This window comes from Apteryx mantelli, chromosome 3, assembly GCF_036417845.1.
Source record: "Apteryx mantelli isolate bAptMan1 chromosome 3, bAptMan1.hap1, whole genome shotgun sequence".
In the NCBI taxonomy this organism is placed as follows: domain Eukaryota; kingdom Metazoa; phylum Chordata; class Aves; order Apterygiformes; family Apterygidae; genus Apteryx; species Apteryx mantelli.
The window spans coordinates 138,685,980-138,960,466 of NC_089980.1; the positions used below are offsets into that span (position 1 = coordinate 138,685,980).

Below are 274,487 nucleotides of genomic sequence, written 5' to 3' on the forward strand. Positions count from 1 at the left end.
ACCCAGTTTAAGATGCCTGAAGACCCTTCCACAGCCCCTCTGCCTGCTGCTACTGGTGCTAACTGGTTCAGTTTCACAAGCCGGAGGCCCATAGCTGACCCAGTCCTTGAGACCACTGCAGTCCTCCTAGAGCCCGTCTCCCAGCTGGGCTGGATGCCAAATGGGGAAGGAGTGAAGTGCTCTTTGCTCTGGGTAGAAAGAGCTGGCATTGGTCTACAGCGCTGCCAGCTTGCCCACGTGTCTGCGTGGCACTGCTCGGGTGTCCTTGCTCGCTGCCAAGCTCCATAAATTTCTCCCGGCGAAGAAGCACTTTGCACGGTGAAGGGCGGCCAAAGAGAAATTGCGAGAGTGGCTCTGCCCTGAGACCGGATGGGTGTAGGACCCCGTAGCCAGAACGTGCCCTGCGCCAGAGCGGAAGAAGCAAGATGCCCAGCTCCTGGGAGTCCTTGTATTGATGGGAGGTGGAAGAAAAATCCTGCTAACTTGCATAGGATGGAGCTGGGATCCCAGACCTGTGTCCATTAGGGGGGGTCTTCTTTGCAGTGCTGTTTACCCAGAGCCCCGTTTTGGAGCAGAGCCCCGTCACGACCCTCATCTTGACCCCATGCCAGAAGGTGCATGGTGGAAGGTACCACACCAGTGTGGTGGCCAGGACGGGGAGACTGCACGGGGGGAAACCAGGAGAGAACGGGTTTTCCGTGTGCATGCACTGCAGCCTCCTCAGCTTCCCCTCCTCTCCCCCTAGATTTGCCCCCGGGGCTGCAATAGCCGCATGGAAACCCACGGGAAGGTAGGGCTCAGGGAAGGAAATCTGGATACCGCAGGAAATGCGGGAGCAACCCTTACCAGCCTGGAAGGTGACGAAGCACCACGCGACGAGGGACGGAAGCGCCCAGGAGCACCGCTCCATGCTGCCTGGGACCGATGGCTTTGTACCTCACGCCGTTACCCGGAGTCGGTCTTCCCCATGCCCCAATTCCCTGGAGCGGCTCCTTCCACTGGAACGGGGGTCTGGAGTGAGCAGCGAGCAGAGCCGAGGGAGGAGAGGAGGCCGGCGGCGAACGGCAGCACGGGCAACTCTCCAATGGGGCGTCCAGCGTTTCCCTGCCCACTAATGAGCCCTGGGGCCAGACGAGCTGTGGATGGAGCTGGACATGTGCTAGGAGAGCCCAGTCCCCGCAGAGCCTTAACACGCGTGCAAACAGGGCTGGAGCTGGCGCTCAGAGCCAGTCCGCACCCAAAATTTCATTGCTGATCCTGCAAAGAGAGAAGTGAGCGACACCGTGAGATGCCAAATCAGACGGACCATGCAGTGGACCATGCAGAGGGATCGTGGAGGAGCACAAAGCCGGAGAAGGGCAGGACCGTGTGACCTCCCCAGTATTGGGCTTGTGGCCCCAGGGTCTCGTCTTCGCTGCTGACACGAGGCTGGAGTGCAGGGAAGGTGCAGGGAGCTGCAATTTCTTTCACGGCCTCTCACACCTGCCGGGTCTATCAAGCCAAGCTGAAAAATTACGGTGAGCAAAACAGCTCCCTTGGGCAATGTCAGAGGTGCAAACTGCAACTTTCTGCAGGTTCCTGCAGCGATAACTGGAACGGCTTTGGAGAGGGGGAAAAGATCCCACTGGAGCCCCCTCCTCCCGATACCCATCCTGCGGCCGTCCCCGGCAAGAGCCGCTTCCAGCTGCCAGCAGGATTTCTATTCGACCTCGGCTGCTGCCTGGTGGCCTGGATCATTGCAATGCCGTGATCAAGGGAAAATATCCCATTTCTCAAACGCAACTCAGGGAGGCAGGGTGCTAATTTGGGGAGCTCCTGTCCCGGATGGGCAGCCAGCCCTCGGTGAGATAGAGTGATGGAGATGCCTCCGTTTTTGCTGGATCTCAGCTCGACGTGGGCTAAGCGTTAAAAGGCAGAGCCTCCATCCCCGGTGGCAATAATACCTTAACGGTCCCAAAGCCAGGAAAGAAAGGAGAAAAGGTGCCTTTTACAGCATGCAGGCTCTGCAGGGATGTTAGAGGAATCTCACGCTATGCTTTAATGCAAAGCTTCTGGGCATCCCCCCCTGGAAAGCAAACCAGGCGCTCTCTCTCCCCACGGGAAAGCCCTGGGGGTGGGTTTAGGGGCAGTGCAGATCCCTGCGGAGCCGTTCCCCAGCTCGACTGGGTGCGGACAGCGAGCGGCAGAGTCCGTTCTGCCCCTGGGCGATTTCCTAGCGGAGACGGAGCCCAGATGCCAGAAAACAACTAGTTTTGAACGTCCTTCTGCCCTCCTCGCCCAGAAACAATGTCGTCCCCCGGGAGCGAGCGTCGGGAAGCGTCTCCCGGCTGCAGCGCGCTGGGCTGGCGTCTCCCTCCAGCCCTGCTCCGGGGCTGCCCGTGGGGCTGCGGCTGCGAGAAGACCTTGCGCTGTCCCCTCTCGGGAAGGGTGTCCCAAACCATCCCCCTGAAAGCACCTCTTCATCACCTGGGTGCTGCAAAGGGACCAGAGGGGCACAGAGGATGGACTGATGTCCCCCCCCCGTGGGTGACACCCGAGCTGCTGGATCTCGCTTGCTTTGAGCCTCAGGGAAAGCAGAGAGATCTTAGACCCATGTATTTTGGGGAAGGCCAAGTGGTTACCAGTATTGCTCACTTCTGCAAAGAGGGATCATCCTTTCGCCCTCCACCCATCCATCCATCCACCCATGGAAGTGCTCGATTCCCTTTCTCAGTGAATAGGGAAATAACTTGCTCTGCAGAGGCTCCGAGAGCTCTTGCTCGTGCATACAAGGCGCCTGCCCCAAACCTGCCCTGAGAGCCCAGGAACCGTCCCCGCACACCGTGCAATGACCCGGACGGGCTACTGCTTTCATCCCTGAAACCAAGGTGGTTCCTGGAAAGCTCCCAGCCCCGGGCAAAGGGGAGGCACCGATTTTTTTAAACAAGGAGCTGCTTCGGCTTAGGTTCATAACCGGCATGGTAAAAGCAAGAAACCCTCATCAGCTCCTCGTTAGCTTTTGCTCAGTTTTCAACTTGCGGCTAGGCTGATGAACACGCAGATGGTGAAAGGGGTGGGAAGCAAAAGGAGACACGACGGCCGCTGCACCGAGCTGAGGAGACGATTACGGCTGTGCCTCCCCTCGCCGAGATATCTAGGGGTACAGGGGAGTGCAAAAGTGATGCTGGGAGGGCTGCTTCTGCCTGCTCCCTCTTCGGTCTCAATTATATGGTGCCATACGGAAGAAAGTTGGGGATTTCAGGCTTGAGACCGCTTCGGAGACGCCCCACAAAGCACCCACGTCCTTGCAGAGCGCTGCGCACGGGTGGGAGCCGGACGGCTTTCCTGGAGGGATGCAGCAAGCCCCCGGGCGGCTGCCAGCGGCTCGAGGACAGACCCCGCGAGCAGAGGATGCTTACGGAGGCGGGAGCTTGGCTGAGCCGTCCGGAGCCAACGCTCAAGCAGAGCGGCAGCAGCGATAGATAACTCGCAGAGAGCAGCAGAGATTGCGGCGCCGATAGGTCTGTTTGCTCCTCTGCCTGGTTTTAAAAGGCTGGGAGGTTTTTGTTTTTTTTTTTTTTTCCAGGCAGGAACTTTGTGCCTAGCTGGAAAACTTTCCCTGCCTCTGCATTCCCATCAGTCCGAAACCCAGGGGCGCAGCACTTCTCCCCTCCCCACCCTGCGAAGACCAGGGGGAGCCCCCTTACCTGCCATGGGGAGAGCGAGGAAGGGTCCCGGGGGGATCCGAGCTCCTTTCCGCCGCACCGTGCCAGCCGAGCCGTGGGGATGCTGCACCGGGACCGCTCCGGCGAGGACTGGGCTCCGGCGAAGGCTGCCGCGACTCTTCCTCGAGCTGGTGACGACAGGGGCTGGGGGAGGAGGAAGGGCCATGGCGAGAGCGGGGAGGTCCGGGGAGGGGGGGAGGAAGGCTGCGCTGCAATCAGCCTGGGCGCCTTCGCAGAGCCGCTTCCCCGGGATGGGAAGCGCTGGATTTGCCAGCATTTCCCCAGCCTCTTGCAAGGGAACGGGCAAGGGGATGTCCTTCTCCTTGTGCAAGGATGGGCATCGCGTGGGGCTGGGATCCCTGTGCCGCTGCTGCTGCTGGGGAACCTGCTGGACCTGCGTTTGCTCCGGGCTGGTGGGGTTTGGTGCCGACCTGCCCGTGGCAGGGTAGCGCTGGGGAGCGTGGACGTCCCTGCGGCACTGGCTCTGCCCGCACAGGGAATGGGGGCTGCGAGGTCTCGTCACCCCCCCAGGCTTGGGAGTTGCCCGGCACCTCCCAGAGCAGCACCTGCCTAAGCCCATGTTTGCACCCGGAAAAACGCTGCCAAGGGGATGGTTGCAAGATGGGGAAGGAAAAGTCAGGGCAATATCTTGCATCCCCCTCCCAGAGATCCTTTTCCCCTGCAGCCTGTGCACACGCAGCCGAGCACTGAGTCATCCCCCTCCTCGCTGAGGGGTTTGTGGGGTGCAAATGCAGGATGGGGACCAGCAAGGGACCAGGATGGGGTCTGCAGGGTGCAAATGTGGGTTGGGGACCAGCATGGGACCGAGATGGGGTCTGCAGGGTGCAAATGTGGGATGGGGACCAGCATGGGACCGGGATGGGGTCTGCAGGGTGCAAATGTGGGATGGGGACCAGCATGGGACCAGGATCACAGAGTCATAGAACAGTAGAGGTTGGCAGGGACCTCTGGAGATCTTCTAGTCCAACCCCCCAATCAAGCAGGGTCACCTAGACCACGTTGCACAGGATTGCATCCTGATGGCTTTTGAATGTCTCCAAGGATGGAGACTCCACAGCCTCTCTGGGCAATTTTTTCCGGTGCTCCGTTACTCTCACAGTAAAGAAGTTTTTCCTCATGTTCAGACAGAACTTCCTCTGTTTCAGTTTGTGCCTGTTGCCTGTCGTCCTGTCACTGGACACCACTGAAAAGAGTCTGGGATAGGGTCTGCAGGGTGGAAATGTGGGGTGGGGACTGGAATGGGACTGGGATGGGGTCCATGGGGTGGAAACGTGGGATGGGGACTGACATGGAACTGGGATGGGGTCTATGTGGTGGAGACGTGGGATGGAGACTGACATGGAACTGGGATGGGGGCTGCAGGGTGCAAACACAGGTTGGGGACCAGCATGGGACAGGGATGGGACCGCCACGGGACCGGGACAGGGCTACTTTGGAGAGGGAGGATGGTCCTCTGACTGCAGGAGGATGGACAACGCCGATCTCCCCGCTGCTCACCAACCTCCTGGGTGAAGACTCAGCCCTCTCCCCAGAGCCGTCTCTCTCCTTCCTGCCTGCTAGGAAATTTAATGCGCAGCCTCTGCATCCCTTCCTGCAAATGAAGCCCAGGGCTGCAATTTCAAGCCCTGGGGGACCTGGAGAATTGTTTGCTTCCTTCCTTTTGGGAGATAAACGAGGAGGCAGACTGCAGCGTGGAGGGGGCCTGAATTCGCCGCTCTCCCCCCCTGCCGTGGCGCTGCCTGACGCCGGACCCCATCCCGAGTTTCTCTGCGCGGCCCTGGCTGAAGTCAGGGTGGCGGTGGCCCAGACGTCCTTGCGTCCTCGGGGTGCTCGGTACGAGAAACGCGCGAGCAGAAGAGACCGCGGAGCCAGCGCCCCGGCATCCAGCGCCTCCCTGCTCCGTCGGGAGCTGGTGGCGAAGGCGGACGGGTTTGGTGGCTGAAGATGCTTGATGGGATCACCTGGAGCTGGCACGACGGGGAGGGAGGACGAAGGAGCGAGGTCTATTGGAGGGGCCGGAGTCAGCTGGGAAAAGCCGGCGGTGCCTGGGTGCTGCAAGATCCTGCCCGGGGCCCTGCGCTCCCAGCTGGGAATATCGACCTGGGTCGGCCGGTGCATAAAGCGAGACCAGGGGAATTAGGGAGAAAGATGTGTCCGGTAAGACTGCGGCGAATTAATTAGGGAAAAAAAGCCAACTCCGTTGATTTGCTGGAGAGGGAAAAACGGCGCTGGCTCCTGGCAGGGGATGCGAGGGAGCCGGAGCCGGGGCCGGACGGTGGCTGGCGCGAGCGCTCGCTGCGGCAGGACCAGCTGGCTCCAAGCCTGGAGAGACCCCACGGACGGGGCAGGCTGGGATCCCACACCGGGTCTGTCCGGGGTCCTGGGGCCGGGGGAGCGATCCAAACGCTGCCGGAGCCACCGGAGCAGCTACTTCGGAGGCGGAGGGGCAGATCGCGCTGCAGACAGCAGACGAGCGTGTGGATTCCCCTTTTCCCCCTTGACAGCGGAGCACGGAGCTAACGCAGACGCAGGGATAACAGATGCTCCCCGACGCCTGGTACAGCGCAACGCGTCTTTATTATGCCGGCTGCAGCTCCGTAAAAAGTGCTGGCGAAGCCCAAGGGTATTTCCCTCTTTTGCCCGGCCTTGGGGTGGAGGCTCTTGCACCGCAGACGTACGGGGGCACGTGTGTCCCCCTCCCCGAGCCCTCCAGCCTCCTGCCAGCAGGGTTTTTCTGCTTCCAGCTGTTTTCCAGCGGCTGGTGCTACCTATAGGCTAGGAGGGCCCTAATTTCCAGCCTTGACTTATATCCGGCCAGTCCTCCTCCAGCGTGTGATCCAATGCTTTCCTGCAACTTCTCCTGCCGCATGCATTTATCCGCAGCGATCCCACCCCCCCGTCGCGGCCTCTGCTCTCGGACAGAGGTGCCGGCCGCTAGCAACCAAGGAGCAAAAAGGCTTTCCAAACCAGTGAGCCGGGATAACGCGTGCCGAGCGCCGCGTCCGGGCTAAAGGATTAACCGGGGCTGGAGGCAGGCTCGACCCTCGCTCATCCCTCGGGCCGTGACGTCGGGTTGCTCACCGTCGAGGCAGAGCCGAGTCCCAAAACGCCTGGATCCGGCTCCCCGGGGTTGGTTTTTAGCAAGCTCCCGGACAGCGGGGAGCCCCGGGAGCATCAGGCAAGCGACGTGACATCGGCGCCTTGGACGTCGGCGTGCGGGTCCAGCTAGTTGCAAACGGCTATCGGAAAAGGGAGCCTGTGTGGGAAAAGCACTACGGAGAGGAGCGAAGGGGGGCGGGGGGGAGGAGGTCTGCGGCAAGAGGTTGCACGCTGGGTCCGTCTACTTCCTCGCACGGAAGAACCGGAGCAGAATTGCACGCAGCCCGTCAAGACCCGCGAGGCAGAAAACACCCAGCGCCGAGCAGGGATGGACTCAGCGGCGCCGGGAGCCTTTGCCGCAGGGCTGGGGCCTCGGCTCGCTCCCCGGAGCGGTTACGCCAAAAAACCGCGGTGCGGATAAGGGGGAAAGCGGGAGAACGCTTCTCACTGCCCGGCGGTTCGGAGGGGAGACGGCGAATGCCAAGGCGCTCCGGTGCCACTCGACCCGGTCGGGTGCCTTTGCGCTCATCCGCCCCCAGCCCCGAGCTCCGGCAGGAAAAACGCGGCGAAACGCTTGGCGCTAGACCCTGCCGGATCGGGTCGCGCCGCGGGAAGCGGAGCAGCCTGGCGGAGGATCGGGGCAGCGCGTCTCCGAGGGCGGCGCGGAGCAGGCTGCCGCCCTTCGCTGGGGACGCCCGGCTCCTCCAGCGTGAGCATCGCTGAGGCCGTTTTGCAAAATCCCTATCGGTGGGATCAGCCCCCGGCTCGCGGTGCTAGCGAGCATCCCTAGGAGAGGATCCGCGGAAACGGGCCGGGGCTGGCGCAGAACGGGGTCCTACCAGCACGCGCAAGCGAGGCGGAGCGCGGCAGAGCCTGGCGCGGCGGCGTCCGTTCTTCTAGGGCTCCCCGGCGCCGTTCGCAGCCCAGGCGGCCGAGCGCCGCAGGCGCCGGCTCAGCTCGGCTTGGAGGTGGCGGGAAGCGGCGTCGAGCTGCTCGGCGAGGCGCCCGGTGAGCTGCAGCACGTGCGCCAGCACCCGCACGCCCTCGCGCAGCCTGCCGGGGCGAGAGAGCCGGGGCTCGGCGTCAGCGAGCGGGCGGCGGGCTCCTTGCAGAAATCCCGGCGGGATCGCCCGCCTCGCAGAGCGGGGCGAACCCCTTCGTCACCGTCACGTCGCGGCTCGGCCGCGCTGACTCTTTTTAAGCGCTAACGAACGGCAAGCCCTTTCCCTTCCGCTGTTCCCTCATCGTGCCCTGCTTACGAGCGGGATCGTGCCCCGGGAGAACTTCTAGCCGGCCCCTTTGCAGCCGTTCTCACAATCTTAAATTAAGGCTTGTGCCTCTCCTGCTTTGCCCCGCTTGGGTTAAAAGCAGGGATAAACACAGGGAAATACAAGGACTAGGAAAGGAGAGAGAAGTGGGGCGTGCTGCAAGGGCTCGGGGACCGCTGATGGCAACCTTGGGTGCTCTGAACGAGCCCCGGTTTGGGTGTCTGCAGCCCAGGGCTGATCCCACCCGCGGAGTTCAGGGTCCTTCATCCTCCCAAGCGCTTTCGCTCCAGGGAGCAAGAGGAGCATTTTCCAACCCCGTGTCCCCGGCTCGTCCCCCCCCACCACCACCGCCAGCTCCGGTGGCAGCTCGGACACTTACTTCTGCCTCTTCTCTTCCACCTGTGGGTGATCGGCTTCGGCCACGTGCGCCTCCAGCTCCCTGCGGACGTTGTCCAGGCTCTCCTGAAACTCCAGGTTAGCCCCGTGGATGGCAGGCAATGCCTCGGTGACGATATCCCGGTAGCGGGCTGGGCCGTCCTCCAGCTTGGCTGCGGTCTCCACCTCCTTCAAGCTGGCCCTGGTGTCGTGCAGGAGGTTCTTGAGATGGTCCAGCTCGTCCCGGGTGGCGGCAGACGGAGGCGGCCCGCGGGGGCTGCAAGGGCTGGGCGCGTAGAAGGTGAGGCCGCAGCGCCCGGCGCCTCCGCGGGGGTCCCCCGGTTCGGCGAGGTAGCGTCCGGCCTCGTCCATCCGGAGCGCCGAGGCCGCGCCGACGTCGCCCTCTCGCAGCGCCCCACGGGCTGCGGGCACCAGCGCCCACAGCCCCACGACGAAGCACCACGCGGCGCCCTGGGGCACCATGGTGTCCTGCGGGGAGACGAGGAGCTTTAGCGCCCTGCCGCGGCCGATCGGGCCAAGCGTTTTCGGGATGTTCTGCCCAGCGCCAGCGATAAACCTGCCTCTGCGTTTCCCCATCCCAGCGGAGCTGGTGCATCGCGGGTGCGGGAGAGCACCGGGAAGGCGAGAAAAGGAGAGGAAAATGCTCGTTGCAAAGAGCTCTGCCGGGAGACACGCGCCCCATCGGCATCCTGGCCGGCCCCGCGGCCAAGCGGAGAGCCAGGCACGGCCCTTGGAGACCCTATGGGTCCCCACCGGGCTCGGGCGTCCCCCACCGATGGCACCGATGCACCTAGGCTGGATTTGTCCTCCCGGCGGGGTGAAGCTGTGTTACCCGGGATAGATGGGCAGAGCTTGGTTCTGGGTCTCACGGGGATTAAACTAAAGCAGGTTTGAGGAAAAAAAAACTAACTCTTTGGCATTGCCCAGAAGGATTTTTTTTTTTTTAATGCCAGGACCTACTTCTCTTCAAAACGACCCCACTCCAGAATCCATTGAATTTAAACGAGGCAGATGTGTCTTTCCGTGCGGTTGGTGTGCTTTTCTGCCTCCTCGGTGGCCCGGGCAAAGGCCGGAAGGTGAGACGCAAAGCCAGGGCCCGGAAACGGGCAGCGATTTCATTATTTTTTTAACTGCGATGCTTTCAAGCTGCTCCTTAATCCTGCAAAAAATAGGACTCTGGGGGTTTTTGCCCAGCCAAAGCGAGTCCTCGGCAGAGGAAGCCCCTAGGGAAGTGCGTGTCCCCCGGGACGTGTGCGTATCGCGACGGACGCCGGGTCCCGCTTCGGGTTCCTCCGTCGGCCTCGGGTCACCCCCGCGCGCTCCGCAGGGACGCGGGCTGGGGAAGGACCGGCAGAGCCCCGAGCGCCGCCCGCGTTTTCGGCCTCGGGGTTCGGAGGCGCCGTGCCCGGCTCTCCCCGAAACGTGGCTCATCGCCCCGGGGCAGCGGGGACGCCGAAGCGGGATGGGGCCCCTTGCGCATCGCCCGGCACCCGGCGAGGGGGAAACTGAGGCACGGAGGCGGCGCGGCGAGGGCTGGGAGGGTTTGGGGGAGGCCGATGCTGCCGCTGGGGTCGCCCTGACCTGGGTCCCCCTCCTTGCATCCGGCACCCCCCCCCGGCTGCTCCTCGGCTCCCAGGCTGTGGAAAACCGGGAGATGCCAGGCCGGCGGGGACGCAGACAATCGGGCTCTTTCAAAAACCGCCACTCCGAATAGTTGGCGCCGACGCAGCGGCGCGGGTGCCAGATCCCGGCGGCGAGGCCGGGCGCGGGGGCGAGAGGGCTTCGCTGCATCCTAACCGGCAGCCCGCTCCGCCTGGGAGAGAAACATCGCTTCCCGGCTCCGCGCGGAGCCCGGGGACACGTCCCCAGCCGGGGGGGGGAAGGAGAAAAGGGGGCGAATGCAAATCCCACCGCCGGGCTGAGGCTCCGCTCTCATGTTTCCCCCCCTAATCGCTGGCAGCTGTTCTGGGATGGAGCTGGAATAACCGTGCGGAAACCAGCGCAAGCGACTGGTGGGAGGCGAGGAAAGAGCCAAGGCAACGGGAGTCCTTGGGTGCAACGAGCTCCTCGGTTCTCAGGCGAGGCTCGGAGCCCTGCCTCCACGCCGGCCGGTCCTCGCTGCCCTGCGAGGCTTTGGCGGGCGAGCTAAACCGGAGGGCAAATTGCAAATCCCGCCCGGCTTAGCCTCCGGGAGCGCCGGCGCTTCGGAGGTGCCTGGCGGGGACGAAAGGGAGACGCCGCGAAACCGGCCGCCTCTCGGCCGCCGAGGTCGGTCTGCTCGGTAGCTGTTTTTTCGCCGACGGCAGGGCTGCAGCGGACGAGCCCAAAGCCGGCGGCGAGGAGGGAACGTGCCTTGGAGGGACGCCCCGACGCCAGCTGCCGGCTTGGCGCGGCGGTCCCCGGGCGATAAGAGCGGATGTTCCTGGGAATCCATCCACGGAAAGGGCTGGAGATGCTTCCCCAGCGGGGACCGGGTTGTCTTTGGTGCCGTTCCAGCCGGTTTCAGCTCAGAGGCAGCTAAAAGCAAGAGGTTTAGCCCAGTCCTGCTATGAGTTGGCCCGGTCTCAGCAAGGCGTAACTTTGCTGGCATTTCGCTGGCACCGGGGCTCCAAACCAGCGCTGGAAATAGGCTGGGCTGCGTCTGCTCCTCTTTCCTGCTCCACATTGAGTGGTTTTGGCTTCGTCTGCTCCCAAGGAAATAGCAACGGGAGCGCCAGGCCAGCAAAGCGCTTCCTTTCCCCTGTTCCCCCCCACCAGACCCAATATCCCCCCCGTCCTCGGCTCTTCTCCGGGCTCCCTGGAGTCTCCGCCGGATGGGGCGGCCTCCCCCCCCTTGCAAACTGCTTTCCGATGGCTGCGTCCCCCCCCAAAACCGCTTTGCTGGAGGAAGGGGATGAGCTCCCTGAGCCTCCCCGGTTCCCGCAGCGATGCGCTCTGCGGTGGCGGGATGGCAAATCCCGCTTCACAAGCGGGGAAACTGAGGCACGGGGCAGGACTTGCCTCGCGCCGCCCGGAAACACGCTCTGCAGCGAAACTGCTCCTGCTTTCCCTGCGCATCCCCGTTCCTGCCCTCCCTTTTGCTCCGGCGGGAGACCCCCCCCCCCGCAGCAAGGCGACGGGACCTGCTTGCGGGGGGCCATGGGATGCACTGAGCCTGCGGAGGGGGCACCCGCCGGTCCCTCCTGCCCCCGCGAAGGTCCCCGCTTACCGTGGCGAAGCTCTCAGCAACCCACTCCGCGGTGGGAATGCAGCCTTATCCCTGCGGGAAGCAGCGGCGGCAGCCGTCCCAGGCGGCGAGGCAGGGCCGTCCCTCCCTGCACACACACACACACACACACCACACACACGCACACACGCATGCCGGGCACGCATCCCAGGCATGCCGCTCGCTCGGCTGTGCCGAGCTCCAGCTCAAAGCCGCCGGCGCCATCCGGAGCCAGGAGCCGCTGCCCCAGGGCTGTGTTTTTAGGGCGGAAAGAGCAGGTTTCAGGCCGGCTGGGCTGCATAAATCACGCCTGGGGGGTAACGCGGCTCTGCTAAGGGGCTGCGGGATGTTTTCCCTTTTCCGTCCTCAAATTAACTGTCTTCCAGAGGCAGAGGCTGCAGCAGGTCACTGCACCCATCGCTGGGTGCCCCTGTCCTCTGCACACCTGCAGCACCCGTGAGCACGGCAGCGGCTAAGTGAATCAAGAGGTGTTGTTGCCCTCTGTCTCCCATCGTTAACGAAGCTGTCGCTAATGATCTGCTCCCCTCCAGAGCTTTCAGCCCCTTTGGGCTGCTTCAACGCTGCTCGACGGAGCAACAGCTTTCTCAAAGCCAGTGAATTTCATAAAAAGCACCAGCTCAGCCGCCTCCAAGACCCCCGAGAATCCACCCAGGAGAGGGCCGCAGGCAGGAGAGAGCCGCGATGAAGGCAGGCCTGGACGGGTCTCCTGGGAGCCAGGGACGAAATTCATTTTTATTATAAAAATAGCCAGCGAGGAGGAAGAATTGTTAGCTGGCCCCTCGTTAGCGCAGGAACGAAGCATGCAGATTCGATTAGCGGTGCTGCTACGTCCTGGGGTGCCACAGGAGCCCGGAGGGCACCGGAGGAGGTCAGGGGCTCGCCAGAATTAGCAGAAAATGGGATTATGGGGAAAAAAATGCCAACCTGCAGCCAGTGTGGGCAGGGAGCTGGAGGAGAGGCTGGGCGGCGGGGGTGGAGATGCGGGGGGTCCCACAAGGCCCACGTGTGGGGTTCGCGTGTCCCACACCCCGTGGGGCCGGGGCGGGAGGTGCTGGTGGGACCCAGGCGTCCGGGGGAGGTGTCCCCTGAGAAGGGCAGCGGAGGGGAACGGCTCTAGGACCCAGGGCGGCGTCATCCGCGCAGGGGCGTGGCCTCGCCCTGGGGGGCGTGTCCCGACGCCCCTGGGGGCAGGGCCTGCGGCGCGGCGGAGGGGCCGTGGCGGCGGCGGCTTTCTGGGGTCACCGGTTCGAGCCCCAGTGTCGGTGTCGGTGTCGGTGCGGGCGGCCATGGCGCGGCGGGCCGTGTTGTTCGACTTGGGCGGCGTGCTCTTCGGGCCCGGCCTGCAGCACTTCCTGGGCTCCTGCGAGCGGGATTCCGCCCTGCCCAGGTACGGCCCGGCCCGGCCTGGCCCGGGCTGCGCGGCTCGGTCCGGTTCGGCCCGGCGCAGCGGCAGCGTCATCCACCCACCCGCCCGCCCGCGCGGCTGTTGGCCGCAGCCCCGCCGGAGGCCCGTGGGGACGAGGCGGCAATGCTGTGTGTGCGGCGCCCGCCCGCGCCCCGCGGCGGAACTGGGACGGGGAAGGGGGCAGAGACCCCGGGGGGCGGGGGGGGCGCAGGGAGCCCAGTTTGGGGACGGGGCTGCCGGCTCGGGGGCCCCGCCTGGGGCTGGGGGGCAGGTTGGGTGTCCCTGACCTGAGGTTGGGGTGCAGGTTAGGGGAGCCCAGGCCTGGGTCTGGATTTGGGGCGAAGAATTGGGGGATCCAGGCCTGGATTTGGGGTGCAGTTTTGGGGGGGGTCCAGGCCTGGATGTGAGGTAAAGATTTAGGGGGTCCAGGCCTGGATCTGGGGTACAGATTTGGGGGGTCCAGGATTTGGGGTGAAGAATTGGGGGATCCAGGCCTGCATTTGGGGTGCAGTTTTAGGGGGGTCCAGGCCTGGATGAAAGGTGAAGATTTGGGGGGTCCGGGCCTGGATTTGGGGTGTAGGTTGAGGGGGTCCAGGCCTGGATTTGGGGTGCAGATTTGGGGGGATCCAGGCCTAGATTTGGGGTACAGATTTGGGGGGTCCAGGCCAATATCCATCACGTAGGCTGGGGGTCCATGGCAGGGGTTTGGGGCACAGCCTGGGGGTCCCCCATCCCCTCCGAGGGTCCCTGCTGGCCCCTTTCCAGGTGTTGTCCCAAGGTGTCCCCGTCCCCCTGGGACACAGGGGGGGTGACATGGGGGGGACCCTCCTCACTCCCCCACGTTCGGTCCCTTCCCCTAAACATCCAGGCTTCCAAAAGCGCCCGCAATGCTGACGGACACAACTCGGTGCACGTTCTGGCCCGGGCTCGGCTGCGGCGATCGCCTTCGACGGCGCCGCAATCCTCCGGCACCGCTCCGGGGACCGGCCTCCCCTCTCCGGTTTTGGGGACCGGCCTCCCCTCTCCGGTTTTGCCGGTCTTCGGCAAACGCTCCGGTTTTTGGACCCGGCCCAGCAGGCTGCAATCGGCTGCTCAAACTGGTTCTCGCCCAACCCTGTCGATTTTGGGCTTTGCAGAGAGGGGGCTGGGCAGGGATTAAAAAAAAAAAAAAAAAAAAAAAACCTGCTGGAGCACGTGGAGTGGACGGAGCAATAAATTTTTAGATTATAAGGCAATAAAACACTTCTTGCTTCATGTTATAAAAAAGGTGGCAACAATTGCTGGAGCACATAAAGCCGCTATTTTTAAATGACTCGCGCTTCTGTCGGCTTGCTGGAGTGCTTTGTCCTAAAGCCAGCGACTATAATCTTGTTTTATTGCTGCCTGAGAAAGCCTTCTGTGGCCCTGTGATAGGGTGAATTATTTTTCCTTAGCTAGAGCCTACAAAATACCTTGCTCTTCGCATTATTTTTTTTTCCCCTGGCAAATCTCGCTGTTCGCGTGTTTGAGAGGCTTCTGCAGAGCAAAGTAATTGAGCTGCCATAGGAAATAAATGGACAGAGCTGAGATAAATATCTCCTGCTTCTTTAATGAAGTGGTGATGCGCTGAAGTCTTAAAAGGAAGCAGGGAGCAGGGTTGACTTATGCTGCTGGTGGGACATCCAGCCCTGATGCACGAAGCTGGAAAGGAAAGGTGGTGCTCCAACTAATACGTTGTTAAATATCCATTTAAATAACAGCATTTTAAGGGCTGACTCATAGGTGTGGGGCCGCACACCCATGCCTACATCCAGGAGGTGCAAGGAGATGCTCCCTCCTTGCTCACGGGCTCCGTCACCTCCAGAAGGTGGGCGAGATCCACCTCCAGAAGGTGGGCACCAAAGCGCGGGCAGGAGTTGTGCTCGTGGTTAAAGCATTTCAGAGTTGCGGTGCGACTGTTTACAGCTGCCGCTGCGGGTTTCCAAATGGAAAATTCCTAATAAAAGGCAAAAGGAGCAAAGTGGTGTTGACAGGGAAAAAACTAGGTAAGGTTCCCACTTCAAGGATGTCCTGAGCTGTTGGCCACCTCCGGCGTGTTTTGTGCCCTTGGGCTGCCTGGTCCGGTCCGGCCGTGGCCGTGCGCTCGCACCTCCAGCTCCCCGCAGCATCCGACGCCTCCTTCCTCCCCATCCCATCCCATCCCATCCCATCCCATCCCGCGGCAGCCCCAGGACCAACCTCTCTTTCCCCTCCCTGCTTTCTAGGAACTTCTTGCAAAAGGTGATGTTTGACGGCGGCAGCGACAGTCCGTACGCCAAGGCGATGAGGGGGCAGATCAGCTTGTCCCAGGTGAGCAGGCGGCTCGGGGAGAGACCCGGCGAGTGTCGCCCGCCTCTCGGATGGGGCTCGGGCAGCTCCGACTCGGCCCCTCGGGAAGCAGCCGGGTGCCTGGGACGTGCTCCGGGCGCCTCGTTATTTCTAGGGTCGCTTCGAATGACTGTCCGCGTCTTTCCAAGCTCTTCTCGGAGGTGGAAGAGGGCTGCAGGAAGCACGCCGCCGCCTCGGGGGTCCCGCTGCCGAAGACGTTCTCCGTCGCCCGGGCCTTTGAGAGCATGGCAGCCGAAGGGAGGATCAACACGCCCCTCCTGCGGGCCGCCGGGGCGCTCCGGAGGAACGGTGGGTGCCCGGCATCGTTTGGGGAAAGGGATGCTGAACGGCGGCTGCTGCCCTCCTGAGCGCAGCCGGTGCCACCACGGGGTCCCGCCTTGGTCCACGCCGGTGGTTCCCAATAGTTCCCATTCCAAGACTGAAGTTTATGCGCCTCCGCCTTGAAACGTCGTGAAGTTTCCCACGCATAGGCTGAAAATGCTCCGGTGGCTGGGGACGGAGGGACGGCTTGCTCGAGCTGGCCCCTCGCGCTGCCTTCCCGCGGCTCGCCTGGTCCCGGGATGGAGACGGCGGCCACCACCGAGCCCCGCGCTCGGAGCGCTCCCGTGGGACCGGGGCCCCGGCGCGCTGCTAATTCCCGCGGCGCTCGCTTTCCGGAGCGCCGGCTGGCGCCGTTCCGAGCGGTGACATTATGGGGCTCGCTGCTTCGGCGGTGCTTTCCATCTTCAAAGCACCTTCCTGATGTTGCTTCGCAGCGTCCGACTAATTACATGTTCTGAGCGCTGGTACCAAATAAATCAGGCGCGTTGTCACCGAGCCAGCAATTAGCAAAACCTTGTAGCTGTTCGCCACGCTCCGAATCCCGCGGGAGAGCGTCGACTAACAGATAACGCAGCTGCAGAGGAAGGGAGGCCAGTTCATTAGCTCAGGCTCAGTCCGGGGCTCCTCGATGTGCCCGAGCTCTGCATCACGTCCTGCCCGCGCTGGGAAGGTTGAGCCTTGCTTTCCTAGAAGAGCAAATTTGGAATAAGCTCAGCAGCCGACTGCAAAAGCCAAAAAAAAAAAAAAAAGACCCACGTTGCGATTCACGCGAAACTTTTGATTTGGTTTGATTTTTTTTTTTTTTCCAATGGCATCTCAAGTCTTGCGGATTTTCCCAGCTCTGTTGCTAAAAGCGGCGAGGCCGGACAGGCAGAGCTGCTGCTGCGGGCAGGACCGGAGGGTGCTTGATGCTCCCGGCACCTGTAGGTTGTCTGGGCGTTGGGGCGCTCTCGCTTCGTTACGCTAAGCTCTTTGCACCGAAGCGTGCGCTTAATCTGCCGTTTCCCTTTGGAAACCGCTGAGGACACTAACTTCTTAAAACGGCTCCCGCTGGAGCCGCCGAGCGCGGCCGTTCGCGCCCTCAGCCAGCTGCAGCGAACGAAAGTCGCGCTGCTGCGTCCCGGCTCGTGCTGGGCGTCCTCGCTCCCTCGCCCGCCGCGGCGCCGGGGTCTCTCGTGCAAACGGAGATTTGCCAGCTGGAGTCTTTAGGCCGTGAAGCGCTGAGCGACGCGTCTGCTCTTGCCCCAGAGAAACGAGAGGCGATATCAAACGCTCGCCCGAGAGCCCAAGGGGGGGAAGAAGCAAGGCTTCTCCCAAACCCTCCCGCTGTTAGTAGCCCGCCTGCCTGTTAAACGCCCTGCCTTCTCCTAGGATTTAAGACCTGCGTCTTCACAAACAACTGGATTGACGACAGCGCTGGGAGGCTCTTCACGGCCGCCTTGATGAACGTCTTGCGGAGACATTTCGACCTGGTGATCGAGTCGTGCCGAATCGGAATGCGGAAGCCCGACCCGGGAATCTACAGCTACGCGCTGGAGGCGCTGCAGGCGCAGCCGCAGGAGGTACCGCCGCTCGCCCCGGCAGTCTTTAACCACTGTTGAGGTGTCTCGGTCCAAACCCGCTGCAGCTCTTCCCGCGGCTGCTGACCCCGCTTCTCCCTGGCTTAACTGCAGGTGATCTTCCTGGACGACATCGGTGAGAACTTGAAGCCGGCCCGGCAAATGGGCATGGCCACCATCCTCGTGAGGGACACGGAAACCGTCCTGAAGGAACTGCAGGAGCTCTCCGGAGTCCAGGCAGGTGGTGGGGATGGGTGCCCTGCTGCCTGCCTGTCTCCCGTCCCCTGCTCTCCTGAGGATGTTCCCTGTTCCCAGCAGGGCATCTAGATTCTGTTCTCCAAAGCCAGGAGCAATGACCTTAGATCCTCCTTTACTGGGTTTGAGGAGGTTTTGTGCACCTTTGTTTGGCTGTAGCCCAGTGGAAAGGTGAGGAACTGGACAAGTCCTTCCATAGACGATGTGGCCTTGCCTCCAAACTTGCTGCAGCGTAGCACAGGGAGCAGAGCTTGCCTCAGTACGTGGAGGAGCTGTAAGTATATCATAGCAGCTAGTGATCGCCCCGGAGCAGATCCCCGGCGGGAGCTGTTTGACTTGCCCTGCTCTGGGATCTGGTGTGGGCACCCGGGAAGGAGAGGATGAGAGGTGGAGCTGTGGATTTTAAAAGCTGGTGGGAAGAAGAAGCAGGACGAGGGAAGGCAGGGAGGTGCTGTGAGATGAACCCTCGAGCGGTGCTCTCCCTGGCTCCCGGCACGGCTGGCTGTGATGCCCCCGAGCGCTCTCCTAAGAGCGGTATTTGACTCCGCTTGGCCTGGACGCAGCTTTCTCCTGCATTTGCAAGAGCCGTGAGGTGCAGCGTCGCTCCCGTCTCTGCCCAGAGCTCCCCTGCTTTCCCTGCCTGCCGGCTACGGCTCGGCGCTGCTGCAGGGATTGCTCCGCAACCTTTGGTCTCGCTGTCCCCGGATGGACCAGGGAGATAAAAATACAAACGTAGCATAAAACCGCTCGCTGCTTGCAAGACCACTGCAACGTCAGTGAAATACAAAGTGCGGCGCGCGCGTGGGCTGCGTTACCCCAGCGCAGCGTTTCCAGGAGCTCCGGCAGCCGCGTGAGCGCGGGCTTGTTGCTGACCCGTGGCTCCCTGCCATCTGCCCCTTGTGTCTGCCTGTCGTTTCGTGTTTTCTGCTTTCCTGCTGTCCTGCCAAAACCCCGGTAAGCTCATCCTATGTGCAAGCGATGGCCTAGACCTGCTGGGTCACGTCCGTCGCAAAGGTGCAGGCGTCCCAACGGAAGCAGGGCTGGCTGAGCAGGCAGAGAAGTCCTCCTCCAGCGCAAATACCATGCGCTTGCTGTGCTCCAGAGCAGGCTCAATGTTTGCCCCGAAAATCAGCTCGCTTTCTTTGCCCCGTAGCTTCTGGGCCAAGAAGAGGCGCTGCCGACGGCCTGTGATCCGATCGACATAAGCCATGGATACGTGCCGATCAGGGTAGGGTGGAGGGAGCTGTCTTGGTGCGGGGCTGCTCGAGTGCTCTGGGGAGCGAGGGGTGAAGGAGCCGGATGTGAAGGGGAGGATGCTGGGTCCCGTGCAAGGATACTCCAGCAGGAGCTGGTTGAAAGTGCTATTGGGTTGTCTACCCTCATGCACGATCTTCTATCTTCACCCGAGCTGCTCCTGGAAGGGTTGTGCAGAGCCACCCGATCATTCAGATGTTCCCCCCGGTGCCAAAATCTGCTGATGTGGCTCAGGGGAGGCAGGAAAAACCAGCCGGGAGCGGGGTCACGGGCTCCCAAGCCTTGCGGCTGAGCTGCGTGCAGGTGGTGGGTTCGGAGTGCGGGATTAAGCTGAGCCGTGTGCTGCTGGTAAGGGCTCTCTGTCCCCTCTCCAGCCCGGGGTCCAGCTGCACTTCGTGGAGATGGGGCACGGCCCCGTCGTGTGCCTCTGTCACGGCTTTCCTGAATCCTGGCTCTCCTGGAGGTATCAGGTAAGGGATGGGTGCAGGTCCCGGAGAGGAGATGGGTGGGAGGAAGGGGACTGCCCAACCTTGCATGGGGGCAACTGGCTTCTCATCCCTCTGCCGCTCGCTTGCATCTCTTGCTTCGTGCAACCCGCTGTCAGCACAGTTACCGCTGGCCGTGTCTTGACCAGGCTGAGAGCAGCTACCAGGTCCTGGAAGAGGGGCAGGCGTGGGGGCTTCTGCTTGCACAGAGTCGTACACCGGGGTTGTTTCCACAGGCAGAGAGACCTTGTGGCATTAGTAGCACGCTCTCCATGCCAGCCACACTCATTTCTGCTTCAAGAAGTCTTAGGAAATTGGCCGAGCGTGATCCTCTGGCATGCCAGCTTCCCTCGAGGAGCTGGCAGCGTGATGCTCTGCGAGGGAGAGGGACTGGTGCTGCACAGCCGGTGCTCCCGTGCAGCCCTGGGATTTCTTGGGTTGCCCCTCCAGCCTGGCTTGAGCTTTGAAGGACGGGGGACGCAGCCCTGGCATATTCATCCACGTACTACGTCCTCACCGGCCCATGTCTGGGCTTAAAACCCTTTAGAGGACATCCGTAATGGGCATTACTAGCACACTGTTGTGTGGACAAGTGTGGCTAACTCTGGCCCAAGGGGAGGGGGAAGTCCTTGGGGGTTGTGTTTTCTGAAGGCGCGCATTGCTCTCCTAGATCCCTGCTTTGGCTGATGCTGGCTTCCGGGTCATTGCTTTGGAGATGAAGGGCTATGGAGACTCCACGGCTCCACCGGGTGAGTTGGGTCTCCCGTCTTCTCTGGGGTGTCCCCACTGGGGGAAGGAGAAGGAGGAGAAGATCTTCCCCAGATCTCCCAATCCCGATGCGGGACGGGGCCATAGCTGGCAGTCACGCGGCCAGGGTGAACAAGGAGATGTCCAGGCTGAATCTGGAGAGGCTTTCTGTTGAGATGACTGGAGGTGGGGGACTGGCAGAAGCTTTGCAGGGGACATCACCCAGTCTTCTTGTGAATCCAGGGCGTTTAGGTCAATGTAAGGTACTGCAATGTGCTTCCTTTTGGTGAGGAGAGTGGGGTGACCCAGTTTCTGTTCTGAGCAGACTGCAAAACTTCGCTGTGAACTTCTGAGCCCCTTTGCTAACCCAGGACTGCGGCGTCTCTGCTCGCTCCCTCCACACCTCTTGTGGTCTTGTCCTCTCCTGGTTTGAAGGGAATTCATCCGGGCAGTCTCTCTCCTGCCTTGGGTGCATCCAAGGAGCAGCTGAGATGTTCCAGCCCTCATGAATCTGGGAGGGTTTTGGCTCAAGACAAATCCACTTGCGGCATCCCAGTGAAACCGCTGGCACCACAGCAATGTTTTGGGCGCTGAGCTGATGTGGTGAGGTCTCTCCCTCGCCGCCTTCCTTCCATGTGTTTCCGTACGGCTCTTTTGGCCAAGGCCCTGCTGTGCAGCCGGACCAGCCCTTGCAGCAAGCCTGCACAGAGTCAGGCCCCGGGTTTCTCGGGAAGATCCGCACGGCGCTGCTCACTGGCTGGGCGATGAGCCGCCCTCTCCGGAGGCGACCGGAGATACCCCAGCGAGAGGCGGCTCTCGGAGCCTGCGGGTGCCGGTAGCCCCTTCACCCCCAGGTCGGGGTGCGGGTGAGACGCCCGGCAGCATCCCTTGCTCGGAGCCAGGAGGGGTCACGGCGATGCTGGCCAGCGCCATCCCTGCACGTCTGCCTGCGGGCAGCCGGCACCGACCCCGTTCTTTTGCAGCCTCCTCCCCTTCTGCTTTGCTTGAGGCTTTCACGTGGCTCTGACCCAGCAGCCGAGAGTCCGCTTGCGACTTCGCCTTTGGAGCCTGTCTCTGCCGGAGGCTTGGAACCGCGCCGTCATGTGATATCCAAGTCACGCGCGGCGGATTTCTTTTGTTCCAGCGGCTCCTCTGCCTCCGGGGCGCTTGCGCGTCGCCCGGGCGCTGAACGCCAGCGAGAAACGTCAGCGCTAAACAGCGGCGCGGGCGGCTGCTTGAAGCCCTTTTGCTGGGGGCTCAGCCGCCCTCGTTAGCAGATTGCTCTTTCGTTAACCGAGGGCAGACGTCGGGCCAGGCTTGCCGGAGTGAGACGGGCAGCCAAGAGCTAGCGGGTGGCGCTGGCCGAAGCGCCCCGTTCCCCTCGGCTTTCGCCAAGAGCCCGGCAAGGGAGGTCTCTTGCACGCGACGGTCGTTTCCAGGGCTTGTCCCCAGAGCCTAGGGCTGTCTCCAGCCCCGCGGCTATTGCCAGCACCTGCCTTTGCCCCAGCAAGACGGCGCCGGACCACGAGGAGCAGCTGAGTGCCCCGGTCGCAGGTTGACCTTGCGAGCGGCTTGCCCCGTGGCCGCGTGCTCCATCGAGCTGCTGCTTCTCTCCTCTCCTTCCCGCTTGCAGAAGGCTTTACCTCCAGCCGGGGCAGATTTGCCTCCTTATGTTTGCTTGCGTCAGTGCAATCGCTCAAATTTCTGTGGCTTGAGCGAGTTTGATAGCGCGTGCTCGCTGGAAACATGGGAGAGTTGGGCACTTCCACCGATACCAACAGTGGCATCCTCAGCTTATCTAAAGGCTCGATGTTACCTTAGATGCAACTGGGGCAATGGGAGACGATGAGAGCAATCTAGCAGTTTTAGCCTCCTTAGAAATGTATGAATGTTAAAATGATGCAAACTACATCTTTCTTGCAGACATAGAAGAATATTCCCAGGAGAAAATATGCAAGGTGAGAAGCCGTAGCAGAATTACACGGCCCAAATGAATGGGTGCATGTTGGGAGACTGTGGCTGGAGTCCCAGAGTGAAGGCTTGGACCGTGCATCCCTGGGAGCGGTGGGAAAGGACTGGGGGAAGGTGGGGGAGACAGAGGGGAAGTCTTCGGGCTGCTCTTATCCCTGGGCCAGGTAATTCACCTAGCCCAGATAGCAGAGTAAGTGCTGTTCTGGTTGAGCCGCGGCATGGATGTCCCAGATCTGCCTGCAAGGCCTTCAGCCACGGTGTAAAACCCAGGGAGATCTTGTGCAGCGCGAGCCCGTTGCTTTCGAAATATCCGTGTAGGTGTGGGGTGGGGTCCCTGTTCAGAGGAGGCTTGCAGGGTCTCCTGAGCAGGTGGTGCTCGGAGGATGAGCTGCCCCTATCCCATTCCCTGAATCCCAGCCCGGCACCTTCCCTTCCATCCCCTCCCTTCTGCTATATCCTAAAGCTGCCTGGATCTGTGGGGTCCAGCACTGGGGAGGGGGGTGGTCTGGGGCAGTGTGGGCACGGTCCTGGAGAAGAAATCTGACTCTTTCTCCCTTCTCCTCCTCTGCACAGGATCTGGCAATTTTCCTGGACAAACTGGTGAGGAATCGCCTGCGATCTGTCCTTCCCTCTTGCCAGGGTTTGGCTGCGCGTCTGCGCCCGCCTGCCCTTACGGCTTGTTCCTTCGCTGCGTGATGAGCAAGCGGTTAACGAAGCCCTGCTCCTGCAAATTGGCTGCTTCATTCAGTGAGCTGGCAAAGCTCAGGGCAGAAGGAAATGGAAAGCAGATGCTCACTTTTCTCCTTTGCTTCCCTCCTGGATCCTATCCAGGTAGTGCCCCCTCGCTCTCCCTGCCACGTGGGTGTAGTTGGGGTCCGACTTTGACGGAGCAGCTCCTAAGCTCTCCGATTCTGCATGCGGCAGAGATTTTATGGTAGCTGTGGTCAAAAACCTTGATGTAACCACAGTTGTAGCACCAGTGCAGGTACTTAAGTCCTCCTATGCATCACGTTTTAAAGCCAAAACGCAACAAGCCGTGTGCCTGTAATGTGGACACCGGCATGCACAGAGGACTCCAGCTGATGGTCCTCCAGCTGGGAGGGCTCCTGGTACCTGGCAGCTGTGAAGGGAGCGAAGCCCTGGCTTTCCGTTGGCCATGGATGGGATTTTTTGGGGTGGGGGTATTCGTACGACCCAAGGTCCATGGTGAGAACCACGCTAGGCATCCTTGGGAAGAGCCTGCATTAGGTCCTGCACTGGGATGCCTTCTCAAGGACCTCCTGTCCTTGCTGAGGGCAGGGAAATCAGCTGGCTGGGTCTATAGCTCAGTAGTGTTTTTGTAAACCAGCAGGATATTTGCAAAGCAGGGAAGAGGGACTCTGAGCCAGTAACCGGCACTTCTGGATTGCGTAGTGGGATTTTTTTTCCCTTTTTTTGCATTTCTCTTGGACAAAATTGGGTAGGAGCTTCCTGTCAGCGCATGGAGACAGAATAGCTCTCCTGCTGTTAGACGGATACCCGACTGTTGTGCATCGACTGTGCTCTGAACTGGTTGCGTTGTTGTGCGTGTGCCTTCCTCCGTGGGGTCGTTGTCCCGAGCTGCCTGGCAGTGGGGGCTGCAAGGAGAACGCGGCCCCGGTGATCCGTGTAGCTCTCTCGTCTCTCATCCCGTTTGAAATCATGGCAGCTCCCAAGTGACTTGCAGAGCAGCTGGGGTGGATGCGTGGATTAATTCTGCCTCTCGGCAAAGATCGGATCTGGTGTCGGTGCAGCGTCTGATACATCCTCTGCTGAAGGCCAATAGAGCTGCATTTGCATGAGAGATGGAGATGACGATCTTGGTCTCTTCGCTCCTGCTCCGGCAATTATCCTTGCATCGTTCCGAGACTGCAGCGAGCGCACGTGGCTTCCGGGGCTCCGGTTTTTAATTCACTGAAGCAGGGCTGGTTCCCGGGGGCTGGCGGAGAGGGCGAAGCGCAGATGTGACCTGTGAAGTGAAGATGTGTGGTTGGACGGGATGCGCCATTGGCGGCGTCCCGGGAGCGGGACCCTCGGTCCCCCTGCCCTCCCCGAGCCCACGGTCCCCGCGGGGACTTGCAGCGACAGGCGGGGTGGCGTCTGCGTTTGCTGCCGGCCGTGCCGTGCAAAGGAGGGTGGCCGGGGCGAATCCCTCTGGGTGGGAATTGGCTCTTCGCCCTCTCCACGGGGTGCTCCTGGGTGTGGGACCAGGCTCTGGAGAGAAACGTGTCGCTCGGCCCCGCTGCGCCGGGTTTTAAATCTCACGCACCATTTATTATTTCATTTTTTTCCTGCATCCGTCCCCTCTCGCCGACCTTCGCGCGGCGCCGCGGCCCCCCCCCCCCCCCCGACGATCGGAGCCCCCCCGGTGCAGCGAGTCGGATGACAAGGTCAGCAAATTGCCGCCTCCTCTCGGCCGATCCCGCTGCATCCATCCTGCCGCCCCGCGCCCCTCCCCGTCCATCCGTCCGTCCGCCTTGACAGCGGCGCTAGGGCGGCCGCGAGCCGTTCCGGGCCCGCTGCGAGCGCGCGCCGGATTGATCTCTGCGCCTTTGCAAAGACGAAGTGCGTGCGATGGGGGGGGGGAGGGATGCCAAGGTCCGCAGGGCTTTTTCCTTGCCGCGTTGTGAAATGGCTTCCGAGGGAATGCGTCCAGCTCTTAAAGATGGACCCTTCGGAAAACGCTCTGCTACTCTTTTTAAAAAAAAAAAAAAAAAAAACAGGAAACAACGAAAAAAACCAACTCTCAGGACCCGATTTTGCAAGGGCTCCTCGTTCGACCGCTTTTGTTCTTTTTTTGCGCTGACGCTGGAGCTGGGCAAAACGCTTCCAGCCCTCCTCCCCGCCTGTGGTTGGAAACAGAGTTTTGGTGGCCTTAGCAGAGCGGGAATGGGATTTAGGGAATGTTTTCGAGGGCGCGTGGGAGGGGCCCGGCGAAAGCAGGCGCAGCTTGCGTTGCGTCTTCAAGCGGCGGCGGCTCGGCGCGCAGCGGGCTCGGCTGCCTCCGAAGGATTTTGCTCGGAAACGCCGACTGAGCCGAAAAGAAGAACGATGCCCCTTGGTGGCAAACGGGGCTGAAACGGGTAGTTTGGGGCTCCGCTGCCCAGTTATCCTTACAGCAAAAATGCTGCTTTCTTCCAGTTGAGACCGGCCTGATGCCCGGCCTCATCCTGCCCGGTCGGCAAGGGAAAAGAGCCCTGGGGCTCATGTCTCTCCCTGGGCTCCTTTTTGGACGTTGTGGTTTGGGTACCTGAATTGCTCACGGAGGGATCCCTCCCGGAGCAGGCATCCAGCACGGGGAGGCAGAGCTCTCCCAAAGCCTCTCTGTTGGCTCCTGGTTGAGCCTGAAGGCCCCGGCTGGTGCTTCCATGACAATTTTTTGGATGGGAGAAGGGGCGCTGTGCCGTCGCGTGGGTGCAAAAGGGGGGTCAGTGCCGTTCGGATACGACCCGTTGGAGCCCGGCTTGCGTCTGGCCGGCGAGAGGGAGCTGGGCAGCGGAGCAGCACGTCTGAGATGGCTCCAAGAGCGGTGCTTTCTTTGGGAATTTCCTCCTTGGTTGCTCTTAGTGATGACTTCAACCTCCCTCCAAGAGGGTGCTTTGCTCCTAGTTGAGTTTGCCCGGGTTTTGCGGTGCCCCTCTGCACAAGATTAAAGATCTGAACCTCTCTTTGGTACCTGGCTTTCTGTCCCCGTTAGATGCTGGGTCCATGCAGTCAAGCCTTGTCTTGCTTTTCCTCTGGAGAAGCTGAGGAGATGGGATGCTGTGATCCGTGTGAGGCGCATCCTCGCCTTGTTGGCCGGGCTGCCTTGGTTTTCTCTGCCCCGTCTCCTAAAGTCGGCATCCGTGTTAGAAATCTGGGCCCAGGACCTTCCTGCAGCAGTTTTCCAGATGTCCGTGTTCCTCTCCCTGCCCATTTGGTTGAGTTCCCCCTTTGGGACAATCCAGGGGGGGTTCACGGAAAACAAGTGACTTTTGGCATCAGCTGATATTTGCGCTGAAGCGGAGCCCTCAAATGTCGCTGAGCAGCTTCGGCGCGGGGCTGCCGGGGGGAGCGTGGGCAGGAGGACCGATCCCACCTCGCCGGAGGGGGCTCAGCGCCCGGCAGGTCCCGAGGGATGGATATGGATGCGTGAATTTTGGGTACTGTTCCTCCGCGGGAGTGGGGAGAACGGGCAGGGGCAGCCCTGGCTTGGAGGAGCCGCGGTGGCCCCGGGTAGGCGGGCGAGAGCTCGTGGTGTGGTGGGGGACACCCCTCCCCTGGGCCAGGTGCCCACGTCTTCTCCTCTTTGCCTGGTGCCTTTCGAGATGTGACTCTGGGGACGGGTACAGCCCCGGGCACGGTGAGGTCGGACTCCTCTGCAGGTGTGAGGACAGTCTTGGTGGCCAGCAGCTCCTGACCTCCTCCCCGAAGGACCAGTGCTAGCGATGCAGACCATCGGGGTGATGGCCCCGGTTTGGGACATGTCTTGAGCACCTTGGTGACCTCAGTGTGCCTTCTCCTCCGGGGGCACCAGGCGCTTAAAACGTCTCACGTTTCGATGTGCCGCCTCTCTCTCTCGCCCCGGCAGGGCATCGCCCAGGCTGTGCTCATCGGCCACGACTGGGGAGGTGCCGTGGTGTGGAACATGGCGCTCTTCTACCCCGAGAGAGTGAGGTGGGTCCCCCGGCTCCCCCCGATCCCAACCCACCAAGGGTTTGCCATCGTCGCGTTGAGGTCGCCCGTCATCATCCCGTTTAACCGGGATGGACCAAGCTGCCCGGCGTGGTGGCCACCACGATGGAGACAAGAAGCGGAGCCGAGAAGCCCCCAGGCTCAATATGATAGAGGCCGAATCCCTGTTTTTGAGTTAGCGCATTATTTCGCCCCAAACCCCCCAGTCCCGTGGAGCTGACCCCCGTGGGCACCCCGGACCGCCGCGCGCCGCGGGGCTGCTCTCCCGAGCTGACCTCCGTTCCCTTGCGTCCTAGAGCCGTGGCTTCGCTGAACACCCCTTACCGGCCCGCGGACCCCAGCGTGGACATAGTGGAGAAGATGAGAAGCCTTCCCACCTTCGACTATCAGTTCTACTTCCAGGAGCCGGTGAGCGGCAAAAAGCTTCCGCGCCTCAGACTCGCCTTGCAGCCGCGGAGGCGAAAGAAATACGGTGGACGCTGGGGACCTGCGTCCCGGAGGACAGGACGAGCGTTGGTGTCTCCTGCCACGGTTCCTCTCTTGTAGGGCGTCGCGGAGGCAGAGCTCGAGAAGGACATCGGCAGGACCCTGAAGGCCCTGATCCGCTCCATCCGCCAGGAGGTGGGTGCGGGGCTGGGGACGGGGACGGGGATGGTGCGGGGGTTTTGGCCTGAGAGGCGAGGGCCAAAGAGTGTGGACGGGCCCGGCTGGGAGAGCAGGGCTTCGCAGCCTGGCTGGGTGACCCAGGGATACAAAGTCTGCAAAGTCTGCATTTAGACAGCCATCAGTAGGGACCAGAGTGAACACGTCCTTGTGAGCGGCACAGGCCTTGCTCCTGTCTGAGACTCTCAGCTGAAGCTGAGTGCGGACCCATAAGACCTCTGGAAAACTGCCCTGCTGCCAGAGGAGGAATGGCCCTTCACTGGGAACGGCGCGGTCCGCGTCCGGGGGCTTTGAGCAGGCGGCACGACCCGGACGGTGCCGCTGGGAGCACACGTGGGCTCTTGCTGCCCTTCTGCCCCGACAGCGTCGCTTCAAATCACTTCATTAACCTCCTGCTCAGGCTGGAAACGTTCATGTGTCGCTTCAGGGTAAAAAAAAAAAACAAAAAACCTTTGGAGTTTAAAATAACCGTGGCCGCGAGGCTGCGAGGCGCCTCGGCTTATCCGCGCTCTCCTGGGGGGGCGGCACTGCCGGGGGGGGTTAGGGAATGTGCTGTTAACGGAGATGCTTCCCGTCTCTCCTCGCAGGACCGCCTGCCTTCCGCGCCCGGCTTCCACGGCATCCAGCGGCGAGGTAAGGACAGGCGAAGGGAGCGGGGAGCTCGGCGCGCGGAGCGTCCCGGCAGCCCTCCGCCCTTCGCTGCCCCCCTACCCCTGCAGGAGGGCTGCTGGTCGGCTTCCCGGAAAACTGTCCCGCGAGCCGGATCCTCGGCGGCCCCGCGCTGCAGTATTACATCCGGCAGTTCGCAAAGTCCGGCTTCAGGTGAGAGCTCGGCTCGGGGTGGGAGCGGCGGTGCTCCCAGCTGGAGACGGGCTCCGCCGCTTCCCCATCACGGGGAATAGCGGTCGAGCCCACGGTCCCGAGCCGGCGCCGTCCTGCCCTCGCGCCGACGGCTCCGTAAAGCTCCGGTTCCTCCGGCTCTTCCTCTTTCCGCCCTGCCCGGTTCGCAGAGGGCCGCTGAACTGGTACCGGAACATGCGGCCCAACTGGCGCTGGGCTCTGCTGGCCAAGGACAGGAAGGTAGGGAACGGGGCGAGCACGCGGGGCGAGCGCGAAGGAGCCCTCGCGCAAATCCGCCGCCTCCCTCTTCCCTTTGCCGCCTGTCTCCCGTGCAGATCCTGGTCCCGGCGCTGATGGTCACTGCTGGGAAGGATGCCGTCCTCCATCCCGGCATGAGCAAAGGCATGGAGGAGTGGGTAAGCGCATATATTCTCCCCTCACTAAGACGGTGCCCGAGGAGATCCCCGCAGCCGCCGTGCCCTGGGATGCTACGGGATCGTCGGCACGCAGCCGAGCCATCCCGGGCTGTGGGTCCTGCTTAAATAGCCGAGCCATGGGAAAACCTCTGGGGCTCCCGAATCGGCGAGGCGGAGGGGGAGCCGCCTTGGCCGAGAGCCCGGCGCCGACGAAGCTCCCCTCTGCCCTCGCGGGCCGCTCCGCAGATCCCGCAGCTGAGCCGGGGCCACATCGAGGAGTGCGGACACTGGACGCAGATGGAGAGGTACCGTGCGTGCGACCGGGGCGGCTCCCGGCACGCGTGGAAAACCCGGGAGAAGCAGCGCGGATAAAGACTTCTCCCGCGCGGGGCGCGAGAATAAAATGCAGCGGGGATGCTCCGCGCCGGCTCCGACCCCTCGCTGGGACACGGAGGCGTCCGCGGGATGTCCCAGGGCAGGGAAAGGCGCTGAGCAGGATGCTAGGCGAGATGCCACCTCGGAGGTGGTCTCCCGTCCCGGGTCCGGGTGCATCCGGCGTGGGTGAGCACCAGGCCCCCGGGAGCCGCTCCGGAGGAGGGGACAGGGACGGGGATGAGGCGGGGGCATCATCTCACGCGAGATTCCTGCCTTCCTCCCAGGCCGGCGGCGCTGAACGAGATCCTCCTCGAGTGGCTGGAGAAGCTTCCTGACGGCACGTCGCTGCCGAAGATCTCCCGGCTCTGAACGGCGCCGGGGTGCAGCCATGCGTGGGGTGGGGGGGGCTTGGTTCGGCGGTTGGGATGTAATTTTCCGGATGATTTTGGGGTTTTTTTTGGTGGCGGTTACGGGTGAGCCGGATCGTGACGTCGCGCGTGCCGGGGCCGAGCTGAGGCTGTTCGCTGCCCCCCCCCCCCCCCCGACGTCCCCAGGGCGTTCGGCAGCGCGAGGAGCCCTGGGGAAGCTCCCGTGGGAGCAGCAGGCACCCGATGGACGCGGGGCGCTCCGGCCGGCGGCGTTCCCGGCTGCCGGGTTATCTCGACGGATCCCCGGCGCGAGGCATCGCCCCGCGAGCGGCGCGGGCGGGCGGGCAGGGGGCTCGCGGGGGAGGCTGCTCGGATTTTTATTTAAGGCCAGGCGATCCACGGCACTTCTGCTCCATAAATCCGAGGCTTCGCCTTAAAGAACAGCAAAAAAAAAAAAAAAAAAAAAATTAATGCCAGGAAGAGAAATCATTACGTGTCCCCGGGGTAATGGAGACTCAGCAGCTCCGAGCGGCCCCAGGTTTCGGCAGCGAATAAATCCAGCCAGACAAACCCGATTACTTTTCTGATGGGGCTGGGAGGAATTGGCTGCAACCGCGCGCTGCGGCTGCACCGTCTGCGGGGTTTATAAGCCGCTCGATAATGCGTCTCGTGAAATCCAGCTGGGAAAAAGCCCTGCCCGTCCCGTCCTCTGGGAAAAGAGCGGCAGGAAAATATCCTGGGAAAAGTCCTGCTGGGGAGGGAGTGAAATAACGCTGTCGTGCGATGGCAGCTCGGAAAAGAAGGAAAGTAGCTGCAACATCTGCTGGATCCAGCTGAGGTTGCAGAGCGAAAACGGCTTCTGCGTTTTGCACAAAAAAAGTGTTTTCCTGCTGCCGGCTGGGACGCTCGTGCCCGGGATGGGACCGGGGACCCTATGGATAAGGAAGCAGAAGCCTCAGCCCAAGAGATGGTTTATCCCCGTGCTAAACCCCGCGGGCGGGAATAAAAGCTCCGTTCCCCGTTATTTATACCCCAGAAACGGGGTATATCCAAGAAACGAGGGGCTTCCGCCAGGCGCTGGCTCCGTTCGGCCAAAGCCCCGGGAGATGCGGCGCTTCCAGCTCCTCCTAATCCCCTTCTTCCACCTCGAAGTTACGCGGTGCCCGCAGTTCGGGCTGCTGCAGCGGCTCTGCTTTTGCCGGCGGCCTTCCCGGGGGTCGCCTCCCAAAAGCAGCCTTTGCGGTGCCGCCGGAGGCCTGGGATCAGCCTGGAAAAGCGGCCGGCAGATCCCCCTCCAAACCCCGTCCTGACGAAGTCCTTTCTTCCTCCTCCTTTTGTTCGCTGGCCCCGTTTCGGAGGGAAGCAATTAACTCTGAAAAGGGAAAGAAAGAGAGAAGAAAAAAAAAAAAGCCCCCGGAGATTGAGAGGCGAGAAATGAAGAATAAAAGCTGCCCGTAATTAAATTTTGTCTGTTTTGTTTTTAAATAGGGAAGAAAGAACAGAAAAAGAAAAGAAAAACCCAAACCCTTCTGATTTCTGCCTGGCGGGAGCCAGCGCTCGCATCGCTCTCGAGTCCCAGACGCTCCGAGAGCTGGAGCAAACCCCTTCGTCCCCCTCCAAAGCCTCCGTTTCCCCATCTGCTGCAGTGGCTGTAGCAGTCCTGGCGGTCCCTTCGCTCGCCCCCGAAGTGCAGCCAGCCCTGGGGGCTCGTCTCACGCCTGCTGCGGGGGCCTGGAGCCAGCCCCAATCCCGGGGGATGCTGCCAGACCTCTGGTTTCTTGGGAGCATCAGGTTGCTGGAGCCAAGCCTCTGTTTTCCCCCCTGCAGTTTGCAAATGCATTGCAATTTGGGAATGCATTGCAATCTGGGAAGGCATTTTGAGATTTGGGAAGGCACTGTAATCTGGGAAGGCATTTTGCAATTTGGGAAGGCATTGCAATCTGGGAAGACATTTTGCAATTTGGGAAGGCACTGCAATCTGGGAAGGCATTTTGCGATTTGGGAAGGCATTGCAATCTGGGAAGACATTTTGCAATTTGGGAAGGCACTGTAATCTGGGAAGGCATTTTGCGATTTGGGAAGGCATTGCAATCTGGGAAGGCATTTTGAGATTTGGGAAGGCACTGCAATCTGGGAAGGCATTTTTCAATTTGGGAGGGCATTGCAATCTGGGAAGGCATTTTGAGATTTGGGAAGGCACTGCAATCTGGGAAGGCATTTTTCAATTTGGGAGGGCATTGCAATCTGGGAAGGCATTTTGAGATTTGGGAATGCATTGCAATCTGGGCATGCATTTTGCAATTTGGGAAGGCATTGCAATCTGGGAAGGCATTTTGCAATTTGGGAAGGCATTTTTCAATTTGGGAAGGCACTGCAATCTGGGCATGCATTTTGCAATTTGGGAAGGCATTTTTCAATTTGGGAAGGCATTTTGCAATTTGGGAATGCATTGCAATCTGGGCATGCATTTTGCGATTTGGGAATGCATTGCAATTTGGGAATGCATTGACCATTTGTAGTCCAGATACAACGGTGAGGAAAGTAGCTGCAAAGGGAAAGTAGTTGCAAAGCCAGAGCAGGAGCCTGCTGCTGCTGCTGCACCAGAGACGCTGCTGATACAACTGCTGTGGGTGGCCCAGCTGTGTGTGATGGCTTAATCACCCCAGAAAGCACATAAAGCCTCGTTAGCTGCTCATTAGCACCCTGGGAGCCTCAGGAGGATCCCAGACCTGGCCCTATCCACCGAGGAAGGGGTGGGAGCAGGCTGCAATTTCCGCTCCTCTTTGGGCTCTTTTCCTGGAGACTCGTGGCTCTGCTGGGTGCACAGGGGGAGAAGTTGCAACCCTGCAAATTAAGGGAGTCCCTGCAGCTGGCCACATCCTGGGCCTGGAGCGGGAGCACTGGATGGGGGGGGGTCCGGCTGCTGCTTTGGGAAGCCTCATGGAAAGGAGGGGATGCAAGTGCGAGCCGTGCCTGCCCCAGCTAGTCTGCTAGTGTGGGTGTGCAGAACAGCCTGTCCTGGCTCCTTTTTCCCCCCTTTGGCTGTTTCGGAGCATGACAGCCAGGATACAGTGTCAATCTCAGCTAATTAACCCCTCCTGCACCGCGAGACGCTGCAATTAAGGAGAGCCTGAAACAGCAGGGTGCTCGGTCCCTGCCGTGGAAAAGCCGGCCGCGGGAGAGGGCCAAATCCTCCGTCGGCACGAGCTAGCCGCGCTCCTGTGGATGCTGGTGCCGCTCTGCTGATTTATGCCAGCCGGCCGCCCGTCCGTCCCTCGATCCCTTCGCTCCTGGGGTCCGGCTTGCAGGGAGCGAGGCCCCCAGTGCTCGTTAATGAGTAACCCCGGGGCTGTACCTTGTCCTGCCGAGGGGCGCGAAAGCTGTCACGGGAGAGCGGGGCTTTTTTTAGACGTTTCGATGACCTTTGGGCTTGTTTGTGCAACATGCTGACCCTCCGCTCTTAGCTGGGAAGACACGGAGGTGTCCGAAGCCGATAAGCTGGCCCTGTTGGCACCTAATTGGGCTCGAAGGCATCTCGGGCGATTATTCATTAATTTGCTGCAATGCAGCCGGGAAAAGAGCAGCAGGGTTTAAGGAGGGTTGTTGGATGTCGACAGGCCAAGGAGTTTTGAAAGCGGGTGCGAAGACCGGTGGCAAAGCCGGAGGCGGCGGCGGCGCCGTCAGAGACGCGGGGTCCTTCCCCGAGCCGCGGGCGGCGCGACTCCTGCTCTGCAATTAGGGAGCAATTTTCTTGGTGCTCCGTTGTGGTTGATCCATAATTGCATTGCCAGCCCCCCTGCGCTCGGGAGGCCGCGTGTCCTCGGAGGGCGAGGTGGCACCTCCCGGAGCGCGTCACGTCACACCAGGGACCCGGCGTCCCCCTTGCCCGCCGACGGCGCAGCTCCCGGGGGTCACCTTGCCTGCGTTAGCCGGCTCGGCGGCTCCGTTATCGTCCTCCCCTTAATGAGGGACTGGGGATGGGGGGGAGCTTTCTTATCACCAAAGCGCAGCCGCGGCGCGCTGCAGAGCTCTTGCAAACCGCCGCTCCTTGCCCGTCCTTCGGCCGAGACGGGAACCGGAGAGCTGTTTACAGCCCCTTTGCTTGGCCGGGCCCCGCAGCGGTGGCGGCCGTGCGCGATCCCCCCATCTGCTCCTTGAGGGGGGCAGAGCGAGTTTGGGGTTAAATTCCCCCCCGTGCAGCGCGGAGTGCACGAGGCTCCATGCGTTTCCCTGCCACCCGCGCTGGCACCCAGCTCCCGTTTTGCACGGGGTGATGATGTGCTGCACCGAGGCCGTGGGGAGACGTCCCGCCGCCCCGTGAAATGCCGGTGCCCGATGCTCGGGTGCTGCTGCATCGCTGCCCCCCGCGGTACCTAACCCCCAGACCCGCTTCGGGGTCCCCCGCCTTGCCCTTGTGCCCGGCTCGCCCGGCCTGGCCTGCCGTTTCGGGGGTCCAGCTCCACGCAAGGAGCGGCCAAAGGCCGCGGCCTCTCGCCGAGCCTGCAGAATTTGCAGCTTTCCCGCGGGAAGCGGGACGGAAGCAGCACCTGGATCCCTTTTTTTTCCCGCCGGGAGCGAAGGGTGCAGCCCCTCTCCTCCCCCGACGTGTTACTCATTATCCCTCCCGACCCCGGAGTGGCTGCAGGGCCCGGAGCGGCTGCTGGATCCGCGTTGTCCCGGCACCGGTGGGATGGTGAGGAAAAGCGGCCGGAGGGAGCCCGGAGCCTGGGGAGGGAAGGGCCGTCGGGGGCCCGCAGGGACCGTGCGCGGCACCTACAACCCGCGGCGTTTATTAAATAATGAGCACGGCTCTGCTGAGATATAAGAAATACAGATTGGGAAAGAGAGAAGGAAAGATTACTCTTTTTTCTTTCTTTCTTTTTTTTTTTTTAAGTAAGATCAGGCGCTGGTTTTGGTAACAGTTTCCGAACGGGAGTGTTTTCTAACCCGGAGAATTTTCGGTTTTACCGAACAGCCGTTTCTCCCCCTAAATTTTTCCTGCCTTTGTCATTCCCCCCTCCCCCTCCCCCGTGCTTTCTGTAGGATAAACTGGTTTCGCTCCCTTTGTATCCCGGCTGGCAGAGTGGAAGGCTCCGGTGTAAACGTGCTCGGGGGGGGGGTTGGGGTCGGGGTCGGGGTTGGGGTGTCGGTGCCGGGCAGCGAGGCAGCCGCGACCTGCCCCCCCGCCCTGGGGGCTCCGAAGCTGCTCGTCGGGCGGAGCCGCGGTAGCTCGCTGATGGCCCCGGCCCCGCGGCAGGGTTGGGGTTGGGGTTGGGGTTAGGGTTAGGGTTAGGCGCCTGCCCTCTCCGGCCCCCGGAGCAGCGGGGCAGGAGGCGGCAGGACGGCGCGATGCCCGCGGGCAGGGTCCTGGTGGTGGGTCTGGGGGCGAAGGGGACCCTGCGTGGGAAGGCTGCAGGAGCCCAGGCTGGGGGTGGGGGGGGTGGACACGCGAGGGAAAGGAGGAGGCGGTGGGAGAGCGGAGGGGGATAAGCTGCTCCGCTCCGTGTGCCGGGAGGCGATGGGAGCCGGTGGGACGCGTGTCGGTGGGAAGCACATTGGAGCTAGTCCTGCCTGGGCACGGAGGGATTCACTCCTGGCTCTTGGGCTTGGTGTCCAAACCCGTGCCAGGGCCTTCCCTGCCCCGAACCCCAGCTGGGAAATCCACCCCCCCCAAAAATGGGGACTACCCAAATTTCCCCAGGGATGCCCCAAGCTAACCCCAGGGGATGGATTGGGGCTGGGCGCTTTGGCCCCTCCGTGCCAGGCCTGGGGGCAGCATCTCGGGGTTGAGGGCTGAGGTTGGAGGGAGGTCGCGGTCAGAGCCTCGTGGTGAGGCCATCTGGGGACACTGGAACAGGAGGCCTTGCCTGCAGGCCACAACCTAGCTATGGGTGCTGAGACCGGGCTGAGACCCTCTGTGTCCATAAATATCAAATCCCTTTGGAAACCTGGCTCTCCAAGGCTCCCTGGGACAGTGGATTTGACAGGCGAAGGATGGGCTGTGCAGAAAACCAGGGAAAGGACTTTCCTCTGCTTTAGCTCTTATTCTTGATCTAGGTTCACGGCCAAGGAGGAGTCAAGTTCCAGAACTGGGCCAAGACTTATGGCTCCTCTCCAGAGCTGTACTTCCAGCCTACGTCGGTGGAGGAGATCCGGGAGGTAAGGCAGACGTTTTCAGGAAATGAAGAGAAATTGGAAATTAAGGGAAAGAAAGGCCAGGAAGGGCTGTGCTGCTCCATCGCATTCAGTCATAAAGACCACAGATGATTACGCCATCAGTCCTTCCCTCAGCCTTGGGTATGGTCCATCCTACCAAACCGCTTCTCAACAGATGCTCTAGCAGATGTGTCAAACATTTGAAAGATGCAGAAAACCAACATCCTGTCCCTGGGTTAGGGGCAGGGTTTAGCCCAGGGAAATTTGGGCATCTCCAGGGAAATTTTGGGAAGTTTCTTGCAAGTCCTGTGTCACTTCTGCCAGCCCTGGGGATGCCTCAGTCTCAGATGGGCATCACCTCTTTTGGGCTGATGCTAATGGCTGTCTTAGGAGATGTCTGGGCTTCAGCAGTGGTTTTAGCCCCAGGTGCTGGGTGAATCATCCATATAAAGCAGGTGTCAAAGATGGATGAGATTTGTTACCTGCATGAGAAGCTAGTTTTTTGTCCTTGGCTGCAGAAGGAGCCCTGGGGACTAGATAAGATTAATCATTCAGGCCTTCAGAGGACAAAATGTGTGCAAGAGAAACCCAGGATCCCCAAGCCTCAGTCGCTCTGGCACCTCCTTCAGCTTTGAGAGGGCCACTGGGCATTCAGGGCCCTGCGTTGTCTCTGCAGATCCTGGATATGGCCAGGCAGAGGGACAAGAGGGTGAAGGTGGTGGGCGGTGGCCACTCCCCTTCGGACATCGCCTGCACCGATGACTTCATGATCCAGATGGGGAAGATGAACAGGATCCTCAAGGTGAGACCTGCTTCGGGAAACATGGTGGCACTCTTGTCTGCGGCCACCGAGGGCTGGGAGGCATTGCACTGCCATCGTCATAGCTGCGGTGGCGGAAGAAAGGACCGGGAGGCTTTCCTCTCCTCACAGCCAGGGTTTTCCCCAAACCAAATGCTGAAATGCTGGTGCAAGACTGGGCAATGGGGATTTTTTTTTCTGTGTGAAAAGATCACTTTGGAAGCATAGGGAGCAGCTATAAAAATGCAATGAAATGATGCCTTCCCAGTGTGCGTTCGGCGAGGAACATGGTCCACGTGGCCATAACCCACAGCTCCTTCCCCCTTAAAGCAGAATTATTTAGGACAGGTGCTGGAGCATGGAGAACAGGGACGGTGGTGATGTTCCCTCTTGCGATGAACTGTGAGGAGATGACACCTATCTTGAGGATCCTGTTTTTGCATCTCTGTAGATCCCACCGAGCTTAGCTTTTGCTCGTGTAGGTGGAAGCGCTTAACCTCTGCATGATGGCCTCGTGACAGCATGATCTGCTGGGTGGAGAGGAGATATCTGGCAGGACGACCTTTCTCAGGATGCTCTGGGAACGTGGCTCACTTGATGCAGACATGCAGAAGTGCCTTAGGCGCAGTGGCCTGGCAAAGGCCTGGCGGAGCATTTCATGTGGATGTTCGTGGTCTTGTGGTTTCTTCCTGTGTAAGGTGGGAAGTGTCCCCACAGGAGGGAGGAGAGTTGCTCCATCCCGGTTTCCTATGCTAAATGATTAAAGAACAGCTCCTTCCCTGACAGCTCAGGCTGTCAGAAGTGGGACGAATGGCTCCTGACGAGCCGCCCTGGCAGCAGGAGCTGCTCGAAGTTGGCTGAGCAAGGAGAGGGGCAGAGCTTTGCTGGAGGTGCCATCTCCCCCGTCTCACACGTTCGGTCCGTTAGGAGAACTTGCAGCTTTTGCATTGCACGATGTGCAGGGCACCACGGATGTTTAGGGTTGGGGAGAGGTGGCAGCTCCTGATGGAGTGATACCTCATGGTACCCGGCTCTCCTGGATGGACGTTATCCGCTGAGCAGACGCGCTTGTGCGTGGGCTGCTCCTCTACCGAGCTCTGCAAACCTTCCCTCTCACCTCGCATCCACCCCTTCGCAGGTGGATAAGGAGAAGCAGCAAGTGACGGTGGAAGGTGGGATTTTCCTCTCGGATCTGAACGTCGAGCTGAGCAAGCACGGGCTGGCCCTGGCCAAGTGAGTGAGACGCGCGCTTGGGGCCCTTCCTCGGTGTTCTCCCGGTTGTCCATCATTACCCCACGCTACATGCTGGGACGTGGCAACACGGGGACGTTTGAGGAGCTTTTGCTGCAAAATAGGGGCGTTTGCTTCGGGATTTGGTCTTCCCTGCAGACCACGGGTCAAAACCACCAGGATGGGATAGCTGGTTCTGCCTCAGAGCCAGGGGCTGGGTGAGGGTCCCTTCGTCCCCGTACCGACCCCGTTGCACCCACCAGGCCGGTGCTTTTGGGTCACAAATGAAAGCTTTGCTCTCCCTGGCCCTAAAGAGCTTAGCGCTGCCCTCCTCGGGCGCATCGCGCGGGGGAAGAGGCTGACGGCAGACAGCTCTTCAATCTGGCAGTAAAAGCAGGCTGACGGCAGATGAAGTCAGGCTAGAAATGAGTTTTTTTAATGGCGAAGGGTAATTAGCCGCTGGAACGAGCGAGCGGGAGGCGTGGGAGGGCCCTAGCTCGGCGTCGCTTTGGGATGCCTGTTGCCACCGGAGGCGGGGGTGACGGGCGGCGGGTCCCCGAGCTGATCGCAGCCTCCCGCCGCCTGGAACCCGCCTGACGCTGCTTCGCCGCGGCCGTCTCGCGAAGGGCTGGGAGACGCGTTCGGACAGGGGTTTGCAAAGGGAACGGCCGCCGCAGAGGGTCTTTCTCGCGCTCCTTCACTTGCTGATCCCAGGGGAAAAAGCACTCCTTAATTGCAGGCTAGCTCAGTGCTGCGTGTTCCTTGGTCATACGAGCGATGAGCTCGTTAGAGGTCTGGCCAAGGCTGGGGTGAGGGTTTGGAAGAAGCCACCCTTGAGCCAGCAGCTAAGGGCGCACGTGGGGGTGAGCAGACAGGTTTACGGCAGAGAAATCTGCGGAAGAGGTTGCAATGGGCACCAAAACTCCATCCGGTTCAGGAAATCCCTGAACACCCACTTTTGGAAGCAGGAAGGGTATTTGGGGCAAATAGCGGGAATGGTGCTCTCCGTTTGCTTCAAACCTTCCGCCTTGCCCGCGTGGCTGGAGAGACGGCACCAGCCCCGGTGCAGACCTTACGCGGCGGGATCCTCACCCGGCCCGTTCGTCTGCCCGCAGCTTAGGCGCTGTTTCCGAGGTGGCAGCGGCCGGCGTGATCGGCACGGGGACGCACAACACCGGGATCGAGCACGGCATCCTCCCCACCCAGGTAAAGCCGGGACCGCCGGGCTGCTCCTCGCCCGGGCGCGGGGCCGCGCGTCGATGCACGGACCTCGGCACCCCACGCGGCATCGCCAGGGCTTCGTGCCCCCGGCTAACGCCAGCCCTCGGCCCCACGTTGCGAGGGCAGCAAGGGGATGAGTCCCCTCCGACAGGGAGCAAAGGGTCAGGATAACCCGGGTCTGCTGGGGTCTTGCAAAACTTCATCGGCGAGCCAAGGCGTTCCAGCCCCCGAACTCCTGCCCCTGGGCTTTTTGTCCTATAACCTGGTGAACAGCCTCTGTAGCAAAGGAAAACCGTTTCTTCTCCTATCTGAGCTCCCCCTGAAACCAAATCTTCTCGGGGCTCAGGTCTGTTTTTAAATAGTTATGAAAATCCTTCAATCTGAACTCAAATCCTGTCTGGCAATTCCACCTATAACTACAGAGAAGTGAAGTCATTTGGGGGAGATTTACTTCTTTAATTGATGTTTTTTTTTTTTTCCTAACATCCCCCAGAGAGCTAGAGAGATCCTTTTATGCTGCAAAATCAACGGTGGGAGGAGAGAGGGGCTGGTGGAGCCCAGCTCAGCTGAAAACACCCTGTGATGCCGGTCGTGGCATCAGGGTCTCCCTGCACAGCCCCCAGCCCCGTGGTTTGGGGTTTGCAGGGACCCAGCGCAGCGTGGAAACGGGACGCAAAGCCCTTGCCAGCAGCAAGTTCAGAGGGGCCTAGGGTTTTCCAGCTGATTGCATTCCTCCGGGGAATTCCTTTCCTCTCGACAGGTCGTGGCACTGACGCTGCTGACGGCGTCGGGGGAGATCCTGGAGTGCTCGGAGTCGGTCAACGCGGACATCTTCCAGGCTGCCCGCCTGCACCTGGGCTGCCTGGGCGTCGTGCTCACGGTCACCTTCCAGTGCGTCGCCCAGTTCCACCTGCACGAGGTGGCCTTCCCGTCCACCCTCACCGAGGTACCGCCGCAGGCCACGCTTTCGAAGCCTCCTCGGGGAGAAGCAAAGTTCTCTGCAGGGCGAAACGGCCTGGGAAGGGGTTACGCTTCGGCAGCAAATCCCCCCAAACGCGTGTGGGTTATAGTCCTTGGGCGTCTTCATGGCGTCTTCCAGCTGGGACCACATCTGGTGTCTGTCTTCCAGCTGGGACCACATCTGGTGTCTTCCAGCTGGAAACTTCTCCAGGGTGACAAAGCAGAGAACTTTGTTTCTTGGGAAAAGCCATTTTAAGTCTCCCCTGGGTGGGAAGAGCATCCGCTGGGATCGGAGCAGTGCAGGGGGTTGGTGGGGAGGAGAAGCGCTTGCCGATGCCACCTCCTTGCCACGTCAGGCAGGTGGCAGGTCGGGACCTGCAGCGAGAGGCTTGTTGAGTGGTGCAGCCGTGACGCGCAGACGTTCAGGAGCGGAGCGGGATTCGGGAGCACAGCCCGTGTCGCGTGGCTGCAGGCTGTAGGGATGGTGCCGGAGCCCCTGGACTGCCGGGGAGGCAGCCGGGGAAGAGGCGTGATGGGGGCGGCCGCTTGCATTTGCTTTAACCTTTGCAAAAGAGCAGCTGGGACCTCAGCATCTTGCGTGGGGAAGCGGAGGAGGTCGAAACGCCTCTGCTGTGACCCCCCCCTCTGCGCGCAGCCTGCGGGAGCGGGGCAGGGAGGGAGATCTGCAAGGAAAGACGCTGGAAAGAAAGTAGTTTTCTTTATTTGCCTGGTCGCTTTTGCGAGCTGCAAGGCCGCAGTCTCTGCGAGAAGTCGCGTGCGTTCCCGGGTTGCTTTCAACCCGGAGTCTGTCCCCGGGCAGGTCAGAGGCTGGAGAGCACATCCGCACTGCGGCCTGGGGTGCCGCCGTCGCTGTTTCGGATGCGGCCGTGCACCGGATGGGAGTTTCCGGTGGGACTGCTCATGCGGGAGCTCCTCATCGGCTCCATCCAAAGTCATCCCGCAAAGCGCGGGTCGCTTTGGCCTTTGCCGAGCCTTCCCGGCGTCGCGCGCCGGCTGGCCGGGACCCAGGCAGGGAAGAGGAAGGTGAAAATGCTTTGGGGGTTTCCAGGTGCTGGCCTGACCCCGCTTTTGCTCCGAGGGCAGCCCGTGAGGACTAGCTGCGGCACAGCCCCGAAAGCCCAGCCGGGCTCTCCGCAGCCTCGCGCCTGCCGTTGGGCTGCCCGAATTTAACGGGGAGGGAAGCGGGACTTCCCGAGCGTTGGTGGCACGGATGCTTCTCCGGTGATGGAGCGGGTCCGGGTTGCACTTAGGGAAGGAACGGAAAACGCCGTCTCCCGGAGCCGGCAGAGCCCGGGATGTGCTGGAGCAGGAGCAGAACGTGCTCGGCTCTGTTTCAGCTCTAATCCGGGCTCGGACCCGCTCCCGGGGCACGCGGTGCCGACGGTCCCGCAGGGCCCGCGATGCGGAGGCTGCCGGCGTCGCCCTCCGCGGGGCCGCGCGCCGAGGCGCCGACGCAATCGGGCTGGGGCCGCTTAACGAGCCGGCGGGCGTCAGAGCCCGCAGCGGCGGAAAACGTCGGCGCGGAATGGGTTAGCGGAAGCCTCCGTCCGACCTCGGAGGCATCGCCCGGTGCTTGCAGGGGCTGGCAGACCTGCGGGCCAGCTGAGAGCTGGCAGCTCGAGGCACGCGTGACTCAGCCTCATGCAGATTTAATGTTACAGCTGGAGAAAATTGTCCCCGCTAGAAATCCAATGCGCGGCTCCCGGAGGAGCGGAGCGGCACCACGAGCTGCGTCCTCTCCTGGGAGGTGTCATCTCCCGTCCTGTTGCCTCCGGCTGCTCAGCTGACGGAGAGCCTGGCCTCTTCCAGGGGCAGATGGGCCACCTGGAATAGTCCCTGAGCGTCTTGTGCTCTTGGGGGATGACTCGGTCCCGTTTTGCGAGTGAGGTCTGGGTGTTTTCCAGGATGGGCTGCCCTTCCGCTAGTGTGAAGGTTGGGTTTAACTCTTCTTTTTTTTTTTTGGGGGGTTGAACTTGGGATGAACTGTGGTGAGGATGAGAATGCATTTTATGCACCGCATTTCAAGGGCTAGACCGAATAAATTCCCTATCAGGACTTTTCCACAGTGCTGCATTTGAGTAGCGTGGTGATAAATTCCCTTTAAAGCAGTTGCCATGTCGCTGCTGGTCTGGCTCATCTCCGTCTTGCCAAAGGTCTCTCTCGTCTAACCCAGGGTGCTAGTGACTGGCCTGATCTGGGACGTTTCCAAGGGATGTGGCTTCCTGAGGAGGGTTTCTGACCTTGTCGTTCATAGATCAGGATCTTGCACGGCTCTGATGACTTCACGTGCTGTCGTCCCCTTGGCGAATTCTCCACCTGTCCCTCTGTCCATCCTCTCACAGTTGCCCCAGCCACCACCTCTTCTCTCTGGCCATGTCCCTCCTGAAGGCCTGCGCCTTTTGCATATAGTCCACAAGACCTGAGCTAACTGATCACGGGGAGCAAGAGGATGGAGTGAGCCTGGCACGGGCTTCTTGTGACCTCCCAGGATGGTGGAGCGGAATGGCTGATTTCCCTGGAAGAGGCATGAAATGCCCTTCCTGAGGGTGGTGCAGCTCCTTGGCTTTACAAGCCCGGGTCTCCTCTTGGCTCTGCAGCCGATGGTGGGTCTGATCTGGACCCCTTGGAAAGCATTTTGAAGGCCCTGTGGGCATTTCTGCAGAGCAGCTTTAAGGAACACGGCCTCTTTCCCCTGGGAACAACCCTGTCTCTGCCGTTATATAAACTCCTGTTAGCTGCTGGGTGCATTTCCTCGGAGCTCGCTTACCCTCATGCTGCTGGGAAGTTGGATGGAGCAAAGCCGCAGCCGGGCATAGCACGACTTCCCCCGTGCCGCCGCGTTGTCCCGATGCGCGATGCATGGGGAAAAGGGGGTGGTTTTGGGGTGCAAATGGGACCACTTCCACATCCGGCGTTCCCACCAGCTGCCTCCCCTGCCTGCAATAGCTCGCTGCGCTGCAGCTTGGTGGAGCCGCCTGCCGTCCCGGGCCCTGGGTGCCGGGACGTGAGGTGTTGCTAATGGCCAAGGACCAGCGTGGTTGTCTTCTGCTCCTGAGCCTGGGAACCTCTGCCCAAAAATGGGTTGTGGCGATTTGGCTGTGCACCCATCCGGGAGCCCAGAGCTAGGTTTCTGGATGGGGAAACTGAGGCATGGAGTCCAGCAGGAGGGAGAAATCAACAGCAGTGAAAGCCAGACTCTTCTGGTGCCTGGATCTGCTGTCAACCGCCTTTTCACCCATCTTTGTCTTCCTGTGAGCTCCGACATCTCTCGTGGTGCATAACCTTAGTGGCATCTTCAGCTGTTATCTCAGGACTGGTCAGTGCTCCAGCTCTAGGAAAGCTTTGAGAAATGCTGTCCTTAATCTTTTTTTTTATTATTTTTAAGGATTGAATTATTCAATGCCTTTTTGCTGGCCAGGAAGGTGGATGGAGGTCTGGACATGTTGCCCGACCCTGTTAGTGCGTCTCTGCCCACCTGCTGTCACCCCTTTAGCTGTACCAAGGGCTGCACCAGGCCAGTCCAAAGCTGTTGTACTTCAGGGTCTTATTTTTCCTGGGAGGTGGGAAGGGAGGATGCAGGAACGAGGCAAACCTGGCAGGACATTTCTCTCCCAGCCTGCAGCGAGTTGCGTTTAGGTGTTGCCAGATGCAGAGGTTGGCTCATGAGGTGACTTTTGCTTAGGAACGGCCCGTTGGCTTTCTGACCCAGCCTGAGCTGTGGCTTCCCTGGTGCCCTTTGGCAGACGGTTCCCCGGTTGGGATGTGCGCTGAGGTCGTGTCTGCTGTGTCCTCGCGGCGCTGACGGCCCCTGGGTCGTGGACCGAACCGCACAACTCGCACCCATCCTCACCCATCTCACCAGACCTCTTGGACCTTCACCGCATCCTCTGCCGTCTCTCCTAGGACAGATAATTTGCCTGTTTACTTTCTCTGCGCATGCAAGGACTGTTTCGCCCCATCCCTCAGGACTGTTAGGAGAGCGAAATGGGAATGCGCTCGATAAATATTCATGCCATTATCAGTTCTTGGTTGTCGCCGCTCCTCGCCCCCTTCCCGATCTCTGGCTTTCAAGTCGAGTGGCCCAGCGAAGCGGAAAAGAATAATGGCAAGGGAGCAGCTCGCTTGAAATATTTAAGCCCGAGTTATCTAAGACATTGCAAATAATATATGTGTGCGAGGAGCCAGGCGTGGATTTGCGGTTGTATAAGATCTGCCTGCTTTCTGTCCTGGCCTCGTGATCGTCTTTATCACCGGGGAAAAAAAATCAGCTGTGCCAGCTGCTGACGGTGCCCGGGAAGGAGGTCCGGGACCGAGGGGGTTCGCTGGAGAGGAGCAGGTTTTTGGAGGAGCAGCGAGGAGCTGTGCCTGCTCCCGCTTGCTTGCACGGAGCGCGGGAGGACCGAGAGCAGGGCAAAAATAACCTGCGCAAATCACCGATTTACCCCAGGGCCGGTGCAAATCGTCACGCGAGGGACGTGTTGCACGTCCCCAGACCGTGGCTGGGCTGAGCCCAGCCCTGCTCGCAGGCTGAGGAGGACGAGACCGGGTCGGACCTCCCGGCCGTTCAGCGCGGCACCCGCTCTCCGACGGAGCCCGGCGTGGTCGAGGGATGAGTATAACGCGAGATGCTTCTTCCCCCCGATCGCCTTGCTGCATCGTTTGCAGCTTTGGGCCTTTCTGCGCTGGAGGCAGTTTCTATATGTGCAATAAGCCGGGGGGTTTCTCTTCCGCCACGTTATCGGATCTGCCCGTGAACCCGTGCAAGCTTCCAGCCTCCCGCGGGAGACACGGCCGCAGCCGAGCGACCTGCCGGGTGCAGAAGGATTTCCTCGCTTTGGGTCGGTTTGGCTCGCCAGCCCTAACCCTGGAGATGCCAGCGCCGGGGACGGACCCCGCCAGCCCCGAGGCTGAGAGCCACCGAGCCAAATCCCTCCCACACACCCCCGGGTGGTTGGAGGTGTTTTCCCAGCTCTTTGGGAGCTGCAGGCACCAGGCCGTTAATTCTCATCGCTTACGGGAATCGCTTTCCGCCTTCCCGTCGCCTCCGCTTTAACCGGCGTTAGGGCAGCGCGACCGCGCAGAGGTTTCCCCCCCTCGCCTTATGGGGGTCACGGCAAAACGCTCGATGCCGAAACAGCTCGTTAAAAGAAGCCTCTCAAATGAGCCGGCTGGAAGGGGGCAGCTTCAGCCGAGGTCGCCTTGTCCTGCCCTTCCCGGGGCGGCATCGGTGGCTCCGCGCGCCTCGCTCGAGCAGACGCCCCAGAGCGAAGCCGCCGGTTTTTCTTCTTTTCCTCTCGCTTCTGGATGTTTTTTTTTTTTTTATAAGCGGCAGCGCAGCTCGGCAAAGCCCGGGGCAGCGTCGTCCACCAGGGCTGCCGCCGCTCAGCACCTTCGCTGGGCGCAGCGAGCGTGTCGGGGCTCTGCGCATCTCCGAGGGGTGCGCGGAGGGGGTGGAGGATCACGAGCCGGGGGGGGCTGCCGCTGGGCGCAGGCTCCTCGGGGTTCGTCCCTCCAGGGCGCTCCGTGCCGTCGGGCGCCCCACGTGCTAGGCGCTGTATAAGCGGGAAGGAGCCAGCAGCCTCCTGCAAGACGGAGGTCTCTGCCGCAGCCTGCTCGAGGCGGAGGAGACCATGGGCATGGCCCGCTCCCCTCCTTCCCAGCAGTTGGGTCCGTGGGTCTCTGTTATCCCCTTTCTGGCATGGCCAGGTTGCATTGATTCCCCTCCGACCCTGGGATCGCCGAGATTGCAGGTCATCTCCTCGGCCCTGTTCCAGCGTTGGTGATGCCCAGCTCCACAGCTGGCCTGGAGCCCCTCGAGGTGCCTCCTTGCCTGCTCCGAGGGGGCATGCGCTGACCCGCTGTGGTTTCTCGGGGTCTTTCAGGTGCTCGATCATCTCCACGACCACCTGAAGAGATCCAAATACTTCCGCTTCCTGTGGTTCCCGCACAGCGAGAACGTCAGCGTCATCTACCAGGACCCCACCAGCAAGGCAGGTCCCTGCGCTGGGAAGAAGAGAGAGCTCGGGTGCCCTCCCAGAGCCAGCGCTTTGGGACACCAGGCAGGGCAAGGGCTGTTGGGGGTGGCTGATCCTGCAAACGGCACTTGGGGCTGGGCTGGAGTATCCCAGGGCTGAGCCGGGAGCGGCTCCGTGGTCTGGAGGTCCCGGGGGGGGGGGGGGGGGGATAAGCGGTGGCATTGCTGGCAGCTGGGTCTGCCCCTTGGCTCCGAGCTCTCGGCATCCCCATCTCAAAGCCTGTTCTCCAGCCCAGCACCGCGAGACCTGCCCCTTCCTGGGGCTGGATGTGGCCCCATCTCACCAAGGGGGAGAGACTGGGCGCCCTTCTCCAAACCCCCGCTTCCATTCGAGGCATATGCTGCCCACCTCGGTGCCCGCTGCCGAGCGAGGTGAGGAAAGCTGCAGTTCCCGGCGGTCCGCAGGGATCGTCACCTTCCTCCTCTGCTTGGCTTTGCAGCCCCCCTCTTCCTCTGCCAGCTGGTTTTGGGATTACGCCGTCGGCTACTATTTGCTGGAGTTTCTGCTCTGGATCAGGTGGGACCACGGTTGGGGAAGGAAGGGACGGGGCGGGTTTGCCCAGTTCTGCTGGCCCTTTGCTGCCCAGCTCCGTTCCCTGCATCTCTATAACTCCCGTGCTGCTCCCCTTAATGCTGGGTGCCCTAAGCAGGGAGGGACGATGGCACGGGGGGGACTTGTCACCAGGCCACCCCACTCCTGGGGATGAAGGGCAAGCTTCCTTGCAAGCTCCCTCGCAGAAGGGAGCGGGTTTCGGCTCGGGGACGATGTCTGGGACTGCACTGCCCTCTCGTGTGCGCGGAGCGGGAGCACCGTGGCTTTGCAGCAGGAAAGGAGCCTTTGGGAGATGGAGTTGGCTGCAGGCACATCCCGAGCCCCAGGGTGGAGAGAGGAGCTCCAGCCCGGTCACCGAGGCTGGGCTGGGAAGCAGGACCTTGGTGGCCCTGGAGATCCTGTCTGGGCTTAGTGAATATGGAGCAGGGAGACGTGGCTGCTAAGGGGCTCACCCCCAAGATGCTGATAGTGTCCCTCAACTGGGGGCTGCTTCACCCTGTCTCCGCTGGCCCTTGGTGTCCCCAGCTCGGGGAGGCTGCGTGCACAGGACGGAGGGTGACAACCCAGCACCCTTTTTCTGGCTTGCAGCTGGACGTGGAGACGGGAGCCGAGGGAAAGGGCGCAGGTCCCAGATTTGGTTGCAGGGAGCACAGCGGCTCCCTGCAGTGCTGCAGATCCCCCTGGGCTCCCGGACCCTGGTAGGGGGTTGCCCTGCTTTGCTTACAGCCCCCCCCCCAGAAGGACATCTCCTGCCCAGCATCCCCGTGCTGTGCCTGGGACATTGCAGCTCCCCCCCTGCCCATGGCGATCCTGCAGCGCCGGGGTCCGGTCTCACCTCCCGCTCTCTCTCCCGCAGCACCTTCGTGCCCAGCTTGGTGTGCTGGATCAACCGCTTTTTCTTCTGGCTCCTCTTCAGCTCCCGGGTGGAGAACATCGCCGTCAGCTACAAGATCTTCAACTACGAGTGTCGCTTCAAGCAGCACGTTCAGGACTGGGCCATCCCCATGTAAACGGCTCTGCGGCCCCTCCGTGTCCATCCCCTGCCCGTGCTCTGCCCCGGGGCCGTCGGCGAGGCCACCAGGCAAAGGAGCCCGGCTCGCAGGCACCGGGGTCACCTGCAAGCCTAGCACGGGGACCCTTCTGCATCCTGTCCTGGGCTACCAGATCCAACCCCCGTGGCACATCTTGGGAGGGATTTGCTGGGCTCTGCCAAGCCGTACCCTGAACTAGCGCTGGGTTTGGGATGGAGCCGGGGAGGAGGGCAAGGAGGGCTCCAACCCAGCAGGAGCCGGTCATGGCCATGCTAACATTAACCAGTGCTGGGGGGGCTGCTCCTGGGCAGTGAGAAGACGAAGGATGCCCTGCTGGAGCTGAAGGCCGCCCTGGAGAACAACCCGAAGATGGTGGCTCACTACCCCGTGGAGGTGCGCTTTGCGCGGGCAGACGAGATCTGGCTGAGCCCCTGCTTCCAGCGGGACAGCTGCTACATGAACATCATCATGTACCGGTGAGTCGCAGCGCTGGGGGCTGCCCCCCACCCCGTCCCGCTCATCTCCTCCTCCCCTTGGGGTTGCACCCCCCAGAGGGTTTCCATCCCCTGGTGCCGCTCAAAGAGGCGGTGACAGGTCCCTGGTGTCCACCCCGGAGCCCTTCTTCCCCAAGACGGGGTTTCTCCGGGAGGTTCCCTGGGGGTACGGATGGCTCCAACTGATGCTCTCCCAGGCCCTACGGGAAGAACGTCCCCCGGCTCAACTACTGGCTCACCTACGAGGGCATCATGAAGAAGCACGGCGGGAGACCGCACTGGGCAAAGGTACCCGCAGCCCCGTTGCTTGGGGGGGGGACTCGGGAACCTGGTGCTCGGGAAGGGGGGGTCGCTTCCCCTTCTCCGTCCATCCGGGCTCCTCATCTTGGGGGGGGGAGGAGGTTGCAGCCCACGGAGGGTCCGGGAAGGGCACCCTCATCCGCCCGCTCTCACCGTGCACCGTGGGGAGGGTGCCTCCAGGAGATGGTCCGCAGCCCTCCGCACGCCGGGTTGCACCTCTTTGCCAGCCGCCCCGGGCACGTGGATAAGGGCAAGGAGGTGCCTCCCGTGCCGTGGGAGCCAGCGGAGCCATGGGCAGCCCCCCCGGCTGGTTTCTCTCCTGCAGGCTCACACGTGCGCCCGGAAGGACTTTGAGACCATGTACCCGGCCTTCCCCAAGTTCTGCGCCGTCCGGGAGAAGCTGGATCCCACGGGAATGTTCCTGAACGCCTACCTGGAAAAGGTGTTTTACTGATGGGGCGAGGCGAGGCGGCCGGGTGGAGCAAAGACCAGCCCCCATCAGCCCTGGTTCTCAGGACACACCAAAGTCCATGGTCCTCCACGGCTCCAAGGTGCTGCACCCCCGGCTCTGTCCTCGTTCGTCACCGTGGCCGGCAGCGAGAGCTGTTTAATGCCAACAGGACCTCTGCAGGTCCTGGAAATCGCTCCTGGAGACCAGCAGCTCAGGTGTGCCATCTTCCTGTTCCCCCCCCCCACCCCAAGACCTGCGCAGCCCCACGTGCCTCCTGTCCGAGCTGATGCCTCAATAAAGATCTTTTCTCTGTGCAAAGCCAACCTGAACGTGTGTTCCCAGTCCGGGCGTGCGTCTCAGGGAGGTCCCAGCCCCGGGGACCGGAGAAGGGGGCCATCGTCCCAGCACAGCCCCGGTGCTGGGGTCAGGGTTGGTCATGGAGAGCTGAGCCCGTTGCACAGCCCTGGTGCTGGTGCCACCTGGGTCCTCAGAGGTCAGGCCTGGGCTCGGCTCCCCTTGCGGAGGCACCCAGGCGGATTTCGGGAGGAAGAGGCTGAGCAAAGATGGGCTTAGCCCGAGGATGCTGCTTCCCAAACACGGGGAGGTTACCAGCACCCCTGGAAGAGCAGCCCCTGCAAGGGTGGGAACGGGTGAGAGTCAGGGGGTCGGAGAAGAACATTTCACCCCAACCTGGGGAGGAACTGAGCTCACCGCAGCGCCCACAGGCTCCCAAGGCTGGACCAGGCTTTTCCGCAAGGGAGGGCAGCCACCGCGCTGGTCCAAGCTGCTCCCTCTCGGCTCTACCCCATCCCTGCTCACGTGGTGGCCGGGCACGGGCAGATGGGCCGTGCGAACGTCCAGGATGGACAGGCAGCAGGACAACCCTTCCAGAGAGAAACTTTGCTTGTTGGGAGCTTTATCACCCTAAGGGTGCAGCTGCCCTGAGATGCCCCCGTGGCCGAGGGCCAGGGTGCTGCGGACTTTGCACTGACACCCACGGGTGCAAGGTATCCGCTCCCGGGTTCCTGTGAACCCATAGAACAGACCCGGCTCAACACTTGGGTCCAAAGTCGGTTAGCAAACCCGGTGTCCAAGCCATGCTGTTACGTCAAGAGCGGTTTCTGGCGAATTTTGCATTTGTTCTCCCGCGCGGGCAGACAGTGCGCTACCAACCGCAGGGATTAGGAAGGTTCCCGCCGTGGCCTCGTCGCACGCGCGGCCGGCACGCGGGAGCACGGGGCGAGAGACGGCTCGGGGAGAACCGCGCCGAGCAAAGAGCCGCCCCGCGGGAGACGCGGCCCCCGCGGCTCTTTCTACCCGGCGCTTTGGGCAGCTTCTCCCCAAGGTTGCTGTTGGCTGGTGGCTTTTCCAACTTCCATCCCTTGGAGTCACCTGGGATGTTAAAAAAAAAAAAAAAAAAAAAACACGCTTGGAGAAGTGCAAATCCAGGAGAAGCTCTCAAATCCAGGGAAGAGCCTGAAAACACGACCTGAAAGCAACCTAAAGAGAAAGGGAGGTTGCTGTTTTTAGAGACGGCTTGGAAGCTGGAAGAGGAAGTAGGTGAGGAGCGGGCAAAGGAGGCTGACCACGGGTCTGCAGAGGGAGGAGTTGCATACGCCCGCAGAGCTTGCTGCAAGGTTTAGTTTCGTTTCTGCTCTGCTGCAGTTCCTGGAATCTCCACAGATCTGAAGGTAAGAACTAGAAATTAATTATTTTGCTTTTTTAATTGACTGGCTTTTAAGGTGATAGTTATTCATTATGTACAGGACTCCTACGATCAGCGGCACAGTATGTTTGCACGGAGGATGTGACAATTTTTTTTCTGCCTAATCCAGTTGCAAGGTAGTTTTTGTTTAATTTTTCCGTGTGCTGGTAAGTCTCCTGTGCCTGTCATTCTCTCTCTGGCTTTTCCAAGCCTCTCTGGCTTTTGCCGCTCTCGCTCACTCAAAATCATGTAGCAACGCAGGAAATGCAGCTGGTCCTATTCCCAGGGATGCTTTAAGGTGAAGCCACAGCGTCCTGCAAATGAGCTAGAAGCATAAAAATTCGTAAGAATCTTGCCGTGACGCTGAAGGACGTAGCAGCGATGTCCTCCTCAAATGGAGGCCTGGCTGAAGCCTGTAGCTGTGCTCTTCCCTCTCCCTAAGGAGGAGCTTGCAATGCTTTCACCCTTTTCTTTTTTTTCCTTTTTTCTTTTTTTTTTCCTGAAGCCACCACCTTACCTTCTGATCTGCACACAGCCCCGTTTCAAATAAGCAGTCGCAACCCATCGCTCGCTTACGGCTGCCCCAGGTTCGGAGTTAGTGTCTCCCGATGGCAGAGGGAAGACCAGAACAACAAGGTAAGCGGCGATCGTGTCCCGTGAGTGTCCCGGCACCTGTGGAGCAGGGCGTCCCGACTGCTGCAATTTCACGTTCTTCAGCTTGCACCTGATGGAGAAGAGGCCCAGATTTTCACCATTAGCATCTGCTTTCTGAGCTCTGAAATGGGCCTTAGCGCCCCCCCCTCCCCACCCCCCAAAAATCTATTTTTTATTGTTCTGAAATCTGTTTCAATCCCGATTTGCTCATATAGTTTTGGTTCACCCTTGGGCAGCATTTAGGGCTTGGACCACGATGGCATCGTCTGCGCTTGAGTCAAAAGGGGGATTTAAGCTGAAGCAAATAAAGGGAGTTTGGGGATCTCTTACGTAGCCTGCTGTGGGAAATGAGAGCAGGTTCGGGTTAGGTAGGAGGCATCCTGCTCTGAGCTCATCCGTTTCAGTCTCCTGGGCGTTTGTGTCTAGCAGTGCCAGCTAACAGGCAAGGTGTTTAAACGGATGCTTTCCCAGTGCCGTCGGGCACGAGCTTTGGCTCGCAAAGTCCCTAGAGAGACTTAAGGTGCTGATGAGCATCCCCTTTCTCTGAAAAGGCAACAACGAAGATGTAACAGAAGAGACTCCCAGGAAAAGGAAGAAGTTCAGCAAATATCAAAATTTTGACGAGGAGCAGGAGGCTCTGAAGAACTGTGAGTATGCATAACTGCAGCTTTTGCTGACCCTGGGGAGCGTGTTTGGAATAAAAACTGCTTTGCACATGAATAAAGTGACCCAGGCTCAGCCGTGGCTTGTGGGACAAAACTGGTCTGCGCGAGATGGTGCCAGCTTAAATTCACGTGGCTGCGTCTGCGCTTGCCATGGAAGGGAGTCATCAGCTCAGTGGCTCTTGCACCCTTCTTGTCGCCCCCCCTTGAAAGGGTAAAGCAGTCCTCCAAGCCAGGGGACACCATCCTTGAGGCTCTTCTTTGCTGGTCTCCTGGCTGCACAAACTGCCCCGCAGAACCGGTGTTTTTGGGGCTGTCCATGCTGCAAATCGCATGCAGAGCGGTCTGCTTGATGCTCACGGACTGCGTTTTGGGGGTCTTCTGTTGAAGACTGCCTAGCTTGGGAGGTGCCACCCTAGGACACGGGGACACAGATGCAGCTCTGATTGTACAACTGTGTCCTCCTTCCAGGCAAAAAGAAGCAAAAGTGTCTAAGGACCATTCTGGATGAGTCCTGCAGGAAGCTGTCAGAATTTCTCTTTCTGTGCAGAACACCTGGGACAACAGATGGGTTTGAATATATCAGGTGAGTTGTCAGCCATTTTTTTGCCAAAGGGCATCTTTTGGTTCTTCTGTGGAAAGAGGTGGTCCAGAATTTTTGCCATACTCATGGGCTTTTAAGCCAGCCTGTATTTGTAGGGAAAAGGAGGAAGTGCTGGGCTGAATGTGCAGCAGATATTTCAGAAAAATGTTCAGGAGCCTTGACAGTTGTGAGATACCTCCGTTTTCAGGAAAGTTCATTCTCTCAGCTGCATGGCCTGTGAATGTATTATTTTCTCAGGTGGCAATCCTTGACACCCCAGGGGTCCACTCCAGCCAAGGAGCACCCCAAAAATCCAGATGCACTCTCCTTCTTGGGCCCAAGGAGAGACTTCTTGTACAGAAGGAGGCCCTGGGTGCAGGCTGGTCTCGCTTTGCAAAGCTTGCTGGAAATCCTTTCCAAAGACAGTAAACCCTGTTTCCTGATAAGATGAAATGCCCATTAGAAGGTGCAAATTTATACAGCCTTGCTATGAGAATGAAGCTGATATGATGTCCAGTGAGTCGCTGGAAAGCTGTCTTTGAATTGGGTATGGAGCATATGTAGGATCCCACAGCTTCCAGCTGAAAGTCTCTTTTGTATATATATAACAAAATGTGCTCCACCTTTTTCAAATACACAAACCTGACGGAGTCATTTAAATCGCCCTTTCTTCTCTCTTCATCCTCAGGAACCGCCTTACGGGCTTGAAGCCAGATATTTTGCTGGATCCCATTTGCATTGGTCTCTTTGGCAGCACTGGATCTGGGAAAAGCACGTTATTGAATGCTATCATAGAGAAGAATTTCTTCTTGCCGGTGTCTGGGAGCAAAACCTGCACGTCTTGTGTGGTGCAGGTCAACACAAGCCGCAACAAAAATTACGAAGCAAAAATTTACCTTCTGGACGATGAGGCAAGGATAATATTCGTGCTTTTGCCCTTGAAGGAGAAAGGAAAGGAGACTGAGTCACAGAACTACAGAATGGTTGAGGTTGGAAGGGACCTTTGGAGATCATCTAGTCCAACCTCCCTGTTCAAGCAGGGTCACCTAGAGCACATTGCACAGGATCGTATCCAGGCGGGTTTTGAATATCTCCAGAGAAGGAGACTCCACAACCTCTCTGGGCAACCTGCTCCAGTGCTCTGTCACCCTCACAGTGAAGAACTTTTTCCTCACATTCAGATGGACCTTCCTGTGTTTTAGTTTGTGCCCGTTGCCCCTTGTCCTGTCACTGAGCACCAATGAAAATAGTCTGGCCTAGTCTTAGAGGGCTTCTCCAGAGGGAAGTTCAGCCTTCCGGAAGGGACTTGGGGATGGGGGAGAATGTAACACCTGATGGCCAAAGTGTTCCTGAAGAAGCATCCCTGAAGACCCTGGCAGTAGTTCCCACTGATTTAGGTGTGCAAGGAGAGAAGCAATATAACTTCTTCCTTGCTCTCCTATCCTGGAGGCCCAAGACACCTCAGCTGTGCCCATGCGTTGGTTGTCTTGCAGCAGTCTTGCTCAAGCCCCATCCTTCCCCTCCCTCTTGCTGGCACTCAAGCCGTTACCTTTCTGTGTATTTGATCTGTGCCGACAGGAGTGGAAGGATGAGCTGAAGAGTCTGGTGGCACTTATGGAACTGGACGAAGATAGCGAAAAAGACAACGAAGAAGAGGAGAATGAGAATGCTTTGAAGATCCGTGCGATCTATGGGAAAGGAGCTGAAACTAAGACTTATGAAGAGCTGTGTGCGATGAAACCCATCATCAATATTCCCCCTTCAAGATGTATCAGCTTCAAGGAAATTCAAGTGAGTAGCTTGTGCCTTTCCAGGCCAACACGACAAATCGGTTTGTGTCTTTGCAAAATACAGCCAGGGACCTTAACTCAGTTACTTCTGTCTCAACTCCAGCAAGTGGGGTCAGTCTCTGGAGCGGACCTATCTCTCTGGGAAGGACACCCAGGCTGGTGATGCAGGTTCCTCTCCAGATCTTGTTAAATTGCATGTCTCCATTGTGTCTATCCCTGTGTGGGTGAGCAGAGCCCAGCAGATTCATGAGGAAGGTGAATCCTGGGTGCCAGATGACCTTGGGGGCCTCCTGTTGTCCACTGAGGGTGGGAGTTGATGTCTTTTCCCCATCTGTTGCGTTCCTGGGGGACGTTCATCCTGCCGGGAAGGGTGCCCCGTCAGTGTTGACAGTGAGGGACCCTGGGGAAATCTTTTTCCTTCTTCATTTTGTAGGGCCCGCACCAAAGAAAGGCGGCTCTGAGTGTCACAACCAGCCATGGAAAGTCATCATGGTTTTCTGGTATCTCTGAAGTTCTTTGCTAAGGATGGCTATTTCTTTATTCCTCTGCTGTGTCCTAGGCAGAAGAGCTTTCTAAAAGTTTGGAACCGTATATTCGGGCTCGCAGCATTAACGATGACACAGAACCAGGAATAAGCGAAGAAGACAAAAAGTTGCAATTCTGGCCATTAATCAAAAATGTGGAAGTGACTCTCCCAAGGTCGGATGTGATTCCAGAAGGTGTCATCTTCGTGGATATTCCAGGGACAGGCGATTTCAATAGCAAAAGGGATGCAATGTGGAAAGAGGTGACCGGCAAGCTGTCCTGTGGGGCGGGTGGGAGCACTTGTGGACTGTGGCTGGGAACTTTTAAAAGTTGCAGAGGTGTTCCTGTCCCAGAAAAATAAGTGAGGGAGAGATTTAGAGTCATCAGCAGTACAGTGGGGAACAGGGAAACCTTTTAGCAGAAGGCCCAGAACAGCGTTTCAGTGTATGCTGCAGTGCACGTCTGAACTAATGAGCTTTGCAGCTCAGATATGGTGGAGTTGCTCTACTTGTGCACAGCATCAAAGGCTTGTAGTGTTTCTCCTTTGGCAGTGAGAAGCCTTGCAGGTGCTGATCCTGTATTCATCCTTCTTCCCACCTGGCGTTAAGCTGCTGCCAAATGCTCTGCAAGGGCAAGCACTGGTGTCCAGTCCAAACTCCCATCAGCTGCAGTGGTGGGTTGTAGGAATTCGTGATGGGAGGCTGAGATCTCCAGCTGGAAATACACTCCTGCAAAGACTGCACATCCTTTTTCTTCAGCCATTTCCTGGGAACTGTAGGTGTTCAGCGTTTCCGGCATTTATTCTTTGCTGATGTTTATCTCTTTTATTTCTGGTCCCTCTTCCCCTACTGCTCCTTGTAGAACATCAACAAATGCGCTGTCATCTGGGTAGTCAGCTCTTTTGAACGTATTCAAGGAGACAAAACCCACGAGAAGCTATTGGGTGAAGGCATGAAAGCTTTCCAGTGTGGGATGTGCAGGGACATCGCCTTGGTGGCCACAAAGTCAGACAGCCTGGACCTAGAGGAATACAGGAGGTAATGAAACAAGCTATCCCTGAAGTCCAGGGGCTGCCAGAGGTGCTTCTGGATATGTATAATATGCCCAAAGGCCATCACTGACTCAGCAGCAGCTGTGTCCTGGGGGAGTCGTGTGTACCAGGGCTAGGGTCAGACTGGAAGAGGAAAAGAAGTGAATCTCCTGCTCTCTTGTGACAGTCTTTTTTTGGCTTCAGGGCATAAGGTATCTTTGGATTGAGAAAAAAGGGGCATTCTTGTAAAGCATTGAGTCCTAGCCATGGCTGGAGCCAAGCTTGGGGTGGGTGATGCTGGTTCTGGCCTGACCTAGTGTGACTGTGAACGTGGTGCATCTCGGCACTGTCCTCCGTCCCTTGTGCTTGCAGGAGCTGAGGAGTACAGTCTGCTAAAATGGTCCGAATGTGTAACTTTTGTTTTGTTTTTATCTTTTCAGGGAAAGAAAAAAAGAGGTGAGTATTTTTTTAAGCTTAAGTTTTGAAGTGTGCAAAGGAGCTAACAAGGAATGCTTTCCAAGAACGCAGATAGGCAGGTCCCTGGTTTGTGTTTCGAAGAAAGATGCAGGCCCTCCATATTTCAATAGAAGCTGTAAGGCTAAATGTGAACTAAAAGATAATTTTTTGCCTGGGGGTCTGAGGAGGACTTGTATCCCCTGAATCTGTTCTGTATCAAAGGCTCGTGTGGACACCCCTAAGGTTTTGGGTGAATAGGATGAAACCAGTTTGGCTCTCAAGTTTAAACAACAAGAGCCCTGTTTTTTCAGCATTTGGGGAATAAGTTAACCACCACCACGAGATTAGATGACCTGTGAGCAGACACACGTGGTAGTGGCCTGAGAGCCAGCAGGCGTTTTCCTCCCAGCTTGTCTTATACTTGTGCCCTTGGGCGATTACCGAGAGCCTCCACTTTCACGTCGGCAAAGCAGCAGCCATGGATATGAAGTGGTCCCTGCTTGCACAGCCCTAAGAAATGCAAAATACTGACATTAAGAAAACTGAGCAGGGCTAGAGCAAGGTGGGGTGGACTCACCCACAAGGTTTTCCTTTTCTGTTTACTTAAGTGTATTTACCTATATGGGCACAATCCAAATAGTCATTCATTAATTTGTCCTCTGTATGCTACTACAAGGAAGAGACGTTTCTGTTTGTCATATTGATAGCTGTGACAGAATAAGCTACCCAGGGTCCCAGAGAAGTCTGCTGCAGGGCTAGCAATATCTTGAGGTTCGATACCTTGAGTATCATCTGCTTTAAACTAAGGTCAGCCTTTCTACTTCCGTGTTCAACTTTGAATTGTGAATGAGGGATCTGGAAACTAAGATCAAGACAAGCCTTGGTTTAGTGTTTGTCCAGTGAAGTACTTGGAGGTCACCATAATATCAGATTAGATTTCTTTCAGGTCGCAATCTAAATTAACTGTTTACTAGCATTGTCCTTAATATTCCATATAAATTGTCTCCCTAAGAAACCTGGGGTAGTACTTTTAATTCAGAGAGCAAATCAAAACCTGCAAGGAAGGTTGCATAACTATGCCAAAGTGTGACAATACCAGTATTTTCAGAGAATGAGTATTTTATAGCATTACTTTGATACAAGATCTTTTCCTGTTATGCCCCCTCATTATCAGACAGTCTGATTAATATATTTGAGCAAAGGTTACAACACGACTTCATCAGGGTCTAGAAGTATTACACGGGGAGGAGCTGGAATGAGCTAGCAAAAACAGAGCCAATGTGCAAAATTTTAACAAGTTACTGGAGCAGTTTACAAGGAAGCAGAATGGATTCTTCATCCCTTGAAATTGTTTAAGAAAACTGGGGAATTTTCCATATGATCTAATCTGACTTGAACAGAATTGATTGACTTGATGGAGAAACCAGAAACCCCATGCAGTTCTTTGCCTTGTGTTAGGGAGAAACCACACTAGCCCTTTGGCCTTAAAAACTTAGGGATCTATTTGGCATGTTGGGAAATGTGAGTAATAATTCCTATTGCTTTCCCAAACGTAGACGCCGATAACAAATGAACGTGATGCCATCCTAGAAAGGAATGAAACTGTGAAGCAGCAGAAGAGCAAAATGATGAAGAGAAACCTAGAGGTAAGGGCATGGAGAACCTGGACAGGGTTGGTCTGCATTGTGAATCTCCCCTTTTGAGATTTTGATAGCACGTCTGTAGCTCATTCTTGTAATATTCATTAATAAATGTTTTCCATGAAGTCTGATCATTATCTAGCAGCTTCTGATTGCTTCCAAACTCTCCCTTATCTCTCTGTTTGGGACTGACTGGTCTTCCTAGTCATCTCCAGTTTAATTTTCTGCCATACGCAAGAAATCTAGAAAGTAATTTGGTTACCAGGATGACCCTTGATTCGGAATTTGTTTCATAAAAAGTAAGAACCCAAATCAACTCACTCTACTGTAGGCAGAGAAGGAAGGAGCCCAGCAACACCAGCGGGATGAGCTTTGAGCTGGTCCATGACATGAGTGTGGTTGCCCAAGAATGCACCAGCAATTACTATACGCTAATTAATATATTAAAACACGTGTGCCTGAGCTGTTGTGCCACTAGCAGATGGCACATGTAAGGTTGGTATGTGTATGTTGCAGAAAAAACTTCCCAGCAACTCCGAAGTTCTGCAAAAGGCGGATCTTGTGTACACAGTCAGCGCCCGGGAGTACTGGCAGGGGAAGAAGCTCAGCAAGGAGGAAACAGGTGATATTCGGGTTTTCTCTCTGCGCAAAGCATGCAGTTGGTCTCTGAATGCTTGTTGCCCCAAGCAGACCGTGGAGGTGTTGGCACGAATCCCCAGTCCTGGTGCTGGAACAGGGTGGTCCGTTCAGCAGAGGGCACGGGGTTGCATGGCCACGGTGGAGGGAGCAGTGGTGGGACAGGACGGTGGCAGGAGGAGGGAGGCAACAAGGACGCAAGGTGCAAGGAATAATGTCCTGACTTAGAAAGACCCTCAGGAGTTACCTTATTGTTTTTTCCTTCTCAAGTTTATTGATAAAAATATCAAATAGTATGGAGCTGACCCCTTGAGCACACCTTGGCCTTGCACCACCTTAATCATTCTTCATTAGAAGTAGCGTGTTGAGCTCTTTCCCCAGTTTATAAATCATTCAGTATGTGCCATGTTGAATCGACAGCATTCTTGTTCCTGGCTCTGAAGATTATACAGTGCTAAATACCTTGCATTGCAGCTTGGCACTTAAAGTTATCAACCATTCTCGGAATTGCATTAAAACAATGTGAAGTGACTTTGACACAATATTTTTTTCCAAAACCCCTTTTGGCTTGGCATGAGTTTTTTTCCTGTTCTTTCCTGTTTTGAAAGACTCCCTCCCCCTCCCCCCTCCATTTTCAGTCAGCTCGATGCTGGAGTGCTGGGTCTATAATTATTCTAGTACCTTTTTATCCTAATATTAACTTTTTTCCAGTCCTTCAGAACTAGGATCTATTACTATAATAAGGCTACGGACATCAGCATGAGCCTGCACTGGCGCTGTATTTATCTAGTCCTTTGCTTATCTACAGAAATATTTTTCAGTGCATTTTTTGCTGGTGCAACCTCCTGTCCCCAAGGTGCACTTATGGTGCTGTGGAGCCAAACCAGGTTGAGGTGACCCTGCACGTGCCCCCACATGCCCACCTTGTGCTCTGATGGACCAGCGTTGTGCCTGTGTGGCTATGTGCTGAACCAGTCCAGGGAGCTGACGCAACTAAAACGGCCCCTTAACGTCTTTTCTGGTCACCTAGGACCTCTCGTTGGCCTTCTCAGGGCACCGAAAGGGACTGCAAGACACAGATTGTGAAATGTTGATCTCCCAGATGTTCTGCAGGAGAAATGAGTTTCCACGGGGTTTTTAAGAGGATTTTAAGAGTGTTCCATGGGGTTCTTGCACTTCTAACTCAACCTATTTGCATGATTTCAGAGATCCCAAAGCTGAGGGAGTACATCCGAAAGTTTTATGTATCAGAGAAGAGGAAGGTGCTAATGGATTATGTACAAGAGACTTTGGTCATTTTTAAACTGATTCAGAATCTCAGCTCCAACCAAGACAAACAGGTTTGTCGAGAACAGCTTTAGTAAATATTGTGATTTATTTTTTTTCATTGCTGGGCAGGCTCCAGACAGGCCTTTCTCCTTTCCTATGCCTTTGAGCAGGCAGGGTGTGCCATCTCCTTCTTGCATGACGCATAAAATACATTGCAGTGGGCAGACGAGGGTGTTGATGCACGGGTGCCCCGGATGGTTGCTCAACTGCATCTCCTACGCCCTTCCCAAAAAGGAGTATCACAGGCCATCCCTTAGCTCCCGGTGGTAGAGCGGAACAGTTTTGCACAGGCGTTTCTGAGCAATGTCCCTGGAGTGGGGGAAATGGCCGTGAACCCACCATAGGCTGCCGGTGGGGCAGCACTGCTTGCAGTGATTGAATCAGGGTGCGCGTAGGGCAAACTTGCCTCTTACTCTGCAATGCAGGGAAAGGAAAAGTCATGCAGGGGTGGAAAAAAAATGCAGAATTTTCCCAAATCTGGTGCTGGAAGGTTGCCTAAAGTGCCCCTCTCTACACCCCCTCCTCTGCCAACCCAGGGTTTATGGCTCAGTAATGAGTCCAGAGGAAAAATCTCTCCCAGAACTGCCATCACGGCCCCTTTCATCACCCCAGGGAATTTTTGGACATTGCTAATCTAAGCCTAACTCACCCTGAGCCTGCCTCACAGTTTCTAGATGGAAGAGATGCAGGGATATGTTTCGGTTGCTTCCAGCATGTGTTCAGTGATTTGTTCTCTCTTGTCCTTTCATTTCAGCATTTGCACGTGAAAAAAAATGTCTTGAAAGACTTCATTATGGGGAAGATCAGTGAGCTGGAGAAAGATATTGAGAAATGTTTTGTACCTGTGGAACAGCCACTCAATGAAGGTGTAAATGAAGCAAAAAAGTCGTATGAGAAAATTATGCACAAGTTCCTTAAAGTGGGTATAAAGCAGTATATTTTGAATTCTAGAATAATTTAATGAGGAAAGGACCTCTGGAGGTCTGCAGTCCAACCTCCTGATGGGTAACACCGAAGCTATGTCTGGTTGTCCAGGGCCTTGTCCAGGCAAGTCCTGAAAAATCTCCAAGGAGAGAGTGTCCACAACCTCTCTCAGCCTCTGTTCCAGTGTTTCACTGCTCACATTGCAAAAGTTTTCCTTATATCTGGCAGGGATTTTTCTTTCCTGAAACGTGTGACCATTGTCTCTTGTGCCTTTGCTGCATGCCTCTGAGAAGAGTCTGTCTCCTTCTCCTCTATAACCCACTTTAGGTAGTCGTAGGCATCAGCAAGATCCCCCTCTTGGCCTTCTCTTCTCCAGGCTGTCACACCCTCCGTGTGCATCATATTCCCATGTCTAAGAGATTTAGTCAGTGTCTTTCGTTCTCCGGTCAGCAGCACACTCTGCTAGCCATTCCTCCTCTGCTGCTTGCCAACTGCTGGCAAATACTCTGAGATCAGAGAGTGATCGGTGGGTGGACGATGTGCCCAGCGTGTTCAGAGCACCCTCGAAGCCTCCTGAACACCTGCTTGCTGTTTCGCAGGCTAAGCTGATGTACAACATGGACAGAGAATGCTCAAATACAGCTCAGGACGAAGAGACATGCTGGGCTGGGTGGCATTGGTGTCCTTCAAACAACCAGACCAGTGGGGTTTCTCTTTGATCCTGGACATATGGAGAGGGGTAACACAGGAGATGGGGCACATCTGTACACCAGGGCAGATTCTCTGTGTGACCTTGGAGGGTCAGACCCACACAGGGACACTGAAGGGATGGAAATGCTTCATTTCCAGCATTAGATCCTCTGAAGCCCTGTTGGGTTGCTGCTCATGGCTCAAGGCACCATAGCTCAAGGACAAATTTCCTCCCAGCGCTGAATGTCTTCTGCTGCACATGCTCAGTTTTGCTTAAGCATCAGCAAGTCATATTTCTTTGTGCGTCTCGGTAGGAAGACTTAGCTGGGTGGTAACTGGCCCTTGCAGTGTCTTGGGGGATCTCCAGATGTGGAGACTGTGACTTGTTTTCTCCTTTCCAAACCGTCTGGAATTTGCAAAGGAAAAAGGGGAATGTTCGAGGTTATGTGTCCTGGTGGTATTCAGCTGAGGTCTGGAGAGAGGCATGCGTTAAGACACAGCCCAGGGCCCTTGTCCAGCATGCTGGAGCTCCGATCTCCTGGGGTTACTGTAGTGCGAATCACAATCAGGCATCTGTCCTGTACTCATTTTATTCCTTGTGTTTCCTCTCCTGCAGCGAGACCGTGGGTACCAAGGCTATCACAGGACGCTGAAAGCCGTGTGCCTGAAGAACGGTGTGTACGCCTCCCGGATCTTTGACCGGATAGACATCAACGAATCTCTGGCTCAGCCCATCTATGAGAAGATTGACATGAATTTTGGACAAATATTCAGGTGAGAGACTCTTGTCCCTGCTTGAAATCGAACTGTGCAGAAAGGGATCCTGAGGTGCCATAGCTCTTTCGCTGTCCTGCAGCAAGACAGCTGTGTCCACCCTACTTCTGACAGATGTTTGTCTAACCTAGTCTTATATGTCTCCAGTAATGACCACCTACGTAACCTACTCCGGTGCTTCACAAACCCTCGTATTAGAAAACTTCTCCTAATGTCTAACTTTAATGTCCCATAACGCAGGTTAAACCTCTGGCTTTTTGTTTTATTCCTCAGGGTTATGGCAGTAGGCTAATGTTTTCTGCTTTTCAGTGGCTTTTGTTGCGTTTGAAGCCTCCTGTATTTCCCCTCAGTCTTCTCTTGTTTGAACAAGTCACGTTTTTTCTGTCTGCTTGTCATTTGTTTTCGTGACTTCTCGTCGCTCTTGTTGCCCGTCTCTGAATCATCTCCCAGCTGTCTGCAGCTCTTCCTCGTGCAGAATTTGTCACTCTGACGTGCGGCTCTGGCTGATACCGCCCAGCCCACCGCTGTCTGTCCTTTCTTTGCTTACTCCCATCTTTACAGGAATGGGGATTTGGCTGTGATTTGTGCCTCCCAAGGAGCTGTCGGGGCTCTAGCTTCTCCTCAATGAGTCCTTTGGTTCTTCCCTCAACCACTGACTCTTTCACTTCGCCGCAGAGGGACGGGCCCTCGTTGGGACCGTAGGAGAGGAAGTCACGTTCTGGTTCTTGCATCACTGCGCTGTCCACCGTATCTCAACGTTGTTATTTGTACCGAGGAGCAGGGGGAATCCCCTTTGCTAAGGAGGGGCTGAAGCCAGCTAGAGCAGCTTAACGTTGCTAGCAGATTACGCGTAGGTACACAAGCGCGCGCTCATGGGATAGAGTGAGGTCACGCGGGAAATAGTTAGCGATAGGGTTTAGCAAGAGAAAAGGACAGGCTGGTGATCGGGCACAGGGCTTGTTCAGACAAGCGTATTGACTAGCAGCTGCTTGCACTTGATCAGCCTCTTTTATCCACCCTTTCTTTCCCTTTTCTCATGCTAGTTCTTCCCCATCCACCTTGATCCCTCTCTTTCTCTGCCCCAGATAAATTACTAACCTCTAATTACGTTTTCTCTAAGGATCCCAAATTTGCTACTTGTGCACCCAGTCTTTGTATTTCTGATATCATTACCTGTGGTATCTCGGTCTTGCATGGTATTGCTGATATAGCATTACCTGGGCCCTGCTGGCCTTGCAAGACTCCCCCAGAGGTCCCGAAGATGCCCTTTCAGTTATCTGCGAGGTCTGACCGTCCCTCATAGACCTCCCTCTTAACCACCCGTGAGACCCAGCCGTCTCTCAGGGCGCTGTTAACTTTTGTCTGCTTCTCACTCTTTTATGTGATATGATCAGCAGCTGCTTGTGGCGTGTCCAGTAGTTTCTCGGGGTCTGCTCCATTAGCTAAGCCTCAGACCAAGGTCTGGACATGCGCCTGCATTGCATGCTTTAACACCCTCAGCACAAGAAAGTCTGTTAAGAATGGTGTAAGGTGAAAAGCAGGTTTCCGTCTGCTATGTTTTGCATAGTAGACAGAAAAAGGGAAGATCAGTGGGGGACAGGAAAGCGAGTCACTAGAGGAAGGCGAGTGACCGCTGAACAGAGCTAAAATGAAAGCAATTTTTCATCAGTAACTTGCTTAACCTCGAAGAGCGTTGTACATCTGGTAGCTATTGATCGCGGTGTCCAGCAGACCTGAGCAGTGGGGAAATGTCACAGCGCCCCAAAACCTGGGGCATGTCACCTAGCGAGTGACTTCAGGAAGGGACAAGTCGCTGTGTCCAGCGTTTGCTCCTTTTCGAAGGAAGAAGTAAGGAAGGCCACATCCTCAGTCTGGACTAGCTGAAGGTGAAAGAGGTTTACTGCTCCCGGGACCATGGAAACCTCCCTGCCCTGCTTGCTTTGTCACAGCCCGTGTTACTGCAGCCTCTCCCTCGCCTCCCCTTTTTCTCTGTCATTGTCAATTAATTTTTCCCCCTACCAGGATCCAAATGGGCACCTGGGCCACGCTGAAAGCCAACCTGGTTGCGTTCAGATGCGCAGTGCAGCAGAAGCTGAGGGAAACCGAGACGAAGAAATTGGTGGCTGACACCTGCAGGCTCGAGTTCCTCGAGCAGGAGGTATGCTTGCGTCGGGAGGGGATGCGCCTGAAACGTGCACGCTCAGATCCTCCGACCTGGGCATGAGAACTGCCCTGCTGCCCGTCCCGCTCCGGCCCGGGGGAGTCCCACAATGGACTGTGCAAATGAGAACGGGCTATCGGAGAAGGGAAAGGAGGGGAGCGTAGTCTTTGTAGGACCTGCGGAGGTGATTAGCTCTGTGTCAAGATGCTGGGTGGGTGAGGAAGAGGCATATGAGCAGCTCTGCCTTGTCTTTAGCAAGCATGGTGTTCAGGAAGGTATGGAGTTGATGTATTTGTTCTTAAATTGTGGCATAACCTTCCCAGCTGGACAGCTTCCACATTAATTCAGAGCACGATGGAAAGGTGGTGCCCGTTGACACCATCGTCTGCTGAATGCTGAACTTTAATTTAGATTGTCTTTATGAGACCAGTATTATGAGGTTGTTAGCTTAGATGATTTATGTGATTGAAACGACAGTGGCAAACACCTCAAGCTATTCTTGCAGATAGACTTCATCATCAGTGAGACTGAAAAAGTCATCCTCCAGAGGAAAGCAGATATTTATCACTCCCTCTCAGCATCCATTCAAAAGGACCTGCTGCTATGTTATGAAGGTATGAGCAGTCACCTTTTTTTTTTTAATTTTGTACTGAAAGTTCTTTTGATTTTTATAAAATAATCCTAACAAGGGCTCAGAAGAAGAGTCCAGGCTTACAGTCTGCTTATTGAAAGTCTGGGAACAAAGATCAAAAAGGTGATATGTTAGTCATCAACTCAGAGAGATTTTTGAAGTCCCAAGTGGATCATGCTCAAATATGGAAAATTAGCTGCCTGATTTATTCTAATTTGCTTATTCTTGTAAATTAAAGATTTTTTCTAGCATTAATTCATTCTTATTTAGATATCTTTGAAGGAAGGAGCGTGAAGGATGCTAAAGTAAAAAGCTCATGAATTTGTTACTGCCTTGTTTTTACATCAGTAGGTGGCATACTCAGAAAATGAAAAAGTGAAAAAAGCAAGATCCAGAAATCATTCATGTTTGCTTTAGAAAGACACCTGAATTATTCGATTAGTGGATTCTGAAAATGGACTGTCAGTCTTGACACCAGTAAATAGTCACACCTAGCCCTGAGAAGAAAGGGTCCTGGGCATGGGTGACCTCCAGTACAGCAGTGTAAAATATTGCCTTAATGGCTCATCCTCTGAAAACATTTACAAAGTCTGAGAGAAAAGGCAGTGGAGGGAAGTCAGCTCGGTTACTGCACGTCACTGGCACTAGTTGAGCCAGCTTGGCCTCTTTCTGCAGAAGACCGGGGCTTTCACCATTTTCCTTTCCCAAATCAAAGCACCAGCCCTTCTCCCCACATCCGTCTTGGATCTGGATATCATTGTGACTGTTCCCACTTTACCACAGAGGCTGCTAAGATAAGAGGACCACAAGCATATCAAAGGATGCAAAATGTCATTAACCAAGGTCTAAAGAATAAGGTGGAAGGGGGAATGTTTGAAAAAGCAAAGGAGGAAATGAAATGCGAGTTCCAGAAACTGAAGGTAAGTCATGCATCTTCCTCTTCTGGAGGGATTTCTTTACAGTAGTGGACAGTGCTCTGGGGACAGAGGATAGTATCCCGAAAAGGACTGCCTCATGCTCAGGCTTATGGCCAAAGATGCTGAAAAATGCTGCCTGGGAAACTATCCAAGGGATATTTTGATTGCACCTGTGCTAGTAACCTGAACAGAGCCAGGGAAAGGACTTGGGATGCATCTGAAGTGTGACTATCGCACGGGACACCGGGAGAACGACCCTGACGTCTTTGCGACTTGGGCCGAATCGTCCTGCCCCAAACCGTCCCCAGGCAGGCTCAGGGCTTTGCACGGGGTCCCGTCCCCAGGGACAGTCTGGACGGGCCCCCAGTTTGGGGAGGGAGTTTCATGCTGCGAGGGCACCGCCGCCGTCGACGCTGGCGTTGCTTTTTGCGGCAGGAGTCACCTGAGACCCGTCTCCGGTGGTGCCCAGAAGCATTATTAATGTTATTAATCCATAACGGCTGCTCACCAGTATTGACCACCCCTTAGCACAAGGCACTAATTGCAGGTCTGAGCCCTGTCCTCAGGGGTCTGCATACGAACTCCTAGCTCGACCGGCAGTCATCATCCGTAATTGGCAACTACAGCACTCCTTTTCCCAAATTAATGCTCGTACTTACCGCTGGGTAAACACCTTAGAGTATCAAATGCTAAAAGCTGCCATCTCCACACCTGAAGGCACTGCAGCCCCTGCAGGCAGCAACAGTTTTCTGGGCTAAGCAGTTTCGCAGATGGCAGCTCATACGTTGGAGCTGCAGAGTCAAATCCTACGACGGCCAGTTCTGTCCTTCCCTGTTTTGGGTTAGGTGCTCTGCTCTGCCCTGAAAAGCAGTACGAAAATATTTCGCCCTTCCCATTTCCGAGCCATCGACCAGCTCTGCAAGATGCCCTCTCCTTCACGCGCATCCTAACTAGCAACAGCAAACAGCCCATGCAGCATTTGCCGCTGTGCAACCACGCTGCTTTCAGCGGTCGTGGGGGTGCGTGGTGATGGGACGACCTGGGTGCGACCAACTGGGGCCGCGGAGGAGCCCGTCTGGGGCTACGGGGCTGGGGGTGCCCCCGTGGGAACCAACCGGGGCTGCTGGGGTGAGGAGCCCGGAGCCCTGTCCCCTCCCGCTGATGCGCTCGGCAATGCGACGGCTGCAGGTGGAGATCACCAGGAAGCTGGAGAAGGACTTTTCTGACGTGCTCAGCCTCGCCTTCTGTCTGTGGGATGAGCTGGATGGGAAGCTGCCAGGTATGGTCCGAGCTCTCCCCTCTGGGATGCCTGGGCTGGGTGGGAGATGCCTTTGCCTGGGAGCGAGCGGGTTTTGGGGACAGAGGGTGTTGTGGCCCAAGGGCGGCAGGGACCATCCACGTCTATAGGCTCCAAGGATAACACAAGCTACCTGTTCTGTGGGGGTCTATGGGATGGCAACGTGTTTGGTGATAGGGCAAAAACCACCCGAACGTCTTCATTTACAATTTAACACAGCTAAGCTTGTTCCCAAACAGCTGGATGGAGGACTGTGCCATATTTCTGTGGTGTAGGCAAGGCAAGTGAGAAGTTTATCATGAGCATGGGGCACCTGTCAGGTTGTCTTTAAGGTCCTGTTCTTTTTTGCAGACTTGCAGCAGGAATTCTTCTTCATCAGCATGATACATGAGGAGCTGCAGGCAGCTAGAGATGCTTAGAGCGCTGTGGGGCTTGCCTCGAATTAATTGGTTTCGTTATTTGTATTGATGTCTTTCTTTTTTTACTCTGTGCGTTCCTAATGAATCATTCTGTGTGAATTGCTTCCTCTTAGAAACGCTTTTGTAAAAGTGAGGTGTTTTGTATACATCCTCTCGTCCCTAGTCACCTCCCGCACAGACCCACACGTGCAAAAGGGGCTCAGGCGTCCCCAGACACCATGGCATCTCTGGGAGCTGGCTTGGACCTCCTGGTCCAAGACTTTCTCACCCAGGAAAATAGTTAGAAAGGGAGTTTAATGAGAAGACAGGAGTGACTGTGCTGATCAGGCTCAGGGCATCCTCAGACAAGTGTCCTGACCAGGAACTGCTTATACCCAACCAGCCCCTTTTTTCCCCCTATCCTGCTATTTTCCCACGCTTGTTCCTCCCCCAAACCACCTTGGTCTCCCCGTTTCCCCACCTTTGTTTCCTCCCCTGAGCATCCCATAGTGAGTCTTGTGCAATTCCAAAACGCTCTTCCCTTGCATCCCGTAGTGCGTCCCAGACACCCCCGGGAGGAGGTGGGTCGGGGGCTTCGTGTCTCTGATGGGTGATCGGGGCTCCCCTGCTTGCCGCTGTGCCTCTGCGCCCCTTCGTGCGTGTGGGGATGAGCCTTTTATCACATAACCCAACGTGCTCCCATACCAAATATGTTCTGATTTTGCCTGCCAGGCTTATATCTCTTTCGATACTTTGGATTTTACTGACAGAATTAAAAAATAATAATAATTCAGAACAAACTTGCTTCTGTTTCGCTTGTTCCTGTGAAAGCCGTACTTGGGTATAACTGGCCCCAAAGAGCTGCTCGGGAGGCGCTTTGCCTCTGCGAAATAACGTGATGAAAAGTGACAGTTGTGGAAAGTGATGGCCGTAAAAAATGGGCCCTAAAGGTACTCTCTTACCCCAGGGCTTGGGAGATGGCCCATGAAAAGAAGCTGAGGGAGCTGAGCTCAGCCCGGAGGAGTCTTTTTCCACCACCTAAAGGGGTTAAAGAGAAGACAGAGCCATACTCTCCTCGGAGGCATGGAGAGGAAGGACTGGGGGCAATAGGGACAAGCTCCAACTTGCAATGCTAGCTAGAAATAAGAAAAAAATCTTTCCCTTGAGAATGGTGGACAGGGCCCAGATAGGCTGTGGCGTCTCCATCCTACTTGGACAACCTCATCAGACTTTGACGTTAGTTTTGCTTGTAGCCGGAGGCTGGACCACAGACCTCCAAATGTCCTTTCCAACCAAAGGTGTTCTAGGATTCGATATGTATTTGGCCCCTTCCTTTTTTCACATATTTTCCAGAAGCTGGGAGGCAAAGCAGCTGGGGTGAGTCTTCATGGCAGAGTTCTCCTAAGTTTCTGGACAATTTTGGTGCCTGCAGAGTCTCTTGCACATCTTAACCTGGACATGGAGGTAGTTTAAATCTGCTTGGCTTTCCTAGAAGTCAGATAAATTTCGACTTGCAGAGGCACCGGTAGCGTTAAGCTGCACAGAGAAGAGAGATAAGGACACAGTCATAGAGCAGAGGCTGAGTCATAGAGCAGAGGTTGGAGTGTACTTCCATAAAAAATACGTACTTTGTGCCCATAGAAAACCCCACAGATCGCAATTGCTCTCTGCAGCCCTTCTTGCACAGCTGAGCAACCCCTGAGCCCCCCAGATTCCTTGCCTTTTTGGTAAGGGCTGACCCAGAATAAGACTGGGTATGAGGGAAGCCAGTGTGGTCTCCCTCAGAAAGCTAAATTTTGGTCCTGCGGCTCCCATAAACCAGAGTCAGAGCTTCTTCCTATTCTTGCTCCAGCTGGAAGGTAAATGCTGGTGTCCATTCTTCTGCCAGCCGACACGTCTCCATTTCCCTTGCTTTATGTTGCTGAGGTTGAAGCGCAGCAGAAATGACTGTCCGTAGAGGAGCATTTTGTTATAAAGACACCTACCACGTGCAACAGCTTGCTGTGCAACCTGGGTGACTGGCTGAGCCGAGCAGGGAGGAAAAACCACCTGTTTGGGTCCTGAAAACAGAAAAGCCCTGCCTCTGAAGTCTTTTCTGCAATATTAGCTGTAAGCTATGTAATAATCTGGTAGGTCTCCCGCTTGCTGTTGATGTGGCCATGATCAGCGTCTAGCTAAGCGTGCGCTTTGCCCTCTGGTGAAGAGGGACTTTTGCAAGAGTAGATGAGTCTGTTACAGGTTTTACGCCAGGAACCTCCGTCTTCTAAAAGAAAAGCGCGTGTCCGCACTAAGCAGGGGCTGCAAACCCTTCCTCATGAGGGGATGGGGCACAGTCGTCACAAGTAAACACGCGGAAAAGCCTTGCAATGCCCCGTTGTGGGAAGCCCCTTGCAGTGTGGAAGCAGAGGAGGCTTTTCTCCTCGCTTGGTTCCCCTGCTAGTAAGGAGAAGGGGATTGCTTCTTTCCTCTGCTGGTAGGCACCGGGGTGCGAAAAGGTGGGACTGTTGGATTTGCTTCCGCGCATTTGTCCATTTACAACTTATATTTGCAAGGCAGAGCCTATTTCAGGCTGAAGGGAGTCACGCTCCACACTTTGCTGCCAGCGCTGTGTAGACCTCTGCTGACGACAGAGGAGCCTCAGACCGCTGGCGCGCTTGTGGGCATCAAAAAGTTGTTGCCTGCAAGTCTGGAGCTGGATCCACCCTGACGTCTACTCGCCAGAAAGCACGTCACCAACTGGAAACCTGCACCAGGTTGAAACTGCAGAAAACGAAAGGACACATGTGACAGGGGACGCACTCTGCACCCTGCTCTGCTTGGAAGCAGTCCCAGCCGTGGGACTGAAAAGCGTGTGCAAGCAGCCGGGGGGGTGGCAGGCAACGACTTTCGGGTTGGAGGCTGCTAGATTTTGATGGGTGACTGAGCACAGGAGCAGGTTGCCCAGAGAGGTTGTGGAGTCTCCATCCTTGGAGATATTCCAAAGCCGTCTGGACGCAATCCTGTGCAATGTGCTCTAGGTGACCCTGCTGGAGCAGGGGGGTTGGACTAGATGATCTCCAGAGGTCCCTGCCAACCTTGACCATTCTGTGACAGGTCCCAGGGAAATCCGTGCATGCCCCTTCCGTGAGCTAGAACAACGAACTAAGCATTCGTTTTGCTACTTAAACAAAACCCCTCTGTAAAGCAGGCCAGGGCAGGGATGTCGCTGGGCAGGGAACTTCAGCTCCAGCTGCCAAGAAGGAGAAAGCTCTCAGCTTTCCCAGCAAAATGAGGGAAGGATTTTTGAGAGCATGGCTCATGCTGGTGAGAAGATGACTCAGAGAGCGGCAACGGGAGCGACCTCTCGCAGGTGAAACACCGCTTTGCAGAGCTCGAAGCGTTTGGAGCAAAAGGACGGGATGTATTTTGCATGCGAGTCCGGGATGGTGGCAGGAAGAGGACACAGGCACCAGGGCTGGGAGCTACTTTTGCATCTCAGAGCTCTCTGCCCCGGGCCCGGAGAGCGGCAGATGGCAAGCGCGAATGGTGGTTTGCACACGGATACCGGATATTCCTCAGGTCTGACTCTACCTACCATTTTCTTTCAGAGAAAGCAAACAGCAGAGCTTTTTGCTCTACCCTGAGCTACGTTGCAGGGTGCGACAGCTGGGAGGGCTTCCTCTTACAAGTTTCGACTCAACGCGCTAAGAAACTCACTCTTAAAGAAAGTCACAGAACTGTCACCAGTTCTCCTAACAGAGTTACTCATCATTAAATCAAAGCCAAAACCGAAGGAGGAGGAAGTACAGAAGCTGGCCCGGTCCCAAAGAGGAGGGGCACGATATAGGGAGAGGTCCTTTCGCAGCCAGTTTCATTTCTTCTGTATTCTGAGACAGAAGACGACTTACAGGAAGCCAAGGTTACCAAATTTAACTACATTTATGTTTCTTTGGGAAGAAGTAGTAACTTTTAAACAGTTCCGGGGCAGGACTGAGACGAAGATTTTAAGTCGCTGATAGCTTCTCTTCCGTTTCTTTCTAGATTTTGGAAGTTGCTACAGAGCACAGGTGAGAAAAGCTGCTTGTTCCCTTTACTGGGGTTTCCGCAGGAGCTTTCGGTGTGTTTGAAGCTGTTTTTTTTTTTCCTTGGATCCTTGCTGGTTTATGCGTGCAGATGTTTTGCTACCTCGATTTGAGTTCCAGCTGAAGTTTGTCTAAGTTAGGTCAAGCGGTTGACGGAAGGAGGTCCGTAAGTCGCGATAACCGAGAAGGCAGAGGCTTCCGCTTCGGGTTCTCAGCACCTACGGAAATTGGGTCTTCTTCGTCTTTCCGTTCTTCAGACCTCGGCTGGGAGCACAGCTCGGGGGGCTCCCGCTGTCCCCAGCTGCAGAGGCTGGTCCCTGATCCCTGGGAGGAAAAACAGCACCCAGCTGCCGGGGTCTCTCCGAGGGGGGGGGGGATGCATGCCGTGCCAAGACCACTTTCTGGGGAGGGTTTCAGCATTCCTGTTCCTCTTCCGCTGTCTCCGAGGCAGTGCAGCCCTGTGGCTCCGACAGCGACTGAGAGCCGGGAAAGAGTGGGTGGCAAGAAAGAGTGGAAAACACCGTTTATGACGAACGGCCTCATTAGGAAAGCGGTTGCGTGCACCACAGGCTAAGCTTTAAGCCTCTGAAGCGCCTTTGAGGGCGTACCTGCAGGTAGTTAACGTGCTCTAGTGTTGCGGCTGAGCGTCTGTGTCCAGTTTCTTATCTGAAACCCGGGGCGGCCGCCGTAAAAATGAATTAACCGGTGCCAAGGCTGGTTACAGCTGGTCACACCGGGACACCGTGCCCGGGCTGGGCATGGAGGGTCCCTGCCCGTGTGCCTGGCCCAGACCCAACCCCAATGCGGGGGGGGGACCCTTTGGAAAAGGAGATAGCTCAGCAGTTTGACCAGGAGGGCTCTAGCTGAAGAGTAGCCACGGGCACACTTAATTTAGCCACGTGGCTGTGCTCTTAGAGCCCTTTCTATGGTGCAAGGATGACTCTTGTGCAGGATGGGACTAAGCAAGGAGCAAGCCTCCAGGAGCTGTTTTCACACGCCTGCATGTTTCTAGGTGGGGCTTTGCAGCACCTGGGGCTGATCCTGCCTTTCCACCTTGCCTGAGGGCAAGGCTGTCACATTGCTGGGAAGTGAGCTACCAGCGTTCCCAGGGTGAGCTCTGCCAGCATCCCGAGGATGGGCTCTGCCAGTATCCCCAGGTTGGGCACTTGCCAGCATCCCAGGGATGGGCTCTGCTTCCCTGGCAGCTCAAGAAGCTTGCCTGCGTGTCTCCTGACACTCAACCAAGCTTTCTGGACTGGTCCTCATCTAAAAGCAAATCTTTTCAGGTTTTTCATCCCCAAATCTTGAATGTGTTTCAGTTTACCATCCCCCAGACTTTCATAGGATATAAAATCATTTCCTTTCTACCTCTGTATATAAGGTGTTTTCTATTTAAAGACTGTTGATCCAGCACCCCCGGGGAGCTGCACTAGCGGCTGCCTCGGAGATGATGCTGTTGCATGCCACAACCAGCTTCCAACCTGCCATCGAAGGGCTGGACAGCATACATTTGTCACACTCCAGTGCCTGAGCCAAGATACAAATGAAATTGGCTGAAAAAATGTCATAATTATCTGTTTTTTCTCTCTCAGGTGGTTTTGGGATACTGGTGTCTTTGTCGGAGTTCCTATTGCTTGCGCTGAGCACAGCCTGGTTGTGAAAAGCCAGGGACGACCCAGGGCTGCAAGGACTCATCTCAGGCTTGGGACAGGTCTGTGGACATGGCAGAAGCCCCAGGTGAGAAGGTTTCCCTTACAGTCACCCCCTGTTTCTGCAAGCATAAGAGGAGAGACTCCCCAAGTCACCCTCTAATTTACACCAGCTGGTACAAAATTATTCTGTTTTCGCTTGCTTGCAAATTTCTGAAAGAGAAAACTACCCATGTTTAGCCCGACGTCAGGACCTATGAAGTCACAGTGTCTCCTTAAAGTGTATTTCTTAAAAGAGGAATTAACCTTTTAGAGTTTCTCCATTTTGCATAGCAACGAAACGAGGGCCAGCTGGGGATGGGATGCTTGAATGAAGGTTCCTCCCCTAGTTATACAGCTCATTTTGGAGCACTACCTTTGTGGCACAGTCTCTTTCAAATGTTGAAGCTTGATAATAGCAAAAAAAACAAAGAAAAATAAAGGAGCCAATGGAAATTTCTCTAAAGTGAAGTGTAAGAGATGTGCAGAAAAGTCATCCAGCAGGAAGGAGATGGGAAAGGCCTCAAGAATCCTAATGCTGTTTGTGCACAAATATTACGAATAATTTTCACTTTCCTCCTGATTTTTAAGAATTTAGGACAAATTTTATAGCTTTTCTTGGCAATACAAAGTCTAAACCAATCTGTCCATTTTCCTTCTGTAATGGAAGTTAAGCTTGTTATTCATTAAATCAACCCAGGAGGTAGGAGTTTAAAGAAAAGCTCCCACGACAGAAGGTACCTGATGATCGATGACACCTTCAGTACCAACATCCCTCTCTGAGCTGGCCAGGGATTTTCATGGGAAATCTAGGTGTCCCGGTCAGTGTGGCCTCTGGCACTATTACTCTAATCTGAAGTCGCTATCCAACATCGATCAGATGAATCACATCCTAAATATACCTGTTTCTCCTCATTCTCTGCAGTGGAATCTTTGGGTCACTAGCTCAAGTGGGGACTTCTGTATTACATATGTTATCTGTTGGGCAAGGTGTGTCCCATCCCCAGTCCCTGCAGGCTTGTGGTCTATTTGTAGGCAGTGATAGCACGTCCACCATGCCCAGTCCTGCTCTAGTCTTTCTGCTTTTTCCTTAAACGTCCTACACTGACCACAGCCAGGAACAATTTGCTTGGCTAAACAGACCTTTGGGCTGATCCAAGGTTTGCTGTAGTCTCACCACTCGGCCAAAGGCAGTCCTCTGGGATTTTGGAGGCATGGAATCAGTTCCCAGGACTGTATCAAAGCCACTTATGGAAAGTCAGACAGGAGAAGACTTCCAAAGTGGAGGGTTTCTCCATCAGTGCATCGACGCTGTCGGTATGTACAGCTGAGCCAGTCGCCTCCAGCTCCTGGGACGCTCCAGGCAGGTCTAATCAGGCTGGTCACCAGAGTTAGGAAGCCTCATGCCCTGAAGAACATCCCCACATTTGATCAGGTGAGTCACCACCTCGATTTTATCCCCGGGGATTATAAGGCCTCAAATGATCAAATCCACAGGTGAGTCATAAGACTTTTGCCCCTATAAACCATTCCAACATCAAATCAGGCTTCAGAAACTAACTTATTTTGACGTCAGTGATAAGAAGCTGTAGGTTATTCAATATTAAGCCTTGTAACTCTCTTCACTCCTCGTGAAAGTGTGATAATGAGGATGTTCTTTCAACATGAAAAGGTGCAGAAGGGGGAAATGCAGAGGACATAGCTCGGAAGCGACCAAGAACGCATCAGGCTTTCCAGGACGATGAACAAAGGCTTCTTAAACACTGTGAGTATGAGAAGCCAAGAGCACATGTTGGCACGGGGGCCAGCAGAGACGGGCAGGCAGAGACATCCCTAAAACACAGCAGGTTTTAGAGAGATCATAGCCCTGCCTGCCGTGGAGGGGAGACACGGGGCTTGAGCAGATCGCAGGCTGCAGCAGCTCATATGGATGTGGCTGCAGCGGCTGTGATGGTTTCTATGGAGAATCCTGTCCCCGGATCCCAGTCGAGCGATGCCTCCAAGCAGCAAGGAGCATCGCATACAGGGCCTCCATGCCAGCAGCAATTCATTCGCTTTGCTCCCTGGGTGAAGGGTCCCTCGGCCCTTGGTGCCCTCCCCAGCAAATTGCATCTGGTAGCAATACCGGTGGGAACTTTACAAGTAAAAGCGGCTCGCAGCTGTAAAAGCCTCTTCCTGAGGCCTGCTCACTGCGTGCTGGTGCAGCTTCTGTTTTCTTTGGAGATCTCCCACTCTTGCGGAGTTTCTGAGCACCCCGCTGCATTCCAATCCTGTAACCACATCTCTCTCCTAGATGAAAAGATCGAGTCCAAGGCCAAAAAAAATCTGAACACGTTGTATGGGAAGATATCCTTCTTGTTTCAGCTGGATGAGGTGCCTGACCAGCTGAGATATCTCAGGTGAGTCTGCAGCCAAAGTGATTTAGTCAGAACTACCTTCACTGACACAGGACTCGGACTATGCGTTGCGCCTAGCTCCAAGGCACTGCTGTGCTTGAAGGATTTGGAGGAGACTTGTTTCTAGAGAGGAATATAAAACAAGGAATTACCAGCTTGGATCATTGCAGAGGTGTGTGCATAAAGCAGATTTCACTCTCTGACAGCAGCCAGAGAACAACTTCTTTCCACAGGGAAAATTAACTGACCATCTTGTCATCCCTTGGAAATATCAAGGAAGGCATTAGAGCCAGAGGCAGAATAGCACTCATCCTGAGAGGTGACTGCAGCATTGGCGTCCTCCTGATGGTGCAAATGCAATAGGACCTCCTGGCATGCAAATGCAATAGGACCTCCTGGCACTGAAGCCAGGAGTGAGCCAAGAGCTGCATGCAGCGTGGTGAGCACGGTACTATGTCCTTACGGAGCTCACTGGGGCTCTTCCCACACTGGAATGGGCTGGAGCCAGGTTTGGAGCAGGGGAACTGAGGGAAAGGTAAGGATAGCAGAGAGCAGAGGCTATGCTGCAGAAAAGCTCCCCTGTGAGGCTGTTATTAATGGAGTAATTGCATTTACAAAGGAAAAAAAACTCCCCTAATATTTGCATCTGCTACAGAGGTCTACATTTCTCCTTGCTTCCTTCCTCCTCAGAGACCGCTTTGTCTCACTCAAGGAAAAGTCTGCCTTCGGCCTCACCCGCATCGGTCTCTTCGGCAGCACCGGCGCAGGGAAGAGCACGCTGCTGAACGCCCTTCTGGACAAGAGGTTCTTTCTGCCAGTCTCTGGGACACGGACTTGCACTTCCTGCCAGGTTCAGATCAGCACCTCCAGGAATAAATACTATGAAGCGAACATTTTTCTTCTCTCGGAGGAGGTGAGGCGGGTTTCTCCACGGAGGTGCCAGTAGGTTTCCAACAGGGCCCTCCAGAAGGAAGCTCTTCCTTGCAGCTGGCTTTTCAGCCACAGCGGTGGGGTACGGTGGGCAGTCCTAAGCCTTGCTGTGTTTGAGACGGCTGACGGGAAGTCAGGAGAAAGCCGAAGCTTTTTCCTTTCTGCTCCAGGCGGCTGGAGCTGTCTGGAATAGGTATCTCCAGACAGGACAGCAGGCAGAGGGTGCATTGCAGCCATGAGTGCTTGCTTCTTCCCGTTGCTCCTCGTAACTGAACCCTGGTGCCCAGCTGCTCTTACCCTAGCAAGCCTGAGCTGTCCCGTTAAATAACGCCCTCTTCGCTCCACTTTGGCAGGAATGGAGGGATGAGCTGAGGTATCTCTTCGTGCTTTTGGAATCTGAGAACAACAATGGCGAGAAGGACGATGACATGGAGCATGCCATTCGGAAGCTGCGGGCTGTTTATGGGGAAGGAGCAGAGAGAAAAAGTTACCAAGAGCTGCTGAGAGCCAAACCTGCGATCACCATTCCCTCCTCGAGACGTATCACTCTTAAGAAAGCAGAGGTGAGTGTGCCTTTCCAGGCTAGGAAGGCCAACAGTTCCTGCTTTCGGGTCCAAACGCGTCAGATGTTGAAACAATTGCGTAATTGAGTGTTTTCCGTCCTGTGACTCTGTTTTGAAGACTCATCTCCCCACCAGGGCTGGAAAGTTTAGAGTCGCCTTTCTAAGTACGGCAACACCCTAGAGAAAAGGAAAATGAAATGGATTGTTCTTTTTAGCCTATTTGGTGGTTTTATCTCTATAGGGGGCAAAGATTAACCTGTTTATTGTGTCCCAGGCAGAGGAGCTCTCTAAAGAGCTGGACCCGTACATCCGGAACCAGGACAATGGTGAGGAGGACAGCGAGATGGACGTTGAGATGGACAGCAGCGACAGCGAGATGGAAAGAAGGAGAGAAAATATGAGGCTTTGGCCACTGATCAAGCATGTGGAAGTGACTCTCCCAGTGTCAGACCTGATTCCCGAAGGTGTTGTCTTTGTGGATATTCCAGGGACAGGAGATTCCAACAAAGAAAGGGATGAAATGTGGAAAGAGGTGATTGGCAAGTTATGCTGTGCGGGGAAAACACATCTGGGTGGGAAACTCTTCCCTGTTTCCATGACTCCATTTTAGAGGGAGACTCCAAAGAGACCACATGCTTGTGGCAAGGGAGAGAAGGCACCAGCCGAGCAGTCGGAAGCTGGATGCTTGCTCTACAGGGATGGCGTACCCCGGCACGCTTGCCCGCTCAACATCTTTTACTACTTCTTCTGCAGAAGTAGCCAAAGCCTCTAGTGCCATTCCCCACGTGCCTTTGACCAGGACGTGGAGGCCTGTCCGTGCTCAGTGCCGGCTGCACGCCTCGCTGGTCCTCCCAGCGCTTGGCCATTGCAACGTGCACGATGTCCAAGCTCGATGGCCCCCAAGCGCAGTCCCACGTGGAGGGAGGGATTCACCACCCCTGGGAGCCATGTCCCAAGCCCAGCGCCTGCACCGGTGCAGCGCTTTCTGCCTCTGCCTGGCATTGCCCCCCGAGGTGGTGTCCTCGCTGATCACCTTCTCCCGCGTCTTTCTCCAATTTGTTTCTCTTTCTTTCACTCAAGAGTATCCTGGAGTGTTCGTCCATCTGGGTTATCGCCGATGTTGAACGTGTTTTCGGGGCCAAAGAACATGAAATTATGCTACGAGAGGCAATTAAAGCTTGCCAGGCTGGGAAGTGCAGTGATATCACCTTTGTGGTGACCAAGACGGATAAGATGAATACTGAAGAATACCTGAGGTAAAGAGCAGCTCCATCGTGTGTCCAGGACTGTAGAGAATTGCAGTGCCTTGGCCTGCCTCTTCCTCCAACATACCACCTCCCTGGCTACTTTCCAAGCCATGTTTAACCGTTGTAGCTCCTGAAGCTCTCAGTGACCACAGCAGCAGGGGCATTAAGCCTGAGATCTTAGGGTTCAAACTGAGCTGCTGCTGCCGCTTAAGGTAGAATATCCCTCTCTGTTAGTTAAAGCTGTAATAGCCTCTGTGCATGGTCCAGGTCCCACAAGAATAGGCTGAAGAGTGGATGCTACTTGTCTATGATGGGATCAGATCTTGTTAGTAGCCTCTTACCCACTCTGCATATGGAAAATGGCATTCTCACACAATAATTATTTCCCAGTGACATTTTACTGCTGCTCGAAGATCATTATGCATTTACAAGCATAACTCCATTGACACCCAGACCATTTCTGGGGTTTACAGCACAAGCCCATCACTATGCCAGTAAAATCCATTTAATTGCCTTTCCCCAGAGTGATTTTGATCCAGCCCCAGTCTGCTCAAACCCTTTTCAGGCAAATGCACAATGCTACCTCATCCCCTTCATTTTTATTTTTGTCTTTCTGAACAACACAAATCATCCACCTCTTTTCGCCATCTGTGTCAATAATATCTCTGTGCCCAGAAGATTCAAGGGAATTGCCCTTTTCTTCTGTCTGTGATGGACTCTTGTGGATCCCATCACATGAGCCATCCTTAGTTCAAGGTAGCTTGAAAGTAATGAGTTATTGTGCAACAGCCAAAATTAAAGAATTTAAGCATTTAAGTACTGAAGTGGACTCTGGGTCCGATGGGAGCTAGCAGACCCTGGGACTATGATATGGGTTGGACTGGCTATGCTGTCAGTTTTTCCGTGGACTCTGCTCCCTATTCTTGCTAAAGGGCATGATATAAGGTTACCATGTTTGCTCAAATGAGTCTTTTCTTTTTTTTTTTTTTCCTTTTCCCTAGGGACAAAGGAAGGGCAGAAGTGAGTATTTGCCAGCTTCTTCATGTGATCAAAATCTGCATTCCTTTTATAACAGAATATTTCCGAAGAACAGAAATGAGAAGTGCCAGATTGGTCTTTTGAAGATGACCGTTATCTCCCACAGCTTCCAAACAGAGCGGGGAGTAACTGAGGGCCTCTGTTCATCAGAGGCAGAAATGCAGGGATGCTGGGCACCTGGTTAGGCATTTCTCCACGCATGGCTTTGGGAACAGAAGACCCTCGGTCCTGTGTTTCGGTGGGGAAGAAGGAGGTAGTCTGAATCTTGGTTAGACTCCCAAGGGCCCTGGCGGTCAGGCACTCAGGCTAATTAGCTGGAACTGGGAAGATACATCAAGAAATCTGTGTGCAGCAGAGTCGTGGTGAAAAACAAAATCAGTTCATGGACAAAGCCGGCCTTGAACTCTTATTTGCTGTATTAAAAGCTACCAAATTAATCCTTCACATGTGGGAATGTGAATTAAAGCCAAGTCATTCTATTTCAGTGACAGGTTTTCAATAGTGAGGGTAGCCAGCTGCTCGAATAACTTACATGGCGATGGCAGAAGATTGACCATTGCCTGAAATCGTGATATTCAGATTGGCTGTTTTTCTAAGAGAGATGCTGAAGGTCTGGAAATGCCGCTGTAGCCCACGTGGGAGCTCCAGGGGTCTAGGACAGAGCCTTGTTGGTGACTTTGTCTTGGTTTAGGGGTATTTTGATAGTTTTGGGAAATGTCTCCTTGTAACATTCATTATCTTTCGGAATCTAGGGATCTATGAGCACACATGATGCTATTTTGGAGTGCAACAAAAGTCTGAAAAGAAGAAAGGGCAGAGCAATAAAGGATAGGATGCAGGTAGAGTCATTATACAGAGTTTGCTAGTTGTGAAAGATTATCCATTTTTTTATTTTGATAACCAATGTGTCGGTTACGTGCTAATCTTTATGCACATGCCTTTTCCTGTGAAATGCAATAACTTCTTTTTCTTTCCATTTGTCTTACAAAGACATAAATAGCAACTGCACCCTTGTGAAGTGAATTGGGAGGTCCAAAGCTGAGTAGGTTCATGAGGGGAGGTGGGTTGGCCGAGCATGCACCGCTGGTAACATCTGCTCTCTTCAGCACTTGATGAACTGCCACAGTGTTGTGCTGTGGCGATAGAATCTTTGCATTGCTGCAGAGACTCCCGTGCATAAATACTGCATGTGCATGTGTTTTAGAAACATCTGCCCAGTGACTCAGAGATACTGCAGAAGTCCGACCTGGTTTACACAGTCAGTGCCAAAGAATACTGGAGAACTGAAACTCTCAGCATAGGAGAAACAGGTAATGCGCAGGCTGCCTTTGAGCCTCTTCGTTGAGGCTGTCAGTGCTAGCAATGCCCTGTCTCCTGGGGGCTTTGGGGTGTGGAGGGGGCACTGGTGATGGGAAAGTGCAGGAATTTGGTGCAGAAAAGCACGTCACTGTGAGGATGTTCTCCCTGCATGCTGGGAGAATATTTACCGTTATCACTGTCAGATCTGGTGGCATTAGCCGAATTCAGGGCTCTCTCATGTGCTGCACGAGTCTCACCCCGAAGGGCTCATGACATATGACATGAATCAGTGTTCCTTAAATTCCTGAAGATCATGACCCTCGTTCGGTTCATTTGTCTCTCTTCCCTGTCTCCTTTTGCCCCTTCTCAGTACTCAACAACTCATTTCTCGTAGGCTTGCAGCACGGTCCTGGGGAGGGTGAAGCATTCCTGGGCTCTTTGTTTGCAATCATTTAGCATCAGTGGGCAACTGAGTTTAAGGCACTCATTTACGGCCTTCCTATGGGTGAAGGAGAGAAAGAAGCATTTGCATCCCTCTATCAGCAGTAGGTTAAAAGGTGTATCATCTTATAAATGCATTACCCTTCTCTCCCTCAGATAAGGAAAGGAGGTATTTACTGTGCCCCTTGCCCTTTTCTGGCTTTCCAGGAGTTGCTCCAGGTCACCGTTCTGACATCACCATCCACTGTTGGGGTGTTTTCTCTCTTTCTGTGGATCCTGCATATGGCCAGGCATGGAAGGGCTGTCCATCCCCTTGTCCGTCGCCCTGCCCGAAGGCAGGGTCAAGTCTAATCCCTGAAAGACATGGTGCAACTCATTCTCAAAGGCTGGCAGTGGGGAGGGCTTGGCCTCTCCCTCCCTCCGGAAAGCTAGGCCAGTCATTGCTAGAAAGCTCTCTAACCTGAATGTTCTTTGGTTGGGTTTTCATGATATACTTATTAAGGGTACAGCCTCTTTTTTCCCTAAAGAAGTCTAGAATTCTGATATGGTCAAAAACCTGGAAGTTTTGGGTCACAGCTAAGGCCTATGTCCACTCCTGTGTTCACCTACGGGAAAAAGAGAGTGTATCCAGCAGCAGGAAAATCCCTCCTACTCAATGTTTAAAGTGTCCCCTTATAATTCTGTTTCAGAAATCTCCGTACTCAGAGACCATGTCAGGAAGCTCCACCTGAATATGACGAAGAATCTGATACGAGATTATATGAAAGACATTCTTGTCTTTTTTAACTTCATGGATGTTTACATCTGCACGCCGCTTGAAGGAGTACGTGTGTCTGTGTTGCCTCTAACAGAGCAATGTTAGCAGTGGATATTGCCTCTGCAGCTACTGATCTGCGAGCTGCCTTCTTCTCCTTCCTTCTCTAGTCATTTGAGCTAGGGAACCAACGCCCTCCTCCTCCTCAGGAAACGAATGCAAGCCTACTCCCCATATATTAGAGTAAGCTGAATAGAGGATTATTGCATGAATGGGGATTGTTCCTTAGCCGCAGCAGAGTGGGGCATCCCTAGAGCAGGGCTATACAGCAGGGCGATGGAAATCCTTTTGCCCATTTCATACAGCTGTGGAGATGCACCAAGACCCAAGACATTTTCTGATTAGCAACTTGGCCCCTTTAGAAGGGATGAAGCAGAACAGGCAAGAAGATGCAGAGATTCAACAATTTTTTACAGCCCTGAAACCCCATCACTTGCTCTTGTTACCACCTCTCCTCTCCCTCAGTTGCATGACCCTCTCACGTGCTGCTGGGATTCAGGACAGGCTCCTTCTCTCCTTCTTTCACTTGGTGCCATTCCTCTGGTTTCCCCTCCTCAGTGTTGATTTAGCTCTGAGCTGCCCAGCAGTTTCCAGGGAGAAAAATGCTGGGACGTGTTTCCGTTACACCCAGCAGCCCAGTGATAAGGTTTGTGCTGTCCTGCTCTTGCAGGATCAGCCCTCCCAGAAGGACGAGCTGGATGAGTACGTGAGGACAAAGATCCAGGAACTGGGAACTGCAGCTGGGCATGTTTTCGACCAGATGGACTTGCCTCTCCTCAACGGGGTGAGGTCTGCCAGAAAATTGCACAAGAAGAATATGGAGAATCTCTTCAACGTGAGTAGCAAAAGTTTGACAGACTTACTGAGACTGGCTAAGTTTATTTCATTTTCTGTCCTGCAACTGCCTCCACCATCAGTTCATTTTACATTGCTCCTTAATCACTGACAAATACTTTAAGGTCTATGGGTAAGAGAGAGGCAATCAGGGGGTGTTTTTGCTGCCCATTTAGCATTACTTTAGCATAGCTATAATTCAGAGTTCAGCGTCCTGTAAAGTCCAGGGGAAGACCAGAGTCTGATGTCCTTCTGCTAAGAAGCAAGTTCTTCCAGGGACTTGTTCTTCAGCAGGACTCCTGGGAGGAGAGTAGGTGTTTTACAATCCAGGGCCAAAGTCAGAGAGGGACATCTGATGGCCCTACAGCCATATACTCTGCCTGAAAAGACGGTGCTCAGGTGGAGTCAGGTATGAAAATGGAGTAAACCATGCTGTTTTCCATTGTGAACTCAGCTGTGCCTGGATTTTGCCTTGGATCACTGCTGCCTGGGCTGGAAAAGTGGCTCTCTTGCTATGGCATTGGCTGGGGACATGTGTGGGAGCTTGGCCACACTCAGTGTGGGAGACCCATCATTGGAGCTAGCCTAGTTGCCTGGGTTTCTGCTACAGCTGGTGAAGAGAGAGGCACTTGGAGAGGTAATTTGAGTCCTGCCTGTTAGGATAGGATACGTTATCCTTCAGAGACTGTTTTTCCTCTCTATATGGGGAGACTGAGTGCCAGTGTGTTTCTAGACAGCTGAAGTGAACTGAGATTAATTCCACTTGCAGGCTTAGACCCAAATCGAGTTTCTGACTCTGTAGAGCTATCCATCCTGAGTGGAGATAGGCATGCTGCGGGAGGCATGGAAGACTGAAAAAAGACATCATTTAAGTCTCACTCCTCTCTCACTGTGATGTTTGCTACCAAATAGTTTAGGCAGCGCTGTGCCTACGTGTGAGGGGCTCGGCAGGCTCCATCCCCGGCGGGGTCTCTCCACTGGTCATGGTGCTGCTCGCTCCCCTCATGCCATCTTTTTTCCTCCTTGTGCAGCAAGGCAAGAATTCCCGTGGTTTTCACAAGACCCTGAAAGCCTTGTGTGTGAGGAAAGGAGTGTTCGTATCCCGCATCTTCAACCGCCTAGACATCAACAGCCTCCTGGCACAACCCATCTATGACCATATTGATGCACCTTTTGGGAGCATATTCAGGTGAGAAGAACGGTGCCCTGCTTGGAGGGCAGAGATCGAGCCTGCATCTCGCTCTTGCAGCAGAGGGAGGCTGCGGGAGGACGAGGCAGAGGGTTTCCAGGTGTCCTTTCCATGTTTTGAGACAAGCCCAGTCTCCTCTCAAATCCCCTCACCGACCTTGTCTTGGGAACTCATCTACAGACAGACCAGTCCTGGAAGCACTCACATCTTTCTCTCTTCTTCCTCCCCAAGGAGTGTAAAGTAGCATTACTTTGGTCGGGCAAAGAGCAAGGTAAAATCATCTCACCCATAATTCATGTACTTAGGCAAAACTTTTGATTGACTGAAGGGTCTCAGCAACTTGCTCATCTTTCACCTAATTGCTACTGATCTTCCCATGATCAACAGCCCCCAACATCTCTTCACCTGGAAAATCAGGACTGCTATATTGCATTAACTGTGCAATATGTGTATTACAGTGGCACTTGCAACCCCTCCCCTTCTGTTCTCTGCTTTATCTGGGTTTAGATAGAAATAAGAAAGAAAATTAATATCTCCCTATCTCCCATTCCCTGAAGAAGAGGGATGACAGCTAGTCCAGGTACTGAAGAGATCTCTGCTGTGTAGTTGAAAATTTAGAGTGAATTCATCTCATGTCTTCCTATAAAAGAAAATTACCTTGACTGGCAATGTGCAGAGAAAAAAAATGGCCACAATTAAGTTCTCTGCCTGGACTAGCCTGGGGATGGGGTCCTAAAGTTTCCCTAGAGGACTCTTTAGCAGCACCACTCCATCTCCCAGCTCCCTTGCACTGGAGCCCCCTTCTCTTGCCTATCGCACCAATTTTCCTGTGGGTGGGAGAGAGACGAGCACAAGAGAGAAAGTGAGTGGGAAGAAAGCCCACCTTGCATTTTGATATTATCCAAATAGAAAGCAGCGGCACACAAAGGCCAGCCTGCAGCTGGTCATCGATGAATTCAGCACAGAGATAAAAAAGAAATTCACTGAGGTTGGGAGGAGAACCAACTTGAGCAACGTGAGGCTCAACTTTCTCCTTCAAGAGGTAAGTTTACGAGTGGGTGGAAGAAGCCCAGTGCAACGGGCCAAGATTGAGCAGCTGGTGTCACTAGCACAGCCCTGGGGTGGACGCTGGCCTCCCTCCCGCTCGGCAGGGGCTCAAAGGGCTGCAGCATGATCTGCGCTGTGCAGTCATCTGGAATGACCTCTAACAACCAGGAGTTATTATTTGGCATCAGGCGGAGCAGAACTGTGTTTAATGCAATACCACAGCCAGCTTTGTCCTTGGGGTAACGTTAGGCGGTTTGATAACTACCCTGGCTGTGCTCATGGTGGTAATCTCAGGAAGAACCGAGGCAGAGAGCTTGGAGTGGTATCTTCTGTGGTCAGTGACACTGGATTTACACTGCCGTCGGATTTGCACAGCAGGAAATCCCCTGCTGCCTTATGCAGCAAGAGCAGCTTGGTGGCCTCAGATAACATGCTGCTCAGTTCCCGAACATGCTGAAGAAACATGGTCTGAAGGGCAGTAAATAGCCAGGACGGAAACGACCCTGTCCCAAAACCAGCTTTTTAAGATTTTTGTCCCTTGGGAGTTGCCAGGCATAGGCCAAAGCCAGATGCTCATGGAAAGTAAATGGGAACCCCAGGCGACCAGAGCATGATGGATCTGCTTTGAGGCTCGAGAGCTAATGACAATACCCTGAACTGCAGGGAGCTGTAGTCAAAGGGCTCCTGGTGGAGCAGCTGGGAAGGCAGACTAGCCCAGGATGCAAATTCAGTCTCAAAGGTGCATGCAATACTTGCCTTTGAGGCCATGCTATTAAAACACCAGTCAAGCGAGCTCGGAGACAGGCGTCTTTTTATTTCAGGCACTTGGAATTGGAGAAATCACTCCTGCATGCAGAAATGTCTGTCTGCTGGCCGTGGGGAAACCAGCAGCGTGCCTCGGTGGGGCGGGAGGGAGAATCCCTGAGCTATTGCAGCCTGAATCACGGCGGGCCATTTGGCCCGCTGGCCAGAGACCGCTGCTCACATGAATAGCTTTAGCTGTGTAGGTGCCACCTCGCATTTCTCAATTTTACCTAAACTCTGGTCTTAAAACTGCCCGCATATGCCATCTCCATCCTGCACAGAACTGCTGGAGTAACCTGGGTGTTCAACCTGCCCTTACGCTTCAGAGCGTTTGTTCAGATTCTGTTTGCAATCGAGGGTTTGAAGCGAAACGGGTAAACGCTTTAACATAATTCCTGCAGACGGACATCATCATGAAAGCCCTGGAAAGACAAATTTTTTTGAAAAAGAAGACTATCCTCGAGTCCCTTGTGCTGTTGATCCAAAGCATCCTTTCGCCGCATTATGACGGTAGGACTGGTCCTCTAGTTGATTCTGCATCTGACATCGCTAGTTCACTGTCTGGCCCTGGGAGAGGTTTTCCCGGCTTTTGTACGGAGGCCCCTTACAGAAGCCTTCACCGTTGCACTAACTGGAAGGCAGGAAGGAGGATGTGTAAATTTGTGCCTTTGGGTGACGTGTTCAGTGGGTCACAATCGTGTCACCAGGGAAGAAAATGTTGCACTCCCAAAACCTACTGCACAGACTTGTTTTATTGTTGATGCTGTTGTCCCACCCGTTAATCATCAAACCACATAAACCCATCACACCTCTCTTGTGAAGCAATTAGAGGCTTCGTCTCTGGGAAGGAGAGAGTAGCATGAGGAGCTGGAGAGCAGAGACCTTGCCTGAGGTTAAAAGCTTGAGGAGGCCTACAGCTTAGGTTGAGCATGGCCTGAAGCTCTTAGCTTGAAGGTTTTGCTGATGGGCAAAGGAATTTTTTAGGAGGGTGAAAGTTGCTTGGGAACAGGGGGGCGTGCGTTTTCCACCTACATGCCATTCCTGGCCCCTCTTCACAAATCTGCTTTGGGCTGCTAACAGTGTTGTGATGTTTCCCACCGTTGCAACAGAGGCAGCTAAGATATGCGGGAAGCAGACATGCGAAAACATAAAAAACAAACTTTACCAGTCCGTTGAGGAGGAGGTGGCCCAGAACATGTTTGAAAAAGCAAAGGAGAAGATGAAGAGCCATTTCAACAGTCTGAAGGTGAGTGATATTTCAAAAATTGCCGTTGTGAATCCAAGCCTGCATTAGCAACAATTGTGATAGACAAATTGATGGGTGGACAAGGCTCTCTAGCCCTCTGCAGTCAATCCAGTGGTCACTGCAGAGCACTTTTAACGCTCCGTGAAGTATTATGAACTACACAGGACATAGCAACTGCCTAAGATTACAGAGTGAATGTGTGAGATTCAGGTTGTTCTAGGATGTTATAAAAGTGGCAGTCTTCAGAAATTTCAATGAGAAAATGAATTCTTTGTCAGGTTCATCTGTCTGGACTTGCTCCAGTCAGAGTTTATTCGTGCTTTCAACACAAACCTGTTTCTGTTCTGAGAAAAGAAAACATCAGACTGAATTTCTGTTTGGATTCAGTTCCCTGCTTATCTCCCAAACCAACTTCTGTGTTGTCTTAGTTAGCAAGCAAAATTTTAGATTTCTAGGCAGTAATTTCCTACTTCGGTCCCTTTATTTCCTGCTTTCTGACCTCATATGACCTCTTCTACCTCATCTCTGGCTATCTGGAGTCATTCATATGTGTCGCCACCTAATGGGTTCAGGCTTTGATCACACATACCAAGATTCATCACAGTTATTTGAGTGATGCTCGTTTATGCTGGCCAAAGATCTGGCATGCCCGCTTGACCAAGGAAGATGGACAGAGTAGGTAGGCTCACCTAAAAAAAGTCTCATCTGCTTTGGGTGTTGCACAAGATCAATTTGGAACCTCCCCAGCAAGCTGTTCATGTGTGCAAACACCAAAGCTGCTGTCACTAATGTCACAACCTTGGCAATCCCGGCAGATAGTAGCAGTGCAAAACAGTAATTCTTGGAGCTCCGTGGCTTCCAAAGGTAAAGACGCCTGTGCTCCGTGTCTTGAGAAGTTTGCACTCTAATAAAGTCAGTTTAGTTCTGTGCCACCGTCTGCACTGGGCTCTGTGGCCTTAAATACAGCTTCTCTCTTAAAAAAAAAAAAATAATAAAAATGATATGTTCATAATTTGTGATGGCTGCAGGTGGAGATGACCATGAAGCTGGAGAAGGACTTTTCCAACATGCTGAGCTTCGCCTTTAGTCCGTGGGACAGGATGTGCGACAGGCTGCCAGGTAGGGACCGAGCTCTCCCCTCCGGGACGCCCGGGCTGGGAGGGAGAGCCCTTCGCCCGCGAGCGAGCGGCCGAGCATCGGTCCTGGGAAGAAGTTACTGAAGGAGTTGGGGAGCAGGGTCCTGAGCTTGGAAAGCCCTTCGGTGTGCGCTCACACCGTCACGGGACCTGTGCTGGGTCAGGGCCCTGAGGTTCACTCTCAGTGCTGGTCATCGGAGGCTGCTGGGCTGCGGATCGGGGGTGACACGTGTCTTCCCCCACCGCTTATTCCTACGTAAGCAGCTGGGGTCTGTGACTAAGGAGCGTACGTTAGGCGTCCCCATCCATTTGTACCCAAGCTTGTCTCATTTGCTTCCCGTCCTATAGAATCAAAAAGGCCAACAACCAAGCCTCTTTCATTTTGCTCTTCTCCTTGCAGTTTTCGATCAAGAACGCCAAGAAATTGAGAGTTTGTACAATAGTCTCCAATAGCCGTACTGACTGAAAAGGCCTGCCGGACGTCTTCCCTTACGTTTCTTTTTTTTTTAAGCGAAGTTATTTTTGGCTTTTATCTTTAATTGCATTTAACTGATCAGTTCATCGCTTTTCCATGTTGACCACCTTGTAAGCAAGAATTTTGAAGACCTTATGGACTGGACTTGGTAGCCCAAACGCCGGCCTGTAAGGATCCAGAAGAGCTGGGGTCTCTTGTAGGTCCCGAGCTGCGTCTGCAGCCCCTGGCGAAGGGGCATATCCCCACGCTGGCGGCTGAGTGTGCGGCGGAGGTTCAACCATAAGGTCTTGGGTGCCTTGCTGAAGGTCTTCCAGGAAACGGGAAAACATATAACACGCATCCTAGTTTGATTGCCTTTACACTAAATGCTAGTAGCAGCTTGCATGTCGCTTTTATATTCTTTTTATGGAGGTAAAAACACCTTTTTTTTTCCACCAATTTTGGTATTCAGCTACAAGCTGAGCAGAGTGAGGCTCACCTATGTCTGGTGCAAACCTAGAACTGCCCAAAGACAGATTTATTGTGCTGAATACGAACGGGGAAATCAGCAAGGACACTGAAGCGCAGCTCTGTTGGAAATTCTCTTCCTGAAACGTAATAAAATATTAAGCTCTTGGGGGTTACGTTTGACTGGTATTTTTTCAAAATGTCTCAGGATGCAAAAGCAGTAATTGGACTGCTTGGTAGGGTTTTTTTATTTTTTTTTATTTTTTTTTGTATTAAGATGAAAGCTTGGAAATATTCTGTAATAATTGCTGCGGCCGTGGTGCGGGGGTAGGGGGTGATAGCGGGGCGCTCCGGGGAGGCAGGGGTGCAGCCCCAAAGCGCTCCCAGCCCCGAAGCGCTCCCGGGCCGCAGAGGAGACGAGGCTGCCAGGGAGCGCAGGGCGCCGGTACCGGCGCGGAGGCCTGGATGCGGGTAAGCGCGAGGACGTGAGGTGGGCAGTGACCGCGGCATTACGTCCCTCCGTGCCTCACTTTCCCTGCGTGCACGGCAAAGCGGTAAAGCGGCTCTCCCGTCCCCGGAGCGGGGGTCGGAAAGCGGGCTGCGAAGGGGCGGCAAAGGCGAGGGGACCCGTTCAAGCGCTTGTCGCTGCGGCAGGACGCAGCTTGCTCGTGCCGGCTGCAGGTCCGCGGACAGGGAAAAGAAAAAAAAATTAAAAAAAGAAGAAGGAAAGAAAAAAGCATTCCCCAAAAAAGCAACCCGGTGCAAAGCGCCGCGGCGATGCCCGGCCCCCGGCTCAGCCCCGCCGGTTGCAGGTGCCCGGCCCGGCTGCACGGCCGGGCCGGGGGGGCCGGAGCGGGCCGGGGCCGGCGGCAGAGGGCGTGCGGAGCCCGTCCCGCTCCCCGCCGCCTACAAAAAGCTGCCGGCGGGGAGCAGCGGAGCTCACACGCCGCCCCTGCTGCCGCCGCCGCCGGCTCCGCGCAGCCTCCCTCGCCCGGCGGCCCGGGCACCCCCATGGGAGGGGGCTGCGGGCCCTGCAGCCCCGCCGGCTCCGCGGCGGCCCCCGCCGCCCCCCCCCGCCCCGCTCCCGTTCCCGTGCCCGCTCCCGCTCCCGCTCCCGCTCCTGCTCCGCGCCCCGCGCCCGCTCCGCGCCGCCCCGCGGCCGCCCCGCTGCAGCCCGGCGCCCCGGCGAGGCGGCAGCAGCTTCGCCCCGCAGGTGAGTCGCTCCGCGGCGTCCCCGCGGTTCGCGAGGTTTTGGGAGTGCGCGGGGTGGGTTTTTTTTGTGTGTTTTTTTTTTTGTGTGTGTTTTTGTTTGTTTGGGGAGTTTTGTTTTCTTTATTTATTTTATTTTTTATTTTATTTATTTATTTTTTTTTTTTGCGGGAGCGGAGCGTGCGCCGCGGCCGCGGGGCTCCGGAGGGGCAGCGGGGCGCGGGGACCCGCCGGCTGCTGTGGCCCCCGGAGCTGGGGGGGGGGGAGGTCGCGAAGGGGCCGCTCTCCGCCTGCCGCTGCGGAGCATCCCGCATCCCTCCCCCGGGAACAGCGGCCCGGGCTGGGGGGGGGCCGGAGGTTTGACTCCCCGGCGGTTCCTCCGAGATCCGTGAGCTGCTCTGGGAACAGCCCCCCCCCATGCACCCCCTGGGAGCACCTGCACTGGGACCCCCCCTGCCCTGACTCCCCCTGCTCCCAAGCAGGGTTGGTTTTGGCTGGGAGGTGCAGGGACCCCGCTGGCAGGAGCCGGGGGTCCCTGCGGAGCGTGTCCCGACGGGACAGGCCTGCCCGGCGCAGAGGAGGCAGCGCGCCAGATCCAGATGTGCTAACAGCAAGGGGCGGCCGGGGCTAGCGGAGGGGATCTCCGGCCGTGCTGCAGCCAGCTGGCAGAGGGTGTGCATGACATGAGTTGGGGGAGTGCTCAGCACATCCCACCTGGCAAGGCCAGCAGATGATTTTTTAACTCCTTCCAGGCCAGAGCTCTGCTGGGGTGAGGGAGCTGGGGGCTGATTCCCTGCGGGAGTCTCTGTACGTTGTAAAACCTCAGTGGCAGCGGAGGCATAACCTTGCCACGACTGACTGATCCCTAGGGGCAAGGACAGCCCTGACCCTGGGACCAGCTGAGCTCAGCTGTCCTTATCAGAGAGGCTGTGACAGCAGGATCGGGCCCTTGGTCCCCAAAGGGGAAGAGCTGGCTCATCTTACCCCGGCGTGCTGGGGTATCACGAGCGCTTCTCGAGGCGGCGTGGGCGCAGGGAGACCCCGAGCCCTAGGAATGGATCGGGTCCTGGGAAGAGCTTGCGTGCGCAGACTGAGCCGCAGTCTCCCTGCCCAGCCTTGGAGCGGGACAGAGATCCAGGGCATGCCCGGAGCAGGGAGCCAGCAGGCTGCACTTTGGCGGGGCACGTGGCCAAGGGTGGTTGGGTGGTGGGAGCCCTTCCCTAGCCCAAGAACAGTGTGTTGGTGGCAAGCAGGTCACAGGAACAGTGGTTGGTGGCCCCTCAATCCCTCCGTGCTGGCCAGCACATGCTGAGATGTGGCAGCCAGCTCTGCCAAGGGAGAGCAGAGGACTCCCTTGGTGGCAGATCCATGTCCTCTGCGCTAACTAGCCCTCGCTGAGCCAGGGTGCCCAAGCTGTGCAAGGCTGAGGATTAGACGGGGCTGGGCCCCTGCCTCGTCAGGATGTACCCTAGCTGCCAAGCATCTTCTCACGTGCCTGTTCCCCTTTGCTGGCAGCGGGAAGATGGAGAACAAGGCCATGTATCTTCACACCTTCAGTGAGAGGGAGAACGGCTCCATCTTCGAGGAGCCCTTCGAGGGAAGGAACCTCTCCAAGCTGAACCTCTGCGAGGACGGTGAGTCCGGGTCCTCCCGCTCGGAGATGCTCAGTGCAGGGGGCTTTGAACGTGGAGGTGGGAACCTGGGGACCTCCTGATGGGGAACCTGGGGGTTTCAGGAGCAGAGACCAAACGGCCCTTGCCTGCGAGGGCGATGAGGCAGGGCAGCTCAGGGAACCCGGCTGCAGGGAAGTTTCTCCTCTCTTCTCACACCCTTTTCTGGTCCAACCGGTGGCTGAGCACAGCCAGGGCACCGCAAGCCCCTCAGGGTGCCCTGGGTCTCATTCAGCCCTGCCACTGACCAGGGATGTACCCCAGGAAAAATTACTAATGATTGACTTTTTCCCCCTTCTTTTTGCCTCTTGGCTCTCTTGTCTGTGGTCTTGCCTGGAGATGCCTTGCAGTGGGGACTGTAGCATCGGGGTGGTGCAGCTGGGCACAACTGGCCCTGGTTGCGTTTTCATAGGTCTTTGTTGACCTCTATCTCCACCACTTACTTGCTAAGCACCTTCCCTTTGCTCTTGGCCCACGAAGGGCTGCCAATGTTTTCCTAGATGCAGGCTTGGCCCCATCAGGAGCTCTTGTAACATGGACCTCGATCCCGGTGCTGAGCCCTGTTCCAGCCGGGCGCCCCTCTGCAGCCCAGCTCACTGCCTTGCAGACCCGGTGCAAAGCCTCCGCGCAGGCTGTGCCGGCTTTAAGCGCGGCTTTGCAAGCGGTGCCCACGGCTCCTGCTGGCGGGGGGCACGGGCAGGAGGCCGGGGCCAAGCGCTTGCAGCCGGCTCCTGCGGTGGTTTTCCCTGAGGCCGTTGCATCTGCCCTGCCAAGCCTGGCGGGCGATGGAGAGCTGTGGGCCAGCCGGGTCGGGACAGGCTGCATCCAGGCACCGAGCGGCCCGGGAGCACCCAGCCCCGGCCGGATCGCTTCCGGACGCTTGCACGGTGCAGCCGCCTTTGGGGCGGTCGCCTTCCCCTGCAGCGCCCGACGCGGGACACGGCTGGGTCCGGAGGGTGGGTTTCCCGTGCCCGGGGAAGCTGCGGCTCGGCGTCATCCCTGCCCCGTCTGCAGCAGGGAGAGGAGCCCGATCCTGCCCTCCGCGCCGGTCCCCTAGCGTCCCCGCGCTCGGGTGACTTGCGAAGCCGGCGGGGAGGCCGCGTCCCTCGGCGGGGGGGGGGGGAAATATTTTGCTTTTCCCCTTGGTTACGGGCGGGAGCCGGCCCAGCGGCGGGGCCGCGGCGAAGCCCCCGCTGACGCAGCCGCGATCCCTCCCGCTCTCCGGAGAGGCGGCGAGCGCCGGCCGAGAGGAGTGGGTGGTTCGGGGCCCGGCGCCAGCTCCTCCCGGAGTCTCCCAGGACCTGATATAAGTGTTAATGTCAGAAAAATATTGCAGCTTTGCTCGTCGCGGAAAACCCGTCGGCTCCACCTGCCGGGGCGAAGCCTGGCGACGCTAGCGGCCCCGGTGCGAAGTCGCTGAGTCTCTGCCGCCCTGTTCCCAAACCCCCAGGAAAAGGTTTTCTAGGGACGCTTTTGGAATAAAAATGAAAAAAAAGCCCGAGACCAGATGGTTTCCCCCCTGATGCTGGGCTGGCTGCAAAAGAGCCTGTTTCCTTCTTTCTTTGCCATTTTATTAAAAAAGCAAAAGCCTCACGGCAGCGTTGTAGAGGGAGGGGAGAGGAGCTGGGTCCTGCCGGCGGAGGCCGGCGCCAAGGTCTCGGAGGGGTGGGAGATGCTCTCCTGACCACCCGCTCCCGTCCCGCAGGTCCCGGCAGGAGGATGAAGGTGGCCGGACGCTGCGGCCGGCTGGGCTCCCTGGCGGCGCTGAAGTACGCCGTGGTGGGGCTCTACCTCCTCGTCTTCCTCATCCTCGTCGGGGTCTTCATCCTCGCAGGTAAGGGCTGAGCCGCGTGCCGGAGCCGGTGCTGTGCAATGCTCCCAAGCATTCCTGGGGTACCGAGATGTGGCGTGAGCCGGCCTCCGAGGGAGGCCTGGATCCGAGTGCTGCTGGATCGGTGCAGAGTGAGCCTGGTCTGACTGCGGGACCCCTGTTTTTGGCTGCTCGGGGCAGTTTCATCACCAGCTGTGCGACTGGTTGTACCAGCTCCGGGTGTTGCGTTGTGTTGCATGCTGCGGGTGTTGCATTGCGGTTGTGTTGCATGCTGCAGGTGTTGCATTGCGGTTGCGTTGCATGCTCCCGGTGTTGCACTGCAGTTGCGTTGCGCGCTCCCGGTGTTGCGTTGCATCGCATGCCTTAGCCTTTACGGCCGGAGGCGCTGCACAGTCACAGCAGCGCCCGGGTGTACGTGGGCTGGGAGGAAGCACCGGGCAGCGCCAAAAGCGTGTCCGCAGCTGGCAGCGCCGGCCCCAGGGGCGATTCGGATGGGCTGTGGCCATGGGGGAGACCTTCCCAGCCCGGCCGTTGCCAGCTCCCTTTGCCCCCAGCGTGGTTTCACTCTCTAGCATAGATAACTCCTTAAGGGCATCAGGATACTGGGAGTCTGAATCCTACCCTGGCATCTCCTCTTGCATTGGAGACCCGAAGGCCTCGTGCGGGGTCTAAACCCCTCTTTGGGCGCCCAGCCCTCGCTGACGCCGGCTATTCCCCAAAGCTTGCAGCATCTGTTGGGTGCGTAGTTCCTCACGGGGAAGTCATCCTCCAGCTGCAGGGACCCTCGGCCGTTTGCAGAGGCAATTTATGTAGGTATTTGCATATATTCTAGCGTGTATGCAGGATATTCCAGGCAATTTTCTAGGTATTCCCCGCTGCAGGCGACGTCGGAGGCTGGTGGCTTCGATGGGTCGCTCCTTGCTGGCGGCCGCGGTGGTGGCAGCCCCGCGAGCGCAGCCCGCCTTTTGCAAGGGGCGGATTTAGCTTTCCCGGCATTGGAGAAGGGCCGGAGAAGGCTGGCGGGGGTTTTGGAAGCCTCTCCTTATTTATTCCGTGTTTCGCATTGTTTGAATGTTGTTGTTGGCCTGAGAACGGCCGGAGCGAGCGGTGCCGGCACGGCGGGCTGGGCCGGGCTGCAGCTGCTCGCCCAAAAGCGGCTCCAGCGATAGCAGGGAGAAGGTTTTGGCATCCAGGGGTGGCAGGAAGAGCTGGAGCCCCACGAGACCGGGGATCCTTCTCCAAAACCTCACCGGGAGTCCTGGGACTGGCAGAATTTCAGCTTTTATGCTTCAATTAAAAAAAAATAAGTAAAAAGTGCCCAACTCTCCCGGTTATAGCTGAAAGTTTTGGAGAGGAAAGCAGCAAAACGAAGAGAGCATCATGTCTTCCGTTGCTGCTTTTTGTCCATCTCGATCGTCAAGCCAAGCCCTGGGTCCAACCGTATCTGACTCCCGAGGGCTGGAAGCCTGGAGCTGGCCCTGCAAAGCCACCCGGGCAGGTCGGGCGTCCCCTCGCTGGAGATCGCTGGGGACCGAGGAGCCGGAACAAATCTCCAGCGTCAGCGGAGGCCAATTGGCTTTGAGAGGTGCTCGAAAAACATGCTGGCTCAGGAAAAGCGATATCTTGGTGAAGAAGTGATGATGAAGCGGAGGGTGGAGCGGGGCCATGGGAGTCTGCGCGGCTGGCTGCCGACCAGCCCTTCTCCTCCAGGGCTCGTTAGCAGGGAGAGTCACCCGCCGGAGGCATTTTTGCTCGGATGGGCCCCTCCGCCCAGCTCCGTCCCCTTGCACTGGCTTGCGCTGGTCCCGGCATCCCGGCCAGCTTGGCTCCAGCGGATGGAGCCAGGTCCTTGCCCAAGCCCTGCACTGAACTTTCCCCCCCACCGGAGCACCCGGGTCCTGTCCACCCCCTCGGCACCGCGGCGCTAGGTGGCCGTCCCCAACGTGCACCGATGGGCTCTCTGGGACTCGGCGCCAGGGCTCTGCCCTCCGCCAGCAGCCGCCTCGCTTCCGAGAGACGGCGACGCAGGGCTGGGATGCCCAGGGACCGCCGGGACCGGGCAGCTGCCTCCCCTCCTGCCTGCAGGAAACGAGGCAAATCCACAAAGACCACGCGGGAAAGCATGGACGCGTGCAAATGCATGCACAGAAGCACACGTGCATGCGTGCAAATGCCCGTGCATGCACAGAAGCACGTGCACACCCATGGAACGCATGCATGCAAGTTTTTAACAGCTCCCTTCCCCGAGACCGAAGGCCAGGAGGGCCGGGCGGAGCAGCCGTGCCTGCCCGCCTTGGCCCCCCCAGCACCTCCCAGTCCCGCGCTGGGCCAAAAGACAGCGTTTTGCAAGCTGTGAGTTTACTGGAGTTCACGCTCCAGCGAGTGACCTTCCAAAACAGCCTCGTTTAATTAACCGGAGGAGCGAAACACCCCCAGGTGGGAGCAGAAGCCCCCCCGGACGGCGACGCGGGCGGCTGGAAGGAGTCGCGGCGTCGGAGCGGAGCAGAGCGCGGCGGCCGGCAGGGTGCAAAGCGAGGGCTGGCTTGGCAGCTGGCTCGGGCGGGTGTCGTGCGAGTCCCCGCGCCCTGCGGGGAAAGGGGCGGAAAAGGGGTAAACTGCCAAAAAATACCTCGCCCCACCACGGAGCTGGGCTGCGCGTTTCCCCGGGTGTCCCGTAGCGCGGGAACCGCACGTGCGTGGCTGCATGGGAAGCGCTGCTCCCGCTCGGAGCAGGAGGAGGCTGCGATGCGGCGGAGGCTGCAAAAGTGCCACCAGCTTCGGTCGTTCGTTTTTTTTCTCCCTGCAGCCACAAAGCCTTTTTTTTTTTTAATTTATTTATTTGCATCAATCCAAAACGTAAGCCTGCTGGCCCCTCTCCCCTCCGTCTTGCAAGAAATGGCAGCCGAAAGGTTTTGCGGTGCTGTAAGCCCGGGATCCGGCGCTTGGCCTTGCTGGCAGGGATCGCCCTGGCGAAGGTGCCGCTCCGCTCCACCGTGCCGTGTCCCACGGTGGGGGAATTTCTCCCATGTGTTTGGGTTTTTTTGCTGCAAGGCCGAAAAACCACTGGAAAACAAACCGCCGCTCGTGTACCACGTGCCACCCCGGCGGAGGTGCAGCTGTGGCTGCTCCTGGCACTATCGTGTCCTTTCCAGCCGTGATTTTTCTTGGGATCAGTGGAAACACCCTGGGGGCCTCCTCCCTGTCCTCAGCTGCCTCCCCTCTTTTGCTTAGTCTGCGCCCAAATTAAATTAGCCCTTTTGGAAACGGCTTGCCCTTCCTTGGGTTGGGTTTCAGACCGGCAGCCTCGGCAACGCTTCCATTTCTCTGAGGATAACCCCCAAATTTCTGCAGTGTGCACGTGGCTCAGGGGTACCAGTGGTTGCATGCACGCGCCTGGGTTGCAAATATGCATGTGCAGCCGGGGTGTTCTGGCTTCATTCAATGCCCACTAGTGTTTTTTGGGAAGAGGCGGTGTCTGCATCCGTGCAGAGCAGAGCAGCGGGGACGCTGAGATGAGGCAGTCGGAGGCGATTTATGTGAATTCGGGGAACTCCACAGGCTTTGCAGATAACCGCGGATGCAAAGTGGGGGACCTGCCTGTGCCTCCCCATCCCTGGCAGGACCTGGTTTCTAGGTGGTTTCCACGTGTGATGGCCCCATGGGACTGTTTTCCCCCTCGGTTTGGTTGCAAGAAAGCCATGGATGCGTGTGTGTGCCTGAGCATCCATCGCAGGCGCTCTAGGTCTGAAAGACTTGAAGGAGCATCTTTGCACCCCCCCTGGATCCGTGGTACCCGCACCCCAGCCAGGCCCACGGCAGCTTGGTCCACTCCCCGTGGGTTCACATGGGTTCAGTTCCTTAAGTGCCCTCCCGAACGCCCCGCGCTGTCGCTGGTGGTGGCCCCGAGCCAGGCGCCCCGCAGAGCGCTGGAGTCCTCGCCTGTGCGTGTCTTCTCTCACCGTGCATTTACTCCCGCGATCTTAATGCAAACCAAATGTCCTCGCTGGGTTTCTCCTCCTTTGGAAAGGAGGAGGGGGGGGGGGCAGCTGCCAGGCCGGTCCCCGGCCAGCCTGTGGCACGGTGCCGGGTGAAGCCCGACGGCGGCTCAAAGAACAACGGCGGGGTTTTTATTCTTATTATTCGGACGGGTTTGGCTTCGAGTCCGCCGCCCTGGGGCTGCGCTGGAGACTCGCAGGCGATGCAAAGCAAAGGGAGAACATGATACTCCCCGCCTGGATCCTGGGCAGGCTCTGCACCACCCCTTCCCCGGGCGAGACCGGCTCTATCCGAGCGTGCCGCGGGGTGCAGGGGGTGCAGTGCCGCCGGCTCCAGCGTTTGCGGTGCAGCGTCACGCTGCCCTGCAGACGTTTGGTGGCCCTGCACGCGTCTCCAGCGGCCGAGACCCAGCAGGACCCGTGATGGGGAGCAGGGAGGTGCAGGGCACGGGGGGCAGCTGGAGCTCCTGAGCCAGGGTGGGTTTCCTTCCTTCTTTCCTTCCTTCCTGTGCGAGAGGGTGGACGGCCCCCGTGGCGTGGTGCTTGGGAGCTGGCCACGGCTCCGCAAACCGCACCCAGAGCCGCTGAGACCCGCCGAGCCAACCTGCTGGTGTTAATTATGGAGCAAAGGACGCAGCTCGGGCCCGGAGTTAGTGGCCAGAAGGGAAACCTGACTGTTAAGCAATTAAAATCTCGGTGGGTAAAAAAAAAATTTTTTAAAAAGGACAAAAAAGAGGAGTTTGAGCCTGCAGTTTTTAGGTCTGTTTTCAGGAAAGGGAAGTGGACGCTTTTAGCAGCCAACAGGCTGACCGAAGGCAAAGGCGGTCCAGGCGAAGCCACGGTGCAGAGCTTCGTAGCATCACACCCGGGTTCCCGGGCTGCCAGACTCCTCCGGCAAAGCCCTTCCCGCGTGCGCGGAGCTACCCCGAAATCCAGAGCTGTTGCGAGCCTTTATCGTCCCTCCTGAGCGAGGTACCTGTGCAGCCACCTCCTTCTCCAGCCCTCCCAGCACCTCATTCTCACAGATCATGGTTTCTGCAGAGAAATCAAAGGATCAAAGAGGGGCCGATGGGATGAGTCTGTGGGGATGTGCCAAGGAGCTTCGGCTTTCATCTCCAAGCACTGAGGAACGGTGGGGATGTCCAAGCGCTCCTTGGGAGGAAAGAGGGTTGCGTGTCTCAGCTGGGCTCTCCCATCTTCACGGGGTGGTTTCTCATGCCCCCTTCCTCTCTCTCCCTTGCAGTCTCCAGGCCGCAGACCTCCCCCGAGGACCTGAAGGCGCTGATGGGGAACGTGAACCGCCTGAACGAGAGTTTCCGGGACATGCAGCTGAAACTGCTGCACCTACCTCTGAAAGGGGATGTGATGGATCACATCTGGAGGCTGCAGGACCTCCTGCAGAACCACTCGGACTCCTTGTTCCTCATGACGGGATCACTGCAGAAGCTGGAAGGGCTTCTCTGGAGCCTGCAGACCCAGGCCAGCCAAACTGACAAGGCAGTGTCCAACCTCTGGGACAGCTTGGCTCAGCAGAGCGACACAGCTCAGCAGGAGATGTACAAGCTCTCCGTGGAAGGCAATAGCAGTCGGCTGCTGCTCCAGCACCACGACCATCTCCTGACCCATCTCAACGGCAGGGTGGAGAGCCTGAGCGACCAGGTGACGGCGGCAAGCGGGGCGGTGGACACCATGAACAGGACCTTCTCCTATGACGTGAACATCCACCACACCCGCATCCAGGACCTGCAGGTGCTGATCAGCAACGCCACCGAAGATGCCCGGCAGATGCGCCTCATCCACATAGCCATGGAAGAGCAGCTGAAGCACGAGCTGGCCATCCTCAACAACGTGACAGAGGACCTGCGACTCAAGGACTGGGAACACTCAGTCGCTCTGAAGAACATCTCCACGATACGGGGTAAGCTGAGCACCCTTCTGTAAGCAGCTCCTTTGCTCATGCATGAAGCCGTCATGGGGAAGAGGGTGTCCCTGGTGCTTTGGGTGGTGATGGAAAGTGCCCCACAGCATGCAGCTGCAGCTGATGGGGTGGTGGGATCCGTGGCTAGTGCTGGAACATGTGCTTCATCTCCCCTATCTTTATAGGCTTGGTATACCTACCTAAACCCGACTGTCCAGCATCACTTGAGATGCTGTAGGGTAGCTCACCTGCTTCCAGCTACTATCCTGAAAAGGCTGGATTTGCCCCAGACCCTTGTATCTACCTGACCTATGGGGATGTCTTGGGTATTCTTGGGTGTATCAAACCTACTAAGCACCTACATTTAGGTGCCTGCAATGTTTAGGTGTCTCCATCACCTTGGACTTTCTTTGTAGCGAGTAAGAGTCTAGTCTGTTAAGGAGTTAGGAAGTGGTGACGTGTTAGGTGGTCCCTCCAAATGTTCCCCAGTCAATATTAGGAAGAAATCTCCCATGGTTCCCTCACTGATTCTAGGTAGAATGATGGTCAGGTCCCACCTGACCATGAAGGTGAGCCAGATGTGGGTATGGCAGAAACAATGGGTTTATTGTCCTGCAGTGATCAAGCAGGTATCCTCAGTCATCATCGATCCCATCGTTTGTTCTACCTTATCCTTTTTTCCTATGTTTTCACTCCCATGTTCTTCTCCTTTACCACCCTCAAACCCTCCCAAACAAACAGCCCACCCCTGTTTACTCTTAGCCCTTTGTCCCTAGTTTTGCTGATATCTTTTTTTGGTGTTTATGACATGGTTGCCTTGGTAATCCCCCCTTAATCACCAAACTGCTAAGCACCTACTCCCCCCCTTTTTTTTATTATCTATAAGGTCCAGCTGTTTCTCACATCGTTAGCTTGTTAGTGTGACTATATGGTCAGGGTGAGCCATCTGCTTGGACATTACTTCCTCTTTGATATCAGGAATTTCTGCCTGTGTCTCACATTACTATCTTGTTAGCGTAGCCATGCAGTTGGGATAAGCCATTTGTCTGCGTACCTCAACAGAGTCCATGCAGCGAGTGACTGCACAGACTAGATCTCCTTGGATGTAGACAGCTCTAAGGTGACCAGCTCAGATGGAGATATCTGCGCTGGAGAGACCCGCGTCTGCTGTGATGGATCCCAGTCAAGTTGCCTGATGTGACTGGGAAGCAGCGAGATCAGGACCTCTCCATGACAGGTGCTCCACAAAGGGACAGATGCTTTTTGCCTCAAGGGTCTTAGAGACTGAAGTAGAAGAGGCAGATGTGGGGCAGGGAAAGGACTGAGGCTGGAAAGGTGCAATGGGTAGAATGACTTCCGGCAGCAGAGCGAAGGGAGCTGCAGCCCATGGGAGCAACCCGGCTCCATGGGACGCTGAGGAAGGGAAAGGGCTGAGCCCTTCGGGAGAAGGGCATCTGAGCAGGGCTGTGATGGGAGCCCACAAAATTGTGAGCATCCTTGTGACTTATGGCACAAGATCAAGGAGGCAGCAAGCCAAAGACAGGCTCAAGGAAGCCCTCTTCCACACGCTGCTTTTCTCACCCATCTGGGACTCCTTCCTGCAGGACTTTGTGGAAGCTGGAAATATGAGTGGGTTTGAAAGGGGCTAGACAAATTCATGTAGGACACATTCAATGGCCCGATAGCAATGGCTTGGGAAGTCTCTTTGATCTGACTCAGTGAGGTGGGGCAGCACCAGTCCCTGCAGCTCATGGCTTCATCTGCTACCTGGCCATGACCACCATGTCCATCTCAGTGCCTCTGAACCATTACGAGGTTTTTCTCCCAGGAATGACGCCCCTGTGCTGAAAGCTGCATTTAGGGCTCTAGAAATAGAGCGGGGATATGTCCCCGCTGCAGTTTCAGATGCATCCAGCCCTGGCTGCATGTTGGGGGGCAGTTTTTGGCCCGCTTCCAGGCTATTTGTTTGCACCTACAGCATTGCAGTGAGACACTGCTCTGCTACCAGACCTCTGTGTCGAGGCAGACCTTTCTCTGGTGCTTCCAGCTGAAACGCCAGACAGGCAATGGAGGGGTGGACACCAAAGCGTTGCCTGTTGGACCAGCTGCGGGTTGCATATCTTGAACTGCAGCAGCTACCTTCACCCACGTGGGCCACCTGGAGCCCTCGGGCACCAGCAGCACCCTGGGATATTTTCCCCTGGTTCCTAAGGGACGTTTGCTGCCAATGCCAGGTTCAGGGCTGCTGGGGCCACACCGCATCCAGACTCCCAACTGGTTTGCAGCTTCAGCTGAAGCCACAGGGGCAGGGGAACTCGTGCTGTGACTCCCCGGCTCGGCTCCCCCAGGAGCGGCGACGGCCGTCCGTGCATCACAGCCTGACACCCGTGCGCCAGGGTGCTCCAATTAGCACGGATAGAAAGCAACACAAATCCCTCTGAATAGGCTGGCACCTGATTTATGAGTCACGGCTCTGACACATTCCTGGCAGCCCCGACCTGCGCTCGCTCCGCTTCCCTCTTTTCCCTCTCCCCGTCCTTTCTCCCTTCCCGCTTGCTGTCAGCAGCGATGGGCCGGGCGGCTGGAGAATTTATGAGCCTTGTGCCCATCTGGCCAACCCACCTTCCAGGAAAAGGGGTTTTATCCCCAGCTCTGCACGCTCCTGGCCGAGCCAGCTGTGCTCCCAGGTGGATTTGCACGGAGCAGGGAGGCGCGGGGCTGCCTGCCTGGGTGGTGCATTTCCCTCCCCGGAGGCTACCCTGGGCTCTGGCTTCTCAAGACCATTTTTTTGTGATGAAGGCTGCCCAGGGAGGTCTTGGGGATAGAGGAACTGGGATCATCTCCAGCAGAGGTGAGGGACGACTCGGTGCACGTGGGTGGCTGGGGTCTCACCCCACCTCGCGACTGGCCGTGCCAAGCATCCCGTGCGTCTCGGAGGGGGCTCAGCCTCGCGGCGCAGAGAGGGAATCTGGATTTTAAATAGCCATGTCAGCAGGAGGGACGGTGCCCAAAATCCGCCGCGGCTCAGGCCGCCCATCCGGAGCCACTTGCACAACTCGCTGGGTGGGATGTGCTGGCTCGCGCCATGCAGCAGGTCTGGCGGGGCGATTGCAAAGTCCCATCTGGCCTTCAGAGCTCTCCGCTTCGCTGAAGTCCACGTTCCGCCTGTTTTGAAGGGCTTTTTCTCACGTGCTGCTCCCAAAGGAGCAGCAGCAAACGCCGCGTGCAGCCCAGCCCAGCGCAGTCAGCAAAGTGAAGCCAGGGTGCAGCTGGGCTGCTGTTTTCCAGCCCGAGGTGGGGTGGGGACCAGCTTGGCGAAGTGTCTGAAGTGCTGGTCATATCTCCTCGTCTCCGGACTGCAGCCTCTCCCAACCGCCCCTCCCAATGCTCTTCCGTCCTCATCCCGGCTTCTCCCAATGCTCTCCCATCCCAGCCACTAGGGATGGGACCATCTCTGCTCGCCTACAGCTCATCGAGCCACGCTGCTACAGCCAAGAGGAGATGCTCTGATGGCTTACGGACCACAAAATAGCTTTTTGGCTCGTGTGCTTCCAACTTTGCTGCCCTGGAGGCCCATAAGAGGGGCAGGCTGTCAGATCTCTGCTGCCTGTTATTCGGCTGCGTATATGCCAGAATAAGAGACAAGTCCAGCGTGTCTCTTCCCTGGCTTTATTCTCCCACTCCTCAGCACTTTGGGAGCAGAAGAGGTCGACAGCTACCCATAGCCCTGTCCTTGATGCAGTCTAGTCCCTGTCTTAGCCTGTGCATGCCTCTGGCCTCCCCGACACCCTGCGGGATGGTTTTCCACCCTTCCCAGGGTTGGAAACCATGCCATGGGTTCACCTTGACGTCGGGCTGCCGTTTGGGGGGGACGACTGATGTTTCACTCGTCGAATGAGATGGCGTTTCGGGAGAGGGGAGTCTGCAACCTGAGACGGTCGGGGCTGGTTTTAAGGAGGGAGGACAACTCCAAACCCTTCCGAGACGTGCCCAGGGCAGGCAGCTCCCACGTCCCTTCCCAGCATTAATGGAAATGAGGTGGGGCCCTTGTGTGGGTTATTTCCCGGTGTGCCCATAAAACCGGAGCAGATGGAAGTCTTTGGAGCTGCCCCTGCTCAGGGGAGCTCAGCCCAGCCGTGCTGGAGCCAGCGTGTGTGGGAGCGAGGCATCTGGTGTCTGCAACAGCTTTGCTCCCGTCCTGTTGGTGTGGGCCCCAGGGAAGTGAAGGGTGTTTAATCAGAAAGGATATTCAGGGCAAAGTGAGGGTGGCAAAGGAGGAGGCTTTTTTTTACTGAGATGTTTGCAGCGTTGCTTTTAGTTTTGCTTGCGGCGGGAAAGCATCCGTTTTATGTTTAAGCAAGTGGCTTTTTACAGCCCTACCTTTGCTCTGCTGGGCTGGAGCTGGCAAAGGAAGAGTTTGACCCAAACCCAGGAGGACGTTTGGGTCCTGCAAGGTTTCCGCTGCTCGACCTGAGGCCATAGGGCTGGAGGTACCCAGGCAGAAAACCCTAACGTCAGAGAGATGCCCCTGTCCTGACACTCTGCTACCAGCCATCAAGTGCACCGTCACCTTTATGAGGATACTGCTCTGGTTTGGCAGGCTCTGCTTTCTGAAATGCCCCGAAGGCTGGAATTAACGGTATCATCTCTGAAATCTTTATGAAATTCTGCGTTAGCTCTTTATTTCAGACGGGATTGACTGGTGTGGGGCAGACTAAACACATTCCCACATTATTCCGTTTTCTCTTTAACAAACTGGCATGATTTGAACTCCCTCTTGGCGTTTCAGGACACTGAAAATCAATGGCAGTACTTAGCACCATCTATTTACGTCATCATACGCTTCCTATTATTTATTTGTTTATCCATTCGGTTTTTCAGACTCCAAGGGGCAAGTAACACAGAGAGGCTGATTTAAGCATCTGTGGTGTTCATGGCTCTTGTGCAACGTCCTTCTTTAATGCTATGGGAATGAAAATGATTTATCAGCAGTCGCGGCAGCTTTATGCAGCGCATACCTCACCTGGCTTCTGCCCCACGGCCCCATTTGACGTCGACTGAACATTGAATTAAGCGTTGCTGAACCTGCTCCACTATTGATGATTCTGCTGCTCCCACTCGAGGCCACGTCGCGTTCCCTGCTGCGCGTTGTCCCTTTTGTTCCTATCCTAAAATGCCTCCTTGTTGTACTTAGCTCTCCTGGGTATCGATTGTTCTTAGCATCCTTTTGTTTCGCTAACTGATTTTCTGCAGCGCAGAACACGAGACCTGCCGCGCAGGGCTGCACCAGGGTGTCCCAAGCCCCGCGTCCTCTCAGAGCCCAGAGATGGACGTCTAAGTCCAGCCATCCATCTAGCCTAGTCCATCTAGTCCAAGAGTAAAACCAGGCTAAGCTAATGCAAGATTTCCCGGTAGTCCTCTCCCAGCCTCTGACCATCTTCAGCTCGGACGTTTCCTGAGCCTCTTGTGGTTCATCTTCTTAGGAACCCACAGAGCACTGTTCTTAATTTCTGGATGATATTTGCAGTTCCTAGTAACTCATTTATTAGGACTGCTAAGCCTCCCCCCCCTTCCTTTCCCGATTCTTTTGTGTTACCACTTTGTCCATAACCCTGGCCAATTGTTTGCTTTCTGCGCAACTGTGAGTTTATGGCTTTTTGGATTTCTAAGAAAACAGTTTTTAAAAGTTTACAATTATCATCCTGCCTTGGTAGGACAAAGACCAAATGACCCCTTAAGGTCTCTCTTCGCCCAATTTTCTATGATCCCATGAGTCATTTTTTTCTATTCATATTCTGTCTTCCAATGGATTTAGTTCCTAATTGTTTTCAGCTTTGCGGAATTGGCCCTTTTCAAGCTGATAAATGTAACTCTATTATGGTTTGAACTTTCTGCTTGCGTATACAATCATGTCACAACGGTTTACACTGAAGCCACCGCCAATGGTTAGCTCTGTATTGGGTTATTAGCCAGCAGCGATGAGTTCTGTGATGCAAATCCCCTCCTAAAGGTTCATCTCAATATTTGCAAAATGCATTTCCTTTTTCTTTAAGTAATGTCATTGGAAAAGTCACGGTTTTTGGTTAAGAGGAAATTCCAGGAAGCTGGAATTTCCTTTGGAGCCACGTTCAGGTGGAATCACAGGAACTGCAGGGTGAAGTTTTCTGGCATGCGAGGCAGCAATCGAGAGAGTCGTTCTTGGCCTTTAAAATCCACAGATCACGGAGCAAGACTCCTGGCAAGCTGCCTCTCTGTCACTTAGCTGCTCTGTGGCGGAGCTTTGTGTTTATTAGAGGCCCCTGGATGCCTGATAAACAATAACGGCCGGCGAAGGAGTCGTCTATGCGTGTGTGTGTGTGCGCGTGCATCTGCTGAATGACTGCTCTGCAGGAGGAGAATCACTGAACTCCGTACCCGTTGTATTTCAGGGCCTCCAGGACCCAAAGGAGACCAAGGCAATGAAGGAATGGAAGGTGAACCTGGTCTTCCTGGCCTTCCTGGGCTACGAGGTAAGGAACAACATGTCCAGCGTACACATAATCCAGCCAGGCTTGACCCAAAGTGCACAGAGTCAACGGGATCATTCCCAATGATTTCTCTAGGGTTCCAGTCTGACTATTGGGACCTTGCTGGCGTTGTAGAAAGATGGAATAATGTTAGGATAAACCTGCTGTCTCATCGTCTGCCAGATTTCTGGGGCTGTTCTTTGCAGTAGATTCCTCTATCTCTTGTCCTCCTTTCACCCTTCGATGACTCAAATCATGATGTGTCCCCCACATCCTATAGACCAGTCTGTCATCTGAGATCACCACATCTACCCTAAGCCCAGCTTATCTGTTTGTTAGCTATACTCCACCCAATTAGTTTCCCTACATGCATCAGACTCGAGGTAGTTTTCCAGAGCCTGCTGTCCTGTCTGGAAGCCCTTCTCCTCGTGGTGAGGGTGTAGGCTGGCTCGGACACAGCTTGCAGTGCCTAGTCCCAGCTCTGATGCTGATTACTTAGGAGACCTTGGAAACCACTCCCTGTTTGTAAGCTTGGGGGTATTAGTACCAATCCTCTCTGATGTGGCATCCTGCCAATCTCTGAAAGCTCCTAGGTCTTCTGGTCCCTGTTGCATCACCCTGTTTCATTCCCTTCTTACATCCAAGATTGTCTCTTCCCTGTCCTTGCTGACGTCATTTCCAATACCGCATGACAGTTCCTCTCTTCCTCTGGCTACTTAGCAGCTGTCCCTTCTCGAAGTCCAATATTTGGAGGGTTTGACTGATCCCAGATCACGTGGGTTTCAGGAGGACCTCCATGCCAATGTGCACTCTGTGTTCCCACCATTAGCAGGGCATATCTGCGGTACTCATACCGCAACGCCTGGGCTGACACAGCACTGGGACTGAGACACCAAGCGTGGAGAAGCTCCTGCTTGGACCATGCTGTCACTTACTCAGGTGCAGAAATGCAAGTCTTTAGGGGCAAAAGTCTCTCTCATCTTCCAGCTTGTCCCTTGGCCTCCTGCCTTCCCCCTCCATTACTGGAAGGACAGTGGGAGCTACACAAGTCCGTTAGCTGCCTGCAGGCTTCTTTGAAATAGCCACTCAGCAAAGGTTGATGTTTCTCAGAGCTGGAGCTGGGCATAGCTCACTAAAGAGGCACCAGAGGGGTTGGCACCAGCAGCCTGCAGCCAAAGGTGGGGAGGAGGGACCCAGCTCAGGGCCCTTCCAGCCTGCGAGAGGGGACCGTCGTCATCAGCGAGGTTGGGAAAGCTGAGGCTTTGGTAGGATACTTCTTCAATTTCAAGAATGCATTTTTTTTTCTTCTTAATTCAAACCATTGTTTTTAAGAGAAATTCAATTTAAGAAGCAACAATCCTCCACCCCCAGGAAAACATGTTTTTCTGACAAACGAGAAACTCATTCTGTCACATCAGAAAGAACTGGGAGGAACAAGCTAGGATTCCCCTATGGCTGTGATGGCGCTGCTGAGGTCTCTGGTCAAGTGAACCCTGACCACAGATATTCTGGGAATGCCCGGCCTTCTGGATGAGTACTCGGCTTGAGCCTGTTTCTAATTTTAAGCCAAACCTGGAACCACTAGGTTTACACCCAACACTTGGATATGGTGCAGAGCTTGCTGGAGGATCCCTTCTGGTGAAGACCACCTGCGATCTGGTGGCTGCTGTCCCCTACAGGCTCTTTCCTGTCGAGGTGACAGGATCCTTCCTGTCTGGGACGTGGTGTCCTAGTCCTCTTTCTCCATCCTCTTACATCCTGGAGGAGAAATCTGCCTGCCACCGGATCTGACCATCAACCTCATATTGTGCCAGGGAATTAAACCATGCCAGTCCTGGCAGGCAGCACCACGGGGTGCCATGGGGCAATGTCCCACCCTGACACCGATTAATTAACTGGTGAAGATGTGACCTGCATAGGGGTCTTGGTACTGGAGCAGGTGAGTTCAGGCCCCTGGACTCCTGGATCTGAGCTGCCAAAACTGGGCTGGTATGAAACCTGCACGTTTCTGGTGCTCCCTTTTCCCCTGTTCCCAGGAGGATGGCAGGACCGCCCAAGTTCGGCAAAGCCAGCCAGGAAACCTGATCACTCTCTGAAAGCCCTTGTCAGCGCTGGCTGCCCATGCTCATTTCACGGACAGCTATTTTATGTGCGTTGACAGATTCATGGCTGTTTTTCTTGGGTGAAATAAGCATCAGAAATACATCGTCTGGTTTCTTTCCTTTTTTTTTTTTTTGTTTAAACAAAAAAGCAAAACAATCCCTGGAGGATTCACCTATGGGAAGAGTTGACAAAATAACCATGATTTCTAGCGCTTTGTCCTCCTCGCTTTCCCTGGTGCTTTTCTGGGCAGGATCACAGCACCAGCCTTTTGGGTTCAGGCAGCTCAGGTTCAGGCGTGGCCAGCATTTTCAAGCATCTCTGCACTTCCTTCCTTCCCCTGGGTCTTCTACACAAATACGGATCTGGCCCTGACACAGTGCTTCCCCCAGAGAGGGAGGCAAGGCGTTAGCTGAATGCAGCAGACGAAGGGTTAAGCCCCAGGTTGTGTCCACTGGAGTTGGTGCCCAAATTCCTCCTGACTGCTTTGGCTGCAGAGCTGAGCCTCGAGGGGAGAAACGTGTCCACGTACAGAGTGACCCCTGGCAAGCAGAGCGTGCAGCCCTCTGCTCTGGAGGTGCTTCTCCCCAAGGGACCTGGCTGGAAGCAGATAAGACAGAGAAGACCTGGCTCTTGTAGCTGTACAGCACTTGCATTGTGGATAGTAGAAGGATCTGGTTCAAAGCATAGGAAAATATTGACTAAGGCTGGAAAAGCCCAATGCAGGAGGGACACGATGCTCAGTGCAAGGGGAACTTAGGTCTCCTTCAGCACCCAGATGTGGGCATGGGAGATCAGCAGCATCGTGCCAGGCAGATGTCTGAGCTTGGATGCTGGAGGAGCTGCTCTCTCACTGAGGACTTCTCCCCGGAGAGTTTCTCGTCTGGCATGGGCTCAGGTCACAGCTGGGGTCCATGCTGCAGGGCAGCCACTACTCATGCGTCCCTCTTGGCCAATATGCCTGGATGCAAGGGGTGCACAATTCCCAGCTCTTCCTGTGGCACCTCATGTTGTGGTCTTCATCCCCCCCCGGCTCTTCTGTCATATTCCTTGTTCTCCAATCTTGGGGCCTGGCTGTTATGTTGCTCTGAGCCCTAAGATGCTCAGAGCCTTATCAGCACCAGCCCATCTCCAGCTTAAATCCATCCTGTATCTAGGGGCAGATACAGAAAGAAGTTATGGGCTAAACTCTCAGGTGTGTCCTTCTGATGATCCTTGACTGCTGGCAAAGAACCACAGACCAACTAGCATTTCTGCTGGCAGGCAACACGTGTGTGTGTGTGTGTGTGTGTGTGTATAAAGCTGGTTTATGTAGGTTCCCACTGCAATAGGACCATTTTGTCTCTTTGTCCCTACTCCAGGGCTACCCGGGGAGAGAGGACCACCAGGACCACGTGGCTTGAAAGGGGACCAAGGAGACCTTGGCCCTCCAGGTCCAGCAGGGTTCCGGGGATTCAGAGGTAAGGACCAACCTCGGTGCAAAAGCTCCTGGGTGGGTCATTGGTGTTCTGGCTGGGCTTCCTGCAGCAAACTGGCTCTGGAGACCAGTGTCAAAATGACAGAGAAACTGGTTGGTGGTGTGAGAGCGTCAGGGCCCATCTGCCCTGGCTTGTGACCCACCTGGAGCTTCCTGGGCAGAGTGGAAATCTTGCCGAGCTCGGGGTGTGCCCACTTGCTCTTGTGCATGAATAACCTTTCCACTGAGTCCTTTCCACCAAGGGACAGTGGTGGAGAGTCCAGAGCTTGGAGGCAGAGGATCAAAACAGTTGTTATGGTCATGCTCCGGCCAGCTGTAGTCTAGGAGTCCCCAGCTCCTGCAGTGTAGGGAGGCTCGGCCAGGAGCTGGCATGGGTGGCAGCGCTGCCTGGGCTGGGCACTCATGGCCCTACTGACCCCTCCAAGGCCATGCGAGGACCTGCCAGGCTGCCCTCCCACCCTCCCACACGTGGCTTGGGCAGGGTTTTAGCGACAGTACAGAGTTCAGACTTTGTTTTTCTGGTCACCCTTTCTGGCTCCCTGTGGTTTCGCGGAGTGTCACCACACCCAGGTTAAGAGCAGAGAGAAGTTCTGGGTGTGGAAAATGTGCACCTATTTAGCAGGACGGGTTGGTCCCAGGAGACCTTCTAAAAGAAGTTCCATGCTACGACTTAAAACAGAACCAATAATCCCAGTTTCCAAAACATGCTTTTTTTTTTTTTTTTAACCTCAAAACACCTTGGGTGACGGAGATGTGGGGGAGGCAGGAAGACCCCAACCCAGCAGACCCGGTGCCTCCCTGGGCAGAGCGGCATGCGTCTGCAGCCTGCCCTGGCGATCGCAAGCCCCTTCTGCAGACAACCTGGTACAGACAGTGGTAGGGAGGGTGGGAGGTGCCGTGGCTTCAAACAGCACACGTGGCAGAAAGCCGTACATCTGTCCACGTTCTCCTCATCTCTTGCTTGTGTGTGATGTTGACCTGGGACACGGCCACGCTGGCCCCCATGGACGTGTGACAGCAGCCAGGGAAAAGGGAAGTGTGGGCCAGTGAATGTGCCTGGAATAACGCCCTGAACTTGGGGAATGGGGGGGGGTGTTGTCCCTTCTTGTGGAGATCCCATATGTTATGCGTCTTACAACCTCTCGCTTTTGACGGTACTACGCAGTAAGTTCTTCTGATGAATTGCATGTGTGAAAGCGAAAGGAAAATGTCCTCTTTAAACACATCTCTCTCTTATATCTGCAAACTTGGCATCACGCTGGAAAGATGGCCAGAGAGTTAGCTTCCAGTTTTCCTGTACGTCCTCTGAAGTGTCTGGTGCCGGTCGTTGCCAGAGGCAGGGATCCAGGGGAGACCTCTGTGTCCAGCCTGATCGTCCCTCCTTCTTTTGTGGCTAGCCACAGCTGTGTCCGGCTCTTGCACCAGGCACACTAACCAAAAGCCCTATTGCACCCTAGGGGCAGGACCAGATCGTCCATCCTTTCTTCATTTTGTAGTGACTTTGTGCGAAGGACCTTTCCTAGGGACATGCCATCCTCCTCCCACAGTGTCAATTCCTCAACGTGCAGACCCAGGAGGCTTTAGCTCCAGGTGGAAAGGAGACGTAGGAGAAGAGACACTTCCAGTGGCATCCCTACTTTAGCACGAGAGCAAAGTAAAGCTCTCAGACCTGCAGCTCAAGGCAAGACGTTCTCTTGTAAAATTAGCGTGAGCTCTTAACCCAGCGATGCGGCACGCGTTCTTCTCCGGCTCTAATCTCTGTTATTTAGCACGTCTCAGTCTAGCTGACTCAGCTTTCCATGCTGTGTTCACGTTCAGCAGGCAACAGGGGCTAATTATGGGGACGCCTTCTCTTCGTCTGGCTCGTGTCCCCCTTCAGTGGTCCAAGGAGGCCATGGGCACTGCCACAGCAAAGAGACATTGCCCTGTCTATCAGCTGCAGAGGGCTAGCGTGGTTTGCAGCAGAGCTGCGTCCATGCAGCAGAGGCGGGTGAGAAGGTAGGATGTGGGGTGGGTGTGCAGAAAGGAGGTCCCCAAGCAATGCAGCACATGTTGTGGGTTGTGTGATGAGGAGCGGCTGTGCTACGCAGCAGCCTTCTCCCATCTGCAGCCCAGCTGCATCCAGCCAGCGGATTATCAGTGTCTGAGAGTTGGATACTTTCTGGCCCCCGTGCTGCAGGGTGGGAGATGCCAGGAGCTCAGTGTCCTCCAGATGGGAAGCTCCGTTCCAGACCAGGCTGGGCTGCATTGCAGTCCGTGCCATCAGGCAACAGTGAAGCACAAGCAAGACACGTTCCTGGTTCTCACCAACGGCTCTGATGGCAGCCTCCACAATTCGCCTCGTTCTTCTCATACCAAACATTACTACAGCGCTGGAGGGGTTTCAGGAGGAATTACCATCACTCCCGCTAATGACTGATCCTATTTCCCTTGAGCCGTTACTGCTGTAATCACCTGGCTTACTGACGTGATGGCTCTATTTATGCCATCGGTCTCCCAGTCATCCCAATCTGGACATTAGCTGACCTGCCAAGACCCATTTACTGATGGAGATGGCTCTGCAGGCCACACGGCTGGTTAGTTTGATATTTGTGCACTGCTTTGTGGTCTAGAAGCACTCAACACTGCTTTTTCCATCACCCCTTCTCATTCAGCAGAAGGGAGCCCAGTGTTTCTGAGCTGGTGGAGCCTTGGCTCCCAGTCTGCATCTGTCTTGTGCCACCCAAAGTGGAGGCCGCTGTCAGAGCAAAGAGCCTTACGTGGCACGTGCTGTGGGGATGAAAGAACAAAGAAACTGCAGTATTTCAAGTTTGTTTTCCTGTTTTCCAATATCCTCTCTCTGCCTTTTTGGAGATAATTCCAGCCCTTAAGATTGCAGTTTCCCAGCAAGGATATGGGTGTCCCAGGTGCAAGACTCTTTCCAAGCTGTGAAGAGCTAAGGCAAAAACTGTGGGGTAAAAACATCTGGCCCGGTCTTGCAGGAGGTCACAAAACCCCCTTGAAATGGGCTTGGGCAAGAGCCTTGCAAATCCGTGAGCGCTGCAGAGCCTTGCGCTAACGCGAGGGAGGTAGTGACTCCTCAAGCAATCAGTGGCTAAGATGTTCCTGGCAGCAAATCAAACAACTGCTGTGCTGAGATTCGCCAACCAAAACCACAGTGTACATTGGGTCTGTGGTTTCCTCTCTTTCCTTGGAGCAGAGGAAGGTAGGCTTTTCTCACTGGCTGATGCCAAGCAATGGCTTGACGAGGAAATTATAGCGAGAAGCATGGGCGAATTAAACTGTACTTCAGGCCCAGCCAAACACTCCCCCTCTCACTCTTGAAGCTGGTTGCTAAAGGCATTTTTGTTTTTCCCGGAGCGCCAGTGCCCGTGCGTGTGTCAGGAAGCGCCGGAGGCCTCAGCCTCGTAAACGCTGGTCTCTCGAGATGAGAGGCTGATCAGGACCAAACCCTGACAACCAGATTTGCCCAGCAAAACGAGCCCTGGGAGGAGATGCCTCTTTGGGATGGAGGATGTTGATGAAGTCATGCTTCAAGCTGGGGACTGCCTAGACCGCAAGGATGGAGCCCTTCCAAGACCCACATCCCTGCAAGCATCGGGGAGCACGTCGCCTCCCTCGCTCTTCCTCAGCCACCTGCGATGTCTCCAGCCACTAGCATGGCAGATGGGCAACATTTGCAACCTTCCTCCCAGCCGTGTTTGCTGCTGGTCCCACCAGCTCCCTCTGCATCAAGGGGTCCCTCCCTCCATGTCCCCTTTCTAACCCACCTGGACGAAGGTGGCCAGCAAAGCCCAGGGTTGGACATGTCTCATCCCAAGTGAGCCCCGGCTCCCGAATCAAAGCCTCCCTATCCAAACTCCCCGAGGTCAGGGGTGCTCGGGTAAAGGGGCTTCATCTCCACCGTTCTCCAATAAATAGCGAAACGCTCTGGCAGTGAGCACTGAGTTTCTACGGTTTATGGGATTCTCGGCAATTTATAGGAAACAGACACGGAGCGAGGCAACGGTCCAAGCCCTGGCTTTAAGGAAAGGCCTGTTTTCCTGCAGCACTAGTCTTACACTTCTATAGCAGCTTTCTTCTGAGTCTACAGTAACTATCAGCTCACTGGGAAATACAGCCTCTTCGGGGGGAAGGGACGTCAAGGCGGACGAGCCTCCTCGCCGAAAATCCAATTGCTGCTCATCCCGACAGCCTTGCAGGAGTGTTTCTGGCAAGTCTGGGTTCGCTTACAGGGATGGGTTGATCTGTTCTAGCGTTGACCACTGTGCACCAGCCCTTTCGCCTCCCGTGCGGCTGCTGCTCTTCCTCTCCACGACGGAGCAGCCGTTCCCCATCGTTTTCCATTTTGCTGTTTTCCTGCCCTTCGTCCCATCCTTCAAAATTACCCCAGTAAAGTATTATTTTCCTTGTTTCCAAACGGGGAAAATGATTTTGGAAAGTGACTGTAAATCAGCCTGCTTTACCCTTCCTCGGGGAACGTTGTACGGGGAACACGAGGAAACAGCAGTAAATTAGCCACAGAGGCGATTGCTAACCTATAGATGAATTCATGGCAAATGAGAGAAATCCTCTTCCTAAATCCCACGTGCAAGTAAGGAGGAATTTTCTCGCATGTTGCTGCAAACAGAGCACGTTTCTAGGTGTGAGCAGTCGCGTGGGATTACCTCTGCATTAAGAAGGGAGCAGCAAATCCGTCCAAGGTACATCAGTCAAAGCACCTTTAAAGTGTGCCTGTTTTCAAGGTCCCTTTCAGACCAGTGATTTCCATACACAGCATTGTTGAAGGAAGGAAAAATATTATACTTTCTGTTTCTTATGATTTAAATTCCATCTTACAGCGAGTGGAAGTGGGATTTAGCAGAGATTTCACATCTTCTGCAGGCAACAGTTCCCAACAGCGGTTGGACGTGACCCTACAGAGCCATCTGGGCTCAGTCTGTGTCTTTTGAACAACATCATCCCTCTCCCCACCGGGACCTGGCACAGAAATCCTCCTGGGAACTGCCCAAGGGATGGGACTTTGCTGACGGTACAGCAGGTTTGCAATTGCTCTTGGGGCTTGCTTGGGGCCGTTGGCACAGACCAGAGTCCAAGGGCATCCGGTCATGCTGCTCCACCGCATCCTGCAAACCTGGACTGGTTTGTCCAGAAAAAACAGGACCAAACCTAGACTCAACCGTGCTGATTTACTTGCAGTGAGAAATTGCCAAGATAGTCGCTGGATGAAGGCACCAGCCATCCCTCCTGGTGGGACCAGCAGCGACGCCAGCACCAGGGCTTTCCTCCTGGTCTTGCTGGATCTGCCCAGCTCCCGCGACTCCCTCATTTCCAGCTGGTGCCAGGTCTTGCCCTCAGCTAGGGAAGCTCCTGAGACCCAGCTGGGGCCTGACAGCTCGGAGAGCTGGGCCTGAACTGAAGGGACAGGCGCCAAATCGGATGGGAGCTGTGCCACGATGGGGCTGTCCTCTGCTCGCCGGAGAGCTTGTTTAGAAGAAAAGAGGGAAGGGAAGAAGGGAAAACCAGAAATGAAGGAAAAGCAACCAACCAAAGTCGAAGGGGAGGGATGGGAAATGAGGAGGAGAAGAAGCAGAGAAGCCACCCTCCGTGGGGGTGCTGGCACCTGCATTTTTGGGGTGAAGTTCAGCGTTTTTGCAAAGGCGTTTGAGCCATGCTGATGGAGAGCAGCAGGCAGCAGCTACGTGCTAATACTGATGTCTTCACCCTGCTGAGAGATGCAAGAGCAGAAGCAATGGGCTGGTGGCTCGGGAGACCCACGAGTGAGTACGAAGCGATGCACGAGGGAGAAGCCACTCTCTAACCCTCTCTGGAGTCGGGATCTGGAACGACTCCCCATCACAAGTGCACTGAAAGCATCCGAGCACAACCAGCCCCATGACCAGGCAAACACTAGGGAAGGAGGAGAGAGGCAATGGGAAATACTCCGCCACCGGCCGCTGCTGGAAGCAGGATGTTGGATGCACAGGAGCCACGGGCTGAGCCGGGGCGGCCGCGCCGCGCTCTTCCCTTCCCTATGTGCCTGTGACCTGCCCGGGAGAACTCGCAAAGGGATTTCCTCCCGGCGCCGCACGGGCACTGCAGAGGCTGCGGTTTGGAGCGGTCGTTTCCCCGGGTCTCCTCGTCCTACATGATCGCTATTTATTTGTTTGCACCGTAGCAGTAGGTCACTGGGACGAAGGTCTTTCCTGTGCCAGATGTATCTGAAGCTAAAAAAAAAAAAGCAGCTTAAAGCAGCTTCTAATGCAGTAGCGCAGGTCGGAGATGGGGAGCAAACGCGTACGTGGATTTTTTTTTTTTTTGTTGCGTTTATCAGCTTTGGCGTGCCCCAGGTCTGATCCAGAGTCCGTCAGAACGAATTTCCCTGGCGTTTCCCGGTTGCCCGAGCCGTGCGCCCAGCTCTGCCTTGTCCCGGCAGCGGCTGCGTTGGGACGACGCTGCGTATTTTGCACCTGCCTGGTTTTGCCTGAATAGAGACTTGGTGGCCTCGCTGGTATTTCAGCACTGCGGTATTTCACCAGCGGGATACTTGGCTTTTCCTCGGGGCTCCCAGGTGAGCAGTGTCCGGCCCTAGAGACTCGCGACGATGCATTTCGCCCGCTGGTTGGAGAAAGCCCTTGCCGGGGCAGGCAGAGGCTCGTCCCCCCCGCGGCGGTGGTGGGGATCCCCCTCGCCAACGCCGGAGCAGAAACGTGCTTGGCTCCGGCGCTGCGTTACGCTCCGGTTTCGCCTCGATCGTCCACGAGCCCTGCGGAGGGTCTGGCCGGCGTCCCGCCTCCGAGGCCGCTGCAAAAAAAGGGGGTTATTGCTGCCTTTTCTGCCTTTTGCCAGCTGTGCCTCAAAAAAAAAAAAAAAAATCTCTCCTTGGAGCGGTCGGTTATGGTTTTGCATTTAGTTTGCGCCAGGGTATTGATGCTCTTTGCCAGCCTTCTTGGCTGGATCCGACTTCCGCTTTCCGAAGGATGCCTCTTCACGTGCCTCTGCCTTGTTTTCCAGCCGGTCTGGCCTTTTAGCCTTGGCCTTTCCCTTAAGTGTTTCTAAGACTAACAAAACGTCCCTAAACAGCCTTCGAGCTTCCTGCCGTCGTTTGACCGCTGTCGTTGCTCCTTTCGCTTCCCCGCGGCGTCCTCGTTTCCGCGTTGTCGGAAAGCAGGAGCGGGTTCGTTTTACAAAGGAGCCGAATCGGAGCTTTCTTGCGGGGGTCCCGCGAAGCCGTCGCCGGCGTAAGCTCAAGCTGCGCTCCGTCCCGCGCGGGGGCTGTCGGAGTCTCCCGTTATTGTTGTTGCATTAGATAATTATATATATGATCATTGCGTTATATAACGCAGCTCCGATTTCTCTGATTTGTCCCCGTTGCGGTTTGCACGCGAACGGGACAAGCAATAACACGGCTGAGCTCATGGCGCAGCCTTCCTGCGGTCGGCACGGGGGGGATTTTCTTAGCGGTGGCTTTGCTTTAGCAAAGTGCTTAGCTCCATGCGCGCCGGAGCTGGGAAGCCGGGGAGCGTTTTGGGGAGGAATGCGAAAGCAGCGCGACCGCGTCTTTGCAATCTCTCGGTCGGAGCTCGCTCGCGCGCACGGCGACGCCGGCGTGTCCGACAGAGCATCGCCGGCGGGAGCCGGGGCGCAGCCAGCGTCACGTGCCGCCGAGCCGCATCCCTGGCCCCTCTCCCGCTGCTCTCTCTCCGGGCTCGTGTCATCTGGTTCCCATCACGGAGCAGGCTCCAGGCAGCTTTCCTCCATCTGACACAGCTGCGGCTGCCCAGGGGAGCAATCCCGGCTTCTCAGAGCCTCCAAGTTAAAGGGCAAGAATTTCCTGCACGCTTTTTTTTCTTTTTTTAATAAGAAATTTCTGCGTGCGTGTGTGTGTGTGTGTGTGTGTTGTTTGTTGTTATTACACGGAGACAAAAGAGGAGCATATGTCAAAGCGGGGCCCAAAAATCGCCCGGCCGCACCCCAGCGGCGCAGCTCGCAGGGGCTCGCGGGAAGCGGCCGCGCAGCGCCGTTCCCGGCGGCATCAACGCGGGAGCCGAGCGACGTACCCAGGCCGTGACGGTCCCAGCTGCTCCTTCCACCCCAGTTTTCTTCCCCCCCATCTTTTCCGTGCGGTGCAAACCCACGCCGGGCTCGCAGAGCTGGCGGGAGCCTTCGCGCCGATGCCCGGCGGGGAAAACTCTGCCACCGCCTGCAAGGAGCCGTGGTGCAAACCCGGCTGCTCAGAAACGCCCCCCCCGGCGGCTTTGCTCCTTGGCAGAAATGGGGTTTGGATCGGCGGATTGGCTCGTGAGGAAATACCGACTTTCTGCAGGAAGCGCCGCTGAGAGGGCGACCGCCCGGGTGGCCGCAGAGGAGCCATTTGCCGCTTTGTGCCTCAGTTTTCCCATCTGTAAAATGGGGGGATAAAGCCCTTTGGGGGCTACCGATGAACGGCGCTGTCTGGGAGCTGGGTAGCGCTGTGCAAAACCCATACCAAACCGATCCGCCTGACACCCTGCTCTTTCTCTTCGTAGGCGACCGAGGCCCGAAGGGCGAGAAGGGGGACCGCGGCGGCGACACGGGTAAGCGGGTGCGGGTCCCACCCCGGCGCCGTTCCCAGGACCCGCCGGCGAACCCCTCGGGAAACGCCGGCTGCAAAGGGCGCCAGGGGCAAAGCTTGAGCTCTCCAAGCGTCGTGTTTTCTGTCCGCGCAACGAGTCCGAGCCGCTGCATAAATCGCAGCAGCGTCGCGAAGCGCGGGAGCGGTCGCTAGGTCTCGTGGCCGAGGGGCTCGTTGCATCAAACCGGGAAAGGGGCCTCGTGCCTCCTCCGGGCGGGAAAGTGGGCTGAGAGGTCGTCGTCGTTACTGCTGTTTTTAAGCCCTTGGGAGAGGTGCGAAGGGCCGTGCGAGCAGACGGGTGGCGTGCGAGGGAGCAGGGCTGGGGCACCAGGAGCGGGACGTCGAGTCTTGCCCCCTTCCCGCGGAGCCCCTGCCTCCAGCGGGCATCTCCTCCGGGGCCGAAAGCAGCACGTGCCCGCCGATCCCCGGCAGCCCGGTGCTGGGTTTCCAGGCTGGCAACCGGAGAAGTGTCTGTGCCCTGTCTGGGGAAGGAGCCCGGAGCATGTGGAGCTGGAGCTGGAGGTGGTCTGCGCACCCGCTGGCGTGCTGCAGCCACACTATGTGGGCAGCTTGCACCTGAAACCCCGGAGATGCTCATGGTCTCCTCCGATCTTGGGACATCCCTCCTTCCCCACCTCAGATGTCCCTCCTCTTCACCTGAGTCATCCCTTCTTCCCCACCTGGGACATCCCTCCTTCCCCACCTGAGATATCCTTCCTTCCCCGCCTGGGACATCCCTCAGTTCCCACCTCAGACATCCCTCCTTCCTCACCTGGGACATCTCTCCTTCCCTTCCTGGGACACCCCTCCTTCCCCACCTCCCTGCAGGACCAGAGTGGGAGCAGGGGAGATGGAAAGGCAGAAGGGATGAGATGGCAGAAGGAGGTCAAACCAGCGATGCCCTGGGGCGAGAGGAAAGCTCTACATGTCGCGGGGAACCGAAGCGGGAGGTGAAAGAGGGTCTTGGTGGAGGGAAGAGGCAGGGCCTGGCAGGGCGTCCTTTGGGCGCTCTTCTTGCTCTGAGCAGCCCCATCCTGTGCCATGTGCCGCAGGCGCAGGAGGACACGGCTCCCTGGGAACAGACTCTATCCAGGTGGGCAGATCCAATGATGTGGGATGCTCCTGGGAGACACTCATCTCCTGCAATGCCCCGGCACATCAGCAAGCTCCAACAGCTCGGGAACAAGTGTCCCTGCAATGCCCGGAGTGGCGCAAACGGGCCGGCAGCTCCAGCACGGTGGGAATGCCAGGAGCAGCAGAGAAGGAGGCAGGGGACACCACGTTGGGGACATCCCAGCTGCCACCTCTCGAAGGCCTGAGATGCGGCCGCTTGGCCGTGTGCACACCAGACCCCAGGATGCCTCAGAGCTGCCTGTGCAGACCTGGCTGGAATAGCGTAGATCCCGGCTCCCGCACCCGAGGGACCCACGCGGTCCCAGGCTCTGGCATCTCTTGTAGCCACAGCGGGGCAACGCGCGGAGGAGATCCCACCTCTCCGTCCACCCACACCCCAGCAGGACCTTCGGTTTCCCGGTGGGGCCCCCCAAAAAACACTTAGCACATCCCAGAGCTTCGAGCTCTCCGGCTCAGCGGAGCAGAGCCGAGGCAGCCAAGGAGGCGGCGGGGCCGGCGCGGACCTGCCCGTCCCCTCTCCCACCCGGAGGCCGGTGCCGTGGAGGCGCATCTCTGGGTCGCATGGATCAAAGCTCCAACCGGGCGACCGGCACGCGGAGATGAAGGAGAGGCCGGGCAGCGCCAGCACCGAGCCTTCCTCCCACGGCGAGCGGGGAGCCGCGGCCCCGCTTCCTCGCTGGGGCAGATGGTCTCAATTACCAGGCGGGAGACGATATCTCGCCGCAGCTGCAAAGAATCAGGCCCTTGTTTTCGCAGCCACCAGGGCTCATTTCTCCTCTTTAGCTTTTCCTTCCTTGCTTGGCATCGGCTTTTCGGGGGCTGGCGGGGGAGCAGGCCGGGTGGGGAGGGGGGAGCTCGAAGCGTTTTGGAAGTCGCCGATGCGGTGAAAACAAGCACAGGGGAAAAAAAAAAGGAGCGAAGACCTCGGGGTTTATTGAGTACGATGCAAAGGGAAAGCTGGAAAACCCCGCGCGCCGGGATGCTGCTCCAAGGCGGATGGGGCCAGGCTGTGTCGCAGGCAGCGCCGAGCCCGGCACCGGGCTGCGGTGGTGGCTTCGGCTCGCCCGGCCGAGTCCCGGTCCCGAGGGCTGCCTACGCCGGGGAGGAAAGATCCCCTGGGATTCGCTGCCCTGGCGCTGGCTCTTTGCCCTACGCAGCCCATGCCGGCGCGCCAGAGCCGTCCCAGTTCTGCAGCTGCAGCAGCGCGGGACGTGCCGACGTCTCCGTGCAAATGCTTCGGAGCAGCTCCTGGCGAAGGGGCGACGTGTCCGTGGGCGCCGGTGCCGCTTCCGGACAGCCGGGGTGGCAGCAAGGACCGGGCTGGGCTGGGACGCCGTGGGCTGCAGCGAGAGGGGTCTGGGCACGGCGGGGCTGCGGGATTTGCTGTCACAGGGCATCGGCACCGCTTCGGTAGGAAAACCCTGGAGGCGCCGGGTTTTCTCAGCTGCTTTTAGCGCTATTACTAGTGCTCGTTAGAGGCTAAACGGAAGGGCCGCGGCCAGGGCTCGCGCCTGCTGAGCGCTGCCGCTTTCCTCGCAGCCCTCGCCCTGGCGATTAACGGGAACGTCCCAGTCCCACGCGAGCTTGGAGCAGCTGGGAGGAGGCTGTGGGGACAACCTGCAGTGATTCCTCTGACTCAGAGCAGGCTGGGACACGCCGGGGCCACGTTAGCTCCGTGCACCGGCTTCCCGCAAAACTATCCGCCGCCGCAGCGGGAACGGTGAGCCCTCTGCTCCAACCTGCCCCGCGTCCCCCAGGCTTCGTCTCGGGGACATCTGCGTGGAGGCACCTTGGTGGTGCAAAGCGAATGCTGAGCTGGTCCCTTTGGCCGGGGCCAGGCTGTGCCGGGTGGGCCAGGGCCAGACCTGGCATTAAGTAATTCCCTCGTGCAGTTGGTGGTTTCAGTGCACTAGGAAATTCCTCAGGGCTCAGTCGATGCCAGGATTATTAAGTACCTGGAATTAAGTGGCTGGTACCATCCTCCGGTCCTGAGCCCACCTGGGGCAATCTGGCACGGCCAGGCTGCTCAGCGCTCCCCTCCCAACGAGCCCATCCAAACCACCCTGTCCCCCAGTAATCCCTGCCCTGGGATGGGTTGGGGCCAGGCGTGTTGGCCCACGCCAGGCTAGGAGATACGTCCGGGGTGGGCAGGCTCGGGGCAGTGCTTGGTTAATGCATTAGCATGGCAATGTCTCCTCAGTGCCCTACTCTCTCTGCAGGCTAGCGACACCGTCACCTTCAGATTTACATCAGGTTTGGGCTGAGTCGCCCTCTGTGTCTCTCCATGGACTAGCAAGGGGCGCCCAAGGGACAAGGTGTAGTTAGAGCTAGGCAGGAGGACCCTGGGCTTCGGGACTCCTGCTCGAAGATGCATCGCTGCAGCCGTGCGAGGAGCTGGGCAGCCCTCGTTGGCAGCAATGTGCAGCTAGAAGCTGTGATCTCAGATGCACACGGATAGGACAGCCGGTGCAAGCCGGGAACCGTGCAAAGAGAGGTCGGGAAAGCATGGCTTGATTCGAGAAGCAGAAAGGCTGGGAGGGGACTGGGCTGCTCTCTGTAAATGCACAGATAAGAGGGCAGGGTTGAGGCCGTGGATGGAGTCAGAGGAGGAGGAAATGAGGATGTCATGATGAGGATTCGGTTCAGGTTGGAGGTAGGGAGAGGGCCTTGGACTGTCCGTAGCAAAGAGGCCCCCGAGAGGTCCCAGAGCCACTGCGTTTCCCGGTGCCTGGAGAGCAGAAAGGGCCCCAAGGCATCTCGGGGTGGCTTCGCCTTCGTGCTGGACCCGGAGCTCCCACCAAGCGTGACCGTGATGAGAACATGGGCAGGGGACACCAAACACCTGGGGCAGGTCATGTCATGTGGCTCGGTGTCTCGGGGTGAAGAGCAGGGCCAAAAACATTCAGATCCTGGGTTTCTCTGGCAGAATCCCGCTCTCCTTGCTCGAGGGGGATGGCTTGCTCGTTTGGAGCAGGGAGTCTGAACCGACTTGCGAGCAGGGGACATCAGTGTTGAATCAGGCACAAGCTTGGGTTGGCAGCAGCAGCTCACTTGGCAGCTCGAAGCGGTGGCCACGGTTGCGATGCACGTGTTCAGCCGAGAAGAGTCACTCCGTCCGGCCCTCAGATGACACCATCTCTGGGGTGATCCAAGGCAGCTGTTCAGCACGGCTCGGCAAAACTGCGCAAGGGCAGGGAGGAAATGTCCCATCCCAGATTGCAAACAGGTTTTTTTTTTTACCAGGACTCATTTGAGATGACCTGTGTAATTTATGGCTCCATTGCTTGAGAAAGGTTACACCAGTAGAAGGCCCTCTGACCCATCGGACCACTGCAGCTTTCCAGATGAGCCTCTCCTTAACGGCTCAGCCGGCCCCAAGACGGGGGGTTGTGCAAAATATCGGCAAGACAATTTAGAGACGACGTGAAATGTTTCTTGGCTCCTCTGTGAACCTGATGCTCTGCCCAGATCCAGAAAAACATGCTCAGGGTTTCCAGATCCATTCTTGAGCAGGTCCTGGAAGCGAGAGACCAGCGTACGCCGAAGCCAAGCAGGGCCTGCGCTTTCAGTAGGTCGTGGGAAGGGGTGGCCTTGCTCCAACTCAGAGTGAGCCAGGGAAGGGTTGCAAACCTGGAGACTGATACCATGAAGAAATTTTGCTTGGGTCCCAGCCAGCTGGCAGTACCAAAGCTGCTGGCAGTACCAGTTGCATCTCAGCACCGTGGGTCTCAAACGCTGCCCTGGTCTCTAAATGTCATGCTGCCTCTGCAACACCCACCCCGTGTCCCTCCGCTCCAGCCCAGAAGATGTGTCATGGGCTGGGACTCGGCTAGCTTTGCCCATCAAAAGGCAGGTGTTTAGGCTGCTATTCAACTTCGCAGTCTCTAACTTGTTTGACTAAGTTACTTAAACGAGTCTGAGCCAAACACAGAACCACAGAATCACAGCTGAGGTTGGAAGGGACCTCTGGAGATCATCTAGTCCAACCCCCCTGCTCAAGCAAGGTCACCTAGAGCACATTGCACAGGACCTTATCCAACACATCTCCTATGACCTCCTAGCATGAAGGAGAAGTCCCGGTTAACATGGATATTGAAGAAATGAAGTGTCAAATTTCACCCAAGTCTTTACAGCTCCCTCTGCAATGGTCACCTCTTGGCATCAAGGTCTTTTCACTTTGTTGTTTGCAGGACTGCCGTGGTCCACGTGCCAGCAAAAATCACAGGGCATGAGAAGTTGTTGCTCCTGTTTGCCTATGCTGCGAGGCTTCGGCTGGAAGGAAAAAGACAGGGACAGGCTTACAAGCCAGCGAGGGGAGGTTTAATTTAGATTTAAGGAGAGGCTTCCCCGCAATCCCCCTCATGGGCAAGGAGTGATTATGAGCAGCGGTGGAGGTGGAGCTGGAGGTTGGGCAGGGAGCAGGTCTCGGTGCCTGGCTGAGGGCCCTGCCCGCCGTATTTGCAGCAGTTTTGGCGAAAGGGTGGAAGCGGAGCGCAAGTGCCCCAGCAGCTCTCTCTACCTGGGGAACGTTCTGACTCTGGCTCAGAAAGCAAAAGTCAGAATATTTATGGCAGTCGAGGCAGAGACCTCAGTCTTACTGGAAATATTTCATGCAGCGATCCAAAACCCATTCATCTTAGCGTTTGAAAAGTAATGTCATTGAGCATTTCCAATGGGAATGTGTGTTTTGATAGGAAAAAAAAAAAAAAAAGCTGGCTTTGAGAAAATTTCCTTAAATAAAAATCTTCAACCAGCTGTAATATAACCTTGTTTCTGGGGAGCCCAAATTCCATCCTCGGATGCAGTCCCAGCACTCGGTGAGTCACAGGGCCAGTCCAGCTGCCTGAAAGCTATTTTCTCTGTTCAAATCCAACCCGTGTATAATCCCGAATAATGGGATTTGCGGGATGTTCACTTCAATTTGTTTTCTCAGCCCCGAAAGAGACTTTGGCTGGGCGGAGAGGAAGAACAATTGTGGTTTAATTTTGCTGTTGAGCTCCTCAGTCCTTCCCCTGTCAAATAAATCATGACTGCCCAGTGCTTCTCCCTGGCCAACAGAGAAGGAAGACCATGTGTGATCCCATGTGGTGCCAGCGGTGATGATGATGTGGAAGAAGAAGGAGCAGCGAAAGAAAGGGAATTGAGGGGTGGGCGAGCAGAGGGCACGAGGAAGAGCGTGTCCTCCCCCAGACTCGGCATTTGCGACCAACTCGAGCTTCCCCTCTTCTCCACAGCGTTCCCTCGGGCACGAAGTCAAGGTCCACCTCGGCAAGGTGGACTTGGTGCAGGGCTCTGAGGTCTCCAGGCTGGCTGGGAATATGCACCAGGAAGAGCCAGGCTGAGCTCGGCCCTCTCCATCACCTGCGATCCCATTTCCTCATCCTGCCTGGAGACTCTTCTCTGGCTTTGCTGCCATCTTAATCCTCCTTGGCGGTTGCTCGGACCTCCCTCCTCATTTCACACCTGAACTTCTCCCGTTGGGCTCGTACCGTCGGCTTGGGGTTGACTCCGGCTCTGTGCTGCGGTTGTGCATGCCGACAGGGACAGGGGCTGGATTTGGGGTCAGCAGCATTGCCAACGCAGGGGGACCAGCTCAGCAAACGGAGGCTGGTGGCCTTCAGCGGAGGGTGCACCAAAAGCCCACTTGGGTCTCCAAGAGATGGAGCCGTGCAGGGGTCCCACGCGCGGGCGCCGAGGGGAGACGCGGGGGTGGCCGGAGGTGGGCACGGGGCAGGCGGTTGGCCGCTCTGACATGTCTCTTCCTACGCGGCAGCCGCGGAGGAGGGGATGATCCGGCTGGTGAACGGCTCCGGCTCCCACGAGGGCCGGGTGGAAGTCTTCTACGACCGCCGCTGGGGCACGGTGTGCGACGACGGCTGGGACAAGAAGGACGGCGACGTGGTGTGCCGCATGCTGGGTTTCCGCGGGGCCGAGGAGGTGTACCGCATGGCGCGGTTCGGCCAAGGTAAGGAGAAAATAAACCAGGGACCTCCCCAAAGCGGCCGGCGTTTCCCCCGCGAGGAGGACAGAAGCTCTGAGGTTCTTCCAGGTTCTTCCTCACCGCCAGCCTTGGGCGTCTGCAAATATTTTGCCGTTTGCCTGCGGGATGCTGTGCAAGCGCCGTCCCGGCTCTCTCCCGGCCCGCGTTAGCTCCGTGCGGACACGCACGAGCTGACCTGGCTAGGAGGTCCTCCCCGGAGAGGGCACAGCCGGGGACATGGCTTTCAGGCTCCGGGTGGCAACGAGGCTTTTTGGTAGCGCCGAGCGCTGGTTGCAAAAGCCAAAATCGTCCTGCCGGCGGGATCGCGGCAGGAGCCAACGGAGCGGAACCATCCCGCGCCAGCCCCAGCGGCCCCCGGGGTTTCCTTGGGCAAACGCTTTGGTTTTTCAGCAGGACGCAACTCTCAATATCCATTTTCTCTTTAGAATAATAATAATAATAATAATAATAATAATAATAATAAAAGGCCTTTAAAAACCTAGCGGAAACGTCAGCAACGCTTTGGCAGGTGGAACGAAGGCCTTTGCCCCCAAACCGCTTGGTTGCGGTGTTTCTGCCTAGGCTAGCTCTCCTTCGGGTACTTTTTAAGGTTTTAGTTGCCTTTTTTTTCCAATTGCTTGGAGTTGCCAAGGAGCTGACGAATCCTGTATCTGTGGTCCCGGCCGTTCCCCCTTGCCAGAGGTCAGATCCGCCGCCCGGAGGGTTCGGAGCTGGCATTTCCCGGCTCGGCGGCTGCCTCCCGGCACGCGGAGGAGAGCGTGGGGCCGCTCGGAGCTAAGCGGACGGTGCTGGCTGCATCCTCGCGATCGCCGCCCCGGGGAGGTGGGACGAGGTGGGGGAGCTCGGCTTCCTCCTCGGCGATCCCAATGTCGGGAGGGGCCTGGGATGCCGGGAGAGCCGGCGGGCTCCTGCATGACGCCTAAATCGAAGCGACGGCGCTGCTTTCGGGGCTGCGCTCGGGCGATGCCTCCCTCGCCCGAAGCCCCGGGGAAAAGCTCTGCGCAGCGCAAAATCCTCCCACGGTCCGTGGGGAGCTGCTCCTCCAGCCGGAGCGGACGGGGATCCCCCAAACCCTGAAAGCAGTGGAAGAGGGTGGAGGCGGTGGAGACTTTCCCAAAGGATCTCACCTGGGTTTACGGCTGAGATTTACCTGGCTGAGTCTATCAGCAGCAGCCGCCTTCCCCTCCACGCGGCAGGGACGGCCGGGGCGAGCGGTCCCGTGGGAAAAGCTGGCCCCGGGGGCTCACGGCAGCGCTGTTTTTCCAGGCACCGGCAGGATCTGGATGGATGACGTCTCCTGCAAGGGCACGGAGGAGAGCCTGCTGCACTGCAGCTTCTCCAGCTGGGGCAAGACGAACTGCGGCCACGCCGAGGACGCCAGCGTCAAGTGCCTGGTGCCATGAGCCGCCGCGGCCAGGCGCCCGCGGAAGCACCAGCGCCGCGGCCGGAGCTGCGCGGGGCCGTGGGAGAGAGGGCGGCGCGCGGGAACGCGGGACCGCGGCGCGCGGGAACGCAGCCTTGCCCTGCTTGCCTCCCGCACGGCTTTGCCTTCCTCCCCGGCATCTGGCCAGCCCGGCTTCTTCCTCGCCCAAAGCCTCGGCACTGCTGGAGCGGACGGACGGACGGATGGACAGACAGACCCGCCGCCCCTGCGCCGCCCGGCTCAGCCCGGCCAGCCGCTGCTGCCTGCGCTTCCTCAAATGTTTTATTAGAGAAATAAAGACCTTTTTACGGTTGTTCAGCGGCTCTCGCTCGCCCGCCGCGGCTCCGGCAGCGCCCTCGCCGTCGCTCAGAAAAGGTGATAAAGCCATTTTCTTCCCGGCCAGCTGCTCCGAGCCGGCTCCGGGCAGCCCCGACACCTCTCCGGGCTGCTGCTCCGCGAGCCGCCTCTGCGAAGCCGGAGGAGGCACCGGGGCCGTCGGTTCCCCGGGCGACTCCCGCGGCGAGCTGGGCAAAAGCACGGCATTTTTGTCCTGCTGGAAACCCCGCGATGTCGAAATCTGGGTTTATCCCAGCCCCGTGCGGAAAGGGAAAAAAAACCTCCCGGGCCGTTTCCTGAAACCCAACGCCCCGAGCCGCGACGCTCGCCGGCTTTGCGGCCCCTTTTCTGGGCGCCGACGTTGCGACGGGTGATTAAGCCCCCCGTGACGGTCCCCAGGGGGGCAGATCCTGCCCTTGCGTCTGCTTTTGGCTCCCGGTTATATGCGATGTTTGGTCTCTACGGAAACTGTAATTCCAGCTGGGAAGCCGGCGGGCCGTGCAAACAGCAGCGTTTGCAGTATAGACGTATGCAGAGAGCCGTACGCCCTACGGGTTTGGGGGCCCCGATGCCCCCCCCCCCAGGCCCCCTCATGGGTTTGGGGACCCTGATGCACCTCCATATGACCCCCGATGGGTTTGGGAATCCCAAGAGACCCCCCCCCAAAAGGGCTTGGGGCCCCAATTCCCCCCCCATACTCCCTTATGGGTTTGGGGACCCTTATATCCCCCCGTAGGCCCCCCCTGAGTTTGGGGAACACCAAGAGACCCCCCCCCAAAGTCTTGGGGACCCAATGCCCCCCCCCATACGCCTTTATGAGTTTGGGAACCCCAATACCCCCCCAGACTCCCCAGAGGGTTGGGGGACCCTGGTGTCACCTGTATCCCCCCCGCCATGGGTTTGGTGGCCCCACTGCCCACCCTATACCCCTCTATGGGTTTGGGGACCCCTCCGAGGCCTTGGGGACCCCAACACCCCCCCATATCCCTCTATGGGTTTGGGGACCCCCAAGAGACCCCCCCCCAAGGCCTTGGGGACCCCAATGTCCCCCCAAACTCCCTTATGGGTCTGCGGACCCAATGCCCCCCCCATAGACCTCTATGGGTTTGGGGACCCCCCCGAGGCCTTGGGGACCCCAATGTCCCCCCCATACTCCCTTATGGGTTTGTGGACCCGATGCCCCCCCCATACCCCTCTATGGGTTTGGGGACCCCCAAGAGCCCCCCCAAGGCCTTGGGGACCCCAGTGTCCCCCCACACCCCTCTATGGGTTTGGGGACCCCCAAGAGACCCCCCCCAAGGCCTTGGGGACCCCAATGTCCCCCCAAACTCCCTTATGGGTCTGGGGACCCAATGCCCCCCCCATAGACCTCTATGGGTTTGGGGACCCCCAAGAACCCCCCTCAAAGCCTTGGGGACCCCTCTGCCCCCCTAAGGCATCAGGGGACCCCAGTCTTTAAAAAGGGCAAGAAGGAGGACCCAGGGAACTACAGGCCAGTCAGCCTCACCTGCATCCCTGGAAAGGTGATGGAGCAGCTCATCCTGGAAGCCATCTCCACGCATGTGGAGGAAAAGAAGGTGATCAGGAGTAGTCAGCATGGCTTCACCAAGGGGAAATCATGCCTAACCAATCTGATAGCCTTCTATGATGGAATGACTGGCTGGGTAGATGAGGGGAGAGCAGTGGATGTTGTCTACCTAGACTTCAGCAAGGCTTTCGACACTGTCTCCCATAGCATCCTCATAGACAAGCTCAGGAAGTGTGGGCTGGATGAGTGGACAGTGAGGTGGATTGAGAACTGGCTGAATGGCAGAGCTCAGAGAGTTGTGATCAGTGGTACAGAGTCTAGTTGGAGGCCTGTAGCTAGCGGTGTCCCCCAGGGGTCAGTCCTGGGTCCAGTCTTGTTCAACTTCTTCATCAGTGACCTGGATGAAGGGACAGAGTGCACCCTCAGCAAGTTTGCTGACGATACAAAACTGGGAGGAGTGGCCGATACGCCAGAGGGCTGTGCTGCCATTCAGAGAGACCTGGACAGGCTGGAGAGGTGGGCAGAGAGGAACCTCATGAAGTTCAACAAAGGGAAGTGCAGGGTCCTGCACCTGGGGAGGAATAACCCCATGCAGCAGTACAGGTTGGGGGTTGACCTGCTGGAAAGCAGCTCTGCTGAGAAGGACCTGGGAGTGCTGGTGGACACCAAGTTAAGTATGAGGCAGCAATGTGCCCTTGTGGCCAAGAAGGCCAATGGTATCCTGGGCTGCATCAGGAAGAGTGTTGCCAGCAGGTCGAGGGAGGTGATTCTCCCCCTCTACTCAGCCCTGGTGAGGCCCCATCTGGAGTACTGCGTCCAGTTCTGGGCTCCCCAGTACAAGAGGGATGTGGCACTACTGGAGCAAGTCCAGCGAAGGGCCACAAAGATGATTAGGGGACTGGAGCATCTCTCTTATGAGGAAAGGCTGAGAGAGCTGGGCCTGTTTAGCCTGGAGAAGAGAAGGCTGAGAGGAGATCTTATCAATGTGTACAAGTATCTGAAGGGAAGGTGTCAAGAGGATGGGGCCAGACTCTTTTCAGTGGTGCCCAGTGACAGGACGCGAGGCAACGGGCACAAACTGAAACACAGACACTTCCATCTTAACATGAGGAAAAACTTTTTCACTGTGAGGGTGACAGAGCACTGGAACAGGTTGCCCCGAGAGGTGGTGGAGTCTCCTTCTCTGGAGATATTCAAAATGCGCCTGGATGCGATCCTGTGCAATGTGCTCTAGGTGACCCTGCTTGAGCAGGGGGGTTGGACTAGATGATCTCCAGAGGTCCCTTCCAACCTCAGTGATTCTGTGATTCTGTGATTCTGTGACTGCGCTGTCCCCAGACCGCTGGGCCCCTTGGCCCCGCCCCCACAAGCCCCGCCCTCCCCTGAAAGCCCCGCCCCTCATCCGCAAGCCCCGCCCCTCGTATCCCTTCCGCCCCTTTCCGCCTCCGCCCCGCCTTTCGCGCTGTTTTGTCGCCCGGCGGCCGCCGTAGCGGGAGGAGGGGGCGGGGCATCCAGCGCGCGCCTCCATTCGAACTGCGGCGGCGGCGCCGGTAAGTAACGGCCGCGGGACGGGCCTAGGCGTCCGGGGGGGCCCCTCCGCCCCCCTTCCCCCCCCCCCAGCGGGGGCCCCGGCGTCCGGGGGGGCCTCCCTGCCCCTCCCCTCTTCCCCCCCCCCAGCGGGGGCCCCGGCGTCCGGGGGGGCCCCTCCGCCCCCCTTCCCCCCCCCCCCCCAGCGGGGGCCCCGGCGTCCGGGGGGGCCTCCCTGCCCCTCCCCTCTTCCCCCCCCCCCAGCGGGGGCCCCGGCGTCCGGGGGGGCCTCCCTGCCCCTCCCCCCTTCCCCCCCCCCCCAGCGGGGGCCCCGGCGTCCGGGGCGCGCCTCCCTGCCCCTCCCCCCTTCCCCCCCCCCAGCGGGGGCCCCGGCGTCCGGGGGGGCCTCCCTGCCCCTCCCCCCTTCCCCTCCCCCCCAGCGGGGGCCTCGGCCTCCGGGGGGCCTCCCTGCCCCTCCCCCCTTCCCCTCCCCCCCAGCGGGGGCCCCGGCGTCCGGGGGGACCTCCCTGCCCCTCCCCCCTTCCCCCCCCCCCCAGCGGGGGCCCCGGCGTCCGGGAGGCCTCCCTGCCCCTCCCCCCTTCCCCCCCCCCCCCCAGCGGGGGCCTCGGCCTCCGGGGGGCCTCCCTGCCCCTCCCCCCTTCCCCCCCCCCCCAGCGGGGGCCCCGGCGTCCGGGGGGGCCTCCCTGCCCCTCCCCCTTCCCCCCCCCCCAGGGGGGCCCCGGCGTCCGGGGGGCCTCCCTGCCCCTCCCCCTTCCCCCCCCCCCCAGGGGGGCCCCGGCGTCCGGGGGGCCTCCCTGCCCCTCCCCCTTCCCCCCCCCCCCAGGGGGGCCCCGGCGTCCGGGGGGCCCCTCCTCCCCATCCCCCCAGCGGGGGCCCCGGCCTTGTTCTCTTAAGCTGGGGACAAAATCTATATGATACCCTAGCACCGAGCAGCTAATCGCTCTGAATGCAGCAAGGAATCGCTGCTGTTTGCCCTTTGCTCTGCCCCGGGCGAGCGTTTCGGGACGGAGGCGCAACAGTTCTCTGCTCCTCCCTGCCGCAGAGCCCCCAGCAGTCTGCGGCGATGGAAGCGCTCAGACCTCAGACCAACCTGAAGAGCAAGGAGAAGGCTGGTAAGCTGCGTTCGGCTGCGAGCTCTGCGCCTTTCCAGAGAGGTTTTGCTGATCTCCTCGAGCTTTTCCCCCCCCCGGCCCCGTGGCCCACTGCGTCGGCGGCAATGGGTGTATGCCCGGCCGGTGCCGAGCCGGTTCTGTCGCTGCTTGCTCCTGTCTTCCCTCCGGGCCGGCGAACAAGCTGGGTCTGCGATCGGACCTGAAAATCAAACCTCCCGCAGCGCTTCGCAAGGATTTGTTCTGGGTGAGGCGATACCTTGGTGGGGTCTGTGTTTGACCCCACCGAAAGGGTGCGGAGGAAAGGAGGTTTGGCCAGGAGCTTCTCTAAAATCTGAGCTCGTTCTGCACAGGGCAAAGCGAGTACGATATGGTCACAAATGGGATTTGTAGTAAGAGCATCAGCGCCTAGCCACGGGGTGTGAGGGTACTGCTGCTCGCTACTTCTCCCACTTGTGCGGTCATTTGTGGGGTTGGTTTTGGTTTTTTTCCTTTTCTTTTTAGATGTGGGGGCAGCTTCTGTCACTATTCCGGCCTCTCCCTTCATGCAAAAGCTCGGATACGGCACCGGGGTGAATGTCTACTTGATGAAAAGGTAAGCGGGAGAGCGCAAATACAGTGCGGTGCTCGGGAACGGGATTTACGTGGCTCCAGGAGGAAAAGATGTTGTGGGATGGGAAGTGAATCAGTTCTGAGTTAAAAAAAAAATGCTGTCTTGACTGACCTGCAGGCTGCAAAGGGCACGGAGTCGAGGACGGGGCGCAGGATTCCCAGTTCTCCTATTCACATACGCCCGAGCAGTGCTGGAGGTGTCCGTGCTGGAAAGGGCCCATCATTTTGGTGCTGTTTTGGGGATAACCCCATCAGCCTTTCCCTGGACTGGAAATCAGGCGTCTGGGGACAGTTCCTGGCTCTGCTTTAGCCTGTTGAGCAAGCTGCTTCCTTCCTTGCCTCGGTTTCTCCACTGAAAAAGGATGCGGATCTCCTTTTCTAAAACACTTGAAAATTTGTTGAAGTGCTCTATATGGGCAAAGCATTACTATGCTCCTATGCAGTGTGTACACATTGGCAGAATATAGTCTCTTTATTTTAGCTTTTTTTTTATTATTATTCTGTAAATTATACATCCCACACTGTGGAAGGCAGACGCTCTCAGCCCTTGGGGCTTCTTCAGTGACCTTTGAAAGCTTTAACGCCGACGCTCGCAAACGGAGTGGTTCGGCGCTCCCTGATTCGGCTATGTGCGACTTTCCCGTGCAGATCTCCCAAAGGTTCGTCTTGTTCCCCGTGGGCTGTGAAGAAAATCAATCCCAAATGCAATAAGAGCCAGCAAAACATCTATCAGAAGAGACTGAACGAAGAAGCCAAGATTCTGAAGAACCTCCAGCACCCAAACATTGTGGGTAAGTTTCCAGTGCAGCCCGTGTCCCTTAAATTGCAAATGAAGCTGTTGGAGCTGACTCCGGAGCCGGCTGGTGTGACCTGAGCGTGCGCAGGGGACCCGTCGCTGCGTCCTTGCCCTGTTCTCACGCTTTGCAGCCGGTATACCGGGCTGCCCACACCTTCGTCAGACCCAACGTGGCTTATTTAACTTGGCTAACTAACTACTTAACTAAGGGATTTACCTTCGTTACGGGTTGTGAGTGACAAAGTCAGATCATTTACAGGAGAAGACTTTTGCTGTGCTGTCATGCAAGACTTTCCCATTTACACTTCCCCCTGAAAAGCGATGTTTAAGGGTAGGAATAAAACGTGGGGGCAGAATGATTAAATGACAGTCCACACGCACATCGCTCTTACCTTGGGAGATCGCCCCTGTGAGACAGGAGGCTTAGCTTTCCCAAACATCCCCCAGCCCTTTGTCTCGCTTAGCTGGTTCCTTATCTCCTTAACTGGAGAAGTCAGTCCTACGGATCTTCTGCCCGTTAAAGAGCAGGTCAGCCCCTCCGCTGCCCTCCTGCGCGCCTCCCTCTTTGTAAACCGCCCCGGGCCTCCCTTCCTCTGTCACCTCAAAGGCGTTAAAGTCGCGCAGCGTTTCTGGGCTCTGCGCTGGTCAGGCCTGAGGGCGCCTCGCGTTTGCCGTGGGCTTGCCGAGCCATCGGCCGCGGTCTCAGAACTCCCGCCGAGGGACTGCGGCGCCTTCTGTGATGGGTTTTAGGGTTTCGTCGTTCGCAGATTGCCATAATTAACAGCGCCTTGTGAATCGGTGAGACCCCCCATGTCAAATCGGGCGCGTGAGCATGAGGAAATGCCTCTTCCTGCTGACGCCCGCTCCAACCCTCTAACAAATACAGTCTTTGTCCGAAGGTTACCGTGCATTTACCGAGGCCCACGATGGAAGCATGTGCCTTGCCATGGAGTACGGAGGAGAGAAATCTCTCAATGCCTTAATTGAAGAAAGAAATTTAGAACATTTGGGCCCTTTCCCTGCTGCTACAATTTTCAAAGTTGCCGTGAGCATGGCAAAGGGGCTGAAGGTATGTTTAATATTAACCTTAGCTGTTCGTTCTGGAACTGTATACACCGGTGACACTGGAAAAATAAATGAATTCAGTGTGCGAGAAGGCCAGGCGCGGCACTCGTGTCAGCAAATGGAGAGCAGATGCTGTAGAGTTCATAAAATGCCTTGGGGGGGGGGGGGGGTTTCAAAAATTGCCTTGGTCAGGTGGACCCGGGCTGCCTGCAAGCTGTACAAACTAAGGTGGAAAAACAGCCAGTCTGAGCCCCGAAGCTAATGATCGGAGTAATATTAAATATATAGTATATATTATTAATAAAAATTGATGAGACAGAGTTGTTGGCACTAGTGTCCTGCTGACGTGTTGCTGCCCTCCCCTAGGACTACCTGCCGTCCCTGCTCACTAGCCCAGCAGGAGGCGGGCTGCCAGATCCCCGTCGGAAGAAGTCTGGCAGCACCCCAGGGTGTGGGTGGTCAGAGAGTCTGGCCGGGGGCACTGAGGAGGGAGCAGAGAGAAGGCAGCGACATGTGTTAGCCTTCTGCTTCCCTCCTTGGATAAGCGGGGAGAGACGGAGACAGGAGAGGCTCCTTCCAGCTACCGAAGAGCAAAAGCAGGGAGCTGGAGCAGCTCGGAGGAGAGAGAGAGAAGAGAGAAGCTCCCTCGTCCCAGTTCCTCACGTTGGTGTGAGATACGAGATCGTGACGCTCTGAGAAGCTAGGAGAGGCTTCCGCGCACCCTGACCAAACTCTGCATCGTTATTTCCGTGCCAGGCAGTCACGGGAACCTGGTCTTGTCAGTGAAAATAGACGATGCCTGCGGCTGCCAGCTGGTGCCGCTTGCGTACCTCCTCTCTCTCCGACCTGCAGCAGCCGCCGTTTAGGATGGTTTTGTCACAACCCACCTCGTTACTGCAGGGATAAAGGGGAAAACGGTGGCTTTCGCCGCTGCGAGCAGCGATATTTTGTCTAAATCGCAGCACAGCCTAGAGCACTGCTAACCCGCTCCCCGGCTGCGCTAGAGGTCAAAGCAAAGCACAGGTTTCCCAAACCGTGGCAGTGAGTTTATTGCTGCTGAGGAGAGGTGGCTCCGAGCTCTTGCAACAAAACCGATGTGTGCTTGACCACCAGCTGATGCCCTCTCTTCGCACCCCCTCGCAAATATTTATTGCTGTGCTAGAGATGGGCCTTTTACTAAAAGGCAGCTCTAAGCCTCGAAAACTAGGCTGAACGGAGCAACCCGTCCTGTGTAGGTTCAAGCTTTGCTGTTAATAATAGTAATATGCTTGGGGGTGAAGTGTCAGCTGCTATAAACCTCCCGAGCTCCCCAGATCTGCTTGCTTGTCTCGGACATTTCTGTGGCTGTTGTGTATTGTTTTGCACGTGTTACGGTGAAACGTTGATCCACCCTTGAGTTTTTAAGGCTAAGTACGTTAAATATTAAGAAGTTGATGCATTGCTGTCTATATCTGATGTTTTCTGCTGTCTCTTCGTAGCTCAGCCTGTAAGCAGGTGTTAACTGCCTCTCTCTGCCTCTTAGTATCTGCACAACGATAAGAAGCTGCTCCACGGAGACATCAAGTCTTCGAATGTGGTGGTTAAAGGTGACTTTGAAGCCATAAAGATCTGTGACGTCGGAGTGTCCCTGCCGCTGGATGAAAACATGACTGGTAGGTTGGGCTGTGAGGAGGGGACCTGAGTGTTTAGCGGTTTTCAGCATCTGGCTCCAGGAGCGGAGAACGTCTGAACACTTACGTTCCTGGTGCCTTGGAGGAAAGGACGGGCTAGTGGCTGTCTGCACTGCGCGTGGGTGAAGGGCATCTTTGGAACAAGGTCCCCTGGTCCAGCTCTGGTTCCCCAGACCTGCGGTGTCTGTCACGAGAGCGGGGGCTGGCGCTGGCGTCTGAGGATGCAGTTGCCTTCCGAGCCTGAGGGCAGCTGGCCGCGTTCGTTCTTCCTGCGTGACCACCTCCAGCAGGGCAGCAGGAGCCTTTCCAGCGCGAAGGGCCTTCCATCAGCTCAGCCTGGTGCTCCTCCGCGCTCGCACTTCCGCTTCCGCCGGCAGGAGTGCCGTTGCACAAGGAATACTGGATTAGGCCCTGCCGGCCGCTCTTGAGGAGATGCTCTTGCCAGAGTGTTAAGTAAATGAATCTTTCTCACAGCGTTGGAAGGAAGCGTGAGCCAAATGCAAACATTATAAAGACTTCATGTAAATGAGAAGCAGATGTCTAACGGCGTCGTGGCTTGGCTGTGAACAGCAGGAATGTGTTTGGGTTAATTACAAGAACTCTTCTATGCTGCTTTCCGCAGCGCTCAGGCCTGCAACAGCCTCATAATTTATAAAGCTGCTCTATTACGTTTTTATTAGTAGCTGTTCCCTTTTATAAGGAGCAAGAGAGCTAGAGGCAACGCCCCAGGGTAATCTCCCAAAGAGGAGCGTGGTTAAAGCATCGATTCCTGGGCCGATTAAACAGGAAGAAGTCCTCTCGCTTCAGCCTGATTTTTGGCTTTGCCTCCTCAAGGTCTTAAGAAGACAACATCCACCCAGCCTCGGAAAGGATGCTAGGTCCTGATCCGTGCGAAGCGTTTGGGGATTTCAGCATTCGCTTCTCCTAACCTGCGGGGCTTTTGAAGATCAGCACCGTGAGAAAGTGGTTTCTTGAACAGCTGAGATTATGGAAAGCTCAGCAATTCGCTAAGGAAAGCGGGGGGAAATGTCCTTGTCACCCAGAGAGTCTGCCTGTAGCTGTGTGCTGGCTTGGCAGGGGGCTGATGGGGCCGGAACGGAGTCACGCCTGGTGCTTTCTTCATCAGGCTGAGAGTAGATTGATTGAACTCTCCCAAGGCTAAATAAGCTCCTGGAGATGTTAATTAAACAAACTAGCAAGAATTTGATTTGTGCTGGAGTAAAGAAAACGAAGTGACTGCGTGGCCAGCAGGAGATACTGCGGCGGTGGGGACCGATGGGGCCTGGTCGGCCTCAGGGGGCCGGGCTGGCCTTGTCTCTTGGCACCGGCTGGACACCTGGATCTGGGAAGGGAAGTGACCGGCAAGTGCTCCTCACCCTGATCTTGCATCCCCAGAGGGACAAAGCTGCGAAGTGGAAATGGTTGTGTAAAACTCGGGTGGTCTCTCATCTCTTCATTGCAGGGTTCCTTATAGTAGCGATCAAGCCACCGAGCACATCAGCTCTGGCCTCTTGCTTCGGCTGTTCAATGCGTGTTCGGGCCGCGTAGCCTCAGGGGTGCTCCGATGTGAAACCTCCTCCCGGCGTTCTCCCCAGTCCCGAACGTGCGGTGAGGGGACCATGTTCAGCAGCTTCTGTGGAGGAGAAGTGTAAGCTCCGCTGTGTCCGGCCCTGCTGCTGAGCAGGGCAAGCCGCAGGTTAGAGGGAATTTGAGACCGTGGGGATGCGTAGGAATTAAACAGGTTCAGCTCCAAACAGCGCCTGCCCTTCGGCTTTAGCGTGCCTGAGCAGGGTAAATCCCTGGAACATCTTGACCAGCTGGTGTGGTGAGCTGTGACCGTATCTTATCGTGTTTGCGAGTCCCAGCAGATAACAGAGTCATTTGTTTCCTTCCAGTGAGCGACCCGGAGGCGTGCTACATCGGCACCGAGCCCTGGAAGCCCAAGGAAGCTCTGCAGGAGGACGGCATCATCACCGATAAGGCCGACATCTTTGCTTTTGGGCTGACTCTCTGGGAAATGATGACCCTCTCCGTGCCCCATCTCAACCTGGGCGATGACAGTGATGATGAAGGTTTGTCTACATTTCTTGCTGGCCGGTTGTGTGATGCTGAGCAACTTCTGCTCCTAGAAGCACTTTATTTTCCTAGTGGAATTGATTTTTACAGTTCATGTTAGTACCACCAAAATGGTCAGTCTCCCATGTTTGCAAGCCCTCGGGCTGGCATCCGTCATGTCTGTCCGTACAGCCGGAAACCCAACAAAGCCAGGAGTCTGAATCCGCTTGTGTTGGTCTTTCGGGGCTGCTTTGAGGAAAAGGGAGAAGCAGTAGTGAGTGCTGGGGAGCAGCCCTGCCTTTTCCTGCCCGCTGACTGTAACCCTGTGTTCTGCCTTGAGCCGCGGCACAGCTGCTGCCGATCCCGGCCCTGCCTCGCTTCCCCGCAGACCTGCTCGGCGCTGCCCCGAGGACTTTCTGCAGACCGTGCGCCTGCCAGCTTCCTTCAGTGTTTTTGCAGGTGGCTGGGCCGCTTTCAAGTTTGTTTGGCTTTTTAACTCCAAAGGGCGAGTTGATAAATGATCGTAACTAATCGCAGCGCGAGCCGGCGTTCTTTGTAGGCGCTCCAGCTGCTCGTCCAACAGCTGCAGAGAACTTGAATTTCGGCTGCTCATCAAATTCCCATCAGCACCGCTCCCAGCTCGGTCAGTAGGCTCGGAAGATGTCCCCGAGCCGTACTGCTGTTCCTCCAAGATCCAAGCAACGTGCTCGGGCCACGCTCTGGGCCTGTCCTGCATGCTCCCCCCAGGCCGGCAGGGCAGCGTAGGAGTATCCGCACACTGCAGCAGTGTGATGGATGCTGTTTTAGGTAACACCAAAATGATGGGGTGAGGACAACTTAAAATGACACCGTGCTTTAAATGAAGCACAGGAATATTCAAGGTAGCTGAGCTTTTCGGAAAGGAGAAGCCAGAGTGCGCTCGTGGTGCCCGGAGCAGGGGGCTGCTAAGCTCCCGTTTAGCTTTTACAGACCAAAGTAGGAAGCATCTGAGCTGCTTTGGGCAGCTCCTGCCACCTCGCTGGGGATTTGTGCCCTCGTTCAGAGTTCAAGGCAGGCGCAGACCCCGGAGTGGGAGCGGAAGGGCTGTGCGGGGGTGCTGTGACAGCAGCCTGGTGGCGGATCTGCTCCCTGGCCCCTGGGGTGCTGGACCTGCCGGACCTCTGCAAGGAAGTGGCGTGTTGGGTGGAAAATCCTCCAGGAATGCGTCTGTGTACGTGGGTAACTGCTGGTGGCGGCTGTTTCCACGAGGCTCAGCAGGGCACAGCTCGGGGCTCGTATCTTGGTGTTGGTGACGGCAGGAGGCTTTGGCGCGGCGCCCTGATGCCTGGTGCTGGACAGCAAAGTGACTGATGCTCGGTTCAAGCAGCTGTCTAAGCACCTGGGCGGCAGGAGCCCAGATGCGGAGGATGGATGATGGGCGGCCAGGGCGTAAAGCCCCAAGGGCCAAGGGAGCAGAGCTGAATGAAGGGCAGGCTCCGAGGTAGATCTTGGGCAGCCCTGTGGAGTGAGGATCCAAGTCCAGGATCCTGCTTTTCTACCAAAAAAAAAAAAAGGGGGGGGAAACTAAGGTTAAAGGTCTATCGGAAGCCCCCGGGGAGGCAGGTACAACTTGCAGGCGAGTGAGCTGTGCCGTTACTGACGCATTTGAAACATTCTTGGCCAGATGCCTCGTTTGATGAGGACGACTTCGATGAGGACGCGTACTACGCGGCTCTGGGAACCAGGCCCGCCCTGAACATGGAGGAGCTGGACCAGTCGTACCAGCGAATGATTGAGCTGTTTTCCGTCTGCACCAGCGAGGAGCCGCAGAAGCGCCCCTCCGCCGCTCAGATCGTGGAGGTCCTGGAGGCGGCCGTGCCCCGGGAGTGACCGCTGCGCGGTACGGCCCTGGCTCCAGCACCCTGAGGTGCTTTTAGTAGTGTTTTTTTCTGTGTGCTGCCACGCGCAGGTGGGTGCCCAGTGCAGCTGAGCCGTGGTGGGTGTTGCTGAGCTCTGCAGGGCCTGTTTCAGTTAGAGGAAGGCTGTTCCTGTAGTTTGTATCCTTAGAGGATGTGAAACCTGCTCTGTGTACTTCCAAGCAGCCGCTAACTTCTTTAAGAGAGAACCCCTGGTTTAGCACTACGTTTTAAGGATGTGCCCGAGGTGACGGGGACCTGCAACCTCCCTCCAGCCTGCACTTAGGTCCTTAGTGGCCCCAAGCTCTCCGTGCAATGGCCCTTAGCTAGATGCTTTTAATTGTCACATCCCAGTTGTAAATAGAATAACTTCGTGTGTGTGTGTGTGTGTCTCTCTCTGTTAGTTCAATACTGTTGCTCTCTTGTTTGTGGCTGAAACTTCTCAAATAAATTTCTTTCTCCATGTTGATGTGAAAGTCACGGTGTTTTCCTAACGCCTCCCCGCGCTGGGCTGCCCCTCGCAGCAGGCCCTGGGCCCCTATATGGGGTGAGGAGGCTCCTGCAGGGCAGCGTGGCCCCGGGGGGGCAGCAGGGAGGGGGTGTTGGGCTGTTCCCTGCCTTGCTGAGCTCTGGGGCGCTGCTCCTTTGGGTGCTCAGCTGGCCGAGGGTGTTTGGGTTCTGCAAACAGTTCTGGGGCCCAGGATTCGGCAGCAGACCAGGATGAGCTCGGAGCGGGTCAGGGACAGCCACGGCAGAGCCCGGAGGCAAGACCAGGGGGAGGCTTCCTGCAACAGGGTGGTTCACAGGATTGTGCAAGAGTAAAAAGCTTGTGTGGGTTGTTCAAGAAAAGCTTACAGGGACATTGTTAAAGAAAACACGGTGAGGTTAGGAAATCTCTGACTCACCCCTGGATCAAGGCTAGTGGATTATAACAGACATTTGTCCTGTTCCCATACACTGCCCTCGGCTTCTGGCTTTAGCCCCTCTTTGGAGACCAGGGTGGGAGAATAACCCAGGATGAGGAGAGCTTTGGCTATTTTCCCCCCTCTCTTAGGGGCACAGACGTGAGCTGAGGCACAAGGTTTCGCACACAGTTTATTGAACAGGCGTGCCAAGCAACAGCTTCCCGTGCACCACCGCACCCACACCCGCACCAGCAAGCGATGCCCTGCGGCAGCGCTCCTGCCTCCAGCGATGCCAAAGCACGCAGGCGGCGGAAGTACCCACACCTCAGGGGGAAACAGACACCTTTATATTAATAGAACTTTTAAAGAAGTTAAATTACTCGCAATAAAATTTAGTTTCAGAATAAACATTTTAAAAAATCTAGTTGAAATCGAAGCAAGCTTGGATTTCACCGTATACATTAAAATATGTAACAATTCTATACAGAAAGTGACACCTCCTTTCTCACAGCTTGATCACAAGATGGAGAGAAGAACTAGCGCTCAGTAGGAAAGTGTTGTTCGTGGGCCAAACTGCATTTGAATGTTATTTTAAAAACACAGATTGTTTTAGCTGGATTAACAAACTAAGCTTTGATTCAGCTCACACTAACTGATTTGACTTGATTATAACAAACAAAGTTGTAAACAAGGAAGTTAGGGGTTTGGCAGTATTTAGTCGCAAACAGCTTGCCATCTGGTGTCGGGTCAGAGAAGGCGATTTCGTCCGTGCTTAGGTAACAGCCGTACATGAACGTGGTCCTGAAAGAGAGAGCAGAGCTATCAGCGCGGCGCGAGCAAGGGGCTGTTTTAGCCGACTTACTTGCAAAACGTTCTGCTTCGGAGAGTCTCTCCGGGCCCTTCGTCCCAGGGAGCTGGGATTTCTTTTATACCCTTGTTCTCAAACCAGAGGGGACAGGTTTGAGAGGCCAGTTTGCTGTCTTGGATTCTGGCTTAATCGGGAAGCAGCCCAGGAGGAATTTTAAGATTAGCAAAAAGGGTAATACAAGACAGTACAGACAGACAACACCGTTACACCCCTTACAATCATAGCCAGAGGTTTCAGTGTCACGTCCCAGAGCAGCTCCTGAGCAAAGCCCACCCCAGCCAGGGGTCTCCTGGGCATCTAGAGGTCACTGAGGTCCCTTTGCCTCATACTTCCTGCAGGCTTGGAAGCGCAGGAACCTCCTGTGGTTGGAGGAGGTAGCACATCTTCTGGCAAGTCAAACACCAACCGCAGAATAGGAGTAAATGGAAATCAAACATGGGCTGGTGAATTTGAAGAATACTGAGCTCAAAATAGATATCTATATTTTACAAATGCAGAGTGAGCAGATACTAGGTGCAAAGATGAGGTGCGTTACTCAGGGCTCACAGACTACGATCAAGTTTCCATATTAACACACGGAGAAACTTCCCCAAAGTACTCTTTTTAGTTTCATCAAAGCTAAATACACTTGAAACACTTGGAGTTTCCCACCTGGAAAAACTCAAGTTTTCAGGCACATCAGCTTGTTCAATTAAAAAAATATACATATTCCTTTCCAACAGAAACAGTTTTTCTTTAAAAATCCTGTCAATGTAGCTCTGTGTTCATGTTACACCCAGCACTTAACAACTTGGCTCACACTTGTGTCAGATTTTAAGTTATGTATTTTTAATCCACCCACTCGATACCTCTTCACTAGGAACTGAGGATTTCACACTGGCTTAAATGATACAAATTCATACTTTTCCTTTAAGGAACAAAGCACCCAAGTTACTTTTGAACACCTTTTTGCTGCAATCATCACTTTCTCCTCAAGAATAAGCATCAACAGGAATCCCGATCCAGTGCTGCTCCCTGCTTTCCTGGGCTTCCTCTCCCACCCCTGCTGGCAGGAGAGACTGGGCCCGGCTCCGTACCTGACCACGTCCACCATGCGACGCGCGATGCCCTTCCTGCGCATCAGGCTGAACACCCAGACCCTGCTGACTCCGCAGATGGCGGGTTCGGGCTTTGCGGAGCAGCGCCAGGCTCGCTGGTGCTGCAGGGCGTCCTGCCCGGGCGACTGCGCAGCTCCCGGCTCCGACAGCACCCGGAAAGCCTGGCAGGGACAACCAGAGGCGTTAAACTACTCCTTCCCGAAAGGACATAGAGCAGCCAACACACCTATAACCCCAACCATGTCTTCTGTTGTCTTACAAGACAAACCTCTGCCTAAAGCGGGACCCAAGCCAGGTTCAAACGGCAGCTTGTTATATCAGTCAGCACAAACTCCCATCAGTGACACCTCTGACAAGAGGTCGAGCTCCAAAGCCACGTCGTTAATTTTATTTTTCCCTTTCTTATGCAAGGCCAGGATTTCTGACATAGCTTACGCTAACAACCCCAGTCATTAGCCTGAAATTGTGCCCCCTCCCCACACAATTAATAACACGTACCTGTTTGATGGATTCAGCCACCAAACACCCGACAATCATCTTCTCATTGGACACAAACAGATACATCTTAGTCTTGGCTGGGCAGTTCAAGGTAACTTGCTTAAATCCTAGTTCATTATCTACAATTTCTCGCACATCTTCTGCCTAAGAAAACAAAGACAGAGCTAAGTTTGCACCTAACCCACACATTCGTCGACTCGGGGTGAACCCTGCCAGAAACGGGGCTTGTTCCGCCAACATAATTCAGTGGTCACCCAAGGTAAGGCTTCGTGACTGCTCTGCAGAAGGCTTTGCAGCTCCCTATGACAGCAGGGCTCTTGCTGCACATGGAGCTAGTCTTGCATTTCAGTGCCTATGATTTAGGAATCAGAAACAGTTTTTAAACAAGGGGCTTCCCCGTTTAACAGGAAGAAACCCTGTAACAGAGCAACCATCTCCTCAGAGATGGGCAAATTAAAGCACAGGTGTCCAAAACCCACTTTTCTGCAGTGAAGTCCACAGAAAAGGAGTCTCTCTTTGGACAACAGAGTTAACCATCTTGCCCTGGCACCAAAAGCAGCATTTTTCGGGTTGTGCTGTGCTGAGCCAACGACATCAATCAGCGCGGGAGGACAGGCTCCAGCAGCGCCTTCGTGCCGCTACATCTCCTGCGGGGCACGGAGCACAGCTGCCTCTCACCCCAGCCCCGTGACTGCTCACACCAGCCTGTTTCTCGCTGTAGCGATTTCGGTGCCAGGGAACAGATTACTCGCTCGCTCCAAAGTGTGTTTGCGTAAGGAAGCCATAGCCCCTGGAGCTCATGGAGCTACCCGTGTGAATAAACACTCAGGGAGAGCAAACAGCTCATATCTCAGCATCAAAGAGCTAAAACAACCACAGCCCTCTCATCCTCAGTACAGGAGAGACCAGGTTATGTTGGTCGTTTCAGAACAAGAGCTTCGGCACCGGGAGCGGAGCAGCTGTCCCTCTCCAGTGGAACAGTTGGGATGCATGTCCACGGCAACCTGGACTGCTCGAGTCCAAGCTGTCACGATCCCACCCAGCTCTCCTATTCCCTCCTGTGCCCTGGCAAGCAGCACACGGTCACACACTGAGCTAGTTTGCGGAGCTGAGCCAGCAGAAAACTAACCCAGGACAAACCCCAAACTGAAAAACTGCACCTTCTTGACTGCGTATTTTGGGTCATCTGGAAGAATCAACACGATTTTCCCATCCCAGAACTCTGCCACAACCCGTTCTTTCTTCCAGCCCTGCCAAGGAAAACAAAACACAACAAAAAAACACAAAAAAACAAGTTAGTGATCGAGCAAGAGAGAGGAAGTGATTCAGTGAAGACTTTGGCAGATGAAGGTGTAATTTGAACCACTTCAGTTCTCAGGAAGAAAGTCAGGTCACATTTATCAACTTGATGAATGCAGACAGTTGCTGGAATCGCATACAACTTACATTTCAGCCTCCCCTTTGGATGACAAAACCTCTTCTGCAGCTGTCTCGACTTTGTACCTGAATAATACGCGCTAATGTTCCTTAGCTCCCATGCAAATGCAACCTTTGCCTCACCACATATCTGAGTCCCTCGAGGAATCTCTCATGGTGCTGGATGTGTTGGGCTTCATCCTCCGGGCTAGCCGCTGTGTAGATCATGCCGCACGACTTGCAAACAACAGCCCCAAAATGCTTCTGACCAGCATCCTGGGAAGAAACAGAGTCGGCTAAGCATGAGCATCAAGCATTCCGAACAGCTCTTCAAGAAAATAACCAGTTTAGGAATTAAATTAAGAATTGGGTATAGTAACAACAATTAAAGACTCAAATATTTGGTTTCATTTGAATTTGAAAAGCAGAGAACAAGCTTTGGTTTGTTTGCAGAATATTTAAAACTGTACAACATTTACTTATTCAAGGCATATGATGAATCCGTTATTCGGAACAAGCCTTGAAATAGACACATCAGCAACGTTCTCATTGAATAAACAAAAAACCCCAGGTAACTGGTGAAAAGACTGTATTGTTTTACTTATATGAAAAAAAATATATGGCTTGCTTTATTTCAGGGCACAGGGAAGGGAAGAGAAGGCATTAAATGTCAATTGTGCCAACAAACAGCAGGTTGTTCCTTAAGCAGTGAAACAAAATGAAGCCTAGATTTTTTTTTAAACGGATTTGTGTCTTATTTCCCTGCAACGCGGCAGCTGCTTTCCCTGCCCCGCGGGCCCGGTACAGGCTCCTCTCTCATCTCACAGCATCAGCCCCTGCTCCGTCATCTGCCCGACCAGCAGTTAGCTACACAGAGCAGCGCCGCGGTGAGCCGCACGGTGAGCGAGGGCAGCGGGAGCTGTTGCGCACGTGCTGCACCTCTCCTCCCGGGGCAGGCGCTCGCCCGGCTCCTCTCTTCCACACGGGCCGGTTTTTACAGCACTCAGGAATTTGCGTCTTTGAGTTCTCTGCTTCTCTTGTCAAATTTGGCAGAAGTTGTCTAACAGATTCACAAGTTGCCAGAAGGGCAAATCGGTGGACAAGGATGATCACGTAAGCCCCATTTCCTCAGGAAACGGGCTGAAAAAAGTCATGGATGTCACCGAGTTAGAATGGTTTAATAAAAAAAAAAAAAAAAATTAATCAAAACTGAGGGCATGTTTTCTGGAAACCCACGAACATGATGGGTATCCTGTAACCGATTGCAAATGACTTCAGGCAACAGCAGGAACAGACACACATCTACTGAACAGGCAACCGTGAATTAACAGACCTACATTTCAGGCTAAACTCTTAGTTACAGAATGACTTAAGGAAAAAAAAAAAAAAAAAAGAAGGAAAAAAAGTAATGCACATTCCTACTTCTGAACTGCCCTTGCTGACATTAGCCATTTGCTGCTGTGGTTGCAGTCCCGTGCTGACTCTGCTCGCACAGCAGGCCATGAAGTCGTGGGAAAGGAAAAACAGTCAAACAAATTCACTCCTATATTACCCATACAGACTTGGGGTTTTTGTTGTTTTTTTTTTTTTAATATCATGTTCCATAAATCTCTTATTAATTTTGAAATGTAAAAAAGCATTAGTCCCAGGAAAACCATAAAAATATATTTCCCAGCTACTCCTACTATCCCAGCATCTGAACTTCTGGCAAAAGATTTATTCAACACTTCAAGTTGAACATAGTGCTGAACACGTTAATCACTGTCCTGTTACGGTAGCCGCAGCGTGGTTTGTTTGAGGTTTACATGCAAGGAAATCCAGTTATCGGTTAGCCTCAAGACATATTTCTCATTTTCTCGCTACCGTAGTCACAAGCTACCCAAAGGATCCGGAACACCCTGAAGGGAACCGTACAATTATCATCTGATCTTTGGAGCGTTTGCAGAGTTCTTTGGTCTTCTTGTTTTTCTGCAAGCCGTGAGCCATTTTTGCAGGTGGGTTGGAGCCGCCTGGAGTAGCCGATTCATCTAGGTTAGCCCGTGTCCTGCAAAGTCATTTCAGAGAGAAATTAGTCGTTTCATACAAAGGTTAAGACTGCAAGTCAGGTAGCCAGGGCAAAGCAGCAACGTTTCTTACAGAACACCCCAACTAAACCAGACGCAGCCAAGCCAGCTTCTTGAGCGCTGCGATGCCAAGTCCTCTGGAGGGAAGGAGGGCTGCTTCAGGAAGAACAGCAATTGCATCAGAAGAGTTAAATAACTCCTGATCAAGCACCTCTCTCTCTCTCGCTTCCATGAACATTTCAAGGACATTGGGGCGTTACCGCTAGCCGTAACTCAGCAGTTCCTTGAGAAGTCGCAAAGGGATACACAACAAAAACTGAGCAGCAGAGGTCCCGATCCATGAAGCATGGAAACTGTGGGCAAAAAAAAAAAAAAAAATACGGGTGCCCAAACGCAGCAGCTGCATCCTCAGACTCCTGCTTAATCATGGCTCGACATCCAAAACGCTTCTGGGCGAGCTCAGAGCTTCGGGCAGCAAGCTGCTCAGCGCTTGGCACTCTCACACCTGAGGCCAAGTGGGATCCAAAAACAAAGTTTCCCTCAACAGCGCCACAGTTATGCTCCTCATGCACCCTTAGATGTTCAGTTTCTGCACAAAGTTACAGCTGTAATCTCTTACCTAAAAACACGGCTAGAGAGAACCCCGTTACTACAACCGGCAAGGGTTCAGTGGCTATTACACCCCAGGCATCCAGAACCATTCCTCCCTTTCCAAGGCAAAGCACGACAAACCCCAAATCCCGGCAGAGGGCTGTAGCCACCAAGCACCGCAGTACAGCGTTTGGACGATAAACCCAACACTCGGGCAACAGAACAGGTCGCCAAAAGCCAACGTCAGGCACTGGATCAAATCCCAGAGTCAGAGGCTCTGTACCAAGGATGCAAGCGGAGGACGCACAGTCGACCCCTCTATTCGTTTTGGAGCCCTCTGGCTTTGTAAGGTCCCCAACTATCTAAGGTCTCAAAGAGATGAGCACAAAGAAACGTAACTACAGATACCTGGGAATTTAAGTGACATCGGCAAAGAGAATCCATAACCCAACATCTTGGTCTGGACAACTCCAAACAACTAAATTTCTGGGCAGTGTGATATGAGGCAGGGATAAACATCTTATTCTGCCAGTCTCAGCAGCAGAAGAAGTAGCATCACCTGAGATCATCTCACAAAGCCTCAAGCATTCCCGTTTTGGGAGGAAGGCTGACTGCAAGTACACAACACATCGCTCATCTCCCCTTGCGAAAAGGGGGGGAGCAAAATGAAAAAGTGAACTCCAATAACCTAGGAGGCATTTTCAGCCAGGCATACAAGAATTTTTGACAAAGTTTTGGCCAAGATTTACTGTCGCTCAGTCCGAAGGCCTCACTCCACGTACTGCTGGGGTTCCAAGACCATTTTCCCAGCCATTTTCTGCTTCGTCACCACGAAGCCAGGACCCTCATGCTAACACCACCCTTAGACAACAGGATCCGCAGCACTTGAGGAAAACTCCCGTGGTGCTGGAGCTAAGCTCTCTGCTGTAATCTGTTAGGAGCAGCTGCCTGGCCTTTGAGGCATAATACCCAGCGAACCAAAGAGGTGAGCAGACTGAAGGCAAGGCCAAGAGGAATTTTCCATATAGCTAAAGATCCAGATGGAGCCTTTATATGAATTTTTTAGTTTATGACATGGGCTTGAGCTGCTGGGAGGCACACGTTAGCGTTATTAATAACTGCACAGCTTTTTTTTCTAACATTACCTTTAGACTTTTGTATGTAAGGCGGTATTTCCTAAGCAATCCTAAAGTGGGAAGTTCTAACTGTCGAACGAGGAACCTTAACATAAAACTAACTTCAAGATACAAGCATTAGAGACTTAGATTCTAAGGAGAATTTCCAAAGCAGTGACTTTAAGTAGGAAAACTTTGTGCTCATCACTTCCCAAGAGATGACACCAAATCCAAGATCAATTTTTAGTTAATCACAAACACCAGGATTATCACATATTCCAGAGTTCCATTTGCACCACGGAAGGTATTTGAAAAGCCACACGAGGAAGCAAAGTAAATACTGTAATCAGATCTCTCTTTCAACACCTCCCTGTGGCAAAAGACTACAGTAGTGTGACAAAATTTGGAAGGTTTATTTTGGCTCTTTTAGAAGTAATTTCAAGTGTTTATGTTCACAATAAACTAGGATCAGAAAGTTTTTATTGTTAACAAAACCTATCAAGAAGTTGATTCAAGAAGGGGCGGGGGGATTAGTAGCCCTGGTTCTTGTGCGAGAAAACAGAAGTCTTTCCATTAGAAGTCTAAGAGTATGGCAGCAAATTAACTGAAGAAATAAGCTGATCGGAAGCATGGACACCAGTTAGTACAATTATACAAGTAAAATAGTCCTAGTGCGTGCGAGTAATTCAAGCAAGCAGTTCATGCAAGCTTTACACGCTTGCGTTTCGTTTACATCAAGCGAAATATCAAACACTGCCCAACAGACCCACTCAGGTGAACATGGGGAAGCGGAAGAGATGAGTAGATGCTTCAATTAATTCTTTTTACCCATTTTTATTATAACTTCTGTCTTGTCTCTGGCAGCTAGATCAAATGGCAAAAGTCTTGAGCCCACTGCTACCTGGTGCTGTTGTATTAAACTTCTCAGGAAACCTACGCCACACAAAAAGCATCTCCCCAGTGCAACTACGTTAGATCCTCACATTTCGGGCATCTTCCGTGTAGTAGCACCTCTTACAGAGATACTTCCCAGAGTGCAAACCGTGAAGATGTTGGTCAGTGTTAGACACTGCACTGCAATGGTAACAAAAACATACCTAAGGAAAGGTTAATACAGAAAAGCAGTGAACCTGAGGGCAGAGTGGTATCAGTTTGACACTGAATTCAAAGAATAAGAGTATTCCAGAACACCAGGACAAGAAAGGTAAATGGACTGATCGGTGCTGGATGTGTAGTAAGTTTATGAATACACATGATGTTTGCTAACTGTCTACAGTGCAACAGGTTAAAATGTATATACGCATGCTTTTCCAGATTCTAATGATGGAGAGTAATGCTTCACCGCTCAGACGGCCAGCGAGCAACGTTATTCAGACAGTCTGGCAAACGGAGCATAAAGACAATTTGTTTTGACAACCCTGGTACCAAATCAAATTTGTAGCTAGAGATGTCAAGGTTCTCTGGCTAATGAGAGATGCAGATATCCGAGAAACAGCCAGTACACACAGCTCAGCTAATTTACTGCAGGTTATGAAAGCTCCAGACAGGGAGATAAACAACACAAACAAAAGAAACACTACAGGGCCTAAACGACAGGGCTGCGCCGTTCTTAGTGATGAACGTACCCAGAATCAGTCCCCCAGTTCTAGAGGTTTTATCACGAACGTTAACAGCAGCTAAGGGAAAAGTACCATTACTTCTTTTTCAGTTGGAAAAGTGAGGTCCATTAGCTCAATAATGACATGTCCAAATTCACAATAAAATGTACTAAAGGCAGGTAGAAAGTGGATATTTCCTTATTTTCAGGCTATTAGCGCCCTAAACCAAAGCAACATTAATCTTTCATCTTCCTTTTTTAAAAAACAGGCTCTGAAAGCTTACGAGAATTTTCTTTTGTCTCAATATATTGACACAGCAAGGTAAGCTATCATTACTTTTAGAATGAATATTATTTAAAAAAAAATAACAACTCTGCAGATTCTGCACTTCTGATCATTCTGGAAAGGTTAGCAAAAATTAACATACCTTTTCTTGCTAGCAGAGGATGCATTGAATATGGGGTAGACAACAGCAGTTGAAGAGGATACTGGAAAAGATGAGTAAAGTTATCATGGTTTAAAATAATTTTTAGTTACAGAACATATGGATACACAGAAACAGAAATTCAGGAATCAATGAGACTTTGAAATGACACACAGATATGAAACACTGGACTCCTATATACAACAGCTTGTAAAAGTACCAGGAAGTTGTTGACACTGTAGTATAACAACATTTGTTCGTGACTGGTATCCAGAAATAGTTACCTTCAATTCACTTAACTGACTTTGATCAGGTTATTCTATGCCTTACCCTCTCACACTGGAATTCTGAACAACTATATCAAGCAGAAAATCCTGCCACAATAGTGTAGTGTTTCCTTGGCTACTTATAAGGTTATTATAATAAATAACATTAAATCAAGCATAGATTTCCATTCCTATTTTCCATTCCTTTGGCTAAGCTTGATGCTATAGCTTCTTCATCCTGGAGAAGGTGGGAAAGTCACAGACTCGGCGCTAGGTTACAGCATACAAGATGCAAGTTTTGGGATAATTTAGGAAAGCTGGTATGGAAAGACAAGTAAATTATTAGTTCGGAATATTTTCCCTTCAAGTACAGAAAGTTTAGCTGCTGGCTGCTTTCTGCTCTGGTAATATTTTGACTACATTTGCACATAGACAAAGACTCCTTAGTAACTACAGGAAACATGCTAACATACATAAGCAAAAAAGCCGGTCCTAACAGCCTCCAAAAAACATACCATAAAGTTGAACCAGTTGTTTCTAGGAAACAGGACATCCCCCCAAAAAAGTCTCTTGTTAAAACCACAAATGGAAAAGGACTCATGAGGATACTAATAAATGATAAAAAGCATGAGACTTCATATAAATGCAGGATGTTACAAGGCCCAGACGCTTCTTGGAAGAGCGACAGGCAAGTGCTGTCCAACAGGCCGATGCTGTCAAGCAAGCTTTTGGAACGGGACGAGGACAGCTTTTTCAAACAGGTTAGGCAGCAATGACTGAGATTCCAGTTTCCCTGACAAATCTGTTCTCATGTTGAACAACACAGCGTGAGGACAGCTACAGGTGGAGAAAGCAATGAGGGAGTCTTTCAGTAAAGAGGTGCAGATAAGGGAAAGAAATGTGGCTGGCAGCAGAGTACACGACTCCTTGGAACAAGAAGAGGAAGTACAGCAGAGAAACGATGACCTTCAAGAAAATAAACTTCAGTAAGTTCCAAAACTGGATAAATAAGTTCCCATGGGAAGCAAGTCTGAAGGGGAAAAAAAGTGAAGGAGTGCTGGCAGTTGCTCAAGAAAAAGATTAAAACCAGATGTGCAATTTACCCCAGGATGGAAGAAGTGAATTAAGAGACAAACATGGCTAAATCACAAGTTCTTCACCAACTGAGAACTCAAGGAATCACACAGGGAACAGAAATTAGGGGAAAAGCATAGCAACAACATGAAGGATTGAAATCAAAAATGCCAAAATGCAAAATGAGCTATACCTCGAAAGGCCACAGCAGCAAGAAAGCATTCTATAGTAGGAAGAGGAAGACCAAGAAGTGTCTGCTATTGAAAGAGGAGGGAACACTAAAACAGATGATAAAATAAGACAAAATATTTAATGACTTTTTATTTCTGTCATCAACAAAATAATTGGTTGTGAGCAGTTGTGATTATGTGATCATAAGTGAGACACAAAGGGGGTATCAACTTGGCATGGCCTACAGAAAGATGTAAGGAGAACAATTAAATCAATCCAACATTTTCAGATTAGCCAAGACTGAATTAACCCTGGGCTTCTGAGGCAATTTGGAGAACACATAAAGGCTAGAAAAAGGAAAGCTACCTATCTTTAAAAGGGGAAAATGGAGAAACCAGGAAATCAGGGATCAAACAACATAACCTCAATTTCTGCGAACATACTGGCTCATATTAGCACATATTTGGAGGATGACATTGCAGGCAAAGGCTAACATATTATTTTGCCTTAATAAAAATAACATTAAAGCAACATATTTTCTTTTTATTGCCACCTATCATTCTCAAGAATGGAAAGAAACAATAGATGTCGTAAGGTAATATATAACTTCCGTTGTTGTGTTGTGTCAATAGGAAACACGATCTAGGAGAAACCACTATAAGAGGGGCAAAGCGGAGTGGGGGGGAAGAAGTCACATTCAAAAAATGCCAATAATTCACTGTCAAAAGAGAAAAGATAGAGTTTTCTAGGTGACCATCAGGAATAAACAACTTAATGAATGAAATGGATGAAGGAATAATATATGCTTCTAAGTGTGTTAATAACAGCTAGCAGATAGGAGCATTTAAAAAGCTAATTTAGAAAGCATTCTTAAATCGAAAATGGTCAGAAGCAAAGAGACTGAAATAAGGATAAGGGGAACCACTAAAGAATAAACAGGTGCAAGAATAAAAGATAGGGATCAACTCTGTGGGCAGCAGCTGTGCATTAAACACTTGGGTTATTGTGTATCTCAAACCAAAGGCATGGCAAAAACACAGTGCTTCCTGTGGAAACGTATACAACTGCACCGCACGTGAAACGCGAACTACTCCCTTCCTGCCGCTCTGTGCCAGTAAGGCCTCAGCTGGGGCTCCGTTTCGGAGTACAATAAAAGTATGGTTCAGTCTGGAGAGAAAAAAACCCAAAACAAATCAAAACAAAAAAAAACAGATACCTAAAAAAATCAAGACTTAAAAGGAAAGCTGAAAGAACCAGGTTAATTCAACCTGGAGAGAAAAGAAGGTGGAGAGAGCTAATAATAAGCTTCAAATATAATAATTTCTCAAATCCCACTGGGAATGGGATAACTAGTCAGGTGAAGAGGGAAGATAGGTTAGACATCAGGATAAGAATAAATTTATGTATTGATCAACATTAAAACAGATTTGTCAGGGAGATTGTGGAATCTCAATCATCACTGTCTAACCTCTTAGAAAAAGAGAAAAGGAAAATATGCGACTTCAGTGGAGTTGGTCCTGTTGGGGAAAAGGAGATAATCTAAAAGACTTTAAAATCCCTTCCACCTCAATTTCCTACAGCAACTAAAGTCATACACCAAGACATGCACAATCTTACTCACCTTTCTTATTCCCCTCACATGGAGATTGGCTTGAAGGAATAATCTCCTGATCATCCGACTCACAGGCTGTGGAAGAACCGATTTCATCAAACTCCTATAAATTAAATTAAGACAAATTTTTAGGGTAAAAAGATTATTTGATTAACTTTTCAGGCAGTAGTTACAAAATCACATGAAAAATTTAGTTCAGACGTGATCCTCAGAATAAGCATTGAACAACATTATGAAATGTTACTAATGGTTGTATTTTTCAATAACAAAACATAGCCTTGGCAGACTACCCATCATTATTAATGTTATAATTGGATGATGAATTTGTAACCTCATGTTGCATCTCAGCACTGAAGAAAAGTTCATTTTTTGCACGTTACTTGCAGCCTGGTGGACTTCAGAATATCATCAACATATTTCTCATTTACTTGCCTTTGATTACTGTAAGACCAAATTCAACTTATGCCAAATCATACCATGCTTTTCGATTCTCAGTAACGCTTATGTATGGTCGATTCACTTGCCACTGCCTTTTCTTTTTTTTTTTTTAATTATTTTTTTTAAGTTATTAAATCTTAAGTGTAGAGGTTCCTATTACTTCCTCAGTTTAGCATTGCTGGGACTCCGCTTCATTTTCTGTCTAGAACTATGCAACTTCATAGCTTTTGGCAGCCTCCTGCAAATATTCAATTAAAAAAAAAATGAAAGTTTGCCAAACCGATTTTTGCCTTAAAAGCTGTTCTTTTGTATATGACTACATACTGTTTCCTATCTTATCAGGAATTCCGGAGAGTCATCAGGTAAAGCAACCAGCCCTACCAGGAATGACCTGAGATTAGATCAAGGCCCAACATTGGCCTATACTGATTTTGCAATAACAGAGTCACCGTGTTTCTTTTTCATGCACTCTTCTTGTGATTACCCTCCAAGAAATAGTTTGCCAACACAAAAGCAATCCCAGCAAACCCAAATGCTTTCAAACTGTATTTTTTACTGCATGTGCAAGATTAGATTGCACAAGCCAACATCTGTCTTTTATTAACGCTGCATTGTAAAAACACATTCACAATCAATTCAGGAATGTGTGAGATATACTGATACAGCACAGGTGAACAAAGAAGGCAAAAAGTTTTCCTTTATTGAACCAATGCGGGAATATAAAACACATATTAGTCCTATAAAAAAAACTTCCCACCTTGTTCATTGTTTCTTTGCAATGCCTAGTATTAACTACTGCTAATGTATTCCAATGTCCCTTCCTATTTCCATACATTTTAGATGCCAGAGTGTAACACCAAAATATGGCACTAAGTGTAATGAAATAGCATGAAAACCTGTTCCAATTTTGTGTTTTATAGCTACACGCATTCCACTGCCACCCTTACCGTTCACATTTAGGCACTAAGTTAGAAAGCAAAATCCATACCCCAAAATATACAATTCTCTAGCAACTCATAAAATTAAAAGTGAGGTCTGGCAAGAATTAACTGGTTGGCAGTGAGCTAGACTCATTTCTAAGTCTAACCATTCCAGCACTGTAGACATATTTGGACAAGAATTAAAAGTATGTTTAAATAAAATTATGCTTTCACCTTTTTTTATTATTATTATTTTGACAGAGATTCCCTGAAAAAAAAAAAAAATCCCAGAAAACCTTTTCTCTATCAAACACTGGGAATACGTTCACTGCTAAGTCAGCAGCAGATAAAAATTGCTTGTACCTCTTCGATAATACACTAAGAGGTTAAAATTCTTCAAATACAGACCAGCTCAGTAAACTCATTATTGGTTTGTTAAAAACACGAGGAGCTTGGGCTTAACCTCGCTTCCTTGGCTAAGGGAACTGCAGAACCAGCCCACGTGGTTTCTAACAAGAAAATAATTGCTAAAAGATAATCACAGACCAGATCAAAGCCTGCCAGCATCACTCAAATTACTGCACAGGCTGCACCAGCAAACAAAATTCTTATGACACAGAAGAAACCTCTAAATAAAGATCAATTTTGCTTTCTCTGACCAACTGCTTCACTTGTTGAGAGGCTTAAGGCCAGAAAAAGGTTTGTGTGTGTTGGGGGAACTCTTCAAGGAGTACTGCAGCAGAGCTCTTGAGAACGCTTCCTTCCTCCAGTTTTGAGGAAGTATCTTTTTTCTTTTGGAAAAAAAAGACAAGAATATCTAGGGAGAATGCCTAGGATACAAGCTCAGAACCTCCCACAAAATTCAGGGAGGTCAGACTCGGCATTCGTTACATTTATTAAGACAAGAGACAGAAAAAGGGACATGTTTAAGAAATTCTTTTCCAGCTTTGCCCTTGATGGTGCAAAAAAGAGACACAGATTAATTTTTGCAGAACACCATCCCAAAAGCTTTCCTTTCAGCTATCACAAATGGAACATTTCACTGCGGTGTAGCAGTAGGAACAGGCAGGGATGACAACAAGAAGTTACTAGAGGTTTGCCAGAGTTTTATGCCTTCATAAGGCAGAAACAAATCTGTAAAGGTTTTCTTAGGCAAAATCCACTAACATGTCATACTAAGTACCCTGAACAACGAGAGCGTGCACTACTTCCAGCTTGCTAAGCTAGTTCAGCACATGTCACCCGAATACCTACGGCCACCCTGGTCATCCCTCTACCTACCGCATCCTCTGCATCAGCATCTTCCAGAGCTGGAGACTTTGAAGTAGAAAAGGGAGTGACAGAGGTGCTTTCACTCTTCTGCAGAGACATCTTTCCTTCACAAACTGCACCTTTCTCTTGATTTTTGAGACTTGTAAATTCCCCCCCGGTTTCTTTTTCCTTCTTCTGAGGCACAGAAATACTTCTCAATATACCACTAGCCTCAAGAGGTTTTTTTGTATCAGCTGAATTAGACTGATCAGCTGCCAGTAATCTGGGCTGATCGTTTCCTGGTGGAGACCCGGGGAGGCCCTGGGGTGACTTACTGTCTACAGGTAGTTTTTTAGAACCAGAGTGTGATTTCTTTCTGGCAGAAAAGAACGCTGCTCCTGACTGGAGTTTCAGAGCTGGTTTAACTCTCATGCTCAGGACTCTGAAAGGTGAATCCATTTTCTTTTTAATTAGGCAAACAGCATTCTCTTTCTCTACGCTGGGTTTACTAGGTGGTATATCTGCCTTTGCCTTCTTAAGCTTTTTGGGGATGGCTTTGCCATGTTTGGAATTTACTGTATGCTTGGCTGGTCTTGAGCTTATATTGCTGCTGAAGTTCACATCAGTCTTCTCAGTCCTACTGGCAACCAGGAGATTTTCATCATTTTTCCTCTCACCAAAAGACCAGTTTGCATTCAATTGTTTCCTCTCAAGAGGGGTAAGGTATCGCTTTTCCTTGCTATAAAAAGACACCACGGGCACGATGGACTTGTACGAGGCAGCAGTCTTCGGGGATAGTTTAGAATTTGAGAATTCCCTACGTGCAATTGTGGGAATGCTGGCTGTCTGAACGGGAGAATTATCCAATTTCCTTGACAGTGGTGACTTTGTGGGTACAGCCTCGTTTTCTTCACACTCATCACTGGAGCTAGATGACCTTGTTATCTGAGAAGCACACCAATTATTTCTCGCTTTCCTGAGTGGAGACAAATCTTCAGCAAAGTCCACCATCAGTTTTTTCACTGGTGTCTCAAAAGCTAAGGATGCACTACAAAAAAAAAAAAAATTTAAAGCAAAATATTATCTATACTATGGAAAACCTTTCAGTAACTGCTTTGCTTAAATAACACTGAAGTTTAGTTCAAACTAGTTGCCTGTACTAGTGCATACCCTGTAACAAACACAAACAGAGATCAATACAGGGCGTAAGAATTTCTTGCCATTCACGCCATTTCTTTTTTAAGCAACTAATCTATTTTTCTGCCTGAACTTCTTAAAGTGCAGGGAAACAACAGTCATTTTACTTTCTGGAATACTGCAGACATAATCAGTGCTGTCAATGATTAAGCAAAAGAAACGCCTGATACGTTTCAGACTAACTCCGTCAACTGAGATTTGTGCTTCCGAAAAAGTTTGTCTTTCCTTTCCCTTCTCCCAACTGTATGATTGATAAAGCTGGGGGGGAAAAAAAGGGAAAAAAATTCCCCGCTTTTTTTTTAATACCAGTTTCCAAAAGGCAAAAGTCTTATACCACTCTGATGGCTATGCGAGAACCTAAAAATTTGTCAATTCCTCACTAATAATTTTTGAGCCTACTGGACAAAAAAAAAATATATAGAGATATACAGTTTTACATAAAGGACACATTCAGCAGTTCCTCTTTCTGGCTGTAACATATTATATATGATTGCTCGGTTCCTAACAGAGCGAAGTATTTCTTTGGTAAGTACTGAAACAGTATTGCTTTCTCAAGTATTTGTCATTCTCATTCACAGATCAAACTTCACTCTTGGTCCCCACCCAGAAATATTTTTGTGGGGGAATACAGGACAAACATGAGAAAAATCTGTTCAACTAGTAGTTATGAAAGAACAAAAAGCAACCTATTCTTTCAGATTTAAAGCTCATTTTTTTGTTCATGGTCAATGACTTCTCTGCCAGATTTAGGGTAAAAACAATAAACACTTTTTTACACACACACACACACACACACACACACACATATATATATGATATCTTCTTTCTATTAACACTTGAGGAATATTTAGACAATTTGTGCAGAGTTTTAAGTATTTCCTACTGTATATCAAAAATCTTTCCAAAGGGGACTTCCTTCCTCTTCTGAAATAGTACCACAAAGAAATGCAGACGCCAGGATTTTTATTTCTGAAGCTTCTTAACAATCAGATAACAACCAGTTTCTACTGGTTTTGTGACCTGCTTAGGGCTAGGTCTACGTGTAAGTGTCACATATATGGACATGCGCTTTATAAAGGTGACTATCAAAACAAGATAACTTTTTCTTTAAAAAAAAAAGGAAAAGCTCCAATGTAAACTAATGCAACCCAGTAATCTAGATCTGCAAAGTATTAGGTCAGTGTAATGCCTTTTACTCATTTCTCAGTCTACATGTTACGCTATAGATTGATGATCATTTTTAGCTTAGGGTTCCCTATACGTTAAATGAAAACTTTCAAGCTGCTCAGTACAATATAAAGCGTTGGTATGTCTTTAAATGATAAATATGGGTTAATGATGGTGATTGAATATTTTTTCACTTTACATTAAAACTTTTTGAGGATTTAAAACATTTATTTTATTCTCAGTATGTGGCACAAAGCATTAGAGAATTGGTTTTTTTAATCAAAGGAAAAAAAAATACTTATGACTAGTTAACATACCCATCCGTATCCATAGAACTACGGTTCCTTTTTCGTGGAGTAACAGTTGCCATATCTTCACCAGAGCACCTAAAAGAACACATTTTTAATAGCCTGAAAAAAGTGGCTTAGTAAAGAAGGAAAACATACTGAAGGACTGGGAAGAAACACTGAATGGAAGCAGTTCAAGCATGATGGAGCATTATAACTTTTGACAGAATGACAGAGACTAGAATAATTTTGGGTTATGTTTCACTTGAGTTTAAGCTGTAACAAAGGTATTCGCAGGAAGGATCCTCCAGGTCAAGTCCAGTCCTGTCATCATGGACAAATGCATCATATAAAGTCCCTTTTCTAAAATGGAGTCAGATAACTCAGAAGCGAGTTTTGCTTTCCATCTCACATATTCCTTTTGGAAAGCTCATTCTAGACCTCACTGTTGTGGTTCCCATAAACGTTCTTGCTCTCTGCCTACATATATTCACAGTCAGTTCATTCGCATGAGGGTTTTATGTTGACGTTTAAGTGGAAAGAGCTCTTTTCTTGTGTTCACACCCAATGGGCTTAGAGAAAAATCTTTCTCTCTCAACTTCCATCTTGCCAGATGCAATAAAACAAATTTTTTAGCCTTTGTTAATGAAGTAGCCATCTAACACCTTTTAATACTAGATACTATTTGTTCCATTTCTTCCAGTTTGACCTAAGTGCTGTATGACATTACCTTTTCTGTTGTGTTGGTTGTCACGCAAGAAAGACAACTGAAACAGTCGTCCCCAGCATCCTATCTCCAAGATGACTAATAATAGATATTCAAAAACTGCTAGAACACCCTGTAAAGAATAACTTATTCAATAATCTGCCAGTAGGGGGAGGTTCTTCACAACACATCGGTATTTACGCGTTGCAGGTTTTGGGAAGCAGTGACCGAAGAGTGACCTGTGAACGACAGGCTGTTCTGGGCCACCGCACAAGCGTTGGCAGAGAATCAAAACTGTCAGCTGCGTAGCTCTAGCAAGAGCTATACAATTTCAGAACACAGCAGCACTGCCAGAGGGGAATTACAAGAAAAGGCGGGCTGTGCGACTTCACACTCGGCCAAGGGCTCTGGAAGCGCAGGGTAACAAGAGGGAGCCTGCGGGTAGCTAGGGTATAAGATACGAGGTGCGGGGAGAGGATGAGGGCACTTAAAACACTTCTGCCATTAACGTGCAGATGCCATAAGCTGTTCCCTGCCAAGCAGCTCTCCACCGTCAGCCCCAGCCCGCACAGGCCTTTCCCTAACTTTAACAACCACCAGGCCAGTTCACAGCTTTCCCCTGACAATTCCTGCTCGATGCCCTGCGCGTTGACAGCGCGCCAAACCCTCACCCTAGCACCCTGCATGCACCTGTGTACTACACCCCACACCAGGGCTCAACCAGAGCACTGCACCAGGCCTGATCTCAGCATCCCACATCCCCCAATCCCAAATGCACCCTGGACCTCGGCACTACCCACACCCTGACCCTGGCACCCCATAGCCACCACACACACACGTCCTGCGCCTCAACGGGGCGCCAGACCCTGGCGGCAGCACCCATCTCCCCCTCACACACCCCTCAACGCGACGTCAGGCCCTCACCCCGGCCCCCCACACCCCTCACACCCCCTCACCGCGACGTCAGGCCCTCACCCCAGCACCCCACACCCCTCACACCCCCTCACCGCGACGTCAGGCCCTCACCCCAGCACCCCACACCCCTCACACCCCCTCACCGCGGTGTCAGGCCCTCACCCCAGCACCCCACGGCCCTCAGCAGCCTCCCTAGTCCCAGCCCCCGCGAAGCCGCGCTCAGTCACCTCAGCGCCGCCTCAGCCGCCAACGGTCCCGCGCCTTCAAAAGCGCGCGGGCTCTCCCGCCCGTCACGGCCCCCTGCCCTCTTCTTCCCATTTGCCCAACGCGCTGTCACTCACTCGGAGCTTCGTCGCCATTGGCCTACATGACGCGCGTCCCTTTGGGCCCGCCCCGCACGTTTTCCAGCCCATCGGTTCGCGGAGCTCGCCGCACACCCCTCGCGGGAGACTGCAACTCCCGGCGTGCCTCGCGCATGCAGAGCCGTCTCCAGGCGGGGGTGGGGCGCAGAGCTTGCTGGGAGCTGTAGTTACTCCGGGGCACAGGCGGCGCGCTGGGCGCGGGGCATGCTGGGGCTTGTAGGCGATGTGGGCCCTGCAGGAAGGCCTCCTCCCAGGACGGGGCTGTGGGGGGCTGCCTGCCCTCGCCAAGATAACAACCAGCACTCTGAGGAGACCGGCAGCTTTCCAAACACCCTGCTTTTGGCGGCAGGCTTCTTACTTTCAGCCAACTGCTCTTCTGTCTGTCTGTGCAAGATAGGCAAAAAGCCGGGTAGATCAGGTGGGGCCCTGTGATGGAGATAGGACCGCTCAGGAATCCTGCTTCTGGGAGGACAGGATAACTAATGGCTGGGCCATCAAGTGGGTTATCTAGCAGGTTCTTTCCACAGTGGGGATACTTTTTTAATTATCCAAGTGCCAAAAGAAATATCCTTGGACCTTGAAAAAGGAGATGCCTTGGGATGAGCAGGCAGAACCTGACAGGGGAAGAACTCCAAAAGGGGAACACTGAGGCTGGGGGCAAAAGGATGTGTTTGGCTTATGAAGGGATGAAGTGAACTGAGAGGAATTCACACATTTTAAGCCATGCTCGGGGGTAGTAAGGGTGGGCTGAGTATTGCCTTTGCTTTTAAATGGGCCATCTGAGCCCTGCTGTTAAGAACATCTTCCATAAATGATGGTTACTTGCAACTGAAAAGCAAAATTCACAACCCCGAAGGAGCTGGGAGGTACAAAAGGAGCTGGATGTTGCAGTGATGATGACTCTGCAGCGTTTCTATGGCTGGGGCATACAGAGTGTGCTATGGCGTCTAATTACAACAGATCCTGTCTGTCCTCTCATCTGCTAAAGGGATAAACTTAAATTCCAGCGTTACCCCTACTAAACAGTAATGTAACAGAACAGATCCTACAGCACCTTACTGAACAGCACTGACCGCCCCTGCTGTCACTCAGAAACTGTGCAGAGGCTTGACCCAAAGTCCAAGAAAACTCACTATACTGGGATGTAGGATATAAAGATTATGCCACAAGCCAGTCAAAGTCTACCAGGCTCAGGGAGTGAGTGGGCAGGTTTGTGTACTGGAAACCCACCGTTACTAGACAAAGCCAACACCTCTGCCTCAGGAAGCCCCGGAGCCAGAAGGGTGATGGGTCATCATGACGTACTGCACTTCTTAAACCCTTCCCTCTGCCTCTGCTCTTGGCCATTGCTCCTTCTTTAAAATTTTCCCCTCAGTTAAACGCCTGTAAGGAGGGAAAGGCCAGTGAAAGCCAAGACAGCAGCAGCAGCAAAGATGACAACTGTTCACGAAGCCAGGTGAGGCCTCTTTTTCTCTTGAACGACAATGCATCGTGTTCCCCTTCCGTGAGACAGATCCCTCAGCAATCTTGGTTTCTCTCGGGTTATTTCTGTCCCGTGCCCCCTTTCCCCGCCTGTGCCACCCCTCGGGGAGGGCCACAACACCCTCAGGAGGGCCACGAGGGGTCACTGAGGCTCGGCTCGGGCACAGCAGCTCCGTGGAGGCAGCCCACCGAGGCCCAGACGTCCTCTAACGGTAATTTAAGCACATTCAGGCACAGAAGTTGCCTCTGAGCGCCCGTTTTCCTAGTACCTCAGTGCGGGCACACGCTCCCCCACGCCGACCCGGGGTGGGGGAGGGGAAGGCCGTTCCCCGCATGCGCACAAGGCACAAGGCGGGAGCGCCCTTTCAGAGTTGCGCATGCGCAGCGGTATGCGCCTGCGCTGCCGGGGGAGCGCATGCGCAGCGCACCTTCTGCCATCGCCGCGCAGGCAACGGGGCGCATGCGCAGCGCTCCCGCTGCCTTCACCGCGTGGGGAATTAGCGCGTGCGCATGGAGGGGAAGCGGCCCCGCCGCGTCGTTATGCGCATGCGCGAAGTGCTCGGGCCCCGCCCCCTTCGTTCAGCGCGCATGCGCCCCGCTTCTCTTCCGGTGGGCAGCCCGGCGGTCGCTAGGCGCTGCTGGGAGCGGGGGTGGCGGCAGCCGAGCGGAGCCCCGGGCCGGGCCGGCGGGCTGAGAGGCCCCGACGCCGCCGCCATGGTGTTTTACTTCACCTCCAACGGTGAGAGGCGGGGGCAGAGCGGCTCGAGGCCTTCCCCCACCCGCCGGCGGGGCGCGGGGCCCTGCGGCAACCGGGCCGGGCCGGGCCGGGCCTTGTCCCCCCCCCCCCCCACGCCGGGCCAGGCCTTGTCCCCCCCCCCCCCCCCCCGGCGGTTCCTTAGCCGTCCTTAGCTCCCGCCCGGGAGCGACATGTCCCCTTCCCGGCCTCCCGACCCCGTAGGTCCCGCGTGCAGGGCCCTGAGCACCTCCCTTGCCCTTCCCCGCGCGGGTGTTGGCCCGTAGCTGCCTCTCCGAGAGCCGCTGGGCTGGGGGCGGTGTGAGGGTAAAGGGAAACCGGCCGGTGCTTAAAGTCACATCAGCAAGCGGGGGGGGCCCAGCGCTGAGGGTCCTCTCTGCAGTCACTGATAGCCTGGAGCGGATAGGGGCAGTGGTGGTGAGTGGCCTCTGACGCTGTCAGAGGTTTGAGGGAAGGCGTAATGTGCAGAATGTCTCGTTATTTTTGTCTGAACAGAGACAGATACTCTTTGCTTGCCCATATGGAAAGACTAGCTGCTTCTGAAGCACGTGGAATCTGTGGTTTGGTGCGGTATGGGCTGATATTATGGTGAACAGTGTGGGAATATAATATTCCTTTTTTTTGTTTTGTTTTTTGTACCAGTTCATTTCACCAGTATATAACCTGCTTGGTTAAGTTTGCGTATGATTTTTACACCTAACCCAGTGTATTCACAAGCTGGTACTTTCATAGCATTGTTTTCCTCAGTTCCGGAGGTGGAGTTCTTTAATGAGAAGCGTTTGAATGTCTGGCCACCTCATCTTCCTCAGACAAGGCAAGGCTTGCTGGTCTGGTTGGTGTTTCTTACGTAAACTTGTTCTTGGGGTCAGTTTAGAAACATTCTTCTGATGTGGAAAGAGGAGCCTCTTATACGCTCGCAAGCAGATGTACTGGTGATATGCGCTGAAAATTTAATCTGACCCTGTAACATAAGCAGTTGCTGCTGATAAGCAGGCTGCTAGTGAGAAACTCGGAGACTGCTATGTTTCCTGGCCTTCAAAACATGTTTTTCTGGGGTGGGGGAGGAAAGGGAGCATGGTATAGCGCCTTGCAGGCAAGTGGGATGACGTGGATGGTACTAGAAGCAGACAAGCTGCAGCAGTATAGCAGTTACATGGGCTAAAGATGTAAATGATATCCTTTATATTTAAACGATAGTTCTGCAAAGGGCTTCTGACACAGTTAGTTGGTCAGGTTGCCAGAGGGAGGGCTGTAATAAGAAGGGTATTGCAGTTTGTTTAAAACGTGTTGTACTGTTATCGAAGTGAGTTAAATCGTATGGATTGGAAGTAACGTCCCGCTATATTATTATATTAGTATCTCATTCCTCCATCCTTCAGACAGGATGGGCTTCATTTTCATGAAACCAACTCTGATGCCTCTTTATTTTTGAGCCTCTGGTTTTAGGCTTATGGGTAGTGCCTGTAATCACGATGAACTCACGTTCTCTGGACTTTCCTTCCTATGTGTCAAAGGTGGATTTTTTTCCTACTCTTTAACTCCTAGAGGCATATAACCCTTTTGTATTTTTGAATTTCCATTTCTTATTGCCTCATTACTAAACGTAATTAAAATGGTAAGAGGCTTCTTCTGAGAAGTGTTGTTTGGGCTTCATGCTGCTGATGTTAGATTTTGAATAAAAACGCCCTCAGAAAGGTGTAAGTGCAGTTTGGAATCCAAGTCATTTTGCCACCAGAGTTGCAGCATATAAGTGAATACTGTCTACTATTTTAGTGACTTTGAAAATGTAAGATTAGATCTTATATTTCCAAAGGATACTTTTTTGAGGCAGTTTTGGTCATCTGCATTTTATTTATTTTCTCTTCATCTGTGTAGCTGGGTGATTGCTTTAATTTGTGGATACTATCACTGGCTGACTTTAGAAGCCTCATTCTGACTTCTGCTTGTTCTGCAATAGCGTATGGAAAATGCAGTATATGTTGTGCTACCAGGTTGTTTCAGCCACTGGATGTTACCGTGTGAAACTTTCTGGTGAAAACCTGCGCTCGGAAATCATTCCTGCCAAACGTGCGGATGCTTTTGGTCTTTACAAATAAAAGCTAAATTTTAGCCCAGCAATGAAGTTTGCAGCTATGGCTGGTTGTAGATGTTGTTTAGTCATGCACAGCGTAATTGTTACTCGGGTGTTGTGGAAGCTAGAACATGACATAAACGGGTAGATAGTTTTCTGCTGCCGTGAAGTTGGTATTTTCCTGTTGCCGTATATGGAAGCACTTTTTTATTTGGTTGGTTTTTTCAAGACAGTTGCTCAGTGGTCTCCGTACTCGGACTTCGCTGACTGTAGCACCCTCTGACTGCTTTGTGTCAGTCTTCCAGCCATACTGGCCCGAGGCACTGAAGGGAGAGTTGTTTGGTTTTCCAGAAATGTCTTTACTGCCTTGGGGAATGAGCCCTGAAGAAGAGAGTGACATTGTTCAAAGTGCCCCGAAACAGCACAGCTAGGACTAACAAGTCGGTAACTGATACTTGTGTAGTTTTGACCTTTCAGTTGTCTTGCAGATTTTCATCTTTGTAAGCTCTCCGAGGTAGGTTAGCGTCGTCCTTCTGACGCTTTGCGGAAACTAAGGCCAGGAAAACAAGCTGTTTGCGTAAGGCTGCACGGGGAGCTCGTATCGGGCTGCAAACACAACGTTGGCATTTCTGGCTCACAGACCTGCCTAATTGAGCAGATTGCATCTGTCTGGTTGTATAATCTGAACCACATGGGTGTCCAAGGGTGTTTTGCTCAGAAAGCCATTCCTTACTGGATAATCTCCTGTGGAAAGTGGGTGGCAACACCGCTGATAAAGTCCTCTGAAACACACTGAACAAAGTCTGGAGGAAATGCAAAACAATCTTCCTTTGGCCCCCGGGAGGGAAGCGGGATGGATCAGATGTTTTTCATTCTAATTTCCATGACCAAGACGTGTGTTTGTCAGTACCTCCTTGCACAATTTGTCCAAAACCCCCTTTGATTTGTTTTCCTCTTTCTATCCCTCAGTTGTTCCTTCCGTTTACACCATTTACATGGGAAAAGATAAATACGAAAGTAAGTATATTAATACATGTGAGAAGATGCTTAACAGATTGGGTTTAGATTTGTGGGGTTTTAACATTGTTTGAAAGGATGTCTTTTTATGTGTTGAATTCATATATTGTTTAAAAATACTTCCACCCTTGCAAGTTATTATGACTTACTCCTGTGAAATCCATAGTTTTAACAAGGATAGCTAAAGTTTTATGATCCTCTAAGCAACATAAATACTTCAGATACAAATGATTTAAATTAACTGAAAAATCTGTCTAGAGAAAAACAGTTGCTTTTCAGTTTGTGTCTGATAATCATTTGCAAATGAACTTTCCAATTCCGTGCTTAGTCTGTATTTCTCTGCTCTCCAGTTGTTGTTTATACGCCATCGGTTTTCTCTTCCTGTCCTTTCCCATGAGCTGAAGGTTACGGTTTTGCTGCATCTCCTATTTCCAGATCGGTAGCTGATGTGAAACCAGGATCTCTCACTCTAAGTGAAAAGCGTTAGTATTGCTCTCTTGAAGACCTTCCCTGAAAGAAACTCTGTCTCCGTTAGATAGATACCTGAAGAAACATTTTCACTTCAAACTTTCAAAATAAGGCGATGGAGATGTGTCAGAGAGGGAGAGAGGAAATCGGATGTGTTCAGAGTTTGGGTTTTGACCTCTTGCTTGCCAAAGCCACTGTGTATTTTTGAAGTGGTGGTTCCCAGCATGAGCGCGATGCAGGTGTTTCGGTCTAGTGCAGTCGGCTGCAGTGTTAAGGCCTTATTCTGTTTCTGTGTAACTACTATGCAAGTTCAAAGCTGGTCTCCGGCAGTTGACCTGCTCTCATCAAGGTCCTGACAAGTAATTTGGTTTGTTGTCGATGAGGTCCTTTACCTTGCTCATTGCTGCTTTTATTCTTGCAGACGAAGACCTAATAAAATATGGCTGGCCTGAAGATATCTGGTAGGTACCGGAACGCTCCTCTCTGTGCTCACTTGGGCTTGGAAACAAGTTGCCTCTCCCGAAGCAACCAAGTTGAGCGATTGTATCAACCGTCCTGCTTCCGTGGGTACTGCGGAGTCTCCCTTTCCCAAGGCCTTTTAGTGGTTTAAATGCAATCCCAGGGTTGGAGGTGAGTTGCAGCAGACCCAGGTGCAGGTGTTAGGATCCCAGTTACGCTGAACTCCCTTCCCTACCCCCTCTCTCCCCCCGCCCCACCCTCATTCATCGTAAGAGCCGGCCCCTTTGCGAAGCTCTTGGGGGTTTATCTGTGCGTGGAGCTGTTGGAGTAGCAATAACCGGAATAACTCCGTGCGTGGATGTTTGTGTTTCAGAATACACGCGCTTGCTTGCTGTTGCTCTTAGCGTGTTTGGGAAATGGGCAGAGCTAAACAAGAAGGGCCTCTTGCTATTTGTAGGACAGCATCTCCTGAGTCAAGCAAGTGTAGCAGCTCCTGAACATCTGCCTGTACGGACAAGCGTAACCGGCTAAAACAAAAGGCTGGCGGAGGGCTGAGAGAGTAGAAGCACAAACGTACGAAGACTTAACTGAAATCATGGAGCAGGCAGCACAGGGCCTGGGGATGGAGCCAGAAGTCTTTGAGCAACAGTAAATCCCATGCCTAAAGGGAACTGTCTGTCTCCAAATGCGTTTTCCTGTGTGCATAGCATCACCCTTGTGTGTGCTGTGGATCTGTTGACCTGTCCAGTAAAATAGCCCTTGCTGTCTCGGGTGCTTTGAGTCAGTTAGCAGGAGTAGAGGAGTTTGACTGACGTTTGGGCTCCTGTCAAGCAAAAGCCATGTCTGCTCTAAGCAGGCCCTCTAGAACTGCGTGGTCAGGGTGGCAGAAGGAAGTACTCTGACTTGTGTTAATCAGTTTTGGTTCATAAGATCTCATCAGAAAACAAAAACAGAAAAAAAAGAGCGGGATAGTTCCTGCTGCTGTTAGCAGTAGTTGACGGCATCTGTGCTGACTGAGTTAGTCCAGGCGTTTTCCGGATTGATAAGGTATATGAGATGCTTAGGAAACGGTTAGCTTGCTTCCAGGCGCTCTTCCACAGGCTGGACACGTCACGGTTGCTGCTCTCTCCTTCGCTAACAGTTTTAGACAAGAATCACCCTACGGATTGTGCGCTTGCTCGTTCTTCAAGGTGGCCTTTTCCAGGACGAATTGAGGCGCGTTGGTAGAGGCGGAGCTGTCACCCCTGCTGGTGCCTGCCCCCGTGTCGATTATGCATTAGCTAATACACTGTCTAGGATGTTGTCACCAGTGGGCTAACTGCAAGGGTATATTTCTTCTTTTTTAGCAGAAGATGTTTTACTTCAGTTGAATAACATTTTGTCATAATGATATCAGATTAATTTTTCTGCCTCGTGCTTGTCCTATTACTAGATAGTAATTTAAGTATGTCTTAACTGTTATTTAGGAGTGACCTTGAGACTGGTCCTCAGTTTGCCTGAACCACGGAGGTCTCCCTTCCCCATCTCTCTCATTTTGTAGTTCATGCCAACATCATCCGCGCTGTTTTTTTATGTTGTAGTGCTGTCTCGAGAAAGTACCCTAAATCTTCCTGGGAATTGTTCTCCAAACAGTGTCTAGCACCTTTTAAACTTAACTTTTACTTAACAGGGGTCCAGGTGGAATGGGTGGGGAGGAGTGGAGGCTCAAAAGGTAGAAGTGAGAGTTCGGATGTTGGTGCCGGAGGGTTTTCTGCAGCAGCAGCAGCAGGGAAAACTTTCTATTATGTTAAAAAGAAAATGGTGGAAGGAGAGGTTGGGAGCAGACATGAAATTCCATTCACCTTCCATTGGGAAGGTGACATGAATTCAGTGCCCTTTCCATACTTGAAAGTTAAGTGGGGTTGTAGTGGGTGACATCAGGAAAGTAGAAAGTAGGTGGCCATGGTAAAGACGCCGTGGAGTTAGACAAGGTCTGGAGAAGAGCAGCTAAAATGTTCAAGGAGGTGGAACAGCTGTGCTACAAGGAGAGACTAAAGGGGCCAGCGCTCTTCAGTTTGGAGAGGAGAGGGCTGAGGAGGGAGGTGATCAAGGTGTACAAAACGAAGACAGTGGATGAGGTGAATTGGCGTTTGGCAGTTTGGTGAACCGGTATTCACCAAATCTCCCAATATTGGAGCTGGTACCCACTGAATCTACTAGATCAGCCTAAAAGGAAAACTCTTTACGTACCGAGTCAGGAACTTGTCAGCACAGGAGGTTGTGGAGAGAGTCAACAAGTTCAAAACGACAACAGGCCCGTAAGCAGCAGGATGTTCCCCATGGCATCCCTCATCCAGTGATGGTAGGTGCTGTGGAGCGTGAAGGAAACGGACTGCAGGAGATGGCCAGGCCGACATGTGCTTCCCAAACAGCATTGCCTCTTGCCACTGTCGGAGGCAGAGCACTGGGCTCAATGGACCATTCTATTGACCCAGAAAGAAATTTGGGTTTTTTTCTTTGCCACATGAGCTTGAGACCAGTCATATAAGCGACATAACTAGCAGTGCCGGCTAAAGAGTTCATTAGTTTGCTGTTTCTCTTAAGAATATATAGAAGGACCAAAACACTGCACTTGTAGGCTTATCCTGTGAGTGTTGCCTGCATGTAGTATATCATTTAAAACCTGGGTGGAAAGGTTTATTTTTTTGGTCTCCTCATTAAGATGATGTTCCTTGAAAGATAAGCTCCGACTCCCTTACATGTTTCTAAATACGCGTACCACGAACATGTCTGCAGTTCTGTTTTCCGTGGAGCGGCTGCTACGTCACTTTGTTGGGAAGTCAACTTCTCAGCGCGGATTGCCGCCTGGCATCCTGTATTAAATGTGCTTTTTCGTTCTGTAGGTTTCACGTGGATAAGCTCTCCTCCGCGCACGTGTACCTTCGGTTACACAAGGTAATCCTGCGACACGCTTTAAACGAGTCCTAATTAACCTTCGCCTGCGTACGAATCGCAAGCTCCTGTTCTGCAGTGAGCCCTGTACGCGAGCACCTCCTTGCCCGTGCGAAGCGCTAAAGTCAGTGGGGCTCTCTGAGGACGCAGGTAACTACCAGTGTGGCGAGGCTGAATTTACAGCCTCCGTTCCCAAACCTGGGGAGGAGCGGGAAAAATCACGTGGCCCCGGACCGTAAAGCAAACGATTTCTGGCTCGACACCAGGCGTGTGCCTAGGAATGATCACTGCGCTAAAACGGGGAGAATACCGTTGAGAAAAGCAGGATGCAAGTCACTTTGGTGCTCTGAGCCTCTCCTTGCAAGTGCTGCGGAGACCCTAGTCCTCTAAAGTGTGAAGTATAGGAGATCCTGGGTGTGTTTGCAGAGCGTATAACCTTCTTCGTGGCCATGGCTGGCCTTGGTGCACTCGTCGGTCCCTGAAGCCCCCTCGCACTTGCACAGCAAGCTGCTCACGTTACGTTGCTCTGTCACAGGGGCAGACGGTGGATGACATTCCCAAAGAAGTTTTGATAGACTGTGCCCATCTAGTGAAGGCTAATAGCATTCAAGGTAATACTAATTATTGATACTGGGAGATCTTTACTGCTACTGGGACATCTGTTGGGAGGTAGAAGAGCTGTGTGTAAGGTGCTTGGTGAGTGTATTTGGCCTATGTGGATATGTGGTTTTTGGATCAAGCGTTTGTGAAGTTCCTGCTCTGTTGTTCTCTGTTAAGTCTACGCCTGCTGGTCTTATGGGAAGCAGATGGCGCTTGCAGCTGCTGGGGCTGCCCGCTCTGCTTTCATAAGGAGGGATTTTAAATCTCTTCAATTCCTGGTTGTGCCTCCATGTTGCTGCGCGAGCCAAAGAGGCCTTGCAGTCTCCTCTTGTACGCCGTCTTGGGGCCCCCTTCTATAGCAGTCGCTCTTCTGGCAAAGACGGTCTCCATCTGGAGTTCGTTAACGCTGCTGCAGCGCTCATATTACTGCAGAAAATGATGTAGCGGCATTATCCTGTTTCACTGTAATACGGGAAGGACTCGTCCTTTTTGCTTCTTTCCTGCCTAGTTAGTAATGACTGTGACATGAATCGCTCGGGGTTTCCATTCGCACAGGAGACTTTAGGACGTCTTTCAGCAGGGAGAGAATAGAAATGTTTCCCTTCTTTCCCCCTGCTTCCTAGGTTGCAAGATGAACAACGTCAATGTGGTGTACACGCCGTGGACTAACCTGAAGAAGACTGCGGACATGGACGTGGGGCAGATCGGGTTTCACAGGCAAAAGGATGTAAGTGTTTGCTGCGTGCCGGTGAAGGTGACCTCCCGGCAGACCGTGAGCTTTCCGCTCCTGTAACGTTCCTGTGGTAGGAGCTGCGTAAATCGTCTTCAGCGTTTGCCCTGAAGCAGGGGAATCGTTCACTCCTGAAGGTTGAGAGATGCCCCAGGGGATGTGTTTGGACTTACTGGAAAATAAATCGGAAGTCCGTGGCTTGAGTGTCAGCGCGTATGAGAGCGTAGCCTGTACAGCCTGCGTTTCCAAAGGGCAGCGCTGCGCAGCTGATGGATCTTGGCTAGTGCAGGATGGTGTGAAGTGTTAGTCGATGCTCTCTGCCTGAATTCATCTCTGTTGAAATTATCTGTGAACTTGCTGCAGCTGAAGAAGACCCGCGTATGAGCGGCCGCTTTGGATTCAGCTAACGGGCAGTAGTGCAGTCACGTGTCCGGAAGGGCTCAGGACTTGAACCTGCTGTTCAGAGGAGGGCTGCGCGGGGTCCTCAGGATGTCTGTCGCTGTGTGGGCTTTACTGTCCCCGCTCCACGAGCTGTGTGAGCCCAAGGCTACCTCTACATTTGTTAAACCTGTTGAGAGACGGAGCTTCTTAGCTTTGGTGTAGGGTCAGGCCAACGTACTAAGCTACTCCCAAGCCTGAGCTGGTGTCCCCATGTAGCGTTACGCTTAGATTGGTAGCGATGCAGCTTGGCTGCTCGGAGGGAAGAGGAGGGTCTCTAGAGAGGCGGCTGCTAGATTAAAACAGGTCTGTGCTGGGGCATGACTGGGCCGAAACAACAAAACCCCTTGAGTCTACAGAACAAGCGGCCCGTGAGTTTCTCTTACCAAAATGGTCTACAGAGATCTGCTGTCACCTCTTTAGGAATCAGTAGGGACCAGGGCTTGTCTCCTGGCCTCTGTCGAGACGTGCACTAAGAAACCAAATTAGAAATGCTTACGCACTTGGTAGGGCTTAGGCGTGTTAGACATGTGCTTACGGGTGTCGGGAGCGGGTCTCGCTCTGCCGTTACGCAACCTGCTGGACAGGCTGAGGTGGCAGGGATTTTTCTTAGCATCTGTTTTTGTGGGTTTCAGTCATGTGTAAAGTGGAAATAGGGTGTTTTCTTTCCATAGCGAAAGTGCCAAAATAAAAGTATTTTTTTATAAGGATCATAGTTCTTTGCACTCCAAAGGTGAAAATGCTGACAGTGGAGAAAAAGGTGAATGAGATATTGAACCGGCTAGAGAAGACGAAAGTGGAGCGCTTCCCGGACCTGGCTGCTGAGAAGGAAGCCAGGGACAGAGAGGAAAGGAACGAGAAAAAAGCCCAGATCCAAGAGATGAAGCGGAAGGAAAAGGAAGAGATGAAGAAGAAGAAAGAGCTGGAAGAATTGAGGTGAGTAATAAATCGCCGTGCCAACTTCTAACGTCTGCAGTTTTCATCAGCGCTGGGGAGAGTCATGGGTCAGCAGTTGCTGTTTAATAGTCGGCCTAATGCTATTCAGTACTCGGCTGACCTCCTCGCACGGAGATGTCTGCACGGCCTAGTGATTTCCTTTGTCTTTACAATGAATGTGTTTTCCCAATTCCTCCTAAAATAAACCCGGATATTAAGCCATTGTTAAAAGAAAGAACCGTTTCTTTTCGCACTTGTCCCTAACTTGGGTGAGATTTGGCGCGATGCTTAACTCTTTCCGTCTGTGGGACGGAAGCAACCTCTGACGGCTTTGCGTGAGACTTGGAAAGCGCCGAGCGTTAGGTGGAGTTCCTCAGCTTCATGTTGCACCAGGATGCGAACTAAAACGCGTATGAATCCTCAGTTTTCCATAAGCAATCGCATAGTGCTTTAAACACAGAAAGAGGAAATGTTTTGAAATGTGTTGACCTTTCTGTCATCTGACGACGAAACATGCAGCAGCATGTGTGGGTTTATTCTTCAGCGCTGGCTGCCCTTGTGCAGAACTGCATGTACCAGCTGACTGGCCCCAAAAGCTTGCTTTTAAGCATGTGAAATTATTTTATTGTAGCAAGTCATGTTTATCTGTAAATGATCATGAGACTGGAATTTGAAAAACTCTTAGGGTTTCCTGAGTGATTCAACACATGTAAAGGTCAGAAAGAGGAGGACTTAAGCAAGCTGAACTTAAGAGAAGTTACCAGCAGATACATCTGTGTTACAGAATAAGGGGTCTGCTTTCCTGCTTAACCTTTTCCCGGAGCTGCTTCTTGGCCGTCCCCCCAAAGTAAAAGGTTTTCTACCTCCTGGGATTATCTAGTTGGTAGTTTCCAAAGAAAACTGTGGAGAATGAGTGTGCTGCATACGTCTGGGCTTTCTCCAGTCAAAGAGCACGGGCCAATATTGGTCTAGCCTGTCTGAATTTAGAAAGGCAAAATGCTTTTCTGGTCCTGTTTTATCAAAATCCCATTACTTGCTCCTGTTTTATCAAAATGCTCCTCTGTTGGTGGCTTCTAAAATTTGTAATGCAAGATAATGCAATTTCCCTTTCAGGAGCTACTCGTCGTTGATGAAGGCTGAGAACATGTCCTCCAATCAGGTAAGCTCTGGCTGGTGCCCACAGAAACCTTTTGGAGATGGATGAAATCCAGCGCAGGACTGCGGTCGAACAGCTCCCAGCCTCGCAGCCTGTTTTTAGCGACTCCTGCATGACACAGCACATCTCCTTTGCCCCTTTGCGTTCAAGGACGTCGCCGCTCTCCTCTGCTTTCGGAGACGATCCTGTTGCTTGTGTGTTGTCCGGCTGGAGTCTCTGCCGCTTGTGCCGCGCGTGCTAAGTTCTCCCACCTAAGTGAAAGAACGGTTAGAGCTTTAGGTGGACTTCCCTGCGCTTGTGAACTGCTTGGGCAAAATTTGACTTGTCTTGTGAGCAGAGAAGGTCCCCCTAAAGGCAGAGATGAGCTGCAGATGCCGTGCCGTTGCTTCAAGGGAGGGGAAAAATGCACGCTTTTAACAAGAAATAAGCTGGAGGTGCGAGGACACCAGTTGAAGGAGAGATGGATGCAGGTGCTGGGGGGTAGAAGAGACAGCTTGAAGGGATACGTTGGTTAGAGCAAGCAGTTGTCAGCCTGGGAAGGGAGCAGTATGCCGTGGCTGCGATCCCAAAGTAGAAAAGGAAAGACCTGGAGGCAAACCAGAGAGGAACGTGAGCAAGCAGGAGGGAGAAGAGGAGGTGGATTGCATGAGAGCTGGGGGCTGAAGTTGGGAAGAGGTCCTGAGGTACGCGGGGCGTTTGCACTTCGCCTGAGGTCTGGCCGTTTTAATGCGCACAGTGATCCTGATCTGTCTGTTTTTCCCGCAGGATGGCAACGATTCAGATGACTTCATGTAAATAAGGTCTCTCTCCTTTCTCAACCTTGAGGGGATTTGAGATGTCTTAATGTCTGACCATCGATAAGAATGCCAAAAAAAATAGCAAACTCTGACTTCATTTCTTCAGAAGCCGGTTGGTTCTACTGGCGGTCTGACCAGCTCGGTGCCATGGACAACTTCTGAACAGAGAAGATCTACATGCCCTCACATACAGCGCTCTTTCAGGGACACGGGTGGAAGAAAAAAGAATTGAATTTCAGTTCTACAAAGACAGTGATATTTATTACGGGAAAGGTGTCGGTCTAGCTTTTAATCCAATGAGATTTAAAAAAAGAAAAAGAAAGAAAAAACAAATTGTGCTGTCTCATTGCTGTCCTGGCAGCAGAGTGACTCCGAAAGCGTTGCCATTAACGTTGCGTCACCGGTTTGTACGCGAGCCCCAAAGCGCCGCTGCTGACTGCGGGACTCCTCTCTTTGTGCTGGCGATTGCCCGCAAAGCCGCAGGGTCCCTGTAAAATTGGGGTGCCCGATCCCTGGCGAGCTGCCGGCTGCTTTGCAGACCTCCCCAGCCCCCCTGGGGGCAGATCCAGCAGCTCGTAGCTGCTCTCACGGTCTGTAGCTCCGTACGCAGCGAAGGCTGAGCTTGGCTGATGTCGCAGCCCAGCTGAGCTGAGCCCGATGAGCGCGGGCTGCGACGTGCACCCCAGCGTAAGATGAGAATAGTCCCCACATTGCGTTGTGTTTTTTTTTTTAATTGCGTTTGATTTCTGGGCTGTTCCTTGGAAACCCTTTCTGGAGAGGGACGCTTGCGAGGAAGAGCCGAGTTTTGCCCAGCAGCTAAGCGCCTTCGGCTCAAAGCTCCTGCCTGAGCGCTCTGAGGTTTTGTGGCGAAGTCTGTACGTACGAAACGCTCGTGGTACCTAGTGCAGCACCTGTGTGTATATATGTCGCAATTAAATCCATACCACGCTGCTAGAACGTGCTTTTAAGATAGATTCACCCACTGCGTCGACGCGTGAAAATGAGCGGAGCCGGAAGCGGCTGCGGGAAGCTGGTGGAGCCGCTGGGAGCCTGCGGAGCGCGGCCGCGGCGAGGAGCAGCGGGGCAAGGCTGCGAGCGGCAGCTGCTTTTCTCCCCTCCGGCTTCCTGCCCTTGCACATCTTCCCCCCCCTCGGAAACCCGGGGGTGGCGGATCAGCCCCCGCTTGCTGGGCTCGGCACCGGCGCCAGCCCTTGCTCCGGACCTGAAGGGTCCTTTGCCGCGAGGAGGAGGAGGAGGATGGTGGTGGATGGGCTCTGGGGGCTTGGCAGGGGGGGACCTGCTGCCCCCCCAGGGCTGGTCCGGAGCTGCTTCCCGGCTCCGGCCCGGCAGCCGCTAGATGGAAGCAAAGAATAAGGATGGCTGGGAGCCCCAGCAGCCCCCCAGCTGCCTCCAGGCCCCCCGGTTCCTCTCCGGAGGACGTGACCGAGGCCGGGGGGACGTGGGGACTCCCGGCCACGGGGGATGTGGGCTCGTGGGGGGGGACGTCAGACTCGAGTCTCCGAGCCCACCGCGGCCGGGGAAACCGAGGCACAGCACGGCGTGGTCCCCCCTGTCCCCATCCCTGCTGCATGCCGGCAGAGGCAGGCAAGGGGCCCAGGAGTCCGGGCAGGAGGTGACGCTCGGGGCACGGGCACGGTGCCGAAGGGCGGCCACCTCCTCCTCCTCCTCCTCCTTCCCGCCGCAGTCAATGGGCCCTTTCACGGGGCGCAGGGCGTCTGCTGAGGCCTCCGCGCTCGTCACACGCAAGCCCAGCGCCGCCCCGGCCGGCCGGGTCCTGCGGCTGCTGCCTGTTGTGCTTGGCTCCGGCGCCCGCCGAGGCCCTCGCAGGCCGGCGGGACCCCCCCCCGTCCCCCCACGCACATGTCCAGCCAGGCAGGTCGGTTGGAACAGTTTAATCTGCCCAAATCCCGGGAATCCTGCCAGCTCGGGCCCCTGGCGCGGCTCTGCCAGGCTGCTTTGCGCGCCATCAGCGTAATGAGTTGTCAGGTCTCTGCTTAGCCCTCTGCACCCCCCCCCCCCCCCCACCGGCCCCCGTCCTGCCGCTGCGGAGCGGCCGCAGGGAAGCGCCAGGGCCGGGAGCCCGTGCGGCCGCTTCCATAAACAGCCCCGCGTTGAGCAACGAGGCTTTCGGCGAGGAAAACAGGAAGCGGCTCTGCCAACAGCAATAAAGCGCTGGGCGAGCCGGATCCTGCCGCGCCGGGCAGCAGGGCGCCGGGCTCCCGGCCCGGGGCGGCTGGAGCCGCGGCAGGGCGACGGCACCGGGGTCCCCTGCCCCATCCGCCACCGCCTCCGCGGCTGCTGCTCCGCTCCCGCCGCGGCCGGGCCGGCGGACGCGGGCACCCCGGGGTGCCAGGGTGCCCCCCTGGGGCTGGGCGCCTTTGCGTGCACGCGTGTGCGTGTGCACCGGGGCCGGCCGTGCGCCCGTACGCGTGTGCGTGTGTGCGCGGGGAGCGGCTGTGCGGATGAGGAGCGTGTGCACGCGTGCGTGTGCGTGTGCCGGTGCCAGTGCGCAGCTAAGCAGCTCGGCGTGCGCATGTGTGTGTGCACGTGTGTGCGCATGCGTGTGCGTGTGCCCTACAGCTGAGCAGCTCTGCGTGTGCGTGCGTGTGTGCATATGCATGTGCATGCGTGTGCGTGCCCTACAGCTAAGCAGCCCTGCGTGTGCACGCGTGTGTGCACATGTGCGTGTGCACGCCCTGATGTCACTGCACAACTAAGCAGCTCTGCATGTGCATGCATGTGTGCACATGTGTGTGCATACATGTGTGTGTGCGTGCCCTACAGCTAAGCAGCTGTGTGTGCATGCATGTGTGCATGCGTGTGTGCACACGTGTGCATGCCCTACAGCTAAGCAGCTGTGTGTGCACATGCGCGTGTGTGCACGTGTGTGCACACCCTGGTGTCAGTGCACAGCTAAGCAACTCTGCGTGCGCGTGCATGTGTGCACACGTGTGTGTGCATGCGTGTGCATGTGTGTGCCCTACAGCTAAGCAGCTGTGTGTGTGCATGCGTGTGTGCATGCGTGTGTGCACACGTGTGCATGCCCTACAGCTAAGCAGCTGTGTGTGTGCATGCGTGTGCGCACCCCGGTGCCAGTGCACAGCTAAGCAGCCCTGCGTGTGCAACTGTGTGTGCACGCGTGTGTGCACATGTGCGTGTGCATGCCCTACAGCTAAGCAGCTCTGCGTGTGCACGTGTGTGTGTGTGCACCCTGGTGTCAGTGCACAGCTAAGCAGCCCTGCGTGTGCGTGCGTGTGCACACGTGTGTGTGTGTGCGTGCCCTACAGCCGAGCAGCCCCGCGTGTGCACCCGTGCGGCTGTTGCTCCCCGCGCCCCGCTCGGCGGCACCCACTCGCCCACGCGCCCAGCGAGGCCCCTGCGTGCAGCGAGACGCCGCCGAGCCGGGCGCGGAGCCCCTGCGCGCTGCCTCCCCCCCCCCAAACCTCCGCCACCACCGTGTTGCTCTTGGCCCCGGGACCCCGGGCAGGTCCCCGGCCCTCCGCGATGCAAAAACAACCCGCCGCAGCCGGCGCCGGGACGTGCAATGAGCTGCTCGGAGGCCGTTCTCAGCAGCCGCCCGTCCCCGTACAGCTTTATTGCGCCAGGAGTACATGGCCGGTGCGTTGGGAGGGGGGCGACGGCCGCGGCGCGATGCCGGCAGCAGCTCCGGGGATGGGGCACGGCTCTGCCCGAGCCGGGGACCAGCCCCTTCGGCACCCCGAACCCGCCATGGGCACCCACCCCAACCCCGACCCCCGACCCCCCCCCCCCCGGCCCCCCGCCGCCGTCACTGTCCTGCAGGGCCCGGGGGACCCGGTGAGCCGGGGGGACCCGGAGCACCGGGATCCCCTTTGGGTCCCGCCGGCCCGATCCTGCCCGGAGCGCCGGCTTTCCCCGGTATTCCCGGTTTGCCTTGCGGGCCGGCGGGTCCGGCGGGTCCGGCGGCGCCGTCCGGTCCCGGGGCGCCCGGGTCTCCTTTGGGTCCCGCCTGCCCTTTGGGGCCACCTTGGCCCAAGCCGCCCTTAGCGCCCTTGAGGCCGGCGAAGCCCTTGGCGCCGGGGGGGCCCCGCTCGCCCGGGGGGCCGGCAGCTCCCGGGGGGCCGGGGGAGCCCGGGGGGCCCGGCGAGCCCAAGCTCCCCGCGTCGCCCTTGTCGCCCTCGCCGCCGGCGGGACCCTGGACGCCCACGTCGCCTTTGGGGCCGCGGGGGCCCGGGAGGCCCGGCACACCTGCGGGAGGGAAGGGGAGAGCGGGTCAACGCCAAGCCCCGCGGTGCGGCACCGGGGGGGGATGGGGAAGGGGGAGACGCCCCCCGCCATGGGTTTCGGGGGACGCCGCGCTGGCTTTTCCCCGCGTCGCGCTTTGCAGCCCTCACTGGGGCCGTTCCCTCCTCATCCTCGTCCTTATCCTCATCCTCATCCTCATCCTTATACTCGTCCTCATCCTCATCCTCGTCCTCAGCCTCATCCTCGTCCTCGTCCTCATCCTCAGCCTTGTCCTCGTCCTCATCCTCAGCCTCATCCTCAGCCTTGTCCTCGTCCTCATCCTCAGCCTCATCCTCATCCTCATCCTCAGCCTTGTCCTCATCCTCATCCTTGTCCTCGTCCTCATCCTCGCCCTCATCCTCAGCCTCATCCTTGTCCTCATCCTCGTCCTCATCCTCATCCTCATCCTCGTCCTCGTCCTCATCCTTGTCCTCATCCTCATCCTTGTCCTCGTCCTCATCCTCCCGGCAAGCGGTGCCACAGCTGGACACGGCCGCGTGGGCGTGAAGGGCAAGGGGAATTTGGGAGGCCAGGCAAAGGCACCCAAAACCGGGCGCTTCCTCACCGAAGCACCGGTGCCGGGGGCCACGGGACTCACCGTCACGCCGGCCCCGGCCCCGAGCAGGAAACGGCCCCGGCTCGCTAATTGGAGCAGCCCCGTAACGATGCGGATGTGGTGGCCATATGGCTTGGGGTCTCCCCGGAGGGTTGGGTGGTCCGCGGCGGAGCGGGAAGCCGCTTGCTGCCGCTCCTGGGATGCTCCGGGCTCCCTGGAGCCAGCAGCAGCCTGGGGTCACCCTGCTTCCGGGTCGATGGAGAAGTCCCCCGGCCACCGGAGTCAGTGGGAGAAGCTCTGGGCACCTTGCTCTCCCCTTCCCCCAGCTCAGGAAGCTCCTGAGATGCTCAGCTAGGCTTGGCCACAGAAACCGAATGAAACAGCCCCAGCTCTGGTCCCTAGCGAGCGTGGAGGGTCACGATACCACCCGGTGTGGGGACGTGTTGCGGACACCGGCATGCCCCTCACCTCGTAAGATGGTGATGTTTCTCAGCATCTCTCCGTGCCGGATGTCCACCACTTTCATCTCCTCCATGATCATGGACAGGTTGCGGATGTCGAAGTCCAGCCGGGCGCTGAGCAGGCTGAAGCGTTCCCGCAGCAGGTCCGTGGTGCCCTGGGCCAGGCTGAGGGACTTGTTCAGGTAGTAGAGCTCCTCGGCGTGGGTGTGGAAGCCCAGGGTGCAGGAGAGCCGCACGTCGTCCAGGTATCGCAGCATGCTGTGGACGTGGCTGTCGGTGGCGTTGATGTTGGCGAAAATGGTGCTGATCTCGATCTCGTGGGAGGTCATGCGGCCTTCCAGGGTCTCGAAGCGCTCGGCCGTGCGGTTCTGCGTGTACCTGGTGTGGTAGCGCAGGTCGTTCATGTTCTCCTCGTGGTCGTCCAGGAAGGAGGAGATGTTGTCCAGCTGCAGCTGGAGCCCCATCACTTGCAGCACCAGGTCGTGCATGCTCTCCGAGTTCTGGCTGACCTGCTGGGCCGCAGAGCCGACGCTGCCTTGGATGCTCTTGACCAGCTCGCCGGTCTTGGAGGACGTGGCCCGCAGCCCGCTGAAGACGCGGGTGTAGTTCTGCCACTCGGTCACGATCTTCTGCAGCGTCAGCGTCTCCTCGTCCGTCTTCCTCTGGATGACGTGGATCCAGTCGGAGGTCTGCCCCAGGGTGAAGTTCATCTGCTGCATGGCCGCCCTGACGTCGTAGCGCTCCTGCACCAGCCCCTTGAGAGAGCTATCTAGCTCGGAGGTGACCGCTTGCCAGCCCCCCACCTGGGCAAGGAATTGCCCCAGGCTTTGGTTGACCTGCCGGATGGAGAAGGAGCAGTTGTCCACCTGGCTGGTAATCTTGTTGCTGGTGGATGAGAGCAGGTCGTGGGTCTGGGAGGTCCGGTCGAGCAGGATTTCCTGAACCAGGAGCATCTTCTGGATCTCCTCCAGCTCGCCCTGCAGCTTGGTGATCTCCTGCCCCAGCTGCCCCGTCTCGTGGCAGAGGGAGCAGTTCCCCGAGGCCTTCTGATCTGAACGAAGGATAGAGGTCTGCGTTACCCCGACCACCGTCCCAGCATCTCCTGAGTCAGCCACTGGGCCTGGAAACATCCCTGCTGAGGACCAGAGCAAGGATCCTCACCACCGTCTGGCCCTGCCAGACACTGGAGGTGGGTACAGCTGGGACAACCACCCATCCCACCAGCTTGTGCGGTCCCAGCCCAGGATGAGGAGCCACGAACTCCTGGGCTCATCCTGCCCCTGGGGAACGTCACCTACCACCTCTGTGCAGCAGGTCCCCCCAAAGGCACGATGCCACCACCCTCCCCGCGGGGTTTTAGTCTCCCCTCCATGAAGCGGGGCAGCGGGGAAGTCCTGCCTCACAGGACTGTGTCTCCTCTAGCAGCTCAGCCCCAGAAGTCCTGGGAGATAAGCGGGGTTTTGGCCCTGAGGGAGCCCAGGAGCTGGAGATGCTCCTGTCCCTGGCCGGCTTCTCCTCCGTGCTCAGCTGGAGAGACGCAGGGTGCCAAACCCTGGAGCAAACCTCCCGCCCGGGGCGACGGCGGTTGGGCTGCAGGACGCTCACCCAGCTCCTGGAGGTCTTCCTGGAGGGCTGAGATCTTCTTCTCGTAATAAGTCTGGGCCGAGCTGATGTCGCTGGAGACGGAGTTGACTTTCTTGAACACTGGTGGAGGAAAGACGGGCGGTGAGAGGACACGAGCGGCTCGGCCCGGGGCTGCAATCGCCTTCTGCAGCCTGAGCGAGCTGCGTCCCGCGCCAGACCCAAATCCGGCTACGGGCCCAAGAGCAAGGGAAGCAAAGCCGTAAGCGCCCGGCAGGGGCTGCTCGGGGCCGGGTGTCCCCCCAACCCTGCCGCCGGAGCTGGAGCTGCCGCCACCGGGAAGCTGATCCGGCTGCTCTGCTGCTTCCCTGCCCGCGGCCGGCCTGGGGCTGGGGTGTCCCCACCATGGGGTGGCTCCTGCCCCGGCCCCTGCCCGCCCCAGGACTCCTGGGCCCTGCTGGGGGAGCGAGGGAGGCAGGGAAGGAGGGAAGGTGCGAAGGAAGGTGTGAAGGAGGGAGGAAAGGAAGGAGGGAAGGAAGAAAGGTGGGAAAGAATGAAGGAAGGAAGGAGGGAAGGAAGGAAGGAAGGTGGGAAAGAAGGAAGGAAGGTGGGAAAGAAGGAAGGAAGGAGGGAAGGAAGGGAGGAAGGAGGGAAGGAAGGGAGGAAGGAGGGAAGGAAGGGAGGAAGGAGGGAAGGAAGGGGGCCCCTCGCAGCCCTGCCTCTCCTCACCCACGGCCGCCAGCGCGGTCACGGCGACGATGAGCAGGACGCAGAAGGCGTAGAGCACCCTGACGGCCGTCCGGAGCGACAGGTTCCTCCGACACTGGCTGCAGCCGGGCCGCGTCCTGCCTGGGGGCCGGGAGGGAAGGATGGGACCCCCGCCGCCAGCACCGTGGGGGCTGCCGGGGACGGGGACGGGGGCACCGGGGGGGGGGCGCCGCGGGCGGCTTCGGCCCTTACCGTTCGGCCGGGATCGGAAGGACGGCATCTCTTCTTCCTCCCCTCCGGCGAGCTCCTCTCCTGCAAGCCAGCGCAAGGGCGACGCTGCCGGGGCGCCCTGCTCGCTCCCCTCCGTCACCTGAACCCCGCTTGTGTCCCCCCCCTTCCCCAAAAAAAAAAGCAGCCCCAGCGGGACACCAGCTCCGCTCCCTTCCCGCTTCCGCAGGGTTTGCCGTCGCTTTGGCGCTGGAGATCCCTACGGGAGATTGGGCCGAATTCGGCTGGCCCGTCCGGACGGAGAGGGCGCGGGACGGCCGGACACGCGCCGCCTCCGTGGGAAACCCGGCTAAAGCCCCCGGGCAGCCATCGGACCCCCCCCGTTTCCGCTCAAAACCCCCTTATATATATATATATATATGTATGTATACACCAAAAATATATATACCCCAAGCCACGGGGCGCCGAGGCCGCGGGTCGCTCCGACGGAACCACCCGCTCCGCACCCACCTTTCATAGCCCGGCGGCGGCGGCTCTCACGGCCCGGGGCGCCGCATCCGCGCCGGATGGAGCCCGTGCAGCGCCGTGCGCCGCCGGCCCGACGTCTGCGCCCGGGGCCGGGACCGGGGCCGGGGCAGGGGCCGGGGCCGGGACCGGGGCCGGGACGGGTGCAGCGCCCTCCCCGCGGGCCCCCGGCCCAGATAAACTTCCTGCAGGAGCCCGCAAAGGCGGCGGCGCTGCCCCGGCGCCCCCCCGGGCCGCGGCGCCCCCCGGCCCCGGCGCCGGCCCCGCGCTCGCTCCGCTCCGCTCCGGGGAGGGAGGGAAGGAGGGAGGGAAGGAGGGAAGGAGGGAGGGAAGGAGGGAGGGAGCGGGGGCTCCGCCGCCTCCCCTAACCGCTACCACATGGCCCGGCGGCGGGCGGCGGGTCTGGGCCCCCCCCCCCAGCCCGGTTTGGGGGGGGCGCGGGGGTGGGATGCTGCCCCGGGGCCGTGAGCCGCGGCCTGGGTGCGGGGTGCGGGTGCGGGACAAGGGGGGGCTGCGGTTTGGGTGCTGGGCTCGGCCCCGGGGTGCTGGTGCGGGACAAGGGGGGGGGGGCTGCGGTTTGGGTGCTGGGCTCGGCCCCGGGGTGCTGGTGCGGAACAAGGGGGGGGGGCTGCGGTTTGGGCGCCCCCGGCTCTGCAGGGCCGCTGCTGCCCTCTGCCGAGGCCCGGCCGGGCTCCCTCCGCGCTGCTTTCCCCATCTTTCTGTCCTTAACACGCACCTCCCCCCCCCCCGCACACGCGTGTCCCGCACACGATCGCAGGGAACACGCACCCCCCCCCCGCACACGCGTGCCCCGCACCCGGCCCCAGGGGAACGGGGGCGCAGGACCCCGGCGGGGGGGGTGGTGCTGAGCACCCTCTTGGGAAAAAGGAGCCGGATCGGGCCCTTGAGGCGCCCATCGCCGCGGCGTCGGGGCGCCCCCCCCCCCCCCCCCGGGCCGGGCCGGGCCGGGCCCTCCGGTTCCAGAAAGCTCCGGGGCCGGGAGCGGGGCCGGGAGCGGGGCGGACCCGGAGCGGCCGCGATAAATAGGGGCGGGCGGGGGCGGGCGGCCGCGGCGCAGCTCGCCAGGGCGGCCGGAGCGCAAACCGCAGGTACCGCTCCCTTCCCTTCCCTTCCCTTCCCTTCCCTTCCCTTCCCTTCCCTTCCCTTCCCTTCCCTTCCCTTCCCTTCCCTTCCCTTCCCTTCCCTTCCCTTCCCTTCCCTTCCCTTCCCTTCCCTTCCCTTCCCTTCCCTTCCCTTCCCTTCCCTTCCCTTCCCTTCCCTTCCCTTCCCTTCCCTTCCCTTCCCTTCCCTTCCCTTCCCTTCCCTTCCCTTCCCTTCCCTTCCCTTCCTTCCCTTCCCTTCCCTTCCCTTCCCCCCCATCCTGCAGTGAGCTGCTCGGGTCTCAGCGGGTGCTGGCAGCCCGGGGGGGGGGGGTCCCCGCGGCCCCCACGCGGGGGGGTTTCGGGGTGGGGGAGGCGCCGCGGGGCAGGAGTTTCCCACAATGCCGCGGGCCGGCGCGGGGATGGGGCGGGCGCCGGGGGGCCCCGGTTTTGGGGAGGGGGGGGGGGAGCATTTGGGGTGGGCGGCAGCAGCGCCGGGGCGCTGGGTGCGGCGCTGGGCACCTGCCGCAGCTCCCGCCGCGCCGCCGGGGCACCGGGCCAAGGACGCAGTGGCGGCGGGGACGGGGCTGGTGGCCACGCTGCGGCCGTAGCCCCCGGCGCGGTGCCAGCAGGGCTAGTAGCCCAGCGGTGACTAGCCCATTGCGCAGTGCTGGGGGGGGGTGGGTAGCCCAGCGGTGACTAGCCCATTGCGCAGTGCTGGGGGGGGGTTGGTAGCCCAGCGGTGACCAGCCCATCGTGCCGTGCTGCTGCAAGGGCTAGTAGCCACCTTACAACTAGCCCATTGCGAGGGGCTGAAAGGGGGCCGGTAGCCCCAGTGCAGCTGGGCCATTGCACAATATTTGGGGGGGGCTGGTAGCCCCGGTGCAGCTGGGCCATTGCACAATATTTGGGGGGGGGGCTGGTAGCCCCAGTGCAGCTGGGCCATTGCACAATATTTGGGGGGGGGGCTGGTAGCCCCGATGCAGCCGGGCCATTGCACAATGTTTGGGGGGGGGCTGGTAGCCCTGATGCAGCTGGGCCATTGCACAATGTTTGGGGGGGGGCTGGTAGCCCCGATGCAGCCGGGCCATTGCACAATGTTTGGGGGGGGGGCTGGTAGCCCCGATGCAGCTGGGCCATTGCACAATATTTGGGGGGGGGCTGGTAGCCCTGATGCAGCTGGGCCATTGCACCATATTTGGGCCCCCCCGGGCGGCGCTGCCCCCTCCCGTGCATCCCGGCCGCCCCGTGGGAACGTGCTGCCCCGGCAAGGCCGTGGGACGCGTGTGCCCGGGCAGCGCCTTGGCCGCCGGCCCCGCTTGTCCGAAAGGAGGCGGGAAGGGCTGGGAAGGGCTGCGGCGGGGGGACCGGCGGGGGGGCCGGCGGGGGGGCTCCGGGCTCATCCGCTCTCCGCTCCGTCGCTCGCAGCTGGGCTCGGGACGCGGCCGGCGCCGGAGGCAGGACGATGGCGCTGCTGGGGCTGGCGCTGCTCGGCGCCCTGCTCGCCTGGCCCGGGGGCCGGGCCCTCGTCCCCCCCGGAGAGCTCAAGCGTGAGCGGGGATGGGGACCGGGATGGGATGGGGGTGGGGATGGGGATGGGATGGGGATGGGGATGGCAATGGGGATGGGGATGGGATGGAGACAGGGAGGGGATGGGGATGGGATGAGGAGGGGACAGGGGTGGGGATGGGGACAGGGATGGGGACGAGGAGGGGAAGGGGACGGGGACAGGGATGGGGACAGGGATGGGATGGGGATGGGGACAGGGAAGGGGATGAGGAGGGGATGGGGACGGGGATGGAGATGGGGATGGGACAGGGACAGGATGGGGATGGGATGGGGATGAGGAGGGGACAGGGATAGGGATGGGGATGAGGAGGGGATGGGGAAGGGGCAGGATCAGGATAGGGATGGGGGCAGGGATGGGGATGGGGACAGGATTGCGAGGGGGATGGGAACAGGGATGGGGCAGGACTGGGACAGGGATGGATGGGATGGGGACAAGGAGGGGATGGGGAAGGGAATGGGGACGGGGACAGGGATGGGGAGGGGACAGGGATGGGGATGAGGAGGGCACGGGGACGGGGATGGGGACAGGATAGGGACGGGGACAGGGATGGATGGGGACGGGGACAGGGATGGGATGGGGATGGGACAGGGAAGGGGATGAGGAGGGGATGGGACGGGGATGGAGACGGGGATGGGACAGGGACAGGGACAGGATGGGGATGGGATGGGATGAGGAGGGGACAGGGATAGGGATGGGGATGGGGATGAGGAGGGGATGGGGAGGGGGCAGGATCAGGATAGGGATGGGGGCAGGGATGGGGATGGGATGGGGACAGGATTGCGAGGGGGATGGGAACAGGATGGGGCAGGACTGGACAGGGATGGGGATGGGGATGGGGACGAGGAGGGGATGGGGAAGGGAATGGGGATGGGGACAGGGATGGGGAGGGCACAGGGATGGGGATGAGGAGGGCACGGGGATGGGGACGGGATCGGGATAGGGATGGGGACAGGGATGGGATGGGGACGGGGACGGGCAGGCACCTGGGGACGAGCCGCCCGAGGATGCTCCCCCCCCGTCCCCCCCAACCCCGCAGAGCTGTCGGCGGCCGGCAGCAAGTACATCGACGCCGAGGTGGAGAACGCCATCGACGGCGTGAAGCACATGAAGACCCTCATGGACAGGAGCAGCAAGGAGCACCGGGCCGCGCTGCACGCCTGGAGGAGACCAAGCGGAGGAAGGACGTGAGCGAGGGGGAGGAGGGGCGGGCGGGGGGGGGTCGCCGCGCCGCGCCGGCCGCCCCCCGCCGGAGCTGAGGACCGGTGTGTGTTTGGGGGGGGGGGCTGCGTCGCAGGAGGCCGTGCGGCTGGCGCGGGCCCGGGAGCAGCGGCTGGCCGAGCGGCAGGAGGCCTGCAACGACACGGTGCTGGCGCTCTGGGAGGAGTGCAAGCCCTGCCTCAAGCGGACCTGCATGCGCTTCTACTCCAGGTCTGCCACAGCGGCTCGGGGCTGGTGGGGCGGCAGGTGAGCCCAAAAAATTCAAAGGGGGGGGGGTGCGAACGGTGGTGGGGTGGATGCACGGTGGTGGGAAGCATAAGCACCCGGCGGTGGATGCATGGTGGTGGGAAGCACCTGGTGGTGGATGCACGGTGGTGGGAAGCACCCGGCGGTGGATGCACGGTGTGGGAAGCACCCGGTGGTGGATGCACGGTGGTGGGAAGCACCCGGTGGTGGATGCATGGTGGTGGGAAGCACCCGGTGGTGGATGCACAGTGGTGGGAAGCACCGGTGGTGGATGCACGGTGGTGGGAAGCACCCGGTGGTGGATGCACGGTGGTGGGAAGCACCCGGTGGTGGATGCACGGTGGTGGGAAGCACCCGGCGGTGGATGCACGGTGGTGGGAAGCACCCGGTGGTGGATGCACGGCGGTGGGAAGCACCCGGTGGTGGATGCACGGCGGTGGGAAGCACCCGGCGGTGGATGCACGGTGGTGGGAAGCACCCGGTGGTGGATGCATGGTGGTGGGAAGCACCCGGTGGTGGATGCATGGTGGTGGGAAGCACCCGGCGGTGGATGCATGGTGGTGGGAAGCACCTGGTGGTGGATGCATGGTGGTGGGAGGCACCCGGTGGCGCCTGCAGAAGTGCATCGTGCCACCCCGCCGCCCGCAGCTGGAGGAGCTCCTCAACCGCTCGTCGCCCTTCTCCGTCTGGGTGGACGGCGAGCGCGTGGCGGCGCTGCTGGAGCGCGAGCGGCGCCAGGAGCGGCGCCTCGAGGACCTGGAGGAGCGCTTCGGGCTGCTGGAGGACGGCGTCAATGACCTCTTCCAGGACAGCGCCCGCGTCTACGGCCGCCCCCAGCCCTTCTTCGGGGCGCCCGGCGCCCGCCCGCGGGGCCGCCGGGACCTGCACCCCTTCTTCCCGCAGCCCCACCTGGGATTCCAGCACCTCTTCCAGCCCTTCCTGGAGCTGACGCAGCGCATGGCCGAGGAGATGCGGCGGGCAGCCGAGCAGGAGGCCTGGCAGCCCTCGCTCGACGGCGTTTGGACAGGTAGGAGGGCGCCCGGGGCTGCCCGCGGCCCCCCGCCTCGGCTGGCTGCGAGCTCAACCTGCTACGACACAGCGGAGAATCCACCCGGGAAAGGGGGGGGGGGGGTGCGGGCAGCATTCCCGGGCGTTCGCCTGGCGGCGCCGCCGAGGGAGCCATGTTTCGACATCGGAGCTGGCGTGAGACCCTGGAAACGCATTCCGGTGAAGTCAGAATTTCCGGAAAAAAACGGGGGGAAAGAAAAAAAACCACTTCTATTTTTAGCGCAGCAGCCGGCAGCCCTTGCAAAGGGCGTTTCGGGGTGCATCGGCCCCCAGCGGCGCTGCCCCCCCCCCCCGTTCCAGCCCCGTTTCGGGGCCCTGACGCCGTGGCCGCCTCCCCGCAGAGTCGTCCGTAACTTCAGCGACGATCGCATGGTGTGCCGGGAGATCCGGCGCAACTCCGCCGGCTGCCTGAAGATGAGGGACGAGTGCGAGAAGTGCCGGGAGATCTTGTCCGTGGGTGAGCGCCGGCGGGATGCACCGGGGTGCAAAAATGCAAAGGGAGGGGGATGCAGGGAGGCGGTTGCACAGGATGGGGGGGTTGCACGGGGCCATCGCCGGTGTGTTCCCCCCCCCCAGACTGCTCGCAGACGGACCCGGAGCAGAGCCTGCTGCGGGAGCAGCTCGAGGACGCGCTGCGCCTGGCCGAGCGCTTCAGCCGCCGCTACGACGACCTGCTCCGCGACTTCCAGGCCGACATGCTCAACACCACCGGCCTCCTGGAGCAGCTCAACCGCCAGTTCGGCTGGGTCTCCCGCCTGGCCAACCTCACGCAGCACGATGACGGCTTCCTCCAGGTCACCACGGTGGGTGCCCCGGCCGGGGGGGGGGGTTCCCGTGTGGGCACAGGGCTCTGCACGGGCTCTGCACAAGGATTTGCACAAGACTCTGCAGGGATCTTGCATCGGGCTCATCATGGGCTTTGCACAGGGCTTTGCACAGGGTTCTGCACGAGGCTTGCAAAGGGCTCTGCATGGAGCTTTGCTACGAGGCTCTGCCCAGGCTTTGCACAAGGCTCTGCACAGGGCACAGGGCTCAGCGTGGGGCTCTGCACGAGGCTCTGCACGGGGCTCTGCACAAGGCTCATCGTGAGTCTTTGCACAAGACTGTGCAGGGCTCTGCACAGGGCTCATCACGGGGCTTTGCACAAGGCTTTGCACAGGGGTTCTGCACGAGGCTTGCAAAGGGCTCTGCATGGAGCTTTGCACGAGGCTCTGCCCAGGCTTTGCACAAGGCTCTGCACAGGGCACAGGGCTCAGCGTGGGGCCCTGCACGAGGCTCTGCACGGGGCTCTGCACAAGGCTCATCGTGAGTCTTTGCACAAGACTGCGCAGGGCTCTGCACAGGGCTCATCACGGGGCTTTGCACAAGGCTTTGCACAAGGCTCTGTGCAGGGCACAGGGCTCTGTATGGGGCTTTGCACAAGACTGTACAGGGCTTTGCATGGGGCTCTGCACGAGGCTTTGCACAGGGCTCCGCACGGGGCTTTGCCCAAGACTGCGCAGGGCCCTGCACGGGGCTCATCACGGGGCTCTGCACGGGGCTTTGCACAGGGCTTTGCACAAGACTGTACAGGGCTTTGCACAAGAATGTGCAGGGCTTTGCATGGGGCTTTGCCCAAGACTGCGCAGGGCTCGGCACAGGGCTCTGCACGGGGCTCTGCATGAGGCTTTGCACGAGGCTCTGTGCAGTGCTCTGCAAAGGGCTTTGCACAGGGCTTTGCACAAGCCTGCACGGGCTCTGCACGAGGCTCCGTGCCGGGCTCTGCAAAAGGCTCTGCACAGCACTTTGCACGGGGCTTTGCGCAGGGCTCATCACGAGGCTCCACACGGGGCTTTGCAAGACGGGCCAGCGTGCAGCGGCCGGGGGGCGGGGGGGGGGGCTTCATCCGCCCTGGGAGCAGCCCGGCTGCTCCCCCGCGGGAAAGTGGGTCAGGGGGAGAAAGAGGCGATTGTGCGGCGCCCAGGAGCGCTGCCGCCCCGCACAAAAGCCGGGGCAGGGCGCCAGGGCTGGCCGAGCGCGGGGGCTAGCCGGCCTCTCCGCGTCCCCCCCCCCGTCCCCCTTTTAGGTGCTCTCCAAGGCCCCCGACCCGCGGGACCCGTCGGCGCCCCCGGACACGCAGGTGACGGTGCAGCTCTTCGACTCGGAGCCGCTGGCGCTCACGGTGCCCGGGGCCATCGCTTGGGACGACCCGCGCTTCATGGAGCTGGTGGCCGAGCAGGCGCTGCGGCACTACAAGCAACGCGCCCTGTGAGTCCCGTCCCCGTCCCCATCCCCCGGGGAGGGGGCTCTGGGGGGGGGGGGGCCGCGCCGCCGCTGACCCCCCTCTTCTGCCTCCTTCCTCCAACAGCGAGTAGCCGCCCATCGCCGCTGCGCTCCGACCCTCGCCGCCGCCACCACCATCGCTGCTGCTTCGGCCCGTCCCGCAGCCCCGCGCCGGCGGGTTCCCCCCCCCCCCCCCCCCCGTAACACCCGCTGCCCCAAACACGAAATAAAGGTAGAGTCCAAGCTGGAGGTGCCTCTTTCTTCCCATCGCGGAGACGGGCGCAAGGGAGCTGGCGGCAGCTCCGGGCGGCGTGGGAGAAGGCTGCCGCGCCATGCGAGCTCTGCCCTGGTTTGCAAAACGCTGGAGGGGGGAACCGGGCTTCCATGCTTCCTGGAGCCCCATCCCGCAGGGGGCTATTCCCAGCGCCCCCCCCCCCCCCGAAAGCCATGAGTGGGGTTACGGCCGGAGTCGGAGCCCGGCTGGCACTTGGGACGCTGCAGCACAGCAACGCTGCGGCACCTTGGGGACGGTCCCAGTCCTGCTGGGGGGGCAGGAGGGGGGGGAGCCAGCACCCCCCTTCCCGCAGGGCCCCTCCGGAGCCCCCCCCCCCCAACCCAGCACCCCGGCCTGGGAGAGAGGCCCCGTCCCGCGGCCGGCACAGACACCCCTGGAGCGAGCTCGGGGCCGATGCACTTTATTGGGCAGAGACGCAAGTCGGGGAGCAGCGGGATGGAGGGGGGCCCCGGCCCCGAGCGAGCACCCGGCCAGCCCCCGGCACAGTGGATGGTGTCCCCAAACCAGGTCCAGCAGCGAGCCGGTGGCCCTCTTCCCCCCGGCACGCGGCCGGAGGAGACGCTCCCCCGGCACCAGGAGCCCTGGCAGCCCGGGGAAGGGCTGGCACGATACCTGCCGGCAGCAGCCCACCCGGCTGCGGAGAGGTTTTTCCACCTGCTTGGAAACGGAAGGAGCAGCGGGGGGGGCTCCTTAACCCCCTTCCCATCCTTCGGGAAGGAGAGCAGAGCTGGACCGCGGTGTTAAACCAAGGCGCTGGCCAAAAACGGAGCCCGGAAAGCGAGCGCGGCCGCCTGTCCCTGCTGGGCCGCGTGCCGCTGGCGCCGGCTCAGCGCTCACCGTTGATGGCGGAGCTCTCGGCGCGCAGCAAACCCTCGCGCTCGGGGCCGCCGTCGCCGCCGCCGGGCTCCGGGCGCCAGCGCCGGGGCAGCCGGGCGAGCAGCGGGCGGTGCAGGCCGTTGTAGAGCGCGGCGCCCGCCAGCAGCACCAGGAAGCCCAGGATCTGCAGGCCGTGGAAGGTCTCCCAGCCCACGGCCAGGCTGACGGCCCAGATGACCACGGTGCGGAGGCTGTCCAGCACCATGCGGGTGGTGGCGCTGATCTCCTTGGTGACGCTGACGCCGGCGAAGTTGAAGAAGGCGATGCTGCTGATGTTGCCCAGCAGGGCCAGGGCGATGAGGGGCCGGTGGCCGAGCTGGCAGAAGGCGTCCAGCGCGTCTTCCAGCGTCCGCCGGGGGTTCCCGCTGAAGCTGCCCGCCGGGATGTAGTACATGGGCACCAGCAGCAGCGCCAGGATGACGAAGCCGAAGAAGCCTGAGAAGCGAGCGGGCGACGTGGCGTGAGATGGGCAACCAAGCACAGCGGTGGCCGGGGGCTACCGGTTCCCCCAGCGCTAACCCGTCCTGCCCCGCAGCGGAGGGTCTGGAGGAGTCCAGCAGCCGTCCAGCCCCCCCCCCCCCCGGCAGCCCTGTGCCACGGCACCGCCGGCACAAAGCTCCCCAAACTGGGTTTGCAGGACCCAGCACCCCCTTGAGCGAGGTTCTCGGCCCCCTCGAGCCCACGCCAGCCCCCTTCCCAGCCGGCAGCCGAGCTCCCGGCCCCGGTGCCCGTCCCACGGCACAGACCTTCGGTGCCGACAGCCCGCAGCGGGTGCACGTCGTGCTTGTAGACGAATTTCTCCTCCAGCACCATCTGGATGGCGACGATCACCTGCGCCATGATGATGAGCAAGTCGCCTGGGGGAGAGAAGGTAACGCAAAGTCCTCGTACTCCTGCCCGCCAAACGGGGAGAGCGTGGCCGTGCCGGAGCCAGCGGGGACACGGCGGCGGCGACGCCGGAGCGGCACATCTGCCACCGGCAGAGCTCGGCACGCAGCACCGCACGGGCTGTTTCCCCGCCGCCGCCCTGCTCCCGCCGCGACGGTGCCCACCTACCGGTTATCACCTCGCTGAGCTTGCGCTTCTGGTCGTGGGTGCCGTGCAGGTCCGCCAGCCCCACCACCACCAGCCCCACGATGGTGACCAGGATGCCCAGCCACTGGCTCAGCTCCAGCTTCCGGCCCAGGAAAGCCACGGAGAGGAGCCCGGTGAAGATGATCACGGAGCCTCGCAGCATCTGGAAGCTGGAGGCGCTGGTCATGTTGAGGGCTGCGGGCAGAGAGAGGGGACCCGTGAGTCGCGCGCGCTCCTGCAGCCCCAGGCTTGTGCCACCGTCCCTCTGCTTAAGGACTTGCTGCAGGAATTAAGGGCAGGTCGATGATTAACCGGAGGACGGGGCGGCGACACCGTCCACCGCGCTCGCTCCCCGTTTAAAGCCGTCAGCAAGAGAAGGGCTCGTGTGCCAGGACGCAGCCCTGCGCCCCTGCTCCACGGGCCTCAGAGGTGGAGCCGTCCCCGTCCCCGTCCCTGTCCCCATCCCCGTCCCCAGCACTTACCCACGTACATGATGCTGGTCCCCGTCATGTCGCACAGCGCGGGGGGCAGGAAGAGCAGCGGGTTGAAGGGCTGCGACGGGGCCATGCTGGGCTCCGGTCTGTGCCGGTCCCTCCACACCAGCAGGTAAAACACTCCCAGGCAGGAAAACTCGCCCAGGAACATCCCAACGGCCTGCAAGAGATGTAGGCGAGGGACGGTGGGCCTGGTGGAAACCCCTACCGCAACCGTGAGGGTTCCCCTCAGCACCGCATCCACGTTTTGCCCCCCCAAAACCAGATGTGAACCTCCAGTTAGTGGTGGCCCACAGGCCCAGCAGGTTTAGCCTCTCCTCTGCAGGATGCTGTGACATCCCACGGCCTCGAGTGAGGCTGGTCCTGGATGAAGCCATGGGGTTATCACACACATGGACGTGTCCTGCTGCCCCGGAGAGGCCCACGGGCTCCGGCAGCTCTGCTGAGCCACAGGCAAGGATGCCGTGGCCTCGCAGATCCCACAGCACATGGGGAGCCGCCTGCCAGGGTGAGCAGTGCGGTACCAGCCCCACGGGGAGCCCCAGGGCCAGGCCCAGCCACCGAATGCATATATGGGTGGTCCTGCTGGGCGGAGGTCACGGGAATCCCCGGGGCGGTCACATCTCCAAGAGAGCCCCAGGGCACGCGTCCCTTGTGTGCTCCACGCTTGGGTCTCACCTGCAGGAAGGGGTGATTGAAGCCATGGTCCTCCGTCCCGCCGCAGCCGGCGGCGCTGAAGGTGTCGGCCCACCTGAGAGGCAGAGGAGAAGGTCACGATTAGACGCAGGGAGTCGGGGAGCTGGAGCACACCTGGAGAGCAAAGCCTCCCACTGCCCGGAGAAGCAGAGATGGTCCCACCTGGTCCCAGCGAGCGAGAAAGGGGACCTCCATCTGCCAGGGGACATTAGGAGAGCAGCCTACCATGGGGATGCCCGGAAGAGGCAGCGAGCAGCGTGGGAGCAGCCGGTGGAGAAGCGCCCCAGGGCAGGAGACACAGAGGCGGTACAGAGGGCCGTGAGCGAGTTTCGGCCCGCCGAGGTGGTTCCTCTCCGTAACCACATGGAGTCCTGCCCCGAGGCTGCTCCAGGCGGCAGCACACGGGATCCGCTCCCCACCACCGGAGACGGCAGCCTCCGGGCCAGCAGGTAGCAGCTCCCGGGTTTGGGGCCGGGACCGCGGCATCCTCTGCATGAGCACCCAGGACCTATGGCAGCTGCCGGCCCCGCTGGAGCGGCTTGGCCGAGCCGAGCTGCAGCTCCGAGCTCACCCTGGCAGCGCTGGAGGGTGAGACAGATTTGGGGAAGTGGCTAAGAGCTGCTCCCGGCTCAGCTGCTGAGCAAGGAAATTCCCCGCAGCGCGCTCAGCCCAAGCGCCGGCATCCCGGACCGCGGCCGGGACCGTCCCCGGCCCCCAGCGCCCATCTCCAGACGCACGGCGAGACGAGACGAGACACCGCTGCCCCGACCTGCCCACGGCTCCGCGAGCGGCTCCTGGCCGGGCTCCCGCGCATCCCCGGCCCTGAGCGACAGGCAGGGAAACGGACACCGCCGTGTCGCACGACACGGGGATCCGGTGTCCCCGCGGCAGACGGGATGGGACGGGACCTGGCAGGACACCCTCCCGCAAGGGACCCCGCTGTGGGGGGCCACCAGCCTTTAACACGAGCGGAGCCACCTCGGAGCTGTAGGACAGACGGACCGGCAGGGCCCCGCTCTGCAAGAGGCAGCAGCTCCCACCACTCAAACACCCAGCCGTGGTGTTTTGCGGCAGGGGACGGGTGAAAAAACCTCTCTTTTGGGTCTTCCAGGCCAAGAAGCAGCATTAAGAGCACGCGAGATAAACAGCAAGAGCTTGGGACGGTCGTGTCCAAGTGACGCTAAGTCCAGAGGGGCTGCGGCATGCTCCCAGCCCCACGGCCCGTTTCGGAGAGGCTCTCCCGACCCACTGCCGGCTCCCAGGCACCCACGGCGCCCCGCGGGCCTGCCGAGCTCGGGGAACCGCCAAGGGAGCGGAGGTCAGGGCAATCCCCAGACCTGCCTTTGCTTTTCCGGGGGGTGGGGAGGGGGGGAACTTTTCAGCCAGGTCAGCGAGATTTTGGCGTGAGTCACCCGCCGCCGATGCGCAGCAGCCCCTCCGTCACGTGCCGGCTCGGCGCCGCGTTGCGTAAGCGGGGCGTTCGTTAGGTCGCCCGCGGTTTTGCGGGGCGGCCGGGAGCTCGGCGCCCTTTTCCTGGCTCAACGTGCTGCGGCGATGCCGTGCCTCGGTTTCCCCATTTGGCAGCCCCGGGATGGCGGGATGCCGAGGACCGGCGGCGAGGCGGGGATGCCCAGCGCTGACACCTCCGTTTCTGCCTGGGGGCACCAGGCTGAGCCGGCACGGCAGGTCTGTCTTGCTCGTGGCAGGTCTGTCTTGCTCGGCCAGCTTTTGGGCACCTCATCCGCGCTGGGAGGGATGGCAGCACCCCAGGGTGCCCCAGAGCTCCAACTTCCCCTCCAGGAGGCGGATCAGTCCCCAAAGCGGGCGGCCTCAGCCCGGCCCGGTTTCCCTTTCGGAGCGAGCTGGGGAGCAGAAGCGGGTGCGGGGAGCGGGGAGGGGGGACGCACCTCCTCCGCGGCACCCCCGGGCTCGGGCACTGCTCCCGCAGCAGGGATCGGCCCTCCTGGCACCCCCTGGCAGTGCCCGCGAGCCTTGGAGACCCCCCCCAGCTCCCTGGGCCCTGCTCGGGGAGATTCGCCCCCCATTTCTCCCCATCGCCAAGAGCCGAAGCCCCCCCCGCTGCAGCAGCAGCCCCAGCAAATCCCCTCAGGCCCAGGGGTGGCAGGACCTCAGGGCACAAGAGGGGACCACAAAGCCACCCGGGGTGCTGGGGGGGACCCGGAGCCCAAAGGGGGCACCCCAGGGTCACCCTAGGCCCAAAGGGGGAGCACCAGGGCCACCCTAGGCCCAAAGGGGGCACCCCAGGGTCACCCTAGGCCCAAAGGGGGGGACCCAGAGCCCAAAGAGGGCACCCCAGGGTCACCCTAGGCCCAAAGGGGGGGCACCAGGGCCCAAAGGGGGCACCCCAGGGTCACCCTAGGCCCAAAGGGGGGGCACCAGGGCACAAAGGGGGCACCCCAGGGCCCAAACAGGGACTTCATGCCCACCCCACGGACCTTTGGGGGCCCCAGGGCCTGAAGGGAGGACCCCAGAGCCACCTCAAGGCCCAAAGAGGGGCCCCAGGGCCGGGGAAAGACCCCCAAGGCCAAAGTGGAGACCCCAAACCCACCGTGGGGTGAAAGCGGGGGGGGGGACACGGGACCGCAGGCCCGCAAAGGCCTCGGGACCTGCCGGGGGCCGGCGGGGCGGCAGGGAGCGCCGCGGGGGGAGGCTGGGGGCCGCCCGCACTCACTTGGCGGCCAGGGTGTTGATGGAGCCGGTGAGCAGCATGAGGGCGGCCAGGCCCAGCTGGTACCGGGTCCAGGCCATGGCCCCGCCGCCGCCGCCGCCGCCACTGCCGCCGCGCCGGCCGCCTCCTCCCGCGCTGCACCGGGCGCCGCCGCCGTCACCGCCGGGACCGCCCCGCCCCCTCCTCTAGGCCCCGCCCCTCCCGTCCGCCCGGCCCCGCCCCCTCCCGCCTGCTAGCGCCCCCTCCCGCCCGGCACCGCCCCCTACAGCCCGGCTCTGCTCCCTCCCGCCTGGCACCGCCCCCTCCCGCCTGGCACCGCCCCCTACCACCCTTGGCACCGCCCCTTCCCTCCTGCTAGCGCCCCCTCCCGAACGGCACCGCCCCTTCCAGCACCGCCCCGCCCCCTCCAAGCAACCCCCCCCCCTGCAGCTTGACGCGGCCACGCCCCCTCCAGCCCCGCCCCACCTCCTCCAGTCCGGCACCGCCCCCTCCATACCCCGCCCCGCCTCCCTCCAGCCTGGCCCCGCCCCCTCCAGTGCGGGATCCTGGCGCCGGGTCCGCGCGGCTCCGTCCCCGTGCGGGATCCCAGCGCCGGGTCCTGGGTCTGCGTTTCCAGCCCCGCGGTCCCGGCGCTGGTGACCCTGTGCCGTCCTGTCCCCATGTTTCCCCCCCCCCGTGTCCCCCTGTCCCCGTGGTGCCCCGTTTCCCCTTGTTTCCCCAGCGTCCCCATGCCCCTGCGGTGTCCCCCTGTCCCAGTGTCCCCCTGTCCCTGCGGTGTCCTTGTGCCCCCATGGTGTCCCCCGGGCCCCACAGTGCCTCTGTGCCACCGATTTGTCCCCGCTGTGTCTCTGTAGCCCTGTGGTGTCCCCGTGTCTTTGAGGTGTCCCCCATGTCCCCATGGTGTCTCCCTGCCCCTGGCGGTGTCCCCCGTCCCCGTGGTGTCCCTGTGCCCCCTCAATGTCCCCTTGTCCCCACGGTGTCTCCTTGTCCCTGAAGCGTCCCATGTCCCCTTGATGTCCCTGTGTCCCCCTGTCCCCCTGGTGTCCCCGCGCCCCCTCGCTGCCCCTGTGTCAGATGGTGCCGGGGCAGCGGTGCTGTGGCCTCTCGGGCGGCTCGTAGCGGGGCTGTGGCCTTTGGGCTCCCGGTGGCCCCGCTGCCCCTCGCCCGGGAGCAGGTGGCAGCGCTCGGCCACGGAAAGGGGCCGCGTCTCTGCCGCCTCCCCGCTGGCCGCGCCGAGGTCTCCTTCTTTGGCGGCAGCGCGCGCCCGGCCCTTCCTCCTCCTCCTCCTCCTCCTCCCTCGGCGCAGACCAAAAGGCAGACACCCCCTGGCCCTCCCTTGGCGCTGGGCCGCCGTGGGCCCTGCAAAAGCGCCGTCCCCCCGAGCGCTCGCGGCCCCGCGCTGCCCGTGGGGCTAAGGGAGGTGCCCGAGGACACTGCGAGCGAGCAGTGGCGGAGCTGCTGCCTTCCCCGTGCCCACCGGCCCCCTGGCAGGGCCAGCATGTGTCCGAGCAGCACGGTAACATGCACACACGCACACGCACACACCCCCCCCCCCCCCCGCTGGCACAGCACGCTTGCACATGCGTGCACACCCACGCGAGTGCGTGCACACCCTCCTGCACAGCACGCGCTTGCACATGCATGCTCACAGGCACTCGCGTCTGTGCAACACCCACCGGCACATGCACGCACGCACGTGCAATCGCATATCACATACATAGTTGTGCAATACACACCTGCACACGCGTGCACACATTCACATGCAAATGCGTGCACACCCATCTGTGCAGCACCCACTGGCACATGCATGCACGCACGTGCGATTGCATGCACACGCAGTTGTGCAATACACACTTGCACATGCATGCATGCATGCACACACATACCAGTGCACACACCCCCTCCCCCATGCAACATATGCATATGCACACGCTGACACAACTCCACAACACATATTTGCTCACGCGTACACACACTCACATATCAGGGCATGCAAACACGCACCTGCACAGCGCACGCTTGCACAGGAACGCCCACGTGTGCAAGCGCACGCACGCCTGCCTGCACCACACAGTTGCACATGTGACAGGCGAGTGCTTGCACACACACCCCCGCACAACGCACACTTGCACAACACACGAGTGCACATGCGCCCACCTTCGCAGGCCAGCACGTGCCCCCGCACAGACACCCGCAGCCGGGCTGGCGGTGCCTCGCTGCGCCCTGGCCCTGCGCGGGGGCTGCATCCATCCATCCATCCGTAGGCACGCACGCACGCAACCACCCGAAACCACACATGCACACACACACGTGTGCGCACACACGTGTGCATGCATGCATGCTGGGAGCAGCCCCGTCTTGTGCCGGGTCCGTAGGAGCCGGCCGCTCCACCACAATGAACCCGGATGCGAGGCCTGGCCCCTCGTTAGCGGGCTGCTCACTTCGTTATCCAGGTGCAGGAAGCAGGGCGGCTCTGTGATCCTGTTGCCCGGCGCAGAGCAGCTCCCATGGATGGGGGAGGCAGGCGGAGAGCGCCAGGACCCAGTCGCAACACTGCTGCCTGCAAAACTAGCTGCAATAATGCCAGCTGCAAAACCAGCCGCAATACTTGTGGCTGCAAAACCGGCCGCAATACTGTCAGCTGCAAACCAAGCAGCAACACTGCCACTGCAAAACTGTCTGCAACACTGCAAGCTGCAAAACTGACTGCAACACTGATGGCTGCAAAACTGTCTGCAACACTGCAAGCTGCAAAACTGACTGCAATATTGCCAGCTGCAAGCCTGACTGCAATACTGCCAGCTGCAAAACCAACTGCAATACTGCTGGCTGCAGATGCGGCTGCAATACTGCCGGCTGCAAACCCGGCTGCAATATTGCCAGCTGCGAAACCAGCTGCAACACTGCTGGCTGCAAACCTGGCTGCAATACTGCTGGCTGTATGGATGTCTGAGGGAGGACGGCTGCACCGACGCGTCCCTGGCCCCCATTGCCCTGCCTCTAGGCTTGGGGGATCCCTGGGGCGGAGGGCACGCACCAGCGGGACCCTGCCTCAGTTTCCCCCCGTGTCCTGCGGGGCCGCCTCCCTGCAAGGGGCTGAGGACATGCGACGCTGCCGAGGTGACGCTTCGCCCCAGCGCCGGCCGGGGGTTGTCGCTCGCTGGGTTGTTGCATCGGCCGCAGCGGGTGCAGGAGGCTCGCGGAGGAGATGGGGGGCGGAAGGAGGCAGGATAAGCCCCCGCTGCCTGCAGACGACCTTCCTCCCTGCCCGCGGGCAGGCTGCCGGGCTGCTTAACACCAGCGAGGAATTTGAAGCGGTTCCAGCGCCCTGTAAATATTTGGGCTACGAATGACAAGGAAATTTAAACACTTGGAAGGGGGGGGGAAAAAAAAATCACTTGGCCGGAGGATGAAACGAGAGGCACCCGGCTGCGGCATGAACGAGACCCCCGGGGCTGCACCGGGTGCTGCGTCTCGGCTGGAGACACCTCTGCCCACCGTGGACATGCCGGTGGCCCTGCCCCGGGCTGGTTGCTGGCCTCGCTGCCCTGGCCGGCGGCGACGATGGGCTCAGCCTCAGCTGCAGTCGCTCTCCCGGCCCCCAGGGCCCTGCTGCTTCCCCAGGGATGAGCTCTTTCCCCAGAAACCCAGGACGGATGGGGTGGGAAGGCACCTCTGGAGATCATTTAGTCCAACCCCCCTGCTCAAGCAGGGTCGCCTCAAGCACGTTGCCCAAGACCATGTCCAGACGGGTTTTGAATATCTCCAAGGATGGAGACTCCACAACCTCTCTGGGCAACCTGCTCCAGTGCTCAGTCACCCTCACATTTAGATGTTTAGATGGATCTTTCCATGTTTCCGTTTGTGCCTGTTGCCCCTCATTCTATCACTGGGCACCACTGAGAAGAATCTGGCCCCATCCTCTCTACACTCTCCCTTCAGATACCTAGACACATTGATGAGATCCCCGTTCAGTCTTCTCTTCTCCAGGCTGAACAGGCCCAGCTCTCTCAGCCTTTCCTCATAGGAGAGATGCTCCAGGCCCTTCATCACCTTGGTAGCCCTCCACTGCACTTGTTCCAGTAGCTCCACATCCCTCTTGTGTTGGGGAGCCCAGAACTGGACACAGCACTCCAGATGTGGCCTCACCTGGGCTGAGCACAGGGGGAGGATCACCTCCCTCGACCTGCTGGCAATGCTCTGCCTAATGCAACCCAGGATACCACTGGCCGCCTTGGCCACAAGGGCACATGGTGGCTCATGGTCAACTTGTTGTCCACCAGGACCCCCAGGTCCTTCTCCGCAGAGCTGCTTTCCAGCCGGTCTCCCCCAGTCCGTACCGGTGCATGGGGTTATTCCTCCCTAGGTGCAGCACCCTGCACTTCCCTTCACTGAACTTCATGAGGTTCCTCTCCGCCCGTCTCTCCAGCCTCTCGAGGTCCCCCTGAAGGGCAGCACAGCCCTCTGGGGTTTCCAGCGCTCCTCCCAGATCTGTACGGTGTGCGAGCTCACCGCAGGTGCGCTCTGCCCCGTCAGGACCTTTCCTCCAGCTTCTCCTGCTGGCTCAGGCCCAGCGGGTGGCACAACACGCCAGGCAGGTTGGTGGCTTCATGGAGAGGGCTGGGAGCCCGGAGTGCCAGGGCAACCCCGGGAACGGCCATCAGGATCGGAGCAGACCTCCCGCCAGCTCGGCGTCGTGTCTTCAGGTGAGCGGGAACCGCACCCGAGCACGACCAACCGTGTTAACAGCTCCACCACGGGCCCCCGTTCGCTGGGCTTGGAGAGCAGCAGGAGGAGGGACCAAGCCGTGGGAACCTCCTGGTCCCCGGCTCCGCTGGGGAGCGGGAAAGTTGCGGCGTGCCCACGGATGCTTCCTCTGAGCTTCTCCTCGGATAAGCCGCTCTCTCCGTAAGCTGCTGCCAAGGCAGATCTGGTCTTCGCAGGGCTTAGCGTTAGTAGATTAGACGGCTGCTCCTGACTGGGTTTGAGCGGAGCTTGTATTATCCACTTAAAGGTGGGAGAGCAGCCGAGAGCCGCGGGGATGCCCCGGGCAGGCTGGCTGGGCGCCGCGCATCCCGGTCCTTGGAGACACCGGAGTCTCTGGCTCCGTCGTTTGTGCACCTCCTCGTCCTGCAGACACCTTGAGGAACATCTGTGTGGGCGTCCGCCTCCTTCCCCAACCTATCCGAGCCTCAGTTTCCCCTTGAAGAAGGTTACGGGTGCCCAGATCACAGCTGCTTGCAGAGGCTGAACATCTCTTGGCTGTTGCGTTGAGCAAAGGGGGGAGCCGGTCTCCAACCTGGGCCATGGAGCCCATGGAGCATGGAGAAGATGCTGTTATGGGCAGTGGTAGGAGGAAAACGGCTCTGCTGCATTTTGGGGGTTCCCATGGGCTCCTGGGGTGGGAAAAGCTCCTGCAGGGCCCCTCCAGCCTTGCACCAGTGGGTCGCAGTGGGGCAGGAGAGGACCGGAGGAGACCAGAGGGGCTCCAACCTTGCCGGCAGCCCCAGGCCCTCCTCTTCTCGGGACGAGACCATCAAACAACACCGCAACTCTGGAAGAATTCAAAGCCGAGCCTTTCCTTCCCCATCCCTTTTTCTCCTGTCCGTGGGAAAAGCCAGGAGACGGGCAAACATGCGCTTCCCAATAGGAAATTCTCACACTTCCCGGCCCCCCCAACGTAAATAAAAGAGCAAACGCAACGGCGTGGGGGGCACAGAGCCGCCGGAGCGGGGAGGTCTGAGGCGCCGGGACCCTCCGCTTCCCTGCCCGCCCGTTCCCACATCCCTCGGCCTCGGCCCCCAGAGCCTTCGGCCTCCCCACGGCCCTGGCGCTGACAGCCCGGCTTCCCTGCCGCCCCGAAAAAGGAGCCGAAGCGGTCGCTGAGGTTGGAATCAGCCTTTATTTCTCTCTATCACGAAAGTAAATCAGCAGTACAAATACGCTTTGGCATGAGAAACGGAGAAACTTTGCCGGAGGGAGTTTTATTCCCCGCCGGTGCCTAAGGAGGAGAAAGATGCTGAGAGCGAAGAGAAGTTTCCCAGAGTCATCCGCAAGTTTCCCGCGCGACTCCTTTGCAGTAGATATTTATAGACTTCTATAGATACGATTAAAGCGTCATTTGTAATAAATATCCTCTCCGACATCTAGCAGTACGTACGCGTCGTCAAGTATTGGAAATGTGTTGTTTTTCTTCCGTTAGGAGGGGAGGCGACGAGCGGCGCGCTGGGGAGGGGTGGGCTCGCTCCGTCGCCGGCCCCGCGAGCTCGGCTCCGGGCCGCGGCGCGGGAACCTGCTCCCGCTGTTCCTGCCTCGCCGGCGGGATGCCGTGGGCTGCTCCCGCACCCAGCTCCGCCGGGCAGCTCGGCAGATGCTCCTCTTGCAGAAGCTGCGCCCTACGGATGCGCTCCCCGATGCCTGGTGGTCATGGGATGCGTTCCCGCAGGCTGCACGGGGGGGAAAAGGTGGCTCTGGTGCCCTTCGCTACCCCGATCCCGTGGGAGGCACCTCCCTGGGGCGCATCCCGTGCTGCCGCAGGGCTGCGCTTTGCTCCCCGGCTCTTTCTCGCTCCGCAAAATAAGAGGAGCTTCGGGCTCTAGCCCGAGCTCTGCCCCTTTGCCGGGGACAAAGCGGACGATCCCAAGGAGACGCTCCCGCTTCTTGCATCCCGCCACTGCGCTTCCACACGCGCTCCCTGGGGAACCCCTCATCCCGCACCGGCTGCTCTCCCTGCCTGCGCTCTCCAGGGAAAGGCAGCTCCTAGTTTGGGCTGGGGAAGGAAAACGGCATCACCATCCATGGGACACGGGGCATCCAGGGGAGGGTGGGAGCTGGGGAACGTTATTCCTGGGGCTCCCTCCTCGCATGGGCACCCTCCCCACCCCGGCAGTGCGGGGACGCGGCAGGATGCAGGCTCCAAAGGGATGCAACAGATATCCAAAGGCTGCAACAGATATTTGAGGAGGAATGGGTGGAAAAAGTCCCTTAATGCTCCATGTTGTCCCCCCCCCCCAAAAAAAAGCCTTCCTTGCTGCCCTCCCCGTGGGTGACGGCTGCAGCCCAGCGCTGCCCTGGGGCGCGATGCGGAGGGACACTCCGGCAAGTCCCTGGCATCCGCTCCCTGCCTGCTTTCCCGGGAAGAGACGTGCCCGGCTCTTGCGAACGCCGAGTTCACGTGCGTAAACGCCGCAGAAACGGGGATTGCTTTGCACTGCCAGCGCCGTGCCGCGGGATGCCAGAAGTCTTTTGGACACGCCAGCCGGCTCCGGCTCCTCCGCTGGTGCTCCGGGGGCTGCTTTAGGATGTCCTGCTGCCTCTCCTGGGAAAGGTATAGAAATGCCTGGATCTGGCATCCCAAAAAGGGTTAAAAAAAAAAGAGGAACATGGGGGCTGCCGCCCGCCTCGGCAGCCCGGCGGGAGCTGCAGCCCGGCGCTGCCCGTGCCACCGGCGGCGTTTGCGGCTGCCTACGTGACTCGCAGCTTGTTTTCCCAGCCACAGCGGCAGGATCATGTGCCCAGCAATAGAAAAAAACTCCGTCTAAGCCCCTCTTAGCCTGATTTGCCTGCCGACGCGTGCACGACTCCTCGGCAGCATCCCCGGCCACTCGGGAGCCGTCCCTCCTTCGCCTCCTTGCTCCGGGGACGTGCTGGGAGCAGGGGGACGAGAGGATGGGGAGGTGGGAGCTGGCGGTGTGGCACCGTGGCCAGGAGCAAGGGCAGGCAAAGGGCGAGGAGGAGGCGAATCCCCTGATCCGATGCCCGCCGGGATGTTTCCGTGCCGCGCTCACCTGGCCGTGGCATTGCTCCCGGCCGGAGCAATGCCAGGAATCATGCTGTGAGCAGCATCTCCCTGGGTGCAGAAACCGTGCCAGCATTTGCAACCAGTCTTGCTGCCTGGCTCCTCTGCTGCCTTTTCCAGTGTGTCCGGAGCCGGAGCCGAGGAGAGGGGAAGGAGCTGTGGGTGCTGCGGCCGGTGCAGCGATGCAGCGCCCGCAGCCGGCCGGGCACTGTGCGGCAGCCTCCTCCCGGGGCGACGCTGCTGCCGCCGCGATGTGCACGGAACTGCACGTCCTCCTCTCCCCTGGAGCGGCCGCAGGGAAGGTAGGAACACGCATGTGGGCATCCCGCAGCACGCGCACACTGAACTGTGCACGACCGGCGTGCCCTTGCTCTGCAAAGCCTCCGATGCACTTGCACACACATGCACACGCCTGCACATGCCTGCACACGCTTGCACACGCTTGCACACACATGCACATGCTTGCACATGCTTGCACACACGCACACGCACAGTCACACACCCCACCTGCAGCGATGCCGTCACACCCTCCTGCACAGTCCCTTATCCCAGCTGCCTCCCGGCCACGGAGGAGGTGGCAGCCGCGGCCGGGATGGGGCTCGTGGGGCCGGGCAGGGTTGCGCCGGGTGCAACGAAGCGAGGTGCAGCTGCGAGAGATGCGGGCGCAGCCGTGACCCACTCGCCCCCCCGCCCCCCCGGGGCTGCCCCGTCTCCTCCCCTTGGCTCTCCATCGGGTCAAAAAGCTCTCCAGGTCTTCAGTTCAAGTTTCACATTTTGAGGAGTGGTTTGCAAAATAAAATAAAATAAAACAAAACAATAACATGAAATAAAACAGACCAACAGCCCCCTCTCCCCGCTCTGGAAAGGACCAGGAAAGCCTCGGCGAGCGGAGGGAGGCGACGGCGTTGCAGTACGTGGACATCCTGCGCCCCGGCGGAGATGCCCAGGTGCCCCCCCGCCGGCTTTGCCGGTCGTAGGACAGTTTCCTCCTGCTGCGACCTCCCCTTGGCCGAGGGGGCACGTGGGGAAGGAGGGAGGGGGGGGTCGCGGGTGGCTACACGGAGCTGCGGCGCTTCATGAGTCCCTGGAAAGCCGAGAGGCTGTGGAGGCCCGTGGAGACGGAGCTGATGGCCGAGCGTTGGGCGTTGCAGAAGCATCTGTTGGAGGGCGTCTCCGGGTAGCGGCCGGGCGAGGAGTGGCTCTGCTCCACGCACGTGTCCGAGGTGGACAGGTCCCTGGGGATGATCATGGGGATGGAGTACTGCAGCTTCTCCCGGCTCTTGTACCATAGGCACGAGCACATGGACTGGAAGTGGAGCACCTCCGCGTAGACGTTGCGAAACCCGCCGCCCCCGCCGCCCACCACCCCGCCACCGCCGCCGCCGCCGCCGCCGCCGCCCCCCACGGCCGCCGCGGTGGACGAGGCGGTGTCCGCGGTGTGGACGCTGCTGGCCTGCCCGTTGCGGGTGAGCAGCGCCCGGTGCTCAGCATCCCGCTTCTCGTCCTCGGCGTTCATGGTCATGAAGCGCAGCACCACCAGGTTGAGGAAGGCCCCGATGACCGTCAGCCCCATCAGGATGTAGACGAAGCTGAAGGCCACGTACTGGGGCTTGTTCTGGAGGGCCTCATCCTTCTGCAGGGCCACGTAGTCCCCGAAGCCGATGGTGGTGAGGGTGATGAAGCAATAGTAATAGGCGTGGAAGAAACTCCAGTGCTCGTAGTAGGAAAACGCGGCTGCCCCGATGCACAGGGTGCTGATGCAAGAGAAGAACCCGATGGTGACCATGTTGGCCATGGACACCTCGGCCCGTCTCATGCCAAGGCACTTCTTGACGCGGTGGAGGAGGTATTTGACGAAGGTGTTGATCCGCTCGCCCAGGCTCTGGAACATGACGAGGGTGAGGGGGATCCCCAGCAGGGCGTACACCATGCAGAAGACCTTCCCGCCGTCCGTGCTGGGGGCTGCATGGCCGTACCCTGGGGAAAAAAAAAAGACAGAGCGAGTTGGCTTGGTCATTGCACGCCTAACATGACACGCTTCCCTTTTTCTGCTGCTCGAGGGCAGCTGGACACGGCCGTATCCCAGGGTGCAGAGCCGGCATCGTCTTGGAGCAAGCTCCTGAGAGGGACAGCGAGCTGCCCAGCTCTTTGAGGGCAACGCTGGAAGCTTTCCGGGAGGAAGCACCCACTTTCCCTGGAGCATCCGCTTTTCCTGGAAGCGTCCACCGATCTCTGAGTGCTTTCTGCAGGATGGTGCTTGCTATCTTCAGGCCTCCCTGCAGACGCGGGGTCCTGCCCTCGCGCTTCCCTCGCAGATCGCCTCCCCCATCCGAGTTCCCCAGCTGCCCAAACCCAGCTGCCGACCCGCGCTGCCCTCGCCCATGAGAAGCAAGGAGTGACTGCAGATGGTTTTCCAGACTAAGAGGATAACGGGAGACCTCAGAATAAAAGTAACGGGGAGGGGGAGAGAAGGCAGAGACAAAAATGAAAAGCCCTCGTCTTGCGGAGAGAGGAGCCGGGGGGGGGGGGGCCGGGGGGGCCTCCGCCGTGGTCCCTGGGCTGGCTGGGGGCAGTGGGTCGTTGCTTCCCCACCACCAGCCACCGAGGGCAGGTGGAGGGAGCGTGCACCAGAGACCCGGCCCCGGGACCCATCTGCATTTCGATTAATCTCCTTCCTGCGCAAAACGCGTGCAAAGAGGACGCGTTCTTTCTCTGCGCTGCCAGACTATTTGCGTCTGATGGATGTTGGGAGGGGGTCGAAGCGGAGAAAAGGCAGATGAGATTGCGGAAAGCTGCGGCTGCCTCCCCAGCCGGGTGCTCCGGGGTCCTGCAAGCCCCCCGTCCGCACCCCGGTGCCGGTCCTGGCCCCTCTCCGGCTCCAGCACCTTCTGCGTGCTGCACCAGGTCCTGGAGCTGGGACAGGCAGCCGGACGTTCCCCCCGGACCCCGTCCTTGGCTCCGTCTTGGCGTGACGTGGAGGACCCTGAGAGTGTTTTTGGGGGTGGGACTGGACTGAGACCCAAGCGTCGCGGGGTTTGTCCAGCCTTCTGCTGATACACGTGAAAAGCAGGAAAAAAATTAGTGGTTTTGTTTAACCCACACCACAAAGCTCAGCTCAGAGAGACCAGTTTGGAAGGAGAACAAAAGTGATGAAGGGCTGTTGTCCAGAGCTGCCTGGTGAGGTGACATCTGGCTTTAGCAGAGGACACCAGGGCAGGGGAGCTCCTTTCTGCTCAAGGCCAGGTGAGCCCACATCTCCCAGCTGCCAGGAGAGGGCTATAACCAGCAGGTTGGATGGTCCTCCAGGTCCTGCTCCAGCCTTCTTCCCACCTGGTGAGCCCACACCTCCCAGCTGCCAGGAGAAGGCTATAACCAGCAGGTTGGATGGTCCTCCAGGTCCTGCTCCAGCCTTCTTCCCACCTGGTGAGCCCACACCTCCCAGCTGCCAGGAGAAGGCTATAACCAGCAGGTTGGATGGTCCTCCAGGTCCTGCTCCAGCCCTGTTCCCAGCTGGGGGAGCGAATGCAGGTGTCCGGCGCTTCCCGAAGGTGCCCTCACCTCCGGGCAGCTGCCGTTCCCCTCTGCCTTTTCCCTCTCCTTCCCTCCCTCTCCGGCTCGCAGCAAATCCCGCAGCCCCGTGCACCGCGTGGAGCGGCGCCAGCGCGAGGCATGGAGGCAGCTCGACCTTAAACGCTCCCGAGCCAGCCGGCCGGAGGAGGCTCTGCCCCAGCCGGGGCCCATCCGAACTGCTCCGGGGACGCGCTGCCGGCCTCGCTCCGCGCGTCGTGCCTATAGCGCCACGCTCGTCGCTTATTAAACGCCTCCAAAAATACGTTCCGTGTCAAAGATCAAGCGGCGTGCACCTACGTGCGGAAAACACTTGGATGTAACGCGATCATCGACGGACGAGGACGGCGAGTCGTTGAGCATCTCTTCCGTCGCTCCGTCCCGGCTTTGTTTAATCCTTGCCCTGCAGAGGCAGGGAGCGTTTGTCACTGTCATCTGCGCTGGCAGCCTCCGGGAGGCCAAGGATTAAGCGGTGCCGGAGCGAGGCGAAAGGAAGAGTTGTCAGATCTCTGTCCAAACCGCCTCCGAGGAGCTGGCGCGACCTTTCCCACCCGTCGGAGCCGCCGGGCTCCGGTGCCGCTTGCGCTGGGCTCTGCGGAGAGCGTGGTTGCGCCTCCAAAATCTTGGGGTGCAGCCCCAAACGCCTCCGTCCTCCCAGTCCTCTGCCCCTGGCTAAAACTCCAGGTTTCTCCGACGGGATGCCACAGCCCGGCGCCGGCGTGCGCACGGATCCCAAACCCTGGCTCCGAGGTGTCTGCCAGCACCCCTTTTCCCAAGGACGCCCCGTCAGCAGGCTTTTCCTGGAGCCGGGATGCTGCCGCGCTGTGCTGGGTCCTGGAGCAGGACCGGATGGTGCATTGCAAAGCCGGGCGGCATCCCGCTTTCCCGGATCGGTGCTGGGGCTTGGCTCCATCCCAGCTCTGCGAACTTGCTCCGGGGAACCGGCACATCGAGGACGGGATTTCAGGCTCCGGGCTCTCGCTGCCTGTACGTGCACCGCCTGACGGCGATCCCGCGCGAGGACGGGGCGACGGTGGCGCAGACACGAAATCCCTGCGAACCCCTCCTTGCCCCTGCGCTGCCGCGGCCGCAAGCGCGCGAGCTTCTGGGAAGTTCCTGGGAATGTGACAAAGTCTCCGCCGCTGCCAAGCGCAACAGCGGCTTTGCTTTCCCCCGCGGCTCCCATCAAAGAAATATGCCTGATTTATGGCCGTGTCTCACCTCGCCCCCGTCCCGCTCCGGGCTCGCGGCTCCCTCGACCGGCCCGGCCTCTCCGGAGAAGGCACCGCGTGACCCGGCGCTCTCCCGGGCTCCCTGCAAGAGCTCCTCGTGCTTTCTTTGCCCCGGGACCCTTGACCCCCCCTGTTTCTCTCCTTGCTGCCTCCTTCCCACGCTGGGCTCCCTTCCCGGCATTCCCGCAGCCAGCCGGGGCCGGCTCCATCGCCCTTTTCCCTGGCCGCCCTTGCAAAAACACGCTCAGCGTCCCTGCTCTTCTCCATCGCTTCCTGCCCTCCGCCGGCACCCCGGGGCCTCCCGCGCGGCAGGGGGGGGGATCCGGGGATCTCTGAGCGCCCGATGCACCTCGGAGCGATCCGGCACCGAGGGACGGCACCGAGCGGAGGTGCTGCAGGGCGGCCCGCGGCGCTGACCCCTTCCAAAGGTACCCGACGTGGTCAGAGCTTCCGACGCCCGCGGAGCGGCCCTGGCGGCTGCTGGGAGCCGGCACGGCACGGCCAGAGTCCAGGTGCTCCGGGCTCCCTCCCCACCTGGCTCCGTGGGTGCTGCAAGCCAGCGCGGAGCGCAGCGGGCGTCCCCCGCGGGAATACATGGCATGTCCCCGAGGAACGCGGCCGGCTCGTGTCCTTTTTAGGGCCGTAGAGGAACCGGGGCGGATCTGCCTGTTATTCCCGGGGAGCAGGTGCACGCTGCAGCTGGCTCCCGGCCTGCAATAAATCCCCGGCTGTCAGGCAGGATGGATGGCCGGGATTAGCAGGCAGCTGTCTCCGCGCCGCGGGAAGGGGCCTGCAGGGTTGTTGTCAGCAAAGCCTGGGAGTGCGTCGCTTCCCTGGGGGTGGGAGGATGGTGGAAACGTCTCGGAGGCGAGTCACCGAATTGCCGGACAGGGAAAAGGGCTGGGAAGGCAGAGAGAGCGCCACAGGCCTGGTCTTGGGGTGCAGGGAAGCAGGGCAGGGGTTGGGGATACAGGGAAGCAGGGCAGGGTTTGGGGAATGGAGGGAGACAGGGATGCATGGCAGGGCATGGGAACGCATGGAGACAGGGAGGCAGGGATGCAGGGCAGGGTTTGGGGATGCAGGGATGCAGGGCAGGGTATGGGGACACAGGGATGCAGGAATTCAGGGATGCAGGGCAGGGTTTGGGGATGCAGGGATGCAGAGATGCAGCGTGCCCTGAGCTCCCTTGTCCCCCCGGAGCATCCTCCTCCTCCAGCATGTGCCAGCCCTCCGGAAAGCTCTCAGCCGCCTGAACCCAGGGCCAGCTCCCACCCGTCCCCGCTGCTTCCAAGAAGGGCGAATATCTCATGGAAAGGTTTAAAGGGAGCTTGTGTCCCCGAGCGTCCCCCTGCGGCGGTGGCGCGAGCTCGGCCAGGCTACGAGGCGCGCGGGCAGTGCCGAGCTCTCTCCGTCGGCCGCGGCCAAGAGCAACGCGGGCTGCGCCTAGACCCGCGCGTCAACCAGCGTCAGGCCTCAGCACGGGGACCTCGGCCGCTGCCCCCCAGGGCTGGCACGGGGGGGGGGGGTCCGGCCCCATCGCCCCCAGCCTGGGGCAGGGGGTCCGCACGGTGCGGCGGGGAGGGCTGCGAGCGCGCCGTCCGTGCGCTGCGGCCGCGTGTCCGTCTCGCGCCGGCACGGGGCTGGCGGTGCCCCTCGGAGCGCGGGCTGCTCCCGTCTGGGAAATGCCCCGTCTCTGCAGGCTGAGCAAACACGCCGGCCGATAGCGGCTGGGAAAGGTGGCATGTGGCACCGGCACAAGCGCCGCCAGCCCCCGCCTGAGCAAACACGGCCCCGGCAGCCTGGCACGAAGGGACGCACGTCTGTCACCGCGCTGCCGGGACCTGTCCCCCCGGATGGGGCACTTTCCCCAGCTCTGCAGCGGGCTCGTCCCGTCTCTGTCCCTTCACCCGTGCAGCCCCCCCACGGGTGTCCTTCTCCATCCATCCACCTGCCCATCCGTCCAACCTCGCACACAGCTATCTATCCATCTGTCCGTCTGTCTAAGCAGGCATCCATTCATCTATCCAACCAGCCAGACATCCATCCTCGCACACAACTATCCATCCATGCATCCATCTGTGCATGCATGCATCCACCTATGCACCATCTGTGCATCCACCTGTGCATCCATCCACGCACCCATCTATGTATCCATCCACGCATGCATCCATCTGTGCACCAATCCTGCATCCATCTATGCACCCATCTATGTATCCACACATGCATGCATCCACCTATGCATCCATCTGTGCATCCATCCATGCACCCATCTATGCATCCATCCATGCATGCATCCATCTGTGCACCAATCCTGCATCCATCTATGCACCCATCTGTGTATCCACCCATGCATGCATCCACCTATGCATCCACCTGTGCATCCATCCATGCACCCATCTATGTATCCATCCATGCATGCGTCCACCTATGCATCCATCCATGCATCCATCTGTGCATCCATCCATGCATCCATCTATGTATCCATCCATGCATGCGTCCACCTATGCATCCATCCATGCATCCATCTGTGCATCCATCCATGCATCCATCTATGTATCCATCCATGCATGCGTCCACCTATGCATCCACCTGTGCATCCATCCATGCATCCATCCGTGCATCCGTGCTAGGAGCCCCGGCAGATGGGACAGGAGGGCGCATTGCAACCGTCCCCGGACAGCTGCTCGTCTCAGCGTGCGCTGCAGAGACACCACCTTCCCCGGCCCCTTCCTCTCCCCCCGTCGTTCCCCCCCACCATCTCCCCGACCCACCGCTCCCAGCGTCACCACGACCGCCTTCTCCCACCCCAGCTTGGTCCCACCTGAGCACCCTGGGGGCTCAGAGCCACCTGCGTCCCGTGGGATGTGCCGGGGAGGGAGGACGGAGGAGGGAGACCTCTGCCTCCCTCTCTCCCTGCTTGCCTGCAGGAGGGGGGGGTTCGAGGGAGAGGGAGGGAGCCCCGAGGGGCTGGGGGGGGGGCTCTGCCCCATGGGCGGCAGAGCACCTCGCTCAGGCGCTGCCCCCCGGCGCTGCCCCCCCTGCCTGCGGCGCGGCCGAGCCTTTCCCTGGCGGGGGGCCGCGCGCGCGCCGGGGCCGATGGTGTCATGGAAAATCCGCTCGCCCGCCAAGGGCCCTGTTTGCGCCGGCGAGAAAGCGGCGATTTCGCCCTGCGCCTTGGGGCGCCGCCAGGCCCCTTCTCCGGGCTCCTTCCAGCTCCGCCGCCTCCGTCCCCTCGCCTCCTCCTGCCCGGAGCCTCTTCCCCTCGCTCCCGCCCGCGCCTGGGAGCCGTCGGCTCCCGCTGCCCCCCGGCCGGCGGGAGACGGGATGGACGGATAAGAGGGGGGGTTGCTGCGGGACGGCCTCTTATTTGGGATGCTGAAATCCCCCGGGATCCGGGTCGGAAGCTGGTGCATCCCTTCCCCCGCCCCCCCGGGAGTGTTAATGCACCGCGGGGCCCTGCTCGCTCGCACGGCCGCTTCCCGGGCGGCTGCCGCCTTGCTCCTGCGCCCCGGTGCCCTTCCTTTGGAGCGGATAAAGGTGCTGCACTCTCGACGTCTTTCCCTGCAAAGCTCCCGACGGGGGCCGGGATGCCGACGCTTTCCGTCCCCTCCTTCCTTTCCCCGGCTGCGTCCCCAGCTCGCTCTCCCGGGAGCCAGGCGGGTGACGCTCGCCGCTCCTGGGGGGGACACGAAATGGGGATGTTCTCCAGGATTTATGCCCTGAGGGGTGTTGCTCCCAACGCTTCCTACCGGTGGGACATCTTTCCCCACAAAAAGGCTCAGCCCTTAGCAGCCACCGGAGAATCTCCGCGCCCCCCCCCCCCCCTCGGCAGGGGCACGGCACCGTGCCCAGCATCACCGGCTCCCGGCCCCTCGGCACCACTGGGCCGGGGGGGACACGAGCCCCGCGCCGGGTGGTTGGGAAGGAAAGAAATTGGCTTCCAGCTGATCCCTGCTTGCCCGGCTCCGGGCAATAAATCCCCTTCGCCTCCGAGCATCTCCGCTCCGGCACGTGTTGTTTATGCCTTGCTTCGCGTCGGGCTTTCGCTGGAGTTTAATGAGGCGGCAGCTGGGAGAGGCCGGGCCGGGAGGGGGCAGGGAAGACGCAGTTATTAATTGCTGTTATCTCTCCGGGATGGAAATTTCATAGCCTGGGCGGCCGGGGAGGAGGGAGAAGGGCGAGGACGGGAGCGGGGCTGGAGCAGGGATCACTCTGCGGCGTTGCTGACTGAGCGCTGACCCTCCGGAGGCGTGAGGACCCCGAGCCCAGAGCTCATAGCATGTGGAAAAGGTTGGAAACCTGCTCTCGGCCCTTGGGATACGGCCTGGACACTGCTCTGGTCCCAGGGTATACGCGCTCCTGATGGCAGCTCCCCATCCTGCCAGGCCTCTTCTCTCTCATTCCCTGACAAAGGGAACAGTGGCAGAGGTGCTGCTGGTGAACATGCCCTCATTAGGTTTCAGAGTGAACACCCTGGATTAATCCCAGGATACCACAGGCAAAGATGGCAAGGGGTTGGCCTTATGTCTAACTGGAGAGGGAAGGAAAGCCGTCCTGCCCTCCTCTATCCCTCCAGACCCTGCGGTGCCGGAGTCTCCACACCGCTGGGATTCCCAGCTGGCACAGAGCCCACGGCCCCTCCGGCTGGCGACGCGCTGCTGCGACGTCCTCTGGGGCCGGAGCGCAGCCCTTCTCTCAGGGAGGGGGGGCCCCAAAAAACCAGCCCCTCTCCCCGGCCAGCGATTTTCCCCAAACTGGCAGGCGCTCGGTGCCCTCGAGGCTTCTCCTCCTCTGTTGGGCTTGGCCAAAATCAGCGGGTTTGGGAGCTACTGGGGGGGGGGGGCGAGACCCCAAACCAGGACCGCTCAGAGCCCCTTTCCCGAGGGGCATCCCAGGACTCCAGCAGCAGGGATTTAAGTGACCGGCCCGTGTTGACGAGCCGCAGGGGTGGCAGGAGCAGCCCTGCCGTGGCGACCCTCCGCTGCCCCAGTCCTGAGAGAGACTGTTGCAGTTTCTCCCTCCAGCATGTTAACTCTGAAACCTACTGAAGGCATGTTTACAGGCGCCTGCGCTCATTGCCACCGCTGATCGGTCGTGGCAGGCACAGCTAGCGCAGAATGAGACCGAAAAGGTCTGGGGGACCCGGAGAGCACGGGCGCTCCATCCCTGGCCCCCCACCAGCGAGCCCACCGCCGTCCCCTGCCCGCTGCAGCTGGGGGCAGTGGGGACGCGCGAGCAATCCAGGAGTGGGGGAAACAGGATCGAATCGGGGATGAAAATAGCGCCGGGGCACAGAGCACGGAGTGCGTTATTCATCGCCGCCTTGGCTTCAGCCCGGACCTGCCAGCTCGGCCACGGGACATCTGCCGAGCTCCTGGCCCGCGGCCGGGCTGGCGGGACGCGGCTACGGCCAGCCCCCGCGCCCGCAAACCCCCGGCGAGGATGGGGGCTGGGACGAGATTCGCACCCTCCTTTTTGCACCGCCGGCTCCCTCCCCTCCGGCGTCAAGCCGAGGCCTCCAAGCCCTGGACTTGCTCTGCACTTCACGGGCGAGCGGGACCGTGAAATGCCGTTTCACGGAAATAGCGGGATTTTCTTTCCTCTCTTCCCTGCTGGGAGTTTGTGACTTGCGATGGTTTTGCTTCCTTCGCTGTCACGACCTGGCCTGTTTCGGAAACCGCCTCTCTAAGGAAGCCAACGTCTTCCTCGGGAATTACGAGGTTCTGCTAAAAACAGCGCTAGGAGCTGCGCGTTTGTACACGCGCGTCTTCATCCACCCGAGCACCTGCCCTGAGACGTCGCGGAAAGGGGTTGAAATCGCTTAGCGAGACGGGCTTGATTCCCGCGGAGCCGTAAAACCCGCAGGCGGGGAAATTCCCTCTGCATCCCCCTTCCGGCTCCTCCGGGGCCGAGCGCACGTCTCCCGGCACCGGAGCGTCGCTGCCTGAACCCCCGAGAGCTCGGAGGGGAGCGGGAGCGGGACGGCTTCGAGCTCCCGCTCCCGCCCGGGGGCTGGCGGGACGCTCCATGAGGTGTCACGCCTGGCGTCGGGGCTCAGCCCCCACGCGCGGGCCCCGGAGCCGGCTGCAGGCAGGGCAGGGGAGCGGGATCTGCCCCCGGGGGGTCTCGGCGCGGCCGGGACGGATGCCCGGATGCCCGGCTCACTCCCACCACGTCCCTCGGGCCCCGTTGGGCCGTGCCGAGGGCAAATCCCCCTCGCCCGCCGCCCCCCCGACCTCCCGCGTCAAACAGAAGCGGCTCATCCAGGCTCCCAAAGCCCTTCCCAGCTGCTTCCCCCAGGCACAGCAGGGAGCCCCCGGCAGGGAGCAGCGCTCCGAGGAGGGGCGGTTTGGGGACTTGGGGAGGGGGGGTGCGGTAGGTCCCCCCAATTCCCCGGCTGGCAGGAGAAGCCCTTAGAGACCCCCCCCCCCCGCATGCCAGGGCACGGCAGCCCCCCTCGACGGCTGTGACACCCCTGTCGCAGGGCCGGAGCATCCGTGCGGCCAGGGATCGGCTGGGACGGGGGGGGGGGCCGTGATCCCACCCCAGCAGGCACACGGACCCGGCTGGGATCAACCGTGGGGACCTGCCTGCACTGGGGGTCCTGGAGCGGCGGCAGAAGAAGGGCTCTGAGTCCCCAAATCCTGCTCAGCTCCCCCCCCCCCCCCCCGCTCCCCATGCTGGGCGACCCACGATGCGCTCGCGGGGGTGTCCCCCCCCCCCCAAAAGGGGAGCCCCCTCTTCCCTCCCTAGGGAAGGGCAGGGAGCGGTTTGCCAGGGAGCCTTGTCCCCAGGGGACCTTCCTCCACCGCCTCCCTCCTGAGAAGGGGACAGTCCAAAAACGATCGGGAAAACGGGGAAGGGACACCGGGAGACGAAGCGTCCCCGACCGGTGTGGGGGTCTCCGTTACAGGGACGGGCGCTGGCCTGGGGGGGGGGCACAGCATGAGGGGACAAGTGTCCCCCCCCCGTCCCCTGCCTGGCTGTCACACCACAGCCGGCGGGCTGGTCCCGCCGCAGGCTGTCGCCCTGCCCGGGCTCGGCGGGGAGAAGCCCCCCCATCCCGCAGCCCTTGGCGGGTTTCCCCGCTCCCCGTTTCCCCCTCTGCGCCCCTCAGCCGCTGCGACCCCCCGGAGCAGCCTCGGCCCGGGGGGGCCGGGAAAGGGGGGGGGTCGCTGCCCTCTCCGAAGCCCCCCGGAGCCGCCGTCCCGAAGCCGCTTTCACCCTGGGGGCTGTAAAATGGGGTTCGAGTTGGGGTAACCACGGGGGGGGGGAGCTGGGCGAGACCCCGACGACAGGGAGGACCGTGGTGGCGGGGAGCCCCGCGGCCGTGGGGATGGAGCTCTGTGTGTGTGTGTGGGGGGGGGCTGGATGGGGACCCCCAAATGCGGGGGGGGGGGCAACTGGTGAGGAGCCCGGGGCTGCAGGGACAGGAGCTGACTAGGGGGAGCGGGCTGGCGGAGAGACCAGAGACCATGGTGAGTGTTCCCGACGACGGGGGAGCCGGCCGGGCGGGTAGCCCCGATGCCTCGGGGATGGGCGCAGAGGGGAGAGTCCCGACAGGGGTTCCCGGTGTCGGGGGGGCCGGCCGGGCGGGTAGCCCCGATGCCTCGGGGATGGGCGCAGAGGGGAGGGTCCCGACAGGGGTTCCCGGTGTCGGGGGGAGCCGGCCGGGCGGGTAGCCCCGATGCCGCGGGGATGGGAGCTCTGGGGGGGGGGGGGGGACACCGGAGCCAAGCCGGCAAGTAGCCCCGACAGTGCAGAGCTGGGGGCTTTCCGGAGGGTCGAGCCGAGGGTTTCCCGGGGGCAGCGGAGCCCGGCGGGCGGGTCGCCCCGATGCTGCGGGGCTGGGAGCTTTGGGGACGATCGCAGCGGGGGCTCCCCAGGACACCGGAGCCGGTGCCGCGGGGCTGGGAGCTTTGGGGACGGCCGGGGCTGGTGCTTCGGGGGACACCGGAGCTGGTGCTGCGGGGCTGGGAGCTTTGGGGACTGTTGGGGCGAGGGCTCCGGGCGGTACCGCAGCCGGTATCGCCGTGTGGGAGCTCTGGGGACGGTGGGGGCGGAGGCTTCGGGGGACACCGGAGCCGGTATCGCCCTGCGGGAGCTTTGGGGTCGGCCGGGAAGGGGACTCCGGGGGACACCGGAGCCGGTGCCGCGGGGCTGGGAGCTCTGGGGACGGTCGGGGCTGGTGCCTCGGGGGACACCGGAGCCAGTATCGCCGTGTGGGAGCTTTGGGGACGTCTGGGAAGGGGACTCCGGGGGACACCGGAGACGGTGCCGCGGGCTGGGAGCTTTGGGGACGGCCGGGAAGGGGACTCCGGGGGACACCGGAGCCGGTGCCGCGGGGCTGGGAACTTTGGGGACGGTCGGGCTGGGAGCTCCGGGGGCAGCGGCGGCGGCGGGGCTGCGCGGTGTCGCGGCGGGCGGCCGGTACCTATGGTGGTGATGACGGTGATGGCGAAGTAGAAGGAGCCGGCGAATTTCCACTGCACGCCGGCCTTGTGCGGCTTGAGCTTGAGCACGACCCACTCGAGCTCGCGGTAGCTCTCGGCGCTGAGGTTGTACTTGCTCTTGAGCTCCAGGCGCTTCGCCTCCAGCCGCCGCCGCTCCGCCGTCTCCTCCTCGGACTCGAGCGCGTCGAAGACGGCGGCGCCCACCAGCAGGTACGTGAAGGTGCACATGATGAGCGCCAGCGTCCGCACGTTCTGCCGCTTCATGGTGCGCGGCCGGCGGCGGCGGCGGGCGGCGGTGGCGGGGCCGCGGCGGCGCGCGCCGTCTGGGGCATGGCGGCGGCGGCGGCGGCGGCGGCGGCGGCGGCGGCGGCGGCGGCAGCGGCAGCGGCGGCAGCGGCGGCGGCGGCGGCGGCGGCGGCGGCGGCAGCGGCGGCGGCAGCGGGGGCGGGGGCGGGGGCGGAGCTGTCCTTCAGCACCACCGCCGCCACCGCCCCGCCCCGCCTCGAGGCTCCGCCCCGCCCCGCGGCTCCGCCCCGCCCCGAACCGAACCGGCCCGACCCGAACTCACCCGACCCGCCCGGCCCCGAGCGCCGCCGCCGCCACCGGCACCCGCACGGGCCACCGCACCCGAACCGACACCGGACACCGCACGCACCGGCACCCGCATCGGCCACTGCCCCAGCAGCCGCACCGACACCAGCACCGGCCACACGCACCGGCACCAGCACTGGCAACAGCACCCGCACCCTCATCCGCACCAGCACCTGCACCGACACCGGCACCGGACACCACATGCACCGGCACCAGCACCTGCACCCCCCCCCCTCACCCGGACCTGCATCAGCCACCGCACCAGCACCTGCATCAACGTCAGCATCGGACACTGCATGCACTGGCACCGGCACCAGCACCCCCACCTGCACCCCCACCTGCATCAGCCACTGCACCAGTGCCCGCACTGACACTAGCACTGGACACCACACGCACTGGCACCGGCACCGGCACCAGCACCGACACCATCACCCGCACTGGACACTGCACACACCAGCACCTGCACCTGCACCAGCACCGGCCACAGCACCTGCACCTGCACCAGCACCGGCCTGCCGGTGTGGCCACACCACACCTGCACCGCACCAACACCGGCACCAGCACCCGCACCCTGCACTGGCACCCAGCTACAGGGACACACAGATACCACCCGCCCCAACAGACACACGGACATGCAGACACTCCGGTGGACGCACAGACACAAACCCTGCCCTGACGGACACACGGCCGCATGGACGCACAGACGCACACCCCGCGCCAACGCGAGCGCTGTGGGGACCGCTACACACCCCGAACAGATGGACAGAGTCACAGGCACACACCCCACATGGACACAGGCAGGCACAGGGATGCTCGGACAGACGGATGCACACCCCGCACACACAGACAGACCCCACGTACAAACACAGGCGCACAGGCACACACACACCCTGTAGGCACACACACACAGACATGTAAACACCTGCAGCTACACATGGACAGACACACAGACACACTCCCCCCGCCCCAGGCACACTGGGAGCCGTACACCCGCGTGAGCTCTCTCCCGCAGTGCAAAGTGGCGCCACGAGAGGTGGCCGCCCATGAGGACGTCGCTGCCTCGAGGAGCCTTCGCGGCTGTTTGCAGCCGGCTTTGCGCTGCCCCGAGCCTGTCAGGCAGCTCCGGCTCTGCAGAGGGCTTCGGGGGCGTCATTCCCTTCGGCAGGAAGGAGGCTGCCGAGCCCCTCGGCAGCCCTGCGCCTCCACCGCTTGCGACCTTGCAGAAGATCCTCCTGGCATCTCCGGGGGTGGTGGCCGGCGTCCCCGTCCCTGATGCGCTTGGTCCTGCCAAAGAGGGGTCACGCAGGGCTGGGAACCAGAGCCAGCAGGGGTGGGGGGGTTGCGTTAGCACAAGCTGCAGTAAAGGAGGGCTCGGGCTGCCCAACAGAGGGGATTTGGGGATCATGAGGGCTGGTGGAGTGTCCTGCCCCAGCCACAGGTGTCCGGCCACTGCGGCACCACCACTGCGGCCTCTCCTGCTGCGGGAATAGCGGCCCACGTTACTCCCATCCTGGACTGCGGCAGGGTGGCACCAAGGAACGTCCCTCCCTGCCTGTGGAGAGCAGAAAAAGCCCAGAGGACGCTAATTCATCCATATTCATAGCAATGTACAAATAACGCAGGCAGCGAGACCTGCTGCTGGACACCCTGCAGCGCGTCCAAGACCTGCTTGTTCCCCCTGCAAGGTCCCACCAGCAAGGGAGCTCGTGCGAACGCATCTGTGCCCAGAGAAGACCTGGGCCACAGCATGCACCGCGCGGGGACGGAGTTGAAGCTGCCCAGAGCAGCTGGGTTGGGGCTTTCTCTGACTCCAAAGGGGCGGCAATGCCCTGGGATGTGCTTGCAATGCACCGCGACCTGCTGCATCCCAGGCTGCACGGAGCATTGCAGGGTTTTTGGAAGAAAGGCCCCAAATGCAGATGTCCGGGGTGAGAACGGGAACGGGTCTCGTCATCCGCTGTGTCTGGCACGCAGAGAAAATCATCCCGGCCTGCAAACGTGGCCCCAGGACACAATCCATCAGCTGCCGACGTCCAAAATGAGAAACAGTTGCGCTTTGCGCATTTGTCGGCCCCCTCGGGCAAGCAGCTGGCAAACAGCGGCACGTGTCGCAGCGGCAGGACGCCGGGGCCCCTCCGGTCCCCAGGGGGTTCCTACCGCGGGCACCGCGGGGACGCAGGAGTCCTGCCGCCGGGCTGCCGCACTGACGGCGCAGCAGCAGCAGCAGCAGCAGCAGCAGCGTCGTCCCTGCTGCTTCCCAGCTTGCCATCCCACCCGGGCGCCCCGGGGAGGGGAAGCAAATCCTGCCTGAGCTGGGCTTGAATGCAAACGGGGGGCTGCTGCGAACGCACGCGAGGGCCAGCGGGGATGCGAGAGCCGGGGAATCGTTGAGTGTCACCGCTGCTGCCGCTCCAGTGCAGGGCACAAGGAAGGAGGATGCTGCACGGTCACACTAAATCAGCTGTCAGCGGCGGCTTCCCTTGGGGACCTGCCCATGTGCTGGGAGGTAACAACTACCCTTCCCAGCTCGCAGCCTGCTTTTTTTTCCCTTCCCAGTCAGGAACATTTCATTAATTTTGCAACTTGGAGCTGGGGCTCCTTGCCTGCCGGGACAAGGACAAGTGCAGGGTGCCTGCTCCAGGGGATGCCGGAGGTTTGGCTGCCCTGCAGATCTGGAAGAAGAGACGAAAAGGTTTGCATCCAGCAAAAGCAAAAAGGGGAGAAAAGAAAGATTTTTTTTTTCAGGGAGGTACAAAGTGTAAAAAGAGGAAATAATACTAACGTAGGAAGCAGAGATGTGATTCCTTTGCCGCTGGCAGCGTGTTCCCCAGATCTGAGATTTCTTGGAGTGTTGCGTGCGCTTAATCAACAGGTCTTACGAAAGGCAGAGCTGTTTCTCATCCAGAAAATGCAAAATGACTTTGGGGAAATTTGATGTTCAGGTTTGGAAGGAACTACCCGAGGAGCAGGAAGGGCTGCAGATTCGCAGAACAGTTCAGCGCTGCTAAACCTTGGGCAGGAGTCGGGGTGGGAACCTGCCGGAGCCGCGGCTTGGGCTGACGTTTCTCCTGGTCCTCGTCAGCCTCCGAGACGGAGGGAAACCCCTGCCGGCGGGCAAGGCAGGACAGGAGGAGGCAGGGGGACTCCCCTGAGCCCTCCATGGGCGTTGGGCATGCACGTGTCCCGTGGCTCCCAAGAGGCCCTTTTGGAAATCCTTCGGACACCCCAGGGGTGGGGAGCGTCCCTTCCCATCCGTGCAATGGGGAGCTGCCTTCCCACCTCACCTTTGGAGCCTGTTTGCAAGCCCGGCGGGGGGATTCATCGGCTCCAGGTGCCTGTTTCAGGACACGGGTCTCGCCCCTGGCAGCACCTGTCCATCCCTGCCGACCCCAGGGATAAGCCTGGGGAAGCCAAATGCAGCCGTTGCCAGATGAAGCGACGCGCTGGATTAGCAGCCGTGCTATTAAGCAGGCAATAACGAAGGATTAATATTTAAGAAAAAGGAGCCACTTTGCAGGCCACAGGCTTGGCGTCCCTCCTGCGCTGCCCGCCGGCCTCTGGCGCTGCTGGAGGTTTCCTCGGCTCCATCTCTGCTGGAGACCTGCCCTGCCCCAAACCCCATCGGGCCAGCTGCGTCCGGGCTGGGAAGCTCTTTCCCCGACCAGGACCCATCCAAACCGCCCCGATAAGCCCTGCCGGCATGGGCTGAGGCCGGGCACGTTGGCTGGGACCCCGCGCCAAGACCGGGAGGAGACCTTCTCCATGGAGACCTTCTCCACGGAAGGAGAAAGGGGCAAGTTGCGCCTGCGCTGGCTTCTCCCTTCCCCATTCTCCAAATTGGTCCGTGACCCCCCCCCCCGTTCACAAACCCGGTAGGATCCACTATGGGGAGATGGACCAAGACTGGACTCAGGTCTTGGTGCCTGGAGCTGGAGGCAGAAGATCAAATTAGCGATGTGATGGTTACGACCAGCAGTGGAGATTGGGGGGGGGGGGCGTTCAGCCCTTTGCAGGGAAACGTACAGCGCCGTGCACATCGCCGTCACGACCGAACAGCCCCGGCACCTCAGGGGCTCTGGTGGGCACCAACGTACCTGGGCTCACCCCGGTGTCTCCTGCCAGCCCGGGATTAACTGAGTTTTGCCTCTGCTCCCCTTCCCGTGCAAGCCGGCTAGAGAGCCCCACGCTCCCGCGTTACGGATGTCACCTGGCCTCGGCGCAGCCCGGGCGTCCTCTCCTGCTCCGGCACCTCTTGCTTTAGGCGTGGGAAAGAAGCCGCAACGAGCTACGATGCCATGTCGGATGCCGCTGGCTGGCCTCCCCCTTCGCTGCTGCAAAAGCTGGGGGGGGATTTTTGCCTGCCTTTGCTTTCTGCCCCCCAGGGCTGCGCTGGGCTCTGCCCTGCTCCCGGCTGCTCCTAGAGCATCCCCGAGGCTGCTCCGAGGTGTGCGGGATGGGCTCCGGCCCCTATCCGGGAGGGACAGCCGGACCGGGCAGCATCCCGCCCGGTGACTGCCTGCCCCATCGGCCCCCCCAGCACCCAGACCTGGGGCTCGAGCCCCAGGAAGACCCTGCGTGGGCAAGATCTGGCTCCAGGAAAGGGAGCGAGCTCTCTACTTCCACCCGTTGGCAAACGGGAAAAGGAGAGAGCCCTTCGGAGAGGAGGGGTGTGAGGGGGCTGAGGTCGGCCCCGCTCCTTGCCCAGGCCATTGGATCCCCCCCCCCCCCCCCCGGGTACCACTTAGAGGAGAAGGATGGTTTTAGAAAGGGCTGGAGGACGGGAAGGAGAGACAGGCCGAGCTACCTCCGCACGGAGCGGAGACAAGCAGGGCGCGAGCAGATGGCTTTATTTCTCGCACCGGACTGGAAAGGGCTCAAGTGATGGCATCATCTCCTATTTCCTCCGGTCTGTTTAAGCCTGCTGCTCGCAGGAAGAGGGGCATCCAACCTGCTTCACCTGAGCAGCGAGACATGTGCCGAAGCGGAGGCATTTCTTTGGGCAGAAAAATACCACCCCTGGATTGCTCTTCCATGAAGGCGTCTAGTTGCATTTGCACCCTGTGCAAGCTTTCGGCTTCCTCTGCATCGTGGCGAGGGGTTTTGCAGGTCCGCCGTCTGGTGGAGCATCTCCTTTCCTGGAGAGCTCATCTCCCAGGCCTGGCAGCTGGGACGGGGTCTTTGGGGTAGAGGATGGAGCGGACCCTGGGCTTCATATCCAGTCCCACGAAGCTCTCGCCCTTTCCCTGCATCGCGCTCCTCCGGGGTGTGCTGCAGAGCGAGGCCCCATCCCTGCATCCCTGCCTTGCCTCCGGTGCCCGTGGCTAGGGCTCAGTTCCCCATAAAGCATCCAAGTTGCCGTGGGATGGGCAGAGTTAAGGGTATGCAGCCGGGGGCTGCGACGAGCCGCGGACGGGACTGCAGGGGCTCTGCAGTGAGCTGGTTCCGCTTTGCAGAGCTGGCAGGAGATTTTCTTTCCTGGCCGGGCCAATTTTCAGCCAGCCAAGGGGTGGGCAAGGGACGGCATGGGCACGAGAGAGGGGACGGGGCCGTTCGGCCAGCGCCAGCCAGGTCAGGTCGTTAGCTGGAGCTTCAACCACAGGGGCCGTTTGCAGCAGCTCGGGGGGCCGCTTTGCTCCCGCGCATAAACCCAGGGGTGGGTTTGCGGGGGAGACGCGCGACGGGCTCACTGAGCCTGGACCCAAGCCAGCGGCGCTGCACAGCCGTGCACAGGGCGGCTGCACGCAGGACTGCCGCTCCCTGCGTCCCCTCGCTTGCCTCAGTTTCCCCCCACCCCGGCACCAGCACTGCTGCCTGCAGCAGCTGACGTGCAAAGCTCAGCTCTACCAGGCTGGCACCGGCCCTGCATCTGCTGCCGGGACTCATCCGACGCTGCGGGCTGTGACCCGGCCCGAGCTCAGGAGCCGCACGGGCTTTGCAGACCGATCCCCTGCCGTCGGCCGCCCGCGCCGCCCGCGAGCCTCTCCAGCCGCCGCCGCCGCCGCCGCCTCTCCAAAGCCGCTAATGCATCCCGGCTCGAGCAAGGCCATTTACTCTCTTCCTGCCACCGTCGCAGCTGCCAAAAAGGGAAGGGAAAAAAAAAAAAAAACCCTCAAAACCTCCTAAAAAGAAAACTGTGCTGCGTCTCTTCCGGCTGCGCTGCCGAGTCACTCCCAAAAGGCTTTTTATTTTGTCTTCGCGGGATCCGCGCTGGCCCTAATGCGTTTCTGCCCCGACGGCCAGACGGGGCTGTCGGCCGTGCGCCGGGCGCTGCCCAAATCTGGTGCCTGCACCGGCTGACAGTCTCCTGCGCGGGGATTGGCACGGGCAGGGCGGTTTGCACTTGGGTCTGACTCGGTTTTGACCATGCATCTTGCCTGGGACCATCCCGTGGAGGATCTTAGAGTCTGCAGCTTGACGGGAGCCCCTAATCCCGTGTCCAGCACCTCTCCCGGTGCATCCTGCTTTATCGCTTGGGATGGGCTGCAGAGCTTCCTGCTTGCTCCTTTGGGGGAGCTTTCTGTGCTGGCTTTCTGGCAGCATTTTTGCCCGTTCCTGCTGCCAGGGGTTCACGGGAAGGCGCCTGGCAGCCCTGCCGTGGGCGCCGAGGGAGCCTGGCTGCACCGTCCCCTGGCAAAGCTCGCGGGACCTCCCGGGCCGCGCCGGGGTGTTGTATGACCAGGTGTGTTTGCCAGCAAAATACGGACCTTGCGCGTCTTTATAGGGCCACTGAGCTGCCAGGTTTCCACAATACATCTCCGTCTCGCTGAATTGTTCGTGCAGAGGACGATAGCACAAGGGAAACGACCCCAAATGTCCTCCTGGAGCTTTCTAACCTGCTTGGGTCTCAGGCTGAGGGGAGCGGGTAGGTGAGAGCGTCTTGCCCAGGGCAGGGCTGCCGGCCAAGTGTTGGCGTCTCACCTGGAGCGAGCCCCACGGCTCTTCCCCATGCCTCAGCTCGGATGCCCAGCTCACGTGGAGGCTCCTCCATCGGAGACGCGCAGCCGGGAGCTGAGCCTTCGCCGGGGTCCTCCCTTCCTGCCCTCCCTGCTCCTCGCCGAGAGGACATCCACCCCCTCCAAGATCTTCCTGAATTTTTGGCCTCGACCAGCAATCTGTGCTGGCTCATTACGCCTGGCTCAACACTTCTCCTGCACCAGCGATCCCAAACTCACCACGAGTCGGGACGAAGCCCAGCTGGGAAGTAGCTCTCGGTGCACCTGGAAGTGGCTCGGTGACCGTGGAGGAGAGCAGAGCCGGGGTTTGAACCTGGGTTTCGCACGTCCTGCCCTACGCATCCTCCCCGTGCACTTGGCCCCGCTCTTTCTGCCTCGGGGACTGTTTATCGGCCCAGGTCTGGTGGGAGACGTGGGCTGCAGGAAGGGCTCCTGCGAGGGGGGGAGACCCGACGCCACGACCTCGACGTGGGTCGTCTGCGCTGGCTGCATCCTGGCCGTTCCCGGCTTTGCTGTTCCTATCCCGGCACTGACAACACCATCCAAGTCACCAGCTCGGCCAAATGCAAATTTTGGGGGGCTAGCTCGTGTTTGGACAGGTTGTTTGCCAGGGAAAAGCCCAAGCAGCCCATAAGGCCCATGTTTTGGAGAGGGGCTCGCAGCGCCGGGCGCAGACCGCCGCCGCCGCCGCTGCTCCCTGATGCATCAGCCTCCGCAGCCAACTCGATTTAGCTCCGGTAAATGGCTTGGTTTCCTGATCTGATTTTTTTTTTTTTTCTGACATGCAGCCGCTGCTGACCTGAGAGCTTCTCTGCCCTCCGCGCCGAGCGGGCCGCACGCTGTCCCCGGGGACGTGACACTTGTGAGGAGGGGGAAGCGAGCGCCTGAGCTGCATCCTGGACCCCCTTCCCAAACCCGACGCGCCGTGCAGGGTGCAAGGACCGCCCGGCCCCCCCCCCCCCCCCCCCCCAAAACACACCCGACCCGGCAAGAGCCGCGTGAGCCCTTAAAAACCCAACGAAAACACCAAAGCGGTCGTTCGTGCCATCTGGAGCAAAAGAAAATGGAATTTTAATTAAAAACTCATGAGCTGGTTGCTATAAATACACCGTCTTGCTGTAAGTTATTCACCCATCAGGAACACAAAGGTCTGATCCCGGGCGCAGCGAAAGGAGCAGGGTTGTTTTTTCATTACTATGTGTTTTTTTTTTGTTGTTGTTTTTTTTTCCCCCCCCCCTTCGTTCCAGCTTCCCGCAGAGCCCCGGTGAGCGGCAGCACCCAAGGTGCCGGCACAGGGGGATTTCGGGGAGCCTCCTGCCTTGTCGCGGCTGGACCCTCTCCGGGCAGAGGGCTTGCCAGCCCTCCCGCGGGGCTTTCGCCCGTGCCCTCCCTGCCAGCCGCCGGCAGCACCTCTCCGAACGGTTTGGGGCCTGGTTTTCTTCTTTCCCAAACCTGGGACAACTCAGATCTTTTGGAAGCCTCTGGAAAAGCAGCTACAGCGGTGAAGCAGCAAGATTTCGAGACGGAGCCCAAACCGCCAGACCTGCCTCTCCCCCAAAACAGCCACCCCCATTAAACAGGGCTTCCCAAAGGAGACCGGGATTCACCGTCTGGCCATGCCCGCAGCTGCAGCAGCCTCTCTGAAGGGGGACTCAAAGTCCCCGTGGGGGCCTGTTGACTCTGGAGCCTAATGACCACCATGGAGAAGCAGCAGGAGAGGGAAACCTTCCTGAGAGCAGCACTGGTCACAGTTTATTCCGGTCCAGGATCTTGTCTCCGTTCGTGGAGAACGGGGGCAACCCGAGAACAGGCCATGCACAGAACGGCCCTACCCCTCTCGGGAGCCCTCTGCCTTCAAGGAGTTTACAGATTTCCCAAAGTCAAATCTGCATCTGAACAGCTGTTTTAAATAGTCAGGGCTGGAGCTCTGTGGCATGAATTTGCCCGTTCCCTTTTTGGCTGCCGCAACATCTCGTGGCAAGGGGTCCCACCGGCTAATTGTGCACCACGTGGAAAATTCCTCCCGAGAGTTTGTTTTAAATTGAACTCGGTGACCAAAGGTGGACTGGGATCCAGATTCTGGGTTAGCTGGAGCCCAGTACATTCAGATGCTAAAATAAGGTGCAATTTATATTTTCACACAGATAGTAAATTGCAGCAGCAGTTCCTCACGCAAGGTGGTAGACTCAAGCCTGCTTGTCCTTGGGGTAAAGTCCTCTCCAACTCCACCACGTCAAATGTTCACACAGAGCAAATCTCCTGAAAAAAAACCCCTCAGCTGCATGTGCCCTAGGCTCCCTGCTAGGAATTGCTCCATGGGATGCTACCAGACCCCATCACTGCCCAGCTCCTGGGCCAAAGCGCTTGGGATTCGCCTCCTCCCCAAGGCCATTGCCCAAGGGAGGGACAGCCAGGACAGCACAGTGACCCGGTGGTTTTTGGTAGCCCTAACATTGATGCAACTTAAGCAAAAAAAAGTTCTGGTGAGCAAGTAACGTGGGGCATGGGCTTTCAGAGGGCCAAGGCAGCCGCTGTGTTATTATATCCTGGTGTTGAGGCCCCAGATGGCTTTCAGGGGACCCCAAGAGCTGGGTGGCCCAGTGACCCCCGATGGAAATCCCAGACAGGGAAAGGAGCTGCTAACATAGGACTTGCCTGTGGGGAAGGAAAGCTCTGGATATAATTCATGCCACGGTTTTATGGACTGAGGGTCTTGTCAAAGCAGCTCGATTCCACCATGGAGTAAGGTGACCACAGGGGTGAAAAGTGAGCACAAGGTGCAATAAACTGCTTTTTTATAGTTTTATAGGCAAAACTTTTCTCTTGGGACAACCTTGCATGCGTCTGCATTCATTTATGAGCCCTGCTGAGAAAATACTGAGCTTCTGCCGCTCTGGTGACCCCAGTTCTCCAGGCACTTCAGACCTTCCCGGTTCCGGGCCTGCAGGAGCATGGAGGCTCAGGATGGATGTTGCCTTCTGGATCCAGCTGTGCCGTGGAAATGGGCCCTGCTTGCAGCTACACAGACCTTCACGTCTCCAGGAGGTTATGGCCCTCTTGGAGTGCTCCCAAACCCACTTCCATCAGGAGGAGCTCAGCGGTGATTCAGCACAACCTCAGAGAGGCGTTTTTAAAACAGGATGAGATGAACCACCTCTAAGATGATGGTTTCTCACCATAGATTATGGAAAGAGACAAGTTATTAGACTTCAAATAGATGTAAAACGTTTAGCTGGCTACAGTGAGATGACAAGAAAGCGACTGTCACTATTTAAGTAGATCAAGCTTAAAGGTATTCAGCTTAAAACGGGATGAGGAAGGACTCATCAGAGACGAGCCGAAGCTTTTTCAAGTCCCATGTGCTGGCAGGGCCAGAGAGCAAACGAATTCTGTTTAGCGACTGCTTTTTTAAGAGCACACACACTGGCAGGATGAGACAAAAAAAAATCGAACGGAACAGAAAACTGGAAGCCACCAGAAAACTTTCCCAAATGCATGTTTTGATTCATTTGAAGTACATAGTTTTGCTGTCACAGAAAGAAAAACCAAGAATGCTAATAAAATAAAAGCAATGTAAATATAGAGCAATGCAGTCAAAACAAAGAAAAACAACATTTGCAATGATTTTAAGTGACAGACAAGGCATCAACCCTGCACTCCAAAGCATAGCAAGGGATTGGAAGGGAGAGCTTTGCAAGGAGCCAACAGCCCCACCATGGGGATAGCATTTTTTTTTTCTTTTTTTTGCCTTAACAACGTCGTAGACTGATTGGAAGCAGGTTTCCAAGTCCGAAACACATCAGCATGGTTTTTCAAGACCAAAACACAATATTTGGATTCTCTGATCCAAAAGCCCAAGCCCAGTTTCTTGCAATGCCACGTGCACGGTCAGAAAAGGACACGGGAAAGTTGGCAGAGCCTGGGCTACCTCTTGCAAGCTGGTGTCTCATTGCACATTGCCGAGAGGCGAGCGCGAGGCTGGAGGCGAGCGCGCACGGGGTCATGCATGCCTGAGCGCACCTGACGCGCAGGCATGCGGCCATCCGCATGCATGCAGCTCTCCGGACACCTCGTCTTGCCATGCACCAAAACCAGCTGGAGTGTCACCATTTCTGCTCAAGAAACTACCTGTGCCAGGGCCTGTTCTCCAGTCCTGAGCTCTTGGGGCTGGGCTGGCCGTGTTCAGGCTGGGAAACTCTCCCCTCCATCCAGGATCCGTCCAAACTGCCCTGGGGATGCCCTGCCTCAGACTAACGCTGCCCGGGGCGGGTTGGGGCTGAGCACATTGGCCTGGACCCTCCGTGCCAAGCCTGGGGCACATCCCAGGATGGATGTGCATGGGGCAATGATGGGTTTGTCCATGGCTATACCCTGGCACAGGAGCACACGTGGACCTTAGCTCCAGGAGGGTTGCACGGGCTTTCTGAACCACCCACCCACCTCAACACTCCTCCACTTATGCAGTTTTCTGCTTTTTTTTTTGTTCTGGGACCATGCGCATGATGTCTTCTAGCGGGGGCCATCTGATCCTTGCCCACTGATGGCAGGAGCAGCCGGCTTGGCTGCCTCTCCGCGATGTGGCCAGGTCCCCTGCACCCACCCCAGGAGGGCTCAGCCCGGTGCTCCTCGGCCTCCCGCTCTCCCAGCAAGAACAGGGGATGCAGAATGGACCGAGTTAAATGACCTGCTGCTGAAGATCAAGCTGCCGAGCTGCAGCAAACTGCCCCGGCGTCCTCCCGCAGAGAGTGCCGGGAGCTGCCTCTGCGCCCGCGCGTCCGTCAGCCTCCCCTCCGCCTGCCCATGCCAGGAGGATTTCTCCCAAGGTCTTGCAAATCTTATGTAAAACACAACAAGCTGCAATAACAACAGGAATATTTGGCTGGCCGAGGTCTAGCCGAGCCGCGAGATGTTGCCAATGTCCTTTTCCTCTGCCAAGCGCGCAATCCACAGGCTTTCGGCACCTGCTCGGAGCAGCGTGAAATCCTCCCTCGCTTCTGGGCTCCGGCCCCGTTCTTCAGGCAGCGGCTGAGCCCAGGTCAGCTGAGGAATCACAGCTGGCATGTGCCCGACTGGGGAGAAAACTCTGTGCTTTGGGAAAAGTCCTGCGTCACGCATGAGAAAGACTTAAGATTTGAATGGCTGCGCTGGGACAAACCAGACCATTCCCCTTAGCACAGACTCCGACAGTGACTATTACGGGGTGCCTCGGGAAGGAGCTTTCCAAAAGCACGAGCCTCGAATACGGCTCCCAGCCGCCAGCAATGAAAGGGTTATATATCGCCCTGCATCTTCCACGGAGTCAGCTCGAAGGCTGGGAGGAGCAGAAGTCCTTTCTGGAGCATGTCTGCTACGTCCTGCCCCAAACTGAGCTCTTTGACTAGGCTTGAGCCCCTCTGCAAGGTGATGTCTCCAAACGCAGGGTCTTCACCTGGCCTGAATCATTGCCCAAGTCAGATCCCTGCCTGGATCTGCTGTCTTCCTGAGATACGTCCCCAGCTCTTCTCCAGCATCACTTGTTCTGCACTCTCCAGGCAAGTGAGGGGAAGTGCAGCCGAGATGTGTTGGAGTTGTTGCTCCATCGTGTTTTGCTAAGACAAGGACACACAACAGGGAAATGGAAAGAACAGCTAAGGCAGATGACACAGGTCCCATGTCCTGGGCTGATGTTTCCTTGGCACTGATGTCTAGAAAAAGACGTGGCGAGCTCTTCTTTGCCATTCTGAGACCTGGCAAGCTCCAGGCACTGATGGGCTGAGTGAGACGCTGCCTCTAGCTGCCCCTCTGGCCACAGCATAAAAGAAGAGCACCCTCCTGGGCATGCTGACTACTATCTTCTGAGGCTGATGGCAAAAACGAGACAGGAAAGAAGAAAAATGAAGGAGGATTAAAAAAAATAGCATATGAGAGAGTGCCGTAGAAATAGGATGACACTGGTTGCTCTCTACTGCCCAGCCTGGTCAGGTTATCTCCGGGGAAGCAGATAAAGACAGCTGGTGGGATCACGGCAGTCTGGCTTCCCATGAGATACTGGGGAGAGCAGTCATAACAGCAAAGCTCCCCCTGACCCACCATCCATGGGGGAAGCACCGAAGAAGAGGTTGCAGTCTCTTCCCATAAAATTCGACAGTAAAATGCATCGTGCTGCTTGCAGAGCCGAGCATTTTAATCCTATTTCTCAAATCTTTTCATTTGTTGTCAGGACAACCTGGGATTTCAGCTTCCTTCGCAGAGTTTTCTTGACCGAGACCCCTCCCATGTGGGCCAGTCTGGCTCCGTCTCTGTCCGACTTTAATAAATGACCTTCTGGAGCAAATCGCATTGGATTCCTGCTGCCTTGGACAGCGCAGCCTTCTGCTCACCACGTACCCTGGAGGCCTGACCAGCGCTTGCTGCTTTGTGACAGCCGGGCTTTCACACATCTCCTCTCTCCGGGAGCTGGGATGCAGAAGGTTTCCTGTGAAAGCTCTTACAGGCGCAAACGCTGCAAAATCTCCCAGAAAGGACAGTTTGCAGTTTCTTCCTCTGCACCACTCAAGAGCATCTTCAAGGTCTCCAGAGAGCCTGCTTTTGCTATTTTGCTGGGAAGTGATTCCCAAAACAGCATTCACCTTGTCCTGCTGGTAGATTTTAGTCCTCCCTGGGACTGCTGCCTGCCAGGCTTGGCATGGGTGAGCCCCTGCCAATGCGCCTGGCCCCAACCCATCTCCGGGCAGGCACAGGGGTTAACCTGGGACAGGACCTGCCCATGGCGCTTTGGATGGATGCCGGTTGCGGGGAGAGTTTCCCAGGGCGTGAGGCCTTGGTGATAGTTAGTTTGCTAGGAGAGATGAAACCTTCCCGGTCTGCCCATGGGAGCATCTGTGCACTGGATCCCACACATTCGTTCTGCAGAGAAGAGAGAAATCCTGGGAGGAAAGAGAGTGTGATGGGCCCCAGAGATCCCTGCAGAGGCGGCTAAGGTAGTGGGAGTAAGGTCCCCAAACACCTCACTCTGAAAAGCCACTCATATCACCACTTCAGGGAAAATCTGCGGCTCCACTAAAGTGAAGAACAACACAGAGCAGCTCTGGTTTCTTTCATTTGAGGCTGGAAAGTGGACATGGCAGTTTCACAAGGCAGAAGCCCTCTTCTCCTTCCCCACTAGTGTCCAAGAAAGTCCTTAGGGAAAGCAGCCAACCCAGGGACCAAGCTGAAATATTCCCTTCCCCCAAAGAAGCAGGGACCACCGTTCTGGGGCCATTTCCCTTCCCCCAAAGGAGCATTGCTCAGGCTCCCTTTTGTGTTTTCATAAAAGGACTCTTTCTGGAGAGCTGAGCATGCCTGGACTGCCAGAGGGCAAAAGGTTCTTGAGGACTCTGGGGCTGGACTAAGCTGTAAGTAGTGTGGAAAACTGTGGGCAGCAGGATCTTGCAGTGAAGGAATCTTCATCATGGGAGATAAAATCTTAAGGGTCTCAGGGTCCTGGAGTGGGCAAGCAGCATCTCAAAGGCAGCTCTTCTTAAGATCAGCTGGTCCATGGCCACAGTTTTGAATGTGGGACTCCTGAGCTCCCACAGCTGCTAGGAAGGATGAAAGGATGGAGCTGCTCTACTAAAATCTGCGGTTTCTTCCTTCCTGCTAAGGGCTGACCCTTTGCTGTCTATATCCGTGCTGGACAGGCCACCCACTGGCTTGGATTCGGTTTCGGAGGCTGTGTCCCAGGAACACAGCCCCGGCTCTGGGTAGACCCAAGACCAGCTTGTTCTTGGGATGTTCTCATGTCCCATTCAGGAATCCAGAGGGCTTGGTCCTTGGGACGTTATGACCCAGATCACATTCCTTCTCTCGACAAGACGTGTTCTGGAGTCCAAGGCTGTGTGAGAGCCCTTGCTGGAAATAGAGCAGCTTCTACGTTAGTCTGAGCGTTCGCTGACCTTCACGATTCAGACTGCCAAACGCTGGCATCAGACGAGCTACGCAAATCGACACTGGTTGAGAATCTGGCCCAGGTACTTAACTCTGCTTGGGTATGAAGGGCAAACCCCAAATCAGCTCTTTTCCAACCAGCTTGAAACTAGGCACTGGTCCACGCAGTTGGCTGTGTTTCATCCTTGCTCAGGCGGCCAAAGATTGTTCTAAAAATCCTGGGAAAGAGCAGCGAGTACAGGACAATTGCTGGGCTGGGATGATAGGGATCCCTCGACTTTTGCGGGCCCCAAAGACAACTCATGCGCAAGCTGGGTAATTCCAACAGAAAACTGCCCACAGCTCCCCCTGGGAGCCACTTTCTGGCATTTGCATTCTGAACAGCAAAGTGCAACAAGCGTCATAAGTGATTCACAGATACAGACGTGTGGGGAAATATTAAAGTGAAATCTTAAATCTACTGGTCCTGCTGAGGTCTGTGGCTGGGAACCACAGTCTACCAAAAGGAAATTTAAATGTTTTTTTCCCTTTAAAAGAGGGGGAGAAAATAAAGAAAAAAGGATTATCCAAGGATGTGGTGTGAATCATAAGGTACAACTGTAGATTACTTTTCTTGAGGCCAGAAGAGAAAAGCCATGAGTTAAAATACAAACCGTAATGCCTAGCAAAATGGGAAGGCAGATGTACTTCTTGCCTCAACTTTGCTCAGGATCTGTGGGACACATAGCTCTGAGCAAGGCCAAGGCGAGGTAGACGTGGTATGGATTTGGCAGTACCTGTTTGGAGATGCCTCGAGAGCATCTGATTTTCAAACAAACAGGAGCTTTTGCTCTTTCCGCTGCCTGTATTTCAGCATCTGAAAATCAAGTCAACCATAGTTTCCTTAAACATCCTGCGTGTGTCTGAACTGGGAACTGAAGAACAGGCTTAAGGGTGAATGCAAGCAAATGAATGCAAACAATGTTAGTTGGCTGCTAGCTCAGAAACCGGTCAAGCTCAAGGGAGCCTTTCTGACCAAAAGTAGGTATTTATATCTCTGACCCCTGGGGTGTGATCCAGATGCCCACAGCTAGGTGTCTAGAGTCATTCACGATGCCCTCAGGTATCCCACCTGCTGGTCCAGAAAGCCATGGATTACCCTTACTTCTTCTGTCTTCTCAGCCAGCCCCTTCGGGATGTCTTGGGTACCCTCTTAGATGCCTTGGGTACTTCAGGTGGATCTGGCCACCTATGTTTAGGTGATTGATGTGATTCTTTAGCAGCCCTTTCTGCTCAAAGGGCTTTTCTGCAAAGCGGCTCATCTCAGTTGACCACAGTACAATAAATTCATCTCATTGCTCTTAGGAATGACTATTTTTCTCCAGGGCTCTGAAATGGACTTGAGGGTGTACAGCTTGGGTGGAGATGTGTGAAGCTGAGTGTGGCAGCTGCCATGCTAAGGAACTGCCAAGCTCAAGACATCGCTTGGAGAACTGGAGTGGTTGTTCAGCTTTGCATGTCCTTCCTCCTCCCTGACCAACATGAATTTGTACCAGCCCCATTAGTGCCAAGGACCCTTTGGGTCTTTCTCCAAACAACTCTAGAGCTAGACCTGCACCTGTGTTTGTGGGTGAGGAATAGAAGCAAAGGGAGAGCTTGGACTTCAGAAGAAACTCAACCTCACATTTAACTGACCGCACACAAGCTCGAAGGTGCACAGACAAAGTCCTCAACCATGTGTTCAAGGTATCACAGCTATTTACTACAGCAGTCATAGCCAGGAAAGAGCCTGGACAGTGTTTGCACATGTGTGCAAATTCACAGCTGGCTAATGGGATGTGGTGCCTTTCCCAGGAAATATATTTATGTACATCGCCGGACAAAATTATGGGTGCATTGGGTCCTGCTGTAGTCTCAGCTCTTCAGTAGTCCAGCTGGGACCTCTGCAAGCAAACCTGATCAAGAGGCGTCACTGAGGAGAATGGAGTGAATGAAGCTGAGCTGTTGCATGTCAGGAGGATTGTGTCTTGTACGAGTCTGCAAATTGACTCACTAGCTGGGGCACGTTGGTGAAACTGGTTGGGGGACCTACATACAATGCTGAGAAAAGCAAGCTGGAAGGACCTTCGAGAGGTAGTACAGCCCACCGTAACTCCACTGGTGGTCACTGGGCTGTACAAGATGGCAGGAGGTGGCCCACAGGAAGACTGCAAAAGAGTGACAAAACCAGCTACCCAGACAACTGCCAGTGCCACATACCCTTGAGCAGGCCAGCAAGCGGTAGGAAAGCAAAGAGGACAGGAAGAAAGGCACAGTCCCTGCTCAGCTGAACTTTTCTTGGCTCGCAAATCTCAATGCAAAGGGATGGCCACCGTGTCAGATGAGCAGCCCAAGGGGGCTTGGGGCTTTGTTTCAAACAGGGCTAAGTGGTCTGTGGATTAAAAGAGGATGAAAAACTCTGATCTCCAGCCCCAAGGCAGAACCTTCTGCTTGTCCTAAACACTTTCAGGCAGATTCTTGTTAAAGCTGTTCTTAAAAATGCCCCATGATGGAGACTCCACCCTGACCTTGGATGGTCCAGACCAGCACTTTGCTCTTCTTTCTAGAAAGATTTTCTCTAACTTCCATCTCCCTTACTGCATTTCAAGCCTGGACTTTCCCATCTGCTCATCAGGACACAGGAGATGTTCCCTTCCTATTTGCCAACACATTTTATGCATTTGTAATACATGGCCATGTCTCCCTGACACTGCCTCTGCTCTACACTAGAGCAATTCCCATTCCTCCTGACTGCTGTTGCAGGTCATATTTTCTGGGCTGCCAAAAACAATCAAAATAAGAGCACCAGTGAAGCAACGGGAGATCTCAGGGATCTGCATTGGCCGTGGTGCCAAGCGCAGGGGAATAAGAGACTCTGCATCACGAAGACAGCTAAGCCTTTTGCTACTGCACCAACAGTTGTTTGAAGCTGGAACAGAAGAGCATCGGGGAGTGGACAGACGCACGAAAGCCACAAGCACCTGATAACGACAGCAGAGGAATGAAATCAGAGAAAATCCAATTTCCACTGGAGAGCAAAAATAAACTCTGACAAGCGAGCAGAGGAAGAGAACAGCGTGTTCCCGAAACCGCTGCTTTCGCAGGCAATGCGCACAACCAAACGCAACGGGCACCAGCACGCGTCCGGCAGGCCTCTATCTGAGGGTAACGGCGAACCCCAGAAACGACGGGGGTGTCCCCTGCAAATCCAGCCCAGGCAGCAGTGCACGCTCTTCCCGTCCCAGGGCTGAGGTCCCAGTGGAGCTTGTTACCCGGGGCACGGTGCCGTGCAGGTGGTGCGTGCTGCCCATGATAACGAACCCCTTGGGGATCGGGGACACAGCGCAGGAAGGCACCCGAGAGGCAGCATCTGAGCTAACGAGCCCTGATGGATTCAGGCTGGATCCCAGCCCGGCGATGGCAGGGAGGACCTCAGTGGGTCCCTCGGCATGGGGAGCTCTTGTGCATTAGCCAAAAACGACGTGCTGACCACAGGAGGGGAGCGGGATGCTGTTCAGCTGTGTGGGAGCTCGTGTCCTGCCAGCACTGGGCAAACTGTTGCTAAAAAAAGGTGCGTTATGGACTGCTGGTGGCACCCTCTGATTTAAAGGGATGGGCTGCTCTGGTGGGGAAGGAGGTTGCGGAGAGGTGCATAATGCATGAAACCCGGGTCACGACTGACCCCCAAAGAGCAAGGAGTTACAGCGGAAAAGCACCTGCCCTGGCCATCCCCCTCAGCCCTGTGCTGGCTGTAGAGATTTAGCCTTCTTGGCCACCTGGTCAAGACCTTTCCAGCCAGCTCTTGGGGCAATATTCAGCTTTTCCATGGCTTGCATCAGACTTCCTCCAGCGTGAAGGAGCAGGGAGCGCATCTGAGCACGCAGAGAGCCCCGGGTCTCCTGGAGCAGCCTGGACGTTGAGCCACCGGACACGCGTTAGGATGGTCTGCTGGTTGCCCAGGGGAATATGTTCCCCTTTCCCTTTGAACTACAACATCTCCCTCCCTGGCTGCAGTGACTACCTGGCCTTTGCAAGCCCTGGAGCTCCTGCAAAAGGAGAAAACCTGCTTGCTTCAGTTCCATCCACGACCTAAAGTGAGCTGGAAAGACAAACGTTAGCAGCAGTTAATCCGCCGGTGATGCTCTGGGAGCGCGATAGCTGCTGCACGTGTATCTCATGGCATCAGTCCCTTCCCCAAAGGCTTTGCAGTGCAAATATAAACGTGGGTCAACAGCCTCACGTCTAAGAGTCGTGTTGGAGGTGTCATGGCAAACCAGGCTCTGCAGGGTTTTCTCCAGCAGGTCTCTCAGCGAGGGCAGCTGGCTCTCAGCCCCAGCCAGGTCTGCATTTTTCAAGAAACCCTTCCATTTCCTAGCAGCTATTTTGGTTTGCTAGTGAATAAATAAAACATGAAGTCTCTTTCAACTCCTTGGGAAGAAACATCAAAATGTTGTCAAGTTTGGTCTCCTCTCCTCTCTCCTGTCCCCATGGCATTTTTTTAGCTTGTACCAGTACCTTTTAAAGTCAAATGTAGGAAATTGGGTTGCACTGTAACGTGGGCACAGGAGCCCAGCTGTGTTTCAGCGAGCACCAGGGGAGCCTGGGCAAAGCTGATTGCATTACGCCACGCTACAGCCCTCGCCAGGAGCCATCTGGGGAGCAGGGAGCGACGAAAGGGGACCAGGTGGCATGGAGCCAGTCTGCAGGAGCCTAGCCAGACCCTGGCCAAGGACACCTCGTCCAGGTGTCCACCCGCTCAGGGCCACCCCGCCTGTGCGTGTGTTTTAGGTCCCTGTTCCCCTGCTCTGGGGAGAGGCATGGACCCAGGCACCCCGAGAAGAATCTCTCCCATCCCACCACTGTCCGCTCTTGCGGACGCTTCCCACCAGACTCATCCCTTGGAGACGGGGACGGGGCACTTTTTCCTTCGGAGGGGCTGGACTCCGGTTCTTGTGGTTGAAGAGGGTCTGCAGGTGTGCTGCCTTCCCAAAGTGCTTATAACACAGATAACACAATACTTTTCCAGGGAATATTTGGGATATGGGGCTGGGGGGGGGGTGTTCATGGCCAATTTCTTGCATGTGTTCACTGAGTATTTCATTACCAGCTATTTTAATCCACGTGTTTTCTTAGCCTGCCCACAAAGCTTACACTGTAATTTTGTGTTTTCCCATCCAATTATACAAATAGCCGCACAAAATCACCATGCAGCAGGTAGCAGGCAGCATGTCTGTGAGAAAATAATTCCGTCAAAGCTCTTTCACCATTGGAAACGTAGAGTCTTTCGGTACCGTTACTTGTTTATGTATTTATTTACTGTGAGAGGTGGCCATCTCCTTCAGGAGAGTTTTGATGTTTGGAGACCAGGAAATGCAATTTCTTCAAAACAAGCTGTTTCTCCTCAAAGTAAAAGCGTTGTGCTGGGAGCCTCTGTGGCATCCTGGAGGCTGCAGCCCAGCTTTGGAGCCTGCTGGGTGCAGGACGGTTGCCCTGGAGGGGCTGCACTCCAGCTCCCGGGGGACCAGGAAAGGTAGAAATGGCTTCAACTTCCAGGAAAAACTTTCTGTTTGTCCTTTAAAATGCCTCTTCTTGCAGATAATGTATTCCCCATGTTTCAGCCAGCTCAAAAGCAGAGCTGGGGCCACCCAGTTTCTACTACCTTTATTTTATGGGGTGGGGGATCTCAGCAAGGTGGGAGCTGAGACCTGGAGGCGTCCTGTGATGGATAAAGAGGCTGAGGGGCAGAGATCCCCCCCAGATGGTTTGAAGCACGTTATAGGCTCCTATCTCTTTCATTCCTCTGCTTTAACAGCCAAGACAACGGCGTGTGAGGCCACGTTAGGGACAGACCACAGCACCACGGTACGTTTGGAGACCTGACCCTCAAACGCGGTTCCTCCGCACTCGCTGGGTGACCTGCTCTCTGCAGCCTCCGTCTTGCTCCGCGACCCGACATGCTGCTGGCAGCTGGTTTGCAGATCACAGCAAGCGTCTGTGTCTGGTGCATCGAGTCCTGGAGCAGGAGAGAGACCTTGCAAGAAGTTTGGTGCTGCAGGACCAAGAGACACTAGCGCTTGTGAGAGTTTCAGGCTCCATTTGTCAGGCAACTGGGTCCTGGAGCCACGTGATACTTCTTAGAGATTTTATTTCTTAATCATTTATTACTACCTTTTTCAGAGCAGGTGTCTACCTGACATAAAACCTGGCAGACAAACGTGGAAAAAGCCATATTTTGCCTAACGGCCTGCTGGACCAGGCCAGCTTCGCCTCACTGAAATTGCACAAGGAGGCAAGTGCCGAGAGACCCCGTTGTCCCCCTGGCCTCTCCCAGAGACCTTGCAAACCTCCCTGGCCCACTGCATTCCCTCCACCCCGGTTTTCCAAGAGCCAGGCCTGGATTTCACACTCGGGCCAACAGCACCGCAGCTTCTTTCCCTCTCTGGGAGACACCCTGTGCTGAGGCCACCGATGTCTTGGTGCTCATCCATCACCCACCTGGGGTGCTCAGCTCCCCCCATGTGCACAAGACCTCCTCCCTCCTCAGCTGCATGCCGGTGCTGTGGCCGTTGCATCATCATGTTCCTTAATGCGCGGATTATCCCATGGGGATGCAGAGGTCGTTTCGCGGGGGGGATGGGGACACAAGGTGTATCCCCAGCTTGTGGCAGGGGAGGGGAGGGGGGAGGCTCCTCTTGCAAAGCCAAGCTGCATGGGAGCAAACAGGCTGCCTCGGGGGCTCCGGCCATCCAACGAAGCCCCAGAGCCCAGAGAGCCCCAGAGAGGGAGGTCGGGATGCTTTCGGGCTTACCTCGCCGGAGCCGCCTGAGTCAGCGTTCATTAGCGGTGACGAGGCTCTCTGGGAAGGGGAACACCGAGCGGTGCAGCGGGACTGCTCTCCCGGGCCCTGACGCTCCCCACGGGACGGCAGAGGATCATCCGCTCGTAAATCACGTCCTCCGGCTGCTTCATCATGCGCTTGCCTCTCCTCTGAGATCCCTCCACGGAGAGCTCCTCTCCCGGAGCTCGAGGCCCTGGATAAAAGCCTGATGTAGCAGGTCCCGGATCCTGCTTGGTTTTGCAGGCGTAGCAGCTCCGACAGGGCTGCTGCAAAGGAGCCCGACAGAGACGTTTGCTAATTTGACGTTTATTGAAGCCCCAGGCTCCTCTGGCTCCCTCTTCTGCTAAAGGCTGATAAAGCTGGCGAGGTACCAGCGGGCTTTAATTGCATTTTAATTGCTCTGGTGCGATGCGGGCAGCCCCTTTGCTCCCCCCACCTCCTGGTCCTGGATAAGGATTTTTTTACAGCAGCGATGGTTATTTCACTCGACGAGAGACACGGAGCGGCCTGAACTGGTGCAGGCAGACGCAGCCCCAGACGACGAGCACCCATCCAAGCAAATCCACGTTCGGGAGCTGCCCTGTCCCTCTCCCCCCGCTGAGGGAGGCCCTCCTTTTCTCTCTTTATTGTTTCGATGAAAAAAAAGATACGAATAATAAAATGCAAACAGCTATTTTAAGGGAAACAACCTAATGCACAAAAAAGCCCACGTTTCTGCCAAAATGGCATCGCAACGCGACGGAGCGCTCGGCTTCTCCTGAAAGCAATCCCTATGCCCAATTTAGGCAAAAGTATTTGCCATCCGATGCAGATAACCGCAGGGTTTTCCCAGGCCCATCTCGTTAGATAGCCGCCGTCGCGGGGGAGAGCAGCATCTCCCCCCCGGCCGTGCGCAGGCGGCGGCAGAGCCCCCGCGCCCGGGGCTGCAGGGCCAAGCGCTGCACCTGCGGGAATTCGGCTCTTGCTCCTCGGCCCGCGTGCCGGGCTCCGCGGTGGAGGCGGGAGAGGTTTGCAACCTGGCCCACGAGCATCTCCCCCGGCCGCCGGGTCCGGCGCCTCCATTCCTGCATCTCCCTTTGGTGGATGAGGCAGATGGGTCCCCCCCTGAGCGCTGCCTGAATTTGCTGCTGAGCGGCTCCTGGGCAGCATCTCTGGGGCTGATTTGTCCTCTGAAGCCCACACTCACCTCCCTCTATCACGGCTCCATCCCGCAGACCCTCACTTTTCACTTCTCACCCCAAAACGGGTGGTGCTTTTGCAGCGAGGGGACCGGGTTGCGACGCGCAGGGACGCGGCACTAGCCCCTCGGTGGCTTCCCACCGCCACGCAGAGGCAGGCAGGGCAGCGGCGGGGGGGGTCTGCTCTCCTTCACCTTGAGAGCAAGATCCATCAAATATTAATGCTTTCCATTCGCCAGGCCCTCAAAGCCGGGCTGCGGTCGGCGAAGCGGGAGGCTGGCGCCCTCTGACTCTCCCAAAGCCGCGCAGACGATCGATGGCAGCACCGGGAATAGAAACTGGGGCCTCGCACCTCCAGCTCGGCCCCCTGAGCTCACCTGCTGGGCCCCGGTGTCCTTGTCCCCGTCCCTGCCAGCCGGTGGTGATGGAAGCAAGCCGGAGATGTCGGTGCCGCGCTCCCGCAGGCGGCTGCCCGCTTTGCCTGCCCGAGCGGGCACTTTCCCGTGCCCTCCGCAGCGTGTTGGGGACTTCCCAAGCATGCAGAGAGAAGCAAAACCAACCACCCCCAAGCTGCAGTGATCCGGCTCCCCATCTACGGCAGCACACGTCCCCCCTGAGGACTGTTCCTTGGCCGGAGGTGAAGGACGTCGGGAACTGGCCCGTCCTGACAGCGCCTCCTGCAAAACGCCTGGAAACCAGGGCAGGGAGAGGCAAAGGGGGATGTTGAGAGCTGGAAAAATCACAGTGGGGGGGGGGGAACAAGGGCGCAGGGACGGGAGCTCAGAGGGGCAGGCTGAAGGCACAGGCTCAGTGGAAGATGTTTTGAGAAGCATCTGAGTCCGTCCTGGAAGAAATGGGGTTGCCCATCGCAGTAGCATGGGTGGTCTGATCTGCCATGGGAAGAGCTGGGTGGGAAGAGCATCCCCCCCCCCCCTTGCCCCTATCCTATGCATAACCTCTTCCCACCCTACTTTGCAGGGATCACCGAAGGCAGAGGGGTCTGGGAGGGTATTTGTTACTCTGGGAGGCTGCAGGGACCAACTCAGTCAGGGACTAGACTCCCTCCTGGCAGAGGGGTCGTTTGCGGCTTTGACACACCAAGGGCCACGTGCAGGCTGGGATGGAGAGGATTTATCCCGGGTTAGGGTTTCTCTTTATTTGCCCTCTTTTTTATCCCCTCTTCCAAGTATCTGCAGTGGGATGCTGTCGGAGAGAGGATCCTGGATGTTTTTTCACATCTTCAGGGTTGCACCAGCAACAGGAAGGGCACGCAGTTAAAAACTTGCGCTAGCCCAATCCCGTGGGGCTCTCAGGACACTGCGCGTGGGTCCCTGGGCTGGTGAAGCCCCTTGCCCAGAGGGGAGATGGGTGAGTTGTCGGCCCGATTAGGACCTCACTCCTCCTGACTTGCGCTAAGGGCGTTGCACTGGGGAGAGGGGCGGTGAGGGACTCCATCCAAACTCACCCCCTTTGAGGGTGAGATGATGTGAATCTCCTTGCGGTCCAAACACTGCTGCAAATCCCGGTGCCTCGGTGCTGTTCTCCGGTTGTCCAAACCTTGTGTCCTCACATGGCTAAGGAGCACCTGCAACACCCTTGCTGGGGGTTATACCGTGCGTGACCAGCAGCAGACAGCCCTCCCGAAGCAGGGTCCTCACCTGAACCTTTTCCAGTGTCCTATCCCACCCATCAGCGTAGCTCCCAGGATCCCAGCTGGCCCCTCAGCATACGACACGCGTTCAGACAGTGTCCGGGCCCCTGGACCCACACCTCCCTGCCCCACCGTCCCCAGGGGAGGCGAGCGTCGTTAGCGCGCCGGACGATGTCACCGCAAGCCTCCAGCACAAAGCTGCTAAAAATAGCCACCACGCTCAAGAGCAGTTACAGCTAAAACCCTCAAGCCTCCTTTTCACCAATTTACGTCATCTTTCCCAGTCGCGGCGCTGGCTCCTCAGGGTGTCACAGCCGGCGCTGGCCTCTGCAGGGGTCACGGAGATCCCTGGGACTGCCAGCTGCGACTCAACAGTCCCACGCCTGGGAAGTCAAGGGAAAGGCAACTCAGAGCAAAAGCACCAGCACAGGCAGATGTTATATCAGCCTAGAGGACTGGATCACCGAGCTGCTCCCTGGCTCTGTGCTGACTTTTGGGATGACCTTGGGAAAGCCTCTCCCTGTTCCTAAATGGAGCAGGAGATCCCAAAGCTTCTGGGTTTGTCCCTTTTGTGCTTCTGCCTGCAGGGTTGCGGAGCCGGGCTTGGGAGGTGCAGGAAGCTCCCTGCAGCCCTGTGTCCTTGTGCAATATCGCACACCTCTGCCTCCTGCAAGGCTCGGTCCTGGCAGACCATCACCCGCAGCCTTGCCTTTTGCCCACGTCTGCCCTGGTAGGGACGCACGTACCATGGCTGGTAGGTTGTTCAGGAGCAACCCCACAAGGCTGAGATTTGGCTTCTTGCTGCTGAGCATGCTTTGGTCCTGAATTTTGCAGCAGCATAAGCTGAGCTTTGCACCTGGGGATGCTGAAAGCCCTGACTTGGGGACAGAAACCAGCGTGAGCTAGTGGCTCTACGGGCAGTGCTGAACTTAGGGGAAATCCTTGCCTGATGCCAGACCCAGGCAGCTGTTCCCAGATGTGCCCTGCTCCTGCTCACCTGGCAAGTCCAACCCATCTGGTGCAGCTGATGTGATCTGGGGGGAGGCAGCATCAGCGAGGGAACGCCGGGGGCCCTAGGGAGCCCCCAGACCCGGGTCCCTCCCTGCCTGACCCCCTCAATCCCAAACGTCCAAGAGAAGGAGACTGGGGGATCCTTTTGGATGCAAACCGTGGGTTGCATGTGTTCAGACGTAGGCTGCAAAGATCCCAGACCTCTGTTAAAGTGCCTGGGGGGATTGGGCTTGCAGGGGCTGTGGGTGACAGGTGCCGGCTCAGCTGCCTCCTCTCGCTCCCCGTGTCCCGTGTTCCCCGGCCGAGCAGCGCGGGGCTGAAGAAGGGTGCGGAAAGAGGCTCTCCCTTTGCCAGGCTCAGCTTTTCCTTGCATGGATCCGCTACGAGCTGCTTCAGCCCCTGTCCCAGAAAGACGGAGCTCGGAAAAACCCTGGCTGAATGCATCTTGTCTGCAATGGCGTGGCCGTGCAGAATGCGGTCCTGGTCTGCCCTCGGTGGCTGCACCCTGCAGGCAAACCCCCCCCTACACGGACGGGGGTGCTCCCCGTGGCACCATGCATCCGCTCCGGGCAGGGAGAGATGCACTGAGGAGCCTTGGAGGGCGCCGGGAGAACCCGGCCCATCCCCGTGTACGAGGGCGGTTTGACCCAGAATTACCCTGTTTTAGTAACGCTGGTTTCCCCTCTAGTGAGTGCACAGCCTGGAAGATCCCCAGAGCTGCAGACATTTGTCAGAGGGGTTCGCTGTGTAGGAGGTGGTGCTGTCATCCTGGCTCCGTGCGATCCCAAATGACTTCATTCAGAAAACACGGAGGGTGCAAAGAAAAAAAAAAAAAGAAAGAAAAAAGGTGTCCGAAATGTAGGAAACGCCAGAATCCTGGTTGCCAAGACAACTTGTGACCCCTTTGTCCGTACGCACGATGACTCAATCCTTAATAACATGACTGAGGATAATTTTTGCCCACAGGAACCCTGACTCACTCCAAAAGCAGATGTAATCAGAAGCAAATACCAGAGCAGGTGCAGCCTGCGTCTCGCCTCCTCTGGGCCTGTGACTCGCTCCTTGCCATTTACCCGCCGCGCAGACCGTCTCCTGATAAGCAGCAGTGTCTGCTGGGGGGGTCATCGTGCCAGGTTCGGGGTCAGCCAACCCCCCGGGATGCCCGGGGTCATGGGATCAGAGGTGCCGATCCTTGCGAGAATCCCTCGGGAAGGGCCGCCAGTGCCAAAACTGGGAGGAAGCGGATGCTGAAAGGCGAGGTTTGGTCCCTTCCTCCGGCTTTCGGCATTGCAGAGATACGTACCACCTTCTTTTATTTAAAAATCCCATCGTGTCCTGCGTTTTTTGGGGGGTTTTGTTACGCTTGCCATCTGTCAGCATCCATCCCCCCCCCCCCCCACAGCCCTCTCCCACCAGCCGTTTGGATGGGAAATAAAAATGCAGGGCAGGGATTAAATAACTCACTGGGCACAGCTACGGAATGCGGCATCCGAGGAGCATCGTGCCGTAGGTATTAAATGGTCCCGCTGCAGCACAAAGCGCTTGCACACCGCGAGAAGGCCAAATAACATTGCTGGCCCAGGTTTTCGTTACGAGCCCTGCTTTTGCCAGGGCTCGGAGCACGATGTACCTGGTGCCTTTGCTGATGCCCAGCCTATTCATCCTGAAGATTGGGATTCCTGGCAGGGAAATGATTGAAATATGCTGGTGGGGTTGGGATGGTGAGGATGATGTAAAAACGGGAGTTTTAGTGGGGGCAGAGCGGGTTCCACGGTGGATATAACCATCCAGGGATTGCAACGGCCCAGCCAAGTGGTCCTCAGCCGAACCAGGACCCAGCCGAACTCTTCCTCATCCCCAGCAGGTTTTGAGCCAAAGGTAAGAGACCGGCCTGGCGATGTCTGAGCGCTTCCGATTAGCTTCTCTTTCGCTCTCACGCGCCTCCCCATGCCAACCCCATCCTCCTCCTCCTCCTCCTCCCCTGGTCCTCGTGCTGCAGGCTGTCCTGGTTTGCAAATCCCCTGCCCTGCTTGTGGGAGCAGCCGTCCCCAAGCTCCAGCCCCGGGGTGATACCTATCACGGCCGGATCCAAAGGCAGGATCGGTTCAGAGGGGCTGGTACAGACTCCAGACTGCCGGCGGGTGCTCTCCGTGCGCGCTGGCCCTGCTCAGCCTCCAGCGGCTAATCACATCAGAGCTGGGGCCGGGAGCACTGCCGGCGGGGATGATATTACCTCCTGGCTGTCTCGGCTGAGCCTGTCGCTCTGGTTTTCTGTCCCCGCTGCGGGAGAGGCTTGTTGCAGAAAGGACCATCTCAGGAAGGATGCTCTTGAAGCATCAGCCCAGCCAGGCCCCCTTGAAACAGGCACAGAGAGAGAGTCGGAGGCAAATGGGAAGGGAAATTGCAGCTGCAGAAAACTGATTCCCTGCAGGTTGCTGAGCTGCGCAGGGTTGTGAATGTGCAGTGACCTGCAAAGGGAAGAAGCGCAGAGCTAATATATACCCCAATCCTAACCGAGTGTGTTGTAGTGCTGTTACATTGCAGAGGAGGGGTAGCAGGGATGGAAACGAAGGGGCTGTTCTCATCGCTCTGTGTACGGCAATGGAGCTCAGGGCCCTGCCAGGGGCAATACCTGCTCTGAAAGGCGCAGCAGATCATCGCCGTCACCGGGTCTCGCAGGAGACGGCGTGTAAGAGCTTGCACACAGGCTGCAGGCTAGCATCCAGCCCCCGCTGATGGTTGAAGTGACTCACCCAGGTGAGGACCAAACCAGGGACAGAGCTTGCAATGTTCTCCCAGGTCCAGCCTCCGGCTTTTTCCCCCAGCCAGGCATGGGCAGCTCTGGCTCCCTGCAAACCAGGCATGAGTATCTGACCTGGCCCTGGACCCATCCCTTGGCTTTCCGGCCAACAGTGGGAGAGACACCTCTGCACCATGCTGCAGCTGGGGTGAACCCGCTGGTCGTATTTGCCTTCCTTTCTCCCTTTTGTGATCCTGTGCTGATCTCTGTGGATGCACCGTGATTTGCCACTATTGCCCGGGCTCGTCCTGCAGAACATCGTGTTGCTGTCCTCCCTCCCGGAGGACAAGGTCCTGGCTCTACACACCTGCAGCTAGCGCACAGACCCTGCTCCAGCCTCTTTACCCCCTGCAGCCCCGGCTACGCTGGTCCTTGCAGCCACAGACTGGGTCCCACCTCCTGCTCTCCTCCTCCACGGCCAAGCAGGGAGCAGATCGGGGCTGACCCAGGCGAAAGCAAGGTGCTTCTTGCTGTCTGGTTGACTGAGCCGGTCCGCCCCGCGCATCCCTATGAAGGGTGAGAGCGGGAGTAAAACTTCTCCAGACTTAGCTGGCCTTGTTGTCCCCGGTCCAGCTGCCTCCCTCTGAGGAGCAGGGGAAAGCGGGGCAGCCCCTGTCCTGCCCCATTAGCAAGCCAACTCCACCGCTCGCCCTGTGCCCACGACACGGGGTCTCCCCTGGCTTGCACCCTACCTGAGAGCCTCAGGAGGCAGCTGGGTCATTAACACCATTCAGCTGCTGTTCTTCCAAGGCTTTATTTAGCCCCTAATCCAGGGGTAATTCAGCTGACTTTGTTTACCAGGTCTAACCTCTTCTTCCCTGCACAGCCCTTGCACAGGTTGGGTTTTACTTTGGTCAGGGAAGCAAACCAAGGGGCTTGGAGACGAAAGGGGTTGACTGGAGACGCACAGACCATGCTCGGCCACCCGAATCACATGCTCTTTTTCAGCTTAGCTTGGGCATCAGAGCATTTTAAATCAAGGACTAAGGGGCATTTAGGGGAAACGGTCCCAGCAAAGAGTGGACCTTGCCGCCTGTGTGTGAGTCACTTTGCAGGAATCTGCCCGCCCCAGGGGGGACTGTGGCCAACACAGGGACCATCCTGTCCCTGCTCGCTTTATTGGAACAAAAGTAGCCCCAGGGCCTGCCTCCAGGTCAGGACAAAAAAGCAGGCTTTAATCCTGGGTCCGGGAGGTGGGAAGAGAGGGATGCACAGCCCAACTACTTGGACTGCCAAGATGCTCCTGGCCGCTGCTTCCTCGGGCAGCTGATCTCGAGCGTGGCAGTGCCCGGGCAGGACGAGCACAATAGCGGGGAAGTGCTAATCCCGCAGGCTGCTCTGTTACCTGAGAATGGCCAGATCCCGCTCCAAAATTAGCTGAACCCTGCCTGCATAAACAAGCATGAGAAAGGGGGGGGGGGGAAGCAGGGAGAGGGCATGGATGCTGCAGCTCCTCAGCCCGCTGCACAAGTGAAAAGAACAGATTTTCGCTCAATCCTTGAGCAATCTTTCCCAGGGCAGCCACAAAAGGATGGGCTGGAGGGCAAGGGGGGGTGCTCCGAGCTGTCTTTGATTCCAGCAAACCTGTCCATCGTGCATTCGACATGTTGCACGGGGGGGCTTGCCCAGCTGCTGCTGCTAATCTCGCTGCGCATGGGACAAAAAGGGTCATGGCCTCCGAAATGGACACCGGCAGCTGCTTTTTGGGCCCCCCAGGCCCGCGAGGACCTGGTGTGCCCAGTGCCCCAACAGGCAGCTCCCTGGGAATAAACAGCTCTGTGTACAGCCCTGGCACGGGAACGTTCCCCGGAGACCACAGGTGTCCCCTGGCCCCGTCACTGTCCTGCTCCAGGTATCTCACCCAGGAGGCCCTTTGGTTTCTTTGCCTTGTGCTCTCCATTAGCAGCTATGCCACCAGCTTTTCCCGATACCTGGGTTATCTTCATCCCTATTACTCCGGTAAGGGCAATTGGGCTTTGAAAAGTACCTGCCTTTCTGCACCGCTCAAGGAATTACACCCTTCAGAGGTGAGCTGCAATTATCAGATTTAACCTGCAGGTGAGGAAACAGAGTAAGGGAGTAATGGAAAGGCTTGTCAAACAGCTCGAGACGAGAAAGAAATTCAGCTCAGGTCTCCTCAGTCCTGTGTTTTGACATCTTTTCTGCTTGAACTCTGCACATCTGCTGGCTCCAATTCCCCTTGAAAGGCTGTCACTGGTGTCAGGACCATTCACCAAAGCAAAGGAGCGAGAAGTATTTGTGAGTTGACGGAGATCAGGTACCCAGTACTCAGTTTCTAGCCCTCAGCAGTAGCTCAGATAAAACGTTTTTATCATTATTAATGCAGGGAAATGGCTGAAGCAAAGACTCATATTTGGTCCCAGCACGGCTCCGCTGGTGCAAATCAGCTTCAGAGCCACAGGCTTCCCAGAGCCGGCATCACCTGCACGCAGGGAATGATGCCAGAGCACCTTCTCAGCCTTCCCGATCTCACCTGCCATGGAGAGAGCCCCGGAGACATCCTGCCCTAACCCACAGCATGCACCGAGTCACTCCTACCCTGCTCTGACGACTCTGTGGGTCCTGCATTGGGGGTCACCCCACCGCACTGGGAAACTGGCTCACGCAATACCAAGAGCATGAATCCTCTTGTGGACTCCAGCGAAGACCCTAACGCATGCTTGGGGCTGAGTCCCCTGGTTTAAAGGCTTTCTCAAGCGCCACAGTCTGTTCCTTTGCTCCTTTGCTCCTTCTGAGACTCTTTCTTCGGTGAGGCTGGGAAAGGAAACGATCAGTCTCTTTAAACGAGACTAGGGGAAGTACCGGTATTTATCCCTGTAATGCTTAAATTTGTACGTCTGTATCTGCCCATGTCCGGTCCCTCTGGCTGCTCATTATCTTATTGACCCTGTTTAGTCGTATCTTGCTTCCTCATTTGTCATCAGTTCCCACTGTGGGAGATACGACCAGCTAGGCGGAGCAGTAAGCCCTGTTCTTGCCAGCGAAAGGTTGTTCAGCCTCCCTTGGAGGCTGGGAACCTCGACTGAACAGACAGAGCAGCCCAGCCTCCTTCCTCACAATTTCCTCCATCCAAAGCAGCAGCTTTCTTAAGGGAAACTGAGATATTCATTTACAAACACATCGACCTTGCTTACCATCTTAGCACTAACAACAAGATGACGGACAAATACAGGGAAGACGAGGAGTCTTTTTCCTCCTTGGTGGATTTCTACTGCAGCAAAGTCTTGCCTTGAAACTCAGAGCAGAGATTGGTCTGTCTTTGACCCCTCTACTCCAACCCCATTCTTTGCAGCAGGAGCTGACAGGAGCTGCCCATGGAGAGGAGAAGGCTGACACAGGTGCCAGGGGAAGTCCACGGAAGTGGTTTGAGGGTTGTATGTAAGTGCCCTTCAGAGAGCTCAACCTGAAACAGAACCAGCCCAGAGGGTCACCACATCCTTGCCCAGAGGACAGAATAGGCAGGAAATGGTGGTGGGAATTGCACAGGATGGATCTTGTGCTGCGAGGCGTCACATGGCACCAAGCGTGTCTCAAACGGCATGAGGTTTCTGTCCAACGTTGGCATCCCTTCCCTGGGTCCTCATACACCCCTATCTTCTTCTTGGTGTGAGTTTTGAGAACAATGTTCCAGTCCACTTCTCCCATCTGCCCATTGGGTAAGACCATGGAGCCAAATGCAGGTGGGAGAACCCAGCACGCTTGTCCTGACTTCATGCAAGCCGCCCTGGGAACCAGTATCAGTGAGGACACATAGGGCTGGTTTTAAGCTTCTGCTAACAACCCAAGGGTCTCAAGGGTCTTGTCCCTCCTGGAGTTGCTAGGGGAAGCCAAAGCAAGGGCCATCCTCTCTTCACTGCACTTGATACCCAGTAAAGCAGCAAGTGCTACTCACAGCAGGATTTGGCTGTTTACAAGCAATGCTGCTTTGCATTTGCACTGCAAGACACAAGGAGAGAGAGAGAGAGAGAGGATGGATGTGTGCAAGCCCTAGGAGGTGAATGGAGAGATAAGAACGTGCATCTGAATGAAAAGACAGACTGGTAGAAAAATAGATGCTGTGTGTGCACAAAACTGGAGATGTGGGTGGATTAGGGCCAGATGTGTGGGTGGAGACAGCTGGGGAGTAAGCATGTATGAGATACAGCAGCCAGTGTGTGGCTGGGAGTGAAGGGATCGGCGTGCGGAGAGAGAGGGAGACACAGATGGTGGGTGCATTTCAGATATCGCTGCCAGTGACCTACCCAGGGATGTGGCATTGACCACATTTTCCCATGGAGAGAACCCCAGCCCAAGGAGATCCTGCGAGGAAGGGTGCTCTGATGCACCCCATCTTTCCCCAGACTGGCAGCAACCAGCTGACAGCAAAGCAAGTTTCACAGATGTTTCCTCGCTGAGCCAGTAGAATGAAGAGTCCCCAGCTGGAAGGACCATCTCCAGGGTTGGTAGTGGCCCATTTGCCCTCACTTGGGAGACACTAGTTGTGGTGACTACTGTGACGTGGCCACCTTCCTACCAGGCCAAGACCCATCGGTTCCCGTCCACCAGAGCCAGCCAGTGACCAGCATGGTGTCACAGGCTCTGCCAGCTCCCAACCCAGGCCAGCAACAGGGCCTTCTTCAGAAGAAACCTGTGAAGTCCCTGTGCATTCACCCTGGGGCTCTGCCTTCAGTGGGTGGATGGTGAAACGGCAGGCCAAGACAACAGAAATTTTCACGTTGACATGACAAATGTTTATTAGACCAGCCAGTGACCAGTGTCTGATGGACCATGAGACCAGTGTTTGATGAAAAACGGAGATTGCTGCAACAGGTCTCCGAAATGCAATTAGATCCCTAAAAAGCCCAGCTCAGCTGGGTTGCTGCTGCTTTCAGCTACCATGCACTAGCCAGGACCTGCATGGCAGGGTCTGGCCTTTCAGATAAATCCATGCTCACCTCTGCTACCTGCAATTTCCAGAGGGCTGGATGTCACCGTGGTGTCACTGGGTAGCGTTTTGCAATAGAAAGGAAGATTTTTAGATGGCAGGTCAGTGAGTTGTCAGTCTCCCTGAGACACTGCAGAGGAGGACAGTGAAAAAACAAACACACCCTGGGCCTGGTTACAAAGTGCTGGCAGATGGCAGGAGAGGAACTGAGGTTACCTGGAGATGGAAAGGGATAAACGGCCAGAGTTCAAGCATCTTAGTTCCTAGGGTGACTTTTTGCATCAGGAAGGTGACACTGCCAGAAGTCAGAACAGTCAGAACTGTTGAAGGTTTACCCTCACCCACTATTTTAGCTTGGTTCTCACGCAACTGAAGCCCTCTTTGTGGCTCTTGGAATAGCATTGCCATGACGTTCCATGAAACAATGCATGCTTTTTTTTTTTTTTTAAGGAAAAAATTCCCAATGCCTGGAGGTGAGGAGGAACAAGGATCTTCCTGCTGGGGCTTCAGGGGCAAGTGGAGCTCTGGCTGTGTCCTGTCCTCCTCCAGCCTTTCCTTCCTTCTGCATGTCCCTTTTCCAGCCAGCTCGCTTATTTAAGTGGGCACATGGTGAAGCACACCAGGGAAGTGACACAGGTTAACACAAACTGTTCTGTTTGCATTTCTTGCCTTGTTTTTCAGCCTTTCTCAGCTCCTCAGGGTAGCTCAGCATGACACCATATGAACACTTGGTGCTTGCAGAAGAGAGACAGAGGATGAGATGCAGGAACTGGTAGCCAGTGGCAGGAGGAGGATGGGGTTCATGAGCTCATGCTGCTTCCTGGGTCAACAGGTTTAGATGAAAGAAAGTAAGACACAAAACATTCTTCAGCTTTTCCTCTTGATTTTCCACACCGTGTAGAAAGCTGTCCAGTTCTTCATCCTTCCATGTTGTACCTCATGGCAAAGCACATCAGTCCAGTTCTTCGAGACTCTAATTGGCATTTCTGCTCTGTGTCAGGTTCTTGGCTGCTCTCAAGAGTGATGAGGAATTGATTTTTGTCTTTGAAGTAATCAAACGGTTTATTTTTAAACTCCACTTTCCTCTAAAGAATCCCATTTTTCTTCTTGCAGAATCTAGATCCTTGGATAAACAAGATCCTTGCAAAGATAATATTGCTGACCCTGTCTGATCTGTTCAAGCCAGATTTGTAGTGCAACAGCTCCCTGTTTGGCTGCGCGGGGAGAAGCATTAACACTCATGTTGCAGAAATCTGGGAATCAATCCAGCAAGGTGGAAAGAACCATGAGATCCAAAGCCCATTACAAGAAAGAGAAGCCCAAAAATTCAGAGGCCAGGGTCAGCCTGAATTAAGGCTGCTGGTATAAGCTCCACGCAGTCCCTTGGGTTTGTACGGCGGTGTCATTGGCTGCATTCCCCAGGGTCTCTGCTCAGAGGCTGGAGAAAGAGCCAGGAAGGGGGCTCAGGTTTGCCGACTGCTTGACCTGCCAGCACAGACAGGGCCAGGTGAGGGTTGGTGGCTTTGCCCTGTCGTACCCCGGATGTGTAGTCCTGAAACTGTTGCAAGGAAAACAGGAATCAGCCTGGTGGGAAGCAAGAGATGGCACTCGTTAATGTTGCTTCACTACTGGTGGTGCCAAAGCTGCAGCCCATTGCACAACAGCATGGACCTTGCATGGTTTCACCCTGGCCAATGCACCGGCCCCAATCCATCCCCAGGCAGGGCATGCTTAGCTTGGGCCAAGGCATCCCTGGGGCAGCCTGGGGAGCGGAGAGTTTTCCAGCCTGGCCATGGCCAGACGTGGTCAGAGCACCCTGGTGTTGGGATGTCACCAGCATCAGTGAAACCTCTGTTCATCCTGATGATACCATCAACCCTTTTCATTTGGTGGAGTGAAATGGGAGCAAGAGAGATTGGTACAAATCACCCCCTGCCCACACCAGCTCCAAAGAAATGCCACCTTGATAAGGCCTTTCTGCCTCTTTTTGCCTCTGGAGATCTCCAAGTAATTTCTGAACTGTATTTGCTTTACCCTATGGGATATTGAGTTCTTTCAGACTACCCAAATCACTCAATTTTACCTCAATTTATTACATCAACATTTATTATCTTATTGCCATGGTTATATTGTTGTTACAGCGCAACCTCACACTTGGTCAGTTACCAAAAAAAATCTCCCATAATAACTGCAAGCAATCACAACTTAACATAGCTATCATCTCTTGGATTTCCCCCTTCACCAGTACAGCGGGGCCACTCCAGCTTTCCGGGCAAGAGGCTCATTCTGATATGTCAGCACACCCATCAGTCAGAAACGTGGGTCAATCCAAGCTCCTAATAAGGTCTGCTCGGGCCTGCTTACATTTCTGCAAAACGCCAAGTTATACAAACAGTATGGTCAGCAAAGGGCAGCCGTGAGAGCACTTGACGTTTGGTCGTCCTCAGTTCTAGGGCTCAAAAAGGGAGAAGCCACCAGCAAAGCGGTTGCGCAGCACGTCCCATCCTGCTGCCGAGGCTTCAGCTGGAGCACGTTCATCGCAGGGTGCGTGGCCCATGCCCAGCACAGCCAGCTTTTGACTTTGGGTGAGCATGTGCAAATTAGCAATGCTGTTTTTTTTTTAATTCAGAGATTGGCAATTTGAACAAATCTAGATAGACTTTTTTTTTTTTTTTTAACAGAGGTACATCTGTGTCATAACTCCAGCTATTCCATGCCCTCATGCTCCGAGTGTATGTCAGTGTCATCTGGAAAGCAAAGGGGTGACTGAGCTTCTCAAATGAACAATTCTTCGGAGGAAAACAATCAAATAAAAGAAATAGGAACATCTTTTCTCCTGATCTAATATACAGCTCAACTGTTTGTCTGAAATGTTGCAGCCAAATTTAGCCTTGGGCTGCTTCCTGGCATGGAAAATTTTAGTCAAGACATCTCCAAATCTAGCAAAATTACAAGTAAATGAATTGCTGCAGGGCAGCACAGGTGTTACATCAGACACTGTTGCTGGGTGACCAAGACAGGGCAGGTATTCCGGATACAGGTAGGATTCATTCCACCTTTGAGCTCTCCTGCAGCCTCAGTGTTTACCTGGAGATAAATCAACCCCATGCTCTTGTTATACAGACAGACACAAATAAGCCCTTCCAGGGAAGAGTTTGTCTGCATTAGCTGTCTTTCTCAGCTGAGATGAATCATTTCCTAGAAGAACCCTTTTCTCCTCCTCCCTCCAAAGAGAGCTGAGGCCACTGACCCAGGGAGACATAAAGACATATTTTGTCTGGTTAGGCAATCTCCAGAACGTCTCCTACAGCCACTGTCTCCTACAGATGCTGCATATTGGGGTGAATTAGACCAGCAAGCTCCCTCATGGAGCAAGGGGCTCTGCTGTCTGAAAAGATGCAAAGGCCTGAGCCAAAGAGCAGCCTCTGAGAAAGGAAGAAAATCCTTGTGAAGGACTCTTGTCCCCCAGACTGCAAGATGCAATTAAACTCCAATGTGGCCTGGGGTCTCTCTCTCTCTCGCTTTCTGTCTCTCTCTTTCTGCAGCAAAGAAACAGAAAATGCACACAGAGGTGGCATAGCGTGTCAGGAAAAATGACCCTGTAGCTTATTACCAGTCTCATTGGTTCTCCAGGGGCCAGGTGGGAATGGAGTGAGGGTCCTGGAGCAGGACAGGTTGTAATGCTGCATTTGTGCCTGGGATTGGGCCTCTTCACAGGCTCCCGTACTCCGAGGAGTCCCAATCCAGTCTATGGGACCTTCAGCTCACCTCATTTGGTACCGTCTCATGTCTCAAAGCAAAGGAGACCAGTGCTGGTGGCACCAGAGATGGCCCAGGTACCTTTTCCACTGCTGCATGAGGCTGCTCCCATGTGGGACCACCATACATTTGAAGAGGGGTGAGAACCTCCTAGGAAGGTCCAGGACTTCTGTTACTGATGCAGCACTACTGGTGCCATGTGTTGTTGCAGATGTTATCAGCAGCTCAGCTTTATATACCCCTACTTTGCTTAAGAATAGCCAGAATATCCTTGAGGAAGGAACTAAATCCAACTCCTGTCTGCTCTAAGGCACTGAATGTGGTTGTGATCCAGAGCCTGGATTCAGTCTGAGCTGAACTTGCACCTGTGCATAAGCCTTATGGAGAGCAGAAGACCCTGGCCTGGAGTACAAGCTCCAGGCTATGTCCAATCAGTCACGTAGGAAGCCTTGTTGGGTCCCAGTCATGGGTCTCAGGCAGATTTTAACATTGGATTTCACCTTGACTGCATCTTTGCATTCTTGCACACTAGGCAGCGTTGTCCACCTCTGTTTGATCTGGTCTCCCAGTTGCCCTGTGCCACAGTAAATGGCAAGCTTGCTTTGCAAACCAATCGATAATAAGCTATTTAAACAGTGTTGTGTTGAGGTAATAGCATTAGAGAGTCTGGAGGGAATTAAGGAAATAACAACTGGCTTTATTAAGGAGCTTAATTTAATTACCTAAGCAGGATGGTTTAAGCTTTAGTCCTGAGTTCCACACCCACAACTCTTGGAGCAGGATGCTCAAAGGCAGCAGCAGTAAACAGGCAGCCAAAAACAACCCAGATCTCCCTGGAAAACTGCAACGTGGTGTAATGTTGGAGCCAGCAGGACACGCAGCAGCGTCCCTTCGCCTAGAGCATGAACGCTTGACACCGGAGTGTGAGAGAAACAGCAGGGATGAGGCAGTGTGTGTGTGGGGGGGGGGCTAGGAAATGTCAGGCCTGCCCCAAATTAGGATCAATTCTTCACACTTTCATCCCTGACAGATATGTGTAAATGTTCTCAACTTGCCCTGGGAAGGAGCCTCCACCCCCGCCCAAGCTCTCTCCGAGTTTTACCTCCCTTCGCCTGCTCCTCAAGTGTCTAACCTCACTCTTCCGCGTCATGCGGGGCGCTCAGGGTCCTTGTCTTGTCCTGAGGAACACCAGGACAGGAAGGAAATGCAGTCTTTTTCCCTCTGCAGAGTCTGGTCATCTGTTTAATGGTGCCCACCTGGTTACTACTACTACTGCACACCCTTGCTGGACACTGCAGCATGCACAAAGCATCTGAGCTGGCCCACCGCAAACCTCTTCCAAAGTAATCCAAGCTCAGAGAGGGGGTTTACCCAGCATGTTTGACTGCAGATGATATCTGCTTCTGGGGCTTGCTGGTCTGAATGCAGCCAGCAGTGTGAGGGGCAGTAGAAGGATGTCCCAGGGATTTCCTGCACCCTGTCCCCCACAACTCCCACCCCATCCAGAGCTTCTCAGCACACAGGACAGTCATGGCACGGTCTGCAGGTGGCTGCAATGGAGAGGTCCTCTTGGGATCCTCCCATTCCCAGAAATACCCCACAGCTGCTGCCCCAAGGGCAAACAGCCATGAAATGTCGTGATGGGGCTCGCAACACGACTGGGAAGAAGGCGGGAGGCAACATCTTGGGAAGCATCAGCTCTTCTCAGCCATCGTGATGGGACACCATCACCACAGATCAGGAGCCTCTGCTGTAAAGAGGCAGAAAGAGCTTCCAGCATTGCCAGGTACCCTGGCAGCTTTTACAAACCTGGCAGGGTAGGATGGTGGTCTCGCCAGAGGTAGCCTTTGAGTGAATTCCTGCATACACTGCAGAGGTAATTGGGATGAGGTTTTCAATTCATAAGTACATTTGCAACCGAGCGCTTTGTGCATCTGGGCACACAGCCGAATAAGTGCGGTTAAGGCACAGCAAAGAGGCTGGTTCAGCAGGTAAACAGCAGTGGGTTTTTCTTCCCTGAAGTACCAAACATAGGCAGTCAAGCTTGCAAAAAGCTCAGGACCTCTAGTTGCCAGAGACCTCAGTGCTGTGACACTTGTGGGCTGAGTTTCACAAGGACTCAACACTCTGCAGGAAGAGCTCTTAGAAACAGGGAATAAAGTCAGAAACTTTGCTTCAACTTTGTATGGGCCATGTGTGTGATGACCCTTTGAAAACCAGCTAACGGGAGACATTCCTGTACGAGGGCGCCGTGCATCCGGCGCAGCTCCCAGTGCCCAGTGGCCATGAGGATGTTGGTGGCAGAGCAATGATTAAAACCCGGGAAGTCTTAACTCCCAGCTGCCTGCTCTGAGCACTGGACTCTGCCTCCCTCTGAGTTCAAACAGCGACAAAGAGGCTGTCATGTCTCCAGGACACCGGGGAAGAGAGCTGAAATGCTCACGCTCAGCAGCAATAGCAGTTTAATAAACACTCTAGCAGAAATGGTGAGAGACATCTGCCTAAGACAAGTAATTGAATTTTGTGGTAGCAAGTGGATTAAGGGATCTGAAGTGGAGGAGTTTTGAAATTGTAATAATGCGAGGAAGGAGACGTTGCATAACCTGATTCTGCTGTGGACAATGGAAACAAACAGATTAATCCCCGTGAGGACAGGAACCAAAATATCTGGGAGGCAATGAGTGGGGGTCATGTTTATACAACTTGAACTACGCTGCTTGCCTTTCCCTGCCTCTGTGGAGCTGTTGAGAAACCCATTTTGGGTCATAGGAGCCATTCCCTACCTCGTTTGGTGATGGATGCAATTCAGGCAATTTGCCAGCACCCTTTGAGAGCCTGAGGCTGTGAGTTTTGTTGACTTGACTTTAGCCATTCTGGGGAGGATAATGTCACATGCTTCGTTATGAACATAAGAATAGCTCTAAGGGATCAGACCAAAGGTCCCTCCTGCCCTGGATCCTGTCTCCAAGCAAGTCCAGTAGCAGAAGCCTGGAACAGGAGACGCCTAGCTGACCATTCCTCCAGTCAGATACTCCTGGCTCCTGGTAGCCAGAGGCTGAAGCTCCTGAGTCAGACATTGCGTGCAAACCATCATGCTGATCGACCTCAGAGGACCTGTCCTCGATGAATCAGTCCTAGCTCTGTTTTGAATCCGCGTATGTTTGTGACATCTTTGACATTATTTGATGACAGCCATGTGATGTACAAAAATACTTCCTTGTTTGTGTTTAAAGCCTGTTATCTTTTCCCTGGGTTGAAAGTCCAATCGCTTTGGATGACACCAGAGTGTGTGTTGCCAGATAATTTATCTGAAAAAAAGCACGGACTACAGGAAAGGCAACTGTAAGAAATATACTGGAAAAAGCTTGGTCAACTTGGTGGGCTGAGAAGATAGGAGCCCTCCCTATAAATTTATGGTGCTGAGCACTAGAGGTGGGGAGGCAGGTTGTCTAACTATAGCATAAGAATGAATTGAGATAGACTGCAAATGAATATACTAAGTCTGTGAATTAGAAGGAATTAATAACATAAGAGTGTCCATTTTCAGTTCAGACCAAAGCCTGTCTAGCCCAAATCCATCCCCACTACTTTCAGTAGTGGTTGCTCAGAAAAAGCTACGTGCAAGACCAGGGTGTTATCTAGTGACCCCTCCATCTCTGACTCCCTGAAACACAATTCAGTGGAGGCTGGGTAAAAGTACCAGAGAAACATCACCATACCCTGATTCTCAGACATCTGCTATGGCTGATGGGTGGGAACACCTTGCTGGGCCACATGGACCTCGTTCCCATGCCATTGGCCCTTCTTCTGTTCCTCTGTACAGTGCAGGAGAGCTGTCTGGCCTAGGTGGTCGGAGGTGGTCTTAGGTCTTCTCACACCACAATACCTATACTCTTTTATCCAGCAGTCATTGAAGGAGATTTCCACCATGACTTGAACATTTTTACTCATTCAGCCAGCACAGCAAGAAAAGAGCTACTTCGGTACTGTGGTGCTGGATGGTGGAGGAGTTCTTCCTGTTTCACAGTTCCCATCCGATAATTTCATGAAGAGACTGGTTTCCTCACTCAAGCAGAATGGTTCTGGAGCAGCAGATCAAGAAATAATGCTTTTAAGCCTAATTTTGTTAGGCTGTGGAAATGAGATGAGGTGAGATGGTGTTGGGGATTACAGGGCACTTGAGTAGAAGACTCAGTTGTCCCTTCCTGCTCTTCATTAAAAGCCCCCAAAGAGATGGAGACTAGGGCAGCCAAGGAACACAACACCTGAGGGGAGGCAAAACCCATGGGAGCTGGAGCAGGGAATCGACTCCCTGCCTTGATGGGATGTCTTCCCTCTCTTGAGCATCTGCAGGACCCACCAGCCAAACTTGCTGAACCAGTAATTCTTGCCCAGCAGGAACAAGTTTGCCTTTTCCATTGAATTCCAAAGCAAACTTTTGCTCTGGTGAAGAAAAGTATATCCCTTTTCCCCCCTTTCATTCCATTTTCACATCTCGCCTCTAAAAAAAGCAACAGTTTCTACACACAGTGTTCAACAGGCATAGATGATATCTTCACTCTGCTGCTTTCTGGAATCCTGCTTCCATAAAGAGGGGAGTTTAATTGTTTCAGTACTAAAACTCAATAGAAAAAGATAATAGCCCTGCACAGTTTCATTCTCCTGAATGAGAACATCTCAAGGAAGCTGCAATCTATTTTATTTTATTCTTTTACACTCCTCAGCGGCTTATATACCTACCCAACAACAATTTAATTAGGAGAGACCTCGGTTCCCTTCACACATGGAGGAACAGCAAAATAGAAGAGAACAGCTATTGTATAAAATTATCTCATCCCAGCCTCTTTTGAGACAGAGAAAAGTAAGAGGGTGTTTTCCTTCATGGGCTTTACACTGGATATGGAAAGATAAAGAGGCTCAGGCTGTGTGTGTAAGGGTCCGAGTCAGTGCACATGTATGAATGGTGCCTAATCCTCAGTAGTTCTCATTTTCTCCAAATGTTGTTCTTACATTGCTCCAGGACCATGGCTTGCAAATCAGAAAGGCCATTGCTCACCTCTTCCAGCCCCTGAGCATGTTTTGGTCTTAAAACTGCCAACATCCCTGCAAACGACTCCCAGGTCTGTGTCTGGGGATTGTAACCCCAGATCGCTCTGATCTGCTGTTACTCCACATACCACGGACCCTATATGGAAGAAGGTCGGTCTGCTTGGCTGGGGTGGGTACATCCAGACCCTGCACATCTACAAGGGATGGTCTAACGAGCCTTTTCCCGTTATTCAGGCCTGCCTGGCATTGTCGCCTGGTGAGGACAGGCTGTGAGTCATGCTCCAAGTGGAGATAGCTTTTATAAGTGCAGGGAGTTCTCGTGTGATCCAGCGCCTTTTAGCTTTCATTTGAGATGAGATGTGAAATGGAGTCTCTACGGATCAGTTTGTTACATTTTCTTTGAAATTTCACTGCCCAAATGTGTTTGATGATTGAGAAAATGCAGGCAAGCTAAGTTAGGGCCAGAGAGGCAGGATAGAGCCAGTACATCCAAATAACACGCTAAAAGGGCAATAATTATCTATCCATTTCCCCAGAGAAATTAATTCCTCCTGCACTTGATTACCCAGGCTACTAGTGCTTCCCACACGCAACCATTCAGGAGGGTAGTTGGGACAAAGCTATCAGGAACTTGTTTGCTTGCTGTTTTAAACCAGTTGCAGTTGTCTCCTTTAGCAACCGCTCCCTGTTTGAGCAAGGCAGGGATGTCAGGCGTCATAACAAAATGAGATGTCTTTGGGTGTTGGAGACACCCACATGGGGCTGGATCCATAACAAGAGTCTTACAGGAGACCTGTGCCCTCCCAGAGCAGCAGACAGAGGCAGGCAGATACCTGGGGTGCCTCAGTTGGCCAAGTCTCCTCTACATGGTCATCGGGACTGAGCTGCTGGAGCCGAGAGCAATGCAGCCCTCCAAGAGTGGGGTCTGTCCCACGGTGAGCTGGATTGCCCTCTGGGCCAGCTTTCTGTGGGCTGCAATGGGAGCCAGACACCTGGAGCAGGTAGTGACATTAAGACACAGCCTGGGCCCTGGACCTGGAGTTGACTCCTGCCCTGGGGACCAGTCTGAGCCTGGGAGAATGTTTTTTAGACCAGTGCTGGCAGCATTCCTCCTCCGTTGTTTCCAAGCACTCTTTGGAAATGATTCAATGCACACTAACCCGTTTATCAGTCTGTCCTCCCATAGGCCCAGGAGGAAATGGATGTGACAGAGAGAACTCTAGATCTGTTAAAAGCATATCTGCCTTCTTGCTGCTGTTTATGAGATGGGACGGGGCAGAGAAAAGATGCACCTGGAATAGGAAGTGGAGATATTTCTGAGAGTTCGTACCTCTGGGGCAGCACATGCTTTTGACCAGCATAGCTCTCAAGGGAAAGACTGCCTTCCAGGCAAAGAAAGTTAAAGTCTTTCAAAACAGTTGCTCTTTTCAGGCATCCTTTCTGTCCCAGTGTTGAGGGACAGTCACTGAGTATACCTCCTCTCCTAGAGCGGGCAGGCATTTTTTAGTGATCCTGGGATCAGGCCTTGCAAATATGTCCTGTGAGGCTCTCCTCGACCAGGTATTTCTTCAGGAAGCCATTGCTAGGAGAAGCAGACAGGTCTGATGTGTCCTCAGCCATGGGGACAGCTGAGAAGACCAGCTGTGGAGGTGTTTACCAGATACGAACCCAATGACTGCATTGCAGTGAACATGAGAGCATGAACCCTTCATGGCAGCTTACAGACACGGAGGTATTCGACCCTATAGTGGGGGGCTGTCTTCTCCCCAAAAATGGCTCTGTGAAGAGCATCCTGCCACTGGGCTGTCAAGGGCAGTGGGATGCTCCTTACCCTAGATACAACTCAACACAGCCAATTTCCAGAAAGAAAATCCAGGTCAGAGCATCCACTTTCCCTTTCCTCTTCCCTCATCCGAGATGTAGAGGGTTAATACAGTCTCTTGGGTCATTCAGCTTCTGCAGTCTAACATTCAACAGGTCTTCACCCACCACCTCCAGGTCCCCATATGGTCTCCCAGGCAATTTGCTGGCTTGGACCAGGACTGCCTAGCTGCCACCCTTGTCCCAGGTGAAGAGCACTTGGGCCACTCTGACCAGCTTGGGCCACTCTGACCAGTGCCTGCTGAGCTCCAGAGCTCAAGGAGGTGGGAGATGGAAGACAAGAACTATCAGAGATTGTGTTTCCTAACAAAAAAGGAAAACAGGGGAACAACTAACAACCAAGAGGGGAACCCTGGAGACCAAACTCATTGTAGGGGCACTGGGTACCTTTGGTAGGGGTTCTTGTCCTAGCAGGGTGCTGAGTGTCCCAGCCACCCCTGAACTCCATGGGGTGAGAAGGGATGAAGTGGCTCTAGCAGCTCAGCTGTCTCCCAAAGACAGCTGGAGAGCGCAATATCAGAGCAAAGTCCTGGGGCAGGGTCAATGCTGGATGAGATAGACCAGCGCCAAAATAGCTCTCAAACACCGGCAGCACCCAGGGAGTCAGGAGCAGCGGGCTGTGAAGCCGGGACGTCTGCCGAAATGCCAGGATCTGATGCAGGCAGAGATCCCAGGCAGAGGACCTGCGTCAGAGTGAGGACAGCAGAGCCACAGGAGCGGTGCCATGGGAGGACAGGGTCAAGCAAGGACTCGTCATTGGGCATGGTGACCTGAGTGGAGCTGGAGCGCAGGCAGCCGGGGACATCAGGACGAAGGCGGACTCGCACTGGGATGCTGCCAGCTGGGTGACACCATCAGCTGTGGGACGAAACATCTCGTTATGCTAGAGCTCCTTCTGGGAATGGGGTTTTGGTGTCTCTGTGGCTCTGCCAAAGCTCGGGAGAGACAACAAGGACTTGCGGCACTCGGGGGGGACCCCTGCTGCTCCCAGCTCCCTCAAATCCTGTTGTGGGGGAACCTAAGGTCCTGCTTATCCCGGGGAGCAAACATTGCTTTTCCCTTCTCCCCCTCAGTGCGACCGTCCCCTGGGGTTGCTGTAAAGAAGCATTGCTGTGGATGGTGTCCGTTCTCAGCCCTGCGTTTCGAGGGGCCCTGGCTCTGGAAGTGGGTAAATGTTCCAACTTCCCCAATTCCCACGAGCAGAACTTCGTATTATGAGACAAAGCCATTTGCCCTCCCATTAATCTCCCCAAACTTCAGCAGAATCCCAGCAATTCCATTTAAATTGGATTGTTTTATGTGCGGTTCTGGCCCAGTGACAATTCCGATGGATGTTCTTTTTTAACTTCTCTCTGTGCAAGTGCACATAGTGATTTGTATTCGGGATAAGTGTGAACTGCAAACCTTGTTCATTAGTTACCTCCCACAGGTGGTAGGCATGATGGAAACAAATGGTTTATTTTACTCATAGCTAATCCATTGTCCTTGGAAACCCACTGATCTCTGAAGCTGTTATAGATGAAAGGAGGATGCTAACGAGAGCTGTGCTGAATAGAGTAGGGTAAATAAGGGATCATTTCATTTAGTGCCTGAACCGAGGAGTCAAAAACTCAGGTCATTCTGTAAACAGTGAAATTCATTAAGCCAAATTACATGTAGCATCCTCCAGCTTGGATCATCTGATGCCTCCTAATTGGATGGTGCGGGCTGTTAAACATGGAGAAAAAGGAAAAACAAGGAGTCCTATTGTGTTACCAAGAAGCAGTACAAGAAATCTGGGCAGCTAGCTACATCCCTTTAAATACGAGGTTTCATCATGGCAGGACAAGGCAGGGAGCTAAATTCAAGATCTGTTCCCTTCTCTGGCACCACGTCCAACTGGAGATGTCATACCCGGAGCCCTTCTCCAGTACATCTTCCAGCAGCAAAGGCTAATGGGACAAGAGCACCCGGGCTCTTGTGGGCTTGGAGGGCTTGGAGACACTTGGAGTCTCTCTGGGTGTCTCGGGCTGGCCAGCAGGCTCGTTCAAAGCAGCACACTCAGGTCGTGCAAGGTAACACTGACAGTGTCGGTCCTGGAGCAAGCGAGCACAGCTTGCTTGTCTCTGGAGGAGGCATCTCCCACCTGGGAAAACATCTGTCCTGTCCATGGAGTGACACACAAGAGTCTTGTCGCACTTCAGCTGACCTGAAAATAATTCTGAGCTTCCCACTGGGGTTCTGGGTTTAGCACATTTTCCACTACCTGCAGAGAGCAGCAGTTTCAATGCAGGCAGCATAACAAGTCCAGAAAAGGTGTATACCTGGTATTAACCGATCTGTTATATTGCATTTGAAGGGAATTACATATGCATAGCATGCAGCCATGTCTTTTCGTAAAAGAAAAAAATCCCTTTGTTGTTTCCCTTTTTAATCATTTTGCATGCTTTGGGGATTAAATGCCTTGTTAGAAAATTCTTGTTGCATATATCTCATGTCCCTGAAAGAGATGACTCAATGCAAGCTAGTGGTCCTCCTGTATGCACTAGGAATAATGTCTGTATTTTATTAACAGCGAAACTACAGATGTTAAGATTTCAGAAATGCTGCTGTTTTGTCTACCTAATAGGAAGGAAAAAGCACGTCTGTGCAGCAAGGTTAATGAATTGTTCCCAGCCCTGCGCTGCTCAGTATTCTTGTCACCGCGCGCAGAGAAAATGTTAAATCCTTCCTGATAGATTTTGCCTCTGACACAATGATCAATGTGAAAATAATGGCCAGGCTAAAACGCTGATGCAGAGCGATGCGGATCACTTTGGGAAAGTGGGGACGATTAAGCAGCACATACTTTAGCGCAGCCAAATGCAAGGTCGCACGCCGGCGGAGAGGCACGGCCAGCCCGAGAGCCTGGCGCGCGCCTGTGGAGAGCCCCAACCGCCCCCTTGGCTCCCCCAGCCCTGCGGAGGTCTGGCCTCCCCTTCTCCCTCTTCTTTTGTATTTATTCCCTCCATCCAAACCTTCACAACGGCCTGGCATCCCTGCCCATCCGCAGCACCAGGAAGGCTGGGTTTGAAGGGGGAAGAGAGGGAGCTTCTGCCGTTCCCGTTGTTCATCCTTCCTTACGGGTGTGCAGAGCACCCAAGGAGCACCCCAGAGCTCCCTGAAAAATCTCCCCGAAGCCATGGGTGTGGGTCCTTTTGCTTCAACAGACATTTTTTGCATTGTTCCAGCCAATTTTTGGAACTTATTAATATTCTTGCGCTTTACAGCTTTCTGCTGCAATGAGTCCCTCGGGTTAACTGAGCTATCCGGCTGGTGCTCGCTGCAAGGCCTCTGCCTGATAATTTCATTTGATGCCCTTCATTCTTGCATTTGGAGAAACAGCAGACAGCTGATTCCTATTCACCTTCTCCAGCCTTCAAAGCGTTGCTGCGTTCCCCCTTCATTACTTTTGCTGTCAGTCATCTCTTTGCCAAGCGCTCGTGCCGCCAGTCTGCCAAGGCTGCCAGGGCGATGGAGAGGCCAGGAGGGAATTGCTGGCTGCATGGGCAGGACGTTGCACACAGCAGGGTCTGTATCTCAAAGGGACGCTGAAAACCCAGTGCTCAGGAAAGAGGTCCCAGGACCCCCCCTCAGGCTGCAAAGTCCTTCCTGCAGCAGCAGGCAAGGGGCTCAGGCCATTTCACTTGTCAAACTAAAGGTGAGGGAGAAAACTTGTCACAGGATATAATTGCCTCTCCTGGGAGAAAACATGTGATAGCAGAGAGCTCTTTAATCCGGTAGGTAAAGGCAGGATGAAAGAGCTGACTAGTGAAAGCTGGAGTAAGCACTCCCAGGTCCTTCTCCGCAGAGCTGCATTCCAGCAGGTCAGCCCCCAACCTGTACTGGTGCATGGCCCATATCACCGAGGGCTTGATAGGAGAAGATGCCCCACACAGGACAGTGACATTACATTTGCATTGGCACCTTGTGCCTCAGCGGGGTGGAGAGAGGTGTTTATCTGGTCGTCAGGGTTGCTGGGGATGCTGGTGAGTGTTCATTTCCTGGTGCACCAAGTGGAAAAATGGGCCAATGAACAAGTCACCGTGAGAGGAGAGAGGACTCGGAGGAACAGAGGGTCAGTGAGTTCTCAGCCAGCCCAGCCTCTACCAAGTCGTCATTTACTGGGGTCCTTCTGTCCATCACCCTTCACCTGTAGGTTGGGTTTTGCCTACAGTGCTGGTGTCCCCTGGCTCTACCAGCAGCTCCTTTCCCAGGCCGTTGTGGGACATCCTTGTAGCTCAAGGAGCAGTTTCAGAGATGGGGATGCAGTCCTGCTTGAGGTGCATGGCACTGAGCCCAAATAACTTTCCCAACTGCTCTCCTAAACACATCTTCATGCTGCTGTGCAAAAATGCAAAATCTGTCATTTGAAGGCAAAACCCCTAGCACAGCGTAGTAGCTAATGAACATGTTAGAGGTTTGGTTTTTGCAGCCAAACTTATGGTGAATTCCATGAGATTCAGGTCTGCTGCTCAGCCTCTTTTCACATCTTTCCTCTTGCTTTCCTTTTTTTTTCTTTTCTTGCTTCGTGACTTCCCCAACTCTGGAAATGTTGGAGAACAGTGTAAGGGAAAATCAAAGCAGTTACTTAAAAACAAAACTGAAAAAAAAAAACCCCTCCAGTGTTTGAGAATTGCTCCTGGATTTATTTTTCTTCAGCCAGCTCCAACTGGCCTGGTTAAATCTTGACCTTGCATTTTGAGCTGTCGCCGGCTTCAGCGCTCACCACCCCGGGACAAGTTTGTTCTTTCCAGCAGAACTTCCTCGAGGCCCTCCCAGCTGCCTCCTGCCATGGGAAAACGGTTGCGCTGGAACTCACTTGCCAAACGTGGGATCCCAAAATTGCCCACCACCCTATTTCCTTGCGTACACTTTGCACCTCACCTTGCCTGCAGCTATTGGAAAGTTCAGTCGCTTGAAAATAATTACTGCACAAATTGCCCCAGATAAGAGCGGGACAGAGGAAGGGAGCCATTTAGGGCGGAAATAGGGCAAAAGATGGTAAGAAGAGAGGCAAGGGCTCCGAAGTTTCCTGTACCTACCCCATGGAGAGCACGCAAGTTATACACGTGAAATTCTGGTACTCCTGGAGCCGCTATGTAATTACACGTCCTCGTTAGGGAAGAGGCGTCTCCTTTCCCAGGGTGCCAGTAGCGTAAGTCAAGGACATTTTAATGAACCGTCTCATTTAATCACTTCCCCTCCACAGCACAGATGGCGGGGGGAGTGGGGGGGACAGATGTTCACCGCCAGCCCGCAGCCGGACCTGTGGCTCCCACGTGAAGCCGGAGCCCCAGCGAGGAACTGGGAGACAGTGGGAAAGCGGGCGCCTCTGCTCCAGCCGCGCTGGGCACCCTGCGACGGCCGGGCACGAGCCCTTCCTGGGGGATGCAGAGTCCTGGCTAGCCGTTGCCCGTCACAAATTCATGTGCCCTAATTGCATAGTTGCAGGGATTACGCCGATTAGGAAAAAAACAGGGCACATGCAAGGGAAAAAAGAAGTGCGTCGCGCTTAATACCAGCGTTTCACTTAATACCCCAGCTCTGTGCGGCGGAAGGGGAGCGTTCGGGGACAGCTTGCACGGGGGGGACGGAGAGGCCGGGCCAGCGCGTGGGCCAGCTGCAAGCTCCCACCCGCCCCAGCTGCAAGCAGCAGAGCTCGTTCGCTTGCTCCTCCGCATACGGCGGGGCGTAACGGGGGCTGCACAAGTCCAGCCCGAGCTGGTGGATTAACCCTTGCCCCGTGGTTAGAGTTCCCCCAGGGATTTTCAGTGCTGACGTTATATTTCTGAGATTTTTATGATCTTAAAAAACAAAAAAACAAAAAAAACCCAATTGTTTCCTTTGGAAAGCAAAAAAAAAAAAAAAAAAGAGCAACTCACTATTTCTATAATTAGAGAGATTTTCTCGTTGGAACTCATCCAGGTTTCCTCCCGACATCATGAGCATTCATCACCTGTCTGGGACGACTCAAAATGTGTAATCACAGGGATGCAAATATCTTTTTGAGAAACACATTCCTCTTTCCCAGGGAACAGCAAAAAAGTAAAAAAGCAAAAAAGACTGAGTTGCACTTAAGGAATCAAACAATTGCTCTAGAGGACTTAATTAAAATCCAGGAACCAAATATATTTCGATACACTGTCAGTCTGAACTATGCCAAGTGTGTTTGACTTTCTCATATTTAATTAAAAGTTACTCGCACGAAGGGCTGCACAAATCTCACAGCTCAACTTTACAAGTGCCCGGAACAAATGTTTTACGAGCGAAGAGCTCTCAGAGGTATTAAAAGTCAAAACAAAGCAAAACTGGAAAAAAAAAAAAAAAAGGAGGAGCGCTGCATCCCTGAGCGTGTAGGAGGAATGGGAGGGAGGATCCATCCTGGGGAGGCTTTTTCGCTCTCCGGGTGCAGACCGAGACCTGGCACAGTGGGATACTGTGCCGGGGCAGGGCTGCTGCAGTGGGAAGTCGTCCCGAATATCCCCTGTGCCCCTGCGGCCCCTCTGCCTCCGCCGCACCCCCTGCGCTTGGCGGCGGCGTTTGCAACAACAGCATGCACGCGCGTTGCCATTGCAAAAAAAAAAATCTGCAGTGTTTTAAAATGAATCTGTTCTCTCATGAGCCCGTGAAGCCTGGTTTCCCGCTGCGTGCGTGTCCTGCAGCCCCTGCTGCTGCTGCTGCTGCTGCTGCTGCTGCTGCTGCTGCTGCACTTTTCCTGCAGCAGTTTTGGGGAGAAGCACCGTTTCTGCAGACCCGCCGCACGCCAAGCCTGGTGCCGTGCTCTCGGTACCCCTTCGCTTGACAGCATGGCCATGCACGGGCTGCCGGGATAGACGGGATAGCTCTCCCGGCTGCCGGTCCAAGCCGCAGGAGAGCACGAAGGAAGCTTTTATCGGGATCCGCGAGGCTCGTGCCAGGCGGAGACGCGAGCCCCCGCCGGTGCCGGGAAGCCGAAGCAAAGTTCAGTAACTCCAAAGACTCCCTGGAAAGGAGCCGGCCGGGTTTCCCAGCCGGTGCCAGCCGCCCTGCCGAAGATGTCACCGCCGTCACCCGCGCACCGCTTGAGAGCCGGGGCTAATTAGCCTGTGTTTTAATATCCCGCTCCACCGCTTTCGCGTGCGCCACTTGACATTTGGAGTTATGTAAACGCGCCGAGCCGCGGCAGACTTTGTGCTTTTGTTTTTTTTCTTCCGTTCGGCGGCACCTCTCCGGCGCTGAGATTACCTTCGCCGCCGGTGGCATTTCCGAGGGGGCTCGTCGTTAGCGTTGCATCGCCGTGCTTCGCCTCCTCTTCACCCAAAGCCGACGCTTTCCTCTTGCAGCAAACCGGCTTTCGCTGCGGTCCCCTTGTCCCATCCCCAGGGCGACTCCGGAGGCAGGAGGTGCGACGCTGCTAGAAATCCCCGGCTCCGGCCCTGGAGCGGCAGATGGTGCCAGTAGAGCATATGGGAGACACCTGCCCGCGGCGCTGCGGGGGGACCAAAGACGCGGCTGCTGGGCACCATCCAAGCTCTGTTATCTTCGGGGGATTTCTGCCTGAAAGGGTAGATTTCCATTGAATAAAGCCCCCCCTTGGAGCTTGCGATCCATGGGGTTGAGGCTGCGATCCGGGGTGGTTTTCTGCCTGAGGAGCCAGGGGGAGAAGGTTCGGTTCCAACCTGCTCCTGCTTTGCAATGCATCTTTGCTCACCGAGTTCCCCAGCCCCTTCCCACCAGCCGGGTGCCCTTGTTATTATTGCTCTTAGCAATAAGCCTTTTCTGATCTGATAACTAGTTTTTTTCTAACAGAGGGCAGCTTTGCCTTCCCCTGCGTTCACCAGCACTCAGACCAGGGCACCACCTATAGCCCATGGCCACGTGCTGTCCAAAGCTACAAGCACAGTGTTTTTTCCTATGCCAGCACCTCCCAGCAGGATTGTACATCTCCGTATTTTACTGTGTCCTCAGCAGGTGTATGAAGCCATCTAGGCAGATATGATATGATATTATATATGAAGTTATTTATGCAGATATGATTGCTCTGCACTTCCCATCCCCACCCAGGTATCTATCCACCCTGCTTTCCACACCATTTATTGCGTGCCATATCTCCCACCTGGGGCCTGAGGGAGGAACTGTGAAGCGTGAGGGCAAACCTCTACATGTGGTGGAAGATTTCCAAACAGCTCTTGAAAGTGAAGTACTGCCCACGGGCTTAAACACCTCCAAAGAGCGAAAAGAACGAGCCCACCACCGAGCACATCCTGGTCAAACAGGTGCTTCTTAAAAGAAGGGGACTTTTTTTGGGGCGTTCTTTTCCTTTAAAACAGCAATCCAAGAATTTCCAGATTTTTTACGTCTCTAAATCAAACGTAAAAGAACAGCAGATACTTTAAAAAACATGTTTCCCTGCATTGCTCAAATTTATATCTGTTCCTGTGCTTGATCTTTCAACAAAGCTTTGCATCTCAAAGACATGAAGGTTTCTGTACAAAATTCAGACCATGCGAGGCTGAAAATCGCTCTGCCTCCCCTGGTTGACTCTTTTTTTGATGCCTTCCGTAATGCTCCTTTTCCCCCTTGCAAAGTGCGAGGAACTCGCATTTCAAAGCCTCTTAGTGGCTCATTCGCACAATTCACGTGTTCTATAAGTGTGGAGCAGCTTTTCCTCAGGCAAAGTTACCGAGACATTTTTTTTCTTTGGGACTCTGTCTACAGTGTCTCACTCAAGTCCAAGGATTACACAGGTGTTTCCAAGCAACACAGGGCTCCAAGAATGTCTGTTCTATCCAGCCAGTGTGCCAGAACCCCCCCCCCCCCAAAAAAAGCCAGTTATCCGGGATATCCTGATCCAGATATCCTGCTTGTTATCTGGATCACAGGATCTTTTGCAGAAAAAGGGGTTACAAACCAAAGGAGCTTAATGCCAGCTTCAGGATCTGCCAGGATAGTCCATGGCATGTCACTGTCGGCATCAGGGACTGCAGCAGCACCTCGCTGAGCCTCTGAAATACCTTCTGGAAACCTCCTTATAACGTGTTACTCTGCTTTTTGCTTACCAGGGACATAGGCAATCCAGCCACTTCCTTCCTATGGGCCTGGCCCTCTTCGTTTCTCTCTCTGGATTCAGGAATGTGCCAGAATCATAAAACCAGAGAAAAATAGGGTTGGAAGGGTCCCTGGGAGGTCATCCCATCCACCCCTTCCAGTGCAGCACCAGCTTTTCTTCTCTACATCACGAAGGAAGATTTTCCTCTTCTTCCTCTTCCCTACCTGCGGGCTGGGGGTGTTCTCCTCATCTTCCCTCCTTACAGCTGCACAGTCTCAGCACCTGCAGTTGTTTCTTGCTGCATCTCTTTCCAAGGTGCCCAGCTGCCCCAGCTCCTCTTTTCTGGACTCCATCCTGCTGGTCCACATCTCCCTTTCAAAGCCAGGGTAGTACCAAGCTTGTCATCACCGGTGCAGAAGGATTCCTGCGAGGGTCTTGAAGGTCATGCAGGAGACAAGACTGGTCTCTCCTCTTCTGGTCATGAGCTGGCCTAGTTCTCAGGCCACTTTCCGCACAGCTTTCCCTCTGCCACATTTCCGATCCTGTTTTTGGACAGTTGCGTGTTCCTGCTTACACGCTGGCCTGCCCCATCCTCAGATTTGCATCCCTCTCCCCCGCCTGCTAGCAGGACATTTGAAGAGCCTGAGGGTCAGAGCAACATCTCACCCTCCCGCTAAGCAATGCAGGTGGGATGGAAACCACCCATGAAAGATGTGTCGAAGAGGTGGTTCACAAATAGAGCGTGGTCAAGGCGTCTGGGCCCTAGGACGGTCCAGATGTTAAGTGTCTTTGGAGGTAGTGGAGAGGAAGAGACATGATTTACCTCCTCTTGGAGTGGACATTTAAAGAAATTCACACGACTCCAGCTTTGAAAAGGACCTATTTCTCTCTGTTGGCTGCGATGGGGTGGATTACTCTGATGAAGACATTTCTGCTGCATACACTGCAGTGCTGAAGGTGGATCCTGCCCTGTGCCAGTGCTGTCCACTCAGCTGTGGGGCCACAGTCCTGCTCTTGGGCCTGATGCTCCCCAGATCCATGTTTGCACAGCGGGGAGGCTCATCTACGGGCCAGGGGTCCTTGAGATCCCCCTTTGCAGGTCTGGCAACGTTCCCAAGGGCAGGGGAAGTGCAGGGCACCTCCTGTCTCTTTGCACCCCCCCCTAGATCTGTGCAACAGGCTCCTGTCTGGAGGGGTTTCTCCTAGATACAGAGTCCCTAGTTCAGGGGTTGTGGTTTCTCCATGGGGATCGGATCCCTCCAGGATGGATCTGGGTACATCCTTGTTTGCAACGCCCATTCCTGCAGGCAGGTCCTCCGGGACACTGTCCCCGATACCCCCAGGCCTTCCTCTGCACTGCACCAGGCAGCTCCGTCCTTCCTCGTCGCGGAGCTGCCGGGAGCCGTCACGCTCCGAAGTAGGAGGCTCTCCCTTCGGAAACAAACCCAGAGGCTGGAGGGACGGTGATGAGACTCCCCCACCACCCTGCTCTTATTTATGCATGTGGCAACCCCGATGCAGCGCGCGCGGGAGGCAACGCGAGCCTCGCCAAGCGCCTGCGATGGATCATCGCAGACGGACGCGTTGCGTTTCGGGAGGGTATAAACACTCGAGCAAGCCTTTCTCGGGCTGCCTCTGCAGTCGTCACCGGCCGAACAGGCAATAAAGAAGACGGAGCCGTGCATGCTCACGTAACGGCAAGACCGAGGGCTCCAGCAGACAGCTCGCGCTCGCCTGCCTTGATTATTTATGCAGATAACTCAGCTCTGAGCACAACAGCGCTGTCGGGAAGCAGCGCTGATTCCCCTTTGTACGAAAGCTGGCGGGGGGGAGGCAGACAGGGCTTCTTCCCCCCCCCCCTTCTTGGAAGTCTGAGAACAAGCACTTTATTATTACGGATCATCTGTTTTATGCAAGTATCTAACAGCCCTGCCTAAGCTCAGGGTCGCTTCGTGCTGCTCGCTGAACGAACACACAATAAAACTCGTCTTTAGCCCAAACGAGCTTGCAGTCTAAACAGAAGAGGATGGGAAAAGAGCCAGCTTTACTGGCTCAGGGGAGCTGAAGCGCAGAAAGATTAAACAAGTTGTCAAGAAGGTAAAGAGCATCAGATCGATTCCATAAACATCCACCTGCCTGCTTGTTTAGCCAGAAGAAAAAAAAAACAGGTTATAGTGTGCGGAGCTGGTCCAGGATATGCAGGTGCAGGCCTGGATTAACCTTTAACTGGATTAACTGTGCCCGTTTAAGCGCTGGCTAGTCCTGTGGGCTGATCAACGGGGAGACACTCGTACTTCCAGGAGTATGAAATGGGTAGGACGAAGCGCTGATGTCCCGAAAGGTGAAATCGGGGTGGATGAGCTGGGAAAAGGGCAGCGGTGACCAGAGAGGTGGTTTTGCAGGAGCAGAGGAGGAGGAGAGGACTTGCTCACAGATAATCTAGGTCTGGACAAAGTCAGCTTGCATTTGCAAAATGCCAAACCCGATCTAATTAATGGGACCTGCTGGAGGGTGGGAAGAGTGGAGTAAACAAGTATGTTATTTATCCATGACATCTCTGCTGCTATGGATGAAGGAAACGAGGTGGGAAGTTAAGGGTTTTCCTTCCCTTTTTCCCCTTGCTTTCTCCCTCTAACCCATCCCTGTGCAAGAGGCAGGAATGTCTGATAGGAATAATTCAGGGCACTCGAATATTCAGCATTGTCCCTGGGTTTTCCAAGCACTTTTGATGAAGACCCACACCAGAGGCTGTTAGAGACATACGGATGAGCTGGGATGTCCTCCTGTGGCTTCAGAGCTGCTTAGAGGGTGGGGGACAGCATGAGTGGGGCTGTGTGGTCCCTTCTCACAGCGGAGGAAAGTTGCCGTTTGGGCTCTCCAAAGCTCTGCACCCAAACTAGCGCTGCCCAGAGCATCCACAGGTGATGTGGAGAAGATGGCCAGTCACACCAGACTGGCTAGGGCACTCAAACCTCTTTTTGGAGCAAGAAAAGTTGCAAAAAAGAGCTCTCTCTGAAGGAAGCCGTGGCATGAGATGGGTCGTGAAATTGGACACTGATAAGTGCAAAGTAGTGCACAGGGGAAAGAGAGAGCTGTGACGGGTTAGAAATGAACCATGACTGCTCCGAGAGATCTGGGACTCACGGTCGATAGCTCTTGCAGAACGCCAGCCCAGGGCTCAGCTGCAGCCAGGCAGGCAAAGGAAATGCAAGGGATTACCAGGAACGCAGGAGAGAACAAAAGAGGACATCACTTTTTAACTGCATTTTGAGGGGAGGGTGAGCGGTTCTGAAAACCCCAATCCCAAGAAAGGCTGTGTTAGCTGGCGCAGGATGACAGAAGTGCAGATCAGCTGCCATACAAGGAGATGATAACCAGAGTAGGACTCTTCTACCTGGAAAAGAGGCAATTGAGGAGGGATATGAGGGGGATCTGTAGGCTTGTAGGCCTGAAGAAGGGAAAAAGGA

At 56.5% G+C, this 274,487-nt stretch overlaps 12 protein-coding genes across 17 annotated transcripts; 8 read left to right on the forward strand and 4 right to left on the reverse strand.

The window, feature by feature from the left end:
- The first annotated feature begins 12,980 nt into the window (after positions 1 to 12,980).
- Positions 12,981 to 29,471, forward strand: EPHX2 (epoxide hydrolase 2). Its single transcript, XM_067294475.1, has 19 exons — positions 12,981 to 13,101; positions 15,363 to 15,447; positions 15,615 to 15,774; positions 17,179 to 17,369; positions 17,481 to 17,603; positions 18,775 to 18,849; positions 19,250 to 19,345; positions 20,031 to 20,109; positions 22,031 to 22,065; positions 22,652 to 22,678; positions 26,667 to 26,752; positions 27,067 to 27,178; positions 27,317 to 27,391; positions 28,021 to 28,066; positions 28,153 to 28,255; positions 28,444 to 28,513; positions 28,609 to 28,689; positions 28,936 to 28,994; positions 29,349 to 29,471. Exons 1-19 carry the CDS (start codon positions 13,001 to 13,003, stop codon positions 29,431 to 29,433), a joined length of 1,689 nt encoding a protein of 562 aa, XP_067150576.1. The 5' UTR covers positions 12,981 to 13,000; the 3' UTR covers positions 29,434 to 29,471.
- Positions 29,472 to 33,727: 4,256 nt separating this feature from the next.
- Positions 33,728 to 49,005, forward strand: LOC106486384 (L-gulonolactone oxidase-like). The gene is made up of 12 exons (XM_067294885.1): positions 33,728 to 34,125; positions 35,490 to 35,591; positions 36,265 to 36,390; positions 37,526 to 37,620; positions 38,733 to 38,823; positions 39,599 to 39,784; positions 45,702 to 45,809; positions 46,294 to 46,370; positions 47,263 to 47,412; positions 47,749 to 47,913; positions 48,129 to 48,219; positions 48,557 to 49,005. The coding sequence occupies exons 1-12, from the start codon at positions 34,123 to 34,125 to the stop codon at positions 48,683 to 48,685; spliced, it is 1,323 nt and encodes a 440-aa protein (XP_067150986.1). The 5' UTR covers positions 33,728 to 34,122; the 3' UTR covers positions 48,686 to 49,005.
- Positions 49,006 to 50,289: 1,284 nt separating this feature from the next.
- Positions 50,290 to 68,284, forward strand: LOC106486468 (nuclear GTPase SLIP-GC-like). 3 transcript variants are annotated; one of them, XM_067294476.1, is made up of 20 exons: positions 50,309 to 50,373; positions 50,449 to 50,524; positions 50,893 to 51,023; positions 51,593 to 51,688; positions 52,175 to 52,289; positions 52,975 to 53,197; positions 53,865 to 54,077; positions 54,636 to 54,863; positions 55,463 to 55,638; positions 56,072 to 56,087; positions 57,644 to 57,733; positions 58,244 to 58,349; positions 59,570 to 59,703; positions 60,447 to 60,611; positions 61,923 to 62,080; positions 64,103 to 64,238; positions 64,747 to 64,855; positions 65,656 to 65,792; positions 66,978 to 67,068; positions 67,438 to 68,284. In XM_067294476.1, the coding sequence occupies exons 3-20, from the start codon at positions 50,996 to 50,998 to the stop codon at positions 67,503 to 67,505; spliced, it is 2,289 nt and encodes a 762-aa protein (XP_067150577.1). In that variant the 5' UTR covers positions 50,309 to 50,373; positions 50,449 to 50,524; positions 50,893 to 50,995; the 3' UTR covers positions 67,506 to 68,284. The 3 variants fall into 3 exon arrangements, with proteins under 3 accessions (XP_067150578.1, XP_067150577.1, XP_067150579.1); XM_067294478.1 differs by having other exon boundaries at positions 50,923 to 51,023; XM_067294477.1 differs by lacking the exon at positions 50,449 to 50,524 and having other exon boundaries at positions 50,290 to 50,373.
- Positions 68,285 to 71,362: 3,078 nt separating this feature from the next.
- On the forward strand, positions 71,363 to 89,304 carry LOC106486462 (nuclear GTPase SLIP-GC-like). The gene is made up of 19 exons (XM_013945047.2): positions 71,363 to 71,530; positions 73,138 to 73,282; positions 74,906 to 74,998; positions 75,527 to 75,632; positions 76,320 to 76,542; positions 76,913 to 77,122; positions 77,397 to 77,654; positions 78,203 to 78,378; positions 79,371 to 79,389; positions 80,160 to 80,246; positions 80,612 to 80,717; positions 81,837 to 81,970; positions 82,632 to 82,796; positions 83,827 to 83,984; positions 84,894 to 85,026; positions 86,237 to 86,345; positions 86,945 to 87,081; positions 88,110 to 88,200; positions 88,618 to 89,304. Exons 2-19 carry the CDS (start codon positions 73,267 to 73,269, stop codon positions 88,668 to 88,670), a joined length of 2,274 nt encoding a protein of 757 aa, XP_013800501.2. The 5' UTR covers positions 71,363 to 71,530; positions 73,138 to 73,266; the 3' UTR covers positions 88,671 to 89,304.
- Positions 89,305 to 90,252: 948 nt separating this feature from the next.
- SCARA5 (scavenger receptor class A member 5) lies at positions 90,253 to 127,320 on the forward strand. Its single transcript, XM_067294886.1, has 9 exons — positions 90,253 to 90,352; positions 91,864 to 91,982; positions 93,724 to 93,852; positions 99,088 to 99,762; positions 106,191 to 106,271; positions 109,730 to 109,828; positions 118,374 to 118,421; positions 125,367 to 125,558; positions 126,861 to 127,320. Exons 2-9 carry the CDS (start codon positions 91,871 to 91,873, stop codon positions 126,995 to 126,997), a joined length of 1,473 nt encoding a protein of 490 aa, XP_067150987.1. The 5' UTR covers positions 90,253 to 90,352; positions 91,864 to 91,870; the 3' UTR covers positions 126,998 to 127,320.
- A 3,044-nt stretch (positions 127,321 to 130,364) lies between these two features.
- Positions 130,365 to 140,100, forward strand: PBK (PDZ binding kinase). Of its 2 annotated transcripts, XM_067294887.1 has the most exons (8): positions 130,365 to 130,431; positions 131,472 to 131,541; positions 132,043 to 132,133; positions 132,799 to 132,941; positions 133,846 to 134,015; positions 135,534 to 135,663; positions 137,577 to 137,753; positions 139,400 to 140,100. In XM_067294887.1, the coding sequence occupies exons 2-8, from the start codon at positions 131,493 to 131,495 to the stop codon at positions 139,603 to 139,605; spliced, it is 966 nt and encodes a 321-aa protein (XP_067150988.1). In that variant the 5' UTR covers positions 130,365 to 130,431; positions 131,472 to 131,492; the 3' UTR covers positions 139,606 to 140,100. The 2 variants fall into 2 exon arrangements, with proteins under 2 accessions (XP_067150988.1, XP_013800428.2); XM_013944974.2 differs by lacking the exon at positions 130,365 to 130,431 and having other exon boundaries at positions 131,389 to 131,541.
- A 1,013-nt stretch (positions 140,101 to 141,113) lies between these two features.
- Positions 141,114 to 160,461, reverse strand: ESCO2 (establishment of sister chromatid cohesion N-acetyltransferase 2). Of its 3 annotated transcripts, none has more exons than XM_013945088.2 (11): positions 160,438 to 160,461; positions 158,620 to 158,688; positions 155,969 to 156,986; positions 153,339 to 153,432; positions 150,210 to 150,270; positions 146,330 to 146,459; positions 144,560 to 144,691; positions 144,160 to 144,249; positions 143,000 to 143,143; positions 142,481 to 142,662; positions 141,114 to 141,337 (listed from the first exon to the last, which is right to left on the reverse strand). In XM_013945088.2, the coding sequence occupies exons 2-11, from the start codon at positions 158,670 to 158,672 to the stop codon at positions 141,175 to 141,177; spliced, it is 2,067 nt and encodes a 688-aa protein (XP_013800542.2). In that variant the 5' UTR covers positions 158,673 to 158,688; positions 160,438 to 160,461; the 3' UTR covers positions 141,114 to 141,174. The 3 variants fall into 3 exon arrangements, with proteins under 3 accessions (XP_013800542.2, XP_013800550.2, XP_013800561.2); XM_013945096.2 differs by lacking the exon at positions 160,438 to 160,461 and adding an exon at positions 159,320 to 159,396; XM_013945107.2 differs by lacking the exon at positions 142,481 to 142,662 and having other exon boundaries at positions 141,200 to 141,337.
- Positions 160,462 to 162,651: 2,190 nt separating this feature from the next.
- Positions 162,652 to 174,744, forward strand: CCDC25 (coiled-coil domain containing 25). The gene is made up of 9 exons (XM_067294481.1): positions 162,652 to 162,793; positions 165,849 to 165,896; positions 166,786 to 166,825; positions 169,706 to 169,757; positions 170,290 to 170,365; positions 170,978 to 171,081; positions 172,256 to 172,458; positions 173,572 to 173,617; positions 174,380 to 174,744. Exons 1-9 carry the CDS (start codon positions 162,769 to 162,771, stop codon positions 174,407 to 174,409), a joined length of 624 nt encoding a protein of 207 aa, XP_067150582.1. The 5' UTR covers positions 162,652 to 162,768; the 3' UTR covers positions 174,410 to 174,744.
- A 3,454-nt stretch (positions 174,745 to 178,198) lies between these two features.
- On the reverse strand, positions 178,199 to 183,008 carry SCARA3 (scavenger receptor class A member 3). The gene is made up of 6 exons (XM_067294888.1): positions 182,740 to 183,008; positions 182,254 to 182,313; positions 182,023 to 182,142; positions 181,318 to 181,416; positions 179,720 to 180,763; positions 178,199 to 178,659 (listed from the first exon to the last, which is right to left on the reverse strand). Exons 1-6 carry the CDS (start codon positions 182,744 to 182,746, stop codon positions 178,220 to 178,222), a joined length of 1,770 nt encoding a protein of 589 aa, XP_067150989.1. The 5' UTR covers positions 182,747 to 183,008; the 3' UTR covers positions 178,199 to 178,219.
- A 2,271-nt stretch (positions 183,009 to 185,279) lies between these two features.
- CLU (clusterin) lies at positions 185,280 to 190,207 on the forward strand. Its single transcript, XM_067294889.1, is given in 9 exon segments — positions 185,280 to 185,404; positions 186,461 to 186,577; positions 186,580 to 186,608; positions 186,719 to 186,851; positions 186,854 to 186,888; positions 187,537 to 187,915; positions 188,300 to 188,413; positions 188,533 to 188,759; positions 190,022 to 190,207. Coding segments are annotated over 9 exon segments (1,305 nt in total). The 5' UTR covers positions 185,280 to 185,319.
- A 691-nt stretch (positions 190,208 to 190,898) lies between these two features.
- Positions 190,899 to 196,481, reverse strand: SLC35F6 (solute carrier family 35 member F6). The gene is made up of 6 exons (XM_067294890.1): positions 196,346 to 196,481; positions 193,636 to 193,708; positions 192,946 to 193,117; positions 192,446 to 192,658; positions 192,136 to 192,246; positions 190,899 to 191,824 (listed from the first exon to the last, which is right to left on the reverse strand). Exons 1-6 carry the CDS (start codon positions 196,420 to 196,422, stop codon positions 191,340 to 191,342), a joined length of 1,131 nt encoding a protein of 376 aa, XP_067150991.1. The 5' UTR covers positions 196,423 to 196,481; the 3' UTR covers positions 190,899 to 191,339.
- Positions 196,482 to 204,883: 8,402 nt separating this feature from the next.
- Positions 204,884 to 217,656, reverse strand: KCNK3 (potassium two pore domain channel subfamily K member 3). Its single transcript, XM_067294891.1, has 2 exons — positions 217,374 to 217,656; positions 204,884 to 206,117 (listed from the first exon to the last, which is right to left on the reverse strand). The coding sequence occupies exons 1-2, from the start codon at positions 217,654 to 217,656 to the stop codon at positions 205,195 to 205,197; spliced, it is 1,206 nt and encodes a 401-aa protein (XP_067150992.1). The 3' UTR covers positions 204,884 to 205,194.
- Between the last annotated feature and the right edge of the window lie 56,831 nt (positions 217,657 to 274,487).

Bases quoted from the DNA above. Each gene is read 5' to 3' on its own strand.
- LOC106486462 (XM_013945047.2), top strand. The intron at 75,633-76,319 runs GTGAGTCTGCAG...CTTCCTCCTCAG, and splicing joins GACCAGCTGAGATATCTCAG to AGACCGCTTTGTCTCACTCA. The intron at 80,247-80,611 runs GTAGAGTCATTA...CATGTGTTTTAG, and splicing joins CAATAAAGGATAGGATGCAG to AAACATCTGCCCAGTGACTC.
- LOC106486384 (XM_067294885.1), top strand. The intron at 38,824-39,598 runs GTAAAGCCGGGA...TCCTCTCGACAG, and splicing joins ACGGCATCCTCCCCACCCAG to GTCGTGGCACTGACGCTGCT. The intron at 48,220-48,556 runs GTACCCGCAGCC...TCTCTCCTGCAG, and splicing joins GGAGACCGCACTGGGCAAAG to GCTCACACGTGCGCCCGGAA.
- SCARA3 (XM_067294888.1), bottom strand. The intron at 182,143-182,253 runs GTAAGGGCCGAA...CCCGGCCCCCAG, and splicing joins CTTCCGATCCCGGCCGAACG to GCAGGACGCGGCCCGGCTGC. The intron at 178,660-179,719 runs GTGAGGGGCATG...TCCCTCCCGCAG, and splicing joins AAACATCACCATCTTACGAG to GTGTGCCGGGCCTCCCGGGC.
- CCDC25 (XM_067294481.1), top strand. From the start codon at position 162,769: ATGGTGTTTTACTTCACCTCCAACG. The intron at 165,897-166,785 runs GTAAGTATATTA...TTATTCTTGCAG, and splicing joins GGGAAAAGATAAATACGAAA to ACGAAGACCTAATAAAATAT. The intron at 170,366-170,977 runs GTAATACTAATT...CCTGCTTCCTAG, and splicing joins GAAGGCTAATAGCATTCAAG to GTTGCAAGATGAACAACGTC.
- PBK (XM_067294887.1), top strand. From the start codon at position 131,493: ATGGAAGCGCTCAGACCTCAGACCAACCTGAAGAGCAAGGAGAAGGCT. The intron at 131,542-132,042 runs GTAAGCTGCGTT...TTTTCTTTTTAG, and splicing joins GAAGAGCAAGGAGAAGGCTG to ATGTGGGGGCAGCTTCTGTC. The intron at 132,134-132,798 runs GTAAGCGGGAGA...TTTCCCGTGCAG, and splicing joins AATGTCTACTTGATGAAAAG to ATCTCCCAAAGGTTCGTCTT.
- KCNK3 (XM_067294891.1), bottom strand. From the start codon at position 217,656: ATGAAGCGGCAGAACGTGCGGACGCTGGCGCTCATCATGTGCACCTTC. The intron at 206,118-217,373 runs GTACCGGCCGCC...TTTTTTCCCCAG, and splicing joins CACCGTCATCACCACCATAG to GGTACGGCCATGCAGCCCCC.
- LOC106486468 (XM_067294477.1), top strand. From the start codon at position 50,996: ATGGCAGAGGGAAGACCAGAACAACAAG. The intron at 57,734-58,243 runs GTAAGGGCATGG...TGTATGTTGCAG, and splicing joins TGATGAAGAGAAACCTAGAG to AAAAAACTTCCCAGCAACTC. The intron at 59,704-60,446 runs GTTTGTCGAGAA...CTTTCATTTCAG, and splicing joins GCTCCAACCAAGACAAACAG to CATTTGCACGTGAAAAAAAA.
- SLC35F6 (XM_067294890.1), bottom strand. From the start codon at position 196,422: ATGGCCTGGACCCGGTACCAGCTGGGCCTGGCCGCCCTCATGCTGCTC. The intron at 192,659-192,945 runs GTAAGTGCTGGG...CTCTGCCCGCAG, and splicing joins GACCAGCATCATGTACGTGG to CCCTCAACATGACCAGCGCC. The intron at 191,825-192,135 runs GTCTGTGCCGTG...CTCGCTTCTCAG, and splicing joins GCGGGCTGTCGGCACCGAAG to GCTTCTTCGGCTTCGTCATC.
- EPHX2 (XM_067294475.1), top strand. From the start codon at position 13,001: ATGGCGCGGCGGGCCGTGTTGTTCGACTTGGGCGGCGTGCTCTTCGGG. The intron at 17,370-17,480 runs GTACCGCCGCTC...GCTTAACTGCAG, and splicing joins TGCAGGCGCAGCCGCAGGAG to GTGATCTTCCTGGACGACAT. The intron at 20,110-22,030 runs GTGAGTTGGGTC...TCTTTCTTGCAG, and splicing joins AGACTCCACGGCTCCACCGG to ACATAGAAGAATATTCCCAG.
- ESCO2 (XM_013945088.2), bottom strand. From the start codon at position 158,672: ATGGCAACTGTTACTCCACGAAAAAGGAACCGTAGTTCTATGGATACG. The intron at 146,460-150,209 runs GTATGTTAATTT...ATGACTTTGCAG, and splicing joins TCCTCTGCTAGCAAGAAAAG to GACACGGGCTAACCTAGATG. The intron at 142,663-142,999 runs GTACGTGTTATT...TGTCCCTGCCAG, and splicing joins TGGCTGAATCCATCAAACAG to GCTTTCCGGGTGCTGTCGGA.
- SCARA5 (XM_067294886.1), top strand. From the start codon at position 91,871: ATGGAGAACAAGGCCATGTATCTTCACACCTTCAGTGAGAGGGAGAAC. The intron at 93,853-99,087 runs GTAAGGGCTGAG...TCTCCCTTGCAG, and splicing joins CGGGGTCTTCATCCTCGCAG to TCTCCAGGCCGCAGACCTCC. The intron at 109,829-118,373 runs GTAAGGACCAAC...TTCTCTTCGTAG, and splicing joins AGGGTTCCGGGGATTCAGAG to GCGACCGAGGCCCGAAGGGC.